General features: G+C 50.3%; 3 protein-coding genes and 1 long non-coding RNA gene across 10 annotated transcripts; 2 read left to right on the top strand and 2 right to left on the bottom strand.

Moving 5' to 3' along the window:
• The first annotated feature begins 8,737 nt into the window (after positions 1-8,737).
• On the top strand, positions 8,738-32,152 carry PLCD1 (phospholipase C delta 1). 4 transcript variants are annotated; one of them, XM_064277486.1, is made up of 15 exons: positions 8,738-8,819; positions 17,933-18,097; positions 24,340-24,568; positions 27,792-27,921; positions 28,018-28,249; positions 28,858-29,059; positions 29,375-29,519; positions 29,596-29,745; positions 29,838-29,996; positions 30,178-30,337; positions 30,542-30,658; positions 31,037-31,215; positions 31,314-31,446; positions 31,522-31,671; positions 31,817-32,152. In XM_064277486.1, the coding sequence occupies exons 1-15, from the start codon at positions 8,786-8,788 to the stop codon at positions 31,900-31,902; spliced, it is 2,271 nt and encodes a 756-aa protein (XP_064133556.1). In that variant the 5' UTR covers positions 8,738-8,785; the 3' UTR covers positions 31,903-32,152. The 4 variants fall into 4 exon arrangements, 3 of the variants coding, with proteins under 3 accessions (XP_064133556.1, XP_064133555.1, XP_064133557.1); XM_064277485.1 differs by lacking the exon at positions 8,738-8,819 and adding an exon at positions 13,973-14,079; XM_064277487.1 differs by lacking the exon at positions 8,738-8,819 and adding an exon at positions 14,295-15,610.
• Positions 32,153-32,431: 279 nt separating this feature from the next.
• Positions 32,432-46,963, bottom strand: VILL (villin like). The gene is made up of 19 exons (XM_064277488.1): positions 46,785-46,963; positions 46,505-46,605; positions 46,107-46,301; positions 44,497-44,605; positions 43,155-43,265; positions 42,664-42,863; positions 42,224-42,302; positions 42,029-42,127; positions 41,162-41,300; positions 40,687-40,787; positions 38,317-38,454; positions 38,087-38,245; positions 37,421-37,600; positions 36,721-36,866; positions 35,475-35,619; positions 33,677-33,862; positions 33,414-33,485; positions 32,953-33,213; positions 32,432-32,726 (listed from the first exon to the last, which is right to left on the bottom strand). The coding sequence occupies exons 1-19, from the start codon at positions 46,848-46,850 to the stop codon at positions 32,613-32,615; spliced, it is 2,601 nt and encodes an 866-aa protein (XP_064133558.1). The 5' UTR covers positions 46,851-46,963; the 3' UTR covers positions 32,432-32,612.
• A 15,347-nt stretch (positions 46,964-62,310) lies between these two features.
• Positions 62,311-203,420, bottom strand: CTDSPL (CTD small phosphatase like). Its single transcript, XM_064277484.1, is given in 9 exon segments — positions 62,311-66,100; positions 70,888-71,073; positions 76,246-76,338; positions 80,151-80,207; positions 88,525-88,626; positions 106,370-106,524; positions 203,107-203,266; positions 203,269-203,376; positions 203,379-203,420. Coding segments are annotated over 9 exon segments (1,029 nt in total). The 3' UTR covers positions 62,311-65,974.
• Positions 203,421-204,499: 1,079 nt separating this feature from the next.
• Positions 204,500-212,847, top strand: LOC104846390 (uncharacterized). Of its 4 annotated transcripts, none has more exons than XR_010319612.1 (4): positions 204,500-204,652; positions 207,478-207,725; positions 210,076-210,193; positions 210,329-212,847. It is a non-coding gene; the product is annotated as an uncharacterized LOC104846390 (long non-coding RNA). The 4 variants fall into 4 exon arrangements; XR_010319611.1 differs by having other exon boundaries at positions 204,501-204,660; XR_010319613.1 differs by having other exon boundaries at positions 204,504-204,660; positions 207,620-207,725.
• The last annotated feature ends 605 nt before the right edge of the window (positions 212,848-213,452 follow it).

The raw sequence follows: 213,452 nt of genomic DNA, 5'->3' as shown, positions 1-213,452 counted from the left end.
GACGTTAAGGATCTACAAAGGACAGGAACTCAGTCTGTTGGGTGAGAGGAGGCTTCTTGGGAAAATACGTAGGAGAGAAATTGCTACATGCACAGTGGACACTGTCCAGCCAAGGTCTGCAGCGACTCCCCGGTCCTAAAGAACAGCCACTCCTCAGTCCTCGAATCCCTCGATCTCTCAGCAGAATCAGCTGCTGCCGCCCTTCCCTCCTATTGACACACTGTCTCCGCTTACTTTCCCTTTTCTCTGTTCTCTACGCACATACCGCAATCCCATGCCTAGGTATGTTCCCAAGTGAAACGATCAGTGATCAGTGGTTGCCGGGAGCTGGGGATGGGGTAGAGTTGGCCACAAAGGGACATGAGAAAATTTGGGATAATGGAACTGCCCTACATCTTGGTTGCAGTGGTGGTAACATGACTGTATAAAGGGTGAAATTTAGTGTATGTAAAGTATACCTCTTTTTTTTTTTTTTCAATTGGGGAAAAAAAAAAGGGTGGGGGAGTACCAGTAAGCCTGGAGAGAAGGAAAAGGGGCACTCCATGCAGAGGGACCTGGGTGTACAAAAGCTGAGAGAGAGCACCACGTACGGGAGAAATTCAGGATGGGTTTGCAGGGGAAGGAATGAGACCCGTAGGCAAGAGTCGGATTATAAATGGCTTTGCAGGCCACATTCGGGAACTTGAACTTTACTCTGAGGACAGCAGGAGGACCATCAGGGATCTTAAGCTGGGGAGTGCCATGGGCAAATCTGTTTTCCTAAGATGGCTTTGGTTGCTGTGAGAGAATAGACAAGGGAGACAAGAGGCCTCGGAGAGATCAACTGCAGTAGTTGGGAAAGAGATGAAGGTTGCTCTCACGGTGAGGGAAATGGATTGGAGACAGATGTGAAAGATAGAATTAGCAAGACTTGCTGATGGATAATGGAAGGTGAGAAAGAAGAGGGACCACATATGACCCACACATCGGGTGTGTACAACCAGGTGGGTGATTATATTGTTTGCAGAGATGGAGAAGAGGACCACACATGTCCAGGGCAGCAGCTTCCTCACATCACATCAACTGTCGTCGCTGGCAGACCACTGCTTCTGCTCACAGGTGACATGAGTTGTCACTTGCTCCTCTTGAAGCGAGTTTGCTTTCCCTACAGCCTAAAACCCACTTCCTGAGATGAGCCCCAGATGCTTGCCCACAGACCTGGGCCACTTCCGCTTCTCTTGGTTAGGCCTAGTCCCCTCATCTATCCTTTCCACTATCTTCCCAGCCCTTAGAGCTTGGAGGTCAGGGCCCACGCCCTGGACTGTGTACTTAGAGGGCCCTGCTCTTGCTCTCCTCCAGCTGCATCCTTACCCATAGTTAGGAGGCCACAGGACTGAGGTGCTGTGCTCATGGCTTCTGTCCTGGTACCTGGGACTCTAAGATTAGTTGCCCAAACTTTCTGAGCCCATTTCCAGGGCCTATGCGGACGTCTTCCCCCAAGTCCCTGCTCCCCGGGCTGACTGATATGTGCACCAAGGGGTGGCTTTGGTGGGGGAATGTGGAGGAAGGTTGGATAAGTGGGCTGGTTTGTCCAATTGTCTACACATATGTGAGGCCCCTGGTGGTGCAGGAAGGAGCTGTGGGTGGGAAGAGAAGTGAGGCAGTTTGGGGGCCTCCATTGCTTTGGGCACTGTGAATGTTAGGAGTGGGCCTGCCCAAATTGATGGCCTTGTCAGATAGGAGCAGTTCCTCTGCTGAGGCTCCCCACCCCCCATTCCACCCCAGGGAAGGGCACGACAGTGGATTCTTGCAAAGCATGTTTGGCCTCTCCATTCTGCCTCCAGAAAGACTCAGGGAAAGGCAAGCAGAGTGGGACCCAGCCTAGGAGAAGACTCCTCCCTCCCTCTGGCTTCAGTCCCTGCTGCTCAGTGGACATTGTCCAAGCTAAAGTTTCCAGTGGCTCCTTAGTCCTGATGTGTCCGGATGCTGCTGCCCATCCCTGCCTACTGACCCTCTCTCTCCCCCGTTTCCTCTCTGCCACCTCTGCCTCCACCCTTGTCTCCGACTGTATCTCTTCTTCTGCTGCTGGTAACTCTCTGCCATGTCCAGCATTCTGTTTGTTTGTTTTTGGTCTGGATAAATGAATGAATGACTCAAACCCTGCACCAGCAACAAAGGGTTTAGGTCACCTTTGGATGCAGCCCGCAGCCACCTTCCTCATGGGGATTTCCTCAACACAAAGAATTTCTTGAGCTGACTTCATTTTCTAATCTGTTCTGCTGGTCAGAATTTTGTTTATCTCTGGGTTCCCACACACATTTTTGGTCCCCTTTTTTGTTTGTTTTGTTTTTAAACTTAAAAAGCTGAAAATTATCAAGGTAAAAAAAAATCAGGGTACACAAAAAGTACAAAGTTAGTGTCACCCTCCTGATCCTTTTCCCTAGATTATTTCTGTATCTTGCCAGCTATCTTTTTTTTTTGTCTGTACAAACATAGACATCTAAAGTCTTTTACAGACATACAGACACACACCACATACATGACATCATCATGCTGCAATACTGCCCTGCCACTTGCTTTTTAAAAAGAATTTTGGAGTTCTTTCTATGAGAACTGACAGAGGACTACTGAAAAAACAGCTTGGGGGCGGTATCTGACCTGTAACTTCACAAGGGAGAAAGGCAATCAAGATCAACAGCCCAAGGCTGATTCCTATGAGGCAGAGAGACATGTCTCCTCTCTCTGTCATCTTCATCAGTTCTGACACCAACCGTGCCTCCCACAGCACTGTCTACTGGGTTCCATAATTCACTACAGCGGCCACACGGAACTCACAGATCGTACTCACGATTACGGGGTTTATTAGGGAAGGGACAGTTACAATTCAGGCTAAGGAACACTCAGGATACAGTTCTTCCATCAGCATAGCCTCTTCACAGCCATGGTCGCAGGCAAGGCTCCCTTTGGCCCTAGGCCTCTCCCCAAAGGCACTCAACTTTCTCTCTCTCTCTCTCTCTCCTGCCTCCAGGAGCTATTTAGCACAGGGATCCCAGCGCTCTCTGCTTCTGGATGTTCTTCCTTGTGGTAGGATCTTCCTCCCTGCTCTGGAATTGGCTGTCTTTTAAGGCAAAACTGACCAATCCCCTTGGTGGGCTACAATTACCCTATCACACAGTCCTGCCAAATCTCCTGAGTGGGAGTTACAAGGCCGTGGCTAGAAATGCCACACACAAAAGTAATCAATTGCACCTCAACTACTTAAACTTTTTCTTTTTTTAACCCGCTTACGTAACTGTTGCCATCAAGTCGATTCCGACTCATAGTGACCCTATAGGCCAGAGTACAGCTGCCCCATAGAGTTTCTAAGGAGCGGCTGGTCGATTTGAACTGCTGACCTTTTGGTTAGCAACCAAGCTCTTAACCACTGCGCAGCCAGGGATCCAGCTGCAGGGGAAAGCATCATTATTTATTTAACCAGATCCCTGCCCATGAACTTCACCTTGGTTTTCTTGGCTTGTTTATTTTGATTTTGCTACTACAAATATTGATCTAATGAGCAACCTTGTTCGTATTTGTGCATACTTTGCATAGCTGTACAGTGTTTCTGTAGAATATAAGAATTAAATTGCCTGGCCAAAAGGTATGTACATTTTAATATTTGAGATTTTGCCAAATTGCCCTCCAAAAACAGTATACCAAAGTAGACTCCCACCAGCATTACAGGATATGGATATTTTAAACATGTTTTGAACCATATCCCAAATTCTATCTCCAGCCCACATCTGTCTCCTAAACTTTAGACTCGTATATCCACCTGATACTTCCCATCTCCCCTTGGATGTCTGAAGGCACCTCAAACTTCATATCTCAAAACAGAGCACATGCTCCTTCTTCAGCCTCTCCCGTTTCAGTTAATGGAAACTCCATACTTCCAGTTGTTCAGGCCAAAAAACTTGGAGTCCTCCTTGACTCCTCTCTTTCTCTTACAGCCCCCACCAGTAAATCCTTCAGCATTTATCCAGAACCCCTGTCACTTTTTCACTGCCACCACCAAGGTCTGGGCCACCATCCATTCTCACCACTTCACTGGGCTCCCTGCATCAGCCCTTGTCCCTCCACGGTGGCTTCCCCTCCCAGTGAGCAGAGAGACCCTTTTAAAACAGGAGCAGATCGTTTTCCTCCCCTCCTTAAAGCCTTCCAACGGTTCCGCACTTCTCCCGGAGTAAAAGCAGAAGCCCTTGCAAGGCCCTACAGGAGCTGGCCCCTGTTACCTCTCTGTCCTGCTCCCGTTACCACTCCCCCTTGCTTCCTCTGCTGCAGCCACACTGGCCTCCTTGCCAACCCTCCTCCACTCCAGACACACTCCAGCCTCCAAGCCTTGGCACTGGCCCTTCCTTCTGCCTGGAACTTTCTTCCCCAGATATCTCCAAATGGTTCACGCCCTCACCTTCTTCATGTCCTTGCTCAAATGTCACCTCCCCATAAGATTCAGCCTGACCCACCTATTTAAAATTAAACTTTACCCCATTCCTGAGCTCCCTTACCCTGCTTTGTTTCTTTGTCCTTATCACCTAATACGTTATGCAATTCACTTAGTTTATTATTAGTGTTTCTCCTCCCCCTTTAGAATGTAAGCTCCATGAGGGGAGGGAGTTTGAGTCTGTTTTACTCACTGATTATTCTCAAGCCTATAGGACAGAACCTAGCATACAGCAGGTGCTCAATAATATCTGTTGAATAAATGAGACAGAACAGTTTTAAAACAGGAGTTTTAGTGTGTTCTTCAGCTCACACAATCCTAAGGTTTGGGATGGGAATCTGAGGGCATGTTTCCTGACTCCTCCCCTATACCAAGCAGTGGATTCTGGATGTAGGGTGGAGTGGGGTCAAAGAGAGGGTGAGGACTTAGTTCACAGTGAAAAAAACAAACATCACATCACAGCTATACTCACACAAAAAAAAAAAAAAACGCCTTTGAGTGAATTTTGATTCACAGCCACCCTATGACCAAAAACCAAACCCATTGCCGTCAAGTCAATTCTGACTCATAGTGACCCTATAGGACAGAGGAGAACCGCCTGGAACTGCCCCATAGAGCTTCCAAGGAGCACCTGGTGGAGTCGAACCGCCGACCCTTTGGTTAGCAGCACGTAGCACTTAACCACTACTCCACCAGGGTTTCCAGCCACTCTATAGGACACAGTAAAACTGCCCCATAGGGTTTCCAAGGCTGTAAATCTTTACAGAAGCAGACTGCCACATCTTTCTCTGGCAGAGTGGCTGGTGAGTTTGAGCCACTGACCTTTCAGTTAGCAGCTGAGTACTGAACACTGCGCCACCAGGGCTCAATTACAAATGAATAGACACATAAAATCCCACAAGTCATTCCCTATTGCCCTGGGATTACCAATGGGCCCAGCCACCCTGTGGTTCATCTTGACACCTTGGAGCCCTGCATGGTCAGCAATGGTTTCCTGCCATCTCTGAGGATTTTCATTTTGCCGTAGCTGCTCCTGTGGGAGAAGCAGCTTTCACTTTCCCTCCCAACACATCTGGATTTGGGCTCAGGACCCTGTGCAGGGAGCCCAGATAGGGTTTTACAGCCCTGGAATGTATTTTGCAAGCAACAGGGACATACCCTTAGGTGGAGATTCTCAGGCTGGTCCCTGTGGCCGCTGGGATCTGTAGAGGAGGCCAGGTAGCAGACAGCTCATGTCCCTCCAAACTAAAAAACCAAACCTGTTGCTGTCAAGTCAGTTCCGACTCACAGTGACCCTACAGGACAGAGTAGGATTGCCCCACCGATTTTCCAAGGAGCGGCTGGTGGATTCAAACTGCCAACCTTAGGGTTAGCAGCCTACCTCTTAACCACTGCGCTACCATGTCCCTGCATCAGGCACTTATCTGTGCCAGATCCCTCACATCCATTATTTCACCTGACACCAAGGACAATTGTAGCTGTTGACTAGGGCGCAGAGAGGTGAAGTCACTTGTTTTATGTCTCACAGCCAAGAAACTGCAGAGCCAAGATTTAAACAGCTCCCTTGCCCCCATGCCCAGATACAGGAGCTCTAAAGACAGGAAGCAGGGCAGAATAAACCTTGTCCACCTCACCTGCCCAGGCTTGTGCTTGGTTTGCATTTCACGGGGAGGTAGGAGTTGACAGGGCCAGCCCTGCAGTGTGCCTGGTGCCTGACCATCCTGAAAGTTGGCATTCTTGGGTTGACCCTCCCCCTCCCCCAGGCATTCAGAGACAGTGGTGGTGGTGGGGCCAAGGGCATTGGCCCTAACACTAGGTCTCCAGCTATCCCGGAAGCCCTCCCCGCCCCGCCGCCTCCCTACACAGAGCCTCACTGACGCTTTGAAGACGGGATGGTCCAGCTGGGAATGGTGAAATGCCACATGAGAGAGCTAGGCGTTGGCCATGTGTGGTCCCCGTGCACCCAAACTAAGCCGGCTGCCAAGCCCTGCGAGTCACTGGCATCTTGGGCATCTTTCTGCAGTAACTGAGAGCAGAATTCTGAGGAGGGTAATTTAGGCACCTAGCCAGGGCTGGGCCCATGGAGGGCCCTGGGAGTTGAGGGAGACAGGGTCAGAATCCAACAACTTCATGGTTCAGGCCAAAGCTGCTCACCAGGCACTCGTCTCCATACTCAGATGGTCATGCTCACCTCCACAGGCTTACACCCGCAGACACAAGCAGAGCCTCAGTCTGGGAGAAACAAGGAGGGACAAACAGACAGGAGGGAGGGGAGGGGAGGACTGGAGTGAGGGCTGACCCTCAGGTCAGAGCAGCGGCCTGTTTCTCTGAGCAGGGTGTGGCCCACCCCATTTCTGGCAGAACCTGACTGAACGTGCCAGCTATGAGTCAACCATGCCTATCCTGCCCAACAACTCCCATCCAGGGAGGAGGCCTCAGCTCCCATGTCTGGGCCATAGGCCAGAAGAGGCTTGTGGGAGATGGGTTTAGGATGTGCAGCCTGGCTGCAGCCCCTACCACGGCCGTCTGGAGCAGAGGGAGTGATGGTGGTCTCAGACAAACCCCTGGTTTGGGGCCTGGGGCTCAGGGTTAGGACTTGACCCAAATAAATAGGAATGATGATTAAGATCAAGCTGTGGTAAGTGCCTACTGTGGTTGTTAGCTGCCATTGAGTCAGTTCCAGCTAATAGCAACCCTATAGGACAGAGCAGAACCGCCCCATAGGGTTTCCAAGGGGCAGCTGGTGGATTCAAACTGCTGTCCTTTTGGTTAACAGCTGAGCTCTTAACCCCTATGGTATCAGAATTTCATTGCCTCTTTGCCTAAAAGTGGGTGGGGCTTGAGGAGGCTTGACTTGATGAATGGAGAGGCCTGTGTTGGAGGTCCAGGTGGAAAGCTCAGAGGCCAGAGAAGCCCCCCAGAGGGCAGGCCTGGGGGTGTGCATCATTCTGGCCTAGGAGAGGGTGGAAAGAGACGGGAGGGCAGAGAAGGGAACACTCAAATGCTCCCCACCCCCAGGTTGGGCATCCAAAGGAAGTCCTGCCACTGTGGGCTTGCTCCTCCTTCAACCAACACCAAGTATGGCTGGGACTGGAAGGAAAACCAAGGAGGGTTGCTCCTGCTGGTGGGCAGGAAAAGAGGCAGTGGCAGAAAAGGGGCTAGCCCCCTCTGGTTAGCAGGGGAGGGCCATGCAGAGCCTGCGATCTGTCCAAAGCCAAGAAATTCTGACCCACTCTCAGAATCAGGAAGACCTGCCCCCAAGATTGCTCAAATCCCTTCTCCTGGTGCTCAAGGCCACCTAGGCCTGGCTGTGCTGGGAAGAGGAGGTGTGGGGGACAGGCCAGGCCTCCTCCTCCAGGAAGGTTCACCTGGCTTCTGTCACACACTCACACTGGCTTTATAGGCCCGGGGGCCTCAGGGGGCTTCACTTGGGGGCTCAGCATACCCTTTCCTGGCAGGCCTCCAGGTTCATGTGTACACAGCTGGGCTCTGCCAAGGAGTGGGATCTGTGGACCTTCCCTGAGGGTCTCTGGGTACCCTCTAAATAGGGTGTCTGGGGCACCAGAATTGAGGGTGGGAGGTCTACCTAGGGGCCCCTTGCTCAGACAGTCCCCTGGGAGGTCACCCAAATATGGGCTGGGGGTGTCACTTCACACCAGACCCCACATCTGCTTCCCAGCCTCTCCCACAGACCGCCGGGGGCGCCAGGGGCTCAGGGTGTGACAGGCTCAGAGCCCAGCTCCCTGCCCCCTCTGCTGGAAGCTTTCCACGTCCCCACTCCCCCGCCCCCCGACACCAGGTGCTCCCGGGATTAGAAACCTCCCAGCTAGGGGTGAGGGGACCCTCCTTGGAACAAGTCCCAGGCATTGCTTTCTGAGGGCCTCCTAATGCACGCCTGTGCCCCCATCGCAGGAGGGCACGCAGAGCCGGGGAGCGCCCTGGACCCGGGCTCCCGGACGCCGCGGCCCCGCTGTGCGTCAAACAGTACGCGATCCCCCCCGCCCCGCGGATGCCGCCGGATTCTCTGCAGCATCACCCCGATTCCGCGAGGCGCCCGCAGGCAGGGCGTGGGCCCCGGCCGCCCGCGGTAATGACAGGGCCCCGCGGCCCGTGGGCGGCGGCGGCGGAGGAAGCGAGAGGGATCTGGCTATTTCTGGCCGGGGCGGGCCCACCGGCCGCGGCCAGGGCTGGCCCCACGGCCCGGCCCGTCCCCCGCCCGCCCTCCCGGCCCCACCCCGCCGCCGCCGCCGGTCCTGCCGGCTCCGAGCTGCGCTCCGCTGGGCCCAGGCCGCCCGCAGAGTCGCCGCGCACGTGCGCCCGTCGGGCATGGACCCTGGCCGGGACTTCCTGAGCCTGCACGGTGAGTGCGCGGCCGGCGCGCGGGCCTGCACCTCCCGGGCCGGGGGCGCCCCGCTCCCCGCTGCCGGCCGGCCCGCCCCGCCTCGGGTGGGGAAATCTCGGCCCGCGGCTCCCGGCCCGGGACTGCTGGCTGGGCGTTTCCAGGCTGCTCTCCCAGATGCGGGTTCGGGCCGTTTGCTCCAGACCCCCAGCCTCGGGGCTCCCCCTTGCCCCGGTCACCCGGGCCTGGGCTCCGCGGCGCAGCGCACACTGCGGGGCTGAGGAGGGAAGGAACTCGCATCCACCAGTGACCGCGTTCTCCGCCCCGTCCAGGCCGCCTCGGGAGGCTCCCCAAAGCCCGGGCGTGCCTGGCCCGCGTCAGGCAGTGCAGTGTGGCGGGGGTGGGTGGCAGGAAAGGAGGTGTGCTAGGTTGGCCGGTTGGCCGAGGTCGGGCCGCGCCGCCCCAGCTGTCCAGCGGAGAAATCACAGTCAGGACGCCCAGGCTGGGAGGAGCGGCCCGATCCCCCGTCTGCAGACCCTCCAGGCCGGGCAAGGCCGGCTGTCAGCTCGAGCTGCCTGCCTTTCCTCCCTTTGTCTTGCCGAGGTCTACCTCCTCTGACCTGGACAGGCTGGGCCGGCTGGCTGCTCTACTGCTGCCCCTCCAGGAGAGGCGGCAGCTGTGGGCTCCTGACTGCAAGGCCTCTTGGGCCAGCAGGACACCCAGCCTGGACCTGGGACCTCTTTGCTCTGGCCTGGGAGCTCACCCACTCTTGAGGGGGCCTGGCCCTCCTGTCCCTCAGATCCTCTACCAGCTCACTAAACCTACCCTCTCACTCCTGTCGCTGCTCAACCTTACATCCCTCTCTAGTACACTTGGAGTCAGAGACTTTAGTGCCCACCATGGAACCAAACCCAACCGCATGCCATCTAGTTGATTGTGACTCATAGCAACCCTATAGGACAGAGTAAAACTGCCCCATAGGGTTTCCAAGAAGCAGCTGGTGGGTTCCAGCTGCCCACCTTTTGGTTAGCAGTGGTAGCTCCTAGCCACACACATCCATCGAAACCGTTCGTGGAGATGATGGGTGGAAAAGAAAAGAGCAGAGCCCTCGGTCCTCCACTGGAGACCCTCTTCCCCCGATATTCACTGTCCCATCAGCCAAGTCCCCAGTCTGTCTCCTGTCTGTCACGTAACCTGTGTCTTAGTTATCTAGTGCTGCTGTAACACAAATACCATAAGTGGATGGCTTTAACAAACTTATTTTCTCAGTTCAGGAGGTTAGAAGTCTGTATTCAAGGAGCCAGCTCTAAGGGAAGGCTTTCTCTCTCTGTCTGCTCTATTTCCAGGTTCCCTGGAGATTTCTGTGGCTGGGCGTCAATCTTCCCCCATTTCTGCTTGCCTTATCTGCTTCTTTTATCTGTCCCAAGAGATTGACTCAAGACACACCCTACACTAATCCTGCTTCATTAGCATAACAGAAAACTCGTTTCCAAATGGGATTATAGAGGTTATAGAGGCATTGTGCCATCGAGTTGATTCTGACTCATAGTGACCCTATGGGACAGAGTAGAATAGCCCCATAGGGTTTCCAAGGAGCAGCTGGGGGATTCAAACTGCCACCCTTTTGGTTAGCAGCCAGTGCTCTTAACTACTTCACCACCAGGACTCCTTATACAAGTATCCAAAAAAAAAAAAAAAAAACCTGTTGCCCTTGAGTCAATTCCAACTCCTAGCAACCCTATAGAACAGAGTATATGGATTCCAAGGAGTGCCTGGTGGATTTGAACTGCTGACCTTTTTGGTTAGCAGCTGTAGCTCTTAACCGCTACACCACCAGGGTTTCCTATACAGGCATAGAGGTTGGGATGTACAACAAATATTTTGATTTACAACACATATAATAGGGGACACAATTCAATCCATAACAACCTGGAGCTGGTCCCTGCGGCCCAGGGAGACCTTGCTCAGTGCCTAGAGCTGTTGTCCTCACACCATTAGCCAGCGCTCCTCAAAGCACCTCATCTGGCTGGATCATGGGATGCCTGCCCCTTCCAGTCACCCCTCTCCCCTCCTAAGGCCAGAGGTGTCCTTAGCACTCCTGCCAGATAGGCATGAGGGAGATTGGGCAGTTTAGAGGACCACATTGGAGACCTCTGCTTTCTCCCTCACCATCCGTTAGCCAGTGATGTCCACCCTGTTACCTGCCACCCCTTCCCTGCCTGCTTTGCACTGAGCCGTCTGGTGGCCTCTGGCATGGCTGAAGCCTCAACTGATTGTTAGAATGAGCTCTGTCCTCACTCAGATTCAGCCAGAGCCTCCCAGTCCTGTGGCACGGGCTTGGTCTCCAGGGTTTTGAGCCCTGGCCTATCCTGTTTGAGGACTGCCTTCCGAATGCCTGAGTCTGTCCGGCCTTCCTTCAAGGCTGGCATGAACACTGGCACTCCAAGCTGTTTTCCCTGAAGGCCTTGCTACTTCTAGCTCATTGCCCAAAGTTAGCTCCCTGCACTGCATTCTGTCCTCCCTGTAAGACTAGATGGGGAGGAACGAACCTGTCAAAGAGAAGTGGTGGTGAGAGGTGGTGGTCACGGTGCCCTTGCTCTTCCCAGTTGTCCACACTTGCATTGGAGAGCCTGCACCCCCACCCCTTTCAGAGGTGGGACCCAAGGCACTGGACTTGCACTGCAGGACCACGATCTCTGGCTTGTGCGGTCAGCAGAAGGTGCTCTGGTTTCTCTCCATCAGCCTAACAGGCTGCAGGGCCCAACTAGGTATGAGATGTCCCTTCTGTCCCTGCCCCAGACGCATGCAGAGACAGGTAGTATATACACATGGATTCTGGAAGCAGACTCCCTAAGTTCAAGTCTTTTCCATCTCAGGCAAATCCCTTGACTTCCTCATTTACAGAATGAGGACTACAACCACCACCACCAACCTCACAGAGATGCTGTGAGGACTGACGGTAAGGCAGTCAGAACAATAAGTGATGTGGTCTTGTGGGAGACCCGGCTCTCAAGTTCCCATGCCCTGCGAGTTACTGTCTATACCTTCCAGTTCTTTGGGAGGTGAGAAGCGCCAGGTAAAATGCCACAGAACCGGCTCAAGAACCAAGAGCCCCCTTCTGGTGCCTCTGTAGCCGGCTCCTCAGCCTTCTCCCCTACTGGGCTCCCTCTGCTATCTCTCCATTATGCCCAGGCCTGGATGGCTTCTCCAGCGGGTCTCCAGATGTGCTCGAAAGGACACCCCCTCCCAGGGCTGTCTGTTCACTGAACATACCCACCTCCACTAACTTTTCTTAGACTCCATTCCTCCTGCCCCACTGCAAGAACCATAAGGCTGGAAGGCAGGGGGTAAGAGGGACCTTATCTGGCACCAGGTGAGGCTACCTGTGCCTCTACTTACTTTGTGACCCTGAGCGAGTCCCACTGCCTCTCTGGGCCTGTTATCTCATCCGTGGGGTAGCAATAACACATCACAGAGGATGCTGTGAGGACACTGAAGTAGTAGGGATTAACGGGTATAGGAGCAGTACCAACCCAAACCCACCCATTGCCATCAAGTCGATTCTGATTCATAGGGACCCTATACGACAGAGTAGAACTGTCCCATAGGGTTTCCAAGGAGCGCCGGTGGATTCGAACTGCTGACCTTTGCTTAGCAGCTGAGCTCTTAAACCATTGCACCACCAGGGCTCCTAGGTTGGCCCAAAAGTCAGTACCTCCAAGAGATGATAGTGCCAGACCCATCACAGCAAGTTGGGGTAGCCAGTGCCCCGGGCTAACCTCACTTACGTTTCAAAGCTGTCTGCATCTGGGGTAGCCAGGCCCATACTACCCAGGCAGGCATTGATTTCAGCGTTCTGAACTCTTTTGTGCCATAAACCTCTTTGGCAGTCGGATGAAGCCCGTGGACCCCTTGTCAGGATCATCTTTTTAAATGCATAAAATAAAATACATAAGAATGAAAAAGAAGCAAGTTATACTGAGATGTGATTTTGTCTGTGGGTTGGTGTGTTTTCTCTGTAAGAGGCTCCTCTTACGCTCACCTCCCCTTCCCAACCCCCCCCCGCCCCAGAACTCAAGAACAGCTTTTCTGTGCCATGTTTAGCTCATCGACGCTAACACGGTGCTCATGACTTATTCCCTGTGGTGTGACCTTCAGCAAGTCGCTGTGCGCTTCAGTTAATTACCATTGCTTCGCTCGTCTGTGCTAATAACCAGCTTTCCCAGGGAGTCACTCCAGAAGCTGGCGTCTGGAGTCGCAGTGAGGAGAACGGAGGAGTTATTTAGGGGCAGGGAGGCAGGGAGGAGAGAGCCAGGCCCCTGGGCGGCGTCCTGACTTGGCACACACTAGGGGCCCAATAAATGCCGAGCGGATGAAAGCGGAGCTGTAATGTGCATGAAAGACCCCACTGTTCCAAGCGCGCTGGCAGCCGGTTCCGTGTAAAGTCGTAGCCGGCCTCGCCCGTTCATCCCAGCACGCCTTCCTTAACGGGGTCGTCTTAAGATCGGTGTTTTTCAAGAATCCCACTCGCTCCTGGAGCCTCGGAGGTCGCCCCACTCCGGTGGAGGTCGCCCCACTCCGGTGGCCTGAAGCCCACACGTGGTCAGACGGCGGCCGGGTCACAACGACTTCGCTGAGCGATTGTGGCAAAAGGCTCGGCGGCCTGTCGTCACGTCTAGCCCCGCCCCGGCCGCCCCCGGCTCCGGCCCGTCCACGGGACGAGGGGTCACTCGCCCTGCCCGCCGGGTCTCCGCCAGGCTGGGGGTAAAGCTCGCGGCTCGCGCGCCCCCCGGCCGCTGCGCCCCGCTCAGCTTTCTGGGCTACGGTTGCCCCGCCTCCGGGCCTGGCCCCGCCTCCGGGCCTGGCCCCGCCTCCGGTCCTGGCCCCGCCTCCGGGCCCGGCTCCTCCTCCGCCCGCCTCCTGCGCTCTGGCTCCACCCCTCTCTGCCTCGACCCCGCCCGGACTGGCCCCTCCGCCCGGGGCCCGGCTCCGCCCCTTTAGCGCGGATTTCCTTCTTGCCCCGCCTCTAGGGCCGCGCCCCAGCCCCCTGGGCCTGGCCCCGCCTCCTGGCCCTGGCCCCGCCCCCCAGCCTGGACCCCGCCCCCCAGCCGGAGCCGGCTCCCAGAGGCCGCACGGACCCGGCCGGGCTAGGCGGGCGGGCTGCGGGGGCACGGAGGAGCAGCCATGCAGTGCTTGGGGTTCCGGGGCCGGAGCCGCTCCAGGGAGCTCTACCTGGAGGAGCAGAGCCCCACGGTGACAGCACTCAATGAGCAGCGGCTGGGTAAGGGCGCAGGAGTCATCGAGGTCCGTGGGGAGTGGGCAGGCGGGGGCCGGGCGCAGACCACTTGTGCCTGAGCACGGGGGCCACTTGCTCTCCTTTTTGGTTGGGCCTGGCTAGGGTTTCTGTGTGTGACCACTGTGGGCAGTGTCACACTGGTGGCACGTGAGGGTGAGTTCCGGCGGGATTGTCACCCCTTCTTAGGGTCCCCCTCAGCCTCTCCAAAGCCCCCCTCCTGTCTATAAATTTCCGACGCACCACTGGATATGTGGCCTGGTGTGTAACGGGTATGGCGGTAACCCAGTGGGGTCATCTGTGTGTGCCCATATGTGACAAGGGTGACAGTGGGTGACCCGTGGTGACTGCGTGGCTCTGTCACTCCATGTGATACTGTAGGATGGGGTCCAACAATGGTGTGTAATGCTGTGTAACCCAGTGTAGGACAGCACGGCCCCCGGGGCATCTGTGTAACCCAGCGTGACCACATGTGGTCTAGCGTGACTGCACAGGACAGATGTGACAGGGTGACCGAGTCGTTCTGTCATTCTGTGTTTTGGTGTGTATGTGACATAGATTGTCACTCTCCGGGGTCGTGTGGGAAGGTGGTGGTTGCATAAGATAATGTGTCACAGCACTGGCCTTGCTTTTGAGTCCTGACTCCACCATGTAACTTCCTGGAGCCTCCATTTCCTCATCTATAAAATGGGAATAATGATAGCGTCTTCCTTGTAGGGTTGTTGGGAAAGATTAAATACATGTGCTAAGAGCATTGTCTTATACAGGTATTAACTATTACCGTGGCAGCTGCTATTACCTTTATTATGGTGATATTGGGGCAGTGTATGTGCTTATATGTGGTGTGTGTGACTACATGTGGCATGGTGGTGTGACTGTATCTCAGTGACTGTATCACTGTGTAGCTGGATATTGCAGTGGGTCCCAGGCCCCAGTGTCTCCATTACACATCACCCTAGATATATAGCAGGACCTATGGCACCCCCCGAAGCTTCCATTACTGTGGTTGTTAGCTGCTGTCAAGTTGGTTCCAACTCACAGTGACCCCATGTACAGCAGAACAAAACACTGCCCAGCCCTGCACCATCCTCATGATCGTTGTTACGCTTGAGCCCATTGTGGGAGACACTAAGCTGACCTCTTAGCCTTCCACTGGCCCCCACAGAATCCTGTGCAAACCTCCACATGGCCTCCTCACTGTGTGCAGCTAGCCTGGGCAGGTTGGTGAGACTACACTCTCATCCCAGGGGCCCCCGATCTCAGAGGCCTCTCACTACTACCCTCCACAGAGAGGGAAGATACTATGGCTGAGTGAATGGGACTGGGTGAGGGGTGTGCACAGACCTCCTAGGTGCTAAGGGAGCAAGGTGGTGGGCCAGTGGTTAAAAGCTTGGCTGCTAACCAAAAGGGTGGCAGTTCGAATCCACCAGCCGGTCCTTGAAAACCCAATGAGGTAGTTCTACTCTGTCCTGCAGGGTCACTATGAGTTGGAATTGACTCAACGGCAATCATTTTTCAGGTAAGGGAGCAAGGGTGGTGGGGCAGGCAGCCTCAAAAACAAAAGGGCCCCAAGTGAGACTCAGAGGCGGAGGTGCCCACCCAGGTCCCCCCGTGACCCAGAGGACAGTAGCTGTTACCTCTCTGGAATTATCAAGGCCCACGCTGGGGCTGAGTTTCGTGGTCCGGAAGTCATGTTGGCAGCCAGGGGACTTATCTCTGCCTGACCGCAGTCAGGGCCTAAGCCTGGCTCCAGGACAGGATGGACATGTCGTCTCCTCACGGTGTTTTCCAGGACCGAGGGTGGGGTTCACCTTCCTACTTCCCAACCCCTTGTTCACATCTGCTCTGTTTGCAGTGGCTTGCCCTTCTGTGTGCCTGGTTTGGGGGTGAGGTGCACCCCGCCCAGTTGTACTTCAGCCTCAGGAAGGACAGTGGATTCCCCTAGCAGTGGCTGGAGGTGGCCCTCTTCTGTGGTAGCCTGGAGCCCCCAGGGCCCGTCCTCCAGCTTGACCCCCACAAACACAGTCAACATTTGAGGATGGCCTGTACAAACTCCTTGGACTGACCGGGAGCTGCTCCCATTAAGGCAGAGGGTCTTCTGGGAGGGGGTGGGGGACCTGAGACAAAGTTGTGGGGGAAGGTTGCATCAAACTGTCTCCTCTGAGGAGGCCCAGAGATGCCTTCTTCAAGACAGCTGCCACACCAGTGCTGATGGGGAAACTGAGGCACAGAGAGGGAAAGGAGTTGGCTAAAGCCATAACGAGCTGAGTGTCAGTGCAGGGCTTTGTCTCCACTGGAAGCAGGAGATTGGGGAGGGTTGGGGAGGATGTGGATGGCTGAGGCCTGGGTAATTGGTCCGGATGGTTCTGCAGGCCTATGGGTATGTGGGGCAGGCTGGTGGGGTCATGGATAAAGTGGGAGAAGCTGTAAGGGTTTGGGGATCGGGCTAAGAAAAGAAAAGCTTACGGCTTTCTGAGTGTTTTCTGCAAAGGCTTAGACATAGGGTCCACTCTCACTCTACTGGAGCAGCAGGCAGATTGCTGAAGGGCCACATAGTTTTGGGGACAGAAGTGCGGTGGCCCTCGGCTCTGAACAGAGCTGGTGCAGGACCACAGGTGGCTAGGACGATGTGTATACATCTGTCTTTCTCTATCGCTACATTATATAAAAGGGTCATTAATGGCGTTGGTCTCTCTTTTATCAAGTCTGTTGAACCACACTTGGTACAGGGTCTGGCTGGGGGTGAGGGCTCCTGAGGAGCCAGGCTGGTGCCGCTCTGGCCCCTCCGGTTTTGGCCTGGTAGGACAAAGGGCATCATAGCTTCGGGAGCCCATGTCTCAGACCAGCAGGGGTCCCTGAGAGCAGCAAAAGAGCTGGGGTAGGTAGGGGTCAAGCAGCCAGGGTTCTGGTCCTCCCTTGGGGGGTCAGGCCCTGCCTCAGCTTCTGAAAGGGCTGCTCTGTGCTTTGGGGGTGCTGTTCCCTGAGGGGTCCCGGAGCAGGATACTCAGGATGGGGATGGGGCAGGGAGGGGCAGGGGCATCCCAGCAGGCCAGACTCAGGCTGCAGCAGGCAAGGAGCAGAAGCCCACACAGGCAGGCTCAAGTCAGGGGTGGGGGCAGCGGGAGTGGGAGCAGCAGGGGTGGGGCGGCAGGGATGCACACAAGGGTCCCACAGCAACCGCAATACTGACGCCAAGAACTACAGCCGCCATTACTGAGTGCCCATGCCCCTCCCCATACACGCAGCCTTTAACCTCAGAAGGTCCCTATTATTACCCTATTTTATAGGCAGGAAAGCAGAGGCCCAGGATGTGAAGTCACTTGCCCAGGCCACACAACTGGTCAGGAAGGGGACTTGTGATTCTGGAGTCACCCGAGTTGGGAAGTTGTTGGGTTCCATGATGTTCTGGGGTCTAGTGCTACACTGTGTCTGCCTGTTTCTCTCCTGCTCCACCAGACCTTTTGGTCCTAACTTCTTTCAGTTCACTCTGACCCCTGAGTGTGACCCTGAGGGGTTCACTCATCTCTCAGAACCAGGCCATGTCCTAGGAGCCAGCTGCCCTTGGATTAGCTGCTCTTCCTTTGTCCATTCAGCTGCTGGCACAGGTCACAGAGTGTAAAATGTGACTTTGGGTGGTCAGGTGTTCTGAGATTTAGCACAGCCACCTCAGCTGGCAATTAGGGATGGCTTCCTGGAGGAGGCAGGCTCCAGCAGCAGGCTGGAGCATGGGTGAAGGAAGGAGAAATGAACAGAGGGTCTGGGGGGGTATGGCCAGCATGGGGCCTGGGGCAGCAGGGATGCTGATGGAGAAAGCGCTATTCTGCCTGCTGTGCCCCCCTAGGCCTGCAGAATGATGAGGACCTCCGGGCACTGCTGAAGGGCAGTCAGCTTCTGAAGGTGAAGTCCAGCTCATGGCGGAGAGAGCGCTTCTACAAGCTGCAAGAAGACTGCAAGACCATCTGGCAGGAGTCCCGCAAGGTCATGCGGACACCGGAGTCCCAGTTGTGTGAGTGCCTGGGGGGTTCAGGGAGGGGGCAATGTACGAAACCTGTGGATGGGGAAACTGAGGCTGGCCAGGGTGCAGTGGGGATGATGGTCAATCATGAAACGGGACTACAGATGGGCAAACTGAGGCCTAGCCTGGTGGGGGACAGATCAGTCATGCAGCCAAGGCTAGAGATGGGGGAGAGGAGCCAATTAAACCAGCATAGGAAGCTGAGGCCTGGAGGTCTGGCTGGAGGGGGCAGTGAAGGAATAAGGACCCAGGTGGAGATGCTAAAGCCCTGTGGGGCAGGGGATCCACACCCATGACCGCAAATGGGGAAAGCAAGGGTCAGATGCAGGGAGGGAGCTGGGAGTGTTGCCTGAAACTCAGAAGTATTCACCTTGGCAGCTGTGGGAAGGAGGGAAGCTGGGAGGACTAGGACTCCAGGTGTGGTGAGGCCAAAAGTCAGGGGGCACACAAGGCACTTCCGGATATCCTCAGCCAGGGTGTCAGCAAGTGCTGCAGGAGCCAGCCTTCTGGAACTGGGGCCAAAGGAGGGGTACTGGGTTGGAGTAAAGCTGGGATACACTGAAAGAGGCCACTGCTCTGGAGCTTCCTTGAAGGTGTGAGTCTGAGAGCTTTCTGGAAGCTTCTGAAGCTTCGGGCCTGCAAATGGGGACTGCTTCCTGCAAGGCCTTAGGGAGTAAGCTCTGATGACTTCTGCCCTTTAAGGCAAGAATTCCCTAAAGGTCCTATAAAATGAGCTGTTCCCCTCCCATAACTCTGTACCTTTATGTATGGGGGCAACATTTTAGACTAATGCTGTCCAAGAGAACTTTCTGTGAAGACAGAAATGCTCTTCATCTGTGCTGTCTAATATGGTAGCCACTGAAGCCCTGGTGGCGCAGTGGTTAAGAGCTCAGGCTGCTAACCAAAAGGTCAGCAGTTCGAATCCACCAGCTGCTCCTTGGAAACCCTATGGAGAAGTTCTACCCTGACATATAGGGTTGTTATGAGTCGGAATTGACTCGATGGCAACAGGTTAGTCACCTGTGGTTATTGAGTACTTGGAATGTGGCTAGTGTGACTGAAGAAATGACTTTTTAGTTTTATTTAATTTAAACTAATTTATATTTAAAACGAGCCTGGGTGACTGCAAGCAGTTTGTGATCACCTGCTAACCTAAAGGTTGGTGGTTCGAACCCACCCAGTGGCTCTGTGAAAGAAAAGGCCTGGTGATCTGTTTTCATAAAGATTATAGCCAAGAAAACCCTGTGGAGCAATTCTACTCTGTTAACACTTGGGGTCGCCATGAGTTGGGGACTGACTCGATGGCAACTAACAACAATTTTATTTAAATAGCTATATGTGGCTGGTGGCTACCATATCGGACAGCACAGATAGAATCATTGCAGCCTGGATTTCACTGCAGTCGGAACCAAAAAACCAAGCCAGTTGCCATGTGTGTCACAGTGGAGCTGTACTCCGTGGGGTTTTCACAGCTGGCACCTTTCAGAGGCAGATTGCCAGGCCTTTCTTCCGAGGGACCTCCAGGTAGTTCAAACCACCAACCTTTTGGTTAGCAGCCAAGTGCTTAACCATTTTTGCAGTCCAGGGATTCCCACTGAAGCCCAGACGCCTGGAAATCCTCTATCCATTCATCCCACCCTTGGTTGGGGAGAGGCAGGGTCAACCCACAGCAGCTTTACTCGGGGCAGGGGTGGGGTTATGAGAACAGACTTATGTGACAAACCCCAGGTAGGAGGGGAACACAGAGAAGGGGAGGGTCAGCTTACCAAGGGCACCTCAAATAGGTGCCCTAAAGGTGGCCTTTTACCCAGAAAGCGTCTGCCGGGCCTCAGGGTGCTGTGGACAAAAACCTGAGAAGATACAGCTGGCCTGTCTGTGGGCTGTGGAGGGTGTGAGGTGAGGCAGGAGAGGAGCAAAGTCAGATGGTCTGTGGAGGGTGTGAGGTGAGGAGGCAGGAGAGGAGCAGGGTCAGGTGGTCTGTGGAGGGGTGCGAGGTGAGGAGGCAGGAGAGGAGCAGGGTCAGGTGGTCTGTGGAGCGGTGCGAGGTGAGGAGGCAGGAGAGGAGCAGGGTCAGGTGGTCTGTGGAGGGGTGTGAGGTGAGACAGGAGAGGAGCAGGTTCAGGTGGTAGTGGAGGGGTGTGAGGTGAGGAGGCAGGAGAGGAGCAGGGTCAGTGGGCTGTGGAGAGTGTGAGGTGAGGAGGCAGGAGACGAGCAGGGTCAGGTGGTCTGGAGGGGTGTGAGGGGAGGCAGGAGAGGAGCAGGGTCAGTGGTCTGTGGAGGGGTGTGAGGTGAGGAGGCAGGAGAGGAGCAGGGTCAGTGGGCTGTGCAGAGTGTGAGGTGAGGGGAGGCAGGAGAGGAGCAGGGTCAGTGGTCTGTGGAGGGGTGTGAGGTGAGGAGGCAGGAGAGGAGCAGGGTCAGTGGGCTGTGGAGGGGTGTGAGGTGAGGAGGCAGGAGAGGAGCAGGGTCAGTGGGCTGTGGAGAGTGTGAGGTGAGGAGGCAGGAGACGAGCAGGGTCAGGTGGTCTGGAGGGGTGTGAGGGGAGGCAGGAGAGGAGCAGGGTCAGTGGGCTGTGGAGGGTGTGAGGTGAGGAGGCAGGAGAGGAGCAGGGTCAGTGGGCTGTGGAGGGTGTGAGGTGAAGAGGCAGAAGAGGAGCAGGGTCAGGTGGTCTGGAGGTGTGTGAGGGGAGGCAGGAGAGGAGCAGGGTCAGTGGGCTGTGGAGAGTGTGAGGTGAGGAGGCAGGAGAGGAGCAGGGTCAGGTGGTCTGTGGAGGGGTGTGAAGTGAGGAGGCAGGAGAGGAGCAGGGTCAGTGGGCTGTGGAGGGGTGTGAGGTGAGGAGGCAGGAGAGGAGCAGGGTCAGTGGGCTGTGGAGAGTGTGAGGTGAGGAGGCAGGAGACGAGCAGGGTCAGGTGGTCTGGAGGGGTGTGAGGGGAGGCAGGAGAGGAGCAGGGTCAGTGGGCTGTGGAGGGTGTGAGGTGAGGAGGCAGGAGAGGAGCAGGGTTAGGTGGTCTGTGGAGGGGTGTGAGGTGAGGCAGGAGAGGAGCAGGGTCAGGTGGTCTGTGGAGGGGTGCGAGGTGAGGCAGGAGAGGAGCAGGGTCAGTGGGCTGTGGGGTGTGTGAGGTGAGGAGGCAGGAGAGGAGCAGGGTTAGGTGGTCTGTGGAGGGGTGTGAGGTGAGGCAGGAGAGGAGCAGGTTCAGGTGGTAGTGGAGGGGTGTGAGGTGAGGCAGGAGAGGAGGAGGGTCAGTGGGCTGTGGAGGGGTGCGAGGTGAGGCAGGAGAGGAGCAGGGTCAGGTGGTAGTGGAGGGGTGTGAGGTGAGGCAGGAGAGGAGGAGGGTCAGTGGGCTGTGGAGGGGTGCGAGGTGAGGCAGGAGAGGAGCAGGGTCAGGTGGTCTGTGGAGGGTGTGAGGTGAGGAGGCAGGAGAGGAGCAGGGTCAGGTGGTCTGTGGAGGGGTGTGAAGTGAGGAGGCAGGAGAGGAGCAGGGTCAGGTGGTCTGTGGAGGGGTGTGAGGTGAGGAGGCAGGAGAGGAGCAGGGTTAGGTGGTCTGTGGAGGGGTGTGAGGTGAGGCAGGAGAGGAGCAGGGTCAGTGGGCTGTGGAGGGGCGTGAGGTGAGGAGGCAGGAGAGGAGCAGGGTCAGGTGGTCTGCGGAGGGGTGTCAGGTGAGGAGGCAGGAGAGGAGCAAGGTCAGTTGGCTGTGGGGGGTGTGAGGTGAGGAGGCAGGAGAGGAGCAGGGTTAGGTGGTCTGTGGAGGGGTGTGAGGTGAGGCAGGAGAGGAGCAGGGTCAGGTGGTCTGTGGAGGGGTGCGAGGTGAGGCAGGAGAAGAACAGGGTCAGGTGGTCTGTGGAGGGTGTGAGGTGAGGAGGCAGGAGAGGAGCAGGGTCAGGTGGTCTGTGGAGGGGTGTGAGGTGAGGAGGCAGGAGAGGAGCAAGGTCAGTGGGCTGTGGGGGGGTGTGAGGTGAGGCAGGAGAGGAGAAGGGTCAGATGGTCTGTGGAGGGGTGTGAGGTAAGGAGGCAGGGGAGGAGCAGGGTCAGGTGGTCTGGAGGGGTGTGAGGTAAGGAAGGAGAGGAGCAGGGTCAGTTGGTCTGTGGAAGGTTTCTGAGCAGGGCAGAGCGGGCTCTGAGGGGATGGGGGCCTGAAGTGCCCTCAGAAAACCACCCTGCTCTCCAGCCCAGCTGCCCCCGTCACACAGCACAGGCTGAGCTCACCAGACCTTGGCTCGAATGTGGCGCCAGCTGGGCTCCTTCGGAGGGTTCCTGTCCTGATAGGGGGTTTCCTGTTGGATGCTGGTGGGCGGGGGCAGGGTGGGAACAGAACTTCTCAGGCCCTGAGCCCAGGGGATTCCTTGGAGGCCACCCACCAGCCAGTGTATGCACCGTGGCGGGTGAGCGTGGGGGCAGAGAGGAGTTGACTGCGGGAACCCGCATTTGGGCAGGCGAGATGAGACCCTCATACCAGGAGAGCTGTGAGCAAGAGGGGCAGGAAGAACATTCCAGCAGGACACCCCCATGAGCAAAGGTGCAGAGGAAAGATGGAGGAAGTGACGGGGCGGCAGGCCAAGGAGCCTGCACCTGAGAGGAGGGGCTGCAGGGTGACAGGTCCAGGTGGGGAGCTAGATGTGCTCAGGTGAGGGGCGTGCAACCTACCCCGTGTGGCCTGAAGGGGCTTTTGTCCAGGGAGGCCTGAGATAGGCCTGTGGTGAGCATGCCTGGTGGCTGCTCTCCTTCTCTGGGAGGGCAGGTTTCAGTGGTCCTCAACCGAATTTTACCTTTGGGGAAACTGAGGCCTGGAGAGGCAAGGTGAGGCCAGGTGAGGGAGAGTGGAGCAGCCCCCAGATCGCTCTGGCTCTGTCTCCCGATTCGTAAGTCACACCACGGCCCCCACCCCGTCTGTCAGCTCTGCTTCCCACTTCCTAAGTCTCCCCCAGTCACACTATGGCCCCCACCCCGTCTGTCAGCTCTGTCCCCCGCTCCCTAAGTGTCCCCCAGTCACACCACGGCCCCCGCCCTGTCTGTCAGCCCTGGCTCCCAGAGGCAGACAAATCATTAGGGAAGGCATCTGGGCTTTCTCTCTGGTACAGGCAGGGGTGCTGGCCCCGGGGTACTGCATGGCTCTGGCTTCCTGTTTTCACTCCTGGCCTGGGCCTGCTGCAGCCACGGCTGGCGTGAGGCACAGGGAAGCCCAGGAGGCTGCAGGCAGAGGGATTAAGCAGGATATCCTGGCATAGCCCAGGGCTCAACGTGTCCCCCTCCTTAGCGCCTGCTGTCCAGGCTGGGCGCACGCCACACACGTGGGGTCTGCAGGTGGCCAGGAGGCCCCTGGGCACTCAGGGTGGGGGTGGGCACAGGGAGGGACAGGCTGGCTTCCAGCCAGAGCTGCCAAGGACCCAGGACAGATGAAGGGAATGGCTCAGGATAGACATGGGGCAGAGCCTGGGCCCCGCTGCTGGCAGGCCCGGTCTGGACCTGGAGAAGGGACTGGCTCGGGCTCAGAGAGGGCACACGAGGGCTACAGGTGCGGGTGCAGGCAGGGCCTTGCGTCTCCCTGAAGCTTTGAAGGCTGGGCTGTGACAGGAGGGCCCTCCCCCCAGGTCCCCAAGGACAGAATGATGTAATCTCTCAGACCCCCAGAGCATTCCTCCAGCCTCCCTGCCAAGGGCGGCTTCCTGAGGTCAGGACACATACAGACATGGGCACTTTTCCCTTTGATTTTGACCCTCTGCCCCTAGACTCCAGGGCCAGGGCTGACCGAGGGTGGCCCAGTCTCCTGAATGGGCAGGAGAGGGGCCTAGAGGCCCTCCCGGCTGTGTGCGGGCAGGCGGGCAGGCCCAAAGTCAAGGATGATCAGGAAGGCTGGTGGCCCCCCCTCAAGCACAGGCCCCAAGCTCTGGAACAGCCTCTCTTTATCCCAAGAGCTCTACCCTACCCCACTCCCAGGACCCCTGCCCCCCGCCCCGTCACCAGGGTAGCGGGCCCGGGGGTCCCAGGTGCGGTCTCTCTGTCCTTCCCTGTGGTTTCCCCTCTGCCCACTATGGCTGTCTTGCTCTCCGTCTTCCTCCCTAACACCACCTTGTCTGTCCTCCTCCTGTCCTTTCTCTGTCAGGACCTCTAGACTCCAAGTCCGAGCTCTGCCTGGCTCTGTGTCTCTAAGCCTGGCCCTCCCTCCAGTGCAGTGATGGCCACGTCAGGGGCGGGGGTTAGCCTCACAGCTCTCTCTGTCCCCCTCGCCCCCCACTTGCAGTCTCCGTGGAGGACATTCAGGAGATACGGCAGGGACACCGCACGGAGGGCCTGGAGAAGTATGCCCGTGATGTGCCCGCAGACCGCTGCTTCTCCATCATCTTCAAGGACCAGCGCAACCCGCTGGACCTCATCGCCCCGTCACCCGCCGACGCCCAGCACTGGGTGCAGGGTCTGCGTAAGATCATCCACCACTCAGGCTCCATGGACCAGAGGCAGAAGCTGCAGCAGTATCCTTGTGGTGGTGGCCGTGGGCCAGGCCCAGCCTGCTGACAGTGCTGGGGTTGTTCCCAGGGCAACTTGGGTTAGGCACTGGGTTTGGTTTTGGTTTGGCTTACCCAGGGACCCAAAGGCCAGAGAGCTATGCAGCCCGATGCCCACCCCTCTTCCCTCTGCAGCCAGTGTGGAGCTGGGACACTGGGGACCTAGTCTTAGACATTTTAATCACATTTCCTAGAGTTACTACACTTTTTCCCTGGGGCAGTTTTGGCCATTCTTATAGGAGTGATCAAGTTCCCTCTGGGCTGGTGTGCAGGCCAGCCTGAGGGCTTAGAACAAATTCACGGTACAATCCAGGTGTCCAGTAACACCCTGGTCCATGGGTCAAAGTGATCAGTCTTCCAGTGTACACAGAATAGGGCGGAACCAGCTCCCTTTTTACAACAGCTTTGTCGTTGTTAGGTGCCGCTGAGTCAATTCTGACTCACAGCGACCCTGTGCACAACAGAATGAAACACTGTCCAGTCCTGTGCCATCTGTACAGTTGTTGCTATGCTTGTGCCCATTGTTGCAGCCGCTGTGTCACTGTGACAACAGCTTCATGGAGACAGAGTTCACAGGCTGCACAATTCACCCATTTAAAGTGTACAATCTGGTGCTTTTGAGTATATTCACAGAGTTGTGCAACCACCACCAAAATCAGCTTTAGAACATTTTCATCACCCCAGAAAGGAACCCTGCACTCTTTAGCAGTCACTCCTCACTTTCCCCTGACTTCCCCAGCCCTAACTAACCAACCAGCTGCTGTGGAGTTGGCAACCCCACGTGCGTCAGAGTAGTACTGTGTTCCATGGGGTTTTCAATGGCTAATTTTTTCAGCAGATTGCCAGGCCTTTCTTCCAAGGTGCCCCTGGGTGGACTTGAACATCCAGCTTTTTGATTATCTGTTTTTACTACCCAGCAACTCCTCTCCAGCCCTAAGCACTAATCTGCTTTCTGTCTCTTATACATTTGCCTCTTCTGGAAAATTCGTATCAAAGGAATCATACAGTCATACAGTCTTGTGTGACTGGCTTCTTTCACTTAGCAGTTTTCAAGGTTCATCCAAGTTGCAGCATGTATCAGTACTTCATTCCTTTTTGTTGACGAATAATAATTCCATTGTATCAATATGCCACATTTTGTTTTGTTTATCCATTCATTCATTGAGAACATCTGTGTTGTTTCCACTTTGGGGCTTGTCTTAGTTATCTAGTGCTGCTATAACAGAAATACCACAAGTGAATGGCTTTAACAAAGAGAAACTTATTCTCTCACAGTCTAGGAGACTAGAAGTTGGAATTCAGGGCACCAGCTCCAGGGGAAAGTCCTTGTCAACAGTCTTCCCCTGGTCTAGGAGCTTCTCAGCACAGGGACCCTGGGGCCAAAGGACATGCTCTGCTCCTGGCTCCTCTTGCTTGGTAGCATGAAGTCCCCTCTTCTCTCCTCTTTTCTTTCATATCTCAAAAAAGATTGACTCAAGATACAACCTAATCCTGTAGATTGTGTCCTACCTCATTAACATAACTGCCTCTGACCTGCCTCATTAACATCAAAGAAGTTAGGATCCACAACGCACAGGATAATCACATCATATCACAAAATGGGGGACAACCGCACAATACAGGGAGTCATGGCCTAGCCACGTTGCCACACATCTTGGGGGACACAATTCAATCCATAACACCAAGTAATGGTTGAGAGTGCCCATTTCACCTCACTCTTGCTTGCACTGGGTATTACACTTTTAAACTGCTAACTTTCTAGTTTTAGAAGTTGCATCTCATTTTCAAATTTGTATCATATTTGATTACCAGGAATGTTTGCAAAGGGGCAGTTTATATCCTTTGCTCCTTTAATTATTGTTGTTGTTGTTAGGTGCCGCTGAGTCGGTTCCAACTCATAGCGACCCCATGCACAAGAGAATGAAACACTGCCCGGCCCTGTGTGATCCTTACAATCGTTGTTATGCTTGAGCTCATTGTTGCAGCCACTGTGTCAATCCACCTCGTTGAGGGTCTTCCTCTTTTCCACTGACCCTGTACTCTGCCAAATATGATGTCCTTCTCCAGGGACTGATCCCTCCTGACAACATGTCCAAAGTATGTAAGATGTAGTCTCGCCAACTTTGCTTCTAAGGAGATTCTGGGCTGTCATACCGTTTTTTTAATTAATTAAATCTTCTAAGCCTTTGCTGCAGATGTTTCCTGCAGTCTACCAAATGGATGACTTTATTGGATCCTGAGGGGGAAAAAAAGTTTTTATAGCATTCTGTTGTTTCTTTTGGATTTCTTTAAGAAACCTGCTGTCCTTTTTTTTTTTTTTTTTTGCTCCTACTTTGTTCTATAGCTAGTTCTCTAATGTCTGTGGAGTGCACTGTGGAGGCCTGCACCCTCCAGAGACCTCCTCTGGCTCCTGAAGATCAAGCCTGAGGAGAGGGAAGCCTGAGGAGAGGGATAAGTGGAGGCTGAAATGTCCCAGTCATGATGGCTTGATCCAGTCTTTGCTTTTTCTTGTGATGTCCTCAGTGGCTTGACATTTGCTGTCTTCCATAAAATAAGCCTAGGTGGTACAACTGTTAAGTTCTGGGCTGCTTACCAAAAGGTCAGCGATTCGATCCCACCCAGCGGCTAGCAGGACAAAGACCTGGTCATCCGCTCCTGTAAAGATTACAGCCTAAGAAACCTATGGGGCAGTTCTACTGTGTCACATGGTTGCTGCGAGTTAACATCGATTTGCGAGCACCTAACACCAACAAAGTACTTCAGAAGAGTTGGCTAAAAGTTATATACTGAAAACCAGAAAAACATACTTGATAGTTGACAGTAATTCTCCCTGGGTGGTTGGACTACCGGGGGGCTTGTTTGGTTGGTTGTTTCCTTTCTGCATTTTCTGTGTTGTCCACAGCAAGTCCTATGGTGAGAAAAGAAATGTTTTCTCAGTGTGAAAAGTCTCAATGCCAGCAAATACAAAAAGACACCATAATAGGATGTAACACGTTCCCCCAAAGAGGCCACCAGCTCTTATCGCTGAAACGTAGGTATGCAATAAGCTAGGCCTGCAGGGAGCTGTGTCTGCAGGTGGCTTTAGCCCAGGCAGGGCTGGGCTCAGGTGTTGAGGAGGCTAGAACTATGGCCCAGGCTGGGACATCAGGAGGGGACCAGGGCTCCTGGGTTCTTTCCTTACCTTGCCCAGCTGGATTCACTCCTGCCTGCGGAAAGCTGACAAAAACAAGGACAACAAGATGAGCTTCAAGGAGCTGCAGAACTTCCTGAAGGAGCTCAACATCCAGGTGGATGATAGCTATGCCCGGAAGATCTTCAAGGTGAGGCAGGAAGTGAGGGCCGGGGTCAGGTGGCAGTGGGGTCCTTGGCCCTGGCCAGCTCTGAGCACTGCCCCCTTGGCTGTCCTGGATTCGCAGGAATGTGATCGCTCCCAGACAGACTCCCTGGAGGACGATGAGATCGAGGTCTTCTACAAGATGCTGACCCAGCGGGAGGAGATCGACCGGATCTTCGCCGAGGCCACGGGCTCCGGGGAGATCCTGTCGGTGGATCAGCTGGTTAAGTTCCTGCAGCACCAGCAGCGGGAGGAGGCTGCGGGGCCTGCACTGGCTCTCTCCCTCATTGAGCGCTATGAGCCCAGTGAAACTGGTGAGAGCCTGGCCAGGGCCTCCGCTCTGCAGTCCAGGGGGTCCTGGGGGCCCTGGGAGGACTGCTGCCAGAGAGAAGAGGGTGGAGGGAAGGGGGGTGCCTCATCCAGCCCCAGGGCTCCCTACCCTCTGGGCAGTATTTGCCTGCCCCCTTAAAGCAGGCAGACAGGGGACAGGCCTCCAGCATCACTACCCCTCACTAGGCCTCAGTTTCCCTCTTGGCTCCTCTTCCAGGGATTTGAGGCCCCCCCCCCCCAGGAAATACATGGAGAGGTGGCTGGAAAAGCAGACATTTTCTGCTTCCTTCTTTGTGCCCAGCCTGGGTCCATCTTTGGGAGGTGACCAAGCAGGGGACATAGAGGGAAGTTTCCAGTCTTGGGGTGCAGAAACAGTGGAGATGAGGGCCTGCCCCTAGGGGCCTCGGTGTGGGGACAGAGGAGGAGGAGGCAGGAGCCCACCCTGGGGTAATCACAGTCTGGATGGACACTCATACCCCACTTCCATGGATGACGAGAGCCAGCTCAGGTCAGGGAGCCAGGGGACAGGGCAGCTCCTCCAAGGGCGGGCACAAGCTCAGATGCGGCGCCGCGGCGGCCACCTCCCTCCCAGCCAAGGCGCAGCAGCAGATGACCAAGGACGGCTTCCTCCTGTACCTGCTGTCGGCGGACGGCAGCGCCTTCAGCCTGGCACACCGGCGGGTCTACCAGGACATGGGCCAGCCGCTCAGCCACTACCTGGTGTCATCCTCACACAACACCTACCTGCTGGAAGACCAGCTAACCGGGCCCAGCAGCACCGAAGCCTACATCCGGTGGGGGCCCGGGCGGGACCGGGGCTTGGGGCAGGGCTAGGCAGGACCTGGGCAGGACCTGGGCGGGGCCGGGAGGGCTGGGGCGGGGCCAGGCAGGACCTGGGCGGGGCCGGGAGGGCTGGGGCGGGGCCAGGCAGGACCTGGGCGGGGCCGGGAGGGCTGAGGCGGGCCAGGCAGGACTTAGGGAGGGGCGGGTGAGGCCAGGGGCGGGGCCAAGCAGGGCGGGGCGGGGCTCGGGGCGGGGCCTGGGGCTGAGGCGGGGCCAAGCAGGACCCGGGGCAGCCTGGAGGTCCTAGCTGCCTTCCCTGTCCACAGGGCGCTGTGCAAAGGCTGCCGCTGCCTGGAGCTCGACTGCTGGGATGGGCCCAACCAGGAGCCGATCATCTACCATGGCTACACCTTCACTTCCAAGATCCTCTTCTGCGACGTGCTCAGGGCCATCCGGGACTACGCCTTCAAGGTGGGCACACCCCTGTGGGGGAGGAAGAGAATCCTGGGGGGTGTCACCCCCTCCTAACGTGCCCTCCGGCCTCCAGGCGTCCCCCTACCCCGTCATCCTGTCCCTGGAGAACCACTGCAGCCTGGAGCAGCAGCGCGTGATGGCGCGGCACCTCCGAAGCATTCTGGGCTCCGTGCTGTTGGACCAGCAGCTGGACGGGGTCACCAACAGCCTGCCGTCCCCCGAGGTATGCCGTGCGGATAGTCGCACCTGGAGGAGAGGGCATGGGACTCGCTGGGAGGCCAGGTGGGTCTTGATCAGCTGCTCCTCTGTCCTTAGCAACTGAAGGGAAAGATCCTGCTGAAAGGAAAGAAACTTGGGGGACTCCTGCCCCCCGAAGGAGAAGGCGGCCCTGAGGCCATTGTGGTGTCAGATGAGGACGAGGCTGCGGAGATGGAGGATGAGGCAGTGCGGAGCCGCCTGCAGCACAAACCCAGGGTCCGAGGGGAGCTGTTGGGGCGGGCAGCCCTGGGGCCACCCGTGGGATGTCTGCCTTGTCTCGGCTCTCTGTGCCGCCACTCAGACCCTCTGCCCCCCTCTCTCTGTCTCTGGGTTTCGGGCACTTTCAGTGCCCACTCTGTTCCTCTGACTCTAACCTGGGCCTCCCCGTGGCCCCCAGGAGGACAAGCTCAGGCTAGTGATGGAACTCTCCGACATGGTCATTTACTGCAAAAGCGTCCACTTTAAGGGCTTCTCCAGGCCTGGCACCCCCGGGCAGGCCTTCTACGAGATGGCGTCCTTCTCTGAGAACCGTGCCCTCCGACTGCTCCAAGAAGCAGGTGAGCCCCTGCTCTGCACCCTGAGGTTGCTGGCCATCTGTCTGGCCATCTGGCCGTCTGGGCTGGGCAGGGCCAGGCTGGCTCCCCACGCCTCAGGATGTCGCCCAGAGTTGGCACTCCCTGCTCTGTTGCCAGACAGAACTTCTGAGGAGGGACTCAGCCCTCACTAGGAGGCCTGCTCCTGACAAGCCCCACCCCCTTCAGGAAACAGCTTTGTCCTCCACAACGTGGGGCACCTGAGCAGGATCTATCCCGCTGGCTGGAGAACAGACTCCTCCAACTACAGCCCTGTGGAGATGTGGAACGCAGGCTGCCAGATCGGTAGGGGCTGGCTGGGGCTTGGGGAGGACCAGGGCCTTGGAGCCTGAGAGGCCATGCAGTGGGAGGTCCGAAGCAGGGCTGGATGCAGGGGCTTCTGGGCTCAGGAGCTGATAATCTGGGCACCTCACTTTGGGAATATCCCCCCACCAGCAAGTCACAATGCCTGAAACCCACCATCAGCACGGTGGTCCTTTGAATTCTGGTACCAGAGATTGAATGTGGGATTCGTGTAGAGGGTCAGATCGGGTGGCAGGAGGGCAGTGAGACTGGAGTGGACCCTGCTCCTGACTCCCCATGTGGCCCTAGACTGCAGTGTACCCTGGGTGGGCAGGCCCTCACAGCCCTGCTACAGCCTGTGACTGCCCTTCCTGCCTGTAGTGGCCCTGAACTTCCAGACACCTGGCCTGGAGATGGATGTGTACCAGGGCCGCTTCCAGGACAATGGGGCCTGCGGGTACGTGCTGAAGCCTGCCTTCCTGCGAGACCCCAGCTCCCTCTTCAGCCCGTGTGCGCTGACTCAGGGCCCCTGGTGGACTCCAAAGCAGCTCATTGTCAGAGTATGAAGGGGCACGGGAGGCGGGGGTGCCCAGGGGTTTCTCTTCCTGTTTACCTCACTACATTCCCAAGCCCTTAACTGTCCCCTGCCTTTCCTCAGGTCATCTCGGGCCAACAGCTTCCGAAAGTCAACAAGAACCAGAATTCCATTGTGGACCCCAAAGTGATAGTGGAGATCCATGGCGTGGCCCGGGACATGGCCAGACGCCAGACTGCTGTAGTCACTAATAACGGTACATGCTGGGCCTGGGTTGGGCTCAACCATTGGAGCCGGCGTCCATGCTGCTGATACCATGCCGTACCCCTAGGTTTCAACCCGTGGTGGGACACGGAGTTTGAGTTTGAGGTGCTGGTGCCTGAGCTTGCCCTCGTCCGCTTTGTGGTAGAGGATTATGACGCCTCCTCCAAGAATGACTTCATTGGCCAGAGCACCATCCCCTTGAGCAGCCTTAAGCAGGGTGAGCATCTGTCATGGGAGGGGGCGGCCAGGCTGGGGGGAGGCAGGGCCTGGCATCTCCTGGGCTGGGGCTAGGCTGTCCTTAGCACATCCTCCTGAGTGACCAGAACTCTCTCTCTGCCTCCTCGCTGCCCTTCTACTGCCAGGGTACCGCCACGTCCACCTCTTGTCCAAGAACGGAGACCTGCACCCTTCAGCCACCCTCTTTGTGAAGGTCTCCCTCCAGGACTAGGCTTGGGGATTCCTGTGGGGATGCCCGAGTGGGCCAGGCCTCTGTCCACCCACCGGGGCAGGGCTGGCGTGGCCCAGAGCTAGAGGCCCCCATACTGCCTTCAGCTCAACACTGTCCATGCTGCTGCCTCTCTGGGGTTCCGGAGCTGGTCCAGTCCCCGGAGCTGCCCTCAATTCCGTTAGAACACACTGCAGCCCTCTCCACCCTCCGGCCAGCCCTGGGTCGAGGATTTTTATAAAAATCATAAGACTAAGCTCTGTGGTTTCTTTACCTGTTTGTCGTTGTGAGTTGCCACTGAGTCAGCTCCACCTCATAGCGACCTTGAGGCACGCGTGTGTGTGTCTCAGAGCACTGGACCCCAGTGCCTCACTCCTCGCCTTCCCCATGCTTAGACTAGGGTTAAAAGATGTCTGTCCCCCTGGCCAGAAGGACCTGGAGGAAGCTGTCTGTGAAGGAGGGCACAGACCCGCCCCAACCCCTGAGGCCTCTGTCCTGGAGAGCAGACATCCTGAGTGACCCAGGCTTGAGACCACGCACACCTTGTGTGAACCACAAGTTTTTATTGACAAAGTCAGGGGAGGACCCAGGATCCTCTGAGTGGGGGCTGGAGGTTGTGAGCAGGGCCTCCCCAGGGGCTCGGGTCTGCCTTGGGGAGGTCCCAGCAGGGGTCCTGGGCATGCGTGTGGCACTGGCAGGGGAGGGGCCTGGGTTCAGAAGAAACCGTGCTGCTTTTTCTCCTGCTGCTGCTTCCACTTGGCCATCCTGTAGAATTCTTCCTTGGACTTCCCGAAGATATCTTGGAAGTCAGAGTCTGAGAGATAGAACTGGGGGGGCCGATGCAGTGGGAGGGGTGTCACCCGAGCCTGTCATCCCAGGGATCAAGGCTCTCCTACACCTGCTTGCCCACCTCCCCAGCTAGAACCTACACCTGCCCAGGCAGCCCACCCCTGCCTGAAGCCCCTCCATCAGTGGGCCATGCTGGGCTCCCCCAGCTCAATTTTAGAGGCATTAGTGACGGGGCCATGTGTGGCACAGGCTCTCAGCACCTACCTCCTTGCGGGTCGGATCCACACCCTCTGGCAGGTCCTCGGCCGCCTGGTACATCAGCTGTTCACGGGGCAGGGACCCGCTGATCACGGAGCTGGTGCTGGCGCTGGCGCTGGTGCTGGTGCTGGCGCTGGCGCTGCCCGCCTTGGGGCCCAGCTCCAGCTCGTTCTCTGCGCTGGCCTGGGAGCCCTTTAGGGCCGGAAGGGCTGTGGGCCTTGCCGTGCCATTCCCCCGTGGGTTGGACAGCCGGAAGTTGTTGACTTCCTGCCCAGAGAAGAGGCTCAGGCTGGGGAAGGTAGGGATGGCTGGCCCCCAGGGCAGCCACACAGCCCCCCTGCCCTCTTGCCCCCACCTGCAACCCTCCTACCTACCGCGGCCTGGCCCCCGCCCCTCCATTCTGGATCCTGCCCTCTGCCCAGCAGCACTGACTGCGGTGGGGATGCTCAGGAGACCTCAGTACTCACCGCTGTTACCCTGGAGATGTCAGCTACTGCTCCTAGGCTGCCCTCCACCACCTCCTCATAAGACTGGCTGTTCTGGGGGTGAGAGTCAGGGCTGGGGCAGGAGAGGGACACAAATGGGACCCAGGAGGGGGCCTAAGGACAAGGCCAGGTCTCCCCCACCCACACCGAGGGTCTCCAGGCAGGACAGTGCTTCCCCCCTCAGCCAGCCATGGGCAGGCTCCTCTGCTCAGGATTGGGGTGGGGCTGGGGGTTTCAGGCCTCACGGTCCACTTGTAGGGGTCCCAGGCAAGGAACCATCCAGTGAAGGTAGGAGGCTCAAGACCCTGCTTGACCAACACGATGGGTGTGGCTGGGCTCCTCCCTGCCGGATGGGTCTTCAGGTACTCCTGGGCCCAGCCCACTGCCTCCTTCTTCCACTTGCTCGCAGCTTCCCCGAGCCACAAGAAAATCTGGGACACAGGGAAGGCTTGGCGTTGGGGCTAGTGGACGGGCTGCCCAGAGCTGGCCACCTTCTCCCTGCCCCGTCCATCAGATCGTCTCAGAACCCCACACACATCCCCTGCCAACCAGACACAGCAGAGACCATCCCTACACCCCCATAAACTCACACTGGGTCATAGGCACACAAGCATTCATCCAGTCCACAGATATTTATGGAGCAGCTGCTGTGTGCCAGGCCCTTTTCTAGACACTGGGGATTCAGCAAGGGAAAAAAACGAGTGAAAAATCCCTGCCCTCATAGTGCTTTCATTTTACTGGGGGAGTCAGAAAGATAAGCAAATAAGTAGAATACGTAGTGTATCAGACAGAGCAAAATAAGGCAGGAAAGACGAAAAGGAGTGTGGTGGTGGGTGGGACACTGCAATCCTAAATTAGGGTCAAGGAGAGCCTTACTAAGAAGGTGACGTGTGAGGGAAGATCTGGAGGGGAGCTGGCAAGTGCTGTGTCTGTCTGAGGGGAAAGGGTTACAGAAGAAACAGCCAGTGCAAAGCCTCTGTGGTGGGCACGTGCCCGGGATGTTCAGGGGACACGAGGAGGCCACCATGGCTGGAGAAACAGCTGGTGCAAAGGCCCTGCGGTGGGCATGTGCCCGGCACCTTCAGGGGACACGGGGAGGCCACTGCGGCTGAAGACACACCCAGTGCAAAGGCCCTGTGGTGGGAGCGTGCCTGGGATGTTGAGGGGACATGAGGAGGCCACCTTGGCTGGAGCAGGGCAAGCGAGGGGGGGTGGGGGGCCAGGTCACACAGGGCCTTGTCGGTTGTAGTAACAACGCTGGCTTTTCCTCTGAGATGGCGTGCCTACAGCCTCATCACTACTTTCACGGAGAGTCACTGGCAGCCCCACACATGCACAATGACACACACACATTATCATTGCCACAAGGCCAGGCAGCAAGTCACAGAGTCACACACAGCTACACACTCACACATAGTTATACATGAACACAACCACACACAGCTACACAGGCACACATACCCAGTTAGTTACACATAGCCTGAAAAACCATTGTGTACAGCCACACTGAAACATAATCACATTGTCACACAAATACAGTGGCTCAAAACCACTCACACCCACAGCTAGCCAGTCAGCCAGTCACATAGTCATACACACACTGTCTCACAACACCGCCAGTCCCAGCCAGTTACGTGACCACAGTCAGAGGTATCATCGGCCCTGCACACACAGCCATATACACAAAGGCATGTGTAGTCAGTGACCCCACCCGCACACAGACACGGCCGGTTGTTCATCATACAGTCACTCACTGGGTACTGATCTGTGTCACCTAGAGCCACACACACCATATAAGACACACAGAGCTGCACACAGCTATAAAAACGGTCACAAATCACAAGTCCCAAGCACGTGGTCATGGTCTCCTGCCGTCTCACATACGTCGACGCACAGTGACAGACTCACCTGTGGCCTCACACCCACGGTCACACGACTAAAGTCATGTGGCTAGACACACAGTCATACCTACCACACCCAGGGACCCCGGCACACGAACACGACCCCCGCTCAGCCCCCAGCCAGGCAGAGGTGGCTGCTTACCTCCTCCCAGGTGTCCAACAACATGATGTCATACTTGTCCAGGTCATCCTGGCTGAAGAACACCATCTCTGTGAGGACCAGGGAGCCCGACTGGCTGGAGCACTCAAACAGTCGTGGCTGGACTCTGCAGGTCTCCTCAGGAAGCCTGGCCAGTGCGGGCAGCAAGGCCATGAGGCTGCAGAGAGTGTCTGTGCCTCGCGCCAGGCTGGCCTGGACCAGATGCCCCCACCCCAGGAGCTAGGAAGCAGCTTCTGGGGAGAGGAGGTGTGAGCCCCCTCCTAGCCCCGCCCACCCTGCAATGGACTCCAGGTGCACCCCGCCCCTCCCTAGGCCTTGGAGTCTCCTTTCTGGCAAAGCGGAAAGCAGGTTAGGTGATCTACCTAGGCCCAGCCAGCTCTGCCACAAGCTGCCCCGGGAACTTCCCCAGGAGTGGACATTAGGGAAGAGGACAGCCAGCTTAGTGGGGAGGGTCTGAGCTGGAGCCCCGCCCTCCCTGGGATGGGAGGAGCCCCCACCTGTGCAAGAAGCCTCAGGTGCAGGGGGAGCAGGGAAGGGGGACAGTGGCACTATGCTTAGGAGACTGGGCGGGTGCTGCGCTTAAAAGCACTCTGGCCTTGCTCCCTCCTCCTTTAAGACTTCCCCCTTCCGCACTTCCTACACACACCCTTTCCACTTACACACCACACACACATACACACCTGCACGTGTTCTCGCACACCACACACACGCTGTATACCCACATACCATACTACCCCATATAAACGCACACTTGGCACCACAACCCCAGGCACTGTGTGGTTGGGAACAGCCAGATACCCCCTTGAGTTCCAGGATGGGTACAATGCAGGAAGCAGATCTGGCCTGCAGAAGGCGCCAGTGCCCCCACACCCCCTGCCATCTTCCTGATCCAAGTCACTGAGGGCTGGTTAAGAGTTACGGCTGCTAACCAAAAGGTCGGCAGTTCAAATCCACCAGATGCTACTTGGAAACCATATGAGACAGTTCTACTCTGTTCTATAGAGTCGCCATGAATCGGCAGTGACTTGATGGCAACGGGTTTAGGGAGTGAGGGTGGATTGTGCTTCTAGGAGCCCAGAAGGGGCTGATGGGGGTGGGGAGCCAGGAGCCCTAGGTTCTAGTCTTGCCTGTCCAGCTGTCTAAGTGACCCCTAATAAGTCACCCACCCACCCTGAGCCTCAGTTTCCTCCTCAGCATAAGGGGAATGCCCCCTCCTCCCAACCCTTACCTCTTACTGCTGGGGTAGGGAGCCGGGCCCCCCAGGGCCACCCAGAAGTGGGAAGGCTCCTGACCCTCTAGCACAATTTCCTTGTTCTTCCTGGAGATGACAGTGGCCACCACCCGTGCCATCTCTCGCTGGTCACCATTGCAGCCCTGGCAAGCAAAGAGCTCAATGAGGCCCTGCGGGGGGAGGGGCTTCACCTCCAGCCCCATCCTCCACCAACTGGGGCCTGAGTCACAGTAGACCCATGCTGATGGAGGGTTGCACATGAGCAATGGGTCTCCCTTCCTTCCCCACTAGGCCTCGGTCTCCTCATCTGAGCAATCTGAGATCCAGAGCACAGAATGAAGGACCCCAGGAGGGCTGGGGTGGGTCATTCATGGTTTAGGCTGAAGACCAGAGAAAAGTCTAGCAAACTGGACTAGGCCCCCCCTCATTCCCCCAGGAGATGAGAGAAGGAACATGCCTCCCGTTCAAGGCTGGAAGGAGGTAGGGGGAGAGGCTACCTGGGCCTGGCCTAGCTCTGACCCATGGACCCCCGGGCCCACCTGTCACTTTGTAACTTCCCCCAGGTTCCAGAGGGGACCCTGGCCCCTGCCCCAGCCCCACCGTCCATGTCTGTCTGTATCCCCCATGGAGCGGACCATCCCTGCCTGACACCGCTGCCCACCCCCCGGCATGAGTTACATGATGAGTACTGGGCTACCTTTCCAAACCAGAGGTAGCAGACGTCGGCTGTGACCAGCAGGAAGACATCACTGGAGTTGAGGGATGAGGCACGGGCTGGCACCTCCATGGTCTTAGCGTTGTGGTTGTCCGTCCCTCGCACGTGGAAGAGCCGGGTGGGTGATACTGGCTGCCCCTTTCCATTGCACCCAGGGACCCCCTACAAGAGGGCTGGGCCTCAGGCTGAGGCAAGGGGGTTGCCTCCCTGGCCCAGTGTGGGGCAAACTGCCTTGGGGCTCAGGGGACCCTGGTTTAACCCACCACTGTCTTCCAGACCCTCTCTGTCAGTCTAGTGCCCTTTGTAAATAGACCTCTCATTCCATCGCTGAGGGGTCAAGGCTGGCTCTCCAGGCCTCAAATGGGGAAAGTGGGGACTGGCTTTGTCTGTGTGTGACCCCAGGCCCTGGCTCCCTTTCAACTCCATGTCCTCGCCTTCGTCCCCACTTTGTGCCTGGCTCAGGGGCTGGGGGAAGAAACACAGGCAGGGTCACCCTCAGTGCTCCTGGGCCTCAGACAAACACCAGGAGACCAGGGGTGGTCAGCTGGGCCTGTGGTCTCAAGAGAAGGGGCTTAGGATGTGTGTAAAGTCTACCAGCACACGGAGGAGGTGGCAAGGTTGCCGCGACTGTGGCAAGGTGGGTCATACCTGGAAGACCACCAGCTGGCCCTGGAAGATGGCGAGGAAGTGGGGAGGCTCACTGCCCATGCTCACGTGTGCCTGCACCAGGGCTCCATGGTACATGAGGTCCAGCTCCTCGGCATTGTAGCTCAGGGCCGTGATTTTGTCCGGGGTGGCCTGGTGGCCCTGTAACAACCCACCCTCAGCTCCTTAGCTCTTAGGCTTTATGTGCCCACCACCCTGTGAGGCCACCGCACCTGCCACAGGTACAGGATGTACTGGACACGGCCCAGCTTCTGATAGGTGTAGAGGACAAGGTAGCAGTTGCCTGAGTACAAATGTCCGTGATGCTTCGGGTCCACGAGCTGCCTGCATAAGTCCTGGATGCACCACACCTGGAGGGTAGCAGACCCATGGGCATGGGCAGTTCCTTTAGCTGGACCAGCCCACCCACCTGTGCCCAGCCAGGAAGTTCTAGTGCTCTGAGGCATTCCTCGTGAGTGCACAGTCCACCCTCACTCCCCACACTCGTTGCCATCCAGTCGATGCAGACTCATAGTGGCCCTATAGGACAGAGTAGAGCTGTCCCATATGGTTTCCAAGTAACAGGCTCCCGCCCAGCTCTGGGCCACCCTTGCTTCGTGTTGCTTTTACAAGGACCTGCAGACGACCCTCTTTCTCTTGGGCCCTTGGCACCCGCCTGCTCTCAGCCAGGACTCTAAGCTTGGGTTTGGTGCCTGGGACAAACTAGTGGTGAGGACTCCAGAGGCTGTGGAGGTGGGCCGGGCCCCTGCCACACACCCACGGACAGCTCCAGCCGCACCAGTTACAGGCAGACAGGTCTCCACACAGCTGCTTGCTGCTCAGGCCAGGGCAGCAGAAGCTAGGCAGGAAGTGAGGCCTCAAGGCTCTGGGAAAAATTCTCTTTTTTTCAAACGCCACTTAAAAAAAACAAAGCCTCTTCAAAGGCTGAAAAGAAAACACATCCTCACACTTGGCAGTGTGATCTGTTGTTCCTGTGGGTGGCAGAGTGTGATCTGAAGCCAGCAGACCGGGTCAGATCCCAGCTCTGCCCCACGCTGGCAGCGAGGCCTTTCTGAGTGACAGTTTTTCCGCCTGAAAAATGGGACAACCCTCCCCCACAACTGTGCCTCGACATGGCAGAAACAATGAAGGGGCTCACACAGAGCCTGGCCACTGCCTCTGGGAAGGTATCCCCCAGACCAGAACATCCAGGATCCCGCCTTTTGCAGAAGGGGCAGGCCCCGGCCACATGCCACCCAGACTCCTGGCTGGGGCCGTCTCTGCCTGCACTTCACCTGCTGCTGGGGCACCTGGGGGCGGGAGCTCTCTCTCCTTCCTCTCCTGCCTCTCCACTTTCCTACATCTCCTGCTCTATCGGCCTGTCTGCCTCTCGCCTCTCTCCCTGTATCTCCCACCTCTGCCTGACCCACAATCTCTCTGCTCCTCCAGTCATCCTGTTTTCTCTGTCTCCTCCCTCTTCTCTCTAGTTTCACAGTTTTCTCTGCCTCTCCTGCCCCCGCCCTGTCTTCTCCTCTCTCTGCCTCCTCACCCCATCTCCTTCCCTCCTCTCCCTACTCACCGTCTCTGTCTGTCCATGTTAGGGCAGATGAGAAGGAAACCTCAGAGAAAGTGTTCCCTCCGATCCCTTCCTACCTCAAGAACCAGGACCCCTCACATCAGCCCAGCCATCCTGTCCCATAATCTCACAGCATCCTATCCCCACACCAGCCTTGGGGCCACATGGGACCACAGCTTCTGCCCCCATCTCATAGAGGAAAAAATCTGAGGTCCAAAGGACCCAAGGGTCCTCCCTACTCAGTGGTCAGCCCACAAGTCAAGATGCAACCCTGCCTGGTACACAGCCTAGAAGTAGCCTCCAACCTCTGGGGCTCCCAGGACACTGAGCCGAGACCACCAGAGAGCGGTTGACAGTGTGTGGCTGTGTGTTGGTGGTCGGCTGTGCAGGGCTGTGACTGCGGGGCTGTGTTGGTGCGTCCCTGTGGGTTGGTGGTTGTGTGTGACTTTGATCGAGTGTGATGTAGGTCGTGCAGTTACATGCTTACAGTTGTGTACTTGGCTGTGACCGCAATTACAAGGTGTGAGTATGCCTGTTATCATCACATGTATGATTGTGTCACACATACGATACCAAACAAACAATTGCATTGCTGTCAAGTGGATTCTGACTCATAGCGACCCTGTAGGACAGACTTCATACGGAGTCCAGGGAGCGGCTGGTGGATTCGAACCACTGACCTTTTTGGTTAGCAGCCTGAAGTCTTAACCACCGCACCACCAGGGCTCCGTACATATGACAATAAGCAAATCAAGTGTCTGAGCGTGGCTGTGTGTGCCGTTTGCTCTGAGTATCGTGCCTGTGAGTGTTATGTCAGCGGGTGGCCGTGGCTGTGTGAGCAGGCGTGACTGTGTGTATATGCCGGCGGTCGGGAGAGTGTGTGTATGTGCACACGTGTCCCTAATTGTGTGTGGGTGTGCAGCCGGGTGTACCTGGGTCACCCGAGATAGCAGCCATGCCGTTCACCTGTAGGGGAAGCCAGCCCTGCGTGCTCATCTTCCCCCCGACGGAGCCAGCGCCCTCTCACCTCCACCTTCCCGGTGCCATCGTCCAGCATCCTGAGCTGGGCCGCGAGCTCGGGCCGGCTGTGCAGCTTGCCCACGTCCAGCGTTCCTTGCATCGGCTTACCTGGGGACGGGGCTTCAGTGGCGCCTCTGACCTGTCCCCGCCCCCCATCCTCGCCCCGCCGACTCTGTCGGCCCGCCGCGCCCCTCACCTCGCCCCACCCCTCACCTCGGCAGTGGAGGTTCCGGGCCCGCCCCTCCCCGTCGCCCCGCCCCTCTGGCCGGCCCCTCCCCTCCCCGTCGCCCCGCCCCTCCGGCCAGCCCCGCCCCTCCCGTCGCCCCGCCGGCCCCGCCCCTCCCTGTCGCCCCGCCCCTCAGGCCGGCCCCGCCCCTCCGGCCGGCCCGCCGCTCCCCGTCGCCCCGCCCCTCCCATCACCACGCCCTTCATCGCCCCGCCCCTCCCCGTCGCCCCGCCCCCGGCCCCGCCCGCCCGCTCACCTGTCTCTCCACGTGCCCTGTTCTGGTCCCGCTCCTTAGGCCACGCGCGGAAGAGCTGCTTGAAGGCGGCCGACTCGGCGCCACCGTTGAGCACCTCCACGTTGGTGTAGACCGGGTAGCCCTTGGCCTGGATGAAGCCCTGGGGCGGGGGCTCCGTCAGGCCTTAGGGGCCCGGGGCCGCTGCTCCGCTCCACCCCAGACCTCCCGCCCAGGCTGCAGGGCCAGCGGCCCCGAGCGGTTAATCAGAGCCCTGAGCAGGTTCGGAGCGGTGAACTCCCGCGCTCAGGACCCACCGAACAGCTGACTCTCAGTACAGGCTTCTCGGAGGCCCCGGAGGAGGGGCGGGTCCCCTTAGTGCGGCCTGGGGAAGGGCCGGCCCCAGGCCCGGACTCGCCCTCAGACTCCGGGCAGCGCCCTGTCAACCCGCTTAGGGAGGAGGGGGCGCTCAGTGTAGACTGTACCCTCCTCAGACCCGCGGGCAGGGCCACGTCCCACATTAACACACGGTTTCTGGGGTGCGGTTCGGTCTGTCGCCCAGTTACGGCTCCCAGGGTGGGCGCATCCCCCCTGTTCCTCAGAGAGGACCCCTGTCTTCCCCAGTCTCCTGGGCGGAGCTGTTGGCTCCCTCCTACAGGGCAGTGCTGTCTCCTCAGCCCCCGGGGCAGGGTCTTGTTCTGGTCATCAGACAGGGCCCCCAGGGCAGGGTGTATCCACCTTCACAGCCAGAACAAGACCTGACCGCCTTCAGCCCCCAGGACACGGATGTCTCCCAGTGCAGACACCAGGGCAGACACCCACTACCAGAATCTAGGACAGGGCTGCCCCTCCCCCCCGCCACACTCAGAGTCCAGGGCCCCAAGGCCTCACCACTGCCCGGCTGAAGGCAGCCCTTTTCTCCTGGAGGCTGCACCTGCGTCCCTGCCACACATAGATCTTGAAGCCCCCCTGGTCCAAGATGTAGCAGTTCTGGGAGCAAGCACGGGGCTGCTCAACAGTGGTCCAGATTGGGGAGGAGTTGTGGGGTGGGGGTGGCTGGGGTAGCTGGAGCCCAGCCTGCCTCACCTCCTCCTGCAGTAGGTCGTGGGTCAGTGGGCAGGTTGCCAACTCCTGGACCACCAGGTCCTCGCCCTTCTTGTAGACACTGGGAACAAGCATCCAGGTGTGGACAGCCCAGCCCCTCCCTGGCCAAGCTCCACCACTTCCCCTCCAGCCCCCTAGAGGCAGAGGGAATGGAGGCTGGGGTCCTGAGTGTTTTGACTTCACTGCAGTCTTGCTATGGAGCCTTAGACAGTTCCCTCTCTGGGCCTCAGTCTCCCTGTTTGTACAAGGGATCTCTCAGCATGGTAGCCACACATCAAGCAAAGGTGTAGGTGGGCCCAAGGTCCCACATGGCCTGTTCCAGAAACCCAAGAGTGTTTTCTGGAGGGCTTTCTAGAGACATTGTTAGTGCAGTCACGATGGACATTCCCCAACCACCCCACCCTCCCCCGAGGTCTGCTCACTGGTAGAGGCGGACAGTGGTCTTCTGCAGCTGGTTAATACTCCTGTCAGGCATGGCGGTGTGCAGGCTGCCAGCTCTGCAGCCCAGCACGGCCTTCATGATCTGCATGAGGTCGGGAGCCTCAGCCTCGTCATCCACCACACCAATCTGTGCACGGCCACCACGCTCCTTGTCCTTTAAGCTGTATGTCAGGGCCAGCCCCTGGGAGAGGGCACCTGGCAGTCAGGGCTTCCCCAGCACGCCCCATCACCCCTCAGATGGTCCAGCCCAGATCTACCCCCAAGGCGGGGGTCAGGGGTGAAGAGATGCCCCTTCATCCTGGCATCCAGGGCACCACCAGTGTGGGATTTGGACTCAGCTGGCATCCGATAGGTGCTTCTCAGGTTGTAGAGGTGAACCAAGCCCACCCCTCAGGGTGGCTGGAGGATGCACACCTGGAGGACCACCCCGTTCCCCAAGCCCTGCACCCTCTAATTCCTGGCAGACACTGACCCGTGCCTTCTCAGAGATGCTGGACTCGGGCCCGTTCCACTGGATCATGACCTTGCCTAGGTCTAGCAGGAAGATGTCATCTTTTCTGAAGCTGTTCCAGGAGAGCTCCACCTGCCAGAGCCAGGAGGGCAAGGAAGGAGACAGGTGTCATACCCCTAGACCCAGCTCCAGGGGTGTCTCAGCCTGCCCCTGCCTGCATGACCGTAGCAGGGGTGAGTCACTGTGTGTGCCTGGAGCTGTGTGCAACCAGGTGTACATGTGACCAGGACAGCACCTGTCAGGGGGTGCAGGCATGCATCTGTGTAACCATGTCTGACCATGAGGGTCACTCCGTGGCTGTGACAGTGCCTCTCTAGGCATGTGTGGCTGTGGGTGGTGCTGCATGTCACAGGGCACGCATGGCTGGGCGTGACCCTTCTATGTATGCTGTAGCTGTACATGTGTGTACAGTGGGTGCAAGCATATCACACATGCATATACGTGGGGGTGTGTAAAATGTGACTTACGTGTGTGCACTCATGGCAGACAGTGTGTATGTGTGCGTGTGATAGCGTGTACCTATGAATAGGGATAGTTGCCATTCACGCTGAGACATGCGTGAGTGTAAAAGGGGGTGCTCTAAATAATTATGCCAGGGTAACAGCTGAAACCTGGGGCTGCATGGCTTCCCTGCAGGACCAGGGATATATGGTCACCGGATCTGCAGGTAACAGCACGTGGGTGGCCATGCATAGTCACGTATGTGCGTGTGTCCGTCTGTAGGTGCACAACTCAAGGGTTACCTTTCACATGGTAGACACTGTACACCTGAATGTTCATGACACCAAATTCCTGCCTTGTTCTAGCAAAATGAGCATTTGGTGATCTTTTCCTGACAACTAGAAATAAGGGGCACCTTTCTAATTTGCACAAAGGTGCTGCATGGACTGGAGGGGCCCTAAGAGAAACAATGAGAAGACCGTGTGTACTGACAGGTGGTGAAGAATCTGCATGAGAGAGTGTCGGCTGTGCACCCTGCCCCAAATCATGTTACCCCATCTTTGTGCTGCTTACAAGGACCATATGGGCCGCCATTTAGCCCGCCTCGCCTCCCCAGTTATTCATATGCCCACAAGATAGCTGAGGAAACCAGAGGGTCAGGTGAACAGTGGCAGAGGTGGGGCTAGAAGCCTGGCTCTGCCTTCTCTCTCCTCACTCAAGACAGGCATTTGGGAATGCTGAGCACCCACTGCCCTGTGACCCACTCCCCACTGCCAACCTCCACACTTCCCTACACTCTCCATCCACTCCGTCCACAGAGTCCCGAGTTCCAGGGTCAGGTGGCGTCCTTGGTGGCCCTCACCTCTGTGGCAGACACGTGTTTCCTCCCTCTGATATGCAGCAGCCTCCGGATGCTGTAAACGTCGGTCTCCACATGCTTGAGGCCAGAGGCAAGGCCTCCCTTCCTGTAGCTGCAGAAGGAACGGGGTCCCATGTGGAAGTGCACACTGCCATGTGCAGGAATGGGGGCAGGTGTGGGCACATGCATGTACACGTGTGGGGGGAAGTGTGCACCTGTTTAATTGACATGCGTGAGCAGATGTGCACACCTGTGCGCACATGTCCGTGGCTACACACACGGGGGCATAAATGTGCAGTGGTTTATCCATTGGTGCATGCGTGTGGGGTGTGCTGTGTATGTTTATCCATGTGAGTGTAGAGGTGAGTGCCTGGAATGCGGGCAACAGCATATTTGTGTGTAGGTGGACACGTCTATTCATGTGTGTGTGCAGGTGTGCCCATCTGTTGGTGGACACACATGGGGGCACCATGTTTCTGCATGTGTGTACACATGTGTATACATGTTTATGTATATGCTATACACACATATTAGGTCGACTGTATGAAACCGAAATGGCAGAATATTGGCAATTTCCCCGTAGTCCAGCCTACACATACTGCAATTATTAATTTAAAAAATATTTGAATCAATTTACAGCAAAAGACATATTTTTACTGGGCAGGATAACATAAAAACAAAATCAAGACCATACTGGTGTCCAATCGTAGGTATATACCCAAGAGAAATAAAACACGTGGGTCCACGCAAAAACTTGTACATACGTGTTTATAGCAGCCTTATTCATAAGAGCTAAAAAGTAGAAGCAACTCAAATGTCCATTAACTGATAAATAAAGTGTGGTATACCCACATAACAACAAGATAAATAAAGTGTGGTATACCCAGGTAACAACAAGATAAATACAGTGTGGTATACCCACGTAACAACGAGAAACCAAACCCGCTGCCAGCAAGTCAATTCCGACTCAAAGTGGCCCTCTAGGACAGAGTAGAACTGCCCCATAGGGTTTCCAAGGCTGTAAAGCAGACTGCCACCTCTTTCTCCCCCGGAGCGGCTAGTGAGTTTGAACCGTCGACCTTTTGGTTAGCAGCCAAGTACTTTAACCTCTGCACCACCATTCAGCAATAAAAAAGAACGAAGTACTTATACATGGCACCACTTAGATGAACCTTGAAAACGGGCTCAGTGAAGACGCCATACGTAAAAGACCACATATTGCAGGACTCCATTTATATCAAATGAGCAGAACAGGCAGGTCTATACAGACAGAAAGCGGGTTGGTGGTTGCCTAGGGCTGGGGGAAGAGGGGCGATGGAGGGAAACCGGGACTGAGTGCTCAATAGTAGGGGTTTCTTTTTGGGGTGAAGAAAATGTTCCCAAATCGATTGTGGTGATGGCTGCCCAAGTCTGCGAAGAAACTAAAAACCATGGAACTTTGCACTTTAAATGGGTGAATTGTATGGTACGTGAATTGTATCTTGATAAAGGTGTTACAAAAAAGAAAAACCACTGCACGCACATTAGCAGATTGGGGAGACGGTCACCCCAAAGCTGCTCCAGCTCAAGCCCTCACACCACTGCCCAGCCCCTCACCCCCTTCCCTGGCTCACATGACTCCTGGGCGGAAGTAGCTGAGGAAACAGTGGGACTCGTGGCCCTGGGCCTCCCGGTGCTGCACCGTCCTGTCACCCAGAGCTTCCTGCAGATGCTGTACCAGGGTAGCCGCCGCGTCCTGCGCCTCTGCACTCGCCGCCAAACCAACCCAGTAGTGCAGGTCGTTGGATGCCCCCTGTGTGGCCTCCGGCCTCTTGAGGGGGGCGAGGTGTGGGTTTGTGTAGGGGAGGCAGCTATTCCAGCAACCCAGGAGATCATAAAGGGGAAGGGAAGGGTGAAGGACTGCCCCCCAAGGCAGTAGCCCCCTTGGGAAATGTGATTTTGGGTCTCTCAGTCTGCTCCTTGCCAGAGTGGAACTTAGGTTTGGGCTGTCAGACTCCCAGGCCCATGTCACCCGCTCAGACTCCCCAAATAACTCACGTGGAGGACGATGTAACAGTGTGCCTCGAAGAAGTTACCATAAGCCCTCTCAGGTACTGCCACCATCTTCAGGTTCTAAGAGAGGAGGGTCCACAGTGACAACTCGGGAGGGCCCCCCCCAAGACACCAGCTGGGGTGGGTGGGGAGAGAGGGCTCTCATCTTGGAGACCCCACACTCTGTGCCACCATCTCTGTGGTGTAGTCAGACCCCACACTCTGTGACATCATCTCTGCAGTGTAGTCAGACCCCTCACCTCAACGATCCATATCTGGAGGACCCTATGGCACTCGATGGCTGGGACGCCCTTGCCGATGTCCATCCTAGGTCAGGCGGGAGGAGGGAGGAAGCAGGAAACAAGAGCCAGAGTTCTCAGGCTGGAGACCATCTGTGCTCAGGCTCCAAGCAAGAATTCTCCCCACCTACAGCTCTCTAAAGCACTTTTGTCACAGAGCGTGACTTCCATTCGGAGGGCTCTGCAAACACACACACGTCAGCAAACCAGGACGGGCCTTGTAGGCTGGCCTGCAGAGGCTCTGCAAACAGAGATTTGTTTTTTGTGTGTGGTTGGGCTGAGCTCTGTGGGCAGGGCAGGCACTGCACACAGGGACAACCTCTGCGTGCAGACAGTCACGGGATCCACAGTCAGGGACGGTCTCCAGAGCCAGAAAACCTCCCTACAGACAGGCCACACTGGGGGACACCAACCCTAGTGATCCAGCTGAGTAGAGCTGCCCTATACTGTTTCCAGACTGCACGTCTTTACAGAATCCACTGCCATATCTTTTTCCCATGGAGCAGCTGGTGGGTTTGAACCGCTGACCTTTTGGTTAGCAGCTGAGCACTTAACCACTGTGCCACCAGGGCTCCTGGCAAACAGGGACAGGCTCTTGAAATAGGAATCCGGTAAGCAAAGACAGGCTGTGCACACAAGCACAGAACTGCAAATTGACCTGGGTCTTCCAGACAGAGTTAGGAACAGGCTATATGGACAGAAACAGGCTCTGCAAATAGGGATAGGGTCTGTCAACAGGCACAGGCTCTAAAAACAGGGACAGGCTCTTGAAATAGCACTGAATCTTGTGAGTAAAGATAGGCTGTGCACACAAGGACAGAACTCCAAACTGACCCTGGTCTTCCAGAGTTAGGAACAGGCTATGCAAATAGAAAAAGGGTTTGCAAACAGGCTTAGGCTCTGTCAACATGCACAGGCTCTGCAAACAGAGACAGCTTCTTCAGACTGAAAATGGGAAGGAGAATGGAGAAAGTCTACATGGAGAGCATGCACTGTAAAGACTAAGGCGGGCTCTGCAAACAAGGACAGACTCAAGACAGGGAAGGCTGAGACAGCTAAAAGCTTTACCAATGAGGGCAAATTCTGCGAAAAGGAGGGACTCCAAAGATGGGCATATGTGCTCCAGGGGACACAAGGTCTTCTGACAGAGATGAGTTCTGTAGACAGGGACAAGCTATGTGCACAAGGAGAGCCTGTGCAAAGAGACACACACTCTACCCAAGGAAATTTAGACAGGATGGAAAAACAAGCAAAGGTTCTGAACGCTGACAAAAGCTCTACAAACAGTCACAGGTTCTATAGGCATGGAGGAGCTGTGCAGATTGGGAACGGCTCTGCAAATGTGGATGGAGGGCAGACCTTTAAGAAAGGGACCGTCTGCACAAGGGGTAGGCTCTGCAGATACGGACAGGTATGTAGACAGACAAGGATCTGCAAACAAGGACAGCATCTTCAGGCAGAGAGATGCTTCCTAGACAGAGGCAGGGTGTTGAAACAGGCAAAGGCTTTCTACACATGATCAGGCTCTGCAAACAGACTCGAATCCTGAGCTTAGGGGCATGGGAGCAGACTGGGCAAACAAGCATGAGCTCTGCAAAGAGATTCAAGTCTGAAAACAGATACAGGCTCTGTATACAAAGGCTGTACAGACAAATGCTTTGCAGATAGGGAAGTTTTACAAGTACACACAGGCTCTGCAGATAGACAGGCTCTGTAACAGTGACACCTTCTCCAGAGAGGGACAGGATCTGCCGGCAGGGAAACCAGCTGAGTGCTCAAGCATGAGATTTGCACAAGACCTCGAAACCCGGCTGAGCTCTGCAGACAGTCCCAGGTTCTAAAAACAGACACAGGCTTAGTAGAAAAGAATGAGCTCTGGAGACAGATCAAGGCTCTGTCAATAGGGCCAGGCTCTGCTAACAGGTGCACATGGAAACAGGAATAGTGTGCAGGCAGACATAAGCTCTGCAAACAGGGATGAGCTCTGCAGAAAGATGCAGGTGCTCCGAGACAGACACAGCTTACCGCTGACAGCAATAAACTCTTCATAAGAACAAACCGTGCACACAGATAGTTTCTACCTGGGGAAATTCAGGTAGGCTGCGCGAATAGGCAAAGGTTCTGAAAAATGTCATAGGTTCTATAAATAGAGGTCAGGTTCTGCAGACAGAACCTGGCTCTTAAACAGGAAAAAGTTCTGCAAACAAGGATGTATTCTGGACACGGAGACACTTACTGCAAAGGAAAGAGATTCCTTTTCCTAAACAGGTAAAGCTTTGCAGAGCACCAGATAAGTTCTTGGACAGGGCTGAACGCTACATGCAGGGTAGTCTCTGCAATTAAACCAAATCTTACACACGGGGAGATAGGGACAGGCTGTTCAAGGAGACTCAGGCTCTAAAAACACAGACTCTGGACATAGTCACACTCAGGACAGACAAAGGCTCTGCAGACAAGAAAAAGGTTCTGCAAACAGGAACAGGTTCTGCAAACAGGAACAGGCTCTGCAAACCCAGGACAGACTCCGCACACGAGGACTGATTCTGAAGACTGTGACGGCGTCTTTCACAGAGACAGGTTCAGCTGTCACGAGCAGGTTGAGCAAATTAGCCATAGGCACTCCAGACAAACAGGGCTGAACTCTGTTACTGCCACAGACTCTGAAAACAGCCGCAGGCTCTGCAAACACGGACTTAGCCCACCCTGGGTTGTGCTCCGTGGTTCTGAGCGTGTAAAGGAGGGAGAGAAGCATGGAGTGAGAGTTATCTGGGGATGCAGGGGGCTTTTGATTTTGTTACATCTGGGCAGGTCAGAGTCTACTCTGTTCTCCACTCCCAACCACCTGAGGCTTCCATGCATGCAGACAAACTCGGTGCAGACTTTGATCATTGCTTCATCCATGGAAGCTCTCTGCACGTCTAACCTAAATCCTGCCAGCTGCAACTTTCTCTTCTTGCTGTTGCTTTGCTTAATAGACCCAGAAGTCACTTCTTTCTGAACTTCTCACTCCTGGTGGCCCTGGTATGAGGGTAACTTCCCTCTTCCCAACTCTAGCTGTGTCTTATCAGCAGCCAGGACGCCCTTGGCTCTGCTGACCTGCGTGACCAGTGGAGACAGGGTGAGAGGAGAGATACAGAGTTACAGAGCCAGAGACAAGCGGGGCAGGGCGGCACAGAGTGGCCCGCATCCTTTACAGCTTTGAGTAGGGCCCCTGAGGGCTGGGCCCTGGTGAGCTCACAGCACACTGGGGGGAACACCCAGCTCTCTCAGAGAGCCAAGGCAGCAATGGAAGTGGGGGGATGCAGTGGGGAGCGCTGCCCAGAGCTGAGTCATGCTGGCTGGCCGGGAGGCTGCAGGCAGGGTAGGAGAGAGGGCAGCCAGCCAGGGAGTTCAGGTGGATTCGTGACAGCATGCAGACCCTCTGTCACGGACTGAATTGTGTCCCCCAAAGATGTGTGTCAACTTGGCTGGGCCATGATTCCCTGTATTGTGTGATCGTCCGCCATTTTGTGACCTGATGTAATGATCCTGTGTGTTGTTAATCCTAACATTTATGATGTTAATGAGGCAGGATTAGAGGCAGTTATGTTAACAAGGCAGGACTCAATCTACAGGATTAGGGTGTATCTTGAGTCAATTTCTTTTGAGATATAAAAGAGAGAATTGAGCAGAGAGGATAGGGACCTCATGCCACCAAGAAAGTAGTACCAGGAGTGGAGTGCATCCTTTGGACCCAGGGTCCCTGTCCTGAGAAGCCCTTAAACCAGGGGAAAAATGATGACATGGATATTCCCCCAGAGCCAACGGAGAGAGAAAGCCTTCCGCCAGAGCTGGCACCCTGAATTTGGACTTCTAGCCTCCTAGGCTGTGAGAGAATAAATTTCTCTTTGTTAAAGCCATCCACTGTGGTGTTTCTGTTACAGCAGCACTAGGTGACTAGGACACCATCCACCGTGGTGTTTCTGTTACAGCAGCACTAGGTGACTAGGACACCATCCACTGTGGTGTTTCTGTTACAGCAGCACTAGGTGACTAGGACACCATCCACTGTGGTGTTTCTGTTACAGCAGCACTAGGTGACTAGGACACCCTCCTAGCACCCTATGGCAACCCCTGGAGTAGAAGATTCCTGAGGGCAGGGGCTTCGGCCTTTTGATTCCTGCTGGATCCCAGCTGCTTGGCACCTAGTGGGTGCTCAGTAAATAGTAGTTTTTTAAAAATATAATATTTTATTGTGTTTTTGGTGACCGTTTACAGAGCAGTAAACGTTTACAGGTTTTCTACACAAACTGTACAGTGACATTGGTTACATTATTCAGTCTGTCAACATTTCAGTAAATGTTTGCTGAATGAAGTGTGTGACAGTGACACGAGTGACAGGCAGACATGGGGATTATGTGACGGTGATACCGAGTGACACGCACCGTGACTGTGATGGAGCCACAAAAGGACATGCAGGCACCATGCAGTGACACTGAGGGACAGGCAGACACTGTGCCCACATGATGGTGACACCAAGGGACAGATGCTGTGACCTGTGACAGCAATGTGACCACCTGAGGGTGACCTCAATCAACAGAAAATGTGGAAAGGTGCCGAGTCGCAGGCATCGTGACATATGAGGCGGGCCAGGCGAAACAGTGAGAGCATGAGGGACACAGGCAGTCATAGAGACCATAGGGCAGTCACAGTGACCACAGGGCAGTCACAGTGATCAGGGCAGTCACAGTGACCACAGGGCAGTCATAGTGACCAGGGCCACACATGAGTAGGAAGGATGAGGTGTAGACCCCGTAACAGTGTAAATCAGTGGCAGACCAACAGGTCCAGGGAGCCCTGTGGGATGGGAAAGTCAAGGACAGCCAGGAAGTTGAGACTTGGCAGGTTTCAACTGGGAGGGGTCAGCAATGCTTCCCCCGCTTCCATATCCAGCCCCAGCCTGGGGAGCCAAACTGTTAGCCCCCGCAAGGCACCCAGGGTCTGAGGATCCCCATCCCTGTGCACCCTGTGTCACCCTCTCCCAACTGGGGTCTGGGGCAAGTTGGGGGGGAAGGGATGCTCAAAGGGTGGGGTCCCTCCTGCGCTGGTGCCACCTTTTTTCCCCCAGGGGACCTCATCCTCCCCTCCCTTATAAGAGCATCCCCTCTTATCCTCCACAGCCCCTCCTTCCCCCAGATGATCCCTCTCTGCCCTGGGAACTCCCTTCTACCCCCGACCATGGCCTCACCCCCCTCCCTCTCCTCCTAGAAGCCCCCTTCTCTCTCCTGACACCCTTTCCTTCCCCCGGGGCACCTCTTCTCCCCCCAGGGTGCCCCCTTACTCCTGAGGACACACCCTCCCTCCCCTGGCATCCCCGTCTTTCCCTGGGCACCTCCTCTTTCTGCCCTATGCCCATTGCTCCCCCGACACGCCTTCCCTCCCCTGGCACCTCCTCCTTTCCCCGGGCATCCTCTCCCACCTCTGCCCCCGCCCCAACCCCGGGCGCCCCATTCCTGCCCCAGATGCACCCTCCTCCCCGGTGACTCTTCTTCCCATCGGAGCCCCCTTCTTTCCTCAGGTGCCCCCTCCTCCCCCTCAGGTGTGCCTTTCCTCCCTGCTCAGATACCTGCAAAGGGGCGGGTCCTGAGGCTACTTTGCCCAACTTCCTGGATAGAGGGGGGGAGGGGCGCTATCTGCTCAGGTGGGAGCAAGGGGGCCTCGGGCCCCAGGCTCACCGGCTTTGTGGGTGATTGAGATCCCCACTACCTCCACTTTGGTCCCCACGGGCAGCTCAGGCCACAGCTTCCTACCCCATCAATCCTCTCACCTATGGGGAGCCTGTGCCTCTCCAATTCTGCCCGCTCCTCTGCGCCCCCAAACCCTGTGCCCCTGACCCGGAAGCCCCTTTCGGAGTCCAGAGCCCCTCCGTGTCCAGCTGTGCCCCGTGCCCCCCTTGCCAGACCTACCTGCTGGAAAGCGCTCGGTGCCTTTGCCCAGCGGCAGTGCGGGGCGGCCACAGGGCCAGGCTCTGCCCACCGCCCTCCCCCAGCCCAGCTGAAACTCAATGCGCGCTCCCGCCGAGGACACACCCCGCCGCTGAGCGGGCTGGGCCTCCACACTTCCTCCATCAGTTAGTCAGTCAACAAATATTGACCTACCTGTGGGGGCCAGCGGCCTCCCCAGGGCCGTGGCTGAGTTGGCCAGGCTTTCCCTCGGCAGCCAGAAGAGCCGGTGATGGAGGTCTGGGTGGGCCAAGCTGCTGGGGGTGGGATACTCGGTGATTTCCATTCTCTGGGACCCCAGTGGGGCTCCTGACCCCTGGCTGGCTGAACGGAGCCCTGGCTGAGCTCCGAGGGCCAGGCCACCCCAGCAAACTTTAGGAAGAACTGAAACTAGGGCTGGAGTGGAGCCGGCTCTGTGAGACCCGGTCACTGAGTGAGGTGGGGAAGGTGGCCAGGGCTCCCTCCCTCTAGGCATTTCTGCTGTCAAAGTCCCCTCCTCACCCCCGTCTGCCTGGGTTCCCAGCCTGGCACGGCTCTCCCCAGGGAGCTCTGATACCCATCGTGGGAGAGGCCAGTCAGCCCTGGCAGGAAAGACACCTCTTCCATATCTTAGGGTGGGGGAGGGCCCTGGCAATAGAGCCTTCCGGGGACTCCAAGATCACAAACAGGAGACCACAGGCCTCCTTCCCAGACAGTGTGGGCTGTGCTTCAAGGTCATACTGACAAAGCCTGCCCACTGGCCTCCAGGACCCTCACCCCACAACAGTTCCTGTCACATGGGTGGTGGACTCCAGGAAATCTGGTTCAGTCTATGCTCACTAGGCCCTGCAGCCAGTGTGACTGCGTTTCGCAGACGGAATGAATGGGTCTCTGTGATGAAGGGACACCTGTGTCACAGCACACTGGGTGAGCCCTGTGTATACCAGTTATCTGCTGATGTGCGTGTGAGAGGTCTTCTGTGTCACAGCGCAGTGGGTGAGCCCTGTGTACACCAGTTGTCAGCTGACTGTGTGAGAGGACGCCTGCGTCACAGCATGCTGGGTTAACCCTCTGTACACCAGTTGTCTGCTAACATGTGTGAGAGGACGCCTGTGTCACAGCACACTGGGTGAGCCCTGTGTATAGCAGTTATCTGCTGACGTGTGTGTGAGGTCGCCTGTGTCACAGCACACTGGTTTAGCCCTGTGTACACCAGTTATCTGCTGACGTGTGTGTGGGAGGTCACCTGTGTCATAGCGCAGTGGGTGAGCCCTGTGTACACCAGTTGTCAGCTGACTTGTGTGAGGACGCCTATGTCGCCACACAGTGGGTGAGTCCTGTGTACACTTGTACACCAGTTGTCTGCTGTGTGAGAGGTCACCTGTGTCACAGCACACTGGGTTAGCCCTGTGTACACCAGTTGTCAGCTGTGTGAGAGGACGCCTGTGTCACAGCACACTGGGTGAGCCCTGTGTGCACCAGCTGTCTGCTGTGGTGTGTGAGAGGACGCCAGGTCACAGCACACTGGGTTAGCCCTGTGTACACCAGTTATCTGCTGACGTGTGTGAGAGGACACCTGTGTCACAGCGTACTGTTAGTCCTGTGTACACCAGTTGTCTGCTGTGGTGTGTGAGAGGATGCCTATGTCACAGCACACTGGGTTAGCCCTGTGTACACCAGTTGTCAGCTGTGTGAGAGGACGCCTGTGTCACAGCACACTGGGTGAGCCCTGTGTGCACCAGCTGTCTGCTGTGGTGTGTGAGAGGACGCCAGGTCACAGCACACTGGGTTAGCCCTGTGTACACCAGTTATCTGCTGACGTGTGTGAGAGGACGCCTGTGTCACAGCGTACTGTTAGTCCTGTGTACACCAGTTGTCTGCTGTGGTGTGTGAGAGGATGCCAGGTCACAGCACACTGGGTTAGCCCTGTGTACACCAGTTATCTGCTGACGTGTGTGAGAGGACTCCTGTGTCACAGCGTGTTAATCCTGTGTACACCAGTTGTCTGCTGAGGTGTGTGAGAGGATGCCTATGTCACAGCGCACTGGGTTAGGCCTGTGTGCACCAGTCATCTGCTGACGTGTGTGAGAGGATGCCAGGTCACAGCACACTGGGTTAGCCCTGTGTACACCAGTTATCTGCTGACGTGTGTGAGAGGACACCTGTGTCACAGCGTACTGTTAATCCTGTGTACACCAGTTGTCTGCTGAGGTGTGTGAGAGGATGCCAGGTCACAGCACACTGGGTTAGCCCTGTGTACACCAGTTATCTGCTGACGTGTGTGAGAGGATGCCAGGTCACAGCACACTGGGTTAGCCCTGTGTGCACCAGTTACCTGCTGATGTGTGTGAGAGGACACCTGTGTCACAGCGTACTGTTAATCCTGTGTACACCAGTTGTCTGCTGAGGTGTGTGAGAGGATGCCTATGTCACAGCACACTGGGTGAGCCCTGTGTGCACCAGCTGTCTGCTGTGGTGTGTGAGAGGATGCCAGGTCACAGCACACTGGGTTAGCCCTGTGTACACCAGTTATCTGCTGACGTGTGTGAGAGGACTCCTGTGTCACAGCGTACTGTTAGTCCTGTGTACACCAGTTGTCTGCTGAGGTGTGTGAGAGGATGCCAGGTCACAGCACACTGGGTTAGCCCTGTGTACACCAGTTATCTGCTGACGTGTGTGAGAGGACTCCTGTGTCACAGCGTGTTAATCCTGTGTACACCAGTTATCTGCTGACGTGTGTGAGAGGACGCCAGGTCACAGCACGCTGGGTTAGCCCTGTGTGCACCAGTTATCTGCTGACGTGTGTGAGAGGACGCCAGGTCACAGCACACTGGGTTAGCCCTGTGTACACCAGTTATCTGGTGACGTGTGTGAGAGGACTCCTGTGTCACAGCGTACTGTTAGTCCTGTGTACACCAGTTGTCTGCTGAGGTGTGTGAGAGGATGCCTATGTCACAGCGCACTGGGTTAGCCCTGTGTGCACCAGTTATCTGCTGACGTGTGTGAGAGGACGCCAGGTCACAGCACGCTGGGTTAGCCCTGTGTACACCAGTTATCTGGTGACGTGTGTGAGAGGACTCCTGTGTCACAGCGTACTGTTAGTCCTGTGTGCACCAGCTGTCTGCTGTGGTGTGTGAGAGGATGCCAGGTCACAGCACACTGGGTTAGCCCTGTGTACACCAGTTGTCTGCTGATGTGTGTGAGAGGACGCCTGTGTCACAGCGTACTGTTAGAGTCCTGTGTACACCAGTTGTCTGCTGAGGTATGTGAGAGGACGCCTGTGTCACAGCACACTGGGTGAGCCCTGTGTGCACCAGCTGTCTGCTGTGGTGTGTGAGAGGACGCCTATGTCACAGCACACTGGGTGAGCCCTGTGTACACCAGTTACCTGCTGACGTGTGTGAGAGGATGCCTGTGTCACAGTGTACTGTTAGTCCTGTGTACACCAGTTGTCTGCTGAGGTGTGTGAGAGGATGCCTATGTCACAGCATGTTGTCCTGTGTGCCTGTGATGTGACAGTGTGTCAGGTGTCCTGTCTGCTTGTGATGTGACAGTGTGTCTGATGTCTGTCTGCCTGTGATATGAGTGTGTCAGGTGTTCTGTCTGCCTGCGATGTGACAGTGTGCTGGCTCTTCCTGTTCACTCACCCATGTTCCCACGTACCCTCCTGCCCCGCCCTGTGCCTGGCTAATCCTACGTGTGCTCTCTTCTCCCACTTCCTCATCACCGTCTCTCCTCGGCCTACTCCGATTGGTCTCTGCTCTGACCACTCCTAGCTCCTAGCACTCCTGGCTGTTTCCAAGGGCACCAATGCCCCTTTCTTGCCACAGCTTCTGGTTGGTCCTGCCCTCCCTCTCAGCAGCTGGGACCCTGCTGACTCTTCCTTTTGAATTGCATTCTTCTCTAGGCCTGCAGGTCACCCCACACCCGAGTTTTGTCCCCACCTCACCGGGCACTCCTCTGTGTTGTGGCTTCTGCATGTCACCGGTCACTGGGCTCAGGCCTCAGCTCCTGTGTCTTTTCTATTTTCCTCCAAGCTCCAGTCCCATAGAAACGCTAGGTCTCTACCGGCTCAGACTCCCATTTTCCCTCCCCCTCCTGCCATCTCCCTGATCTAACTGTCCTGTCACATCTCTCCTGCATCACTAACCTCACACCCAGAATCCACATCAGGCTTCCGAATGCCTGCCCTCAGAGCCACCTCCTCGAGCCTCAGGAAGTGGCACAGACATCCAGCTGTTTGCTTAGGCCCCTAACCTGGGAGTAATCCTGGGCTCCTCTTTGTTCCTCACCACCCTACAGTGAAGCCATCAGCCATTTGGTGTCCTGAGCCTCACTAGGTCTCTCTGGACTCCTGCCCTGGTCCAGGAGCCAGCCTCTCCCCCCAGTTGGTAGCACATACCTCCCTCTGTGTGTGTCAGCCTTCCTGGCTTCCTTTGTCCACCCCCACCCCCTGCCACAGTGCCAGAGGAATCTTAACCACAGATCAGATCACTCCGCTCCCTACGTCCAAACCCTCTAGTGGTTTCCCTTTCAAGCCCTAAACTGCCTGTCCCTTTGGCTATATGGCCCATCACTCTGCTCCTTGCTCACCATGTTCTAGTGACAAGATTCCCTTTGTCCTTTGAAGATGCCAAGCTCACTCTAGTCCCCAGACCTCTGCACTCACTGTTTCCTCTGCCTGGCAGCCCTGCCCTATGTCTCCCCATAACCAGTAAAAACCGGTTGCCGTCCAGTGGATTCTGACTCACGGCGACCCCATGTGTGTCAGAGAAAACCCTGTGCTCCATAGGGCTTTCAAGGGCTGATTTTTCAGATGTAGATTGCCAGGCCTTTCTTCTGAGGTGCCCTGGGTGGACGTGAACTGCCAATCTTTAGGTTGGCTGCAGACTGCCTAGCCATTTGCATCACCCACAGCTTCTCCTTTTCTGTATTTAGGCCTCAACCCAAATGGCACCTCCCCCAGAGCCCTTCCCTGGTCACTTTAGCTAAAGCAGTCCCCTTATGGTGGCATAGTGGTTAAGTGCTGTGGCTGCTAACCAAAAGGTCGGCAGTTTGAATCCACCAGGCACTCCTTGGAAATTTTCTGGGGCAGTTCTACTCTGTCCTATAGGGTTGCTATGAGTCAGAATGGACTCGACAGCAATGATCCCCCCACCCCCCCCACAGGGCTTACCACTTCTCACCTTCTTAGAGCTTTAGGAACCTGAGTCCTTTCTGACGTGGTTCCTTGTTCTGGGTCTGTGTCCCCAGCAGGATGGTGGGCACCTGTGGGCAGGGCCTTGTTCACGGCTCTATCTCTGTGTCTAGAATCATGCCTGGTATACAGGTATACAGCAGCTGCTTAATAAATGTTTACTGACACGCTCCTCTCGCCTGTGCATGACCCAGTGTGGGGGTCTGGGCTGTCCTCAGGCTCTGTCCTGAAGCCAGGGCCGCAGTGGATTACAGCAGTTACTTGAGTCAGGCTCCCATCCCATTCCATGCTCACTGGCTGCATAACTTTGGAGACACCTCTTAGGCTCTCTGAGCTGGCATTTGCTGCTCTGAAAAGCCGGGGTGCACCCCTCCACCTCAGCAGCTTTGTGAGGGGCACAAGGATCTAAGAACGCTCCCCCCATAATTCTCCTCTGGGTCCCAGGGGCCCAAGGACCTGCGGAGGGGGTAGAGCTGTCCTACCCCAGAAGTGCCTCACCCTGTGATCCTGTGACCCCAGGGCCAGGAGGGATGGCAGGTGGGGCCCTAGGTCCTGGCTTAGGGTGGAGGTAAGCAGCACCGCTTTGTGTCTGAGACAATGTCCAGCTCATGGCTATCACGTCTGGGGCACAGAGAAACTGAGGCCCAAGGCAGCAATCACAGGCCACCAGGGTGGTACAAGGCTGGGTGGGAGGTACCCAGAGCAGGAAGGAAGTTTCCACTCTCCCATCTCCCCCTGCCCGATGATCTAGAGACCCCTGCTCAAGGAGGGCTGTGGGGGTCAGATGGCCCTCCTGATGGGCCTCGGCTAGCGCCACCCTGTCCCTGGCTCCCTTGTCCCACTGGCCTCCTCCCGCCCCGGGCCCACGGTCCACCCACCCCGCAGCTTCCCCGGCTACTCTACTGCTACTGTGTTCCTTCTGGGCTTATCTGGGCAGGATGGCCTGGCCTGCTGGGTGTCAATATTGACAAACGAGGCAGTGTGACCCCGTGGTGTGCGGGAGGGGCGCCGGAAGCCAGGCCCGGCTCCTACAGGCCCCGCCCCAGAACCCATTCTGTCCAGCCCCCACCCCCTCCAGCCCTGTCCCATCTAGGCCCCGCCCCAGGCCCCGCCCCTCCAGACCCTGCCGTCTCCAGACCTCGCCCACTCCAGCCCCATGCCCTCCAGGGTCCACTCCCTCCAGGCCCCGCCTCCCAGCCCCAGCCCCTCCAGGGCCCACCCCGTCCAGACCCCGCCCCAGGCCCGCCCTCCAGGCCCCGCCCCGGGCTCCCTGGGCTCCGTTCAATGTTGGCATCCAGGGAAGGCCCTGTTGGGTCTCACCTGAGTCAGATGCAGGTGCAGAACATGGCTCTGTGGAGTCCGGATCCTGCAGGGAAGTACAATCCTCGAGAGCTTGGGGGAGAAAGTGGGACTTGCCTGGCGGGGGCCTGCCACCGCCCTGGCCTGACGCCACTGGGGAGAGCAGCCTCGGGTCCGCGTGGCCCAGATCCGGTCCTGCCCTGCTGTAGGCCGCAGGAAGTGACAAGGTCACCTGGTGCGCACAGCCCGGGAGCGACTCCAGGGAGGGCACTGCCCAGGGAACCGCTGACCAGGAAAGGCCAAGGAAGGGTCCTAGCACCCTGCAAACGAGGAGGCGTCGCTGACTGGCAGACCTGCCCAGCGACACTGCCACCTACCCACCAGTGCTCCTGCAGGCCAGCCTGGCTCCTTCATTTCTGGGGCTGCAAGGCTCCCTTTGCTCCCAGTGGGCAGTGTGACCCAGTGCTCATGTGTGAAATGGGGCATCCACTCTGCTCCCCACTCTGGTGGCCAGCTTGAAAGCTGGGTGCTGTCAGCCAGACAGGCTCCTCTCAGGCCTCTTCCTCAACCCACCTCAGGAAGGCTCCTCTTGGCCTTGACTCCCAACGTCCACATGGTTTTCTCCACACTTACCTGGGTTTTCTGAATTTTCAGCAAAGAACACGTACGACTGATCTTTTAGGTAAAGCAACCGGTCATTTCCCCAAAGCCCTTCCCACAGCTTTGCTGTACCTGATGTCCGCTGGCACTTTTGGAAGATGTACCTGTCCTCTGCACCTGGTCAGGGCAGGGGTTCTCAGCCCTGGCTCACCTCAGAGCCGTTGGGGGCAGTTAAACATGCTGCAGGTATCTTCCCTGAGACCCGGATGTCAGTGGTTTGGGCTGGAACCAGGGATCTAGGCTTTTAAGAGCCCCTGGGTGATTCTAACGTGCAGTTAGAACGGAGAGCCACTGAACCAGCTGATGGGCCTGCAATGGGGATTTGGGGTGGTGCGCTCTGGGGCCTGCATGTCCTCAACCTGAGGGACTGAGGTCCAGTGTGTCTCCTTGGAGGTCAAGCTGGTGTCCATGCCAGGCCTTGAGCAGCCATCGACCCACTGGCAGCCCTGGCATGGGGCGGGTTGGATTTGCCATGTGAGCACCCCAGGTTACTCAGGGGACTCTGCCACAAGCCCCTAGTGTACCCCTCACCCAGCCAGTGTGTCATTCCCAGGCCCCCTTGCCATCTTCCTGCTGTTCCCAGCCGCCCCCTTGCCATCTTCCTGCTGTTCCCAGCCGCCCCCTTGCCATCTTCCTGCTGTTCCCAGCCGCCCCCTTGCCATCTTCCTGCTGTTCCCAGCCGCCCCCTTGCCATCTTCCTGCTGTTCCCAGCCGCCCCCTTGCCATCTTCCTGCTGTTCCCAGCCGCCCCCTTGCCATCTTCCTGCCGTTTCCAGCCGCCCCTTGCCATCTTCCTGCCGTTTCCAGCCGCCCCCTTGCCATCTTCCTGCCGTTCCCAGCCGCCCCCTTGCCATCTTCCTGCCGTTCCCAGCCGCCCCCTTGCCATCTTCCTGCCGTTCCCAGCCGCCCCCTTGCCATCTTCCTGCCGTCCCCAGCCGCCCCCTTGCCATCTTCCTGCTGTCCCCAGCCGCCCCCTTGCCATCTTCCTGCTGTTCCCAGCCGCCCCCTTGCCATCTTCCTGCTGTTCCCAGCCGCCCCCTTGCCATCTTCCTGCTGTTCCCAGCCGCCCCCTTGCCATCTTCCTGCTGTTCCCAGCCGCCCCTTGCCATCTTCCTGCTGTTCCCAGCCACCCCCTTGCCATCTTCCTGCTGTTCCCAGCCGCCCCCTTCCCATCTTCCTGCTGTTCCCAGCCACCCCCTTGCCATCTTCCTGCTGTTCCCAGCCGCCCCCTTCCCATCTTCCTGAAATCCCGGTACTCTCAAATCCCAGTTAAGAGACCTTTTAGGCACCTGTACCTCCTGCCCACCTGCTCAGGATCTGTGGTTACTCACAGGGACACGGAAGCTTCAGGGGCAGCTGTGATTCACACCCATTTGTCTGTTTGCTTGTATGCACAGGTGTGAAGCAGTCATGGGCACGGGGCAATGTCAGTAATGCTGAGGGGAGGGAAGAGAGGGCACGGGAGCAGACAGGAGACAGCCCAGGAGCCCCGCCCGGGGAGGACATCAGAGTGACCGGTCTGTCGGTGAGCAGGCGTGTACCTAGAGAGGATGGCAGAGGCTGGCCGTGGGATATTTGGGGTTTTGTCTCTGGGGAAAGATTAGGTCTCCTGGGCTGACACACACACCCTCCCATATTGTTCTGGATGAGTACATATGCCTGACAGAAGCCTGGGGCCCTGTGGCAAGACAGGGTGGGCTGCAGAGCTTCGTCTTGCTGGCCTGTTTCCTCAACCACAAAACAGAGGTAAGGCCCATCTGCCGAGATTGCTGACACTGGTATAGGGTCCCTACAAGTCAGAGTTGACTTGACGGCAGCGGGTTTTGGTGTTTTGTTAGCCGAATCGGGCATGATCATGAAGAATCTGAGCCAGTGGTTAGGAGCTTGGCTGCTAACCAAAAGGTCGGCAGTTCGAATCCACCAGCTGCTCCTTGGAAACCCTATGGAGCAGTTCTGCTCTGTTTTTAGGGTCACTGTGAGTCGGAATCGACACGACAGCAATGGATTTTTTGGTCGATGAAGAATCTGAGTCCTGAGAGGGGTGAGGCCTGCCCAAGGCCCTACCAGGGGTCCCCAGCGGGGGGGACCTGCTGCCCCTCTCACTGGCTGGAGGTGAGAATGATAAGCCAGGCTGCTTCTGTCTGTGGAGAGGGAGCCCACCTGTCCTAAGCCCTTTGGGGTGACCGACGATTTGGGTAGATTGGTTTTCTAGCTGCCCCCTTGGGTCAAGGCCTGAGGCTCCTGCAGCCCTGCTCCCATCCACCCTGTCTCCCAAAAGCGGGGGTGCCAGGAGACTGGAGGCTACGCTGGGGGGAGAACGGGGGCGGGGGAGAAGCGCTGCCATTGGAGAAGCAGTCAAGCCACAGGAGAGCGCAGCTTCACATGTTTATTTTTGGCAGGAAGAAATCATTGCAAACCTCGAGTGACAGTACTCGGCCCTGGAAACGTGCACATTCCACATGTGGGATTTCCCAAGTCACACCGTGTTGTTTACCACATTTGGATGTCCAGCAGAAACCCATGACTACCCAGACACCAGCATCCCCACTGCCTGGGGGTGTCTGTCTGCAGAGAAGCTCCCGGGAGAATGGAACAGGACAGACGCGATCAAATTACAGTAAAAGGGGAGCAGAGGCAGCCAGCCCGTTCTACACAGGTAACTGCAAGCACTTCAGGCCACTCCACTCTTCTGGAGCCCTGGCATTGCCAACTGTCCATCACAGCACCTCACTTCAGGCCACTCCACTCTTCTGGAGCCCTGGCATTGCCAACTGTCCATCACAGCACCTCACTTCAGGCCACTCCGCTCTTCTGGAGCCCTGGCATTGCCACTGTCCATCACAGCACCTTTAAGAGCAGAGGCACAAACGTCACGAGTGTTTGCCCAGAGGGCTGTGCGGTTCTGGATTTTATTAGAAAGCCATCTCTTCAGGACAGGCCTGGAAAACGTCGCTAGGTTAGACAGACTTACAGACTTCTTCTTTTTACACAAGTCCGAGTGCTGCAAAAATGAAGAGCGTCATCAGGGCATCCAGGTGTCCTCAAAACAAGCTCATCAAGACTGTACCACATCAAGGAGCTTCCCGCCCACCGGCAGTAGGCGATAGTCCCTTTTAGCGTACAAATGCATCGTTTACAAACAGCAAAATGGGTGAAACCGCAGACGGACAGGTAGGATTCCAGGGCAATGGAAGACAGTGCTAATGGCCTCCCCAGGGCCTGGGCACCTCCACTCGAGGCCCGGCCAGAATTTCCAGCACATGGTAGCGGGCTGGGCTCCATGAGCCCAAGTCTCCTGTCCCAGGTCTTAACGTAAAACATACTCATCCAGGAGACTATGTTTTAACCCTGTACAGAAAGGCCGGTGGAAACTCAGTAGGTTAGACTTTCCTTTTGGCTAAAAGAGCTGGGGGTTGTTTTGGTAACATGGGGAATACATGGCACAGAGAAAGCGCTAACAGGTTTCATTAAGTTTTAAAGCCCACAATTTAATAAAAGGTAATAATTAAAAACAATACCCGTATTTACCTTAAAAAAAAAAAAAAAAAAACCCAAACATTCATCTCATTTCTTGACCTTAGGTTAGGATTCTATTGCTTCATTTATATGTAGATGATTAAAAATATATATCTATATATATAGATAGATATTTTGATTATGTACATAAAGCAAAACCAGGGGTTAAAATAACAATGGAATTTTGGGGTATGGTCAGATAAGGTGCACAGATTCTAGAGCCCTCGGAGGGTTTGCTGGCCCCCCCCAAGACATTCTGTCTGTGGTGGCAGGAGCTGGGCTCCGTCCCCATAGCTCTGTGCTGGCCTAGTGCAATGGTGCTCACGGGTTCAGGAACAATTGGATGAAGGGTCTGGCTCGAGCCCGCCAAGTGTCTTCACTCCACCTGTCAGTGGAGCACGATTCCTAGGTTCTGTTCCCCTGAAATATTCTAGAACTTCAGTCCTCTCTGCCCCCTCCTCCAAATAAGACCCTGTGATGCCTATGAAGAAGGGGGCCCGGGAGAGGGTCTAAGGCTCTCCACCACGGTCTGTTTGTGTGTGGATTTCAACACATGACTGACACTTGACTGCAACATTCAAGACATTTAAGGCAGCGGGTTCACTGAACAAGAGTGTTCCAAATAAAGTTTTATGGCGTATGCAATCTGCCACCTAACTGTCATCTTGGAAGTGCCCAGCAAGGGACTGTTTCCGTTTTAACTGGCGTGTGGATTACTGGGTTCGGAACACTTAGAATGTTGGGGGACTTGGTTACCCCTGAATACTTACTTCTGTTCTGAATGGAGAGCAGTCCACAGACCAAAGTGCTGTTAAGAGGACCTGGTTGGCAGCTGGCTTTGTTACTTTGTGAATGAAAGCAAAAAAGAAACTTTACTTTGACCCCAAATTTCCAGTCTTGTTGGTGACAGTTTCACCCACCAGTCGCCGGCCGAGGACCAGCCCACAGAGAACTAAGGCGATGGTGCCAACACCAAAGGGTTCTTTTTAATTATTAAAAAAAATACTTTATAGACTGTCTTGTTGTCCAACAAGGATCATGGCACTGCTCAAACACGTCACTGCGAAAGGCTGCAGGGGGCCCCAGCATAGGGGAGGGAATCCCTCCTTCTCACGGCTCGGGCGGTGAGTCCTACACCTGGACAGGCTTCCTCAACCCTTGGCTCAGAAATAGGCTGTGCTTCAGTGGAGAAGACCAAGAGACGGACTCGGGCCACATGGGCTTGGTGGCTGGTTGAGGCCACAGTTTCTCAGGAAAGAACAGTCAGTGGGTGTTGACTGCTGTGTGAAATGACAGCCACCCCTGTGTGTACTCTCGGCCCTTTGTCTTTATGCCTGTCTGAATTCCCACTGGCTGGGGCCAGGAAGAAGGGACATGGTTGGTGTGTCTGCAATGGGACAGGCCACCTCTGTTCTGAGCCTGTCCACGTTTGCAGCTTAGCCGTGAGCGTATTCTGAGCATAGGCACAGTGGCAAATAACAGTGTAACAGCCGCTGGTCAATTCCATTTGGTGGCAGCTCGGTAGCAGCAAAGAAAATCCCCAGACAGCTCCATGTGTATCCGGCTTTTGGAAAGGAAAGGTTTAAAAATCAATGAACGGATTTTTTTTTTTTTTTTTTTTTAGGTATATATATATCTAAGGGTTTTAGGATATCTTGTGACTTCTCTACCCAAAACAGTAACGACTGCAACAATGAAACAAAAAACACACAAGGATGGCAGTAGTGTGAAACCAAAAGTGACATGACGTCACTTTCCAAGGGGAAAAGGTGACCTTGAGACAAATCTATCACCGTCAGAACTAATAATATAAAATATCTGTCATTTCCTAGAGGGTGGAGCCGGACGGCTGCAGATACGTCCCACACCAGGTTAGAAATCAGTGGAGACAATGAGACAGTCACAAAAAGCCTCCCGATCAGGAGCCAACCCCGCCGCGTGCCACAGGTCGCCAGAGCAAAGCCACACCTGTTGGGAAATAGGCTCTACGGCTCCCTCCCCTCCCTCACCAACCCCCCCACCCCGATATCAGGTTCTAGAAAATTGTGATGTTTATCTTTTTAGCGCATCTAAGACAATAAAAGACTAAAAGATGTCTGGAAATATGCTGCGTAGAAAAATTAACTCTCAGCTTAAAATAACATTCAGAAAGGCACTTCATCCTGGCAAGAGATTCGGAGTCAGGTCGACTGCTCCGAGCTGGGGCAGAAGGGGACGATACTTGACAGAAAGTCTGATAGGTATCAAGCTTTTTTTTTAACCAGTTTTTTCTTTCTGGTATGTTTTCAGAAAAGCAAACCCAGTAAAATGCACGTCCCTTTACGAAATTCATTAAAAGAGTTCTTTTTAAAATAGTTGTTTCTGTTCTTTAAAAAAAACAAAAACAAAACCAAAAACCAACAGGTAGCGATGGCCACGTTCACCCCGCGGCCTGGAGCAGGGTGGCCTTGCTTCCGCTCCCGAGGAGGAGCTGGGCCTGGCGGGTCCCCAGAGCGTGCGGGCGGGGCGCAGAGGCCGGGGCTACCTATTGCAGAGTCTGTGCAGCATACTATACACGTCGTCCTCACGGCTCAGGCCCTCGAAGAAGGGGATGAGGTCCAGCAGCTCCGTGTCCGTCATGTCATCGAACCAGGACTGCACAGGCACCTGGAAGACAGTGGAGGGGCAGCAGAGCTGGATCCGGGCTGGGGGCTGCTCCTAGCTGCCTGGGCTCCCGCACCTCTTACGTTTTCTTTGGTAAGGAGGCTGGTGTCTAGAAACCACCATCACCATCACTACTTTGTCTGTTCCAGCCAAGGTCAACCCAAAGCCACCTGGTTTGGGAGACGGCCTTCGACGGCTCATGAAGGCAAAGTTAAGCACATCCAGTCTGAACGCTTCCGCCTGAGTGCAGAAGATGCCAGGACTATCCCTGCTACTTGCCAGTTTCAAACAGTACTTTCCATTGCATCAAACCCGCTCTTCACCCCGCAGAGCACTCGGAGGCTACCGGACAACCACAGATACCGGGGAGCCCGCCTGGGGCGACCTCTGCCTGGGGCTACCGGGGCCATGCTGCAGGGCACAGAGAAAGGGAGAATCTCCTCCCATGCTTAGCAGTGAGCAGTGAACAGCACAAGTATAAAATTTCGGGGCACTCTGAAGCCACTGGCAAAGAGAGGCGTCTTCCTTGGTTTCAGGCAGAGGGGTCGGGAGGGGAGGTCGAGGGGGTAGCCAAAGTCCAAAGAAGAGACGCAAAAAGAAATTTGGGGATACCAAAAAAAAAAATTTTAAAGTAACATTTTTGGCCCTTTTTTACAAATCTAAAGACAGCTTTAAAAAAAAGCCTGTTGCCCTCGAGTCGATTCCGACTCACAGCGACACTACAGGACAGAGTAGAACCACCCCATAGGGTTTCCAAGAAGCGGGTGGCAGACTTGAACTGCCAACCTTTGGTTAGCAGCCAAGTTCTTAACCACTACACCACCAGGGCTCCAAAGACAGCTCAGGAACATGAAAATTCATTATGTAATTTAATTGAATACTGTAAGGATTAGTGAAATGTGACCACTTCCTCTATCACAGAAGGACCAATGTTCTACTACCTCACTCCTGTGAAGTATCCAGGACAGGCAAACGTCTAGAGACCAAAGCTTACGAGTGGTCACCGGCGGGGAGGGGGTCGCTGTTTAGCCGAGTGGTCACCAGGGCGGGAGGGGGTCGCTGTTTAGCCGAGTGGTCACCAGGGCGGGAGGGGGTCGCTGTTTAGCCGAGTGGTCACCAGGGCGGGAGGGGGTCGTTGTTTAGCCGAGTGGTCCCCAGGGCGGGAGGGGGTCGCTGTTTAGCCGAGTGGTCACCAGGGCGGGAGGGGGTCGCTGTTTAGCCGAGTGGTCACCAGGGCGGGAGGGGGTCGTTGTTTAGCCGAGTGGTCCCCAGGGCGGGAGGGGGTCGCTGTTTAGCCCACACTGAGCTCCTGTTCATGGTGATGAGAAATCTGGCTACGGACTCTGGCGTTGGTTGTACGTGATTAACGTAATCAGTGTCATTAAACTGTACATGTGAAAAATTCTGAATTGGCCAATGTCGTGTTATATACGGAGCTCTGGTGATGCAGTGGTTACGAGCTTCATTGCACACCGAAAGGTCAGCAGTTCAAATCCACCAGCCGCTCCTTGTATACGCTATAGGGCAGTTCTACCCTGTTCTGCAGGGTCACTATGAGTCGGAATCAACGGCAACAGATATATAATAAACCAAATATGTAATTATGTTAATATCTTTAGGAACCAAGAGTTTCAGCTCAAGAGAGATACAAATACAAAAACAAAGAAGTAAAAACTCTTAAGCTGAACTGGAAAAACCACTGAATTTATGAGCTAGTTTCCTTTCTAAAAATATGTATTTTTTATCTTTCTCTGAAAACGCTGGTGGCACAGTGGTTAAGTGCTAAGGCTGCTAACCAAGAGGACAGCAGTTCAAATCCACCAGGCACTCCTTGGAAACTCTATGGGGCAGTTCTACTCTGTCCTATAGGGTTGCTTTGAGTCGGAATCGGCTCGATGGCAGTGGTTCGTGGGTATCTTTCTCCAGTCAAAAGGTCTAGAAGCAAAAGATAGCACAGAAGCAATGAGGACCCCTGGCAGCTATGTCATGCGTTCCGAACACCCTTTCCACTGCTGGGAACCAGGGCTCCACAGAGAAATGGCCAACTCCAGGGCTGAAGCAGGAATGAACAAGATAAGCCTGGAACACCCTGTGCCAGAAAGCAAGAAAACTATCAAAAACTATTGTTATTTGAAAGGGTTTCCACTGCCGATGGGAAAATCCGAGTATCAAACAGCATAATAAATGTACTGGATTGGAACAATCAAAGACATAAAAATCCATGAGCTCATGATGTGATAGTGAAAAAAAGAAAAAAATCATTGGTTACTTCTGAAGATCGCTAAAGCAGCAACTCATTCGTTTGAAAATGAAAGAACTGAAGAAAAAGGCCTAAGTCTTTAGGGTTCCTTCCTCATTCAAACATTCCAGCTGTGCTTGAGGGTAATCAGCAGAGGATGAGGCTAAGTTCCATTTTTTTTTTTTTAAACAGAAGAATTCCTGCCAATGAACGCAGAAGGAATGACAGAATTTAGAAATCACCATTTTGCAATTCTTAACGGAACAGTGGATGGAGGCAGTGACAGTCATCAGGCAAAGGTTGATCTGAAGTCCACAGGGGGCCCTGAATGAGGAAGGAACCCTAAAGACTTGGGCCTTTTTCTTCAACTCTTCCATTTTCAAATGAATGAGCTGGACCCAACGATCAGTTTTAAGTCATTAAAAGGGGGATAACCTGACATTCTGCACCTCTTGATGTGAAGCCACGTAAACTATAACGCTTACAACTTATGCTGTATTCTTGGGAAAAAAAAACAATACCGCAGAGGTCTAACTACTTGTTTAAAGAAAATATGAGGGATAGAGGACGATGTTAACCACCAGGAGACTACGGGTAGATAAATTCAGAATTTAGGAAATTTCTACAAGACCATGATCAGGGTTTCTTCAAGGAATAAATGGCATGGAAAAAAAAGGGGGTGGGACGGGGGGAAGAAGTGTCAAGATGACAGAAGAATTGAGACATATTAACCAAAGCAATGTGTGGCCCTTGCTTGGGTCCTGATTCAAACATTCCAAGGGTAAGAAAACATTGTCAGATTCTAGGGGAAATATAAAGAGTTTGGATATAAAATAAAATTAAGGAACTGTTAATTTTGTCTGGTGTGAATGGAATTGTGACTATATTAGAAAGTAGCCCTTATCTGTTACAGGGCCCTGGTGGCGCAGTGGTTAAGAGCTCGGCTGCTAATCAAAAGGTTGGCAGTTCGAACCCACCAACTGCTCCTTGGAAAGCCTATAGGGCAGTTCTACTCTGTCCTACAGGGTCGCTGTGAGTCGGAATCGACAGCAATGGGTTTGTTGGTTTTTGATGAATTATACCTAGTTTGGAATATTTTCTTTCTTTTTTTTTTTTTTTTGTTACAAGTGGGGCTATAGAGTTCTGGACTCAAGGAAAGGACTTTCTGTAGGATATCTTGAGTCTGAGAAGCCTGGGTTTGGGAGGACGCATTCTCTCCTGGTTAACCTGCCTCAGCTGAGGGTGTGGCGTGGTGGCTGCTGTTGAAGGTGAGCAGTCACCAGAGGCCTGGCTGACTTCTCCTTCCCCTGGAAACACTGGTTCTGTTCTCAGAGCTGTGCTGTACGCAGTGAGTGAGCAGGCACCCAGGGGCTGCCGTACTTCACAGAGTTTTATGTAGAAAATATTCCCCCTGTGTATTTCCTAGACATCATTATGAGGCTGTAGAACCTGACAGCCCTATCTGGAAACCTTACTGAAGTGTTTCATTCATCACACACAAAAAAAAGTCTGTTGCAGAGGTCACTCAGGCCTTCTGAGTCCACATGGGTCATGAAGCCTGGGGCAGCAGTCAGCTCCACGGGGTTACTGACAGACAGACCCTTCTCAATAGCAGTACTTTTATGGATTGACTTGTGTCCCCCCAAAATGTGTGTCAACTTGGCTAGGCCATGATTCCCAGTACTGTGTGGCTGTCCTCCATTTTGTGATCTGACATAATTATTGTATGTGTTATAAATGCTAACTTCTATGATGTTAATGAGGTAGGACTCAATCTACAGGATTAGGTTGTATCTCGAGTCAACCTCCTTTGATATATAAAAGAGAGAAGCAAGCAGAGAGGAAATGGACCTCCTGCCACCAAGAAAAAAAAGCGGGGGCAGAGCGCATCTTTTGGACCAAGGGTCCCTATGCTGAGAAGCTCTTAGACCAGGAGGAGATTGATGACAAGGACCTTCCCCTAGAGCCGACAGAGACAGAATGCCTTCCCCCTGGAGCTGGCACCCTGAATTTGGACTTTAGCCTCCTAGACTGTGAGAGAATAACTTCCTGTTTGTTGAAGCCATGCAGCTGGGGTGCTTCTGTTACAGCAGCACTAGATGACTAAGACAGACACTAAACATGCTAATGAGAAGATACAGGCGTACTGAGTACTTCCTGTATCCCAGGCACTTTTCATGCACTGCGCCTTACCGAATCCCCCAAGAATGAGATAGGCACCTCCATATCCCCCCGCTTTGACAGATGAGGCAACTGAAGCCCACAAAGTTCAGTAACTTGGTCCATGTCATGTACTGCTAAGGGGTAGGGATTTCACCAAGAAAAAGGCCAAGAGAGCTTCTCTAGGTGCTAAAAAAGTGGAGCTTGCCTAAAATCAAACAATAGTCAAAAAAAGGAACTGCTGTTTTTAAACAACTTTAAGAAGTTATGATTGACTAAACAGAAAAGTAAAAACAATATATTTTGCAAAAAAAAGAAATAAAGTGGTGCTTTCTTGGCAGTCAGAAAGCTTAGATGAAGCCCCGTGTTCTCTCTCGTTGGGGTTACTCACTGCATTCTCAGGATGGAAGATGTAGGAGGCAGGCGAGTTGTCCACGATTATCACTTTGCTCAGCTCCCGTCCAAGGCGACTGAGGTCCTTCACGTAGTTCCCGCGATGGAACACGCAGGATTCTCTGAAGAGCCGGGCCCGGAACACACCCCAGCGGTCCAGCAGGTCAGCCACAGGGTCTGCATACTGGAAGACAGACATCACAATAAAGGCTGGGCACCTGAAAGAGCCCAGAACCCCTGACTTACTGCAGTGAGATCCATATTCCTTTTTAAAAAGGAGATACAAAAAGACTAAATGTGGATGCCCTGAGAGACTGAGCTACTGGACTGAGGGCTAGGACTGTGATCTTGGGGGACATCTAGCTCAACTGGCATAAAGACAGTGTTCTACAACTGACCGTGGTGAGTAATGACTGGGGTCTTAAAAGCCTGTGAGCGGCCACCTAAGATACATCTACTGGTCCCATTCCAGCTGGAGCAAAGGAGAATGAAGAAGACCAGAGACACAAGCAAAAAGATTAGTCCACGTGACTAATGGACCACAACTACCACAGCCTCCACTAGACCGAGCCCAGAACAATTAGGTGGCAGAGATCAAAACAGACAGTCCTGGGCAGAGAGGAAGGAAAATGTAGAACAAAAGTCAAATTCAGAAACAAACAAAAAAAACAAGCTCGCTGGTCTGACAGAGACTGGAGAAACGCCAAGAATTTTGCCCCTGGACACCCTTTTAATTCAGTACTGAAGCCACTCCTGAGGTTCACCCTTCAGCCAAAGATTAGACAGGTTTATAGGGCCAACAATGATACACGTGAGGAACGTGCTTCACAGTTCAATCGTGCATTTGAGACCAATGGGCACACGAGCCCAAAAACAAAGATGAGAAGGCAGGAAGGGACAGGAAAACTGGACGACAGGAAACAGAGAGCCTGGGGTGGAGAAGGGGAGAAACTGTTGACACATTGAGGGGGTGGCAGCCAATATCACAAAACAGTTTATGTATTAAGTGTTTAACGAGAAGCAAATTTGTTCTGTAAACTTTCATCTAAATCACACACACACACGCACAAAAGCTGAATGTGTTTTAGGATCCTGGTTATTTCCCTCACGTGTGTGTGGGACAGCACTAGATTCTTCCATTTCTCTTGCTTCTCACGTCCACTCCATCAGAACTTGTTCCGTTCCATCTCCAAAACTATCTCAGCTCCACCTGCCTTCCTCTACACCATCACCGTCCTGGTCTTGGCCTCTAACCTCTGGCCTCCCGAGGAGTCTCGCTCTTCCCTCTGGCCCTCCCTTCCAGCCCATCCACCTCACAGCTGCCAGAGTGGCCGCTGGAAACATAAGTCAGACCATGTCACTCCCCTGCTGACAACTCTCCACAGGCCGCCTGCCGCACTTGGAGTAAAAGCCCAACGCCTTACCGTGAGCCCGGTACCATCTCAGCTGCAGGGGCCCTGATACCTCATGGCTTTACCTCAGAGCATGGCAGGGCCTCTGCTCCGTGTGTCCTCTCGTATGGGACATTCTCCCCCAGCTCTTTGCGTGGCCATCCCTCTGATCAGATCTTGGTTCCCCTCAGGGCCTATCTGGAGTCCGCCCTCTATCTTCCTTTCTGATACTCTTTATCACCTCCCAGTCATTTCCTCACAGTTGATCACCATGTGGGGTTATTTTATTTTCTCTTCATTCACCAGGGCACAGACCCTGTCTGTTGTGTTCACCACATCCCCAGCACCTCACGGTGCCCAGCCCGTAGCAGGAGCTCAGTAACAATGAGTGCTATCAGTCAGTGAGCCGACTTTGCAGCTGGCCTGTGGTGTGCCCCCTAGAGGTCCTCTGGCAGCTGAGCCAGACCAGCTCCTGGCTGTGACAGGGTGGAACCCAGGAGTTTTATGACAGGGAGCTTGAGCCCAGCTCATTCTGCTCGACCCCCTCTCGTGGCCTGGGGGAAAGGAAGAAGGGAAGGGTCTTCTTCAAAGCAGGCTGAACTGGACAAAAAATACAAAGTGATCCCCAAGAGAACATCCCCCGTAAATGAAGATGTCCAAAAGAGTGGGCCAGACTGGAGGCAAAAGGGTGACAGTTGCAGGCCTGCTGTGAGGCCACCAGTGGCAAGACCAGACCGAGGAGGACGGCCAGGGCTCCCAGGGGCCCAGCGACTGCCAGGGTGGGGGGCGCACGAGGCTGTGGTGTCGGGAAGGCCAGCAGTAGAAATGCCCACCAGCTCCCGGGTGTAGCACAAATGCTGGTACAGCCGCAGGACGGCCCTCCAGGGCTACCCGCAGCAGCCCCGTCTCCAGGGGAAAGTCCTCTGTCCCCATGGACATCCTGAGAGAGCAGCACCCATCAGCACGCTGTTTTCCCTACTGACCAGGTGAGGGGAGTGCTCAGGGTACTGTGATTTCTGGTGGTGAGGCCAGGGACCAAAGGCTACCTATGGAAAAAGATGATCAATTTCCCTTTAACCACTAACCCGGGGGGTGGCATCTTAATCTGAGGCGCCACGCCCTCAGATGGACGTGGGCCATGTAAGCTTCACGCAGGTAAGGAGTTTGTCTCTTGTTCTCTGCTATCACCCCAGGGCCTGGTTCAATGTCTGACACACAGGTACTAAGTAAATATTTGTTGGATGAATGAATGAAGGAAGGAACAGAGGGCTCTGACCGTCAGCTTGGGGCTCCCGCAGGCCACTGGGTCGGGTGCAGAAAGGCCCATGGCCTGGGAGCCTGGGAGCTGAGCCCAGAGCCAAGAATGGGGAGTGCCCATCTGGCAGCAGAACAGGTGTGCCAGGAGAGGGAGAAAGGCTGCCTGTGGCGCGGATTCTGTCACCGGGCTGGAGCAGCAGCGAGAGGGGATGGAGAGATGGATGGAGAGACAGATGGAGGGGCAGGTGGGAGCAGTCCAGGAAGAGGCTGAAGGAGGATGTCTAAGCTAGTGCTGGGGGTGATGCGAAGGAAGGAGGGCGTTTCAATTCTGCCGAAGGAGAAACGACTCTCAGTTCACCAACACCGGCACAATCTTCCTGTTTGTTATTTCTCTGGTAATTACTTCAGGTTCCTCAGTGTCCCCGAGGACTGCCAGAGGAACCAACGATGCTACACCACAATGAGTCTTGTACCATTCATCTGCCAGACTGTTCAGGAGGAGAGAGGATGTTTTCTCTGAGGCCACTTTTGCATTTCAGTACGCAAAAATAGGGCACGCATCCGGGCTCCCTCTTGGGGGGCTTGCGTCTGGGCTCCCTCTCGGGGGGCTCACGCGTTAAGGGCTGGCAATGAGGCTGGCAGAATATTGCGCAGGTGAAGCGCTCTGATTTTGGTCATCAAAGAGATGGACCAAACCAGGAACGCCCAGGCTGGGAAGGCAGTAAGTCTGGGAACCCAGAATCAGAGTGCCTGACACACAGAGGAGAGGAAGGGAGTGTGGGCAGGCGCCAGGGCACCCGAGGGAGCCGTCCAGAGACAGGACATGGGGAGGAAGCTGCTGCATGTCTGCCTGGAGCAGGTCTAGACAGGAGATGGATAACCTGGTTGCACAAGGTTCGTCTTTGGGGCCACTCAGGGTGTCTGAGGTGCCCGTGGAGACACTGGTGGCCACCACCAACAAAATGGCATTGGCCCCATCAGAGTCAGGATCTGAGGGACGGTCATGACAAGGCTCCCCTCTGCCCTGCACACAGCACGGGATCTTCGCTGCACTCGTGAAGCGGGGAGACTTAACCATGCGGGGGGGTTCTGTGAGCTCGCTAGCTTTCCTAAACAGTCGGCATGGCAAAGCAATCACTCTTTTGGGTCAAAAAGAGCCAGTGTGGATGCTGGGTTGGAAATGCATACCAAGCTATGGGACCCAAAGGATGTCTGAATTATTTTATCACAATTAATAATCATGATATAAATAACGGACCACAGGAGCACCTCCCACATGACTGTGCCCAGCACAGCATAAGTAGCAGGATGTGTTCAATGGGTGCTTGCTGGAGATGGTCAGACACTGTGCCGAGCCCTTTACATGCTGTGGTGTGATGGGTCACTTTTGCGTGGCCTTTCTAGCTATGAGCTTGTAACTCCCACCCAGGCGATCGGGTTGGACTGTGTGATAAGGTAATTATAGCCCACCAGAGGGACTGGTTGAGCCCTGGGGGTGTAGTGGTTAAGACCTCGGCTGCTAACCAAAAGGTCGACAGTTTGAATCCACTAGCTGCTCCCTGGAAACCCTACAGGGCAGTTCTACCCCGTCTTATACGGTTGCTATGAGTCGGAGTCGACTCGACGGCAATGGGTTAAAGGGACTGGTCAGTTTTGCCATCTCACTGGGCTTGAAATGAGCCACCCCAGAGGCGGAAGGAGAACAGCCAGGAGCTGATGCGTTCTTTGGACCTGGGATCCCCGTGCTGGGAGGCTCCTGGGACTAGGAGACAGAGAGAGAGCAAGCTGTGGCCCTGAAGATGGTGAGAAGCAATGGCAGGAGAGAGAAAGCTGAGTGACTCTGGGCAGAGGTCAAGGGCCAGGGAGAGGCGTGCCTGCAAGCACGGCCGGGGAGAGGCTGTCCTGAGGGAAGAACTGTGTCCTGAGTGGTCCTGAGCCTGAACTGTGACCTGTTACTTCCCTAATAAACCCCATAATTGTAAGTATGGTCTGTGAGTTCTGTGTGGTCACTGCCGTGAATTACTGAGCCCAGCAGAGAAGTCAAGAGTGCCATGGGAGGGATGGCTGGTGTCAGAGTTGGTAAAGATGGAGGAGAGAGGAGACCTGTTTGATCCCCGCCTCATAGGAGTCAGCCTCGGGCTGCTGATCTTCATTCTCCTTCCCCCTTGTGGGGTTGGAGGTCAGACACTTGCCCCCACACTGTGTTTACAGATGCGTTCTCTCATTTGTAGACGGGATCGTCCCCATTTTACAGAAGAAGAAACTGAGGCTAGAGAAAAACACGGCTCTTAGGGTGGAGGCACAACTCTCAACGCGCCGTGCCTGTGGGCGAATTGCTGGCGGTTACCTCTCCTTCAGACCTGCATGAGCTTGATCCAGGGGCTCTCGGGCTCAGAGGCCAGCACTCAGTTGCCAGCCAACAAGTAAGGTGCACCCCCAGGTCTGCCTCACGCAGCCACCCCTTCTCTGTCATGCCGCACATGTTCGTGATTTCCCATCTGCGGACGACCCAGCTTCAGGAGCGTGCAGCAACCTCGTGGAGCCTGTGCTCTAAGTGCTCCCTGTCACCATGGTAACCCAGAAGCTGGCACTCTGCATCCTTCCCATCTGGGGTGGGAACCTGTCACCATAGAAACAGCTTCCCCCACCTGAACAAACGGCTGGTTGACAGCTAGTGGGCGGGGAAGGGAGGGCTGGGCAGGACTCACCTTGGCCAAGCTGGCGGTGAAGAGCACACACTCGAAAAGCTGCCCCATCCTCTGAAGGAACTCGTCCACGTGTGGCCGCTTCAGCACGTACACCTGCAACAGCAGCAGACAGCAAGCTGGTCGCATGGCGGGGGCTGCGATGGCCCAGGGCCCAAATGCCCACGGGACGAAGAATTCCTAACAGTTCCTGCCTCCTGCACTTGGATCTATAGGTGGCCTGCAGAGGCCCAGGCTGTGGAGGGCTTAGTCAGAGGTACAACCTCAGAGCAGACACACCCCTCAAACTAGGCTCCAGGTCTGAGTTCAGGGCGCACGGCCCTCCAAAGGGAGGAAGGGCAGCTGACGAGGGTATTGAAGCTCCTGGGCATTTTCAGAATCAGTGAGAGGAAGAGCTGTGCTATGTCTGTGTGAAATAACTCACTCACTTCACACGTTTGTCTCAGCACCTGCTCCAGGTCAGCCCTGGTGTAGACACAGGCCATGGTCTGGGGGCTGTCCTCTCGGAGCGCCAGGACTAGCCCACTGTCCCTCAAGTCTGTGGCTGTTCCAGCTGCCACTTTCTACTCTGACTCACCAGCAAGGCCTGGGGTTGAAGTGCAGGCCCAGCAAAGTGGCCAGAAGCACCTTTCGTGTTGGCCTGGGAAGCTGCTTACTTGACACCACAAACGTTACTGGCTTGGGTTTGACATAAAAACAGACATTTCAGGTGAGGTGAAGCTAGCCTACTCCCAGGCCCCCAAAACAAGCCACTGGCGGGGGGCCCTGGAGTGGAGTGGGACAGAGAGCACCTTCCACAGAGTGGCTAGGCTCTGTGCAGCCTTGGGCCAGGCAAGGCCAGGCAAGGCCAGGTTGGGGTAACGAAGCCAGGCTTCAGCCCACACACAGCCTCCTGACTGGGGAGCTTGAACGAATCTGAGGAAGCGAACTGAGAGGTGGGAGAGGAGGCAAAGCTGGTGAGAGAAGGCGGAGGAAGAGGGAGGAGGGAAGAACTAATTAAAACTTGAATAAATTCCATTCAAAATTAGCCACAGTTCACTAAAATAAATCAGACTTGTTAAAATTCAATTTGATTCATATTTACTGAGTTCCAGCTCTGTGCTCAGCCTGAATCAGTTACAAAGATGAATAAAACACAGGCCTTGCCCTTAAGAGCTCACGGTCTAGAACAGACATAAGCAAAAATGTCTAAAAAATACACAGGGCATAAGCAAATTTTAAGCCCGTAGCCACTGAGTCCGTTCTGACTCGTGGCGACCCCATGTCAGAGTCGAATTATACTTCATAAGGTTTTCAATGGCTGTAATCTTACGGAATTAGATTGCCAGGCCTTTCTGTGTAGCACCGCCAGGTGGAGGTGAGCCATCAGCCTCTTGGTTAGCAGCTGAGCACAAATCATTTGTGCCACCCAGGGGCCTAATGAAAGTCACAGCAGAAGCAAATTAAGGACAATTAACTCCTCTCTTCGAAGGGAATCATAGAAGGCAACTTTCGGCCTGGGCCTTGAAGGATGAATAGGAGTTCGCCAGGTCCATAAAGATGAGAAGAAGTGAGCATCCAGGCAGAAGAAACAATCCGAGCACAGGGTCTGGAAAGACCTGGGGTGTCAGTGAACGGCCAGAGCCCTGTGTGACCGGTGCATCTGAGGTGGTGATTGAAGACGGGCGATGGGGGATGGGAAGGGAGGCGGTAGAAGATGTGTGAGAGGCAGGCTGGGTGAGCAGGCAAAGGGCCTCGAATGGCAGAGGGAGCAGGTCAGACATCATCTTGCAGGAGGTGAGGAGAAGCAGAAGGCTGCCAGCAGTTGGACCACATGGAGGACACACTGCCAGAGATAAAGTCTACACAGAACTAACTTCCAAGGCACTGGCCTGACGGAAGCAGGGACTCAGAGAGCCTGGACTTGGAGGGAAACTCCGAGCCCAGTGAAGAGTAGGGCGGGCCTGGATCTGTGGCCCAGGATGGAGAGAGGGGCCAGAGAAGTGGGACAGCCAACACTGCTCTGAGTTGCTGGAAGTGGGGGAGGACCCAGGGCAGGGCCTGTGGCTGCAGCAGCTCCAGGCTCCCCACTTTGCCTGTGATACTCCTGGGTGCCAGCACCCCTCAAGACGTGGCTGAAAATTGGGGAGTGGAAGCAGAGTGAGCGGGTTCGATCTGCAGTCCTGTCTTCCCGGGGGCATTGCTTGGAAAGCAAGCTCTGCCCCTTGCAAAGGGCAGGCCCAGCTCCTGGCCACACAGGGGGCTGATTTGGGAACTCTGGCGCAGGCGCCTCTGGCGGAGAGGAAGGTCGGGCGTCCAGGCCCGCGTCCCCGTGCAAGTAACCGAGAATAGGCCCACCGGGACCCGCACAGCCTATCCTGGGTTACTTGAATGAGGCCACGGCCTTCGCCAGGGCCTTGGTCCTCCTGCTCTTGGCGCCTATGGCTTCACTCCCTCAGGTGAGAGATGTGCTGACTTGCAGCCCTGGGGCCCTGGGGTACCTGCGGCAGGTAAATCACAGCACAGTCAGGAGGGAGGCCGGTGAGCTGGGGTGGCTCCTGCAAGAACAGGCCGGCACAGTAGGCCAGGTCCCGAGGGGCACGCTCAGGGTCACGCGGCGCCAAGGATTAATTTCTCTCCTGATCCTTGCCTTGCCGTCAGGCAGCTCTCCTTTGTCTCACCACGAGCACTTTGTAACAAAAAGCCAAGATAATAAATGCAGGAGCCTTAACTGCTTCGGGCTGAGTTAATTCAGATGCATTTGCTAAATGCCTCAGTGCCTGCCCTTCTGGCTCCCTGTCGGCTTTTAAAAGTAGGAAGTGTGGAGATTTACCCTGGGAACAGCTTTCTGGCAGGGCCTCCTGAAGAACAGGGGAGAAAGAAAGGGCAGGGGAAGGACCCCTCTGCGTCAGGAAAAGGGCCCTGGGACAGGGGCAGGAAGGGGTTTTTCATTTCATTCCTTCCATTGCGTGATCTTGAACCGATCCCTTTCCCTGGCTGAGCCTCAGTTTCCCCATCTGGACATTAAGGTGGCTGGACCAGCAGATCCCCAAGGCCTTGCCAGCTCTGACACTCTGCACTCAAGAGCCAAAGAGGAATGACTGCTGTCCTTACGCAGAAACATCCTGTTGTCACTTAAGTACCAAGAGAGATTCTCCTTCCTGAGATACGAACACGTCAGCCAGACGACCTCCCTTTAAGACCTTGGGGCTGACGAGGAAGCTGGTCAGACCATTCCTGTGGGAAGCCTGACAAAAATTCTCCCACCCTTCAACCTCCAAGGCTATTCTTCCTACAATGTTTCCAACCTGGTCATGAACGATGCTATTTCTAGAGGAGCTTCCGCAGATAAAGAAAAGTCAGAACTAAGATGCAAGCCGGCGTCATTACTCAAGCAGCCTGCAGATCCCAAAACTCACACGCCTCCTTTTTCCTTTGTGGTTGGGTTTTCGCTAAAGATTCACCGGAGAAAATCCTGCAGGGGCGACAAGATCAGTGTGGGGTGGCTGGCATTTGAAAGGGACACCTTTTCCCAGGAATCCACCAGAAGTGGGTGACCTGTGGCATTTTCTTGTTCTCTGCTAGGAGACTGGTCACAAGCAATTACATGAGGAAGTTAATTAGACCATCAAGCTAGGCCACTGGGGAATATGGAAACTTCTAAAGTCTGTACCAAATCAAAGAGCTATTTGAAGTTGCAACCACATCTAATATTTACAAATAGATTATAGTTTTCCTTATAAGCTCAGTAGAAAACAAATTCATCTGAGTGAAAAAAAAACAGAAAACCATTGTACTTATGTAAAGTCTGCTTCCTTTGGACTCAGTAATAAAATGATGACTGAAACGGGAGTTTAAAAATAAAGTTCAGAGGGAATTAATCATTAAAAAATGCTAACCGAAACTCAGATTGGACTTTGATTTCTTACCTGATGTATGGTTCCATCAATTTCAACCGGGACAATAAAATCAGCATTACTAATAGGCTAGAGAGAAAAGAAACCGTAATTAATACGTCTGGAAGAATGATATAGAACTGGAAATTTCAGCAAGAAAAAAGCTTGCCTGGACCAATGTTTTGATTTTCAGAATAAACAGTTCAGCAGAAAGATGCTGAGAGTATGCCTTGGCTCCTTAAAATATGCACAAGCAGCAAAGCACATTATTTTCTATCCTGAATATCGTTACTTTCTCAGCACCTTGATCCAAACTCTTTGTCATCTGTCTTGCCTCCTGTCAAAGGTTGGGGCAGTCCGGCTCCCGCCCAGAGCGCCCACGATGACAGGAACCACTGCTGGCCACCAGGGGGTGGAGATGAGCGCCCGGGAGTCCCATAGGACAGGGCAACTCGTGCAAAAGCGATTCGTACTCGGACCTGGAGGAGCAAGCTGAGCTGCCCGGACTGCCCAGGCACGTGGGGTGAAGTCAGAGGCCACGGGCCACAACCTTGGGCACGCTAAGTCTCTCCTCTCTTCCTGGCTCTAGTAATACATCTGATGGTTGCTCACACCTGCATTCGGTCCTAAGAAGCCGTGATCTCAGGCCCTGCCTGGTGGCCTGGCACCGAGTCTCTTGCCCTTTGGGGAGGTCAGCCCACCCTAAGCTGCTCTGCTCCAGAGAAGCCAATGCCCGGCACACACGCAAACTTCTGGACATTTAAAACGACTCTTTGGCATTATGAATGACATTTAAAATTCAAATATGATTTCTCAGCAGTCACTAAGTTCTCAGTGATGGTCAGAGCGCTAAATGGAATTCCATGAAATAGGTAAAAAACGACTCCAATGAGTAGGCCCCACTGCATCGCCAGTCTGCAGACCCCGGAGTCAGGGGGGAGAGAGGCAGAGGCAAGGAGAGGGCGCGGTGGTCCCTGGGCAGGGGCGTGGGAGAGAGACAGAGGCAAGGAGAGGGCGCGGTGGTCCCTGGGCAGGGGCGTGGGAGAGAGACAGAGGCAAGGAAAGGCTGCGGTGGTCCCTGGGCAGGGGCGTGGGAGAGAGACAGAGGTAAGGAGAGGGCGCGGTGGTCCCTGGGCAGGGGCGTGGGAGAGAGACAGAGGCAAGGAGAGGGCGCGGTGGTCCCTGGGCAGGGGCGTGGGAGAGAGACAGAGGCAAGGAGAGGGCGCGGTGGTCCCTGGGCAGGGGCGTGGGAGAGAGACAGAGGCAAGGAAAGGCTGCGGTGGTCCCTGGGCAGGGGCGTGGGAGAGAGACAGAGGCAAGGAGAGGGCGCGGTGGTCCCTGGGCAGGGGCGTGGGAGAGAGACAGAGGCAAGGAGAGGGCGCGGTGGTCCCTGGGCAGGGGCGTGGGAGAGAGACAGAGGCAAGGAGAGGGCGCGGTGGTCCCTGGGCAGGGGCGTGGGAGAGAGACAGAGGCAAGGAGAGGGCGCGGTGGTCCCTGGGCAGGGGCGTGGGAGAGAGACAGAGGCAAGGAGAGGGCGCGGTGGTCCCTGGGCAGGGGCGTGGGAGAGAGACAGAGGCAAGGAGAGGGCGCGGTGGTCCCTGGGCAGGGGCGTGGGAGAGAGACAGAGGCAAGGAGAGGGCGCGGTGGTCCCTGGGCAGGGGTGTGGGAGAGAGACAGAGGCAAGGAGAGGGCGTGGTGGTCCCTGGGCAGAGGCGTGGGAGAGAGACAGAGGCAAGGAAAGGCTGTGGTGGTCCCTGGGCAGGGGCGTGGGAGAGAGACAGAGGCAAGGAGAGGGCGCGGTGGTCCCTGGGCAGGGGCGTGGGAGAGAGGAAGAGGCAAGGAGGTGCGGTGGTCCCTGGGCAGGGGCGTGGGAGAGAGACAGAGGCAAGGAGAGGGCGCGGTGGTCCCTGGGCGTGGAGCCCTGCTACCAGGTGTCTGGTCAGACTCCGAGCTGTACACATGGACATTCCTCTTTGACACGTACACTGAGAATACGTGAAGGCTGTCTGATCCTAGCACCATTACTGGGCACTCAGTACAGCGTGGGGCTTAAAACTACAGCTCCTTTCCTCCCAGGGCTGGAAGGCCAAGGATGAGTTCAATATTCTATAATTTCACAACTAAAACACTGAATCGTGCTAATACACAAAAGGAAAGCGTGAAGGAAGGACCAACGAACTCGGCTGCAGAATCACATTCCTTAGAGAATATTAAAAGAGACACGCCGTTCCCCAGCTCTGAGCAAGCACCGGCCCTCGGTCTCCTCACAGGCTGCTGTAAAGGAAGCTGTACTAAAGCCCAGGCTTTTCACCTGGGTCCATGAGCCTGTGTGGTGCACAGCTGTACATTTTCAAGGGGAGAGGGCTCATAGCTTTCAGATTCTCAGAGGGCTTTGAAATCCTGAGAACATTAAAAACCATACAATAAAGAATATTCTAGGCAGGCCAGAGAAAAGGAATCAGGAGATGCCGTGCACACCGGCTCACTGCATCAATGCCCTCTGAGCAGCCCTGGGGGCACAAGGGGCTGCAAGACTCTGTCTTTAGAGCTGGGATCCTTGGCAACCTTGGGGGGTCAGGCCAGTGTTGCCAACACTCCTAAAGCCGCTTGGGAGGATGCTCTCTATGCTTTGATGGCAACTGCCCCCTGTGTTGAAGGACTTTCCTCCAGGGGAACTTGAGCTGTCTGCAGCCCTGGGACCAACTCTGGAAGGGGCTGTACAACCAGGAGGAAATGATTATGGCTTGTGTGAAACCCATACCCTCTTACGGATGGTCTCCTGCTCATGCCCCTCAGTGAAGTAAGGCGCATCCTGGCTGAGGATAAAAGGAAGAATATGCCAGGATGGTGAGACGTTGTCTCAGGTACTTACACACGTTACCAGCAGAGATCAGTCTCTGGAGAAGGACATCACACTCGGTAAAGTAGAGGGTCATCGAAAAAGAGGAAGACCCTCAATGAGATGGATCGACACAGTGGCTGCAACAATGGGCTCAAGCATGACAACAATCGTGAGGATGGCGCAGGACCGGGCAGTGTTTCTTTCTGTTGTACACGGGGTAGCTGTGAGTGGGACTTGACTTGACGCCACCTCACAACAACAACATGGTGTAACTAGCCAAGCAATAGGGGCCCTGGTAGAGCCATGGTTAAGACTCGGCTTCTAACCAAAAGGTCAGCAGTTCAAATCGGCCAGCCATTCCTTGGAAACCCTATGGGGCAGTTCTACTCCGTCCTATAGGGTTGCTAGGAGTCAGAATCAGCTGGACGGCAACAGGTCTGGCCAAGCAGTAGTAGAGCAGTTCCCATTGTCTGAAACAGCCCATGGAAAACAGGATCAGACCCTAAACACCTGCTTCTTCTCCCTAACACACCAATCCCTGATTTCCAAACTTTTTCATCATTTGCCTCTTTTAAGCAACTGATTTCAAGAAGTGGAAAAATGGTTAGTTAACTTGTTTCTTAACAGTGTAGCCAGAACTGGAACCACAGGATCACCTGGGCCCACGAGCCTGTATCCTTTGGTAGTTTTGTAATTCTTGCCGTTTTTTTCTGGTGGGGGATGGAGAGCGAGGAAGGCGATGGAAGTGAGATGGCCCAACGCTCCACTCTGATCATTACCGCAAATCCGCACCGTTCACGAGGGGTCATGGAGGTGGATATGCACTCAGCCACCAGGTTTATAAGACCCTCTAGCAACCTCTTGTCATGAAAATGGTGAAAATAAACAGCTGAATCCATTCAGACGCCATCAACTTTGGCAGGTTTCTTCAGAGTTGGACATCCTTCAGAAAATGGTCTGGCCACAAGGCCATGAAAGTGGAAATCAATAACAGAAAAATTAGGGAAAAGAAATCAAATACTTGGAAACTGAACAATACCCTGCTCAAAAAAGACTGGGTTACAGAAGACATTAAGGGGGGAATAACGAAATTCATAGAATGCAACAAGAATGAAAACACTTCCTATCAAAACCTCTGGGACACAGCAAAAGCAGTGCTCAGAGGTCAATTTATATCGATAAATGCACACATACAAAAAGAAGAGGCAAAATCAGAGAACTGTCCCTACAACTTGAACAAATAGAAAGCGAGCAACAAAAGAATCCATCAGACACCAGAAGAAAACAAATAATAAAAATTAGAGCTGAACTAAATGAATTAGAGAACAGAAAAACAACTGAAAGAATTAACAAAGCCAAAAGCTGGTTCTTTGAAAAAATTAACAAAATTGATAAATCATTGGCCAGACTGACTAAAGAAATACAGGTAAGGAAACAAATAACCTGAATAAGAAACGAGATGGGCCACATCACAACAGACCCAACTGAAATTAAAAGAATCATATCAGATTATTACGAAAAATTGTACTCTAATAAATTTGCAAACCTAGAAGAAATGTATGAATTCCTAGAAAAACACCACCTACCTAAACTAACACAATCAGAAGTAGAACAACGAAATAGACCCATAACAAAAAAAAGAGATTGAAACGGTAATCAAAAAACTCCCAACAAAAAAAAGCCCTGGCCCGGACGGCTTCACTGCAGAGTTCTACCAAACTTTCAGAGAAGAGTTAACACCACTACTACTAAAGGTATTTCAAAGCATAGAAAATGACGGAATACTACCCAACTCATTCTATGAAGCCACCATCTCCCTGATACCAAAACCAGGTAAAGACACCACAAAAAAAGAAAATTACAGACCTATATCCCTCACGAACATAGATGCAAAAATCCTCAACAAAATTCTAGCCAATAGAATTCAACAACATATCAAAAAAATAATCCACCACAACCACATGCGGTTTATACCAGGTATGCAAGGCTGGTTTAATATTAGAAAAACCATTAATGTAATCCACCATATAAATAAAACAAAAGACAAAAACCACATGATCTTATCAATAGATGCAGAAAAGGCATTTGACAAAGTCCAACACCTATTCATGATAAAAACTCTCAGCAAAATAGGAATTGAAGGAAAATTCCTCAACATAATAAAGGGCATCTATACAAAGCCAACAGCCAACATCACTCTAAATGGAGAGAACCTGAAAGCATTTCCCTTGAGAACGGGAACCAGACAAGGATGCCCTTTATCACGGCTCTTATTCAACATTGTGCTAGAGGTCCTAGCCAGAGCAATTAGGCTAGACAAAGAAATAAAGGGCATCTGGATTGGCAAGGAAGAAGTAAAATGATCTCTATTTGCAGATGACATGATTATATATACAGAAAACCCTAAGGAATCCTCCAGAAAACTACTGAAACTAATAGAAGAGTTTGGCAGAGTCTCAGGTTATAAGATAAACATACAAAAATCACTTGGATTCCTCTATATCAACAAAAAGAACATTGAAGAGGAAATCACCAAATCAATACCATTCACAGTAGCCCCCAAGAAGATAAAATACTTAGGAATAAATCTTACCAAAGATGTAAAAGACCTATACAAAGAAAACTACAAAGTACTACTGCAAGAAACTAAGAAGGACCTACATAAGTGGGAAAACATACCTTGCTCATGGATAGGAAGACTTAACATAGTAAAAATGTCTATTCTACCAAAAGCCATCTATACATACAATGCACTTCCGATTCAAATCCCAATGACATTTTTTAATGTGATGGAGAAACAAATCACCAACTTCATATGGAAGAGAAAGAAGCCCTGGATAAGTAAAGCATCACTGAAAAAGAAGAAGAAAGTGGGAGGCCTCACTCTACCTGATTTTAGAACGTATTATACAGCCACAGTAGTCAAAACAGCCCGGTACTTGTTCAACAATAGGCACATAGACCAATGGAACAGAATTGAGAACCCGGATATAAATCCATCTACATATGAGCAGCTGATATTTGACAAAGGCCCAGTGTCAGTTAATTGGGGAAAAGATAGTCTTTTTAACAAATGGTGCTGGCATAACTGGATATCCATTTGCAAAAAAATGAAACAGGACCCATACCTCACACCATGCACAAAAACTAACTCCAAGTAGATCAAAGACCTAAACATAAAGACTAAAACGATAAAGATCATGGAAGAAAAAATAGGGACAACATTAGGAGCCCTAATATAAGGCATAAACAGAATACAAAACATTACCAAAAATGACGAAGAGAAACCAGATAACTGGGAGCTTCTAAAAATCAAACACCTATGCTCATCTAAAGACTTCACCAAAAGAGTAAAAAGACCACCTACAGACTGGGAAAAAATTTTCAGCTATGACATCTCCGAGCAGCGCCTGATCTCTAAAATCTATATGATTCTGTTAAAACTCAACCACAAAAAGACAAACAACCCAATCAAAAAGTGGGCAAAGGATATGAACACACACTTCACAAAGAAGATATTCAGGCAGCTAACAGATACATGAGAAAATGCTCTCGATCATTAGCCATTAGAGAAGTGCAAATTAAAACTACGATGAGGTTCCATCTCACTCCAACAAGGCTGGCATTAATCCAAAAAACACAAAATAATAAATATTGGAGAGGCTGCGGAGAGATTGGAACTCTTATACACTGCTGGTGGGAATGTAAAATGGTACAACCACTTTGGAAATCTATCTGGCATTTTCTTAAACAGTTAGAAATAGAACTACCATAAAAATAGAACTACCATACAACCCAGAAATCCCACTCCTCGGAATATACCCTAGAGAAATAAGAGCCTTTACACGAACAGATATATGCACACCCATGTTTATTGCAGCTCTGTTTACAACAGCAAAAAGCTGGAAGCAACCAAGGTGTCCATCAACGGATGAATGGTTAAATAAATTATGGTATAGTCACACAATGGAATACTATGCATCGATAAAGAACAGTGACGAATCTGTGAAACATTTTATAACATGGAGGAACCTGGAAGGCATTATGCTGAGTGAAATTAGTCAGATGCAAAAGGACAGATACTGTATAAGACCACTATTATAAGATCTTGAGAAATAGTATAAACTGAAAAGAACACATACTTTTGTGGTTACGAGGCGGGGGGAGGGAGGTAGGGTGGGAGAGGGTTATTTACTGATTAGTTAGTAGATAAGAACTACTTTAGGTGAAGAGAAGGTCAATACTCAGTACATGGAAGGTCAGCTCAACTGGACTGGACCAAAAGCAAAGACGTTTCCAGGATAAACTGAAGGCTTCAAAGGCCAGCGGAGCAAGGGCGGGGGGTTTGGGGACTATGGCTTAAGGGGACTTCTAAGTCAACTGGCAAAATAATTCTACTACGAAAACATTCTGCATCCCACTTTGAAGTGTGGCGTCTGGGGTCTTAAATGCTAACAAGCGGCCATCTAAGATGCATCAATCGGTCTCAACCCACCTGGATCAAAGGAAAATGAAGAACACCAAGGTCACATGATAACTGTGAGCCCCACAGACAGAAAGGGCCACATGAACCAGAGACTTACATCATCCTGAGACCAGAAGAACTAGATGGTGCCCGGCCACAACCGATGACTGCCCTGACAGGGAGCACAACAGAGAACCCCTGAGGGAGCAGGAGATCAGTGGGATGCAGACCCCAAATTCTCATAAAAAGACCAGACTTAATGGTCTGACTGAGACTAGAAGAATCCCGGCAGTCATGGTCCCCAAACCTTCTGTTGGCCCAGGACAGGAACCATTCCCGAAGACAACTCATCAGACATGGAAGGGACTGGACAATGGGTTGGACAGAGATGGTGATGAAGAGTGAGTTACTTGTATCAGGGGGACACTTGATACTGTGTTGGCATCTCCTGTCTGGAGGGGAGATAGGAGGGTAGAGAGGGTTAGAAACTGGCAAAACCTTCACGAAAGGGGAGACTGGAATGAGGGAGTGGGCTGACTCATTAGGGGGAGAGTAAGTGGGAGTATGGAGTAAGGTGTATATAAGCTTATATGTGACAGACTGACTTGATTTGTAAACTTTCACTTAAAGCACAATAAAAATTATTTAAAAAAAAAAAAAGAAAATGGTCTGGGAAAATTTCCAGGATGGTAGGTTGCTTGGCAGTTTCCAACAGTGCCTCCCCAATACCTCCGAATAAAACCCACAGCGCTCAGGTTACCTTGACAAGCACGCATTACTGTCCTGGGGCACTGATCGCCTTGTGCCATCTGAAAAGCATTTCTTCAGGGGTTATAATGTTAACGAACTCCAATCTCATAAGTAAGAATGAGGTCTCAGCATACCGGCAGCCCAGCATTTCCCTTCCAGACTAATGATGTTAAACTCAACACTTTAGGTAATGTTCACCTGAGTTAATAAGCTGGTGTTATTGGAATTTCTTAAGGAACAGTGAAGTCATATACCAACCACCACAGGCTTTCATCCTTTCTGTTTTTACCTTCCCAATACAATTGGGATCGAATCACAAAGATCACTGGTAACTATTAATGTTGATTTACCTTGAATGAACTGTGTACCAACGTTTCATCTAAATCAATGACCACACATTTCTTTCCATAGTCAAGCACCGTCACCTCCGGAAGGAGGTATTTAGCTGGTGGCTAAAGGGAAAAAAAAAAAATGTTATCTACATGTAAAAGACAAACCAATTCCCTTATGATTGTATTAGGCTATGTTAATGAAGTTCAAAATGAAACCAAACATTTAAATGCCTGGTCAAGTACACCATGGAATTTCATTAAGACCAATGAGAATTACTAGCCTGCAACTCAAGTTTTACCAAACAAATATTGTGCCATTATCTGCGTGGTGGATATGACGGCCGAGGTTTCGGAACCAGGAAACCCTGGGTTTGAATAGCAGCAGTTCTGCCACTTTCTTGGCTGTGAGCTGGGTAATTACACATACCATGAGAGGTTGTTACTATCATTTACAATAAAGGTAAAGCACCTAGCGTTCTGCCTGGAACATAAATGGGGGCTACTGTCATTACTAAAATGGACTACGCGAGAAAGAGTGTTTAATTATAATAGCTACTATACCTAGTGCAGGCCCATTTTCTGGGGTCTTAAGTTGCCTGAAATTCACTGTGGCAGTTAAGCGCATTTTAGGGTTATGTTGGAACCACAGTATTTATTTTTTTAAATATCGTGACTGACATTTAAAAAAAATTACATACCCACCAGCAAGATGCAATCCAAAGTGGTCCTCAACAGTAGGAAGCAGGAATTAAATGGGCCCAGGTACAGTGCCCTGCCTTGCGCCCCAGTGGGGTACAACACTGAGCAAATGTGCCCTTTTTCACCACCCCAATTCTTTGTTGCTGGAAGCTCTCCTGTTATCCATATGCTGTGAGTTAGCCGGAAAACCTACTTCTATGTCTCTCTAGAAGTTAACGCTAATCCTGGGATAAAGGGGCCATGAAAAGTTAATAAAACGCTAGGTATCTTCAGCCTACCTCACTCTTGATGTGTTTATTTAACTTTGCCTCATTCCAGAAATGATTTAAAGTATTTTAGTTTACTCTGTGGTATATTCAGTGTCCACTGTTAACTAGCTAGTTTTCTGGCCTGTAACAAGGTCAAGCTCTGTTCAGTGTTTGATGCAAAACAAAACACAAGAAAGTTCTTCTTCCTAGCCACTGAGGATAGACTATTTAGTTTATTAAATAAAACAAGAAAAAAATGAAATTGAGAGGCTCTCCCTTTTAAGTGGGTATTTCTTTTGCGTGTGTAGTGTGGTTTGTTTGTTTAAGCTGAACATTAGCCAAGGATCTAATTTTGTACTTTAGCTGGTTCCATAGTGGATGTAACACAGGCAGTCAACAGGTTAAGTAAATTTGCAAGTAAGGTGATCACCTTGGCAGGGAGGTGGGGTGCAGGGCAGGCTGAGAACCAGCTACGCGTGGGGATACGGCCGGTTCTAACTCTAGGGGGGCTCTCCAGAAAACGCGGGTGTCTTCAACCTTTCTACTATCACCCACAAGAAGAACAAGCCCTGAAAGCCTTCCAACGCCCGTAGACCTAATTAAAGCTCACCATGAAGTCTTCCCTCACTCTTTGGCACTAGGAAAGGGTGTTTCTTAAAAAGTGGGCATAGAATTTGGGGTCCTAGAAAGGACTTGGAGCCCTGGTGGCACAGTGGTTAAGTGCTACAGCTGCTAACCAAAAGGTCGGCAGTTTGAATCCTCCAGCCGCTCCTTGGAAACCCTATGGGGCAGTCCTACTCTGTCCTATAGGGTTGCCGAGAGTTGGAATTGACTCAACAGGCAACACGAGAAAGGACTCAGTCTTTCACTATAAATCAAAGAGTCAGCTGATTATAAAACCCAAAACATTAAAAGACACTCACAGGCAGACGTTTTGTATCAAAAAGGGTTTTAAAAAGGCAGGGTTGTGAGGAGCTCTTTAAAAAGGCGGGGCGTGGTCAGAGAGGACTTGGGGGATCTCCGTGTGGGGCCATAGCAGAAAGTATGTTTACAGCCAGAATAAAATTTGTTGTCATTTTTTTATTACACACTTATGTAATAAAAACATATTCTGACCGTAAAGAATGCAGACACGGAAGAATAAAACACAAGTATTCCTTTTTCTCTGTCCCCCCTTCCCTCCCACAGATGTCCGCCCTCCTTGGAGTCTGGTGGGCATCTGCCCAGTCCTCCCACCAGGAGTTTATCTGCTACTAAGACAACGCTTTAACTTGATGTAATTGCTAAGATTGAAAAACAAGCATCTAGAAACTCTACCCCTAGCGAATCTGAAAACATCAAATTTCTGCCAAAAGTGGCTCAGTTATTTTCCAAACCCAAGGAATTAAAATTACTTTCCTAGCACTTTTAACCCACACTTTACAAGCACTCTGTGGGTTAACTGTACGTGAAAAGCCTTATGAAGTACTATTCTCAGAGAGACAAGACCAAGAAGGGTAAGACTCATTTAAGCTACCGATTTGGTGTTTGTGCTGCAGAGAGTAAGATCAGGCTGGGGTCGGGGCAAGAGCCAGGAGGCTTCCATGAATCCATTCCTAAACGCACACAGCCTCTCTGCAAGCTAGGCTTTAGGTTAACGCCATTTCCATTCTTAGGAATTCTTCTGGACAGATTTGTAAGGACACTGTACGAGACGGCAAAAGTACTTGTTATTTTGATTGATCTGTTTAGGTGACGCTAGAATCATTAACTAAGAAATGTCCCGGAGCAAAATTTCTCTCAGGCCAGCTTAAAGCTGAAGAGTAAGAGAAACACTGGCTATTTATCAAGAAGGGCCTTCTTTTACAGAACTGCTTGCTCAAAAGTACAGGGCGGGCATTGCTGGGGGTGCCGGGGGTGGACCTTACCAGGGGTGAGGTGGGGTGAGGAGAGGGACCATGGCTGGCCATTCAGAGTTTAGGGGGGTGTTCTTTCCAGTCCTCTTCCTGGGAGTAAATCTGGGATGTCCTGTCCCTGGCAGTGAACTGACAACCATGAACAATAAATTCTAAGTTTATTTCCAAGGAGCCCTGGTGGTACAACAGTTAAGTGCTGGTCTGCTAACTGAAAGGTCGGCGGTTCAAACCCACCCAGCGGCTCCGTGACAGAAAGACCTGGAGATATGCGCTGTAAGGTAATGCCATTCAGCTATATGCATCCCCTTCCTAATGGAGTCAGCTTTGCTCCTCCCTGAAGCATGCTGGGGATGAATTCGGGATGGACTCGGGCTAAGGTACAAGGCCACGAGTGGCATGACCGGGCCAGTGGCCAAGGCCGAAGAATGCCTTAGGAACAAGAAGGAAAACATCTGGGCCTGGATGTGAAGTCCCTGGGAACACTGACTGCCCAAGGACGTAGGAGAAAACGATGAGCCTTGGTCCCAGCTGGAATGGTATATAGGCTTGGGTCCCTGTCTAGGTAGTCGTGGAAAATGCTCCAGCCGGCCGCCACTGGAGAGCAGCTGCTTGCCCGTGTCAGTAAGTTTCCCTGAACGTATGAATTTGGAAAGGGTTATTTTTTTTGGATGTGTCAGTTCTTTGGATTATCTGCCAGGACGCACAGCGAGGGTCTTCGCTTGCTGGGGCCGTCCCCCGACATGCTCCCATAAAGATTAATAAAGATTTACAGCCTAAAAAACCCTATGGGGCTGTTCTACTCTGTCACATGGGGTCGCTATGAATCGGAATCGACTCGTTGGCACCTACGACAACAAGGTTATTTCCTTTGGATCACTCGCCCCATACACCCTCACAAATATTATAGATTTGGTATGTCTTTCTGGTATGTTAGATTGTTGTTTTTCTACTTAAGATTTCTCAGGCTCAGGGTCTGCTCAGGGACCCCTGAGCCTGGGAGTTCAGGGTAGCGCTCAGGGAGACCTGTAGGAGGAGACGACTCCAGACGGGCTTACTGAGAACAGGTGCTCTGCTTCTATGTCCTGTGCAAGGTTTGGTGGAAAAAAGCGTGCTACTGCCTATCAAAAGCCGTAGGCAAACAGCATAGAGACACACTGTTAGAAACAAATTTCTTCTCTCCCTTTCAAAAGGCATTTTCCCCAAAAGCAATGATGAGGAGGCAGGAAGGGACGGGAAACATGGACGGATGGAAACGGGGAACAGGGGGTGTGGAAGGGGACAAGGGCTGATACTCTGCTGGGGATTGCAACCGATGTCACCAAACAATCTGAGTATAAACTGTTGAATGAAAATTAATTTGCTCCATAAAGTTTCACCTAAAGCATCCTAAATAATAATAATAATAATAATGGAAAAAAAAGGCATTTTTATGGCTCAGCTACACTGCCAACCCAGTGTTTGTGAGCAAAAGTGTGGTGTGTGATTCAGGCAAGAGTGTAGAAGGGTAGGTCTTGGGTCAGCCCCAGCAGCACGCCCCCTTGGAGCCAAACTATTCGTGTGCTACCCTCTTCAAGCCAGGACCGCCCCAGCGTCAGCAGTTTCTAAACCTTCTGTCTCTCTGCACCTTCCCCTTCCCCCTCAATACCTGACTTTAACAAACAGCTCATGCAGCTTCCTAACACGATGTGTGGAGGGCCCCAAATCTCCAGCCCACAGCTGAGAGGCAGATGTCACTGAGTGGAACACTTAACACCAAGTGCAAACAAAGGCGTCACTTCCAACAGGTGGGCAGGATACCTGAGTAGTCACTGGGGCCAAGAACGCTGGGCTGCTACTTCATGAGTTAAACCAGAATAAATTCCAGATGGCCCAAAGAGTTAATGAAACTACAAAGTAGCCCTGGTGGCACAGTAGTTAAAGCGCTCAGCTGCTAACCGAAAGGTTAGTGGTTTGAACTCACTCACTAGCCGCTGGTGGGAGAAAGATATGACAGCCTGCATCCATAAAGATTACAGCCTTGGAGACCCTATGAGGCAGTTCTACTCTGTCCTATAGTGTCGCTACGAGTTGGAATCGACTAACAGCAACAGGTTTTGGTTTTAATGAAACTACTACAATCCTAGAAGAAAATGTGGATCATAGAGTGAAAAAAAAACAAACCCGAACCATTGCCATGGAGTCGACACTGACTGACAGCGATCGAGAGATCTTTCTAAGCATGACATAAAATCCAGGAGCCTAAGGAAGAAGATTAATACACTGGCCTATCATAAAATTAAAACTTACTTGTGGCCCAAATGATCACAAACGAGGTCAAAAGATACGACATAACTTTGGGAACGAGTGCTAATTTCCTTGAAAGTTAAAAAGATAAACAACACAGAAGACATACACAGCCAATAAACTTCTGAAAACATGTTCATATTCACTCATAAATGAAGAAATGAAAATCAAAGCAAAGAGATACCATTCATTTCTTTCAGATTAGCAAAGACTAATGCATTTGACAACAACCATTTTTGGTAAGAGCGGAGCAATCTCATGGTCTCTTTGTGGGACTATAAATTAGCACAGGTTTTAGAAGGACAATTAGGCTTTACTCTATCAAAAATTGTAGGAAAAAAAAAGACCCCAAAAAACCAAACCTGTTGCCGTCGAGTTGATTTCAACTCATTGCAACCCTATAGGGCAGAGTAGAACTGCCCCATGGGGTTTCCAAAGAGCGGCTGGTGGATTCAAACTGTCAACCTTCTGGTTAGCAGCTGAGCTCTTAACCACTGCACCACCAGGGCTCCAAAATTATAAAATATATCCTTTAAGCTAGTGTTTCTATAATTAGTGACTGATAACACAGATACGATCACGTAGGTCCATAAACACACGTGTACAAGGATATTCACACAAGCACCTGTAATAGCACATAAATGGAAACAAAGTAAATGCAGTTAACGGCAGATAAAAAACGAGGCAGGTCTGTAGGTACTAACATTTGGAAAGATGTCCAAGCGATCTTACTGAAAGCAAAAAGCAATTTGCAGAAGGGTGGGTACCATACGACCCTATTTGTCCTAAAAGTTCCCACGAGGACACAAAAGATATTAAAACTAGTTACTCCAGGCAGTGGGGCTAGGTTGGGGGAAGTTTTCTTCCTACTTTAATCTTTCAGCTTTTTTTTTTTTTAAAACCATGAGCTTGAATTATTGTTTAGTAAAAAAGTAAATGGCCAAACCTGCACACTTAAACAGTGAATGAAAAAGGGGGGGGGGCGGTGTGTGAAGTGGGAAGCAGAGATAGGGGACTCCAGCTGGAACTGTCTGCCATTCATAGGCTCAGAGGCACCCTAATCTTCCTGGCCTGGAGAAAGCTTTCAGGAGATTGTGGGACCAGGTTTAGAGGTTCAGCACAAGCCTAGGTTTCTGGTTCTGCGGTGCAGCACCCCAATCTCTCAGGGCTCCCAGCACTGACCAGGTCCCCGTACAGTCTGGAAAGGCAAGGGCCACTCTGTTTATGTGACCTGGGGCTGAGGAGGTGGGTGCAGATCTTGCAGGGGTCCCACGGCTTGAGTCCCGGGGCTGAGCTGGCCCCCAGATGGACCTGGGTTCAGTCCTGCGTGCGAAGCAGGTGGTGGAGCTCAGACTGTGTCTGCCAGTGGGACTGTTTTCCTGGAGGTTATCACTCAAGATGCAAGTAACTTTAGCTTGGCTGTTTTCCTGCCAGATATTTCTAGAGTCATCAGGCCTGACCCGTGACTCACGCTTGAGACACAGTCAGCAGTTTACCGACCTAACACTGGGCTAAATCACACAAGGACCCTCCTTTCCCTTGGCTGTTTTATTCCAGTATATGTTGCTGAGTCTAGATTTGTGGAAAGTGGGTCAGTTGCCTCATAGGAGTATTCACACTGACTAATGCTTTGACTGGATGCTTAACTTCATAGATGGCTGTAATTCACAAAGTTAATTCAACTTTGAAAAAAAAAAAAAAAAACAGCACTAGGGGTACTAGAGGCGGGGGGATAGTGCTACTAGCCACCTGCTTGATGGAGGCAGCTTTGCAGGCAAGAGCCCTGTAGTGGTTAAGAGCTCAGCTGCGAACCAAAAGGTCAGTGGTTCGAATCTACCAGCTGCTCCTTGGGAACCCCATGGGGTAGTTCAACTCTGTCCTATGGGGTCTCTATGAGTTGGAATCGACTTGATGGCATTGGATTTGGTTTTTGGTTTTGCAGGAAAAATGTCACATTAAACTATTTTGTATAAAGGTTAAAAAAAAGACCTCTGGTATCAACCCCATGGGGTATCCCTGTCAAGCACTGGACAGAAAGTTGTACTACATAATCAATTTCCTTGATTACAGCCAGTTTTCCCAATAAAGCCCAACCCCCAGGCACGCTGGGAATGTTAGGCTCACTCCACAGACGCTTGTAATTTGTTAATCAATGGAGAGCTAAAGTTCTGAGAAAAATAAAATGACTGAAAACTTTCTTGGGCAATCTGTAAGTAACACCCACGACCAAAGTCTTTGAAGTCAGCCCATGGTAATGAAATCCACTCCTTTCAGTGTTAAGATTGTTATGTCTCTTAGATGTTCCCAGAAAATATTTGGGGGGGGGAAAAAAAAACGAAAGATGGATGAGCAGATTTGAACCAGATAATCCTTACAGACTAAGATATCAATTACAGACATCGTTTAAAAAATGAAATCATTCTCTAAGAAAAAGGGCTGTTGGAAAGGCCTTAAGGGAGTTATCAGCTTGCTTCCAGCTGAATGGTCTCAGGCTGAATGGCTCCTCCGCTGGCCAGGCAGGTGGAAGCACAGGAGTGGAGGGAACTGCTGGACAGGGCCCGTGCTGGGGTGGGGCCCTCCTGCAAATTCGGGGACTGGAAACAGAAGTGCTGTGGTCCAAGGGAGCCCCCAGCAGGGGCAGAACGGCAGCTGGGGGTGGGCTCTGCCATTTCTCTGATCTCAGGGCCCCAGCCAAGCTGCTGACACTGCTGACCAAGCCAGAGGTGGTTCTGGTCACCTGGGACCTGGGCTTGGTGCGTCCAGTACCATCGGGCCTGAACCAGCTGCAAAGATCTATGTCTGGGCAAATGTTGCTCTCCCCAGCCCACGGCAGTGGGATGAAGAGTCTCGGGGGCAGGAGCAAGCTACCTCAGCATATTAAGACTCGGGGGTCCTTCTCAGAGAGAAAGGAGAGGTGTGAATTTGGTTAGTAGACACCGTTGCCCCGCTGGTCCCGAGAAGGAAACCACACAGAACTTTCTGCTCACAGTTTAAGATGTAGCTTCATTTTTCTTCTTTAACAGAGCTGTTTATACCACATGGTAAAACTCAACATACATGAGAATGTTCATCATTTTATCATCTATGTTAGTAGGCCCACAGCCACAAGTTCCTAGGAATGTTTAAATAAAATCGGATAAATATACATACACTTGGTATGGGAATGACCTGCCTCTGGTCACCCTGAGGAAAAAAACAAAAAAGCCATGGTCAGGTTTGAAGAAAAGCAGAAGATGGTCTCAAAAGAAATTTCAAAGCACTCTTGAGTATGGCCACCATATGATCCCACCCGCCGCCCCCGTACCTTGGTGGTGTTTAACGCGGGAACCCAAAGACTCCCCACCTTAGGGCGCTGGGTTCCATTCTGCCTCCCAGACACACCCTCCCCCGACAAGCCAGGCTGATTCCTGAGGCTTGCGAGCTATCTGTGCATATTTAAATAACTACTGCCTCTTCTCCCAAACCCTGGTGGTGCAGTGGTTAAGAGCTCAGCTGCTAACCAAAAGGTCAGCAGTTCGAAGCCACCAGGCGCTCCTTGGAAACTCTATGGGGGCAGCTCTACTCTGTCCTATGGCGTCGCTGTGAGTCAGAATTGACTCGATGGCAATGGGTTTGGTTTTTTTTTTTTTTGGTCTTCTCCCAGGAATTTAATCCTTAATTTAAAAATAAATAAAAACCCATACTTTACTTTAATCCATGATTCCCTCTAGGAACTGGTCTGTTTCTTCTTTTCAGCAGGGTTTTCCCTAAAAAGACTAAGCCTTAAGTCAACATAATACACACGGAGAGCAAGACAAGTTCCCCAGATTACAAGCTCCCCTAGCTACCCCAGGTCCTCTTCTATGGGCGTGTTAAGTAGAGGGGACAAGCCACCTACAACAAGTCCCCTCCCAGGCCACAGACGAGAGAGCAGCTTCCTCCTTCAAGGGGAACAGAACCTTTATTTGTAGGGACCTGAGGGCCTTAGCTGTTCCTCAGCCCTGGAACGCCAACGTATCAAACTTAATGAGCACACGTCATGTTACCATCATTAGGAAACTCTAGTAACAGCACAAATGTATTTCCACTGAGCGTTTCCACTTCCTGTTTTTTTTCTTCCTTTTCAGGTGGCGGTATGGGTGCAATGGACAGCAGGACCAGTGTCCCGGATGAGACGATGCACTGGTCCATGGCCTCCCACGTGGAAGGTTTGTAAAAATGTGTGTCCCTCTTTACTGAAGGGGTCTGCCTTAGTCACCTAGTGCTGCTATAACAGAAATACCACAAGTGGATGGCTTTAACAAAGAGAAATTTATTCTCTCACAGCCTAGGGGGCTAGAAGTCTGAATTCAGGGTGCCAGCTCCAGGGGAGGCTTTCTCTGTCAGCTCTGGAGGAAGGTCCTTGTCATCAATCTTCCCTGGTCAAGGAGCTTCTCAGCACAGGGACCCGGGTGCAAAGGACAAGCTAATCTCCTGGCTCTTGTTTCTTGGTGGTATGAGGCCCCCTCATCTCTGTGCTCGCTTCTCTCTTTTATATCTCAAGAGAGATTGATTTAAGACTTAATTTTGTAGATAGAGTCCTGCCTCATTAACATAACTGCCTCTAATCCTGCCTCATTAACTTCATAGAGGTAGGATTTACAACACAGAGGAAAATCATATCAGATGACAAAATGGTGGACAATCATACAATACTGGGAATCATGGACTGGCCAAGTTGACACACATTCTTGGGGGACACAATTCAATCCACCACAGGGTCCCTGGTAATAGGTTTCTCTTGTGAAGAGGCAAAATCTGTAGGTGATGGCAGATGGCTGGCACCTTCCCTGGCTCTGCTCTGACTCTGAGAACCATTGAGCAACTTCTTGATTATCTTCAGTCCCCCGTCACCTCCTCTCCTTTTTGGGGAGACGTGGGGCTTGCCTCAAGGCTGTTGCTCAAGGCAGAGCAGTGCTGCTCTCTAACACGCTACAATCAAAATTCTAGTTTTCCAAAGCTTGTGCAGAGAAGTTAATTTTGGAACCTCTTAAATAGTATTCTCAACACTTGGACCCAAGAGCGGAACACTACTCTGGGTGGGTGAGATTTTAACCAGAAGCTCACAAATCCACTGGGTCACCCCTGAGTAGGGTCTAGCAACCTCAGTTCTACTGACATTTTGGACTGGGTAGTTCTTTGTTGTGGGGTGCTGTCCTGTAGGATGTTTACCAGTGTCCCCGGCCTCTACCCACCAGATGCCAGAAGACCCCCCCCACCAACAGCCAGTTGTCCTTAGGTGCCGTCGAGTCAGTTCCAATTCATAGCAACCCTATGTACAACAGAATGAAACACTACTGGGTCCTGAGCCGTCCTCACAATCCTTGTGATGCTTGACCCTGTTGTTGCAGCCACTGTGTCAATCCACTTTGCTGAGGGTCTTCCTCTTTCTCACTGTTTCTCTTCTTTACCAAGCATGATGTCCTCCTCCAGGGACTGGTCCTTCCTGATAACATGCCCAAACTACGTGAGAAAAAGTCTCGCCACCCTCCCTTCTAAGGAGCATCCTGGCTGTACTTCTTCCAGGACAGATTTGCTTGTTCTTCTGGCAGTCCACGGTATATTCCATGTTCTTTGCCAATACCATAATTCAAAGGCATCAATTCTTTTTGGTCTTCCTTATTCGTTGTCCAGCTTTCGCATGCATACGAGGTGACTGAAAATATCATGGCTTGGGTCAGGCACATATCTTAGTCCTCAAAGTGACATCTTTGCTTTGCTGTGTTTAGGGACTGTTTGTGGCCTTCCAGTGGAGCAGTGACATCAAAAGCAAAGACGTCACTGCTCTAGTGGGAGGTCACAAATAGTCCTCAAACACAGGCGCCCTTTCAGAACCACGTTTTTGTTGAGATGAACATATTGGTGATGGGAGAGACACAACACACCTGAAAGGGCAGACAAAGCCGATGAGAGCAAGGCAAGGTACTGACCTGGGTAGATATAAAAAAAAAAAAAAAAAAAGGGCTTGAAGATGACCCTGAAGGCTTACGCATATGTGTGTACACATGGGGTATGCCTGTATGTGTGTGTGTCCGGCAATCTCTTTTACTCTGTTCATCCCTTTAGAAGCCTCCAGGGCCTCTGCCAGTGGGGTCTTTTGGGAGCTGGCACCTCCTAGCTGCAGACGCTTTCATTCTGGGCACTTGGCCTGCAGGTCCAGGCACGGCAGGGACAGTGGTAAGCAAGGTTTGCTACCCCCCAGGCCACTGCTGCAGACACAGCTTGAAACTGGAGTGCTCTAAATCTTCATTTCTTGAGAGCAAAGTAAATGCGCAGGGTGAGTGGAAGCCTAGAGGCCATCTGTCCCATTGTGTCCAACCTTTCCCTCTTCCTCTGGCAGGCTGAGTCCAGAATGGCAGGGGCACCCAAGAGTCAGCAGTAGAGGCAGGCCTAGGATCTGCTTCCGTATCTAATGGGCCTGGGCTCCATGCCCTGTGTGCCCTGACCAAGGGGAGTGAGGAGGACAGAGGCTCCTCCTCTGGGAACCGGCTGTGCCTCCCGGACCTGCACTGTTTCTCTGGGGTCTGGTCTCACAGATGGAATAGTCCAAGTGTCATGCAAATGATGTATCCCTCCACTGCAGAGTTAATGAAGCTGGTGCAGAGTCAACCTAATTCTTTAAAAGGCCGTTTTGACAAACATTAATCTAAGCAAGTCCAGGAATGAACATGAGAGCCAGGTGAGCTCAGGCAAGCCAGAGGGACTCCTTTACAGGCCGTCAGTCCCTGTGTGAACAGCTGGGCACTCCAGAGGCCCTTCCAGCGACACAGCACCAACTCCTCAGCTCTGGTAAAAGCCCACGTTTCATCTAGTCAGATGCTATCTTTTGAGTATGTCTTCTACGACAGCAGCGACGTACTACATTCTCTTCACCAGCAGCAAATATGCGGATGGGACAGGGGTTCCAGCGGAATCTCATCATACATATTTCCACCCAAGTATCTGTGTACATCAATGTAGTTGTTGTTTGTTAGGTGCCATCGAGTTGCTTCTGACTCATAGTGACCCTATGTACGACAGAAGGAAATATTGCCTGGTCCTGCGCCATCCTCATAATCGTTGCTATGTTTCAGCCCGTCATTGCAGCCGCTGTGTCAATGCAGCTTGTTGAGGGTCTTCCTCTTTTTTGCTGACCCTCTGTCTTATCAAGCGTGATGTCCTTCTCCAGGAACCGGTTCCTCCTGATAACATGTCCAAAGTGTGTAAGACGAAGTCTCACCATCCTCACGTCCAAGGAGCATCCTGCCTGTACTTCTTCCAAGACAGACTTGTTCGTTCTTCTGGCCGTCCATGGTATATTCTTCACCAACACCATAATTCACAGGCATCAGTTCATCTTTGGTCTTCCTTATTCACTGTCCAGCATTTGCATGCATGTGAGGTGACTGAAAATATCATTGCTTGGGTCAGGAGCACCTTAGTCCTCAAAGTGACATCTTTGTGACACTTTAAAGAAGTCCTTTGCAGCGGATTTGCCCAATGCAATATGTCATTTGATCAATGTAGAGTAAGGCTTAATGTCTATTAAGACCAGTCCTCTTCCATTACTCCCCCCGCCCCAAATTCTTAAGACATTTTTCTTTCACACGAACTTTTAATTTTAAGTCTTCCCGTCCAGAAACATCACATTCCTCCATAAACAAGTCATCATATTAAAATTTCTTAACGAGTCTAATACTGTTTTTTGTAGTCTTTTGGATTTCTTAAGTACACAATCATGCCATCTGCAAAAAAGACTAATATTTTGCCTTTCCCATACTTGTATCAATGATTTCGCTTTCTTGTCTTACTACATCAGCCAGAACCTACCCAACCATGATTTTTTGTGCTGTTTGCTGTTTACTTTTGGAAAATAGCTTGTTGTCATATGTCTCAGTTTTCTTCTATGTATTTGGTTATCTTGTTGATTGGTATTTAAAGGTTTATGGCTGTCATGCATCTTCATGTATTATAATACCTTTTATCATTACAGAATGTCCCTCTTTATCCTATTAAATGCTCTTGGCCTTGAATTCCGGTTTGTCTGATATGAATATTGCCACTCTTGCTTTCCTTTTCTTTGATCTGCCTTGCAGGAAGTATCGGTTACCTACTGTGATAGTCACTACCACTGTTCACCAAATAATTCCCATTTTCCTTCTGGGCATATGGTAGGACTACACTTTCACATCCCTTGAAGTTAGATGTGGCTTTGTGGCTTGCTCTGGCCAAGAGTATATAAGTTGAAATGAGGTATGTTATTTCCAGGTGAAAACTTCACAAGCCAACGAGTGACTCTCCACATTTCCTTCTTCCTGCTGTGACAAACCAGGGAAGCAAAGAGACAAGGCCTTCTCAGTCTAGGTTCACAAATGAGGATAGCATACAGCTATGCTGTCCAAAGGAGCCCTGGTGGCGCAGTGGTTAAGCACTCGGCAGCTAACCGAAAGGTTGGCGATTTGAACCCATCAGCCGCCTGGCGAGAGAAAGACGTGGCAGTCTGCTTCCCTAAAGATTACATCCTTGGAAACCCTATGGGGCAGCCCTACTCTGTTCTATAGGGTCCTGTGAGTTGGAATCGACTTGACAGCAATGGTTATGCTGTCCAGTGCAGTAGCCACTAGCCACATGTAGCTAATGACATGAAATGTGACGGGGTGTCTGAGCGTTCAGCTGCTGACCAAAAGGCCGGCAGTTCAAACCCACCAGATGCTCCTTGGAAACACTATGGGGCAGTTCTACTCTGTCCTCTAGGGTCGCTATGCGTTGGAAGCGGCTCAATGGCGATGGGTTTTGGGGTTTATGTGTAAGGTTTCCGTGAGTCAGAATCTACACAACAGCAATGGGTTTGGTTTTTGGCATCTGTGAAACGTGTACAAGGGTTTGAAGAGCTGGTACGATAAAATGAACGTGAACTATCTCATCAGTAATTTTTTCCTATTGATTATATACTGAAATGACAGTATTTTGGATACACTGGGTTATATAAAAGACATTATTAAATTAATTTCATCTGCTTCTTTTTGTTTTTTGTTAAACGTGGCTACTAGAAAATTCTAAACTGCATACGCATTATATTTATATAGGACAGTGCCACAGAACAGAAGCCCTGCTGTTGTTGTTGTTGTTGGGTGCTGTACAATTGCTTCTGACTCACAGTGGGGTGCTGCAGAGTCGCTTCTGACTCACAGTGACCCCTACGTACAACAGAACAAAACACTGCCCGGTCCTGTGCCATTCTCACAATTGTTCTTATGTTTGAACCCACTGTTGCAGTCATTGTGTCAATCCATCTTGTTGAGGGTCTTCCTCTTTCTGGATGACCCTCTGCTTTACCAAGGATGATGTCCTTCTCTAGGGTCTGGTCCCTCCTAATAACACGTCCAGCGCATAAACACGTAGCACGCGTGAAAAATAAATTTTTGTTTTAAGCCTGTGAGGTTTTGGGGTTTTTACTACAGCATAACCAAACCTATACAAACTAGTACATCTACTTTATAGTCATTCTTTTCTTTTTTGCTAAAAGAACTCCAATTTTGTTCAGGGCAGAAATGTATGTGGCTAACTTCTTCCCCTTTCCAGACTCCCTTGCTGCTAGAGAATAGCTATGTGATAAAGTTCTGTCCAATAAGACATAGTAAGAGTTGTGAGGATGGTGCAGGACCAGGCACTGTTTCATTCTGTTGTACATGGGGTCGCTACCATGAGCTACCATGACTCGACGGCACCTAATGAGAAGAAGATGTAAACAGAAGTCTCCTACAGTTTTCTGTGAAAGCCTTTCCTCTCCATGAAGAGGCAGACATGGCTGGTGCCACTCTTTTTCTTCTTCCCTTATATGTGGATATGATGTCTGAGACTTGAAACCTTGGGATAAGTCTGCTCCAGCAGGAGCAGAAAGACAGAAGGATAGAAAGAATATAAGGCTCCTTGATGGCATCATGGGAGCCCTGCTGGCGCAGTGATTAAGAGCTTGGCTACTAACCAAAAGGCCGGCAGTTCAAAATCACCAGCTGATCATTGGAAGCCCTATGGAGCAGTTCCACTCTGTCCTACAGGGTCACTATGAGTTGGAATTGACTCAATGGCAATGGGTTTGGGGTCTTTTTTTCTTTTTGATGGCATCATTAGGCATCTAACCAACCCCAGCAACTGCACGACTCAAGCTTTTTATGTGAGAAAAACAATCCTCTATTTGTTTAAGCCATTATGTTAGTTTTCTTTTACTTGATGCTCAAATCACTCCTACCTGATGTAGATATGTTCTTGGAAATAGCACACCTGATTTTTCAAGCCAACCTGATGGTGTCAGTCTTTGAGGAGGAATTCAGTTCATTAAACTTGATTTTAGGCCTACTCCTTACATTGTCCTTGTGATTTATTTTTTCCTTAATTTTCATGACTAGTTCTCATTGCTATTTACGTCCCCTTTCTCCCTCTATGAATTATGAGGATCACCTTTCCAAATCAGCTCCTTTTTACAGTTCTCTTCCTAATGGTCATATTTATCCCTCTATTTTCTACAATTATATCATAACTGAATATTAATCTCACCCAGATGGATTTTTCTTTCTTTTTTTTTTTGCCTCCTCTCAGAATCATTACATGTCTGAAAGTGTCCTTTTTGTGTCTTAGAAAATAAACATTTTGGTCATGTATAATTTTTGGTTATAATTCTTTTCTCTCAATAGCCTAGAAATATTTTTTCTTAGCCTTCTGGGTTTCATTGTTGCTAATGGGAAGTCTGATACTAGTACAAATCTTTTCTTTTTAAAGTTGCTCCAGCAGCTTGTAAAATCTTTTCTTTACCCTTAAATTTCAGACTTTCGAAAGCACAAATCTGGGCTTGTGCTCCCACGCGCCCCTCCCTGCTATCCTGCTGTAGATTTGGCAATCTCTCCTAATCCGTAGATTAAACTCTTCTTCATTTCAGGGAAATTTCCTTCTATTACTTTTTCTCCTTCTGGAACTCCTATTATTCGCAGGTTAGCCCTTCTCTATGCACCCCCCCCCCCTCACAATTACCATCTCTGTGTTTCTGGGCTGTTTGTAAGATATTTCTTTCCCTTCCTTTTCCAGAACATTAATTCAGTTCTCAGCAGTTGACCATTCTCATTCGCCTCTTCCTCAGTTTACTGAATGTTTACAACCGGAAATCTTTTTTTTTTTTTTAAGTTCCAAAAGTTACTTTTGTGCTCTAAATTTATTTCCTGAATATCATCTCCTGAGTTGTCTGTCAAAGCTCTCTTCTATCTCTCTCCTTAGTCTTACTCTGGTAGGAGTCTCACGGTCTAGTTTTCAGCTTGGGACTTCTTGGCTACTGAGTCTCTGTTTGTCTTTGTTGGCAGAAGGGCATCCGTATGGTTCAGTCCGTCAGGATCTCCAGGCAGTGGCAAACCAGGGAGCACAGCAAGGAGTGCTGTTTTTACGGCCAGCAGGGCCTAAACTGACAAACCATAAAGGGCTCAAAAAAGCCTCTGTACTACGAGGCTTCTCCAGGGGACAGTAATGAGCCACAAGAACTGATGGCAATTCAGCTCACCAGTGCAGCCCCTCCAGGTTCTTCTGGGCCAGCAGGATCGGGCAGACTCTCCTGGGACCATATACATCAAGTGTGCAGCACAGGCCCTCTCCAAAAGCATCCAGAGGCTTCAGCTGGCTGGTTCACCTTGTGAGACCACGCATTTCAAGCCTTTGTTTTCAGGGCTCCAGGGGAGATAGCAGTTTCTTCTGCTGATGGTCCCCTGCTTCCCTCTGGTATCAGAGAGAATGAGTCCTGACCCTGCTTTCTCCCCTGGAGAACAGGAGGCCTTAATGCACTCTCCAGGCTGCACCAGCAGGTCTACCTAGGCTTATCCAGAAAAGGAACTTCAACAGTCAGGGCCATGTGCTCAAGGAATCACCTCCCCAGAATCCCCCCTTATAGCCATGTGTGCTTTTAAAATAACTTTGTTCATTTTCTAGTCACAAAACTAATTTAAGCTTATTTTATTAAAATTGGGAAAAACACACACGCACACACAGACAGAGGAGAAAAACTTGTATGGAACGTCCTTACTCTGAGAGATCTCTCTATATTTTGGCATACGTCCATCCAGCCTTTTTCCTATAAATGCCTGTGTGCGTGTGTGACTATATACATACCTAGAGATGTAACCACCTACTGCATTTCAGACTGCTTTTTTTAAAAAAACTGAATGACATGTTATGAATATTTCCCTGTGACATAAACACTTATGGGGTGTCACTTTTAAGGGCTGCATACTGTCTGTATGGCTATTCTACAGAATTCTTTTAACCAATTGCCTGTTACTGAACATCAAGTTTCTTGCAATATTATAATCTATGCTGGATGGTGGTGGATGGTACCTACAGTTAAATGGACACAACCGTAACCGTCTACAGGTGACTTGCTTGTGTCAACAAGTAAGCGTATTTACATTTTTAAGGTCTGCTACTGGTTCTTTAACTCTCTTTCATGCATTTGGCTTCCTAAGAGAAGATGTTATAAAAATGTAAAGTGACTTTTATAACTCCCATCAAACATACTGTTTTACTCCTAAATAGAAATGATCGGGGCATTCTTTCTCAAAAAAGATCCTATGTTTTCGGTAATTTCAAATCTTTAAGTAAATGGCTGGGCATACCGTGAAAGACTCTTATTATGGGTATTAGTCAAGGACGGGATTGATCTACTGCTACTGACCCTTCGCTGTGCCCACCGTTCTCATCAGCACTGACCTTCTGAAGCCCCCCGTTCTCCTCCACCAGTGGCGGAAGCACACTGGGGCTGCTGGCTGGTGGGGCCTCCACATTATAATCACGGAAGCAGCAGAAGAAGGAGCTGAGGATGCTGCGACTTCTCTGCTTCTTTAAGCTGACGTTGCACTGGGATGCTGGAAGAAGAAACAGAGCAGACTGGTCAACCGCAGCTGCAATGCACGGTGAAAACCAGAGCGTCCAGCTGCCCCCACAGCCCTGATCCCAGAGGCCCTGCCAGGATAAGAGAGGTGGGGTCCCAGGAAGTTACTCTAAAGGGTCATTATTCAATATGGGAGTCCTGGAGGGCCAGCTGGTCGATGGATCCAGTTCACTGGCCGGACGGAATTCCTCTGACCTCAGCCCAGTGGGGGCTGCCTGCTCATTAAACAACCCATCCTCAGGGTCAGTTGCCATCTGCATTCCTCGACTCAGCAGACCAAGTCTTCCCACCTCTCCCTAAGCACTACTTCAAAACAAACGTCCTTTCAGGCATAAGTCAGACTTGACACTCCCTGGGACGCATCTCTCCACCAACGATACCAAGAAAGAGCCACTCTGAACCGAGGTTCTTGGACACTTCCTGCTCACCATGGAAATAACTAAGTCCACGGGTCAAGAAATAAGATCTGTAAGGGCACAAAGGAACCCCTTTATTAAACTCTGCCATCTGTCTAGAAACAGATAGGGTCTGTGTCCACAGAGCTCAGGGCTGAAGGCTTCCATCACACTTAAAACATCAACAGCAGGAGACGTGGCCAAGACCCTGCATTCCTTCCGAGCAGCCACCTTCATGGGACACAGGGCGGCACCGTGCCCTGCGCTTGCCCCCAGCCCGTCCTGGACCAAGGCCCCAGAGGAGTGACGGATCCTTTCTGTGTATCCAGGGCTCAGGACTAGCTGCCACGGTCAGATGTAAAATCCAACAATTGGTACAGATGAGAAACACATCTCAGCAGAGGAAACTGACAACTGAAAGGCAGACAGTTTGCCTGGGAATGACGCCAGGGCTGTCCCACCACATACCACGCCTGGGTGGGTCAGCAGCGCTCTGAGTGGAGGCCACAGGCAAAGGAACGACCCTATAGGACAGAGCAGAACTGACTCATATGGTTTCTAAGGAGCCAGCTGGTGGATTTGAACTGCCAACCTTTTGGTTAGCAGCCGAGTTCTTAACCAGTGAGCCACCAGGGCTCCACAGGGACCATGCTCAGGGCTAATGGGAAAGTCAGCATCCCATGCAGGACAACTGTCAGGGCTCCTCTCTCCCGAAGAGCAATTCTGGCACAATTCCTTTTTCTGGCAATCACGAGTTATTTGTATAGCACCTCCCCTCTCAAGAGCTCACAAACCTCTGCTGAGAGTCCTAGGGCACTCTTCCGCCAGCTGCCAACTGAGTGTGCTCAGACAACAATTCTGAAAAAGGACTGAAAAACTGTTCTGCCAGCAACTCTGCAGGCCTGGGCGGTCTCTAGGCTGGGCTTGGGCAAATGGCCCGGCAAGTGTGGATTTCAGATCTTTATCACTAACGATGTACTTCAGAACCACCAATCCCTGGAAAAGCAGGGTGTTTCTATCTTTCCTGGGATCCCTGGGTACATGTCACAGGGTGCTAGTCTTCTCATTTCCGGCTCTGCACGCCAGGCCAGGCCAGGCCACAGGGACAGAGGCCTTCCAAATGGCAGTGGTGGGAAGTTATAATGACCAGTGTCTACCGAGAGCCAGCCCTCTATGCCCCAGTACTTTACAAACCTCATCTCACACAATTCCCACAGCTACTCAAGGACACAGGTGCTGCTTGCTGTCCCATCACACTGCTGAGAACATGCATGCACCCAGCCTTTGCCTCTGCCAGGATTCGAACCGAGTGGGCCTGTTTCCAAGGTGCGTGCTTTCCCCATGCACTGTGCTGAGGACAATCTTGCAACTTTGGGTCAGATTAAGAAGGAGGGAGCATGCCAAATGGAGAGAAAAGCACTGCAATAAACCCGTATTTAATGCAAATGACTGGCTAGACGGTTTCACTGCTACTCTGGGTGTGTTCATTTTTGTGCCTTACTCAAATATTTTAGTCAGGGGAAGAACAAAGCTGCCTCTCCCCCAGCTGATAACACATTTCTCTGCAAGTAAACAAGCTGTTTAGTGTCTCTGAGACTGAGCAGTGAGACTGGGCAATAAACAGCTGTGCAGAAAGCACCTTCCCATATCCTGTTTTCACCCTCAGACAACACAAATATTCACCCGCCCACCTGCCTACCCACCCACTCACCCACCTAACCGCCCACCCAACCACCCACCCACCCAACTGCCCACCCACCTAACTGCCCACACAACCACCCACCCACTTAGCGACCCATCCACTTAACCGACCACCCAACCACCTATCTAACCACCCACCAACCCAACTGCCCACCCACCTAACCGCCCACCCACCTAACTGCCCACCCAACCACCCATCCAACCACCTACTAACCAGTTAGCTAAATAACCAACAAACTGAAGAGAAAAATCCTAAAACTGGAGCTAGTGAGCTACTTATAATTTCCACCATATGATTACTTATTACGTGGGAGCCACAGATAGAGCTGCAGGAGTCGCTAAGTTAGCCTGAGTCACCGCGGAGGCCAGGGCCCCCCAGTGAGGAAACGGCAGCCCACACAGGGTTCCTTTGTCTGAGGAGGTCTCAGGTCCACAGCTGGGGAAGAGTCAGGCCTCTCCTTGCTAACTAAGTCAGGTCCAGGGCTGCAGGAAGTTCCCGAGGCTCAAGGGCTCTAATCGAAGGCCCCGGCTGGCCAGATGGTTAAGCGCACAGCTGCTAACTGAAAGGCCACAAGTTTGAGTTTGCCCAGAGGTGCCTCAGAAGAAAGGGCTGGCCATCTACTTCCAAAATATCAGCCATCGAGAACCGTTTGGAGCACAGTTCTATTATGACGCACGTGGGGTTGCTACAAATCGGAATCGACTCGAAGGTAACTGGTTGGTTAAACTTTCTAATTGCCCTTGGATTGGTCTGGCCTTCTCAGAATTAGGCTAGCTGGGGAACCGGAAGGTCTGTCTCAGGACCAGCATTAGCTTCACCTACACTCAGGGCCAAGCTGTGGGTCTCTCTGGGCTGACGACCACCTCCCCCCGCCCCGTCCTCCACCTACAGCTGCTGCCTCTCCCCCCAGCTGCGACGCAGGAGGCCCTTGATTCGCTCATGAACTGCCTGGTAAAAAGGTTTTGGTGATGCATGAAATTAAAACCCATAGTTTAATGGACACATGTTTACAACATTAGATCAGAAAGGCTAGCTATGAAATTATAGATCTGATTTGACCACGATCATGTGAGACAAACGAAAAAAATTACGAGAACGTTGACAAGAAATATGTCGAAACGTCAACAATGTGTTATCAGACTATGAGTGTTTACATTTCTTCCTTTCATGTTTTCCGATTGCTTTGTGTTAATTATATACAACAATGGGAAAAAGCAAAAATTCTGGTAAACTTCCCTTTAGAAGCTCTGTGAAGCTCAGGATCATAGGGTCAGGGAGAAACCAGCATCGTCCTTTAAGGCCTAAACCTTCAGACTTATTCCGGTGCTTCTCTGCTCCAGGCTTGTGAAGCCAACCAGGCAGAGCCGTGTCAGAGCCATGTTGTAAGCACTGCAGGAGGTCATGTCACCACTGCCATGGCCCACACCTACTCCTGGCCAAGATGGAGCATCCCCACCAACCTCAAAACAAGAGGAGAACCATGTGAAAAGGCAGCACCCAAAAAAGTGCTTCTTCTCCAGGAACCTGCTCCCAGAGGCGGGCACGCACTGGCTTTCTCCTCTGCCAGCCACTTGCCCACGATTCTCTCTCGCGAACCAAGACTCTGCCCTTCGGCACCTTCACTTGCTGCCCCTGTGCCCATGTCCACGGGTAGTTGTTGCTGGCTGCTGTCGAGTGATTTTCGATTTATAGAGACCCCATGTGACACAGCAGAACAGCCCCACAGGGTTTCCTAGGCTGGAATCTTTACAGGAGCAGGGTGGGTTTGAACCACCAACCTTTTGTCTAGCAGCCAAGAGCTTAACCATTGCGCCACCAGGGCTCCTCGTTTCCGCAGAAAGCATGGCACCCAAACACATCTGAGAGGCTCCCTGGTGGCCCAGGTGTCCCGGAACACAGTCTTTACCAGAACTGTAGTAGCAGGATATTAAAGGAAGGTTAATGCACACATCTTCCCGGTACACTGACTCTCAGAAATTCCTGACTCTCAGAAATTCCTCTGGAGTAGCAACTTTGAACATCAGCATAAAACATTCTGTAAAGATTTTCATTTGTTTTTAAATCAGATTTAGGAAGAAAAGTTATCAAAAACCATTCCGAAGTTTTCTGTTGCTCTTTCCTGTTACCTTCCTGCTGTCTCCCCACCGAGCACTGCCCACCTCCCCTTCCCATGGTGGACTCCTTGTCACCCTGACACTTCACCTCCCACTCCTCCCCTCCTTACTTCTCAGAAACCTCCTTTCTTAGAGCTTGACTCAAAGCCCACCTGTCCCAGGAAGCGCCACCGACCACTGCAACGGAGGGGATTTATTCCTCATCATTGAACCCCCAAATGAACATGTGCATGACTGTGCAGAGTCCCTGTGTGCAAAGGGTTCATGTGCTTGGCTGCTAACTGAAAGGCTGGGGGACTGTGCTCATCCAGACGTGCCTCAGTAGAAAGGCCTGGCAACCCACACCGGGAAAATCAGCCACTGAAAATCCTGCGGCGCACAGTTTACTCTGACGTGCACGGGGTCGCCATGATCAGAGCCGACAGTTCTACTCTGACGTGCACGGGGTCGCCGTGATCAGAGCACACAGTCCTACTCTGACGTGCACGGGGTCGCCGTGATCAGAGCGCACAGTCCTACCCTGACGTGCACGGGGTCGCCGTGATCAGAGCGCACAGTCCTACCCTGACGTGCACGGGGTCGCCGTGATCAGAGCGCACAGTCCTACCCTGACGTGCACGGGGTCGCCGTGATCAGAGCGCACAGTCCTACCCTGACGTGCACGGGGTCGCCGTGATCAGAGCGCACAGTCCTACCCTGACGTGCACGGGGTCGCCGTGATCAGAGCGCACAGTCCTACCCTGACGTGCACGGGGTCGCCGTGATCAGAGCGCACAGTCCTACTCTGACGTGCACGGGGTCGCCGTGATCAGAGCGCACAGTCCTACTCTGACGTGCACGGGGTCGCCGTGGTCAGAGCCGACAGTCCTACTCTGACGTGCACGGGGTCGCCGTGATCAGAGCCGACAGTCCTACTCTGACGTGCACGGGGTCGCCGTGATCAGAGCGCACAGTCCTACTCTGACGTGCACGGGGTCGCCGTGATCAGAGCGCACAGTCCTACTCTGACGTGCACGGGGTCGCCGTGATCAGAGCTCACAGTCCTACTCTGACGTGCACGGGGTCGCCGTGATCAGAGCGCACAGTCCTACTCTGACGTGCACGGGGTCGCCGTGATCAGAGCGCACAGTCCTACTCTGACGTGCACGGGGTCGCCGTGATCAGAGCGCACAGTCCTACTCTGACGTGCACGGGGTCGCCGTGATCAGAGCGCACAGTCCTACTCTGACGTGCACGGGGTCGCCGTGATCAGAGCGCACAGTCCTACTCTGACGTGCACGGGGTCGCCGTGATCAGAGCGCACAGTCCTACCCTGACGTGCACGGGGTCGCCGTGATCGGAGCGCACAGTCCTACCCTGACGTGCACGGGGTCGCCGTGATCGGAGCGCACAGTCCTACCCTGACGTGCACGGCGTCGCCGTGATCGGAGCGCTCAGTCCTACTCTGACGTGCACGGCGTCGCCGTGATCGGAGCGCTCAGTCCTACTCTGACGTGCACGGCGTCGCCGTGATCGGAGCGCACAGTCCTACTCTGACGTGCACGGCGTCGCCGTGATCGGAGCGCACAGTCCTACTCTGACGTGCACGGCGTCGCCGTGATCGGAGCGCTCAGTCCTACTCTGACGTGCACGGCGTCGCCGTGATCGGAGCGCACAGTCCTACTCTGACGTGCACGGCGTCGCCGTGATCGGAGCGCTCAGTCCTACTCTGACGTGCACGGCGTCGCCGTGATCGGAGCGCTCAGTCCTACTCTGACGTGCACGGCGTCGCCGTGATCGGAGCGCACAGTCCTACTCTGACGTGCACGGCGTCGCCGTGATCGGAGCGCACAGTCCTACTCTGACGTGCACGGCGTCGCCGTGATCGGAGCGCTCAGTCCTACTCTGACGTGCACGGCGTCGCCGTGATCGGAGCCCACAGTCCTACTCTGACGTGCACGGCGTCGCCGTGATCGGAGCGCACAGTCCTACTCTGACGTGCACGGCGTCGCCGTGATCGGAGCGCACAGTCCTACTCTGACGTGCACGGCGTCGCCGTGATCGGAGCGCACAGTCCTACTCTGACGTGCACGGCGTCGCCGTGATCGGAGCGCTCAGTCCTACTCTGACGTGCACGGGGTCGCCGTGATCGGAGCCGACAGTTCTACTCTGACGTGCACGGGGTCGCCATGATCAGAGCTGAGTCCACACAACGGGGAAAAAAATTACTGAGCTATGCCTTCAGTCCACACCTCTCTCCTTACTTCCAGGCCAGTTTAGCCATCTGTCTGCTGGACATCCCTTCTGGACACCTACAGGCACTCAGGCTCTGCATGTTCAAACGGGGCCCATCTCTCCCCCGCTTCGCCCAGACTTTGGATCGCCTACGCTTCTTATACCCAATTCATTAAGTTATCGGTTCTGACACCCTAAACAGCTCTTAAATCTGTCCTCAGCGACTCCCTGCCCCCTGATGTGCCTCCCTGCTGCCAGTCTGCATCTAACAATTAATTCTCGATGCTCCTCTGTAGGGAACGGCCACCATGTAAGTAGCCTGGTGTGGTGGTTATGAGTGCAGGCTCTGAAGCCAGCTTGCCTAGGTGTGGATGCTGGCTTGACCAGCAATAATCACAGGACCTGGGTAAGTTACTTGACTTCTTTGTGCCTCAGTTTCCTTATCTGTAAATGGTTAACAATAGGGCACCCATCTGTCTTAGTTACCTAGTGCTGCTATAACAGAAGTGCCACAAGTGGGTGGCTTTAACAAACAAATTTATCTTCTCACAGTTTAGGGGGCTAGAAGTCTGAGGACTCTGGAAGAAGGTCCTTGTCCTTCTCAGTTTCTGTTTCTTGGCTCCCTGGAGATCTCAGGTGGCCTGACATCTCTCTGCCCCCACCTGTGCTTGCTCTCCTGCTCAACCTGCTCTTTTATATCTCAAAAGAGATTGACTTAAGACACATCCTGTACTAATACTATCTCGTTGATATAACGAAGAAAACCCATTTCTGAACAGGATTATATCCACAGGCAGGGGGCTAGGATTTACAAAACATATTTTGGGGGGACACAATTTAATCCATAACACCGTCTTCTACGCTTACTGTGAGAATTACATGAGTTATGACTCACAAAGTACTGAGAACAGTGCAGAGCACAGGGTAGGCACTCCATAAGTGCTAATTCTTATTAGCATCACTCAGTTCTTAGAAGCTTTTGCTCTGTAAGCATGTGGAGGGTCTCTAGGCAAATCCTGGACCAAAGGCTGGGTTCTGTGCACCCGCTTCTCTTTCCTAGCATCTGACAACTCGGAGGCAAAACTTATTCTAAAAGACCTTAGTTAAGTAAACTGTGATTTAGAAAACAAAACAAGAACAATTTGGGGATGTGGTTATACTCAACTTCTCTAAAAACTGGATGCAGAGATGGAGAAAGAAAAACGAGGGGTCAGGTGTCCAAATAAGCTCTGTTGGGGGCTGTGTACCCCTTTCCCTTCTGAAAAAGAACAAAGCTTTAGAGTTGAGGCAGGAAACATCCACTCGACTCCCTGGGCTGTCTCTTAGCTCTGTCTTCTTTTGAACGTGGCTCCTGCCCAGTCTACCTCTGATCCCAGGGGCTCCTTACCCTAAGGTGGGCATCAAAAAGGATGACGCGAGGATGCTAGCCGATCCAACACTTTCCAACAGGCTCCTCCACTGGGCCATTATACGCTGCATTTCCCCAGGCTTGGCCCACCACAGGCCTGTCAGAAAGACCGCCCTCATCCTCTTCCTGAGCCCAGATGGGATCTGCGTTCACAAAGACATGCCCATGGTCAGCTAGGCTCCTGTCCTTATCTCCAGACAGATGGTTGGGCCATGAGTGAGGACAACCCACAGGGTGGGTAAATGGAGGTCCCTGGCAGGGGTACATGGGTGATCCTATGCCTTCTCTCTCTCCATTATTCTGAGTATCCTTGGGTGGAGCGGACTTTCTGGGGGTGGCTGTGAAGAGCTGGAGATGCTCACCCACGGACCCTGTGTGCCCACTGCAGGGACAGGCACATGGCCCTGTTTTCCTGCATATACCTCAGGAGCTAACGCTTCTGTCTAACCAGCTGCTGTCGAGTTGATTCTGACTCATGGCGACTCACGAGTGTCAGAGGAGACCCCTGCCCCACGCAGGGGGTTCAGTGGCTGATTTCTTGGAAGTAGATCAGCAGGCCTTTCTTCTGACGAGCCTCTAGGTGAACTTGAACCTCCAACTTTATAGTCAGGTGTCAAGTGCGCTACCAGTTTACACCACCCAGGGACTCCAATGTTTCTGTCTAGGCCCCTGGAATTCATGTCACCGCAGCCCAGCAGGTAAGACTCTGCTTCCTACCCATTTATATTATCCTTTCTCCTCCCAGACCTGGGACCTCCCATCTACCAGCACAAAGAATGGCCAAGGAATGGGACAGCTTAGAGTGGATACACTGGCAGTTGCCCTCCTAGGAGACCAAGTGAGTCCTCCATCTTTCCAAATACCTCCCTTGTCAAAGTGCTGGCACAGTGTCTTAGTCATCTAGTGCTGTCGTAAGAGAAATGCCACAAGTGGATGGCTTTAACACAGAGAAATTTATTTCCTCACAGTAGGCTAAAAGTCCAAAGTCAGGGCATCGGCTCCAGAGGAAGGCTTTCTGTTGGCTCTGGAGGAAGGTCCTTGTCCTTAATGGTTCCCTGGAGCATCTCAGGCACAGGGACCCCGGGTCCAAAGGACCCGCTCTGCTTCTGGTGCTGCTTTCTTGGTGGTATGGGCTCCCCCTGTCTCTCTGCTCACTTCTCTCTTTTTTATCTCAAGAGATTGTCTCCAGGCACAATCCAATCTTGTAGATTGAGTCCTGCCTCACTAACAGAACTGCTGCCCATCCTCCCTCATTAACATCATAGAGGCAGGATTTACAACAAATAGGAAAATCACACAATACTAGGAATCATGGCCCAGCCCAACCAATACACACATTTTTGGGGGGACATAATTCAATCCATGACACACAGGATCAAGAACCAGTGTCTTCAAAGCACCAGGGTCAGGAGGGGAGTGTAGAAGACATCAGACATTTTTTACCTGCCCAGAATCCATCACTCTTCTTTCAGGTAAAAATTCCTCCATTTTCCTACGGGGAATCACTGTCTCCTACCAACCGGGCCACATCATTGGTTTAGGGGTGGGCACATGACCCAACATGGGCCAATGAGAGTCTCCCCCAGGATTTATGATAGATCTATTGGAAGAGATGTTCTCTTTTTGCTTGGTTTGCTAACCCGGTAGGACATAAGCCGGAGTCATTGGTGGCCATCCTTGCTACAGTGTGAGAAGCACCTTTATGAACATGAAGCCAAAAGCGAGGCAAAAGTAGCTGAGATACAGCTGAGATACAGCTGAGAGGGATAGAGCTCTTATGACATCATTTGAGGACTTGGTTCTAGCTGTACTTAAAACCAGACGCCCCTGGAATTTTAGTTATGTAAGACAACACATTCCCTTTTTCTCTTAAGCTGATATGAATTGGGTTTATGTTATTTGGAATGGAAAGAATTATCCCTGAAGATGTAAGCTCCTATGCTATGCAGTGTGGAAATGTTGATGAACAAGACAGGCATGGTCCTTCCCCTCGTGAAGCTCCTGTCTAGTGGGGGAGCCAAATGAGTAAGCAATTATACAGTATGAGCCTTGTTGTGACCGGGTAGTACAGGGCACTGCTGGGGCTCAAAGAAGGACACATACTCTAGATTGCGGTGGGGTGGGGTGGCTTCTTGGGAGAAGTATATTCTAAGCCGACTGAGAGTTTGGTAAAACTGTTGGGTGAGGGAATGCGGGGAAACAGGGATGTGGGGAAATAGATGTGTAGAGGTCTAGACGTGAGAGAGAGCACAAGTATGTGAGAAGTCAAAGAAGTGGCAAGACGGAGGAGTCTAAGATAGGGGCAATGACTGGTGAGGACATTAAGGGCCTTGTGAAACCATGGTGATGAGTTTGGACTCGATCCTAAGAGAACCGGGAGTGACATGATCAGATGTGAACCATGACTTTCACTGTTTCACCTCGTAACTGGGACAATTGAGTTTAAATGTTAACTTATGAATACTGAAGTTATTGGATTATTGAAATTTTAAATTATAATCACAAAAATTTAAATTAATGATACCTGCAACAAAGATTGCCAGGATATCTGCAAATCAGAGATATGGACAGACGATTTTGTGTTGAAGAACCTAGGATGGAACTTCTTACTTAAAAATTGACTTTAAATATAAGCTACATGGAAAGAAAACAGACTTTGGAGTTAGCCATGGGTTCAAGTCCCAGCTGTGCCACTTGTTAGGCAGTGTAAGTTCACCCACCTCAGCCTCATCAGTAACACGGGAGTAATACCTACCCTACAGGAATGTTGTGTGGATGCAGTAAAAAGCACGTACGTTTGTATAAGAGAGAAAACCTACCAGCTGCTTAAAATATAACGGCACAAAAGTACAACTCGCCGATGTACACTGCAATGTCTCACTGTGAGTATTAGAAGTCAGCTTCCACCCAGACAACAATCCTCATAGAAACAGCCTGGCTTTATGAGAAAACACGTAGGCAGGCCCACTTTGTTTTCAGTTATACGAATTCTAAACTTAGAACCTTAAACAGCTCTTCAAAACCTTACCTTCTATCCAAAGAAGGTTTCTGTGTGTAACAATAATAATGATAATGGAAATGAAAGACACAACAGCTCCACGTGGGAGGTTTAAAATATACCCAAGGGCATAGGCCTTTCCTAGGAAATCTTATGTTAAATCTGGTTAGGAAGAAAGTGTTGTAATTAAAAATAGGAATATGTCAAGGGGGACGTCCGCCGAGGCTGACCACTGGTCCTTCGACGGCACAGGAGGACTGGTCTGGCGAGCGTGCAGACAGAGCCAGGGAACCGTGTTTACGCCGACAGACGGAAGGACCACCTGAATCCACAACGGGTTCACACGCACAGGCTGAGAGGGGGCATTTCTCACCATCCTCTCACCCTTCCTGACCAAACCGGTTCCCTTCTGTACCCAGAAATGGAAATGTTGACCCCCAAACAGCCAGTGTTTCTTAATTAGTGTGAATGTTTCAATGCCACATAACCGCTGACCTTTTACAGTCCTTCCACTCTGACCCTGTTTAGATTCAAGATGTGGGGAGGCTTCCGAATCATCCTTAACCCCGCCTGGGAGTCCCTGAGTGGTACAAACTCTTAACCTTTCCACTGCTAACTGAAAGGTTGGTGGTTCTAGCTCACCCAGAGGCGCCTTGGAAGAAAGGCTAGGGACCTACTCTCGAGAAATCGGCCATTGAAAACTCTACAGAGCACGGTTCCACCCGACACACATGGCGTTGCCGTGAGTTGGAGCTGACTCCATAGCAACTGTGTTTTGTTTTTTCAGGATCAAAACTTTGGGGTCGGCACCGATTCAGAGTCTCCCATGTTTACCTGTGTGAGCACACCCACCCCACCCAGCCGCCCGTGTATGCAGCTCTCACTTCTCCCTACCTCTGCTGTGACCTGGCACCCTAGCACCGCACAGGCACCTCTACACAATCAGGTAAGTAGTTCGGGATGAAGATCAGAGCAGCTGAAACACAGGAGGAAATGTCTGCTGCTCGCTATGCACCCAGCCTTAATCACTCAAGTTCCCCCCTAGTAAAGAAAGTGCATATTGGCAGCTGTAGAAAACAAGAAGGCTCGCCTTTGACTTCCACTGCGCCAAGCCAGCCTCTCACTGTCTATACGTGCTGGCCAGGGGCCAGGCCACCAAAGACATAGCACAACTGAACTTCTAAGACAGAACGGGTTCCACAGACTAAGTTTACTGCTGAAGTGTCAGAGCACCAAAAACCAGCTTCTCTCTTGTCACAAGGACAGAACTAAGAAAGGTCATCCACAGCAGATTTGTATCATCCAAGTATTTACAGTAGGACATGAAAAACGTGCCGTGTCAAGCACCGGTCTGGACGTCAGGGCTGTTAAAACTACAAAACGGAATCTGAAATTTCCCAGGCTAACGTGGGAGTGTCACAGCTCAATACAGCCCTCAAGAGACCATACAATTGAATTCACAACTATATAATTATGGAAAAAGCTAAACACCTTTCTTTTTTTTCTTTTGGAGGGCTGAGTTCCTTCCAGAGGCAGGCGTCTAAATGAATGCACCATTTCTTCTCTCTGGGACTGAGCTGCAGTCTCTGGAATGTGTCCCGGCAGCGGTTTGGAATGGGTGTCTAACAGGAAATTCTGGGCAGTCTATGCATACGTTACATTCCTTTCCCACCCCAAAAGTGTGGTCAACAAACACATCTTCCCACTGTTTGAACTAAAGGCGGGTGATGGGGGTGGGAAGAGGCCAGGGAGGCACAGACGGCACAAAGTTCAAAAGCAGATGTGGCTGCTGAGATCCAAACATCCCTTTCTGCTAGAAAAAGGACTGAGTCACTGAAAGAGCCACGTTTTTGAAAGCCTGTCTGTCCCTACCCTTATTTCCACGTGATAAATTTCCCCAGGGAATTCCACCTGACACCGTCTGAAGAAGCTTGGAGGCCCATCTTCCCACTGCAGTGGGAAGAGGAGCAGAGTAAGATCTGCCGGCTAAAATCTGGGCAGAGAGGGTTCTAGTCTTGTCTTCACACAAGGGTAGGATCCACTTCCCCTGTTCACTGCTGGCTGGTTGTTACTGTTGTTGTTAAGTGCCGTTGAGTCAGTTCTGACTCACAGTGACCCCATGTACAACAGAACAAAACACTGCCCAGTCCTGTGCCATCCGCGCAATTGTTGTTATGTTTGAGCCCATCGTTGCAGCCACTGCCAGTCCATCTCGTTGAGGATCTTCCTCTTTTTCGCTGAGCCTCTACTTTACCACATGTGATGTCCTTCTCTAGGGACTGATCCCTCCTGATAACATGTCCAAAGTACATGACATGAAGTTTTGCCATTCTCCCTTCTAAGGAGCATTCTGGTTGTACTTCTTCCAAGACAGATTTGTTCATTCTTCTGGCCGTCCATGGTATATTCACTATTCTTCACCAATGCCGTAATTCAAAGGCGTCAACTCTTCAGTCTTCCTTTTTCATCATCCAGCTTTCACATGCATGTGATGCGACTGAAAACACCATGGCCTGGGTCAGGGGCACTTCAGTCCTTAAAGTGACATCTTTGCCTCTGAACATTTTAAAGAGGTCTTTGGCAGTAGATTTTCCCAATCTAGTAAGTTGTCTGATTTCTTGACTGCCGCTTCTATGGGCATCCAGGTAAAATGAAATCCTTGGCTGGCAAAGATCCTGTATCAGCTGAGTGCCAGGCCCTGGGAAGAAATCACTTCTCATCCTCACAGTCTGCAGTGCTGTGCGACCACTCATTTCTCGATGAGGAAACAGAAAGTCGGGGCATATTCTCACAACTATGGAGAGTGCTGGGCTCAAAGTCAGATCAGCCTGACTTCAGGGCCCCAATCTTCCCATCACCTCCTCCCACCTCTCTCCCCAGCACTCTTCTGGGTTTGGTTTTATTTCCAGGGAGAAATTCTGAATATAAAGCCTGTACCTGCCTTCGCTCCAAATGCCACACTTCTGAAAACTCCACATGAACCAATGATGTGCACGGCAGCTTTCTGAGTTGAAGCCAGGCACAGTGGGTGGCCCACCATGCTCTGAATATTACCAGGCCACCGCCCGTCTGCGACTCAGCTTCCCAGCTGTGCAACTCTTAACCAGTCTGTTTTTCACATCGAGATTGAAAATAAGAAACAGAACAAAGGATTTAAACAGATAATGCGCTTAAGAGGAAGTAAAGGTTAAAATTTAACAGTGATCAAACAAATGAACGTTTAAACAATGAGGCCCAATTTTGTACCTATTAAGTGAACAAAAATAAAAGCACATAGCCAATGGTGGTGAGGTTTGGATGTTTAACATGTTGCTGGTGACTCCTAAACTGGAACAATCCATCTGGAAAGTAGAAGAGTCACGTGTCGAAGACCATGAAGTATTCCTGCAAATAGCCTGAATGTCCAAAAGGGCTGGAACGGTTCGTTATGTCAGCGCAGGGCAACTGTGCAGCCATGAGAAGCAATGGTGATGTAGACACACGGGGACGTGTTTGTGGCTGTGTCAGGAGAAATGTCTGCACACGCCTGTGTCTGTAACTCTGTAATGTGCACCTGGGGACACCTGGAAGGTGGGCTGCAGGGGTCCAGGAACCTTTCCTATCTTGGTCACATCTGCATCCCCAACCCACTGCCATGGAGTTGATTCCAACTCATAAAAAAAACTCATAGTGACCCTGTAAAACAGAGTAGAACTCTCCCACCGGGTTTCCAAGGAGTGGCTGGTGGATTTGAACTTCTTAACCACTGCACCACCAGGGCTCCTCTGCATCCCCAGGACATAGAAATGTGTTGGCACAGAACAAGCTGGTCATTTAGACGTTTCCTGAAAGACTGAATGTATGGAAGGAAACACAGAACAATGAAGATGATGGATATATAAAAAGGGAATAGATCCTGTTTTTTTTTTTTTATTCTTTGAGAGCTCAGCTCAAGAAGCCCCACTTTCCTAGGAAGCCCTCTTGCCCACACAAGCTTCCCTCCCCTACATAGTTCTCACCCGCATATGGCCACTCCCATCTGTGAACTCAGCTCACACCTCCCTGCCATGTTTAGCAAAGATGGCAACCCCTGCTTACCATAAAATCGTTAGTGGGAGTTTTCAGAAGGAAGTATTATGCAAAATACACTGACACAATGAACGGGACTCTCTGGAGAGTAGCATTAAAAACCCAAAAACCCATTGCTGTCAAGCTGATTTCAACTCATAGCAACTTTATAGGACAGAGTAGAACTGACCCATAGGGTTTCCAAGGAGCGCCTGATGGGTTCGAACTGCCAACCTTTTGGTTAGCAGCCACAGGTCTTAACCACTATACCACCAGGGTTTCCCCACTCGTGAGGTATCCCACTAAAGCTGTGCCAACGCGGGCCCTGACCCTAGGCCAGAGACTTAAACAGCCGTTGCCAACCTGAAAGGTGGAAACGGTAACTCATTGTCGCTTTAACTGCATTTCCCTGATTGCCGTCCAACTTCTCCCATCTCTCATGCTTTTTATAATCTCTCCTATATATATTTTTGGCCATTTCTATTTCTTTTTTTGAAAGCTGTCCTTATATTTTTTTTTGCCAATTTTCTATCATTTTTTATTTGTAGGGTTCTTTTGTTATACATTAAAGACATAATCCTTTGACTGTCCTGTATGTTGGAAACACGATCCCCGTTTGTTTTAAGCCCTTTACTTTTGTTTATGGTGGTTACAGACTTGCAGAACTTTTAAGTAGTCCAATCTAACAACTTTTTTTTAAATAGTTCCTTCCAGCCCCAATATGATCTACTATTCACTTATATCTTCTTCTGGTTCTTTTTTAGCATCAGCTTTTAAAGTAAATATTTTATTCGCTTGGAGTTTATTCTAGTATCCAGTAGTATATATGAATCTACTCTTTATCCCCAAAATACTCATCAAATATCCTAATAATATTTATTGAACAGCTCACACTCATACACTGATTTCCTCATCCTCTTCTATCCTATTCCCTACCCTATCCTATTCAAAGGAGCCCTGCTGGTGCAGTGGCTAAGTGCTCGACTGCTAACGGAAAGGCCAGCCGCCCTGCGGGAGAAAGATGTGGCAATCTGCTTCCGTAAAGAGTACAGCCTTGGAAACCCTACGGGGGCAGTTCTACTCTGTCCTGTAGGGTCGCTATGAGTCGGAACTGACTTGACGACAACAGGGGTTGTCCTATCCAGAGCGTGCCAGTAAAACACAGCTTTGTTACTGCAGATTTATTGCTTTAATATCTAAGAGTGCCAGTCCTCCTTTATTACTTTTTTTGCTCAATAATTTCTTGGCTAGTCTAACTCTTTATCCTTCCAGATGAATGTCAGAATCACTTCATCAAGGTCTAAAAAAATACCATTGGGATTTAGTTGCATTGGGCTCATAAAATATGTTATCGCTGTTAGCTGCGGTCCAGTCGATTCCCGCTCACAGTGACCCTACACACAACAGAACACAACGCTGTCCAGCCCTGTGCCGTTCTCACAATCGTTGCTACGTCTGAGCCCACTGTTGAGGCCACTGTGTCAATCCATCTTGTTGAAGGTCTTCTTCTTTCTCATTGACCCTCTATTTTACCAAACATGAGGTCCGTCTCCAGGGACTGGTCCCATCTGATAACATGTCCAAGGTACACGAGACCAAGTCTTACTACCCTCTCTTCTAAGGAGGATTCTGGCTGTCCTTACTCCAAGACAGAGGTGTTTGTTCTTCTGGGAGTCCAGGGTATATTCAAGACTCTTCGCCAACACCATAATTCAAAGGCATCCATTCTTTGGTTTTCCTTATTCACTGTCCAGATTTTGCATGCTTACGAGGTGACTGAAAATATCATGACTTGGGTTAGGTGCCTTTTAGTTCTTAAAGTGACATCTCTGCTTTTCAACACTTTATAGAGGTCTTTTGCAACAGATTTGCCCAATGCAACATGTTGATTTCTTGACTGCTGCTTTCATGGGCGTTGACTGTGGATCCAAGTAAAACGAAACCCTTGATAACTTCAGCATTTTCTCCATTTATTATGATGTTGCTTATTTAATTCTATTTACAGTGTTTAAAGGAAGGTTAAAATGAAAATGTGGAAATCCATTTGTTGTATCGTATGCCTGAAAACTGTGCCACGGTTAACAGTGGCCTTGGGAGGAAGCCACAAGGACCACCGACGGAATGTCTGAGGGCTGAGCTACGTACTGAGCTGGTGGTACCACCTGCCTGACTTGAGGCAATCTTACCACGTGGAAGTGCCAGGAAGTGAGGCACAGAGACCTTGCCCAAGGATGCACAGCTACTAAGGGGTAACACTGGAATTTGAACCCAGGATGTTGGACTGCAAAAGCCCACGTTTCCTCCCACTGTCCTTACGCCTCACATGCCACAGGATAGATACCACTACCACTCACTCTGGCCCTGGTGGTGCAAAGGTTAAGTACTCGGCTGCTAATCAAAAGGTTGTCACTTCAAACCTACCAGCAGCTTCGCAGGAGAAAGACCTGGTGTGATCTACTTCCATAAAGATTACAGCCAAGAAAATGCTACGGGGCAGTTAAACTCTGTCCCCTGGGGTCGCTGCGAGTTAGGATCATCTCAACAGCACTCAACAACAACCAGCTCGTGAGTGACCCAAGCGCAGGGGTGGGGGCTTGCTCACTCCTGGCTTCCACCATCATATCCTAATACTGGGCACTGCAAGCAGGAGTGCTGAATAATTCTCCTCCCGATAATAGAAGCAGCCCTGGTGGCTCAGTGGTTAAGAGCTTGGCTGCTAACCTAAAGGTCGGCAGTTCGAATCCACCAGTCAGTCGCTTCTTGGGAACCCTATGGGACGGTTCTTCTGTGTCCTATAGGGTCACTATGAGTCAGAATTGACTCGATGGCAACGGGTTTGGTTTTTGGGGGGTTTTAGATAATGGGATGTGTTTGCTTCTTCTTTTTACTTACTGTGGACAAAAGCCACGACACGTTGATAAAATTCCACTAACAATTGCTACAGTGGGGTCAAACTTCTTCCCGTGGTGTTTAATTAGATTACTAGCTAAGGTACCAAGCCAGTTCACCCAGAACATTCTGATTCTATCACAGTTCTGCAGTTAAAATGTAACTATACCTCCACTGGAGCCCTGGTGGTACGGTGGTTAAAGCCATGGCTGCTAATCAAAGGGTCGATAGTTCCAATCCACCATTGCTCCTTGGAAATGCTATGGGGCAGCTCTACTCTGTCCTATAGGGCCACTGTAAGTTGAAATTGACTCAGCAGCAATGGGGTTTATACCTACATTCTGCTCCCTGCCCAATCACACCAGGAATCTGTTCAAAACAGAAAAAAGGAATAACTACCTCAAATAATACCTCAAGAGTCCTGAATAACCTTCTTCAAAGGACAGACATTTTCCTAGACCAAAAACGCACTAAGCATGTGTCTCAGTCAGTCTTCAGTTCTTGCCTCAGTGTTGCCACTGGCCAACTATGACTCCACGTAGACCATTTATACCCAGAATATCTGTTATCTGTGAGGCAAGAAAGGCAAGACCTGGATATTTGAATTCCCTGTTAATTCTGCCCAGATGGCAGCCTTGACCAGGGGGCTCTCCCACATCTACCTGTCATGCTGCACACCTGTCATGATGGCAACTGACATCCATCTGTAGTCAGCACTAGGTCCACCTGGCCCTTCACCCACCCAGGGATGGCACTGGGACAGCTCGCAGGATTATCTGATTTTCAGAGCTGAAAGCATCTCAGAGGTCACCGAAGTGGTGGTTTCTAAGCGAACACCTGGGATGTAAAGAGTAGGGTTCCTGAGAGCCCAGCATGTGGCTGCCTGGGCTCACTCAGGAACACCAGGTTCTGCTATTGGTGAGGAGCCACCTCATTTCGGCTGTTAACAACCAGTGGCTGTTTCTCACTTACGCTTTGATGGGCACCTGTCTATGTCTTTAGTAACAAATGGGAACTTCTTAAATAATTTATTTGATAGATTGACATGGGGTCCATGGTAGGGGTAGGAATGAAGAAAAAAATAGTAATTCTTGTGGTAGGCTGGAAACCCATGACCTTATCATCCATCACAGCAGTTCCTTTCAGCTTCCTGCCATGGCTTCAATGACAGGCTCTTCCTATCTCTTGCTGTTCTGCTCATTTTAGCTCTTCTGGTTTTGTCCCCAGTTGAGTGCTTGGCTGCTAACTCAAAGGCTGGCAGTTTGAACCCATCAGCAGCTCTGTGACAGAAAAGACTTGGCAATCTGCTCCTGTAAAGATTACAGCCTACAAATGCAATGGGACAGTTCTTCTCTGTCCTATGAAGTTGCTACGAGTCGGAATCTACTTGATGGCACCTAGCAACAACAGTTTTCTCTCTACCTAACTGTGCGGTGACCTTTAATTTCCCTTTGTAGTCAACGTCTCTGCTCCTCTGTGACTTTCCCATCCTTCTGGTCTACTCAGGCGGTAGGCATGTCAACCCCAATTATTGTTTATTATTATTAGGTGCCGTCCAGTCTGTTTCAACTCACAGCCGCCTTACGTAAAGCAGAACGAAATACAGCCCGGTCCCTTGCCACCCTCACAATCGCTGCTGTGTTTGAGCCCACTGTTGCAGACACTGCGTCAGTTCATCCTGTTAAGGGTCCTCCTCTCTTTTGATGACCCTCTAACTTTACCAAGCATGATGTCCTTCTCCAGAGACTGGCCCCTCCTGATAGCATGTCCAAAGTATGCGAGATGAAGTCTTGCCATTCCAAAGGGCAGTGAATTCATTCAGCAAATAGTTATTTAGTCTACTACGTGCCAGGTGAGGGCAGTGATAGTTTGCTGGTAGACCTGGGCCCAATTTCTGGCCGATGCACCTCAACAGCTGCCACTACCCATGTGTCCGTGGAGGCTTGTGTGTTGCTACGATGCTGAACAGGTTTCAGTAGAGCTTCCAGACTCAGACAGACTAGGAAGAAAGGCCTAGAGATCTCCTGAAAATCAATCAGTGAAAACCCTATGGATCACAACAGTCTGATCCCGTTGTGTATGGGGTTGCCATGAGTCGGGGGTGACTCAAAGGCATTTAACAACAGTGCGGCAGGCAGCGTTACAGGTACCGGCGAATAGAGCAGTAAAAAACTTCCAAAAATCCCTGCCCTCATTGAGCTTACATTCCAGTGGGAAGATACAGAGAACAAACAAATACACAGAATATCGAGTATGTCAGAGGGTGATAAGCATTACGCGTCAAAGTAAAGCAGGGAAGGGGGTTAAAGAGTGTTATGTGTGTATGCGGTTTTAAACAGGGTACTTGGGGAGACCACACGGATGTAGAGACATCAGAGGCCTGAAGAGGTGAGGCTGTCTTCCGGGGGAAGAACATTCAGGGCAGAAAGAGCGGCTGCGGTGGGGCATTCTTGGTGTATTTAGGAACAGTGGTGGGGCCGGTGGCTGCAGCAGAGTAACGGAGCGGGAAGGAGGAGGACAGGTAAGAAGAGTGATGAGGGGCTGGGTCAAGCAGGGTCTGTAGACCCCTGGGGGGACTTGGCTTTTCTCCCGAGCCAGATGGGAAGGTCGTGGTCAGGACAGCTCCATAAAAATGGCATGTTTATGACAGAACTTACACAATTCGCTGGACAGAGCCTTCCTACCCCTGGCAGTGGGTCTGCACAGATGTTCAGACATGAGAGAATGTTTAGACGCTCACTTCCAAGCAAACAACAAGAAACAAGATGACCACACCCCACTGAGACAGAGTTCCCCAGCAGGACGCCCAGACCACGGGCATCCCGCAGAATCTCTAATTCTAGAAAACAGTCTGGAATGTTCTGACCAAAATAAACCTGACCCCAAATGTTTCATTTTGTCGTTATTTTCCAGTTGTGGAGGCAGAAAGATCAACACAAGCCCCAGGATGTTTCATACGTTCCCTACCAGAATCACTTCTCAGGGCGCCCTCCTGAATATACTCCTCCTAGAAAAGCCGGCAATTCCAAATCAAGGGCGTCTCAGAGGAAACGTGAAAACCGTTGGCAGTGTTTCATGTGCCCTCAAATACCAGCTCTGGACTTCATTAACTCTTTTGATTTCCTTTTTCATGTGGATAAGTATGTCTTCCAATCCCGGGCCAGTAACCCTGTCTTAGTTTTTCTAGTGCTGCTCCAACAGAAATACCACAACGGATGGCTTTAACACATAGAAATTTATTCTCTCACAGTCTAGGGGGCTAGAAGTCTGAACTCAGGGTGCCAGCTCCAGGGGAAGGCTTTCTCTCTTTGTCGGCTCTGGAGGAAGGTCCTTGTCATAAATCTTCCCCTGGTCTGGGAGCTTCTCAGCACAGGGAGCCCGGGTCCAAAGGACATGCTATTCTCCTGGCTCTTGTTTCTTGGTGGTAATGAGGTCCCATCTCTCTGCTCGCTTCTCTCTTTTAGATCTGAAAAGAGATTCATTTAAGACACAACCTAATCTTGTTAGATTGCGTCTTGCTTCATTAACATGTAACTGCCTCTAATCTTTCCTCAATATCACAGAGACAGGATTTACAGCACGTAGGAAAATCACATCAGATGACAAAATGGCAGACAATCTCGCAATACTGGCATCATGGCCTGACCAAGTTGACACACATTTTTGGGGGACACGATTCAATCCATAATAAACTCACAGGGGCCAAAGAGCCAACGGTGGTCACAAACTAAAATCCACGGCCGTGGAGTCGATTCTGGTTCGTATCAACCCTACTGGACAGAGGAGAACTGCCTCACAGGGCTTCCAAGGAGCGGCTGGTGGACTTGAACTGCCAACCTTTTGGTTAGCGGCTGAAAGCTTAACCACTGCCCCACCAGGGCTCCAGTGGGGTCTAGAGAAATGCACCTCCATCACAGAAACAGGGCAGAGTACTCATCCTCTCTGAATAATGGCAATAGCCTTAATCTGCATCATAATGAGCTCTGAATTCTTACCTCAAGGATTTTAAGACAAGGAAAATCTCAAGCTAGATTAGTTTGAACTCAAGAGGCTTGCTGTCCTTGGTTCCCAGTTTTCAAACACAGAACCGCTTCCCTGTTTCTACTCAAGATGGAACCATTCACCCTGCAACATGCCGTGACTCCTGCTGACGTCAGCTCTTGTGCCTATTCACAGGTATTTTCAGGTGAATGGTGATCAAGGCATATGAGGGTGCTGGCCCTTTCTTACTTTCTGAGAGGCCAAATGCATGTGTTAACGTTGTTGGATGCTGCATTGGTTTATAAGTGTGTTGTTTCGTAAACAGAGAGAGAGAAGCAAGCAGTACTTAGGCTTGCTGGTATCAATTAGCTGACAGTTTAATAATTCATATGGAAATATGCTCGTTGAAATGTCACTGCCGACAGCCTGTAGTTTCCTACCGTACGACTTGAAGTCCCTCAACAACATGATGTTTTAGAAGAAATGTTTTCAGTTATTTGTTCCTCAACCAGGAATTTTCTAGGATAGAATACCTTCATAAGTGGAAAAATATTAACAAATGACTCCAAGAAACCTCTCTACATAAAACTGCATAAGCCACGTTATTTAAAATAAACACCACACTGTGGGTACGGAACACGGAATAAGAAGTAGCACGTGGTTCTTCCTTCACGGAGTTCCACTCTGCCAAGGAGTTCGGGTATTTTAAGAACACGGTTAAACCAACGGTTGAGGTGGCAGCTCTCTAGAAGCCTGCACAGCATTTTCGGGGCTCCTCTGTCCAGCTGACAACTTCGGTGTCACTTCAAGGACATCAGAGATGTGGACGCCAACCTCCGCTTCTCCGTCTGGATCCCCCCCAGTCAGTCAGACATCAGGCCCAACGCTCCTCCCGTCTGCTCAGCTGCCATCCTGGCCTACGCCACCACTCGTCCCTCCCCGGAGACCACTGCAACTGTCTGACTGGTGACAGGTATGTCCTCACCCACTTTTGCCAGAGAGACCTTTTCTGAAATGCAGGTCGGGTCAGGCCCCTCCCCTGCTTCCACCCGCCTCTACGGCTGTCCATGGTTGCGACTGAACTATAATGCCCCATGAGCTAAGGTAACAACAGGTAGTGAGGCATGCTCCGTGGACACCCCCTCACTGCCCGCGATGGACACATAGTCTCAGCTTGTCAAATGTCCACAGGCCTGGATGTTCCTGCTGGCCTGTGGACTCTAAGCCTGGACTGGGCTGCTGCCTTGAAGGTGGCTCTCCTCCAGGAACACATCCTCAGTGCTCCAGGGCAGGGGCGGCAAGGCCCCCGCTGCTGAGCAGCCATGCTCCACAGTCTATTACTTGTTTGGAACCTGGAATGTTACTTCTTATAAACACCATGTGATAAAGAGCAGTGAGGTGCCCACGCAGGTCTGTAGGAGATAAACCCGTAAGTTCGTATTTGCAAGGAAAGAGAGGGGAGATCTTTTTTTTCTAAATTTTATTAATTTTGTTGTTTTTGAGCATATGGAGCCCTGGTGGCGCGGTGGTTAAGAGCTAGGTTGCTAACCAAAAGGTTGGCAGTTCGAATCCACCAGTCACTCCTTGGAAACTCTATGGGGCAGCTCTACCTATAGGGTCACTATGAGTCGGAATCGACTCGATGGCAAGGGGTTTTGTTGAGAACATACACAGCAAAACATACACCAATTCAACAATTTCTACATGCATACTTTGGTGACACTGAGTACACTCTTCGAGATGTGCAAACATTCTCGCCCTTCTTCTCTGAGTTGTTCCTCCTTCATTAACATCAACTCACCGGCCTCAAAGGTTCCTATCTAATTCCATAAAGACAATTCTTAAAAAGGCACAATGCTTTTTTACTAGATAAGCTAAGCTACTGCTCATTTTTCAGAAGACTTCAGGGGATCTTTTTGGTTTAAGTTTTAAATGTTATCTTAGGGCAGTAGCTTCAGGGGTTCATCCACCTTTTATGGCTCCAGAAAGTCTAGAGTCCATGAGAACTGGAAATTCTGTTCTGCATTTGGCCCTTTTTGGTCAGGATTCTTCTATGGAATCTTTGATCAAAATGTTCAGTAATGGTAGCTGGCACCATCCAGTTCTGGTCTCACGGCAAAGGAGGCAGCTGCTCACGGAGACAGTGAGCCACACACTCCATATCCTCCTCCTACTCCCGACTCTCCTTCTTCCTCTGTTGCTCCAGGTGAACAGAGACCAAATGCGCTTTGGACGGCTGCTTGCAAGCTTTTAAGATGCCAGGTACTACGCAACAAACCCGGAGGCAGAACAGAAGCACTGTACGTGTCATTGGGCCAGGTAACTCGGATGTCCCGTGAAACCACGACCCTAAACCGCCAAACCAAGGAATCAAGTCCCATGAGGTGTTTGGTTGCACGTAAGCAGCCTCAGGAGCAATTTGTTTATTTTTTTCTGTCATTATTGTAAATATATCTATCACACAACTTCCGCCAACTCTGCTTTTTACAGGTGTAGAGCTTATCGACAGCAACTACTATCACTGGTTGTGCAACCTGACCCTTAATCGACGAGATTTTCCCATCACCATTAACCCCTCTTTTCGCCCTTCCTCCTACCTCTGGTAACCACTAATAAACTTCGGTCTCTATACATTTGCCTTTTCTTGTCTTTTTATATAAGTGAGGTCATACAGTATTTGTCCTTTTGTGATTGGCTTATTTTACGCAGCACAATGTCTTCAAGCTCCATCCACACTGTAGCGTGTATGAAGATGTCATTTCTCCTGCTGGCTGAGTAGTATTCCGTTGTATGTAGGTACCACGTTTTGTTTATCCATTCATCTGCTGATGGGCATTTAGGTTGTTTCCACATTTTGGCTGTTGTGAATAGTGCTGCAATGAACATGGGTGTACAGTGAGTCTCTGCTTTGAAGTCTTTGGGTATATACCTAGGAGTGGAACTGCTGGGTCGTGAGGTAGTTCTATTTTTATTTTTTTGAGGAACCGCCACACCGTTCTCCACAGCAGCTGTACCATTTTGCATTCCCATCAGCAATGGATAAAGGTTCCAATATCCTCATGAAAATTTGGTACTTTCTGTTTTTTATCTTCACCATTCTAATGGGAGTGAAATGGTATCTCGTTGTGGTTTTGATTTGTATCTCTCTGATGGGTAATGATGCTGAGTGTCTTTTCATGTGTCTGGTGGCCATTTGAACGTCCTGTTTGGTGAAATGTCTATTCAAGTCCTAGATTCTTGTTGGATTAATGGTTTCTGAAGATACTGTCCCACTCAGTAGCTTGTCTTTTCACTTTTTTTTTTTTGGTAAAGTCTTTTGATGAACTAAAATTTTTAATTTTTATGAGGTTCCCGTTTATTTATCTTGCCTTTTGCTGTTTGTGTTTTTGTTATTAGATTAGATAATCCATTGCTGAAAAAACCAAGCCTGACAGCGTTGTCCCTGCTTGTTTTTCTACAAATTTTATGGTTTTAGTTTACACATTTAGGTCCTTAATCCATTTTGAATTTGTTTTTGTGTATGGTGTGAGACATGAATCTTGTTTTGTTTTCTGTATCTGGAAATCTAATTTTCCCAGCACTGTTTATTGAAGAGACTCTTCTTTCCCCATCAAATGGACTTAGCATCCTTGTCAAAGATAAACTGACCACAGATGTGAGGGTTTATTTCTGAACTCTCAATTCTATTCCATTGGCCTCTATGTCTATTGTTATACTGGTACCAGGCTGTTTTGATTACAATAGCTGTATAGCATGTTTTAAAATCAGGCAGTGTGAGTGTTCTTCTCTTTCAATATTGTTTTAGCTATTCAGGGCCTCTTGTCATCCCGTATAAAGTTGAGGATCGGTTTTTCTATTTCTGTAAAGAAAGCTGTTAGAATTTCGATCGGGGATTGCGTTCAATCGCTTTGGGTAGTACTGACATCTTAACAATATGAAGTCTCCTAATCCAAGAACATGAGAGGAAACCTATTTAGTGAAGATTTGTTGTGTCCTGTCAAGTCGATTCTGACTCATAGTGATTGTATATGACAATGTGGAGCTCCCCATAAGGCTCCCTCATCTTTAGGGGAGCAGGCTGCCAGGTCTCTTCTCACTCGGAACAGCTGGTTACTCGCTGAGCGCCTCACCGTTCTGCCACCAGGGCTCCTGAGTAAAGATTTATCTGGCACGGAATGTAAGGAAGCCTGCTAGTTCCTTTAACAGAACAATGCCCTGATCCTCCCTGGGCAGAGGCGGGAGAATCTCCCCAGCGGACGGAGCTGCTGAAGTCCAGGATGCAATTCTTGTCCTGACAACCATATTCCCTTTGGAAATCTTTCCGGTTGCTGCTGCCCTGCTTCCTGGGCCTCAGGGCACTGCTTCCCAGACCACTCAGCCTCAGAGTGGGGGTAGATCCTTGCTTTGTGCTCCACAGCTCTGCAAAACTTCACTTTGAGGGCAGCTGTGAGATGTGGCTGCCCTCAGGGCCCTTGGGCCTTAGCCCCTCTTCATGGGTACCCTATGAGGCTGCCCCTAGCTACCCATCCTCCCCCAAGCAGGGCCTTCAGTCCCTATGACATGGGAAAAAGTCCCCCAGCATGTGTGAACTCCTCAGAGGCAAGGCCCAAGACGACAGGGCCCAGAGAGAAGAAATAGTTGTCCATCTGTGTCCTGGAATGTCCAGCAGTGGTAACAACCACTCCCTTACGGGGAGTTCATGCCCTCACACAGGGTAGGGTCTCATGGACCTCAGAAGCGCACAAGAGCTCAACATCGGTGCAAAAGTTGCCTGTCCTGTGTGTGTATGTCTGTGTGCATGTGTGTGTGTGTGTATGTGCGAGTATGGGAGGCTCTTTTCTCACATCTTGTGCCAAGTGCTGACTAGGCACCGAGAGATTAACATTTAAATAAGGAAATGTTCCTGTCCTTGGGGAACTCCCAGATTAGTGGTAGGAAACCGATAACACGCTGACTCCAACACAGTCAAAGCAGGACTGTCCCTCACACCCTTTCTTCTCTGCTCTGATCACAGAGGAGACACTGTCGAGGAGGCCACTGCTGTGATGGCCGGCCACACACGGCCAGAGTGTCCTCCTAGATGGAGGCAGCATACAGAATCCTGGAAAGCATCTAGTCCCAACATCCTTTTCCTAAGCTGAACCATTTAGCCAATCAGAGGCTAAAGTGTTACCTGGCTGGGGCGAGGGAGGGAGGGGCGGTGAAGAATAAAGGCCCTGCGCCGTGGAAAAAAAAGATGAAATAACAGCAAAGTACTGTGACAACTGTAAAGGGCACAGGCGGAGGAAGGCTGCTTCTCTGTTCTCTCTCCCCCTCCCCTTCTTCTTCCCGTCACGAAAACCAAAAACCCACCCAGTGCTGACCCACTGAGACATACAGAGCCCAAGGGGCACTGACTCAATGCCCGGGAGGGAGAAGAGCACTCAGGACAGGCGGCACCCTGCCCTCGGGGCTGAAGACAAGAGGGTCTAGCAGGTGGTGGAGGGCAGGGGAGGGGCCAGAGCTGAACGGAATTATGGGATCATCCCACATATGAGGGAGCTGATGAGACCAAAGATCTGGCCCAGTGCCGGGAGCAAGCGAACTGTGGCCACGTCCAATCCGGCACCGTGGCTGAAGGCACTGCTGTACTGGGTGAAAGTAAACGTATGATCTTAAACAGAAGCTACTTCCCCGCAAAAGGCGGCTGTCTGAAAAGCCCCCTCTGTCGGAGCACGTTTCCGAATTGAGAAGGCCACTGGTGCCTGGCCCCTCACCATCTGCAGGCCCGAGGGAGGGAGGGAGGGCGGGCATCTCCCCACGCCTCCTGCCCGGGGACCCTGCAGGGCCTCTCCAGGCCCCCACCCTGATCTTAAACCACCACGGCAGACGTTTCACAGCCTGGGGACACGCAGCTGATCGGAGGGGGAGCAAGGCTACAGAGCAACCAAAACTGCCAATTCAAAGGAGGAGAAGAAGCTTCCTTCTTAAGCTGCGCGAGCAGCTCATACCCTTGCTTCCTGCATCAGACAAGGCAATCCTGGGGGGAGCTGGCCCCCCAGTGCTCAGCCTCACCAGCTCATACCCTTGCTTCCTGCATCAGACAAGGCAATCCTGGGGGGAGCTGGCCCCCCAGTGCTCAGCCTCACCAGCTCATACCCTTGCTTCCTGCATCAGACAAGGCAATCCTGGGGGGACCTGGCCCCCCAGTGCTCAGCCTCACCAGCTCATACCCTTGCTTCCTGCATCAGACAAGGCAATCCTGGGGGGAGCTGGCCCCCCAGTGCTCAGCCTCACCGGACCCGGTGCATGCCAGGGGACATTCCATCTGCTGGGAGGAAGGCCTGGGGCTCTCGCCTGTGACAACACACCAGGCCAGCTCAGCCTCCAAGACGGGGCGTCCCGGCACGTTCTCAAAGACCGAAAGTGGAGACCAGGAGCCCCTGTCTCTCATCCAGAAATTGCTCCTCACTATTCAGCTGAAATCTTCTCTGCCCTGGGGTAGGCTGAAGAACGCCCGAGCCCACTGACATCCCCGTCCTATGTCCCAGAGCCTGTGAACGCTGCTATCCTGTATGGCAAAGGGGACTTGAAGATGTGATTAAGCTAAGGATCTTGAGATGGGGAGATCACTCCGGATTATGGGGTCTGGGAGAAACCTCAGTGTAATAACAAGGATCCTTACAAAAGGGACGCAAGAACAGGAGATAGGAGGACGGAAGAAGACTTTGGAGCAATGGGCAGGAGTGGCCGCAGGCCAAGGAACACAGGGGGCCTCCAGAAGCTAGAAAAGACGAGGAAACACATTCTCATCTAGAGCCTTGCCCACACCTTGACTTTAGCCCAGTGAGGATTATTTCAGACTTCTGGCCTCCAGAACTGCCAGAGAATAAATGTGTGCTATTTTAAGCGAGAGTCATTTGTTATCCAGGCATAAGAGGCGATTACAAGCCCCCAGAAGAGAAAGAGAAGGAATCACCCACCCCAGCGCTTCCGTACCCCATCTCCCCTCTTTTTAAAAAAAATTTTATTGTGCTTTAGGTGAAAGTTTACAGTTCAAGCTAATTTCTCATTCAAACATGTAAACACAGGTGATTTTGTGACTTTGGCTGCAATTCCCGCAATGTGACAGCACGCTCCGCTCTCCCCACCCTGCGTTCCCTGTGTCCACCCAGTTTCTGTCCCTTCCTGCCTTCTTGTCTTGCTTTTAGCAGGAGCTGCCCATTTGGTCTCCTACATTTGCTTTAACTGAGAAGCATGTTTCTCAAGTGTGTTTACTTTTTGTCTAATCTGAGGAGTGGCCTTTGCGAATGGTTTCAGCTCCGAGTTAGCAGAGTGCCCAGGGGCCATCGTCTCGGGGGTTCCTCCAGTCTGTGTCAGACCAGTAAGTCTGGTCTTTCTTCATGAATTTGAATCCTGTCCTACATTTTTTTCCCATTCTGTCCAGGACCCTCTGTTGTGATCCCTGTGAAAGTGGTTGTTGGTGGTAGCTGGGCACTATCTAGTTCTTCTGGTCTCTGGCTGGTGGAGTCTCTGGTTCATGTGGTCCTTTAGTCCTCTGGGCTACTATCTTCCCTGTGTCTCTGGCTTTCGTCCTTCCTCCCCATCCTCTTAAATTACCCTCTCTGGCCCCTCACTACTCTCACAAGCTCCCCTCTCAAACTATCCTGTGGACATCTTCATTCGGTTTACTTACTGAGGAGAAAGTACCTGCTTCTCTATCTCACCTGGGGCCCAGCCAAGCACAGGTCCTGCTACCCAAGAGAGGTCCCCAGAGTGGATAATGACAAAGACCCCATTATCCTGAAGGAGGGGGGCCCTGGTCTCCCTCTCCCATTCTCCTTGCTGAGCCTTCCTCAGCTGCAGACTCCTACTCCTGCTGACTAACTCCCCAGCTCTTGGGATTCAACTTCTTCATGCCCTGATTTTGGGTTAGGAAGCATCTACTGTCATTTAGAAATCCCTTCTGGAAATGGCCCCCAACACCTGCTCCACCTATGGCCTGTTCTGGTTTCTACCTCACACTTCACTTCTAAAATAAAGAATGAAGTGAAAATATATTCAGAGACCCCGTCCTTCTGTCATGTCATGTTAATTATCAACTCAAGGCAAAATTCCAATACTGTCTTCCCAGAGAAGAAAAACCTTTACACTCCGTGTTGGGGAAGCTGCCCTGAATGTCCCAAGGTGAAGGGCCTTACCTTAGAGCAGACCCTTGAAAAGAAGGCTCCTCTGCTTCTGAGGAACCCTGGTGGCTCAGTGGTTAAGAACTCAGGCTGCTAACCAAAAGGCTGGCAGTTTGAATCCACCAGCTGCTCCTTGGAAACCTTATGGGACAGCTCTACACCATCCTATAGGGTCGGTATGAGTTGGAATCAACTCTACGGCAACGGGTAACATTTTCTGCTCATGAGCTCTCTAAACATAGTTTCCCAATAGAGTCCAAGAGGGTAGTGTCTTCTATAGGAAAGCATAGTTTTTAAAGTACCAAGAGAGAGTCTTTTTTTCCAAAAGGAACTCTTGCAAGGACACGTAATATAAAACTCCAAAAGCTGAGCAGAGCCACTCTTCCTGGTGGGGGTAGGAAGAACTGAGTCAGATCCATTTAGCCTACCATTGATTTTCAGAGCCGTCTGAAAACCACTGGTATCACTCATAATCTATTCTTTACAGTACATATGATCTTTTCAATGATATATAATCCCCTTGCTACAAAACCCATTAAAATAAAAGGCACTCTTGCTCCTCCTTACAATGTCCCTGAACTCCACTCATCAACCTGTAGGGACTGTTTCCTCTTTGGGGCAGAACAGTGTTTTCTTTGTGACTCTGATCCAGCTCTCGGCACAGGGCCCAGATCACTATACTTCTTAATTTTTATTGGCTGAATGAACCAAATTGTTTCCAAGCTCCAGACATTCACTAGACTTTACATAAGGTTAATTCAGAGTCAAAACAAACAAAAAAGTATACTACAACAAAAGAATATAACCTCTTAAAAAGCCCTGTAAATTTTGGTCTATGGAGATGAAGTCCTTGATCATGCTGAATCAAGAGAACTTGTAATGGAAAAGCTATTGAGAAAACTGATTGGCATGATAACAATAGGATGAGACTGAAGGGCAGGGGGAAGTAGCGTCCTCTAGAAACATGAGCCCAGGTGACACCCCTGGGGAAGGGTATCCTGCATTTATAGGCTGGCGTGCTCCAAGAAATAAATTAAACCCAAGACGCTTGGGAAAGAGCTCACACACTTCACTAGCTAATCCAGCAAGCTAATCCTAGAGCTAAGGAAAGACCCAGCACGTGGCACGTGGAGTCACAAAGACCCCGGCTTGCCTGGAGCAGCTTGGAAATGCTGGCAGGTGGGGCAGGCGTGGTCAGACAACACAAGGACTTCCAAAGTTGGCGAAGGCCCTGGGTAGGGCAGGCAGGCAGTGGGGGTGGGATAGGCAGGGGTGGAAGGGGCTCTAACAAATTAGACTTTGGGGAATTTCTTGATACCAGCTGGATTTTATTTTTTACTTTGTAAAAATTCCATAACATAAAACTCACTAACTGAACCATTTTCAAGTGCACAATTCAGTGGCATCTATTTATTTATTTTTTCTTGGTGATCTCAGTCATTTTCCTTCTTAAACCTTATTGGGCTTTAGGAGAAAGTTTACAGCTCGAGTTAATTTCTCATTCAAAAATTTATACACATATAGTTTCGTGACACTGGTTATAGTCCCTACAACGTGACAGCACGCTCCCCCTTTCCACCCCGGGTTCCCTGTGTCCATTCATCCAGGTCCTGTCCCTCCTGCCTTCCTGTCTTGCTTTTGGACAGTAGTTGCCCCTTTGGTCTCGTACATTTGATTGCACTAAGAAGCACGTACCTCATGTGAGTTATTTTCTGTTTTATAGGCCTGTGTCATCTTTGTCTGAAAGGTGGGCTTCGGGACTGGTTTCAGTTCTGGGTTAGCAAAGCACCTGGGAGCCACACTGTTAGGGGTTCAGTGGCACTTAGTACATTCACAATGTTGTACAACCATCACCTCTCTAGTTCTAGAACATTCTCATCACCCCACAAGGAAGCCCACACCATTTAAGTAATCATTCCCACTCTCTCCAGTCCCCGTATGTACGTACCACATTCTGTTCATCCATTCAACAGCTGACGGACACTGGGTTGTTTCCACCTTTCAGCTACTGTCAATAGTGTTGCTGGGAACACTTGCGTACAAGTTTTTGTCTGAACACCTGTTTTCAATTCTTTTGGGCATATGAACAGGAGCGGAACTGCTAGGTCTATGAGAATTGTAGACTGTTTTCCAGAGCTGCTGCACCATTTTACATTTCTACCAGCAAGGTTTGAGGGCTAAAGAGGTAGATTTTTGAACTCCTTAAGAAAGGCACAGAGATATGAAGTGACCAGCACAATGTCAGAGTTGATTAGAGGCAGATAGAAGGGTGTAACTTAGGTCTCCGGGCCCTGAGGCCTGTTCTCTTATTCAACCAGCAAGGATGTATGTAACTGAGTTTATTTAGCTTATGTCCCTCCTGGGTAGCACCTCTCCTGTCTCCTCCCTCCCGCTGCTTCACTTAGTATATTCCCTAGGCTGCCATCTGCAACTCATCCTTTTTATTATTGGTGAAAACATATACAACCAAACACACACCAATTCAACAACTTCTACATGTACAATTCAGTGACATTGATTACATTCTTCAAGTTGTATAACCATTCTCACCCTCCTTTTCTGAATTGTTCCTCCTCGTTAACAAAAACTCACCGCCCCCTAAGTTTCCTGTCTGATCTTTGGGCCTGGTGTTGTCAATTTGATCCCACATAGTTTTTGAAAAGAGCACAATGCTCAAAGCAGACTTTTTTTTTTTACTAGTTAAGCTAAACTATTGTTTGGTTTAAATAAGACTTCAGGGGATATTTTTGGTTTAAGGTTTAAAGATCATCTCAGGGCAAAAGTTCTAGAGGTTCGTCCACCCACCATGGCTCCAGAAAGTCTGGAGTTTATGAGAATTTGAAGTTCCGTTCTGCATTTTCCCCCTTTTGATCAGGATTCCTCTACAGAATCTTTGATCAAAACATTCAGTAATGGTAGCTGGGGACCATCCAGTTCTTCTGGTCTCACGGCAAAGGAGGTAGCTGTTTATGGTGTTAATTAGCTACACATTCTGTTTCCTCCTGTTCTGGACACTCCTTCATCCTCTGTTGCTCCAGGTGGATAGAGACCCATTGTTGTACCTTAGATGGCCACTTGTGCTTGCAAGCTTCTAAGGTCCCAGGTACTATCTCTCGAACTACCTTCCTTACCCTTAAGGCCCAGTTCCATGAAACTTTCTAAATTCAGATTCTCTAAGAGCTTCAACCCACACAGTTCTTCTCTTCCCTAATCCCTACTATGCCCTGGGGCCCTTGGCTCATCTAGCTTTTTTCTTGCATCTCTGGTGTTAAACACAATAGTAGTGAATTTTATACTCCACTCATTCATGTTTTATTCAACATCATATCCTCAGTGCCTGGGCACTCAAATTAAGGTTGAACAAATGGAAGAATGAAGGCTTCATTGCATACAGTTGTTCTCTGACTGATGGTAAAGACTGCCTGACCCTTCATTTACATCCTTCTGAAAGTGCTGAATAAAAACCTGATGATAGAGTGACGCTGTATACACACACACACACACACACACAAAATACTGCATACTAAATAGAAACATTTAATAGTAAAACTATATCTAGAACACCGCGGTCTGGCAGTTGCTATAAGTAATGTTACATTTTCAGTTAGATGACATCAACCTGACAATGTCTAAATTTATTCATCTATATTGGGATATAATTTAGGGCAACTTATCAGCAGTTGATTTTCTAAATAATTATAATGAAAGTGTCTAACACTGCAGGCCAAAGGATGTGCCATAAATATTAAACAGGATACACAGTCGTTTTCTTACACTTGATGTCTATATGAGCCAGACTAGAAAATTCCCTTTCTATTGGTAAAGTTATTGCTAACTTTGCTAAGCTCTGTCTTAAGAGTTGGAAACCCTGGTGGTACAGTGGCTAAGTGCTACATCTGCTAACCAAAAGGTCAACAGTTCAAATCCACCAGAAGCTCCCTGAAACTCTGTAGGGCAATTCTACCCTGTCCTATAGGGTCACTATGAGTTGGAATCAACTTGATGGCAATAGGTTTGTTTCTGTGGCTTATCTTAAGAGTTATAGTGATTTACATGTAAATGTGTGCCCTCCTGCCATTGGACTGGGAGCTCCTGAGGGGAAGGACTGAGTCCTTGTCCTTCCTGTCTTCCATTTATCCTTCTCTGCATGGTGACCGCGCCCCCCGCCAGGCATACAACCTTGGTGTCTCATGAGCACTCAACAAAAGATGGACACATGAATGTGTGTACTGCCCACACAAGGGAACACCCTGTCTCTTTCGCCAACAAAGCAATGGGCATCAGTACAGAGTTACTGGAAACTTCTCTAGACCATGGATGCCGAAAGATGTAACAAAGTTGGAGAAAAACTGTGGCATTTCAGTGCGGTAGATAGAAGCAGGACATCCAGATACCATTCAAACTTTGCCAGCGACTTCTTGTGGCACCCAGAGTGTTGACGTCCTTTCTTCGGGCCTTGGGTGCTCTTTGATCCCATCTAGTACCTTTCGCCCTCCTATTTCCCAGTCTCAGAGCATAAACAAGGTGGTTCCTCCCAGGGACTCCTATGGAAAAGTGCTTTGTATACTGTAAAGTGCCACGTGAATGAAAGGACCACATTTAAAAATCACTTAAGTAATGTTGGACTAGGTAATTCAGAGTAACCTTCTCATCATGAACAACTAGAAAACCTGGAAAAATACTTTTAAAACTATGCTTGAAGTTACTGGAGAATAATAAGGCAGTAAAGAATAATGAAGCCAGTATTCGAGAGAAGAGAGAAATCTGGAGGGGCAAGCCTGGCATTTGGGGACACTCTTCCCCTGGGGATGCCTGGCACTTTTGGAAGTGGTGGCTAAGAGGCTGGAAAGCTGAGCAGCACTTTTGATAGCTTGTGGAGCGAGGGGGACAAAACCCGCGGTCCATGCTGGATGAACTTCACTGTAAGAGTAAATGTGAACCACATGTAGAAGAGTCCTCACAGGGACAAAAGCCCAGCTTTGAGTCCTCTCAACCTCTAAAATTGGATTACCGTGATACCAGGTTGCTGGTGCCTCCTAGGCACCTTTCAGAAGCAAATATAAATTCTCTCTAAAGGAAGACAACGTCATACAAGGCCTCAAACTATTTCCGTAAATTTTCATATATGGCGTCTGGCACTCAATCAGAAATAACCAGGCATATAAGACAATATGAGCAGATTCCAAGAGAAACACCATACAACAGAAACAGACTCAGAAGGGCTCCAAGTAAAGGTGTTATCAGATGCAGCCTTGAACAACTACAACAACAACAAAAAACTATGCTTAGTATGCTCAAAGAGTTAAAAGGTAAAATTGAGAAGTTTCTCAAAGGACTAGAAGCCAAAAAAGCACCAATGGAAATTCTTGAACTTAAAATAACTAAAATTAAGAATTCAGTAGGTGGGTTTAACAGAATACAGCTTGAAGAGAAAATTAGTGAAATAAATGCTAAGCCTGAAGAAAACATCTACTTTGAGACTTAGACAAAAGGATAGGAAATAAAGATATGTGGGTGAAAGATATAGGGGGTACAGTGAAAAGGGCTGTAAAAAGATTTGTAATTAGATTCCTAGGAGACAAGACAGAGAAATGGGCGGAAGATACAACGACCAAGAAGTTTTCAAAACTGAAGACAGACATCAAGCACAGACTTCAAGACTGAATGGATGAACCCCACGCAGGATAAATAAAAAGAAAACTATACTTAGGCACATCACAGTAAAATTACTAAGCACAAAGACAAAGAGAAAAATATTAAAAGTAGCCAGAGGGGAAAAAAATTATCATCAAAGGAGTAACAATAAAATTGACGGTTGATTTGTCAATAAAAATACAGAAAACCAAAAGACACTGGAACATCTTCAAAGTACTGGAAGAAAATACCTAAATGTTTAAAAAAGAAATAACACCAATCTTATACAAACTCTTCCAAAAAACAAAAAAAGATGCATTTCCCTACTCATTTTATAAGACTAACCAAACCATGACATAAAAGTCTGACAAGGACATTACAATAAAGTAAATTACACCAGTCCGTCTCATGAGCATAGACACAGAAACCATGAACAAAGTGTTAGAAAGCTGAATCCAGCAATACATAAAAGGGATAATATAATACATTATAGGCGACTGGGTTTATTGCAGGAATGCCATCAATACATTAACAGAGAAAGGAGAAAAACCCAGTGATCATACCAATACATTCAGAAAAATAATTTGAGGAAATTCAACATCCATTTAAGATAAAAACTCCTTTGCAAACTAGGACAAGATATGAATTTCCTGAATCTGTAAATGGTGTTTATAAATAGCCTACAGCACACATCATACTTGATGGTGAAGTCCTGAGATCAGGAACAAGACAAGGATGGCCGTATCACTATTTCTATCATCATCATGCTGGAAGGAAAAACAAAAAAAGACATTTAAGAAAGGGGGGATAAAAAACTCATTCACAGGTAATTTGACTGTACACATAGACAATCCAAAAGAATCTTCGGATAAATTTCTAGAATCAAGAATTCATTGGAAGATGTAAGGTTAGTCTAAAAATATTTATTGTACTTTGCACACCAAGAATTAGAAAAGGAAAAATATTAAAGTTACAATTTATACTAGCATGAAAACTATAAAATATTTAGGAATAAATCTAACAAAAAATGTGCAATACTGTGACACAGAAAATTCTAAAATGTTATTTAGAGAAATGTTAAAAGTCCATAAGTAAATGGAACGGCAGACCATCTTCATGGTTTCCAAGGGTCAACCCTGTAATGATATCAAATTCCCCAAACTGGTCTACAGAGTCCATGCAATCACAATGAAAACCGTTTAACAGTTTTTGTTTCTTTTTGTAGGAACTAAAGACAGATAAGCAAAATTTACACGGAAATACGCAGGGCCAATAACAGATTTGCCCCACTGGATATTCCCCCATGAAACCCACTGCCGTTGAGTTGATTCCGTCTCACAGCGACCCTACAGGACAGAGTAGAACTGCTCCATTGGGTTTCCAAGGAGTGGCTGGTGGATTTGAAAGGCTGACCTTTTTGTCAGCAGCTGAGCTCTTAACTACTGCACCACCAGGGCTCTTCTCAAAGACACCATTAAGTCAGGATACTTTTAAAGCCACCGATGGATAAAGCGTAATTAAACGAAGAAGGTTTCCTAATTACACTCTGACCTTTAAGCACCTCAGAATTCTGCTGCTCCCGCTCTCAGAAGGGTGTTATGCCATTCACCCAGGTGTCTGCCCTGCTTTCTGGTTCATGCTGCTAACCCTCCTCTCGCCCTTCCAAGTAGGGGAATCTCAAACCTGACCTGAAAACCAACTGAATTGTTTAATAAACATTTTTCTCCAATGAAATCCCTGTTATTTGCCAAAGGTGCTTTCTGTCGGGTTTCAGTGGGACTAGGACCATCCAATCTGCACCCTGGATAAAAAGACCCCTGTACTCCCTTACCCCTCGGCTCCTCATTCAAGCTGCGTGGCTTTGTCCCCTCCAGGCTTCCCTCCCACCTCTTGCTGGCCCTCCTCAGAACTCTCTATCAGCTCTCACTGAGTAACAAGGACTTCATCACTGTGCCCCGAGACTCAGTTCTGAGGTTCCTAGTGCTCTCCCGTTTGTAAATCCCAGAGAGCACTAATCTCTGATCTCGTATTAAGGCACCTGGCAAACCATACACTGGATGAGAGAGTGGCAGCCAGGATAACCACACACAGGGCTCACCCCCTGCTATAGCCTCCTGAGTGCAGCAATAAGCTGAGTCAATCTTCTGTGATCAACTGTTTGGAAGGAAGCAAGGGCATCAAATGATTTAAATTACTGTGCACACTTACCTTAAGCTCTGCATTTGTGCTAACCCAAAACCTTTGGACGTCGAGTTGATGTCGACTCATAGCTACCCTGTAGGACAGGGTAGAACTGCCTCTTGGGGTTTCCAAGGCTGTAAATCTTTACAGAAGCAGGCGGTCACATCTTCATCCCATGGAGCAGCTGGTGGGTTTGAACCGCCGACCTTTAGGTTGGCAGCCAAGCATTTAACCACTGCGCCACCAGGGCTCCTTATCACGTAACAAGCCCTATTTATAGTCAAAGACCAGGGGCAGAGGCCCGGGCTTCACACAGCAAGGCGGGAACCAACCATCAGGACTTGGGAAGAGCCGTTATCTCTTTTCTCACCCCCGCCCCCCAAACAGCAGGCCCACGTTCACATGTGGTGAGCTTACACCTCACACCATCGCCTCTCCACCCCGTGGACTGGAGTATTCAGCCTCTTTGTGTTTCCCTGGGACAAAGGGGCATTAAGTTCAGAAGCAAGCAGACTTTTTTATGATATAAATATAACCCTGGGAGTATAATACAACCTTGATTTTTAAAAATTAAAGCCAGTAAGAAAAAATTTATAATATTTTACAACTGATATTTTATGAATAAATCTAATATACTCTTGATGCATATTCTTATAAAGACTCTCTACTTCTAATGAGCTGGGAAACTTCATCAAATTATCTTTAAACTTTATAACAATGATAAAAAACAAAACAAAACAACAAGAGTAGCTGCTAAGACTGTTTATTATAACCAAAAACCTCATGGGGCTTGGTTCTGTGGTTTGGAGGTTTAAGTTCATGGTTTCATGGGACATCCCAGTTAACTGGCCTAATAACATGTTCAGTGCCTCTGTTCTACCTCCTCGTTTGTTGTGTGAGTGCCTGAGGTCTTAAAGCTTGCAGCGGCCATCCAAGGCACAACAGTTGGTCTCTATTCACCTGGAATAACAGAGGAAGAAGGAGAGTCAGGAACAGGAGGAGGACATGGACCGTGTGATTAACTGCCTCCTTGAACAACTGCGTCCTTTGCCACGAGACCAGAAGAACTGGATGGTACCCGGCTACGACTACTGAACACTTCGATCAAAGATTCCATAGAAGAATTCTGATCCAAAGGGGGAAAATGCTGAACAGGATTTTAAATTCTCATGGACTCTAGACTTCCTGGAGCCATGGAGAGTGGATGAATCCCTGAAGCTATCACACTGAGATAATCTTTACACCTTAAACCAAATATAGCCCTTGAAGTCTTCTTAAAACTGAACAACAGTTTAGCTTGATGAGTCACAAAAGTCTGCCTTGAGCATTATGCTCTTTTAAGAACTATCTATACGGGAAGGAGTTGACAATAGCAACTCAAAGGATTAGATAGGAACCTCAGGGGGCAGTGAATTTATGTTAATGGAGGAAGAACAACTCAAAAGGAGAGTGAGAACGGTTGCACAACTCAAAGAACGTAATCAGTGTCACTAAACGGTACACAGAGAAGCTGTTGAGTTGGTGTATGCTTTGTTGTGTATATTCTCAACAACCACAAAATAAATAAAATTATATTTAAAAAATTATCTTTAAATTGAATGTCCACATCTCTAACTAAAAAGTTCAGTCTGGCATCTGAGAACAAGTAAAATCTTAGGGTCTTAAGCTAACTGTATTATGTGGCCTAGAGCTCTGCTGATACTTTATTCATATTAACTCATTTAAAGCTGGCAACAACCTTATGAGGAAGTTACTATTATCACGCCCATTTTACAGACAGGCAAGCTGAAGCCCCGCCAGGTTAAGTAACCTGCTCCAAGTCACACAGTAAAGGAGTGGTAGCTCCAGCACTCATGTCTCAACAGAACATGTGACGGAGGAATGTGTGAAACATTGACTTTGTGGGAAATAAAAGTTTAATGTTTAATCAGCACACACTTAAAATCCCTCAGCATTAGTTCACGGGCACTGTGACCCTGAATTCCAAGCAATGATGGCTTGCCATCCTTCGCTGCCTCCCCCAAGGTGAGACCTGGCGTCTGGCCCTACTCACAGAGCCCCTGGTGGAAAGACCCAGCCTGTTTCACTCCGGGAGTCAGGAACTTGGGTTACCCATCCAGAACTATTTCTTTCCCTCCTGCTGCTGACTAAAAGAACACCACCACACTGGAAAAAACAGGAAGCTGGCTACCAGATATGTTAGAACAACAAGGCCACTGCTCGGAGCTGCTGGCAAGAGGCACAGTCACTGCTGTGTCCCCGGACCCCTGCCTGGAAGGAAACGGCCAGCCCCAGGGCAGGGATCGAACCACCAATGTTTTGGTCAGCAGCCGAGCGCTCAACCGCTTCCACAGGGAGTCCTGGGTGGGTGCTGCAGCCTGTCCCTCCTGACCAGCTGCCCAAGAGGCCCTCTTGGCCCTAGGGTCCGGGGGCATGGGGCAGGAAGAAGAACCACGTTTACGGGGCACCCACCATGCCAGTGTTTGTGACCTCACGCCCACACCTTGAGTTGGGTGTCACCATTTCCACGGCATACACGCAGAAAACGAGGCTCAGGCAGCGTGAATGATTTGCTGATGAGCCAGGACGTCCCGGGCAGGACGGCAACCCGGCTCTGTCTGCCTTCAAAGCCCTGAAAGGGGTGGCTTTATCACTTGTTTTCAAGGCAGCAAGGGCACTAAGGAAGTGATTTAAATTACAAACACACTTACTCTAAGTCCTGCATTTGAGCATTTTTCCAACGTGGCTGTGCTGCGAAATTTCTTTCTTGGATTTGACCAAAAGGCTGTTTTGATTTTTAATTTAGCCAACAAAATAAACGGCAACACCAACGAACCAGTATCGGTTTCTTTAAACGAAAACACCTTACATGGAATTTCAAAATGTCTAAAAGGCCAAACAAGACAGCGGCAGCAATTATGACAAAGACGTAATATCAATATTAGGTAAAGACGACATATAAAAACTGAAAAGAAAAACCTGAGGCACCTCAGCTACAATATAAACAGAAATACGAATCCCTAAGAAACATGGAAAATTCTCCGCAGCACCATTAATCAAAGGGGGGCCCTGGGTGACACCAATAGCTAAGGGCCGACTACTAACCAAAACGCTGGCAGCTTAAACCCACCCAGAGGCGCTGCGGAAGACAAGCCTGGCTCCAAGAAACCACAGCCTTGAAAACCCTGCAGAGTACAGTTCTGCTCTGAAACACACGGGGTCACCGCGAGTTGCAGTCAGCTTGATGACAACTGATTCGCAAACAGAGCCAAGGTACATCAGCTATTAAATCGGCCATTAAATCCTAGAACCGATGCTGTCAACAAGAACATACTGCTGATGGGAGCGTCCACTGCTACCATCCTTTTGCAAAGTGTCTTAGTCATCCAGTGCTGCTATAACAGAAACACCATGAGCGGGTGGCTTTAACAAATGGAAATTTATTTTCTCACCGTTTAGGAGGCTAGAAGCCTGAAATCAGGGTGCCAGCTCTAGGGCAAGGCTTTCTCTCTCTGTCACCTCTCGGGGGAGATTCTTGTCTCTTTGAGCTTCTGCTCCTGGGCCATCCTTTTGTGGCCTGGCATCTCTCTTCCCCCAACTCTGCTCCCTGCTCGAATGAATATCTTGAAAGAGACTGACTACTCAAGGTTTACCCTACACTAATCCTGCCTCATTAACATAACAAAGACAACCCATTCCCATATAGGATTATAGCCACAGGCACACAGATTAGGATTTACAACACATATTTTTGGGGGTATAATTCAACCTGATAATATCTATCAAGAGTCACAGAAGCTTTTGTATGCTCCTTTACCCAGGAATTCCATTTCCGGAGTCTATCCTATGGGATTGATTTAAAATATGAAGACATTATACACGGCATGGGTACTTTATAAGTGGGATAAACTGAAAGCAAACTAATGTCACACAAAGGGGAAACAGGCAATAAATGCTGGTATACTTAGTTAATAAAATATTACTCAGCCATTAAAAATAATGGTGACAAAAAAATAATAATGGTGACATTCCCAAAGGTAACTCTTCAGAGAGAGATTACACAGGACTGTAAGACATAAAATGGTACTAGTGAGGAGTGAGCTTCTTAGCTCAAGCAGACACACTGAGACTATGTGGGAAGCTGCTGTCTGGAGGCGAGATGAGAAGGCAGAGGGGGACAGGAGCTGGTTGAAAGGACACAGGAAATATAGGGTGGAGAGGAGTGTGCTGTCACATTGTAGGGAGGGCAACTAGGGTCACAGAACAATGTGTGCCTAAGTTTTTGTATGAGAAACTGTCTTGAATTGTAAACTGTCACTTAAAGCACAATAAAAATAAATAACAGTGACAGAAGTCTATGTAGCAAAGTGGGAAAATACCATTAAATATAACATTAAAGAAAGAATAACTAGGGCAAGACTGTATGCAATTTATGCAAAATGTGATTATATAAACGTGATACCACTTATGTAAAAAAGTAAGAATAAAAAATTACCCATGGAAAGAAGCTAGAAGGAAATACACCAAAAAGAGAAAAGAGGGTGTGCTTTTCGAACACCTTAGGCAGCCTCTCCCATAGGCTCACACGCATTTGCCGTATCTTCCCCGTTCCACTTAGACAGTTTCTCCACAAAGGAGAGCCACGTCTGGAATCCTCCCGCTGCTGTGATGGACGTCTGCCCACTTGGCGGGCGCTACCAGGTGCTGACTTTCCAGAAGTCAGCCTGAAAGGTGGCTCACAGCATCCCTTCTTTCAGGAGGCTTCTAGGGGGCATTTGTGTTGTGTCTTGTTCTAACCCTGCAAAGCTTACTTTTGTTCCATTAACCACGTGTGGTTTCGCTGCTATACTGAGTCTGTGGGGGAAAACCATGCAGACCTAGCAGCGGAAGCTTTCAGATCTCTGTAAAGAAAAACTGAGGACTTTGTTTGTTTTGCGCTCCAGGGCAGAGGGTTACATTTATCATATGCAGCCAGCACGTTATTGCCACCATCTAGGAAAGACCCGACTGTATGTTTGTTCAGTCCCAGCAAACTGACCGCAGCTGGTATTACGTATGCACGTACGTATGTAGGCTTTTATCTCCTTTTATCCCTACACCCCACCTCCCTGCCCCCTGCCCTAGAGGCTGCCTTTCTAACGTGCTTCAAGTGCATGTTTACCTTTGCCCGTGTGCTCACGAATGTGTGCTGTGCTTTTCTGGGCATCGATTTTTAATTTATGGAAACATTAGTTAATCTCACTTTTTCCACTAAGCACTGCATTCTCAAGGTTCACTGACAGTGCTCTGCACACAGGAGTTAACTGCTATGTAATAAATACACCGTGGACCTGCCCACTGGGGCGTTCAGTGCTTCCTCCTCTCCCAGGCCCGGCACCCCTCCACATTTAACGTGCCTGTAAACCCGCTGCCGTTGAGTCCATTCCGACTCATCGCAACCTTACAGGTCAGAATAGAGCTGCCCTATAGCATGCCCCAGGCTGTAATCTTTACGGAAGCAAGCAGACTGCCCGTCTTTCTTCTGTGGAGCGGCTGGTGGGTTCAAACCACTGACCTTTTGGTTCACAGATGAGTGCTTAAGCACTGCACCACCAGGGCTCTTTAACATGCGTGTACTGTGCGCATGAGAACTAACAGACTGTCAAGAGCGTATCGAGTGAGGGTGACCAAAGGTCTGTAAGTTCCTTTATTTTTTTTAAGAGAAAATTGCACTTTACCTAAGTAGTTTTCAATACCGTATTTTTCTTGTATGTCAAGAAGTCTCTCCGATAGCTTTAATAGAGATGTATAAATATAAAAGTGCACCCTGGATTTCCTTCACCCACCCTTAGACCTATTTTTTTTTAAAGTTATTTTATTGCTGTTGAAAATATAAAGAGCAAAACATACACCAATCCAACAATTTCTGCACGTACAACTCAGGGGCATTGATTACATCCTTCAAGTTGTGCAACCATTCCCACCCTTCTTTTCCAAATTGTTCCTCCCCCATGAAACTCACCACCCCTTAAGCTTCCTATCTGACCTTTCGAATTGCTGTCGTCAACAGGATCCCATACAGATCTTTAAAAGAGCACAATGCTCAAGGCAAATTTACTCATTAAGCTAACCTGTTATTTGGTTTAAGGAAGACTTCAGGGGTCTTAGACCTATTTCGAAGTGGCTGTTTTTAGATGGGCCATAAATGGCCACCTACGACCCTCAAGGTCAGGATCTGAATTCCAGAGGGGTCACAAGGCCACTGCTGCTGTTTGATGGCATGATTTTGTAATCTGGTATCTCTGGGGTTGTGCTTTGATCCTAAAATTGACACTCTGAGAGCCACGTATGTCTCAGCAAGTGTGTATACCAGGGAAGAGTGAAAGGAAACAGGTTTTTAGCAGGGACAGGAGCAGGGGTAATGTCCCCACTGGGCTCTGTGTCCTGCTGGCGGCCCCTACCCCAGTAAAAGCTGTTTATGATGGCAACTCTCTCTAGTCTTGTGCTTGGTACATTCAACAGAGTTAAGTTTCCTACAGGCTCCTTCATTTGCACCTCGTAACGACCCTGTGCGGGCCTGGGCGGGTATCACCAGCCCTGGTCTGGGTGAGAAGACACAAAGGCGAAGGCTCAGAGTGCAGGGACCTGCGGAAAGTCACCGGGCAGGAAGAGGCAGGCAGGACAGTCCTCCCGACGTGGGTGTGGTCATCCTCGCTCGCTCTCCACCGGCGTGGGCAGCACACCTTCTGGGCTTCCTTTGGAAATCAGCATCCTCACTGGCTACGCCTGGCGCGACACTGGTGACTTTCCTGCCAGAGACTCTTGCTCTAGAGACCACCTTCCTGCCTCTCCCTGTCTCCCCGCCGCCCCCCGCCCTGTTATTTTGGAGGACCACCCAGGGAGGCACTGGTGAAAAATGGGAGCCCTTGAGGGTCAGGTCCTCCCCTGCTTCTAGTCTCCTCTTTTCAAAGCTGGAAAAGATCTTAGGAGCTGTATCTGCCAGGGTACTGGCAGGAAACAGATGGCACTCTCCAATTGGGTAATTTGAGAAGCGTTTAAAAGGGACCATTTACAGAGGGGTGAGCAGGGGGCGGGAGCCACAGTGCCATACTCTGGGACCAGGAACAGTGCCGCACTTACACCCTTGGCCTGCGGGATGAAGGGGGGAGAACCTGGAGACAGAGCTGTGGAGAGGCGCCTGCCAGGAGCCCAGACCTCTGGTGATGCCACAGGGAGGAACCAGCAGGGTTAATACTTTGGACTCCTTACCCTTCCTTCCTTTGCCATTGGGCAAAGAACACAACAGGGGGCCAGGGAGCAGGGAGCCCATTCGTAGACTACATGGTCAGCTTCTACAGGGCAGGGTGGAGAGCGGCAGAGGGTGGATGTGGGAACTGTTTATTTCTCATTCACAGGCGGTGTAGTCCAAAAACGACTCCATCCACAGTGCAGTCTAGGCCCCACTGGAGTCCCTCCCCAAATGCCTACTTTGTTCATACCAGAGTGTTACACCTTTGACAAGGGAGTCAAGGTACTCACAATTAGATGGGACCGTAGCTCAGAATGAAACACCTTGCAAGGTACACAAACACAAATGGGCCTGGAGAATGTGTCTGCAGGGAAGCCCAACTGTGGCACAAGGAGGGAAGAAGGAAGTGTTCCCACCAACCTCCCAGCTCACACCAACCAGGCATTCAGTGAACCGACAAGGCACACGCTCCCACCCCGTGTACATACAGAAATAGCTGTGCACTGACCCATGAGTTGCCCCGGTCTGGAGAAATCCTCCAGGATATTTTAAAGAATCACATGATTTTCCAAGCCTTTTAAAACTGGACTGGAAAACTGGCTGGCTAAAAAAAGCATGAGTTATTGAGATCCGTTCTGCAGATATTAGCTGAGCTACAAATTCAAAATGAAAGATAAAAATGTTAACACACGCTCAATTTCCTTACTTGTTCTACAACCCTTGCCTTTTTCATTAAGTAAGTCAGGCTTCCCAACTCTTTGACTAGCAGACTTGCAACAACAAAACCATGAAAAGACTATCAGTGATTAATGATTAATGTCATACAGATATTAGCACGATAGCTCTTGCAACCCCAAAATTTATACCACCAGAGAACTCTTGTTTGGTTTCCTAATTTTTATGTTCATTCATTTTGTCTCTAAATGGTTCCTGAGTCTCTGTGTTTAGAACTGTGGGCGGAACAAAGTTTAACAAGACTTAATCTCTGGCCCCACAGAGGAAAATCTGTCGCTGTCGAGTCGACTCCGACTAACAGAGACCCTATAGGACAGAGTAGACCTGCCCCATAGGGTTTCCAAGGAGCAGCTGGTGGATTCAAACTGCTGACCTTGTGGTTAGCAGCCTGAGCTCTTAACCACTGTGCCACCAAGGACATCTACAGAGGCAAGTGGGGACCAAATTCCAAAGGAAGGTTCTCCTATCTTCTTCTGCCTCTTGTCAGTGTGATGGTTAAGGTTGTGTGCCAACTTGGCTCGGCCATGATTCTCAGTGATTTGGTAGTTATGATGTAGTTTGGCAGTCTTATAATGACAATCACTTCCATGATGAGATCTGGTATAATGTGGTCACCTCCATGATGGGATCTGTGAGTAGCGAATCAGCTGAAAGGGAGTCTCCTTGGGGGTGTGGCCTGCACCTAATATAAGTGGACTTTCTGGCAAAGCTTGCTGCCCTTTGCTGTTCTAGAGCCTGCATTCGGCTCGTCAGCATTTGGCCTCCACTCCTCGAGACTTGAGCCAGCAGCCTGCTGTCTGACCTGTGGATCTTGCGTTCGTCAGCCCCTGCAGCTACATGTGTCAGAAGAAGTCTCCAGCCTCCAGCCTGATCCACAGACTTGGGACTTGCCAGCCTCTACAACTGGATGACCCATTTCCTTGAGATAAATATCTCTCTACGTAATACACACGTTGTTGCTGTTGTTGTTCTGTACACGGTAGTGATGAGACGGCATCATATTTCGGCAAGTCAGATGTACAGGATGAGCAGGAAGACACACAGAGGCAGGAAGTCTAGTTAGGAGGCTGTTGTAAAGCTGCAGTTAAGATGCGAAGATGGGCAGAGAAACTACTTTCTCAGATCACAGAAAGAAGGAGCAGAGATGAGGACCAGGCCTGCATGGTGCAGCAGGTGTCCTGGACGTGTGGAAAAGAAAGGGACACATGCTATGGACAAGCTTTCTCCATGAAAGGGAGGCTGAGCAGGGAGCTGCAGACTGGGCCCCAAGACTAGGGCAACTGTGCCATTCCCAGCTGAGTGACACTGGTATCCACAGATGCTGACTCTGGTGGACGACTTAGGAGCCTGCGCTGGGGCAGTTCTCTGGCCAGGGAGTCAGAAGGGGACCTCTCGCCCCTGGCAGGGCTCCCCCGTCTCCGCTCCAGTGGGTCACCACCTCCCAGGGGTTGGTTCTCCTGCATAGCACGTCACACTACGAGGCTCCTTCTCAGCCTGGGTGAGGTCAGTACCCCAGTCTTCCATCCACTGGTGTGGGTCCTTCCCACTAAGGCCCGATGGAGTTAGCCATCCCTCCTCACACTGGGTGCTTAAGGAGGGGCCGAGTGGGGACACTCCCCCAAAGGAAATCAGTGCCAGACAGAAGAAACCAGAATTACAACCAGCTTTTTTTGGGGGGGGGGACTGCTCAACAATCTTTCTTTCTTTTCTGCTTAAGATGCCAAATGTCATACAATCACGTTCAAAGTTTTGGTAAAGGGCTGTCCTGCCGGTCTGAGAGGTAACCAGCCCGTGGCGCCACCTTTTCTCTGTAGAATTCTTCACTGGAAGATTTCCTTTACAGCCCTCTAGCTCTAGAGAGGCTGAAGCAGTCATGAAGCCTCAAGAGCCTGTGGCAGGAAGTTGTGAGGAAGGCAGTGCGATCCAGGTTATTTTCTGCTTATGCTGTTCTCCGTGTCCTGCCCCCCCCCCCAACCCCCGCCCTGCGCATGTGCTGTTTCAATGAACCTGGAAGCGGCAGCAACAGTGGAAGGCTGGCTCAAGGATCTGGGCACCAGCCAGAGCAACCGCTCGTGGACTTGGCCCAGCATGGCAGCACCTGACACACTGCAGCCTCTTGGGGGAAGAGTGTAAACCAAGGTGGACAAGAGAACCAGCATGGCGCCACCTGACACATCGCAGCCTCTTGGGTGAAAAGTATAAATCAAGGTGGACTAGAGAACCAGCATGGCGGCACCTGACCCATTGTAGCCTCTTGCGAGAAGAGTATAAACCAAGGTAGACAAGAGAACCAGCATGGCGGCACCTGACCCATTGTAGCCTCTTGCGAGAAGAATATAAACCAAGGTAGAAAAGAGAACCAGCATGGTGGCACCTGACCCATGTAGCTTCTTGGGGGAAGAGTACAAACCAAGGTGGACAAGAGAACCAGCATGGCAGCACCTGACCCATCATAGCCTCTTGGGGGAAGAGTATAAACCAAGGTGGACGAGAGAACCAGTATGGTGGCACCTGACCCATTGTAGCCTCTTGTGAGAAGAGCATAAACCAAGGTAGACAAGAGAACCAGCATGGCGGCACCTGACCCATCATAGCCTCTTGGGGGAAGAGCATAAACCAAGGTGGACGAGAGAACCAGCATGGCAGCACCTGACCCATTATAACCTCTTGGGGGAAGAGTATAAACCAAGGTGGGCAAGGGAACATGGATCACTCAGGCGTTTTTGTCTCAAGAGACTCTGGGCTCTGTGCTTGGTTTACTCTTCCAAATTTGGAAGAGTCTGGTAGGGGCAGGGTGGGTGTGTGTGACACAGTCTTTGCTGTTTGCCTGGAGAGCCTTGTGGTGACAAGGACATTCTTGCCTGCTTCCTGACCCTAAGTGCCCAGATGCTTTCTCTCTATCTGCATAATTACACTAAAAACTCTGAAACCACTACTGAGGAGACGGAGAAACCTTATGCATCGATCCTCCTCGTATCCCCTTCCCTGCTCACCAAATGCAAGCTCTCACGCCCTGTATTGCCAAACTACCGTCCTCCTCGTCACCCCAACCTCCAAGGGCAGCCTCACACTGCAGGGCTCAAAGCTATTGGGCAGCAGCTGTAACAGCTGTAATAACAGCAACAAGGCCTCTCAAATGAGTCATCACTTTAAAGCACGTGCACATACATTCCATCATTTGTCCTGACAACTGGCCCTCACCTCTCAACAGTTTGGGTTGCAGCCTGGGTGAGGGGCAGAGCTGACAGCAGCTTCCTTTTCAAACGACAAGGTCTGCCTTAGGAACGCCAGCAATCAGGCCAGCTGCCCTTTCCCAAGCCCTCTCCTCCATCCTCCATAAAACCCACACGATCCACCATCCACTGCGCCCTTGAGTTGGTGTCCAGTCATCCTGTGGCCAAGCTTGTATTTGGCTCTGTAACAGCCAGCAAACGAGAAGCCTACCACCATCTCAAACAACAACCGAGGCTCAAGTGGGACCCATACGTACTGCCATGTTGCTCAACTTCAGGGGAATGGTGTCTCCTGATGGATTTTAGTGTGGATGGTGCCTCCTAGGGTTGTGCAATACTGAGCATCTAAGTATCTCTGAGGAAGTGAACTGGAGGGGATCTGGGACCCAACGAGCACTTGCCACAGCCACAGGCCTCTGCCGAAGAAAGCAGTCACATCATGTCCTTGGCCAAAGGGTGACTGCTGGCCATGGCGCAGCTGGGTGTGAGATTCTGCCTAATTGTAATGGCTCACACTGGGCAGCAACTGACTGACCTAGGACGTGTCTCTTTTGTTGTTGCTGAGTGCCATTGAGTCGGTTCTGACTCAGAGAGACCCTATGTACAACAGAACGAAACACTGCCCTGTTCTGTGCCATCCCCACAATCTCTTTGGGGAGGATTTTGAATATGAGACTTAGCAGCAGCAGCAGAGACAGCAGCTAGGGCCAGGCAACAAAGAGAGGAATGGAAGGAGGGGAGGAAGTAGACGAAAGGCCAGCTTTCCACGCCTAGAAGAATCCCTAGGGTGGGGAGCCACTGACGCCCAATTCTGAAGTGGTGGTGGAATGGCAGGTCCACAGAGCTCCTGGACAATAAGATGCCACTGGGACTGCGGAGACGTGCAGGGACCCGTGGTGACTGGACTGTTTGTGGCAGGGACCCAGGCCTCCCTTTCCCCATGTCCCTGGAAATCCTCACCAGGTAAGCTGGGCATGCCTCTTGTCAGCTGAAAAAGCCTGACTAGAATCACCAAACCCATTGCCATGGGGTCGATTCTGACTCAGTGACCCTATATGACAGTGTAGACCTGCCCCATAGAGTTCCTACGCTGTAATCTTCACAGGAGCAGACTGCCCTATCTTTCTCCTCTGGAATGGCTAGTGGGTTTGAACAGACAACCTTAAGGTTAGCAACTGAGTGCTAAACTACTAACCCATCACAGTTCCTTCTGACTAGAACAGAAACCCAAAAAACCCAAACTCGCTGCTGTCGAGTCGATTGTGACTCACTGCTGATCCTTAGGACAGAGTGGAACTGTCCCATAGGGTTTCCGAGGAGTGGCTGGTGGATTCAAACTGCTGACCTCTTGGTTAGCAGCTGAGCTCTTAACCACTGCGCCACCAGGACTCTGACTAGAATAGGGAAGTATTGTTATATATTTGTTATTGTTAGGTGCTGTTGAGTTGATTTTCGACTCCTAGCAACCCCATGTGATCGAGTAGAACCCCTCCATGGGATTTTCTAGGCTGTAATCTTTATGGGAGCAGGTCGCCTGGTCTTTCTCCCACAGAGCTGCTGGGTGGGTTTGAACCACCAGCTTTACAGTTAGCAGGCAAACACTTAACTGTTGTTCCATCAGGGCTCCTTAGCAGGCTAGAAAACTGAGCTTGAAAGAGATGAAGTGACTGGTTGATAGACACTGATGTCCGTTTACCCATCAAATATTCCCTCTTCTTCCTAACAGAGCCCTGATTTCTTTGGAGGTGGCAATGTGCTCAGCTAAAACTTCTCCCACGGGTCCCTTACAGCTAGGTGGCCATGTGAAAAAGTTATGGGCAGTAAGACATAGGCTGATAGTTCTGAAAAAAACTTCTGCTTTCATAACATAGGGATTGTGTCTTAGTTACCCAGTGCTGCTATAACACAAATACCACAAGTGGATGGCTTTAACAAAGAGAAATTTATTCTCTCACAGTCTAGGGGGCTAGAAGTCCGAATTCAGGGCACCAGCTCCAGGGGGAAGGCTTTTTCCTCTCTGTTGGCTCTGGGGCAAGGTCCTTGTCATCAATCTTCCCCTGGTCTAGGAGCTTCTCCATGCAGGGACTCTGGGTCCAATGGATGTGGTCTGCTCCTGGCTCTTCTTATTTAGTGGTAATGAGGTCCGCCTCCTCTCTGCTTGATTCTCTCTTTTATATCTCAGAAGAGACTGACTCAAAATATAACCTAATCCTTTGGGATTGCATCCTCCCTCATTAACATAACTGCCCCTAATCCTGCCTCCTTGACATCATAAAAAACCAAGCCCACTGCCATGGAGTCGATTCCAACTCATAGTGATCCTATAGAACAGAGCAGAACTGCCCCATAGGATTTCCAAGGAGCACCTGGTGATTCGAACTGCCGGCCTTTTAGTTAGTTAGCAGCCAAACTCTTAACCACTATGCCAGCAGTGTTTCCCATTAACATCATAGGGAGGTTAGGATTTACAACACATGGGATAATCAGATCACAAAATGGCAGACAACCACACAATACTGGAAATCAAGGCCTAGCCAAGTTGACACACGTTTTTTGGGGGGACACAATTCAATCCATAACAGATTGCTTCTTTCTCCCTGTCCACTTCTTCGTGTCTGAAACACTCAGAGATGAGGCCTCAGAATACAACAGCCACTTTCAACCATGAGGATGACAGCCATGCGTCAAGGATAGCACAGGCAGGAATGTAAGAGACCAGGTCCCTGATGACGCTACTGAGACACCGTACGAACTCTGGACTGGCCCCCTCCGGGATTCTCGCTATGTCAGAGAAAATAACCACTTGTTTGTTTCAACCACTCCTGGTTGGGTTTTCTGCTCTTGCAGCCAAATGCACTCCTGACTGATGACATGTGTGTAAGTCACAGAGCCATGGGTAAATGGTGGCGCTGGGACCCTAACGAAGGTCTGTACAACTCTAGAGCCCACCTTGCTTATTTTGACTGAGTGACATGACCTCCTGCTCAGAACAAGAAGTCTGCAGACTAATCAAGACGATGTTCGTAGAGCGCTTGGCACATCACAGCAAACGCCCAATAAATACCAGCCACTGTTACTATAATTGGAGCCTTGGGGGCACAGTGGTTAAGAACTCAGCTGCTAACCCAAAGGTCAGCAGTTTGAATCCACCAGCTGCTCCTTGGAAACCCTGTGGTGCAGTTCTACTCTGTCCCATAAGGTTGCTGGGAGTTGGAATTGACTTGACGGCCAAGAGTTTATTTTTTATGTTTGGTTTTGGTTATGATAATTATTACTAGGCCCGGTAGAGTCCAAGCCACTTAAAGCTCTTCTGTTTTAGCGCCTTAGACCACAAGTACATGTCTAGTTAAATGAAAACACAGAAAGAGGTATCTTTCTTTCTGAGGAAGAGAGCGAGGAAGGACTAGGTCCTGTGGCCCAGCAGGGATACTGGGAGCAGAGGGGTGGCACATCGAGACGGACTCCCATTCCCAGAGTCTGCATGTCCCCTGGGCAGAGCGGCACAGACACGAGGCCTGACTGACCTCTGGCACGCTCAGTGGGACTGAGTACTCTCTCCCTGTTGCTTCAATCTGGACCCGGGTCCCTTTGGGGCGTGCAGAGAAAGCCAGCGGCTCTGAGAAGGGAGCTGGGCAGCCTGTTAGGGCCATCAGGCGCCCTGGCAAACTCACACATTTCTCCTTCTTCCTCAGACACGGAAGTGTGTCTCCTGAAAACACAAGGACACTGCTACTTTTATATCAGCGTAACACTGGCAACAACCTAAATGTCTAACAGTGAGATACTCTTAAAAAAAGTGACGCTATATCCACAAAATGAAATGAATATTCTGCAGTCATTAACTATGATGTTCTCTAAGGGTTTTAATAACATGGGAAAACATATTCGGCTGCAAAAAGCAGAAAATTCGGTGGCATATTAAGCTATATATGTGACATATTTCCCGTTATCCCATATAGGTATATTTATGCACATATATGCCAAAAGGTTGGCAGTTCAAATCCACCAGGCGCTCCTTGGAAACTCTACGGGGCAGTTCTACTCTGTCCTATAGGGTCGCTATGAGTTGGAATCGACTCAATGGCAACGGGTTTTTTTACGGGAATTTTTTTTTTTTTTTTTTAAGAGAAAACTGAAAAGGCGAGAAAAAACATCTTTACAAGTTAACAAAGGTTAACATCTTTAAGTTGTGGTATTATGGTTTTTTTTTTTTTTTGTCTTTGTATTTTTCTGGAGCCCTGGTGGAACACTGGTTAAGAGCTCGGCTGCTAGCCAAAGGGTCAGCAGTTCAAATCCACCAGCCACTCCTTGGAAACCCTATGGGGCAGTTCTACTCTGTCCTAGGGGATGGCTATGAGTCGGAATCCAAACGGTTTGGTTTTTTGGTTTATATTTTTCTTATTTTCTAAGATTTTTATAGCTTTTGTTATGGGTTGAATTGTATCCCCCCAAAATATGTGTTGTAAATCCTAACCTCTGCAGGTGGCTAAAATCCAATTTGTGAATGGGTTGTATTTGCTATGTTAATGAGTCCGGATTAGGTTATGCTTATTATGTTAATGAGGCAGGATTAGGGTGTATTTTGAGTAAATCTCTTTTGAGATATAAAACAAGCAAGAGAAAAGACGCAGAAATGGGGAAAGAAAGATGCCAAGCCACATGAAGATCGACCAGGAACAGAAAGGCGTTCAAGGAGACAAGGACCTTCCTCCAGAGCCGACAGAGAGAGAGCCTTCCCCCTAGACCAGGCACCCTAAACTGAGAGAAAATAAATTTGTTTGTTAAAGCCACCCACTTGCGGTATTCCTGTTCTAGCAGCTCCTTTCATAACTGTAAGAAAAGACCTATAAATAAGTTTTTCAAAAACAATGCATACATAGCTAGCACTAACACACCTTCCCCTTCATCTTCTAATCCTTACGTAGATTCGAGCTATGTTTTTCTTCACTCTCAAAGCAGCAACCCTGACTATTCCCAATAAATATTATCCTAAAACTTGACAGTAGAATTGCTGACTTGGTTCTGAGAAACACCAGTTCAGGGGTAATGTCCATCCTTCGTATTACACTTAGTGGCGCAGTGGTTAAGCACCCGGCTGCCAACCAAAAGGTTGGCGGTTTGGACTCACCAGCTGCTCCGTGGGAGAGAGAAGTGGCCATCTGGTTCTTTAAAGACTGACAGCCTTGGAAACCCTATGGAGCAGTTCTACTCTGTCCTATAGGATTGCTATGAGTCAGAATCGACTCGATGGCAGTGGGTTTTTAGGTTTGCGTCCTAATTTTACTGCCGTTTGTCCTGCATTATAGAGTTCCCAAACAATTTTCACCATCCAATCTTCAGCTCCAATCTCTCCTTGCCCACACTCGAGCCTTCCTCTCCACAGTGGTGCCCAGGACCTGAACTTCCTTCTTTGGCTTCAAGAGGAGAGTGAATTAATGCAATGACAGAGCTCCAAAGCAGCATAAGCTCTCGTTTGCATAGGACGCAATATGCCATTGAGGTTAAAGGCTCCGGCCAAGTCATTTAACCTCTCTGAGCCTCAGTCTTCTCGCTGGAAAATGGGAACGACATGACCTACCTCAGAGCCTCCCCATTGGTTATAATGAGTAGAAATTCCCAGGTTATTTAAAGAAGTAACAACAGCTAACACTCTTTAAGCCATTCACCACGTGTCAGTTACTGATTGAAGCTGTACACAGGCTTAAACTTCTAAGTGTTGTTATTGTCTCCACTTTACAGATGAAGAAACTGAGGCCAGGAGAAGTTAAATAAGTCACCCAAGGTTGTTTAGAGAGTAAGGAGCATAGCAGGGAACTTTATGCAAAATGCCTGGCTCCAGAGCCTATATTTTTAATGACTACACCTTAAAAAAAAAAAAAAAAAAATTTTTTTTTTTTTTTTTTAAAGCTTGCATTATTTCCCTGAAGTGTTTACAGGGCCTGTGGCCAGAATGGGAGGTCCCTCTGAGTCCTTGCTTCTCTTGGCCTCGTCACCTTCTGCTCTATCTTCTCCGACCCTCACACCATTAGCCTGAGCTCGTCTTCAGCCTGTCCAAGCTCAGACTTTTCTCATAGCCCACTTGCCACCACAGCACACGTAAACAGGCTCAGCCATTTAGTTTCTTGATGCCAAACTCTAGTTCCTGTTCTGGCCTCAGACCACAGAAGGGTCATAGTTCAAACCATGAGTCAGAGCTCCTGCATCTGGGCCCCCCGTTGGTCTGGATCCCCGCGGTGGCTAACAGTGTTCTGTGCCACAGAATGTGGTCACAGCTCCTGAGGGGGAGCAGATTTCCCGAGGGGCAAGGTATCGGGCCTTGAGATGGGCTGGCTATGGAGGCCCTGAAAAGTCACTTTACCATCTAAACGGTGGATTCTTCAGGGCTGTCTACTCTCTCTCCCTAGGCGAACTCTAGTAACAAGAGCTCAAAGCTCACCCATATGTGGGTGGGTTTCAAATTGGCATCTCCAGCTAAAACTGCTTGTTATGGATTGAATTGTGTCCCCCCCAAATGTGCATCAACTTAGCTAGGCCATGATTCCCAGTAGTGTGTGGTTGTCCACCGTTTTGTGATCTGATGTGATTATCCTATGTGTTATAAATCCCAACCTCCATGATGTTAATGAAGCAGGATTAGAGGCAGTTGTGGTAATGAGGCAGGACTCAATCTACAGGATTAGGTTGTATCTTGAGTCAACCTCTTTTGAGATATAAAGGAGAGAAGGGAGCAGAGAGGAGATGGACCCCACGTCACTAAAAAGAAGCGCCAAGAGCAGAGCATGTCCTTTGGACCCAGAGTCCCTGCACTGAGAAGTTCCTAGACCAGGGGAAGATTGAGGACCAAGACCTTCCCCCAAGAACTGACAGAGAGAAAGCTTTCCCCTGGAGCTAGCGCCCCAAATTTGGACTTCTAGGCTCCTAAACCACGAGAGAATAAATTTCTCTTTGTTAAAGCCATCCACTTGTGGTATTTTCTGTTACAGCAGCGCTAGACAACTAAGACACTCTCTTCTGAGTTCCAGCCCAGGACTGTACCATCTACTTAGCACCAGTCCCTAGAAGCCCCACGGACAGCTCAAACTCTACATGTCCAAACCAGAAGGGCTTATAAGGCCCTCCCTCCATGACCTGGCCCCTGCTTACTGCTCCAAGTCCGTCTCAAGTTGCTTCCCTCCTCACTCACTCACTCACTCACGGGGGTCCCGCTGGCTTTCTGCACACTCCTGGATCGTGCCAAGCATCTTCCTACTGTAGGGCTGCTGTCCTGCTGCTTGCTTTGCCCATAGTGCCCTCTGACCACATCCCACACCAGGTCCACTCTGGTATTTTCTATCACAGGTCCCCTGTTCATTGCTTCCCGGGGCCTTACCATCACCTGTAACTATTTGTTCACTTATTTATTGTCTGCCTTCTCCACTAAACGGTAAGGCGCCTGAGGGCAGACACACTGTCCTGTTCGTTGTTGTATGTACTGGGCACACGGCAGGTCCTCAGGAAATATTTGCTGAATGACAAAATGGGTTATGGGCCAAGCAGGCAACAAGTTACAAATTTAGAATCATTGGAATAAGTGGGATAACGTGTGCAAAGCCCTCGGCATGTGGCCGGGCAAACAGTAAACACGCAGCAGACAGCAGTAGCAGCAGTAGCAATAATACGTTACTCGGCTGCTGAGTTACCCAAGTTCAGTTCCCAGCCAGCGCACCTCAAGCACAGTGACCGCCTGTCTGTCCGTGGAGGCTTGTGTGTTGCTATGACGCCAAACAGGTTCCAGAAGAGCTTCCAGACTAGGACAGACTAGTAAGAAAGGCTGGGCGATCTACTTCCAAAAATCAGCCCATGAAAATCCTGTCAATCACAACGGCCCTACGGGCAATCCACCGTGGGGCTGGCGCAGGATCAGGCACCATCTACCCCACAATCCGCTGTGGGGCTGGCACAGGATCAGGCACCATCCACCCCACAATCCACCGTGGGGCTGGTGCAGGATCAGGCACCATCCACCCCACAATCCACCGTGGGGCTGGCGCAGGATCAGGCACCATCCACCCCACAATCCGCCGTGGGGCTGGCGCAGGATCAGGCACCATCTACCCCACAATCCACCGTGGGGCTGGCGCAGGATCAGGCACCATCCACCCCACAATCCACCGTGGGGCTGGTGCAGGATCAGGCACCATCCACCCCACAATCCACCGTGGGGCTGGCGCAGGATCAGGCACCATCTACCCCACAATCCGCTGTGGGGCTGGCGCAGGATCAGGCACCATCCACCCCACAATCCACCGTGGGGCTGGCGCAGGATCAGGCACCATCTACCCCACAATCCACCGTGGGGCTGGCGCAGGATCAGGCACCATCTACCCCACTGTGCGTGGGGTCCGGCCGGGGTTCACGGGCAGCTAACAAGAAGTTAGGTTAAACTATACATGAAGCACTGCCAATATTCAGCCTTTCTTTTCCTGCACAACCTGTTATTGTTACCATTTGGATGGATCTCCAGCTTCAAGACACACTGCGGGCTAACAGCCAGAAACTGTACATCCCAGTGCAATAATCTCCGGCTGGAAGGTGTGTCTGACCAGACGCTCATTCCCCAGCAGAGGCTTTACTGGGGCCTGGGCCTGGAGGCACGTCGCTCACCTCTGACTCAGTCCCATCCGAAATCCCTCCCCTGGGGCTCCCTGCGGGAAGACCTTCTTTATACAAGAGTCAAGCTGAAATCCCCTCGTCCTGGATTCATTCCATCCATAGACTTGAATGCTGGCCATTTTTGTCCCATTCAGAGAGCACAAACATGAGACACACTTGGAGACGTGTGACACGGTAATGGTCTTGTTTTTACACAGTCAGGGCCTGGTTTCTCTGCCTCCTAAGACGAAACGTGAATGAAGGCTGAGGGACGTGTTCTTTACACAACAGTGCTTCCTCTACAGCCAGCACCCTGTAAAGGATCAAACTTGGGGCCGTGCAACTGGATGAGTTTGTGTTCCCACGTCACACAGCTCTTCCAGCGTATTGTTCCCTTCCTCACATCAGATGCTTGACCCCAGTGGTCTGAAAAGGCTGACTTTCTTCACCCTTCACACAAAGCTGGTGTCCACTTAGAGCTGGATGCGCAGAAATGAAAAGCTAACTGTCATGTCCCTTGTCTCATGTTTCAATCCATCGGTTGAGAAAATATTTTCAATAAAAAGAAACTGCCCCACCTCAGACGAAGAGCAAAACATTTGTTACAGAGATAATAATAAAAGAATTACTAAGTACTTACAAATTGGTGATAGAATTTATTTTCAACAAAAGAAACCGTGTTGTCCCTTCACGATTTTAAGACTTCGTTGCCTTGATTCTGGGAATTATTAGAATAATGTGAGCATTCTGTGAAGAGTATTATTTTAAGTCTCGATTATTCAGAGTCCCCTGAAGCATGTACAGAGCTCCTGTACCTCCACGGAGAGAAACATGTTTCTCCAAGAACCCTCACCTAGCTTAACCGTATAAACATACGCACCCATTTTTTTATAATGTGAAAGTTCAATAGCCTGAAATGTTAAAACTCTGTGAAAAGCAACATGATCCCACAACAGCCAGCTCATGAGCTCTGGCCCGCTGAGCCTGGAATTTGTAATACATGCAGCAACGCAATCCAGACCCTATGAAGAAAGAGTTGACTAATAGAGCAAAACAACATTCCAAGAGGAAATATTTAATCTGTTGGAGAATCAACTTTTTTTTCAAATTTTATTGTGCTTTAAGTTTACCAATCAAGTCAGTCTCTCATAGAAAAATTTATACACACCTTGCTATATACTCCCAGTTGCTCTTCCCGCTAATGAGACAGCACACTTCTCTCCACCCTGTACTTCCGTGTCCACTCGGCCAGCTTCGGACCCTCTCCGCCTTCTCATCTCCTCTCCAGACAGGAGCTGCCCACATAGTCTCATGTGTCTACTTGAGCCAAGAAGCTCATTCCTCACCAGTACCATTTTCTATTTTTTATAGTCCAGTCCAATCCCTGTCTGAAGAGTTGGCTTTGGGATCAAGAACCAACTTTTTCAAGCCATAGTCTGATCACAGAAGGCTGTAACTTGAAGGACACTCGGTTCAAGCCAGTGGCTGGATGTCCTACTGGGGAGGAGTGACTGGTATAAAGCCTGACTGTGAGCCAGGGAGTGTTGGGGCTCACACCTGAGCTTCCTGCATCTCTAGGTACCACAAAAGTAACATTTTTGTTACAGCATTCATCTCCTTCTTTTGCTCAAAGACAACAATGCATCCTACCCATTTACTGAGTAAAACCCAAACCTGGCTTTCAAGGCCCTGGTCTCCCCTTTTAGCCTTGATTCCCCCTTGCTCCAAAGCTTTGCATAAGCTCCTTCCTGCACTTGGGATATCCTCTCCCCTGTTGGTACCTAAAATACCCCCTCCTCCAGGGAGCCTTCATGGTTCCTCCAACCTAATGCACTCTCACTCTCCTAACCAACACACCAGTGTGCCTGTGTCTCTTTTAGGGAATGTTTTGCTTTCTGCACTGTATTATTTATATATTTGCTTTATGTCCTTTACTAGACTCAAAGTTTCTAGAGGGCAGGGAAATGTTTCTTTTCTTTGGGTTTTTTTTTTTTATTCCATGGTCCTTTGTTTATAGTAGCTCCCAAGAAACTCAAAAGAAATGTGTTCATTACATGTTCTTGTTTGTTTCTAAAAGAAGATCCAAACGAGGGCTCAATTTAACTGCATTCAGTGATGTGTACCTGGAATTAAAAGCACACCTGTTCCCTCAGGTTTTCTCCCCAACACTTTATTATGAAAAATTTCAAACATACAACAAAGTATGTTGAAGATCACCTTAAAACTTAGATTCTGTCGTATGTTTTAATGAACCATTGCCTTATCGCGTACCTATACATATATTCTTCTATCCATCAGTCCGTCTCATCTCTTTGCAGCATTTCAAGGTAAGTGGTAGATATCAGTAAAAAAAAGCGTGCCTCTCATTAACCGCAGAAGTGCCCATACCTTACATGTATGTTCACTGAGTTTTGATAAATACATACATTTGAGTAAACTAAACCCTACTTCCCTAAAGGGAACCACTGTTTTGATTCTTCCCACCACAAATGGGGTGTTAATAGCACTGTTGCCTATTGAAGCCCTAAGAAAAGGATTTCTCCTAGAAGTTTTCAAGCTCCATGTCTTTATCTAATTACAGGTAAAAGTTTTTTTTTAACTTGCTAATCTGAACTGGGGCCCTGGTGGCACAGTGCTTAAGAGCTCGGCTGCTACCAAAAGGTCAACAGTTCGAGTCTACCAATCACTCCTTGGAAACCCTATGGGGCAGTTCCACTCTGTCCTATAGGGTTGCTATAAGTTAGAAATGACTTGACAGCGATGGGTTTGTTTTTTGTTTGTTTGTTTAATCTGAACTAGTTATGGGAATGACCAGTCTGAATTATTAAATGTTCTTTAAAAAGTGTGCTTTTGTATCCATTTCTGGTATGGCCAAGTAATCTCCTTCTGGGCTGACTGTCCTAGAGAAAACAACTCTGGACAAAATATAAAAAACAACAACCTGAAGGCACCGTACCCGTAACGGGTACAGAGATGAAAAGCAGGTAGCTCCTGGAGGGGGTTTATACTTGGAAGAAGGGGAAGGATCTAGCTGTCTCTCAATTTCACAGCTGTTAGTCTGGCTGCAGGCTACGGCTGGTGTCATGCTGAGCAGCTAAGACTCCAATACAAGACTGCAGTCCTTCTAGCTTAAGGAACCAGGGGACAGACCTTGGGACAACCACAGCCACTGGTGAGCGAGGGGGGAATCCGAGAAAGTAAAAAGCCAGAAAGGGAGAGCCCCGAATTCTACGTGAAAATGCTGCCCAAATCTCCAGCTGACCACTGAACCATGGCGCAGGCCCTAAGAAGCCTGGTTAGGAATCACCGAGCTGAGAAACGAGGTGCTGCTCGAGAAGACGCTGTCTACAGTTTCAGTTCAATCTAGCTAACTGCCGGCTAAAGCAAAAACAAAAACTGGTAACAAACAGAAATAAACAAAAGGAAAACCCTCTTCAGAGGAAGATAATAGAGTCTAGAGTCTCTACAATACACTGTGTGCAAAGCCCAGCATATAATGAAAAATTATTCAACACAGAAAGAAATAGGAAAACGCAACCCATCCTCAAGAAAAAAGACAATCAACAGACACCCAAGATTAACCTGATGTTGCAACTGGCAGGTAAGAATTTTGAAGCATCTATTATAATTATGGAGTCCGAGTGGTGCAATGGTTAACTTGCTTAACTGTTAACCAAAAGGTTGGAGGTTCAAGTCCACCCAGAGGCAACCTGCAAGAAAGACTTGAAAATCTACTTCCCCAGAAAACTCAGTAATTGAAAACCCTACGGAGTACAATTCTACTTTCACACACGTGGGGTCACCACGAGACGGAACTGACTTGATAGCAACTGGTGTTTTTGGTTTTACTATAATTATTCTGAAATGGCACAAAGGAATATACGAAATAGGAAATCTTGACAGAGAATTAGAAAACATGAAAAGAACCAAGTGGAAGTTCTGAACTAAAAAAATATGACCTATGAAGTTAAAAAAAAAAATCACTGGATAGACTTAACCAAATGAAGATAACACAAGAGCCAGTGAACGTGAAGAAAGACAAATGGAAACTATCCAACCTGAAGAACGGAAAGTATAAAAAAGGCTGAAAAAAGTGAGCAGAATCTGAGACCTGTAGGACAACATCAAGAGGGTCACCATATGTATAATCAGAGCCCCAGAAAAAGAAGACAGAATAGGGTAGAAAAATACTTGAATGAGTAATGGCTAAAAGTTCTTCAAATTTCATGCAAGAACTAAGTTTACAGATGTAAGAAATTAAATGAACTTCAAGCAGGACAAATATAAAGAAAACAAAAGATAAAGAAAAGTTTTGAAAGCAGCCAGAGAAAAACAACATATGACATAAAAGTAAAAATGGTTTCAGTGACCACTGACTTTTCATTAGAAACAAAGGAAGCCAGAGGGCAGTACAAAAACAGCTGGAAAAAAAACCAAAAACAATTCTACATCCAGTGAAAATATCCGTCAAGAATAAACACACATCATCTTTGTCAAATCTTTTAGTCAAAACGTTTTTATTTCATACTAAAAGTTGGTTTGCCACGCAGCAGTTTGGATACCAATTCACAGAAACTTTAAAACATATATGTTTTAAAATTAGTAATAATTAAAAATATCATGCAGGCTGGAGGAAGAAATCAAAAGACAATCTGCCTTAATTTTTCCTTTAGTACTGAAGAGTGGGCAAGAAGCTACTTTTATATAATTTGATCCCCAACTAGGAATCATTTATGTTCTGCCAAGACGTCTGGGTCAAAACTGCCCTGACTGTCTCTTCTCCTCTCTCCTTTCCCACAATTACGCCATCAGGAAAATAAGAGAATAGTTATATCTACTCCAAGGAGCCCTGGTGGTGCAACGGTTACACGCCCGGCTGCTAATCAAAAGGCTGGCGGTTCACACCCACCCAGAAGCTCCAGGGAAGAAAGACCTGGCCATCTGCTCCTGTAAAGATCACAGCCTAGAAAACCCCGCGGGGCAGTTCTGCTCTCTGTCACGTGGGGCTGCTTCGGGTCAGAGCGCACTCGACAGCACCTAACAACAACAACAGTTTTTCGAATCTAGAGAAAGAACGCAGAGCCGACCATTCAAAACCCACCTGCCAAGAGTTCCAAAGGAAGGGTGGGCAAATTACTAGGCACAGGCAAGAAAGCAGATAGACAAGCGTCTCCTGAAAGGACGCATTCAGGTTATGGGATTAACTGCAAGGGTGCAGACTGAGTCAATATTTGTGTTAGGAACTGCAACCTGAAGTAACACATTTGTTGGACTTGTTAGTCCAGAAATAGCTCCCAAGAGGGCCTTGGAGGTATGACCTTCTCCCCTGTATCTGCCCCAACCTTTATGAGTTCTCTGAACACTTCCTAAAGCTGCTGCTAAACGTTAATTTTTGTGCAAAGAAGGATTACCAAACAGCCCGCTGGTAACACACTCTGGCCCTTTTTAAACCTAGAAGCAGATTGTTTTCCAAGCCATTCACCTCCCGAGCTGACCGGCAAACAGTTATTAACTAGCCTCTGACATCCAAACAACAGCTGTGTTCTGTCCTGCTAAAGGGCAGTCTCTCCCAGCAGCGAGCCCGCAAAGGCCAGCCGTGTCATACGGCAGGAAGTCCACTGCACGGTCGGCGGTACATGGCGGCACCAACGGAACAGAGTACGTTTGTCCTAATTTCCTTTCCCCCCTTTCGGCTAATCTTCGCTGGTCGTAAAGGTTCAGCTCGCCCTGCACAGGAAGCAGGGCCTTAAACTCTATCCTGCACGTTCACCACTATCCTGGCTCTCACACAAACTCTTCCCACTAAAGACCGTCTCGGAGCTGATCTGAAAACGGCACTGAGGCCAAAGGGCCAGAAGACAACCCAAAAATATTTGCCTCAAAAAGCGAGCACATTTTTTTTTTTTTTTTAAAGGTGGGTAAGTACTATTTTTTTTTTTAAGTACTATTTACTCTACATATGAGTTATACTTCACATAACCATTCCCACATTGCTGGACACTTAGGATATTTCAAATTTGAAATTTAAAATTGGGTGCTTTTCTAAAGTTTTTTTTTCCCCCGATTATGACAACATCAAGCTACCCTGTCTTTTTTATTGTACTTTAGATGAAGGTTTACAGAACTAGTTTCTCCTTAAACAGTTAGTGCACATATCGTTTTCTGACATTGGTTAACAACCCTACCAAGTATCAACACTCTTCCTTCTTGACCTCGGGTTTCCAATTACCCACTTTCCTGTCCCCTCCTGCCTTCTAATCCTTGCCCCTGGGCTGGTGTGCCCCTTGAGTCTCGTTTTGTTTTATGGACCTGTCTAATCTTTGGCTGAAGGGTGAGCCTCGGGAGTGACTTCATTACTGAGCTAAAAGGATATCTGGGGACTGTACTCCTGGGGTTTCTCTGGACTTTGTCAGGCCACTACATCTGTTCTTTTTTTGTGAGTTGGGATTTTCTTCTACATTTTTCCCCAGCTCTGTCCAGAACCCTCTATTGTGATCCCTGTCAGAGCAGTCAGTGGTGGTAGCCGGGCACCATCTAGTTTTACTGGACTCAGTCTGGTGGAGGCCTTGGTAGATGTGGTCCATTAGTTGTTTGGACTAATCTTTCCCTTTTATCTTTAGCTTTCTTCATTCTCCCTTCCTACCGAAGGGGTGAGACCAGTGGAGTATCTTAGATGGCTGCTCACGGGCTTTTAAGACCCCACATGCTCTTAAAAGCTAGCAAGCAGCCATCTAAGAGGCATCAATTGGTCTCAACCCACCTGGAGCAAAGGAGAATGAAGAACACCAAGGACACAAGGTAATTATGAGCCCAAGAGATAGAAAGGACCACATAAACCAGAGACTACATCAGCCTGAGACCAGAAGAACTAGATGGTGCCTGGCTACCACCAATGACTGCCCTGACAGGGAACACAACAGAGAACCCCCGAGGGAGCAGGAGAGCAGTGGGATGCATACCTTAAATTCTGGTAAAAAGACCAGACTTAATGGTCTAAGACTAGAAGGACCCCCATGGTCATGGTCCCCAGACCTTCTGTTAGCCCAAGACAGGAACCATTCCCAAAGCCAACTCTTCAGAGAGGGATTAGACTGGACTATGGATAGAAAATGATACTGGTAAGGAGTGAACTTCTTGGATCAAGTAGACACAGGAGATCATGTGGGCGGCTCCTGTCTGGAGGGGAGATGAGAGGGCAGGGGGGGTCAGAAGCTGGCCAAATGGACATGAAAATAGAGAGTGGAGGGAAGAGGTGTGCTGTCTCATTAGGGGGAGAGCAGTTAGGAGTATATAGCAAGGTGTATATAAAATATAATTTTTTTATGGAAACCCTGGTGGAGCAGTGACTTGACGGTACTGGGTGGGTATATAAATTTTTATATGAGAGACTGACTTGATTTGTAAACTTTCACTTAAAGCACAATAAAAATTAAGAGAAAAAAAGACCCCAGATGCTACTCACCAAAGTAGAACGTAGAACATTTTCTTTATAAACCATGCTATGCTAATTAAGCTAGATGGTCCCTGAGACCATGGTCCCCGTGGCCCTCAGTCCAGCAATTCGGCCCCCCAGGAAGTTTGGATGTGTCTATGGAGCGCCCATGACCTTGCCTTGGACAAGCTGTGTCAAAAGCAAGCACATTTTTAAAAGCATTTATTAACTGCCAGGCACTGTTCCAGTGCTTTCTCACACTCTCCCGGTAGTCCTGTAAGATCATCCCTCCCCTTTTTCAGGTAGGGAAACTGCAGGTGCTCAGAGAGTGTAACCCTTTGGTGACCCAATTATTTTCTCCTTTGAATTTTTTGTTGCTACCATGTGTTTTTACTAGTGGAAGGCATGCTGATTAAATGGACAAATTCAGAATTTCTGTTACTACTTATGAATTTTGATACCCATTACCTAGGACCCCATATGTCCCAGCAAACTCTGTGATACCCATTATCTGGTACCGGTATGTCCCAGTGGACCCTGGACATAGTAAATCCTACTGATAGGAGTCAATGAATGCATGGTAGGAATAACTTAGAGGAGTCTGAGTCTCTTGAGAAGTACCACTGCAGTGCCCTGTTCCTTATTGGTAAGGCATTACTTACTATTCAAAAGCTAAGAAAGAAGGGAGCCAGTAACACCTGGAACAAGGATGGAATAAAGGAGAAAACGGCCACTATGAATGAAGACTGGCCATTGCTTATTCTCGTGAGAAGTACATTTTCATGAGAACACAGTTTAACAGGGAAACACAGTGAGGAGATCTCACAGAGATAAAGGCAAAGCTGTCAAAAGTCTGGAAAATTCACACATCTGGGAGGCATCACCTAAGACAATGCTCATGCTATTAAAAAATGAGGCTCCCACTCAAGATTTTTGAATTTCATGCATTTCAAAAGGCTCCCACCTTGAGGCTAAACACATTAAAATCGGGTTACCGCTTTCCCAAAGAACTCCAGAGGCCTAAAAAGTGGTTGGGATACCTTGTGTCCCAAGAGTCACCAAAGGGTTTTAAATGAACTGCCCATGGTCATGTGGCTCCAGACGGACACCATGAAGGCATCCAGCTCTCTTTGAATCCAAAGGTCTTTCTAGTCTGGAAATGTTAAAAAACAGGGACACCTTCAAAACTCAAGCTGGATTTTTTAAACTTGTCATATTGATGGGCAGTACCTGGAAAGGTGATTTTAAAATTTACCGGAAGGGGTAAATGCATGGGAATAGCCAGTGCCATCTTTAAATGGTAATATAAAAAATTATCAGAAATCAAAATGAAAAGAGACAGGAACAATTTTACAGTCATCGGTATACCCCAGGTAGCACCTGGAACCTGATAAGACAAATCTCCTCTGCAGGCCTTCATGTTAAAAAGCTAGGGTGTAAGGCAAGGCCACGGAAGCTCCACAGATGCATCTAAACTCCCTGAGGGACTGAATTACTCGGCTGAGGGCTGTGGGGACCATGGTCTCAGGGAACACCTAGCTCAATTGGTATAACATAGTTTATAAAGAAAATGTTCTACATTCTACTTTGATGAGTAGCGTCGGGGGTCTTAAAAGCCTGTGAGCGGCCATCTGCGCTACTTCACTGGTCTCACTCACCCCTTTGGGAGCAAGGAAGAATGAAGAAAACTAAAGATACAAGGAAAAGGTTGGTCCTTAGGACTAATGGACCACAACTACCACGGCCTCCACCAGCCTTAGTCCAGTACAACTAGATGGTGCCCGGCTACCACCACTGACTGCTCGGACAGGGATTACAATAGAGGATCCCAGACAGAGCTGGAGGAAAATGTAGAACAGAGTTCCAACTCACAAAAAAGGAACAGGCTTACTGGCCTGACAGAGACTGGAGGAACCCCGGACACCAAAGGAAAAAAGAAAAGCCAAGGTGCAAACCAAAACCACTTCTTTTTGGTGCTGCCATATATATGAGGACATGCCACATCAGACATAAAAATAAAGTGGACAAAAAAAAGTAAATTAAAAAGCTCAAGCTTACTTGGATCAATTAATCAGGAGCTATGTTATAAAAGAGACCTAATTCTTTTTTAAAAATAGGAAGGCTGATGGAGGGCTTGCCTTTTATGCTCTAAGGCTGAAGCCATGTGTTTACCTACACAGCACCTGGCTGACAGTTTACGTAATAAACGTTAGCCATCATTACCATGGAGCCCTCGTGGTGCAGTGGTTACGAGTTACAATTGTTAACCAAAAGCTCGTGGGTTTGAATCCATCAGCCACTCCTCGGAAACCCTGTGGGCAGTTCTGCTCTGTCCTATAGGATCGCTATGAGTCGGAACCGACTTGACAGCAACGGGTTTTATATGTACGTGTATCTGTACAACTTTGCATGTCTAACATATATACGTAAATATACGCACACAGGTATCTTCACACACGTCTGTGACTACAGGTAGATAGTGGCTGCTCAGCATAAATGAGATCTTACCCACACAAGGCAGCTTGTTTTTTCTGTTGCCATATACTGTAGACATCTTTTCATACAGAACTTACGGATTTGCCTCATTGTCAAGCGTATCCTTGATCCTGTGCACCTTGGTTTAGCTAACCAATTCCACATACATACATATATTCCATCCTTTCTCTTGGTGGATGTGCTGGGCAGGGGGGCAATCCTTTCTATATATATATTTTTATTGTTTCAATCTGTGACAATAATGCATGACTTCTGAAATAAACGAGATTTTTTTAAGTGGCTCACTACTCTAAAAAAAAAAAAGAGGAGAAAGATGTTCTTTTCAAAGGTAAATGTTTCCATAAGCCAGTTAAACCATAATTAACTGAACTCACGAGGGGTCCTTCCAGCAAGCAGCTCAGTGTGTAGTTTCCACTATAAAATGGTCCCCCCAGCCTGGAGCAGGGGATGATAGTCTGGGCTTTGAATGCAGACCAGTCTGCTCAAACAGCTGTGTCCCAGCTTGCGGCTGGCCTGGTGCCCTGCACACCTGTGTGTGGGAGTAGAAAGGTCTTCTCTTTACAATCGTTTCTTTCAGACAGTGCTGGTACCAGCAGTATAGAGGAGGGACTGGTGGTCCAATTCTAACCAGAGTTGGTGAGTCCAGACAGGCAACAGTCTGGTCTGGGGTAGGCTGGGACTTAGGATAAGGCCTTTCCAGTCAGCAGTGGTGATGGATGGAGAGAAAGTCACCCCCTGGATGGGGGATGGGACGATGAGAAATCTGGTCCACTCTACATTCTCTAGATTGATCACTGGGTCCGGTCAGCCTGGAACCCTCAGCAGCAGACCCCAGCCTCACCCTAGAAGAGGGGAGGGAACAGGAGAGCCTGGTGTACCCACTTGTTAACTCTGCTCCCGGGGCTGGCCTAGAGACACACCATTGAATCAGACCAGGCAACTGTCAGACGGTGAAGAAACGAAACCGTCATCAGATGCCACGTTCAGCCGGCTGATGCGTTTCAGATAGAATTTCCCTGAACCTGTCTCAATAGCAAAGCGGCCAACAGTGTTCTAAATCTATCTGTGGAAGGGATTTTCTCCTTCCTTCCTTCCCCTTGCTTTCCTTCCTGTCATGAGGCACACACCTGTCCCTAGCCTTATAACCTCACCTGAAACATGGTATGACTCTGGCAGGAGGGAGTCCAGTCATCTGCCAGCGGACACGGAGGACATCCTGTGACAAGGAGCCTCACAACAGAAAGCCTACATCTGATCAAGTCTTTGATTGCGTCTTCCAGAGGTCACGTTTCAGCCAAATGACAGATTGGCCCATAAAATAAATAACACCTGTGAGTACTGTGCTGCTCATAATAATCATCTAGATGAAGCTAAATGGTTGACGTTTACACTGGATCAAAGATGAGCGGGCTGGGGGGACAGGGAACCTAGATTAATGGAAACAGAACAACCAAAACGGAAGTAAGGAAAATGCCAAGACATTGTGAAGACTGTAACCAATGTCGCTGAATATGTGTAGAAATTGTTAAAGGAGAACCTAATTTTCTGTGTAAACTTTCACCAAAAACACAGTAAAATATTAAAACAAAAACAAAAACAGACTGCATGCTACCACCCACCACCAGTGATGCCTTTGGTAGCAAAATCTTGTTGGATGCTGCAGGCTTGAGTTCGCCACTGAGTCAAATTTTTAACCTTCTATTTAAAAATTAATTTTCTATTTTTGCCAGAGAAAACGCAATCACACAGTTTAAATCAAATTACTCAAAAACAACTTAACAAAAAACACTAACCAGAAGCAAACACGTACAATGCGTGTAGCATTTTTTCAACCAAAGAAAATGCTCATGTTGCCATTTCTGCGTTTATCTGTTTTACCCTCCCTCTATTAACATGCTGGTAGGGTAGCTTAGATTTCAGCTCCTTTGTATCACCTGTCCCATTTCCCTACACTAACAGGATGGTAAAGTGTTCGCTGAAAGTGAAGGAGTTTACTCTGATTTTTTTTTTCTTGTAGAATTTTTTCCTTGGAGTTAACACTATCTTTTTCATTTCATTTGCTTATCTTCTATGCATGTTTCAAATTTTTTCCAAATATTTTCTATCAATCCGTGTAAGCATTGTTTTCCAAATGGCCAAGTGTATCAGATGATTTGTGAATTTCAAAGCTGCTGGGCCTACCTTACACACCAGTGGGCTTCTCCTGGCTCTTCCCTCTGTTGTTTCCCTGACTCCTGGGTTCTGCTCCTCCCTCCTTTTTGATTTATGTCCTCATTTTGCTAAAGCACTTATTGTGGTTGCTTCCTGGAAAAGGATGCACAGAAAGTAAACTTTGAGTCCCTGCGGATTCAAACCCATTGCCATCGAGTTAATTCCGACTCACAGTGACCCTACAGCACAGAGTAGAACTGCCCGACAGGGTTTCCAAGGCTGTAATCCTCAGGGAACCAGACTGCCATATCTTTCTCCTGTGGAGCAGCTGGTGGATTTGAACCACCAACCTTTTGGCTAGCAGCAAGTGCTTTAACCAGTGTGCCACCACAGCTCCTCTGACTCATAGCAACCCCTATGACAAAGCAGAACAGCCCTAGGCTGTAATCTTTATGGGAGCAGATTTTTCTCCTCTGTAGTGGCTGGTGGATTTGAACCGCTAACCTTTTGGTTAGTGGCTTTGGGGTTAACTGTTCGGCCGCTAACTGAAAAGTCGGTGGTTTGAACCCGCCAACTCCCCCATGGGAGAAAGATGTGGCAGTTAGCTTCCATAAAGACTACAACCATGGAAAGCCTATGGGGCAGTTCTGTTCTGTCCTACAGGGTCACCATGAGTCAGAATGAACTTGATGGCAATGGGTTTGGTTTGGCAGATTAAGAAGTGTCTTTATTCTATACTCACACTTGACTTGAAAGTTTGGCTGAGCATAAAATTCCAGATGGAAAATAACCATCCTTCAGAGTTTTTTCAACTTTGTTTTATTGTCTTCTAGCTTCCAACACTGACACTAAGAAACCTGATAACGTTCTAATTTTTATTTATTTACTTGTGACAAAGGTTTTATAATTCACTATTTCTAGACTTTTGAATATTGATGTTAACGTGCCTACGTACAGGTAATTTTTTTCATTCATTGTACTGAGCTCTGGACTGGAAAGTATTTGATCTTGACTAAATTTTCTTGTATTAGTTCTTTGATAATTTTCTTCTATTTTCTGGGTTCTCTTTCTCCCTAGAACTCCTGTTAGCCAGATATTGAACCTCCTGGATGCCACTTAAAATTTTTTATTATTTCTCCCCTATTTTCTAACTCTTCCATATTTTCATTCTACTTTTGGAAACCACCCCCCCCTCCATTTTGTTTTCTAGCCTTTCTATAATATTTTTAAATTATGTAAATTAGTTATATTTTTATATTCCAAGAGCTCCTTCTTGTTCTCAAATATGCTAAAGCCACTTTTTGGAAATGTTATTATGAAAAATTTCAAAGAGTTTGGTATTCAGAATACTGCCTTACACATACGTGCTCAGTGACCTGGCTGCTGGTCATCACTCTTCCTCTGCAGCACAGTCGTCTTGGTCACCTAGTGCTGCTGTTACAGAAATACCACATGTGGATGGCTTTAACAAAGAGAAACTTATTCTCTCACAGTCTAGTAGGCTAGCAGCACAAATTCAGGGCATCAGCTCCAGGAGAAGGCTTTCTCTCTCCGTTGGCTCTGGAGGAAGGTCCTTGTCATCAATCTTCCCATGGTCGAGGAGCTTCTCAGGTGCAAAGACCCTGGGTCCAAAGGACATGCTCTGCTCCCAGTGCTGTTTTCTTGGTGCTATGAGGTCCCCCCCCGCCCCCGTCTCTTTGCTCATGTTTCTCTTTTATATCTCAAAAGAGATTGGCTTAAAACACTATCTAATCTTGTAGATCTCATCAACACAACTGCTGCTAATCTATCTCACTCACATAGTGATAGGATTTACAACACAGGAAAATCACATCAGATGACAAAATGGCAGACAATCACACAATACTGGGAGTCATGACCTAGCCAAGTTGACACATATTTTTGGGGGACACAATTCAATCCATGACACATACTGTGGCCCATGTCCTATGCTATGGGGTACATTAATAACTACAGGTTACAGCCAGCTAAGTCCCCGAGGGTCACAAACAGCTAATGTGCTTGGCTGCTAATCAAAAAGGCTAGAGGTTTGAGTCCACTCAGAGGTGTCTTGGGAGAAAGGCCAGCAATCTACGTCTGAAAAATTAGCCGCTGAAAACTGTGTGGAGCACAGTTCTACTCTGACATACATGGGAGCGCCATGAGTTGGAACTGATTTGATGGTTTAAACAAAAAAAAGCTAGCTAAGGCACCTTGCCTACTGCCTGCCTCATCCAGCTACCAAGCTAAAATTCTGATCCTCTCTGTTGCTTGGACAAGCAGCAACAAAAAAGAATTTATTCACCTCAAATTTTGCTCCCATTTGTAGATATTTAAAAAATTATTTTAACAGGCCCAGAGGTAAGATTATGGATTTCAATTCCACGTGGTTTCCCTAGGCTCATCTGTGCCTGAGGACTCATTCCACAGCAGCTCTTGCTAAGGAAAATGGCAAGCCACCGAGCACGGAGGCAGAGCCGAAGCTGTCAGCCTGGTCTGGCTGGTGGCAGCTCCGTTTAATGCTCTTTTCACCTCTGGATGTAAAGAGCCACGGCTTGAATGTCACCTCCAAAAAGCTTGGGCAACACTGAGCTACTTTTCATTCCCCTCTCCCCCACCAAGACGAGCCTGATGCCCAATGCTGGTTCCAGAAACAAACCAGCTTTTTGGTTTGAGGCTTATGTTGTAACAAACACCAAGTTGTCTATTTAAAACCAAAACCAAACCAACCAAACCCATGGCCATCAAGTTGATTCCACTCATAGCAACCCTGTAGGACAGAGCAGAGCTGCCCCATAGGGCTTCCAAGGCTGTAAAAAAAAAAATTTTTTTTTTAATATGTTGTACTTTAGATGAAGGTTAACAGAGCAAATTAGTTTCTCATTAACGAATACCCATATTGTTTTGTGACACTGGTTGCCAACTCCACAACACGTCAACACTCTCCTCTTCTTGACCTTGGGTTCTCCGTTAACAGCTCTCCTTGTAAATCTTTATGGAAGCAGACTGCCACATTTTTCTCCCTCGGAGCAGCTGGTGGGCTCAAACTGCTGACCTTTTGGTTATCAGCTGAGTGCTTAACCACTGGGCCACCAAGGCTCCTCTATTTAAAACAGCCTCCTTTTCATGAAATACTGGACAACTCAAGTGGGGCAATCTAAGAAGTACTTTAGTGGTTAGCACATGGGGTCACCTGTTACTTCCTCATCGGCTATCATCTCCCCCCCAAAGCAGACATAAGTCACCGGAGCCTACTTTCCAACACCCTTCTGGGGTTCTCCTGGATTTGGAATTTGGGATACAGTGTTACTGTGTCTGAAGCATCAAGGAAAGTTAACCTGGCAAAACGATACAAGAAGGTGACAGTTTGGAACACTCTGAGTTTTTTTTTTTTAAACAGGAAAACTTGATGAAATATACGATTTCAGAGATTAACTCAGCTTGGTGTCACCTTCGAGGCTGGTACAATCTTACTTTTAGCCTAAAAAAACATGGCCAAGGGGCAAGAAAACACGGGCAACGTGGCTAACGTAAGACAAACTTCTCCTGCCCCCCCACTGGTGTCAGCCTGACAGGAATGTCGGGAGATGTTTTCCTGCTGTCAAGCCAAGGTGGGTAACAGCACAGGGCACGCGTGGATCTCCCGGGCCAACGTGAGAGACCGCAGCCCCTGCCGTGCCCTCACTATCCCACCCTTCAGCACTAACAAGGCTTTCAAAGCACCCTCTCCCCCCGCGCCGGCTCTGCTCATGGGTATGGGTGCAGCCTATAACTGCCATCTTATAGGGGCACCATGAAGCTCAACTCCTCTACACTTCTTCAATTACGCAAGCCTTGACCTTACTGCCAGGAAATACTTAGCATGTTTTAATTGTCTCCAGAGGTCCAGGCGGCATCCTGACGAGCTGTTACCACTCTGCTAGTGGTTCTTCTGATCTGTGCTCACATGAGGAGGGGATGGAAAACTCAACTATGCAGAGCAGTAAGTTACTGTTTTAAAACAAACACAAAACCAGCTGCCATCCAGTAGGTCCTGACTCACGGCAACCCCAAGTGTGCAGCGCAGAACTTCAGTCCATAGGGTTTTCAAGGCTGTGACCTTTCGGAAGCAGATCGCCAAGCCTTTCTCCTGAGGCACCCCTGGGTGAGTTCAAACCGCCAACCTTTTGGTTAGGAGCCGAGGACTTAACCGTTTGTTTAACGGCCCAGGGACTCTGTATGGGGTTCATTATCTCATCACAGTTTTCACAGAGATTTAACAGCGTCAATCATTCGTGGAACGGTTACAATGTATCAAACACTGTTTGCAGTGCTTTACCGCCACTACCTTTTTATCCCCAGGACCACCCTGCAAGGCAGGACCTGTTTGTATCCTCACTTTACAGATGAGGAAACAGAGGCAAAAGGACGTCAAAGGTCACGCAGCTAGAAATGTGGAAAACTAAAAACCAAACCCGCTGCCATCGAGTCGATTCCGACTCACAGCGACCCCACAGGACAGGGTAGAACTGCCCCACAGGAATTCCAAGGCTGTAAATCTTTATGGAAGCAGGCTGCCACATCTTTCTCCCACACAGAGGCTGGTGAGTTTGAACTGTCGACCTTTTGATTAGCAGTCGAGTGCTTTAACCACTGTGCCACAGAACTGTGAAAGTGGGATGGATATAAACCCACGCAGTGTGCCCCTGAGCCTGCCCTAATCACTACACAAGCTGTCTCCCCCCTCGTCTCCCCGGCCCCGGACTGTGTGCTGCGGCTTGGAGAGCTCCAGGTCCATGTTTGGTTTGGTGACTCGGGTGTCCTGGGGCACAGACAGCCGGCAGATTAGAGAGGCTGGGCACACACACCTGACAAGGTGCCCAGAGACACCTGGGCATGTGGGGTGTTCCCATGAAGAATTCCACTACACTTGGCATTTTGCCAAGGTACGTCAAGAAGTACTCAGAAAAATTAATGCCGAAGGCAGTTGCCTGGGCCCAGGCCAGTTTGAGCCTGAGGAGGTTCGTGCCCGAGACTTGCTCCTGAGACGTGAAAGTTTCAGAAAAACTTAACAATGTCCATAGGGGCGACGTCTGGGAGCTTGAAAAAGAAAACAAAACCCAAGACAGGAGATCTGAGCAAGGGCTTCTCACAGGGTTATCTAAGGGCATACTGGATCAGGACCACGTGGGGAGGCTATTTTTTTTACAGTGCACATTCTAGGGTCCCACCCTAGAACCCTGGTGGCGTAGTGGGGCTAAGAGCTCAGCTGCTAACCAAAAGGTTGGCAGTTCGAATCCACCAGCTGTTCCTTGGAAACCGTATGGGGTGGTTCTGCCCTGTTCTGTAGGGCTGCAATGAAGAGGAATCGACTTGATGGCAACGGGTTCGGGTTTTTTTTTTTTTTTTGGCGTTTACCCTAGAACTACTGAATCAGGGTTTCTCCTCGTTCAGCCTAGGAGTCTGTGCTTTTAGAAATCTCTGCAGGTAATTCGGAGGCACTTGAAGCATTGATAACCACTGCTTTGGGTCCCTGGGGTTTCGTGGGTAGGCATCAGAGAAAAGCTGTATGTTAAGAAAAAACAAACCAAAAAAACAGCCCCACAAAAAACCACTGCCATAAAGTTGATTCTGACTCAGACTCATAGAGACCCTATAAAAAGCAATTTTAAATTCCACAAGTAGCATTCAAGTCCCAGAGTCCACTAAGAGCTTGCTGGAGACATCCCTTGGCCTCGCTGAGTCTGCCTCCTCGTCAGTCAGACGTGTTTCCTACCCACGTGTTTCCTACCCACGAGTTTACTGAAGCAGCTGGGGTCCAATGTGTACCTGGGAGGGCCAAGATCAGAATGGGCTGGAGTGGGGGTGCTGACCTGGACAACTGGGAGAATCTGGATGGGGCAGTCACCCAGATTGGGCAGGCATCCGAACAAGGGGAAAGAGAGACCCAGATGGGAGGTTGTGGGGTACACTGGGCAGGAAAGGAGAAGCAGTTCTGAGTAAAGGGAAGGGTTTGGACACACGGGTAAGATGGTCCCAGGCTGCAGAAGACCTTGAGAGCCAGGGAGGGGGAGCTGGATGTGACAACCAAAGAGCGGGGGGTGATGGAGGAAAGCAGGGTTCTGGGAAGATGACTGTGAGCCCACACAGGATGGGAGGGGTGGGGGCTCCTCTAGGGAGAGGCACTGTGACCCAAGGGACACACTTCAAGATGTGTGGCCTTGCCCTGGAGCTGTGGCAGTGGGAACAGGAGGGGGGAATGCATCAGTGGGAAAGCTCCAGGGCCCTGGGATGGTGGGCAGTCCCTACAGTTCTTGTTTACTAATTTTTGCCTGTCTGTAGTTTCTGTTCTCTCTGTAGTGAGCAGACATTGCTTTGTGGTAAGAAATAGAAACACAGTTTCACATTTCCTTTGGAAAACCAGCAGACAAACCTCCACCCTCTGCAGCTTGGTCTTTCCTCTCCGCAGTCTCTTGTCTTGTCTCCTTTCTCACACTTTCAGCTTTCTCATCTGCACTCCACGCCCCTCGTCCTCTGCTCAGAGGCTTCTAAAGAGCATTCCTTTTCTGGATCTTTCCTCCCACCACCCTCCTGGGCTGCAAACCTGGTTTTTCACTCCACCTCGAGGGGAGGCTTCTCCCGGACCTCAGGGTCCTGACCTTGGGAGAGGGAACCAGTGAACTCCGTGCGGCCCCACAGGGACTCCAGGCCAGGGCTCTACCAGCTCTCCTCATCAAGCTTCTCTGAGCAACCCATCTTCTTCCATCCTTAGAGCCAATCTATTAGTACCTGCCCCAAAATCTTCTCCAAAAGAATTCGTGGGAAATGCCTCCTCCATGAGGAAGACCCATGGAACATCCCAGCATCACAGCCCTCTGATCTTCCCAACTTACATGACCATTCCTCTGCGTCCACAGCCACGCAGCAGATTTCGTGTCCCCAGAGAACTTCTACAATAGTCTACAACAAGGGACTCACACATTCCAAGCATGGTGAAGTTGACACAGGACTGGTCAGTGTTTCACTGTTACGCACAAGGTTGCCTTGAGTCGGAGCTGACTCATAGACCAGCTAACAACAGAACTTCCGTAACATGTTCAACGCTGAAACCCCACTCTGACCATGAACTCCTGTTGTTTGACTTCTTGGATGTCCATATTCCAAATAAACATCCCGTCCTTGATACTCTAATTTACTTTCTCCCCAACCATCATGGATTCTAAGGCCAATCATTTAAACTGCCCTCAAGATTATTCTAAATTCTCTCCTTCTCTGAAACTCTGCCAAGCCTGCTGTGCCACCCTCTAACTTTGCATCAATCCTGCCCTTCTCCCAGAGAAACACCGCCCAGCCATACCATTGGGGTCCCTTATAAATGTGGGACCAACAGTTTCTGTGAGGTACCCTGGCTAGCTCAGCTGCCCACACCTCATGGAAGCTCTCTCCTACCATCAATTCTATTGAAGACCGTTGCCACTTTCCTCAAGACCTCCGCTCCACTCTCATTCTCTCCACTTGGCAAATGGTCTTACCACCAATTTCACTAAGAAATTGGAAATCATGAGTTATGAACACCCTTGATTTCCTTCTCTCCAGGTCTGGACTTCTCTGTTATCTCCAATCATCTTATCTTCCTTCCTGGAAAGAAATGTCGGGCCCATTCAAGGCTGACTTCTGTGTCTCAGTCCAGGTCGTCCTGTTCTTCTAAGAGTTTTACTCAATTAATGGCCCCTCCTTTCTTGAAGCTTCAAGTTCTCCATCTCCCCCGGCTGTTTCCTGCCGGGCGACAAAATACTTTGACACTCCCCTCCCTACTGCCCGGCTGTCTCCTAGCTACTGCCAAGCTCTTTAGAAAGTTTTACTATTTTTGTAGACATGATGCATGCTCATGTAAACATTTTAAACAACACAGAAGAGCAAAAAGAAAATTATTACCTAACATCCCACCATCCAACTAACTGCTGTAATAGCTTTGGTGAGCAAACTTGCAATTCATTCTTTAACTACGCATTTATATACAGAAGTACATACACAATTTAACACGGAAGAGGTTATACTGTATGTAATCTGCTGTGGCCCAGCTTTTTATAACCAACAATATGTCTCTAGCACTTTTTCATGTCAACACCCTATGATTTATAACTATAAGCTATTCTGTTGTTCTTAGCAGCCTCTGAGTTGGTCCCCAACGCATGGTAATCCCACGGACAATGAGATTGGCCTGTTGAGACCCACGGGGTTTTCACTGGCTGATTTTTCTTCCTAGTCTGTCTTAGTCTGGAAGCTCTGCCGAAACCCGTTCAGCATCATAGCAACACGCAAGCCCCCACTGACGGACAAGTGGCCACTGTGCTTGAGGTGCACTGGCTGGGAACGGGACCCGGGGTCTCCTGCCTGTAAGGTGAGAGTCTACCACGGAACCACCACTCTCCTCAGAAGGTACTCCGGTAAAGAATCTAATTACTTCCCTGTCCCCTATTGTTTTGTTTCCATTTTTTTTCTTGTTGTGTTGAGTATTTTTGTATTTGCAAGATTATTTATGGTAAATTCCTTAAGAAGGGCTGCTGGATAAAATATATGCCTATTTCATGTGTGATAAACACTGCCAAATAGTTTTCCAGAAACATTTTATTAATTTAAACTCCTACCAATGAGGGCCATTCCCCTAAACCCTTAAGAGCCCTGAGTTTTGTTAACGTTTTAAAATTTTTACCTAAATAATATCAAGAATTTTAAAAAAGGGCAGTATTACAGACTCTACAGACATTACAAAGATGATATTTTTAACAACTTTTGCCCATTATTTTGAAAGCAAAGATGAAATGGACAAATTCCTAGAAAAAAGAAACCCATCAAAATTGATGCCAGAAGGAACAGAAGAACTGAACAGCCTTATATATCCATTCAATAAATTAAATCTGTATTTAAAAACTTTCCCACAAAGCAACTCCAGGCCCAAAATGGCTTCACCCATGTATTCTACTAAATATTTAAGAAAGAAATAACAGCAACCCTACACAAACTCTTGCGGAGAATAAAGTAAGAGAGAACATTGTTGTTTTTTGTTTTTTTTTTGAGGCCAGCATAACTTTGATATCAAAACCTCACAAGGACATCAAAAAAAAAAGGAAAATCACAGGCTGATCTCTTTTGAACATGATAATAAAGTCACAGGTACAGCTAATACAAGGCTGGTTTGCTGCCTACATTTGTAACTGAGAAAAATGCTAAATTTTAGAAGTCAACAAAAATTAAGATGTAAAACCTTCTCCTATCAAGTTCACGGACCCTCAGAAGTCTGTGCATGGACTACTTGGAGATCCGCACACTGCAGGTTAAAAATTCCTGCGCTAAAGCGACAGTGCTGGAGGCAGTCTGGACCACTGATGACCAGGGCTCCAGTCCAGATGGAAATCCCAGCGGCTCAGAGCCGCAGTGAAGGCCTCTGTGCTGGGGATGCCACAGGTCTTCAAAAGCTTTTTCAGTTAGATCTCTTTTAAGACGACTCCTCTTGATTTTACATGTCACACATTTCTTTGTTCTCCTTCCAATACGATTTTACTTTGGTATAAAGGGCTTGACTAAACATTTCAGTCCCTTTATTCCCAAAATAAATTCCCATGATAACAGGGTAGAATTGGCAAGTCAAGCAAACCATTGCTTTGATGACACCCATGCTATCTGGCTACACATTTGTAAATAGAACATGTTAAGCTAACATAGGCTTTTGTAGCTAGCACTCTACACAAAGTCAACTTGGCTCCAGACCAAGCACTCACGACACCCTGGGGAAGGTCACCTGAGAGAAACATAAAAGGACTGGGGTGTGACCTGGCTCCAGCCTGCATACCTGGCGGTCTCAGCAAGCACACTGAGGATCACTTGAACCCACTCTGGAAAGCTCAATAGCCAAGTTTTTGGATACTTTCCTGAACACTCTCCTATTGACAGAAGAGCCAACCAAATTTAATAAATGCGTTTTTACCAAGTGTTCTGAATTCATCTCTATGTAATAGAGGTAATATTAAAAAAAAAAAAATTATCCTAATGTTCACTGGAGTCCAGGATTAATATTTTTAATTATGAAATACTTAAACATACAGAGAAGTACAGAGACTAATATAAGAAACAACTACGTATTGGACTACCCAACTACTCAGCTCTATTAAATCCAAGTTTGTTAGATTGTTCTCAAGAACATAGTTCATTAAAAAAAAAAAAAAACATTAAAGATAGAACCGAAGCTCCCTGTGGGCCCCTCCCGGATCCCACTTCCCTTCCTCTCTCTCCAGAAATAACCACTATCGTGAATTTCTTGTTCATCATCCCTAGGCATGTTTTTATAGTTTCACTACATGTATATATAGATATGCTATACAGAAACTATTTTCGTATGTTTTTACAACTTTATACGTATGGCATCACGCTCTATGTTTGATTATGGAACTCACTCTTTTGTTCAACGTTACATTTCTGAGTTTTAACCAGAAATATGTTGCTGTTAGCCGCCATCGACTAGGTCCCTGACTCATTACGATCCCATACACAATGGAATGAAGCACTCCCTGGTCCTGCGCCATCCCCACCAGCGTGATCCATATGGTTTTCATTGGCTGACTTCTGTAAGCAGATGGTCAGGGCTTTCTTCCTAGTCCATCTAGGTCCAGAAGCTCTGTGGAAAGCTGTTTAGCATTACAGCAACATGCAAGCCGTCACGGAGACGGGTGGTGGCTGCCCACGAGGAACGCTCAGAATTGAACCTGTGTCTCCCGGAAGGCGAGAACTGTACCACCGAACCACCATATTCCTTTTAATTACTCTGTATTATTTATTTCACTGTTTGAATAAGCCTCAATTTATTTAGCCAGATTTTGTTTTATAAGGTCTTCTCTTTTAACCAGATCTCAGTCCAGCTCCTGGAAACAGTGTATACCCGAAGAGAACCAAGTGTGCCTCTAAGAACTGGCCTCTCTTATTCCAGTTGTTGCCCTCCTGCCCTTGCACCCGGTTTAAGGAAGAACAAGTATTGTTATGGTGATGATTCTAAGTTGAATCAACAACAGGTGGGGGCAGCAGTATTTTTTCCTAGAACAGGTTCATGGTGCAGTTGGGAATTTTTCCCGGTTATGAAGCAGCCAACCCTGATTTCTGGCAATACCAGAGAGTCTACAAGCCACCTAAGATTCCTTGACAAATCCCTTTCTTGTTTAAAATAGTTTAAGTGGATTCTGTGCCTTGCAACTAAGAACTCAGACCAAAACAATGGGATTCAAGCACCTTCAAGAGGCCCCTTAGCACTCTTCCTTTCTAAAGACATCTTAAAACACCATTTTTATTTAGTGACACAACTAGAAATACTGTATAAGTGATAAGAGTGAAACCTATCAACTCCTTCGGAATTTTAGAGGTGAATACTACTGGATTCTTGGCCTTTATTAATGTCTCTCATTCCTAGTGTTCACAGTACACAAATTAATATGAAGAGGGTTAAGAATTAACGGCAAGACTCAAGAGAATTTGTTATATAAGTCACAGAACAACATGAATTATAAGCAAATGTGGCCCGTCATCTTGGCTGAGCCCTGAAATTTACCCTTTAAGGGGTACCTTTTGGAAAAGCATGGTCGCTGTCTTTCAAAACGTGGATCTCAAAGGGCTTGTGCTAGTCTCCAAATATTCCCTAAGTTTCCTTTTAACTTTAGAATAAGACAGACTAGGTTTAACACTTGGCTCCACCATTTCATTGGTATATATTCATACTATAGGCAAGTTATTTAACCTCTCTGAGCCTCAGTTTCCTTGGCTGTAAAATGGGCATTATAACACCTACACCTTAAGGCTTCTAGAGGATGAAATGACATACACGTTACATACTAGCCACACGTTGTTGTTGTTGCGTGTCGTCAAGTCGATTTTGACTCACAGCGACTTCATATGACAGAGTAGAACTGCCACGTAGGGTTTCCCAGGCTGTGATCTTTATAGGAGCAGGTCACCAAGTATTTTCCCACACGGAGCAGCTGGTGGGTTTGAACTGCAGACCTTTCAGTTAGCAGCTGAGTGTTTAACCACTGTGCCACCTTGGTGTATTCCAGTCATAAAATAAATGGTAGCTTCCATGGCACTTGGGATACCCTCTTATTAAAGCACACTGTGTGCTTTGTCAACTCAAATACAGCGAGCAGGTTTCATTTATCTCTGCAACCCACACACCTGGTATAGGTGAATGGCATACAGTGGGTACTCAATAAATGCGTAGTAAGTGAATTAGAGATAATATTAAAAATAACAATAGCAAATGTCTATTGAGTGTTCACGTGAATTTTATTTAATCCTCACAATAACCCTGTCAGATCTTTACTATTATGAAACAAGGCTCAGAGAGATTAAGGAGCTTGTCAAAGTTCATACAGCCCATCAGTGATGGAGCTGGGGCTCAAACCAAGCTTTTAACATCACATTCGATTGCATTCTGCTCAGGCAGAGCAGGAGGTGTCAAGAGAAGGTGCAGAGTGAATCAGATCTCAGAGGACCACTAAGAACCCATCAGGCACCTGAGGGAAAAGACATCCCAGGGAGAAGAATCAGTACAAGTCAGCACGTTTGGGGTCAGTAAGTGGTAGTTCACCATGGCGTGGAAGGTGGTCTGGGGTCAGTCCGTGAAGGGCTCCAGGTTGGAGAACGCCACATTTTTTTATCTAGGGGGCGGGAGGAACCAGTGAGGAATAGCTTTTACAAGCAGCAGCGAGGGCAGGGCTGTGCTTTAGAAATTTTCACCCAGCAGCCCCAAGAAGAACTAGAATGAGAGACCGCCCAGAGGGAGGCCAGGAGGGTAGTTAGAAAAGAATGTTGGCCGCGTGCCCGGGCGCTTCCAGCTCAGATACTGCTCATCTCTACACTGTTTTCCAAGTGATGCCCACATGGCAAAACAGAATTGTGACCTCTGTACGAACTGGGTCATGCTTCTTGGATGACTACTTCATTCTCGCCAGTTTCACCGGCTTTACCTCGTAGTGGCCGAAATCAAGCCAGCTCCTCCTGTTTCTTCCAGTAGTGTAACCACTGAAGACGTTTTTCTGCAGACATTTGTGGACAGGCTGAAAGGGGTCCCAAACCCCCTCTACAGAGTTGGGTCTTCAGCACATTTGTTTCCATTCTAGTGATATTCTGTTCTTCTGTTCTCAGACCCATCAAGACAGTCACCGTTTTTATACTCTCATGTAACTACAGGAGACTATACTTTAAACTCAAAGGTTTACTTATCTTCCAAGGAGCGGCTGGTGGACTCGAACTGCCGACCTTTTGGTTAGCAGCCAAGCTCTTAACCACTGAGCCACCAGGGTGCTTGTCTTATCTTATACTTTGCTGTTAAGTTTCTACAGAAGAATATTCAAGGTTTGGAAGAAATGCTCAACTTTAATTTTAAACCTGAAAAAGGATAGATACTACACAAAATCTGTTTGGGCAGGTTCCTAAAATAAAAATGTAGGAAGTCTCAGGTCTTGCCTTTCAAACCCCCCTCATGGAAAACTGCGGAGTAAATACACCTTGCCAGACAGTAAAACGTCTTGGTTTTCTCTTCTGCTTCAATCATGACGAGTCATTTACTTCTGAGGGAAGACAGGACTATACTGAGCTTAACATCGTTTCACATTAAGGAGACTGATCAAAACTCAAGGAGAGAAGACAGTCCAGAAATAGATCTACACATACATAATGAAGTGATTTTTAACAAAGGTCCAAAGGTAATCCGTGTGCAAACAAAAACCTCAATCCGTGCCTCGTACCTTATACAAATTCAAAATGGATCATAGACCTAAATGTAAATATGCCCCTGCCCGCCCCCCAAAAAATATTCTAGAAGAAAACACCAGAGAAGATCTTTGTAACCTTGGCTTAGCAAAGAATTCTCAGCTACAACACCATAGGAAAGGTCCATAAAAGGAAAAATTGATGAAGTGGACTTCATCGAAATTAGAAACTTCTGCTCTTCAAAAGACACTATGAAGAGAATGAAAAGACAAACCACGGACTGAGAGAAAATATTTGCAAAACACGTATTTGAGAAAAGACTTATATCCAAAATATAAAAAGAACCTTCAAAACGCAATAATAAAAAACAACCCAGTTAAAAAAAAAAAACAGGGGAGGGGCAGCAGTTTGAAGAGACACTTTACCAAAGATGCTGTTTGGATGGCAAACAAGCACATGAAAAAATCTCAACACCATTAGTCATTAGGGAAATATTAATTGAAACCACAAGATACTAACAGATACTCACTAACCAGACCCGTTGCCGCCAAGTCAATTCCAACTTATAGTGACCCTACAGGACAGAGTGGAACTGCCCCATAGGGCTTCCAAGGAGCAGCTGGTGGATTTGAACTGCTGACCTCTTGGTTAGCAGCCAAGCTCTTAACCACTGCACCACCAGGGCTCCCGATACCCACTAGAATGACTAAAACAAAAAACTGACAATATCAAGTGCTGACAAGGACGCAGAACAACTGGAATAGTCACACATTGCTGGCAGGAATGCAAACTGGTTCAAACACTGCGGAAAAGTTTGGAAGTTTCTTATAAAATTCAATATACACCATTAAATGGATACATCCATATAACTGAACACTAAACCAAAAAACCCAAACCTGTTGCCGTTGAGCTCATTCCAACTCATGGCGATTCTCTGTGTTACAAAGTAGAACTGCTCCGCAGGGTTTTTTTTGGCTGTAATCTTTATGGAAAACACCAAGCCTTTCTCTGCAGGGCCGCCGGTGGGATCGAACCACCAACTTCTAGGTTAACAGCCCTCAACAATAACCAGGAACAAACTACTGATAAAAGAGACCACCTAGATGAATTTCAAAAGTGTTATGCTAAATGGAAGAAGCCAAATACAAAAGACTACATACTGCATGGTCCTGTTTATGACATTCTAGAAAAGTCAAAACAACAGGGAAGAGAACCCATCAGTCATTGCTGGGAGCTGAGCGTGGGGTGAGGGTAACTGAAAAAGGGGCAGAAGGAGTACTTTGAGGGTGAAGGAAATATTCTACATCTCAATTGTGGTGGTACTCACACAGCTGTCGAAACTCACAGAACTTTGTAAGCTTGGGCTACACCGAAAGAGTGATGTTTACCGTATGTAAATTTACCTCAATAAAAAAAATTAAACTTAAAAAAGATTTGTCTTGGTTATCTAGTACTGTTATAACAGAAATACCACAAGTAGATGGCTTTAACAAAGAGAAATTTATTGTCTCACAGTTGCAGAGGCTAGAAGTCCAAATTCAGGGCATCAGCTCCAGGGGGAGGCGTTCTCTATGTTGGCTCTGGAGGCAGGTCCTTGTCATCAGTCTTCCCCGGGTCTAGGAGCTTCTTCACGCAGGGACCCTAGGTCCAAAGCACGTGCTTTACTCCTGGCACTACTTTCTTGATCGTATAAGGTCCCAGTCTCTCTGCTCGCTTCTCTCTTTTAGATCTCAAAAGAGACTGACTCAAGAGACAATCTAATCCTGTAGATTGAGCCCTGCCTCATTAACATAACTGCCTCTATCCTGCCTCATTAACATCATGGGGTAGGATTTACAACACACAGGATCGCCACATCATATCACAAAATAGTGGACAATCACACAAGACTGGGAATCATGGCCTAGCCAAATTGATACACATTTTGGGGGGACACAATTCAATCCCTAGCAAGATTCAAGGACAGAAGTCAGGCCTAGGGCCGTGATATAGCGTTTACTGCGGAGGAGAGAAATTACGGCCCATCAATTAAGTGCTCACCAATAAGGACCGGGCAGTGTTTCGTTCTGTTGTACAGAGTCGCTGTGAGTCAGAACTGACTCGATGACACCTAACAACAACAAGCGCTCACACATTTTCACAGAGGTAACGGCAACCCAAGTTCCACATTTGTCTGATGGCTGCTCTCAAGCGTCCTGTTCTGGCCAAAACAAAGATGAACATGGCAGGCTGTTTCCTTGAAAGGGGGAGAGAAAATATGGCTCTGACTGAAGTCTTTGGAATTAAAGTCAATGGCTTCTGACTTGAACATAAGTGCGTCAAATACTCAAAACAAATTTACGACACGCTAAGCCTAAGAGCAGATTCCTGATCAGAATGCAGAGAGAAAAATTACACACGATGTGAAGTACAGTAAGACGTCCTACTGGAACACTGGCTTCTCTCTGGTACTAAAAGGCTCTATTTATTCCAGCCACGTTGACCAGGTGGTGCAGTGTGTTCATCAACACACCCTGGAACACTGAAACCTTAGACTAAATACTAATTTTGAAAGTCAAGAACAGCATCAGCCATTAAATGGTAAAGCACTTCTCTTCAGTTTTTTAAGCGCTCTGAGTATTAGGATTTTAAAACATTTTGGCAAATAGCCTTAATATGAATTAGAATTACAAAGAAACCTTTCAGTTTTTAACTTGAAGCAGCTACTCAGAATCAAAATGAGCTATTACTTAGGCGATGACATAATTCTTTGCATCCATAAAGACCACTGTTTATTAGACCCTGGTTTCAGGGAACTATACCACCAGTGTTTTCAGTCTTGATCCCAAATATAAAAACATCCACATCCCAACCCAATCCTACAAGCATTTCTGAAGCCTTTGCTCCATTATGCAATGTTATTCCGGAGCCATAAAGGCAAATGTTTGCTGAACTTTATTTTAAGTAAAGCACTGAATATGCACCCTTGTTTTAAAAAACAACAACAACCAAAAAAAAAAAAAAAAAACACACAAAAAAAACCCCCAGGAATACGTACGTTAAAGGGTAGAATAGTTTAAAGAAAGTAGATTTTTTTTTTTAAGGACAGATTAACCTGGTGTTGTCAACTTGATTCCGACTCACACGACCCCGTGTGTGTCAGGGTAGAACTGTGCTCCATAGGGTTTTCAGTGGCTGATTTTTCATTAGTAGGTTGCCAGGGCTCTCTTCTGAGACGCCTCTGGTGCACCGGAACTTCCAACCTTTCGGTTAGCAGCCGAGCGCATTACCCGTTTGCACCACCCAATTAAAAATACTGAACTTTAAATGAGTGTCTGGTAAGTCAGGATTTAAGATCTGAAAAATAAGTTCTCAGGTATATATTATACCTTCAACATCGCCTAAGAGAATTCTTTCACTCCCTTTTTTAGCAGCTGGCCTCGGCATTACGCAGTACTATTAAAGCAAGGGCTCCTTGGAAACTCTATGGGGCAGTTCTACTCTGTCCTAGAGGGTCGCTATAAGTTGGAATCGACTCAACGGCACTAGGTTTTAAAGCAAGACCAAAACCACCAGACCCAGTGCCGTCAAGTCAATTCTGACTCACAGCGACCCTGTAGGACAGAGCAGAACTGTTCCATGGTTTCTAAGGAGCGCCTGGATGGTTTGAACTGCCGACCTTTTGGTTAGCAGCTGTAGCACTTAACCACTATGCCACCAGGGTTGCCTTCAAAGCAAAGGAAGGAAATAAATAAATAAAGTTGTAAGATGTATTTATTTAAATCTTTTTAAACCTAGAATCATTTGTGACCACTGTTTCCTGGGCCCTGCCAGTTCTTGGTGGAAAGGCCCTGGTAAACTCACCAGTACTTTCATGTGTCCCTTCCCCTGTCCAACCACCACCAAAAGGAAAAGATCAATTACATCAGAATTTTACTTGAAGCTAAGCAGCCCCTTCCGAAAACCCTGTCAGTCCTGCCATCCCAAACGGAGCTCCTTCCCAGCTAGGGACATGCTAGTCTGGGACCACCTGGGGCAAGTTTCTGAAGCCCACGGACCCAGCTCCAGGGCAGCCCAGGCTGGAAGCTGACCCTTCCCATCACTAGCCAGTAAGCCCTATCTGGTGGCCCCCGAGAGCAAAATCAAGAGATAAGCTCCTTTGTGTTTACTCCAAGAAGACATTTCTACTTACTTAAACAGATGTTTTCTTAATTGAGAAATAAAAAATACAATATGGCGTTAAGCATACTTGCCAACCAAACATAACATTAGATCAAAATATATTTAAATTAGGATAGTCATGAACTCAACTTTAAAGTTTTGGTGTTAAGACCCAGGCTTATAAATGTATGCTTTTAAGGTAGGTTAAACAACAGTTGTCACTGAAACCTTACTGATCTAGACTTGATTTCACACTGAATTCATTACCATTTCTCATTTTATTAGGGGACGAACAAAAGTCTAAAAGGCACTAACTCAGCTGGACTTTTACCTTGCATTTGCAAGACATTGAAATACACCTTTAAAGTGACAACTTTCCAACTCCATTCTTCCTTAAAATACTTAATTTGGGTAGATTTAGGAGTTAATCAGGGGACTTCTGCTTCCAGGAAGACGGAGCAGACGTGTCTGTCCCTATTCCTCCCACTAAGCACAACTATAAACCCTGGACCTTATATATATATACATATATGGATGCGTGTGTACGTAGCCCTGGTTAACAGCTTGGCTGCTGCCATGGATTGAATTGTGTCCCCCCAAAAATATCTGTCAACTTGGTTAGGCCATGATACCCAGTATTGTGTGGTTGTCCTCCATTTTGTGATTGTAATTTTATGTGAAGAGGATTAGAGTGGGATTGTAACACCACCCTCACTCAGGTCACCTCCCTGATCCAAGGTAAAGGGAGTTTCCCTGGGGTGTGGCCTACACTACCTTTTATCTCTCAAGAGATAAAAGGAAAGGGAAGCAAGGAGAGAGTTGGGGACTTCATACCACCAGGAGCAGAGCACGTCCTTTGGACTCGGGGTCCCTGTGCCTGAGAAGCTCCTGACCATGGTAAAACTGAGGACAAGGACCGTCTTCCAGAGCTGACAGAGAGAGAAAGCCTTCCCCTGGAGGTGATGCCCTGAATTTGGACTTCTAGCCCACTAGTCTATGAGAAAATAAATTTCTCTTTGTTAAATCCATCCACTTGTGGTATTTCTGTTATAGCAGCACTAGATGACTAACACAACTACTAACTAAAAAGGCGGCAGTTCAGATCTACCAGCTGCTCCCTGGAAACCCTATGGGCCAGTTCTACTCTGTCCTATAGGGTCACTATGAGTTGGAATCAACCCAACAGCAAGGGGTTTGGTTTTCTGGTTTTTATGCATGGGTACACACGTATGTGGAAACCCTGGTGGTGTAGTGGTTAAGCACTACAGCTGCTAGCCAAAAGGTGGGCAGTTTGAATCTACTAGTTGCTCCTTGGAAACCCTATGGGGCAGTTATACTCTGTCCTATAGGTTCGCTATTTCAAATCACGCGGTATCCCCTTGTTCTGTTTGAATGACTGCCATTCAGTCTATGTACCTGACTACCACGGGTGACCCTGCTGGTATCTGAAATCCGGTGGCACAGCTTCCTGCATTGCAGCAATACATAAGCCACCACAGTAGGACAAACTGACAGATAAAAGGTGGAGTAAAACCTAGTATTAAATTAAACACTTTTGCTCTGAGAAAGACCCTGTTAAGAGGATGAAAACACAAGCTATAGAGCGGGAGCAAGCAATCGCAAACTACATATCTGACAAAAGGCTAATAAGAACTCTCAAAACTCAACAGTAAAAAAAAAAAAAAAAAAACCCAAACAATACAATTAGAATATGGGCAAAAGACACGAAGAGACATTTCATCAAAGAGGATATAAAGAAAAATAAAAACACGAAAAGGTGGTCAACATCAAAGCAAACCAAACCCAGTGCCGTCGAGTCAATTTCGACTCATAGCGACCCTACAGGACAGAGTAGAACTGCCCCATAGAGTTTTCAAGGAGCGCACCTGGCGGATTCGAACTGCTGACCCTTTGGTTAGCAGCCGTAGCACTTTACCACTACGCCACCAGGGCTTCCATGGTCAACATCATTAGCTATTAAACTCCTGTTGTCGTTGAGTCGATTCCAACTCATAGTGACCCTATAGGGAAGTGTGAATTAAAACCAAAATGAGATACCACTAGACACCTGTAAGAATGGCTAATATAAAAAAAATTGCGCCAATACCAAATGCTGATGAGGATGCAGGGAAATGGGGTCACTCACACAGTGGTGGTGGGAAGTAAAATGGCACATCTACTCGGGAAAATGGTTTGGTAGTTTCTTAAAAACACTAGACACGCAACTACTATATGATCTGCCAGATACATTCCTGGGCATTTACCCTAGAGAAATAAACACTTATGTCCAAACAAAAACCTGTACACCAATATCTGTAGCAGCTTATTCGTAATAGCCAAAAACCTAGGAACAACCCAGATGCCCTTTAAAAGGTGAATGGTTAGACAAACTGTAGTCTATTCATATCATGAAATACTACTCGACAATAAAAAAAAAGGACAAACTAGTGATACACAAAACAACCTGGATGAATTGCCAGAGAATTACGCTATATGAAAAAAACCAATTCCAAAAGATCACATACTGACCTTTTTCCTGAAACGATAAAATTTTAGAAATGGAGAGCAGACTAATGGTTACCATGAATTATGGAAGAAATTGGGGATGGGAGGGAAGTGGTGACGGCCATCAAAGGGCATGTCTTAGGCTGAGTCCTCTAGAGAAGCAAAATCAGCGAAGCGTATATATGTATGTGTATAGATATATACACACACACACACACACACTGATGGAAATTTATCTTAAAAAAATGGCTCACACAGTTGTAGAGGCTGGGCAAGTTCCAAGTCCATGGGTCGGGCATCAGGCTGGAGGCTTCTCCTGACTCATGTAACCACAGGGGCTGAAGAACGCAAAATTGGCAGGTCAGATGGCAGTCCACTGACTCATGGGCTGCGGAAGCTGACGAATCCTGAGATGAGCAGGCAATAGGACAGGATGGTGGCTCAAGTCCCAAAAACCAGAGGTCCCATGATGATGAGCCAGATGGAGGATTTAAGCAAGCTTTTCTAGAACATCCATGTATGTATTGGATGCAGGCCACACCCTCCAGGACATTCCCCTTACAACTGATTGGCTGATCACAACAGATCACATTACGGAAGATGATTACATGATTATCTAACTGCCAAACCACTGAAAATCATGGCCTAGTCAAGTGGGCACACAACCTTAACCACCACAGGGCTCATGAAGGATCTTTGTGGCCATGGGATTTTTCTGTGTCTTGACTATCAGTGCCCATATCCTGGTTATGATACTGTACTACAGTTTTGCAAGATATTATCATTGGGGAGGGAAATGGGTACAAGGTACAGGGATCTCTCTGTAGGATTTTTTACAACTGCATGCTAATACATAATTACCTTTTAAAAAGCTTAATTAAAAAAGTCAACTGAAATCTAGTTCAAATCTGTTCACATCTGTCATCTGAAATAATTACTGCTTCCAACAGAATTCTCTGCTATAATTTTTTTAGCAGCCCAAAGGTTTAACATTTCTGAGTTAAACTGAAGTGTTGCAAACATTTGGAGGAAACATACCTAGCATCCTGGGCCAAAATATCTGCCAAAACAAATGCCTGCAGAAAATCATCAAGGGACATGCGTCAGCTTACAGAATAACCATTTAGCTAAAGCTGGTATGTTTCTGTTGATAAAGCATATTACCTGAGAGATTTTTGCTTGTTTGTTTGTTTTATTACTGTTCAGTTGCCTTAAATTATTTCTTTCCCCCCAAAGAGCTATGGAAAATTTCATTTCTTTTTTTCTATTCAAAAAGTGCATATGTAAAACACAAACATATTTTCGTTAATATTTGAACAAAAAGGCAAAGGTGCCCCTTCACTTTTCATTCCAGCTCCCTCCCCCAGAGAAACTCATTGTTGTCAGTTTGAAGTATTTCCTTGCAGATTTTTTGGTGCGTCTTTCTAGACGTACACACAGTTTTGTGTGTGTGTGTGTGTGAATTTTTTTTTAAACAAAGTTAGGTTCATACTGTTTACACTGTTCTTCGAATTTCTTTTTTTTTCTCACTTTAAAATTTCCATGTCAGTATGTTTTTGTTTAGAGGTAATATAAGTCATTCTTTTCAAGTACCATGCAGTATTCTATGGTATTGATGTGAATATACAATCACCTTTAAAAAGGCTTAATTAAAAAAATTAAGTGAAACCATTCATATCTGTTCACATCTTCTATTAACTGACATGTAGGATGTTTCTCACCATTACTTAGCCATCGGCAAAAATCTCTGTACGTTTTTATTCGAGCACAAACGAGAATATTTCTCTAGGGTAGAGGCTTGGAAGTAGACCTGGGACTCTGAAGGTGTGGCCAGCACTGTGGATTGACAAACCAACACCTGTTCCCACCCGTTTTCTCTCCCCTCCCATCTCCCACTACAAAGGCTGGAAAAGCTGGACACTCACTTTGTTAGATTTGTGGCAGCTAGAGGAGGCGATGTGACCTAGTTTGGCCAATTAAACAGCAGCAGAAGTTTGCCTGAGTGGCGGGTGGAGGGTTTCTAGGGATGTTTTCGCTGTCCAGGTAAAAGGGACAGACATGACTGGCACTGTCCCTTTTTTCTGGCCTCAATGTGGATGTGGTGTTTGGAGAGGTGGCAGCCACGTTACGACATGAGGGAAAGCCAAGAGACTCACAGTGGTGTTGGCCCTGATACGGCGAGCTGCTGAACCAAAGCCAGCTGCAGCCTATCGCCAAACTGCTTGTTATGTGAGAAGAACAAACTCCTACTGGGTTAAGCCACATAAGTCTGGTTTTCTGTTACTTGCAGCCAAATGCGTTCCTAACTAATTCAGAACTACATCACTCTCCAAAGAGTCTGTACGCACTTTACTCTGTCACAAAAGTTATTTTTCCAATACCTTTACCTAATTTCAGTCATTTAAATGTTTTACCAAGTTAATTCATGAAAACGTTTCATATGAAATGGAACATCATTTCATACATCTATTGGCCATTCAGATTTCCTGTTTTGTTCATATCTCTTGTCCACTTTTCTACTGTTGTTTGACTTTTTCTTATTGATTTGTAAGAAGAAATTTTCAGTAGCCAAGCAGGCTGACTTAAACTCACAGAGACATCTGTCTCTGCATCTTTATGGTATCAATCAAATCAAACACAACTGTAAGAAATAAACCTTACTTTACAGGCCAGGCTGACAGTAAGTCACCCCTGAATGGTGCACCACCCTGTGGTAATTTGTCAAGAAGTAATTTAACCCAAGTCAAATACCACGGCCCATTCTTGGCACTTCTTTTGCAAATCTACACCTAAAAAAATGTTTACGGGTTAGTGATGTGCTGGTGAACCAGGCAGTCTTTAACGTACACCCTCTCATTTAAACCCTCAAATTGAACCCAAGAGCCGATCGTGATCGTTCCTATTCTACAGAATAAATGAGGAAAACAAACTCTGAAAACCACCACTTTCTTTCCTACCAAAAAAAAACTTAAAACATCCCAGGTCCAATATTTAAAAACAAAACGAGTATGCACTCATCTCAACTTAAAACGATGTAACGTAGCTTGTGCCTATCTAAGATGTGAACGTGCTCCACCTAGAAACACCGCTGAACTTGTTGAGTGGATGATGAGCCTTAAGACCTTGTTCCAAAGTCTGGCTCCCAAGTTTATTGCCGCGCTGTCCTTCACCAAAACTATTTTCACGTTTTAAAGTGAAAAACCAAATTGAGAAAGATTTTAATACTTCAGCAAGAAGGACCTACTGGCCAGACACCCCACCCCAGAGGAGCAGGTAAAGAATTCCTTTAACAAACAACCAATCCGACGCTGGAAAACAAAGAGAACAGGCTGTTAAAGATAATAAAAGATTGGCCCGGAAACAATGCAAACAACTTGAGTAACACAAGCACCATCCTTGAGTATTTGCACATGGTTTGGATAGACCGACTCTTTACTTCAAAAATCTCAGCAGCTCCCGTACAGAGGGGGAAACAAACGTAAAACAAAATTCAAATTCACAAGAAAAGACCAGGCTGGCAGAGACTGGAGGTGCCCCCAAAGACTCTGGCCCCAGACACCCTGCTAACTCAGAACTGAAGCCGCTCCCAGAGTCCACCTTTCAGCCAACGATCAGACAGGCCTATAAAACAATAACACACGAGAGGAACGTGCTTCTCAGTTCAATCAAGTACACGGGACCAAACGGCCAACACCTGCCCAAACGCAGACGAGAAGGCAGAAAGGGACAGGAAAACTGGACAAATGGACACAGAGAGCCCGGGTGGAAAGGGAAAGGGGGAGAGTGCCGACACATTGCTGGGGTTGCAACCAATATCACAACCCAATTTGTGTACACATTTTTGAATGAGAAACTAATTTGCGCTATAAACTTTCACTTAAAACAATAATTTTTTTTAAAAAGGGATGTGGAAATTTAATTGGAAATAATAAATAATGGATGTCTTAAAAAAAAAAAAACAAAACCTAGCAACTACAGGAAAAGGGAAAGTAGGCAGGCGTGGCCCCTGCTCCTGGGGTGGGGGAGGGAAGGCAAGAGGCTGAGGCTCTGACAAGTATTTCCCTGCTTCGCACCACACCTTGCCTAACCCGAGCCCACCTTGCCTACCCGAGCTGTGGGTTCTCTGTCAGACAAAGCACTCAGTCCACAGCGGGTGAGGAGCACCTGGCATCAAACCTTGCTGGTGCCTCCTACCAACCCTCCCTGCGGGCGTATGCCCAGCCCAGAACCCAACAGCCAGGGCCCCACAGCAGACACACACGCCAGATCACCTGGGGGCTGGCCACGTGGGCCCCACCTGGAGAAGCACCCTCTTGCCTGGGAGAGTCTGAATTCTAATCTTCCATAAAAGAAAGCAACTCCATTTATTGCCTACGGAAGCAGAGGTGGGTGGACAAACTCCCAGCCTGAGGGAACCTCTCCGGCTCCTTGCGTTTTCCTGCTGGGCCTGTTCAGTAGTCCCTGCTCAGAGAGAGGTAACCGAGGGCCCCCTGCTCAGCAAAGGCTGCATGTCTCACCTACTGCCACGGCGAGGGCACAGAAACAAACAGACTCCTCCCCAAAGTTGGCTATGGCCAGGCCAAGCCTGGGGAGGACAGGCTGCTCCTGACCTCAGTCCAGGTGTTTGTAAGGCGCACGGCAGAAAAGGTGAGGCAAGCTTTAGTTACCAAAGCAGCCAGGTTCTAGAGTCTTTGGCCCTTCAGTCAGCACAAGCCTCAGGACTATGGATGGATGGTCGGCAGGGCACACGAGAGTCGTGGACATCCAGTCTCAGCAGCAGAGACATGAAGAAAAAGGGCCCGAAGGAAACAGGAGTACCAAGGGCCAAAATGTACCACAATCAAACCAGTTGCTACTGCACAGTGCCTGCTCAGGCCTTGTCCAGCTCTCTGGGGCTGGATACTGCTGGACCCCAAGGACTCCTTGAGTTGGAACAGGGCCCTAAAAGGCCAGGCCTTGTCCAGCTCTCTGGGGCTGGATACTGCTGGACCCCAAGGACTCCTTGAGTTGGAACAGGGCCCTAAAAGGCCGGGCCTTGTCCAGCTCTCTGGGGCTGGATACTGCCGGACCCCAAGGACTCCTTGAGTTGGAACAGGGCCCTAAAAGGCCGGGCCTTGTCCAGCTCCCTGGCGCTGGATACTGCTGGACCCCAAGGACTCCTTGAGTTAGAACAGGGCCCTAAAAGGCCAGGCCTTGCAGGTCATCCCAGCAGGCTGGACACCTTGAGAGCCAAGAGGGAGAAGTGTGATCGCTCGGCGCTGTCCCACCCCAGCACACACACTCCAATGCTTGCACAACGAACTAAAGCAGGCGGCCTCACTGTCTCGTGCACACATACCACACAGGCAGGCACACAAATCTGCACACACAGACTCTAGGTCAGGCACACAGACCCACACATGGCCGTCCTGTGAGTGGGTACACACAGACATACATCCTCCCAGTCAATGGACACAACACAACCTGCCAACTGAGTGGTGTGGACACAGAATTATACACACATAAACACAAACTCTCTGTGAGAAGTGAACAAACATGCAGCCTCCTTGCAGGCACACACACCCACACAGTCCACAACCTCTCACTCAGGTACATACACAAACTCACAGCCTGTCAGACTCACAACTTCTCTGCTAGGTGTACGCACATCCTCACAACCTGTGTGTACAAACATACACACACACAACATATCAAGCGTATACGCAATCATAACCCATCAGGGTCACACACATAACCTCGCAGGCACTCAACACACATCTGTTAGATGCACATGCATCCCTGCAATCTCTGTCGGTGTGCACACACACACACATTCACAACTTCTCTGTCAGTGTACCCACAAAGACACACAAACCTCCGTGTTGGCACATGCACACACACTCACATTATTTTAGTCGGCACACACACTTAAGCTCCTCTAGCAGGCACACTCCCACCCCATGCGCCCTCTCAGCCAAGTGCCCACACACCCCCACCCTATGCACCCTCTCCACCAAGTGCACACACACCCCTGCCCCACGCACCCTCTCCAACTGCACACACACCCCCACCCCACGCACCCTCGCTGCCAAGCGCACACACACCCTCACCCTCTCCAAGTGCACACACACCCCCGCCCAACGCACCCTCTCGGCCAAGTGCACACACACCCCCGCCCCACGCACCGTCGCCGCCAAGTGCACACACACGCCCGCCCCACGCACCCTCGCCGCCAAGTGCACACACACCCCCGCCCCACGCACCCTCTCGGCCAAGTGCACACACACCCCCGCCCCACGCACCCTCGCCGCCAAGTGCACACACACCCCCGCCCCACGCACCCTCTCGGCCAAGTGCACACACACCCTCGCCCCACGCACCCTCTCCAAGTGCACACACGCCCCCGCCCCACGCACCCTCTCCAAGTGCACACACGCCCCCGCCCCACGCATCCTCTCCGTCGGGCGCAGCCCCCACCCCAGGGCCGCGCGAGCGCACGGCCGCAAACTCCGGAACGCGGGTGTGCACAGCCCCGGCCCGTAGCCGCCTGCCCGCGCCCCTCCTTACCTTTCTCGGAGGCGCCCGACGCCCGGGCCTCGTCCTCCTTGGGGTTGGTCACCTGCGTGATGATGGCCGGGCAGTCCATGGGTGCGTGACGCGGCGGCCGCCCGCGGGCCCGGCCCCCCGCAAGCCAGACGCGCGGGGGCGCGGCGCGGGGGGCGCGCGGGGCCGCGGGCCCGGGGGGCGCTCGCCGCCGCCGCCGCCGCCTGGGCGCGCCCGCCGCCCGGCCCCGCGCTTTGGGAGAGGCGGCCCGGGCCCGCGCTCCCGCCGCCGCCGCCGCCGCCGCCGCTGGGCTGGAGCAGCCGCCGCCTCGTCAGCATGAACCCCGGCGCCGCGCCCGGGAGAGCCGCGCACGGACGGGGAGGCGGAGCGGGAGGCCGGGCCGCGGGAAGCGGTGTGTGCGGGCGGGCGGGCGCGCGGGCGGCGAGGGCAGGAGCGAGGAGCGAGGCGGGAGAGGAAGGAGGGCGGGCGGCCGGGTGGGTGTGTCCCGCCGGGGACGGCCTCCGCCACCGCCCCGTGGGGAGAGGGGTGCGGGGCGAGGGGGCGCCCCCGCGCGGGGCTGGGGAGCGGGGTGAGGGGCTCCGGGGGCGTTCCGGGTGGACGTGAGGGGCCCGGGGCACCCCGGAAAGTGAGTGGGTGGGGGCTGGGACACGAAGGGTGCGGGGCGAGGAGGGCGCCCCCACGCGGCTGGGGGCCGGGGCGAGGGGCGCCGGGGGCGCTCCGGGTGGACGTGAGGGGCCCGGGGCACCCCGGAAAGTGAGTGGGTGGGGGCTGTGACACGAGGGGTGCGGGGCAAGGAGGGCGCCCCCACGCGGCTGGGGACTGGGGTGAGGGACTCCGGGGGCGTTCCGGGTGGACGTGAGGGGCCCCGGGGCACCCCGGAAAGTGAGTGGGTGGGGGCTGTGACACGAGGGGTACGGGGCGAGGGGGGCGCCCCCACGCGGCTGGGGACCGGGGCGAGGGGCGCCGGGGGCGCTCCGGGTGGACGGGAGGGGCCCGGGGCACCCCGGAAAGTGAGTGGGTGGGGGCTGTGACACGAGGGGTGCGGGGCGAGGAAAGCGCCCCCACGCGGCTGGGGACCGGGGCGAGGGGCGCCGGGGGCGTTCCGGGTGGACGGGAGGGGCCCGGGGCACCCCGGAAAGTGAGTGGGTGGGGGCTGTGACACGAGGGGTACGGGGCGAGGGGGGCGCCCCCACGCGGCTGGGGACTGGGGTGAGGGGCGCCCCCGCGCGGGGCTGGGGACGCTCCGGGTGGACGTGAGGGGCCCGGGGCACCCCGGAAAGTGAGTGGGTGCGGGGCGAGGAGGGGCGTCTGCGGCCGGGACGGGGCCTGCGGTGCCCGCGTGCGGGGCTCTGGGGCGGGGAGTCGGGGTCGGGGGGCCGGGCCCTGGACACTTATTTCCGGGCTCTGCAGCCGGGCGCCGCGGAGGCCCGAGCCCGCAGGAACGGTGCTCGTGAAGGACAGCCGGCGCTGCCAGGCCTGGAGCGGGGCCCGGAGCAGGGACCGTACCCGGTCAGAGGTGGTGAAAGGCACGTGAGACTGTGCACCACAGGTGAGCAGGTAAGCACAGGTACGCCCCTGCCTGCCGGGCGCGCCGCTTAACCCGCCCCGGGCCAGCCAGCCGGCCAGCCAGCCTGCGAGGAGGCAGCCCGCCGCGCCCGCGCCTCCTGCCTGGGACTCGGAGGCCACGCTCGCGGCTCCGTCCGCCAGGGGGCGGGGCGGGGAGGGGCCGAGTCGGGGGCGGGGCCATCGTGCGCGCTCTCCTGCAATCGGCAACCCCGGGAGGGCCTGTGGGGCGTGACGTAGGTGGGCGTGCCCGGTCCCGGGGCGGAGCCAAGGCGGGGGTGGGGCCATCGTGCGCGCTCTCCTGTAATCGGCAGCCTCGGGAGGGGTTTCCGGGGCGTGACGTAGGTGGGCGGGGCCACCGCGCGCGCTCTCCTGCAATCGGCAGCCTCGGGCGGGCCTGTGGGGCGTGACGTAGTGGGCGGGGCCTGGTGGGCGGGCGGAGGCCGCAGCGCCGCGCCCCGCCCCCGCCCGGCTGCGCGCGCACCGCCGGCCTCCCAGGCTCCTGCACGCAGTCTCTGGCTTCCTGGAGGGGCGGCCGAGAGGGCTGTTTCCCCCACGTTCTGGAGCCGGGAGCTGCGTGCAGCCAGGTGGTGCGTGCACCGGGGAAGCCAGCGACCCTTTCCAGAGTCTGAAAGTACACACGGAAGCGTCCCTGCGAGAGGCGGCGCGCAGGCCTGGCTGCCCTGTGCAGCTGGGCAGCCTCTTGGGGGTCCCAGTGTGGGAGACAGCCCCAGAAGGGGGTCCCGGTGTGGGGGACAGCCCCAGACGGGGGTCCCGGTGTGGGGGACAGCCCCAGAAGGGGGTCCCGGTGTGGGGGACAGCCCCAGAAGGGGGTCCCTTGTGGGGTCAGCTCCAGAACAGGGCGCCTGTGGCCCGGGCAGGTGGGAAGGCACTTAGGGAAACCGCTGTAAGAAGGTTCTCGCTCGACGAGAGAGGGGCGTTTTGCCCCCAAATCCAGGGCGTCAGTGACAGCCTGGCTCTGAGTGTGGGTGGCGCTTGGTGCCCGCTGCCCTTGGGGTGTCTGTGTGTGAAGCTGCCGCTCTTCTCATGACACCTTTGGGTCCTGGTGAATCCAATGGGGCAACCTAGCCTTGAGCGTAGAAGCGAAGTGCCCGTTTGGTCGGGAAGGCAAGCTGTGGTGCAGGTGGCCCAGGCTCCCGGTGTGCCAGGCTGACTTTCCCAAGCACAGATCACATCAGGGCCATGGCACCCGGCACCCAGCACCCAGGAGTGCCCTTGTCCCCACTTGTAATGCTCTTCACATTTGGTATGAGACTGCCTGGTTCGTGGCACAGGGCCCCCGAGAACTCAAATATTTCTGAATTCACTTGAAATGGCCTGCTAAATCTTGAGGGATGGGAGATGAATCTTCTAGAGAGAGTTGTGGGGAGGGTGTTGGTTCTGCACAGCCACAGTGCTGCAGTTCTTGGTAAGTACCCACAGAGACAGCATCCTTGCTGCCTACTGACGAAGCATCCCATGTGCTGCTTCCACCAGGGCAAGGTGATGGGGCTTTTGGACTCCCTGATTTGCAAGCTCGACGCCTGGGTCCCTTTTGGGGGAGAGCTCCAGAGGCTCTGCTCTGGTAACTGAGGCTGGAGGGGGCTCAGAGCTCAGGAACCCAGGGCCTCAGGAAGTGACTTTTGTACACCATGTATATCTCCCGTTCGGCCTCCCCTGGGACAGGGACTCCCCAGGAACTTCTAGTAACAATTTTCTCTTACCTGCATCCTCCACCATTCTCAGCTTCCTGAGATTACCTTAAAAAAAGAAACAAAAAGCAAAACAACAAACAATGAAACTGCTTTCAGCCAGGTCTTTGTCTCAGGCTTAAGGAAGGAACAGCTGCTGTTTTTGAAGTCCGTCTTCCTCTCTATATTCTGTTCGTTTAAAGTTTCAACTTATTTCATAAGTATTAATAGAAATTAAAAAAAAACCTACCAATAGCCTCACAACCCTCCTTAAATCAATGTCAATGTTCCCCCATTTGTAAACCAGAAAAAGGTATGGGGGCTTTGCTCTGGAAACTGTGGGAATGACGTAGTCAGATGTGTGTTCAGTAAGTTCACCCTGACTAACAAGCTGGGTGAGGGGCAGTAAGGGAGGCAGGAAACCCACGGGAGATCTTGAGTTAATCCAGAAGAGAGGTGATGGTGGTCGTGGGGACCTAGGGGATAGACAGAGTCCAGATACATTTCAGAAGGACAATGGTCAAGTGTCACCTATGGGTTGGGCTTGAGGGATGAGCAAAGCCTCCGAGTTTCTGACTTGGGGGCCCAGGCAGAGTATTCAGTACCGTCTGAGGTGCTCTCTGGATCCACCCTTTCTGTCCTGTCTCATTCCTGCTCACTGTCTTTGAATCTCTGCCCTCCAGGCCCTGTTTCTTGGTCTGCTTTGTGTCTTCTCTGTGGGCCTCTCAATCTCACATTTTGTGTGCTTATTACTCAGACTTTGTCTCTGGGTCTCTGTCTCAGTCCCTGCTGTTCTGTGTCCGTCATTCTCTGACTCAGGCTCCACGTGCTTCTGCCTGCGTCTTCTCAGGAGCTGGGCCTGAGGGTGGCAGGACTCTCCTTAGGGAAGGAGTGGATGTAGGAGCTGAGCAGAGATTCCTGGTGTCAGTGGATACAAGCCTGATCCCGCCCACAGGTGCCTCTCTTGGGGTCACCTTGAGACCTGGATGAGTCTCCTTCAGGGAGCAGCCCTTTGCTTCTACTGGGAACCAGCCCTAGTGCATGAAATCGGCTTCAGAGAGGCCTGCTCAGCACAGGCAAGCCAGGACGTGCCACAGAGGTCCTTTTATTTCTTTTCCAGGTATGTATCGGGTGCCTTCAGTGTGCCAGGCTTGGGCCAAATGCAGGAGTCAGGGCACCCGCAAGGGGCTCACAGCCTAAGGGAAGAGGCAAAGGAATGATCAAGGTGGCATCGAGCAGAACTGACGTATTCTTCCTGGTAGTCCAGGGAGAAGTTGAGGCTAACAAAGTCGGTCAGAGCCCTCGGTTTCCCAGGAGGGGAGACTTTCCACCCACAGTGTCCACAGAGAGGACTGTACCCGAGGAACGGTAAGACTAAACGATGGAGAGAGAGGTTGGGGTCCTGAAGGCCGGGTTGAGTTTGGCTTTTAGCCTGTGGGTAATCTGGAGCCAAACGTACTTCCTGAGTAGGGAACAGGCACTGTTAAAGAAAGCAGACCTGTAGGTTGGAGTGAAAAATTCAGACCAGCTTAAGCAACCAAACTCATTGCCGCTGAGTCTATTCCGACCCTATAGGACAGAGTAGAACTGCCCCATAGGGTGTCCAAGGAGTAGCTGGTGGATTTGAATGCCAGCCTTTTGGTTAGCAGCCATCGCTCTTAACCACTGCGCCACCAGGGCTCCGCTTAACAGTGAGAACTGTATCGGCTCATATAACCAAACCATGGAATGGGCCAGTGTAGGGCTGCCTGCGCCAGCGTGGTCTGGGACCAGCACCCTGAAGTAAGGAGGTGGAGACCCCCAGAGGGAGGATGTGAACTCCAGCTGCCCCTCCCTGCGGCCAGGAAGATGAAGGTGTTTGGGGGAAGCCAGAGGGCTTTCTACACCCCAAGACACCGTGCATTCCCCACTCAGATTGCCCTAAGGCATCATTCCTGCGGCTCCCAAACAGCTCATCTTCAACACCCACACTCCAGAGGCACCCTGACCCTCTTTATCAAGACCCCCTGGTCCTTATCACAGATGGATGCTTCGACACCAAATTTCCCTTCCACTGCCCCTGGGGCTCCTAGCCTATTCCCTGTGCTCTCACCCCCAGGATGCACAGCACCCTCCCCACCTACAGATGTTGCACTCCCAAGAACAAGGCCCCAATGGACCAGCCTTCCAGCAGGTGTAGCCTGCCCCCTGGTGGCCACCGTGTGCTGAGGTCCTCTTCATGTGCTCTAGTGGTTAAGAGCTATGGCTGCTGACAAAAAGGTTGGCAGTTCAAATCCACCAGGCGCTCCTTGGAAACCCTACAGGGTAGTTCTGCTCTGTCCTGTAGGGTCACTGTGAGTCGGAATTGACTCAATGGCAGTGGGTTTAGTGGATGTGGAAGGGACCTCTCCTGCTAGCTCCTTGGGCTTAGCTGTGCCCTTCACCTTATTAGGTACTGTTGAGTAGATTCCGACTCATAGTGGCCCTATAGGACAGGGTAGAACTGCCGCATAGGATTTTTAAGGAGCGGCTGGTGAATTTCAGCTGCCGACCTTTTGGTTAGCAGCTGAGCTCTTAACCACTGCGCCACCAGGGCTCCATCTTAGCGGAGGGAGATGAAAAGGTGGAATGGTTGCTGGACGCTGATGAAGGAAGAAAGGTAGTCAGCTGGGGTCCTGAGTACAGAGAGAAAGGGCCCTTGGCCTAAAGTTGGTGCTCGGGGAGTGTTTGGGGGAATTTGAGAGCCAGACACAGCCTAGTCTGAGAAAGATCCCGGGGCCTTGGGGCTGAGATGGGTCCTCGGGGCATCTAGCAACCTCTGTAGGAGGGCATTGCCCGGAAGGGCTGCAGCCTCTCAGTCATTTATGGCATCTGCTTTGCCAGGAGGTGGCCCATGGCAGCTCCTCCCGTTGGCTCCACTCCCACGGGCTAGACCATGGCCAGGTAGGGGAGATATTTCCCTGGGCAGGTCTGGTCACAGACACACATCTTGGCACACACATACATGCTTATTTGTACACAGGCTCATCGACATGCCAGGACACGGCACACACGTGACAACACTGTCTCTGCCCAGGCTGGCTTCTCCCACACTGGTGCTATTTCTGCCTCTCTTCTTTGTCCTCTGGCCCTCCAGGTCCCAACTCTGCCAAGCACTACCTTGCCCCTCCTGCTCCCCTGAAACCCAGCCTCATACCCTCCTGGTCTTCCTGACATTTCTCAGAGCCTTCTTGATACACATGCTCACTCATGTGGGCAATTTCTACTTTTCCTACAAACTTCCCCAGAGGCCTGGGTCCAGAGAGGCCTGGGCTATCTCATTTGGAACAGGGGAAAGAGAGAATATGGAGAAATAAAACAGCATCTCAGCAAATCAGCCTGTCTCCTGACTCCATTCTCTCTCCCGCCAAGGCCCCTTGCACACAGCTCCTTAGTTTCCCTGGGCATGTGTGGTCACACATGTGCTCAGGTGCTCCTGGTGCCCACGGTCCCACTCCCCACATGCACTGCTAAGCCCAGTTCTCAGATGGCTCTCTTAGCCCCAGTGAACCGCTACTGTCTACCCAGTCTCACTGTGATTCCAACTTGGCCCTGGGAAGCAATCCCTGTGATCCACAGCTGAGTGTTGGGCTGGGGTGGGTGGAGAAGAAGGCGTGTAGGGACTGGGCTGAGGAGGCTTTGTCTCAGCTTAAGGAGGCAACAAGCAAGTAGCTTCTTCCCCCGGGCCTTGCTTTTCCAGGCAGGAACATGCAGAAGGTAGACTGTTGCCCAGAAGGCTCTGGAATGAGTGCAAACCAGAAGTGGGCACCTGGCCTGGTCTGAGTGTGGAGATGGGACTGAGGAAGTAAAATTTCCAGGTATTTTGGAACCATTTAAAATTATCCTTAAAATGTTAAAAGCCGAATGTTTTCGAGAATTGAAGATACTAGCCCCATGGATTTGAGCAGACCTTGGGAGTTCATAAAACTGGTTAACATTTACTGTCTCTACAGGTCCCCAGTGGCTGTTGGCAGAAGAAATAAGGGTACAGTCAGCCTTCCTGAGTGCTGACGATACACCAAGCTCTGGCTGTGTCCCCAAGGGTGAGAGGCTCCCTTGACTGCAGAAAATGGAGACTTCTCAAGGAAGGACCACCAGGAGGGCCCCAGAGCAGGGGTCTCTGCCCCATCCTAGGCCTCACAGGAGCTGAGCTCAGACCCTGGCGTGCTTCAGGGATGACCAGCTCCACTGCTCAGAAAACTGAGGTCATTCAGGACCAGGGCCACTTTACACTGGCACACCTGTTACCCAAGGACAAGTTCTTAGTCATGAATGTGACTCAGCTACACCTTCCATCTCTGCTTCTCCTTGGGTCTAACCACTTGTCCCCCTGCTCACAACTCACTAATTTTCATAAGACCCAGCTTAAATTCTAGAGAGAAAGAATCTGTTTGACTTAGTTAATTACCATTACTTAAGTGATATGGCTGTGTAAAAAATTACCCCAAAGCTTAGTGGCTTACAACAAAACCAAAAATGTTTACATTGCTTTTGAATCTGTAATTTGGGCAGGGGTTGGTTAAGAGCTCGGCTGCTCACCAAAAGGTCGGCAGTTCGAATCCACCAGCCACCCCTTGGAAACCTTATGGGGCAGTTCCACTGTCCTATAGGGATGCTATGAGTTGGAATCGGCTTGATGGCAATGGGTTTGGTTTCGGTTTTTGGTAGGGATAGCTCATCTCTGCCTTACATTGTGTCTCCTGGGATGCTTGAAGCCTGTGGGCTAGAATCTTAAGGCTCCCTTTTTCACGTGTTGTAGTTGATGCTGGCTGTTGGCTGACTTAGCTGGGGCTGTTGGCTGGAAAACCTGCATGTGGCCTCTCCAGTGTCTTGGGCTTCCTCACAACATGGTGGCTGGGTTGTAAAAGTGAGTGTCCTCAGAGTGAGAGAGAGAGAGCCAGGTGGAAGTTATATTATATTTTATGATCTAGTCTCAGAAGTTACTGCATTCCGTTCAAGGCAATCACAAAGTCCCACCTCGCTCAGAGGGAGGGGAACCCCTTGATGGATGTGGCAAGGGGCTAGAAAAGCATATGAGTAGAAATATTGCAGTGGCCAGTTTTAGAAAATACTGTCTGTCATGATCATCCTCTCTGTTTGGGCACAGCTCTTCCTGCCAGGCCATCTCACAGGTCACTGGCCAGTCAGTGGCTGGGCTGCTTACAGGTCAGATGTCCAGTCTCATCGCAGTATTGTTCTTGGGTCTGAGCAAGAGGGTCCCTGTGTTCTGGGCACAGTGAGGGCTGAGGGCTGAAACCCACTCGATCTGGGCTCACTGGGCCTCCCTGTCCTCAGGAAGCTAAACCCATAGCTCCAGACTGCCTGTCTATGGGTGTGATGGTTAAGACTGCGTCGTCTTGGCTGGCTCATGATTCTCAGTGTCTTGGCAGTTGTATAACGTTGTGATCATTTCCCTGTTGAAATCTGATATGTGATCACCCCCATGATGGAATCTGCTGAGTGGTACTTGTCGGGGTGGGGCCTGTGGCAGCTCACTGTTCCCTCAGCCATCATCTCTCTGCCCTCCGTCACCAACTTCCTCCCTGTTGCCTTGCCAAGGCTTTTGGCTTGTCCTGGATCCTGCAGCTGGCTCCTGTTCATTAGACCTCTGGTTCTCGGGACTTGACCTATCAGCTTACCTGCCGATCTTGGGCTCACCAGCCCCTGGGGCTACGGGAATCAGGAGAAGCCCTACCCTGATTCATGGACTTGGGATATTCCAGCCTCTACAATTGCGTGAGCTGTTTCCTTGATATAAATCTCTCCCTCTCTTTCTCTCTCTATATATACATTTACACGCTTTACTGGTTTTGTTTCTCTAAAGAACTCAGTCTCAGACAGTGGGACTGTTCTCAGAGAGGTCTGAAGAGATGGAGAGAGATTGCAAGAGAGTAAGACAGATGCCCCATGTTATGCTGTATCTATCACTCCTCTTCCTCCTTGCATGTGCTGTTACTTCTGCCAGGAATAGTGTTCCCTGCCCTTTACTTCCAATAACTCTTCCTGCCTCCTGGGGTCTCCCTGATTAGGGTGCTGTTATGGATTGAATTGTGTTCCCCAAAAATATCTGTCAACTTAGCTGGGCCATGATTCTCGGTATTGTGTGATTGTCCACCATTTTACGTGATTTTCCTATATGTTGTAAATCCTATCACTATCATGTAATAAGATGGATTAGTGGCAGTTTATCGATGAGGTCTATAAGATTAGGTAGTGTCTTAAGCCAATCTCTTTTGAGATATAAAAGAAAAAATCGAGCAGAGAGACATGGGGACCTCATACCACCAAGAAACCATCAGTGGGAGCAGCGTGCCTCTTTGGATCTGAGGTTCTTGTGCTGAGATGCTCCCAGACCAAGGGAAGACGGATGACAAGGACCTTCCTCCAGAGCCTTCCCCTGGAGCCGGCACCCTGAATTCGGACCTCTAGCCTACTAGACTGTGAGAGAATAAACTTTCCTTTGTTAGAGCCATCTGCTTCTGGTATTTCTGTTATAGCAGCACTAGATGAGTAAGACAGGTGCCTTCTCCTCTGTTTAGTTCTCCTGTTCTGTGCGCTCTTTGGCCTTTGGACTTGTTAATCAGGAAAGAGTGGAGAAGGAGAGGGGACACCAATGTCCCCTGGTCAGTCTGCAAACTGATTTCACACGTCCTGGCTCCAGCAGATTGGGCTGCACCATCCACGTCCTGTGCGGGGCCCTGAGGAGGCCCTGCTGCTTACCTGGTCTCTCCTTCCTAGCAGAAAGCCCGACATGCCAAGGACAACACTTCCTTTCCAATATTGAAATGCATTTTTCTTCCTTCATAATTTTGTTTATTCAGCTTTAAAGTTTTTCTTTTCCACTCACTTACAGAAGCTTATCTTGTCTTCAGCAGCAGGATCCTGAAAGATAGATACCCCTCTAGCACTGTCTGTGGCTGAGACAGAACTCAGGAAGCAAAACTGCTTGACCCTTTCCAATGGTGGAGCCCCGGTGGCGCAGTGGTTAAGAACTCGGCTGCTAACCAAAAGGTCAGCAGTTAAATCCACCAGCCACTCTTGGAAACCCTATGGGGGGCAGTTCCACCCTGTCCTATG

This window comes from Loxodonta africana, chromosome 27 (assembly GCF_030014295.1).
Source record: "Loxodonta africana isolate mLoxAfr1 chromosome 27, mLoxAfr1.hap2, whole genome shotgun sequence".
Taxonomy (NCBI): domain Eukaryota; kingdom Metazoa; phylum Chordata; class Mammalia; order Proboscidea; family Elephantidae; genus Loxodonta; species Loxodonta africana.
Note: the sequence above shows the minus strand (reverse complement) of the source record. Positions and strands in the feature narration are given on the sequence as shown.

Bases quoted from the DNA above. Each gene is read 5' to 3' on its own strand.
- PLCD1 (XM_064277485.1), top strand. From the start codon at position 13,983: ATGCAGTGCTTGGGGTTCCGGGGCCGGAGCCGCTCCAGGGAGCTCTAC. The intron at 29,746-29,837 runs GTATGCCGTGCG...CTCTGTCCTTAG, and splicing joins ACAGCCTGCCGTCCCCCGAG to CAACTGAAGGGAAAGATCCT. The intron at 30,338-30,541 runs GTGAGCCCCTGC...CACCCCCTTCAG, and splicing joins CCGACTGCTCCAAGAAGCAG to GAAACAGCTTTGTCCTCCAC.
- VILL (XM_064277488.1), bottom strand. From the start codon at position 46,850: ATGGACATCGGCAAGGGCGTCCCAGCCATCGAGTGCCATAGGGTCCTC. The intron at 42,303-42,663 runs GTGAGCAGACCT...GCTTGTTCCCAG, and splicing joins ACCACTGTCCGCCTCTACCA to TGTCTACAAGAAGGGCGAGG. The intron at 36,867-37,420 runs GTAGCCCAGTAC...TTTGCTTGCCAG, and splicing joins GCTACCTCTGGTTTGGAAAG to GGCTGCAATGGTGACCAGCG.